Genomic DNA, 288,358 nt, shown 5'->3' on the forward strand with positions numbered 1-288,358 from the left:
CTGAGTGACACCCTCAAACACCAACCTCCCCGCCGGCCCAAACAAAACAGGGTCTGTTTCTTCCACAGTGCGTCCGACTGAGAAACACACACGCTCGCGCAAAGTCAACCTACTATTCTCTTTCCCATACACTCCCACATTCACTTACCCCACCAGGAATCCTCACCTTCATCTTGGCACAGTGTGGCCAAAAGTAACACAAGTCAGCTTAAGGTAAATAAATCAGCCAATCACTGGGTGCTTATAGGAGGCCGCGAGCCTCACATACAGTATACACACATTGGAGGATTACTAATGCTGAATATCCTCTTTATTTCCTCATTAATTCCAGTCAGTGGGGTAAGGAGTTTCCCCTTCAGCTCCTGACTCACCCAGCAAGCTGTTCCACTCATCAATCTACAGTATGACACTGAGACAGATAAAGTAGATTGAAGTCTGAGAGAGACTGAGTGTCTGTCATTGACGGGGTGACAAAAAGGGAAACTGCAGAACATTCAGTACTTTGTCAACTTCTCTCAAAACCATTTTGCCACCAAATCTTGAGAATATTCTGCACAGCAAGCTCTCCACGTTCCCTCCTTTCTTCCAGATTTCACGATTCTCACCTTTAAAGGGATAGTTCAGATCTTTTGAAGTGAAGTTCTATGAGGTATTTATGCATAGTCAGTGTATTACTTACAGTAGATGTCAGTCGGCACGCCTCTAGTTTGGAAAGGCTGACTGAAGCTAATCGATGTACTGCTGCAGAGGAGTCTGCAGTGAAACATATAGATAACTGAAGGAAGTCCCATTGAAAAAAATGTCAGTTTAAACTCCTGCAACCTTGGCTGATTAGCCTCTCTTTCAAAAACATGGTATGAAGGCAATGAGCAACTGAAATAGAAATTAGAAAAAGGAGAAGAAAACAACCTAATAATTGGAGCAAAAAAATAGGTGGGGAAAAAAGCTTAAAATTTTAAATAATTCAAAAAGATAACTAATAACATATAATTATGATAATTAGAAAACTTTTTCCCTATTTAAAAAAAAAACCAACTTTCTACATCTGTTAATTTCTTGCAATTGGTGAGACATTTCTTTCCAAGTTGCTCATTGCTTTTTTCCACATTTTTGAAATAAATCACACCAACTTGCTCAGGCTTCAAAGGTTTAAATACTTGTAAAAGGCATCTAAAAGCAGCACAAGGAAACTGATGTCAGTCCAGGTTTCAAAGTACTGAGCTTAAGCTGACATTTCGAATACTTTTACTGCTTTATCTTACTATGCAGTGATACTTACAGTGATTTCAAACGGTCAAAGACGTTAACATCGCTCCCTTCAAAGCCAGACTCCATTGAGAAAATTGTTTTATTTTATGTCGCTGAACACAGAAGCTGCTGGTCTACACCTGCTTCAACAGTTATTTTGTAACTGTTTGAGGCGGCGGTAGATCAGCAGCTCCTGTGTTCAGTGAGCGATAATTACTGTTTTGTTGGATTTGACAAAAGCAATTAACTGCTTCCCTGTCAGAAAGGGATGTCTGATGGAAAAGTAAAGCAGTGAAAATACTTCCAATGTAGCATATTCTTAACTTGAGATAGATCTGTTAGGTGGGACTTTTTTAGGGGGCTAAAAATATGTTTGGTCGCTGACCCCTCTGCACCAGTACATTGCTTAGCTTCCATACTGACCCCTAGCCTGCTTCTCCAAATTGGGAGCATGCCACCTGACATCTAGAGTAGGTAATACACTGACTTTGAAAAGGAGTGACTTAACTTCAAAAAATGAGCCATTCCTTTAAGTGCTCAAGACTGAAGCCTATCAGTCTGGTCCTCCCTCTCCTTCCCTTCTCCACCGAACAGCCGACCATTTCAGAATCCAACTTGAAAAACTTTAAAACACCCATTACTGAAATCCCACTCAGTAACTTAAACACAGCGTCACATCCTTCGGCCATCTGATTCTGGAATAAAGCACTTTCTCCCTTCCCCGGCCGGCATTGTAATGAGCGGAGACGATTACTCATCCAGACCCCAGCGGAGGTGCTACAGTGTGTTTGTGTCACTGTTACATAAGAAACCCCCCTTCTGAGGTCGACAGACTATGGAGGAGTCAGTGTGTTTGACAGGCCCTCGAGGTCTCTGTGCAGAGCTGCAGTGGAGATCACGTCATGCAGGTGTGTTCATTCATCTCCTAACAGAGGGATTCCTCACCCTCATGGTCCACATGTCTGAGGGCTGGTGGATTATGGGGGTGCAAATAATAGATTTGTTCCTGTCTGTTGGCTGGTTGTTTCTGTTCGAGTCTGTGTGAATACATCTGCTTCATCCTGTTCCTGTGTGACAAAGTGTTTGAGATATAGCTGATAGGTGTGTGTGTGTGTGTCGGTTGTAGAGCATTCTCAGAAGCAGAGTGCTCCTCGGTGAGAAAGTGAGTGTAACAGGCGTAACAGCTGTCCGACTGTGCGCGCATTAGCTTTGTGCAATTACTCTAAAACAAAATGCATCGATTGCTGCAATTTCTGAATCACATTTAGGCTGCAAAGTTTCATCAGACTGAGTTTTGCTTCAGTGTGTGTTGTGTACATTGAGTCTGCTTAGGCAATCGAGCTGCATTGTAGGGGAAAGGATTAAAGAGATAGTGTGGATTTTTTGAAGTGGGGTTTGTATGAGGTTCTTATCCAAAGTAAAAGTATAACATAAAGTAGATGGCAGTCTGTGTGCCCCCAGTTTGGAGTAGCAGGAAGGAGTGCTGATACAGAAGCTAAGCAATTACTGCTGTGGATGGTGTCCAAAATAAAACATATTTTGGCCACCCGAAAAAAAAAGATGCACCTAAGGCAATTAACATCAGTTTAAGTGTGCAATATATTTAGCTGTATCTTTGCTTTCCACCAGACAGCGAAGAACTGAAGCCGTTACATCACTTTGATTAAAGACAGACTCCACTGAGAAAACTGATGTAATATTGCTGAACACAGGAGCTGCTGCTCTATCGCTGCCTCTATCAGTTATTTTTATTGTGCTTTTGTTTGACTTTATGCTATAAAGAGTTATTTTGGATTCACACATAAAACAAATAGGGTTGTAGTGACATACTGGTTTTAAGGTATACCACGACATGAAAGTTGACAGTTATCATACCGCGCACATTTGTTTATCTACGAAACTTAAAGTAATGCGACTGGATGGAGAATCTCACCTTAATTTTAGTTATTTTCAAAATGGACACTATACTTTTGTCCAAAAAAAATGTTCCAAGTTTCAATTATAGAAATTAAATGTTTGTTCAGCCAAAACTAACCTTTCCGTTTTCACTCCTTTATGCATCACTCTGACTGATAATAACAGTCATTCTGTAATACTGTGATACTGTAATATTTTCTGAGACTGTTAATGTACCATGAAAAGCTCATACTGTTGCAACCCTCAACACTAACTGATTGAAGCAGCAGTAGACCAGACGAGTTAATGGAGCCTGGTGGCTTTGACGATAGCATAGATGGGGAACTGAAGCTGTTAAAAGTTTCCCTGTTGGAACAGATTTTCTGACAAAAAGGTAAAGGGATGAAAATAATCTCAATATAGTGTACACTTCATCTGATATTGATTCTTTTAAGTGGGACTTTTTATAGGTGGCTAAAATACATTTGCTACTGCTGACCCCCATCCACAGCTGTACATTTCTTAGCTTCCATTTCAGCACTCCTGTCCTTTCTCCAAACTGGACACATACTGAGAGACATCTACTGTGTAAAATATACTGACTATGGATAAATACCTGATACAACCCCACTTAAAAAAAAATCTGAACTGTCCCTTTAACACTCTCCAAATAAAGCAAAAAAAGGCTTTTCGTGTGCTGCAAAAAGTACACTTCAAAAATATCTGCTTATGTTTCCAACACTGCACCAAATCAAAATGATTTTTTGACAGCTGCAGTGTGCAGGCGTGTGTGCACGCATGCATGTGCCATATGTGTGTGCATGTGTGTCTAGAGGAAACCAATCTGACCCAGGGGATTAGTGGCCGACTTGGTGAGTGACTCTCATTCTGTTCCAGATGTTTATCACGAAATAAAGGCCTTGAGTCCTCTGTGAGAAATAGGTAGGAAAACAAGCTCCTTTCAACACACAAACACACACACACGCTTTCCCAGCTGTGGCCTGACTTGTAGCAGTGACAGACATGTTGATAAGAAGTCACTTTTAAGTCACTGTAGCACATATCAACACACCAGCACAAACTTCCTTTTTTGAGGCTTGACACATCTCGTCCTAAAGACTGACATCCATGCAGATGCAGCCAAACATGAGGCTCTTTTTCTTGTTATAACTTGTATAGTTAAATGACATAATGAAGCAGTGCCAAGTCATATCTACAGGGGGAAAAAAATCAAATTTTGAATTGTTCCCTTTAGGGCAAGATATTATTAAAATTACAGATGTATCTCTTTGACGTGAAAACAGCTGGCAACATCTATTTTATAACATACATACTTTTCACTGTCTCAATTATATGAGCATCAAGCCTCAGACAGAGCACACCAGCCTGCATTTAGTCTTTAGAGAACACTATCGCGCTTGTTCCACCGGTGCCAGTCGTGCGTAATGAGCGCCGAGTGTGGCTGGAGCGCACCAGCTGGCTGTACAAGAAGAGGTGTCAGTCATCATCCGCGTACAGTACGAATATCTTTACAGTTGCTGAGTTCTTGTTACCATAATAGATCACAGTCTCGCTCCGACAAGTCAGAACTGATCTGCAAATGGTGCAAAGGGGAGCGCATTCCTCAGCATTTTGGTAAATTTGTTGAAATTTAAACCATTAAGGAAAAACCTTCTGAGATAGGAGATATGATAACATCATACACAGTTGTGCACGCACTTGCTAAAATGTGTGTCAATAACTTCACATAGAGCCACTTCGGGGGTTTAAATATTATGAATGATCACCAAGATAACTCCTCAAAGGTGAATGGGGTCGAGGAGACGCAGTTGACCCCCATTAAACAGACTTTCAGCTGGGACTGAGAAGTGCAAGCCCAAATAATCAGCTTTTCATTTTAGGATGAACTTTCCTTTACACGTCTAATCAAAGCAAGGGCGTCTAGACGTGCACTGCAACTTCTATTCACAAGAATCTCTTTGAGGATGACGCGCTGCAGCCAGCACAGAGAAAATGAAAAGTTCTTACCGAGATACTGTCGGATGTCCAGCAGGATTTTTGGGGGTCCTCCGTTCAGCTGGTAAAAAAGGGAGCCGAAACAGAAGAGGAACAGCGTAGCCATGCAGAAACCATAACCTCGCAGGGAGAATCGCAGCGGTATAACAGAGAGTATGCTGTACTTTCTGTTGTTTCGCTCTCTAACGTGGTTGGGAGTCTGGTTGTTGCTGTGAAGGGGACTGCCGCTGAAATTCTTCATCATCTCCTCCTCACAAAGCGCCGTGGAAAGTCACCCATCCGCCTGTGGAAAGTGAAACTTGTCGCTTTGGGAGCATTTAGAGGACGGGCGGCCAGTTATTTTGGAGACGCGCAGGCACCCGGGCTCTGTGCTCCGCTGCCGCAGCCACGGGGTTGTTTTTTGCGCACAGCGATTTTCGCTTCGGCTCGGTCTCTCTCGTTTGCGCTCGTTGGGTAAGTGCTCCTTCCTTCCGTCCTTCCAGCCGAGTTAAGGGTCCATCCTTCTGCTCGGAGTCTTTTTGGGTGTCAGATTACTGAACGTGGAAAGAGGAAAAACTTCCACCTCATACAGGGTTTGGGTTGGATTGCAGTGCGTAAAAACAGCGTCACCCAGTGTTCAGGGGAGAGAGGGGCTTTACATGCAGGCAGTGGGCATTCACTGGAACGAGTTTGATTTGTAGCAGCCCGAACAGAGACTGACAGGAGGTCTGTGGAGAGAGTTTAAAGCCAGCTGTTAGTTCACTATTTTCATTTTAGCTTCCAGTTTGATGATAAAGGTCGACTGTAGTTTAATAACCATTTGAAACCTGAGCAGATTGTTTTGATTTCTTTTAAAAAAAAACATGGGGGAGGTAACAAACTACTTAACAAGACATGGCCCAAAAATTAGCAAAAAAAGAGAGTAAAAAGCTGCAAGAAAATACCCTGAAAATAAGACCAAAAAAGGGCCAAAAACAAACAAGCAAATACACTAGAAAAACTACTGAAAATACTAGAAATATCTGTATTTATTTTGTAGATTTTATCATATGTTTGTAACATAATTTTACATATACAATTATTATAGCATTTCTTTGTTTAGTAATATAAAAACAGATATTGTTTTATTACATACATATAACACAACGATGAAGGTGGTTATTTACGTATGACACGTTTACATTTGCTCGTTATTTAGAGAAAGCATGGGAGATGAGAAAAAACTCTTTATCAGGATAAACTGTAGATTTATAACATTTGTAAAAACATATACATATCAGTGATATATTATTTTGTAACAAATTAATTTTGTGATTGTACTTTTTCTTTTTGCTGATATGTGTCAAAGTAGAGGATGACATGTTTTGTATTGTGATGGTTTATAATATAATCCCATGTGGGATATGCAGAAATGGCATAACACAGATACACTAGTAGTTAACTGCAGGTTTAAACATATTTTTCTTTTCTTTTCCATTGCCTTTTTTTGCCCTCTGTGTTAACAAAATAAGTCAAACAAATTAAGGCTAACTCAATTTTCGATTTCGCATTTAGCTCGGAAATTCATCTGAACTCAGCATAAAAGTCACGTCGATCCAGGTTTTCAGATGGTTAACGATTTTTAGATATGGCACTGAAATTGATACACAGTGCGTTTTGTATCAGTGTTCAAATTCTCAGCAGTTAATTTAATCCACGCTTTAGTGCACTATAACATACAAACAATGCACAGCAAATTTGAATGTACATATGATGCGATGTAAACTACATTTTACTCCAGTATACCACAATACAATTCAGCCGTGTATTTCCGGAGGAAAAATCCAACTTAGTGTCCAAAATCTCAGTTACTCGCTATAAAGTTCACAAAGTGAGCGAATAAGTGAAAGATTTCAAACACAGTTAATACATGTGTAGAGAAGCGATTCTTCCGAAAGTGAACCAGGCGGCGTTATCGCCAGCTGAAGAGATGCACTGTAGTCCACTAGCTATCATAACAATGTTTACAGTATGCGTACACGAAATGTGGTAAACCGTCTTCAATCTTACCAGCGCTAAGACGTCCTTAATCATCTCCCACGTCGTTTTCTGTCGCTTGGGACTTATTTTTTAATGTTTATCTGAGGACCGCCAACCACGTCTGCCCTGTGGCTGGTGCTATGGATGTGCTGGAGTTTGCTTGTGGCCGACTTCCGCATTTTCGTTTTCCCGCCCAAACGACCAAAGAGTGTACAAATGGATCAAGAGAGAAACCCCCCCCCCTTCCCCCTCCCCACGCGCGCCCGCCCGCCCCCCGCCCCCTTTCTGAAACAGCGCAAACTTCAATCAAACGGTAAAACTAGGGAGTCTGATCAAATATGAACCAAGATTATGTTACTATATTGCGCATTTCTTGCATGAAATATCTTCAGACTCATATTTTAGTGCACTGTTTTGACTGTAATACTGGAGGTTGTGAACAGGAAGTTTCATGTTTACTGTAAGGTTCCTCTCTGTGTACATCCCGTGCATTTAATCGTTTTGAGTGTTAACTGCAGAGACTGTAAAACAAATTTCCTCCTTAAAGGACAATAAAGTATGAATCTGCATCTTTCAACAAACTTACATTCATGATTGTAAAAACATGGCAAAAAATACATAAATAAACACATAACCCTTAAATATTGGGGTTTTTCAATAGCAGTTCAAAATTACAGACAGTATTATTAAAAATAAATTTACAAATAGGGTCTATCTTGCCACAGTTTTCAGGTGTGAATATATTTACAGGACAAGTGTAGAATAGTTTCAGTGCGGGCATCACATAAAGCACACCTTGAATCGGTTTAATTTTTTTAAATTTAACAAAAAAAGGGCCATTTTTATTTCAGTGGAAATAAAACAGGCAAGCTGGCCTTCCATCACTAGCTATATGAAATAGCCTCCTTACAGAAGTAAAATGACCTCTTTACAAAAGGATGAAGATGCTTGATGTTGAAAAGAAGTTGGTGTGATGAATACCTGCACACTTTTTATGTATGGGAGAAAGAGAGAGAGAGAGAGAGAGAGAGAGAGAGAGAGAGAGAGTGTGTGTGTGTGTGTGTGTGTGGTGTGTGTGTGTGTTTTAAACTTTCTCTTTCCCCCCAGGGCCAGCTGTAAGGATCTTACACTGAGCCATTTATCTTTCCACAGCAGCGCAAGACCCCACCATTAGACTACACCTGCACTTAGGCAACAACAGTCATTCAGCACGTTAACTACCTCTCCAAGACTTTCACCGGTGACAGCTACAGTAGTCAGGGGAGCAACAATGGCTTTGAGAAATAATTTGGCTTGAAAGACAAAAGGTAATAAAGAAGAGCATAATAATTCTGCTGAGGGCCTGTTGGCTTGGCCTTTCCACAGGTAAATGAAATGAACAGTATTTTGCAAGCTCGGCACAATACGTGTGAATGCATTATAGGTTTATAGCCCAATCTCCCCTGAAGCACTGAGGTTTATTACACAGAACAATAGTATGGAGGTCACAAAGGTCACTGATGTAAATCAGGTTTAGTCTATTCAGAACTATTGGCAGTGGGATTTAAACCAAATCATTTCTGATAGTGTCATACATTTTCTTTGGACTTTGGAAGAAGAGTGAGGCACCCAAAGGAAGCACACAAACGCCAATGTTGATTACTTCAACCCCCAAATTACCATTTGTTTATCAATCACTAACACCATTTGATGTTGAATTTGTGAAGAAAACCTCTTTCTCGTAACCTTGCTGCCATGAAAGAAGAATGAAAGTTATGGGGTCAGCGTTTAACAGCAAAACTATGTCAAAACATCTGTTTACACACTTTGATTCTCAGAGATCCTCAGAGTTTGCTGTTTGTAAAATGTCATACAGATTCAGTTAGCAGCGTATACCCACCTGTGATTACCAAAGGTTTTGTGTACACTACTAGTGTCATATTAGACTAAATAATATAATGAGGAAAAAGCAGGAGATGGAGAGAAATGATCCTCATTTGGGAATGATGACCATTTGTACATTTCCACTAGGCCCAGTGCGGTTAAGACTAAGAGGCTACTTAATTGAGTTAACCATACCATAATAAGAATCAATAGGTTTCTGTGCAGGGGGTATAAACATGGGAGCTACAAAACCAGATAGTTGGATTTGCTGTCCAACACTAAAGTAAACTTTACAGGTCAGACTTCACAAACTTTTAGAAGACTACTTGAGTGACTTCTGACCTCTCAGGAGAGAAACAAGTGGCAAGAGAATTTCCCTATAAGGATTGATAAAAGTATGATACTCATTACAGTTTATGAAGGAGGAATCTTTGGTATTATAATGGCTTTCTCACTCTCCTGTGGCTCTGAGTCTGTTAATTATTCATGCTTTGTAATGATGAAGTATGCCGTGATCCGGTTATATAAAGGAAGGGACTCATTGTAGGAATCCTAAAATAAATCTTAAAATCTTTACCGTGAAATATTGTGATCCCACAGTAGAATTTGAGGGAATTTTGATTGTATAAAGACGCAAATACCATGCACAAACGCTGCAGAGGAAAGTGGTTCAGAATAATGAGAAGAAACACAAGCCTGAAAGTCTTCACTGCAATAAGGTCTCATCTTATCCTCCTGAGACATTTTAAATTGGATGAGCAATTGTATCAGTAGAAGACAGAGTCGTGAACTGGGAGCTAACTGCTTATTACTGCTGTATGAAGGACAATTATTGGACAGTGGCTCCTTTCTTAAAGGTACAAGCAACTATAGCAAAGGAGGACACACTAAACATATTTTGGACTTATTCTTTTTTGAAGGAAATGTTTGTTCAGTTGTGTCGGTTTCCTCTCAACGAATGCCAAACACCAGCTGAGATTGAAGTTATGCAAGTAAAATCTCTCTTTTGTGATGACATTTTATCAAATTTGTATCCATGGTCTGATGCATACTTAAATGTGAATGCTTGACATGAACAAAAGTGGAAACCCTGCTTGGGGTTTCATTGATAACAGCTGCACCACAACAAGAGCCAGACGCAGTTGAATTCTGCTGTTTTGGTCTGGCATGAACAGATGTGTGTAATTTTTGTTTTTAATAGTGAGGCATTACAAGACAGACACAACAAGACAATGTTGTTAAGCTCCTTGATTTTAGAGCTCCAGACACAAGCAGAATCTTTGATAGTATAGTAACGATGGGTACCAAAATTCGAAAATTTCGGACCTCCTACTCGAACAAGTTCAATCAAATGCCACTTAAAGTTGGAGCTCGTACTTGTAAACTCAGGGCAAATCCATCTACCCCAATCAAAAGTTGTCTGATGTAAAACACCAATTGCAGCACCAATGGAGGAAGCATACATCATAAATGGCAAACCAGTGATTATCCGTTGGAAATTTCCGACTTCCGACTTCCGAAGGAATCATAAGTACACAAGTTGTAATTCAGAGATACTGGAGTGCACACATGGCAAAAAAGTCACAAAATTGTCTCCTATTTTTTCCATTCGACCAAACCCTAAAAAATTAATAATAGCTTCTTTGCTTATTCTAACATCTAAGAATAAAATAATAACATGTTTGACAGACAGGTTTTAATCAACTCCAGTCCGGTAGTCTGGTGTTATTATCCCTTTTGTTGCCCATCCACACTTTTTCAATTTTAATTTAATTAAATGTTATTAGGAAAGTTATCAGCAGGCCAATGTCCACTGTCATGGTTAACCACGTTGATGAAAAGAGCCAGTAGGCCATGCCCATGTCTTTCCATTACTGAGGGTGTGTTTGTGCATGTGTGTGTGTATTGTGAGAATCAGAATGCAAGTGTATGGCAAGAAACAGTTTTTATTATATTTCAGAATGACAAATAGTTATGGACATTACTTTTGTTGTTTCAATACACAAGCAAATCTGTATGGACAATCATTAGGTAGATGAAAACCAAATAAAATAATTTGTACACATATTTTACAATACATACTGTAGTTCCTCACTGGCTAAAGCAATATGCATTATGCAGGAAGGTATTGCTATTCATATAGTACAGCTAATTACAGTTGATATGAAAAAAAGCAAAAATAAGTTATTTAAATATCAATTACATATACAGAATGTGCAACTTCTGCTAAGCATTTCATATATGTAATTAAGAATTTATTTTTTATACGACTGCAAAAAAGAAACTGGAAGTGAGTAACTGGAACCCGTGAATGGTTATCAAACTTGGCATTGGGAACTCAAAACTAAAATAAAATACCAGCATAACCCACTGAAACCCTTTACGATACCTGACAACGAATGTCCATTTATGGACCTGTGAACAAAATGTAGCCAATTCCGCCTATAAAACAGCTAGATTTACCCTCTAAAGTGCATTTACAGTGTCAGTATTTTCATTCTTTACAAAACACTTCTTGGGTCTTTTAGTTTTTTTTAAATAATGACCCCCACCCTCGCTTTCTCAGAGCACCACTTTTGATTGAAGAGGAAAAAAGGCATCAAACATCAACTTATTAAGTGCCCACTCCAAAAAAATCCTATAATTTTAGTAATAACACTTGGTCAAATTTTTAAACATGAACTCCATGGAATATTCAGTTCAGTTCTGAGAATTAAAGATAAAACTTTACTGTTACAAATAAGAGAGAAAAACACAAATGTTAGCTCCAATTCATGCAGAGTGCACAAATGAAAGAGCAATGAGTTTCCGGTTGTTTTCTGTTGTGTTTTCAGACTAAAATATTTGTAACAAGATGACCCGATGCTGTATTTCCCTGATTTACAAGATTTAGTGTCATAGTGTTTGCTGACCTTGGAGGTCAACTTTTCACCTGATATAACTTTTACCATCTTAACACCAATTTAGACTGTATATAATGATGGACATCATAACAGCTCCCTCGAAATGAAACCATAACATCTTGATCACCGCCTGGTTGGCTGTCTGCAGGTTAAATCAAAAACCCCGCCCCCTCCATGTTACTGGATGGGACATGGACTCAAAGTACACATCATACAAATTTAATGTTAGGTAGTCCTCCTCATCCTTTTGTTTGTTCAAGTGTTTGTTTTTCTTTTAAGTTTAGTTTTATTGAGTTAGCTGATGCTATAAAAAGGGGCTTTGACATCATGACTGACAGCCGTGTGCGCCAATGGGTTTGCTCGCTTTCAATGGCACTGCTCATGATTGTATGGGAATCTGGATACCGCAGAGATCATCATCAACTGTGCAGACTCAGGGTCAAAATGACATCAGCAGTGCAAGATGGCAGCCCCTTTATCTGAAATATTTTGTCAGGGTTTCCCATTCATTTATTTATCTGTGGTGGACTGCCAGGTTTAAATCATCTGCTGCCACAGATAAGTTTTCTATTTTTACAGCTGGACCATTCATTTAGAGCGCTGGTGAAATATATATACCGTTTGGTTTTGCATCACACCTCTCGGATTGCAGTACGCACTCTGGGCATTGATGGAGCAGCAGAGCATCGGACACATTGAGATGTAACTTGACTGTTCATTCTGCTGGGTCATACAAGTTTGCATTCACTCGCAGCAGCTGCTTCTCTTAGCCATGAATCTAATCTGATCAGCTCTAAATGGATTGACAGATCAACCCTGCAAGTCATAAACCGCAGCTGAGGAAAAAAAGATTTGGTGGAGAGCTCTGCCTGCACTGTATCCACTCACATGCAAAAACCTCCAAACTAAAAGAGGGGACACAGAAAGATAAACACAGTGTTGTCTTCTTTTTTGTACCCTGGGGGTAAAGTGGGGAAGCGTCGTCCATCTTTATATACAGTCTTTGATCCATCCTCAGTGTGTTTGAGAAAAGTCCAATTAAGAATTTCAGACCGGCACTGATTACAGCATACAGTATAATGTTTTTAAAAAGCCCCAAACAGCTTATTATCCAGCTGTAAATCAAATTCCTCGACACTGTAACCAAAGTGTAGACAGTCCAATAAATTCCAGATATGACAGCCCAGATGTCAGCTGTGTCTTTGGAACAATTTTCTCCTCCCTCTCTTGTCCCACAACCCTTTGCATGGAGCATGTACAGTGAATCTGTTGAACAGGGGATGTCAAACACGGGACGACGTCTGTGTTGTGCCTGTGGGTTTGTGGTTTTCATCATCTATAGAAACCGCAGTCCATCAGAGGCATGTTTTGTGGTCCAAGTCCATGCGTGCGGCTGAAATGATGTGGTTGAGTGTGTATAAAATCTCAATTATTTCTCAGACACATTCAGAACAAAGAGGCTCGCACCTTTAGCACAGTTCAGCCTGGTATAGCCTATACTATACATACGATGAAGCTATTCATTTGTAATGGTAAGGCAACTTAAAGTGTGCTTGGATGCATGGGGAATGTATTGTTACTGTGAAAGCTGATTGTGATTACTGAAGTAGAACAGCTTTCTGTAAGACTTATATTCATATCGGCGCTGGGCATGCATCCACAATATGCAGTGAAATAAGGTATAATATGAAATATAAAGGTGTGATGTCAGCTGTTTCAGCTTAGAAATGACTGAGAGCTGGCCTCAAAATAAGGCTGCAACATTCAAAAGGCAAACACAAGTTTTAACATATAAATCATTTTAAAATTAAGATTATGTTATAATACAGAATCATGATACAAAATAAGCCATCTCAAAACCACCAGTTACTCATAGTTTGGTGTGTTTAGTTGATTAAAAGTCCAGATATTAAGTGAATTCTGCCATTATGAACCTATTAGTGGGAATGAAACGCTGAATGAGGAGTGAATCACTTTGGCCGAGCTACTTCCGTAAAAGACCCTCAGATAATGTCGCCTTGCCGCAAAGGATTAAAATTAAGCTCTTATGAAATATGCAGGAAGTAAACCGTCCTTTCTGTATTTAAAAAACATCCATCCTACAAAAGAGTGTGCTATCTTCCTTCAAGGCAGATCCAAGTCTTTGTTTTAAGACTTTGAGGGGTGTCTTCAGAGTGAAAGCCATCCCACAGAGTGAGTCAACAGTCTCTTTTTTAAAAAGGCATCTGATATCTCGTCTTGGCTGTTGGGAGAAACTCCTCAAAGCCGTAAACATTTGAGAATAGAGTGATAAAGAGAGGAAATCAGAGAGCAGGGTGGCTCAAGTCTTTTGATACATGCGAGACAGGAAGTACTGTAGTGCTGTGGTCACTCGGCCGCCTACTGACCGTGTTTAAATGAGATGGTGCTGACCAGTGAGTTGATACCTGTTATTTTATACGATTCCACTGACACGGTTAGGACTGCACCTCTCTCTGCGAACCAACCAATCGTGCTTCGCTGACCAGCCGGCGGGCGTGTCTTTCATCCCGCACCCCAGCTTCCCACAAGCTGCTCTCTGTTAACAAGGCCACACGATTCAGTGTGTCGACTCCTGCCGCTGCAAGAGATGCGGCGTACATGGGCAGGCCGATGGAGGTGAGCCAGTCGGAGACCGTGCTGATGTTACCTGAGGGCAGAGGCTTCCGGCACATCTCTGTCAGACCTCCAGAGGGAATCTGAGTGACACATGGGAGTAAAAAAGGTATTAGTTACACTATCTACTCTAATGAAGACACACTTAATTTAACTTTTGTAAAAGTAACTTTTTTTTATATTCGCAGAAACTGTCACTATTTTCTGACAGTAGCACATGAGACAGATGATCTTCGAAAAAAATGTTCCTCTGCTCCTCCTAGTGCTCCTAATAGCATTTGCAATAATACACCACTGCTAAACAAAAACAGCCAGAGCCAAATATTCTCAAAAGCAGCTTTCAATCATGTCAATCACAGCTCATGACCTGCGGTCAAAGTCTTCAAACAGGGAGAGCTGATCAAAAATAAATACGATTCTGTTACTGCATTGACTTTTTCTCACCTTTAGTGTTTTTAGAAACATATTTTAGTGTACTGTTTAGCTGTAAAATGAAAAAGTTTGCTCCAATTGGTGGGCGGTGATTGGTTTTGACTCAACTGTTTCCAATATGGTGGCTAGCTAAAAATCTTTCACATTTTACGGTTAAACACTAAAAGATGTTGTTGAAACATTTGAGTTGAAAAATAGGCAATGCAGAATCACAATTTTGATTCACATTTAATCAGCACTGCATGGTATGACACTACTTTGACCGTAGTTCAAAAATCGTGATTGACATCATTGACAGCCGTTAGATAATCCTCTGCTCTGATTGGTTGTTTTATCAGGCACAGCCAATTCTTGCAAATGCCATTAGGAGCACTACAAGGAGAAGAAGGAGCAGATTAACTGTCTCGTGTACTACTCTGAAGATATAGTGACAGTTTCAGCAAATATGACAAACACTTATTTCTATAAAAGCTTCAAGCAAGCATAATAACTATAGCTCCTGGGTACAGGGAAATTACTGTCAGCTGGCATAATTTCCAGCCTGTATTGTTGCTTTCTAGGAAAGTCTAACCAAGCATTTTTATTGCTCTATAACTCCGAACAATTGCTCCAACATAGTGCCCACTGATATGAAGTTCCCCAAAAACCACTGTCAATGCCTTACAGCCATGCGGTGTTGTTTACGGAGCTCTTTCACTCTGAGCTGGTCCAAGGTGGAGGCCACGTCCTTGACAGGCTGTTCCAAGTCCTCAGAATAACGCTGAACCAGCGGCTGGGGGATGCCGCAGCGGCCATGCTGGAGAGGAGAAGGGAATATGAATGGTTACTGAAGGAGGATTACATTTTAACCACATAAATACATACACGTCTATGTTTTCACGTTATGTCAGACGTAGCTACTGTGAAACAACATGACGCATTTTGACTTATTACAGTCATTATGAAGACAGAGATCTGTTTGTTCATGACTGAATAAAATGGACTAAAGGCAGCAAATGACTTCTCTAAGAACATCTTCTGGCGAGGTAATGAGCACAAAGAGAGTCAGAGACAAACAGAAGAATAAAGACTCCATAATAACACACAGGTCAGTGTATTTTGTTCTGGCTCTTGTACAGTACGTCACAAATGTATAATCCCTATTTTCACTGACAATATAGTACAGCTACATCATGTTTGGTACGTCTGTTTCTGCTATTACATTTAATCTTGTTTCGCACTAATAAAAAGGAAGAGAAATGATTAGAAGAGAGGAGGGAGGAGCAGAATTATTTAGAGAATTTCATGTGCAGTGACTGTGTGAGCAATAAAGCCCGGCTGAAAGCTCTGCTGAATCTTTTGAAACATGTTTTCTTGTTCTCTCTCTCTTTGTGCAGACACCTGGAGTGATGGCAGGTTTCCAGCCTGGCCTGGTTTTGGTTGGCCAAACTGGACCGGAGATCTTTTGAGGATCAAAGGGGTGGGTAGATGGAGGAACTGATCTCTCCGAAGAGAGGGATGAAGAGCAGGTCACATTAACCTGCCCTTTGCACGGCCTGGATTAGCAAAGGCCGGATGCCTTAAAGCAGGCAACCATGAGCATGTTTAAAGATGTACAGTAATTTCATTTTATTCTCTTTCATAGTGCCTCGGGGCTGGATATTTTTTAAAATCTCATAATACCAATACGATGTCCAAGATTTGGTGCTTTTACCACTATTATACTTTTTGATAACTTATTTTTAGGGATATAAACATGTTTTACTAAACAGATTTTTTTCAGTTTAATAAACTATTCCAAACAGCATCATGAACAGTTCACCCCAAAGTACATATATTTCCTCCAACCTGAAATGGTATTTATCAATCCAGATTGTTTTGGTGTGAGTTGCAGAGTGTTGGAGATATCAGCCGCAGAAATGTCTGTCTTCTCATACATATAATGGATCTAAATGTCTAAATGCCGCAACCAACGTTGGGATGTTAACTTAAATGCCTCGTTAGGATTAGGCTGCAGAGGCACAGGTTGAAGCAACAGAGACATTTAATTAGGTTTAGGACAAAAACATCATGGTTTGGCTCTACATTCATGTGGAAGCGAATGCCAGGTTCCTGGATGAAAGTCCAGGGTTTGTTGGACCCATCCTGCCCCTTCCACCTGCTCCATAAAGATATTACATTGTTACTGGCAGCTTTCAACCTGAAGCCATCCAGTGGTGTATGACAACATATTAGTGGCGAAGGCAAATAATGTAGTGTATATTTGAGAGAAGGCAGACATCTCCAGTGACTGGAACTCAAACCAAAACAATCTAGCTTGATCAATAGAACTGCGGGTTAGAGGTAAACTATGTATTAAATATCTTACAAAGGAGTAGTTAAAAAGATTAAAATGAAGCATTATAATACTCAAAAGTACTGATGTTCAATACCTAGGCCATTTTTTTTTTTACCATTTTCTATACAGCAGTTGCACAGTTTAATTACCAAATGGGAGGAATCTGTTTCAAAACATTTTTAACCTGACCTTTGACACTAATGACTGCAATTATGTGCAGACCCTACATGTTGCTACTCTTGCCGCAGTGAGCCTCTCGGTTTCCTGCCAACCCACTTCTTACAAACAGGAATCCAGCAGAGCTGTGCTGTGGTCTAATGCACTACTTCTCACCTCATCTCTTGATGCCTCTGTGTGTGTTTGTTGTTTTCCTGCCAGTGTCGGGGGCTCCACCATGTTAAAGAGGCCCAGCCTGGGGTCTGGCAATGGCAGAGGGTTTTATAACCCCGTCTGCCTTCAGTAAGATTCAGCCCATAAACTTAACAGTCTGAACCGCATCATAGTGAGACTCAGTCCACAGTCTTTCCCTCTGCTCCAGGCAGCAGATTTATTATTGTGAGAAAATACACACACACACACACACACGCGCACAACCACGCAACCACACTTACAATGCTTGCATACAAAAAGGCATCTACACACACAAACTATAGACTCTATTAGTCTCTATTTTTAAACTGAATGAGTTCTAAAGTAAGCCACTGGTGTTGTTGGACCGAGTAATTTGGATCTAAGCTGAAGTCAAATTATGACTGAGTTAAGTAAGGCATGTTACAATGCTAAACTAAAGGAGGCTGACGCCAGACAAGTATAGCCCGAGGTGTCCCGGAGCCCCATTTTCACATTAAGCATGGGAATATGACTCATATAATTTTGTTATGCGCTGGCTAAGACAGGGTTTTTAATAGAATTCCTCACCTCATCTCTGTTCCTCAGTGTGCGTATGTTTATTTCAATTATCTATCAGCGCAAAAACCTAAATCATGTATACAAAAAGGTCAGAATGATGAATTACTGAGAGTTTTTGTATTTAATGTAAAAATTTAGTGTTTAACCCTTTAACATCTGGATTGGTTTTCTTGTGCTGTGTTCAGACACCTTTCACATGTATTTAAACCTCTGGAACCTGAGAAAATTGGTTTAATTTGTTTTGAAAACTTGGGGAGGAAAGGCAATGAGCAACCTGGCAAGAAATGTCCTGCAAATTGCAACTAAATAAACAAATAAATAAAACTAAGAATTTAAAATATAATAAAAATTGCAAAAGGGGAAAGGAAAATGACCTAAGAACTAGTTGTGAGGGATTCTTATATGTTATAAAATAAAGTACAGAAAAATGTCCAGAAAACCATATGATATATTAAAATACATATGAAAAAATATACATTTATGTTTTATTTGTAGAACTGTCTTTAGGTCATTTTTCCTTTCTTTGATAATTATTATTTTTTTTGCTTATTTTTAGGTAACTTTTTACTAATTTCTTGCTCATTTTTGGGCCATTTCTTTGTCACTCATTGCCTTCTTTCCATGTTTCTGAAATAAATCCAGCCAATTCGCTCAGGTTTTAAAGGGTTATGGTTTTATCTACTGAATACAAATGGTGCATCTGTTGACTTATCAATGAGCAACACATTCAAATTTCATGTTAAATATATTTGTGATCTAAATTGTGAGGTGATTTTTCATGTTTACATTAGTGATACATTGCTTACCTTGTCAGAGTAGGGCTCCTCCGTCAGATCGATGCCCTCAGCCTCCAGCCGTTGTTCCAGGAGGGTAAACAGGTCGGGACTCATCTTTGCATGAGAAACCTTCCTTGCAACAGCTACCTTTCCCCCCAGATCTGAAAACCACGGGGGCTGAACTGCTGGTGGAGTGCCTGACTCCTCGCCCAAGGATGAGGCGGATGAGGTGGCACAGGGGCTGGCAGGAGTGCTCGGGGTCTTGGCAGGCAGAGCTGGGGCGCCAAAGCTGGGGCTGCGGATTACGGGGCTACTGGGGTGAGAACGGGTGAGGGAGTGGGTAGGGGAGGGAGTGGGTGACGGTGAGGAAGGCAGGGAGAGAGGAGGGTGACGCAGGCCGTTGGCTAGTCTTTCCTTTGACTTCTTGGCAGGAACAGGAGGAGGGACTGGAGGCTTTTTGGGGTGAGTCCGGATGACCCTCTCCCCGCTGGAATCAGGGGGACTTGGAGTTGGACTGGACAGGAGCTCTGGAGGGTCAGGGGACTGCGGTGTGGGACAAGTGGGGCGAAGAGGCAGCTGAGAGGGCACAGGTGGTCTGTCGGCCCTTCCTTTTGGGCTCACTGTTGGAGTCCCATTCTGCGTTGAGCCGTCATCTCTACAGACCTTGGCGGGGCTACTGTTGCCTGATTTGGGTGCTTCCTTGGTGAGTTTAAGCTCCACACCCAGATCCTTCTGCTCCATGTTCTGCTCCCAGTGCAGATCCCCCAGAGAGTGGGAGCGCTTCCAGGGTCCCGTGGGCTGTGGAGGTCCATCCAGATCCTCACAGCTACGGCTAGCTGGGATCGGGGACCGTCTCTGGGCTTTGCGCAGCCCCAGCAGGTTGAAGCCCTTCAGCGAGGGTTTGATGAAGAAGCTTTTGGGGAACTTTGTGCGCTGGTTCTTGTTGTTCTGTTGCAGAGCCTCTGTTGAAAGAGTCATGGGCAGAGTGGGGTAATCCGGAGACTGGAGGCCCGCTGAAGAACGACTGGAGCGGGAAGCCTTCCTGCTCTTACCTGCAAAATAAACAATGTATCCTCTTTTAGTAACGACATGTAGACGCTTTCACCCAGGTGCAACGCAGTGATTTGAATGTCTGGATCTTAAGTTATAAAAGCAAACAGTTGAGTTCACATTAACAGGTGCTTGGCTAATGCCCTGTCTTAAACAAGCCTAACAGCACTGGAGAAACTGATTTGTAACGTAATGCTTTATGTGGGGTTTTTAAATGTTTAAATCGATTTATTTTGGAGAGTAAGAGAACTCTGGTGATAAATTGACTCCTGGTTAAAACTTCTTAACAACGAACACAGTTTTGACTGGGAGAAATCTCAGCTGGTTATAATCAACAATCCACACCACTACATGTCACTAATACCCCTAAATCTTACACACTGTTCCTTTAATACAAAAATCAGCTCCAAACTGCATATTACTCAGCATTACCGTATGTTGCTGCTTTGGCTGCCCTGCTACTTTCGTTTATTTATGTCGAATCATGTATGTTAGTAGCAATGGAAAATGCTAATTGTTTCTGACAAGTTTGCCAGAGCCAAGGAATTTGAGAAAAAAAGTGTTACATCCTTATTGTTTCAGGCTTATCTGTAAACCACAGTCAAAAAAAGCAGAGACATGTTTATAAAGAAGGGGTGGAGTGCCACTGGGATAAGATAAGCTTTCTGACTCATGACCAGACTGGCTGATTTGTTGTTGAGCAAACCCAAATAAAGGTATCTGGACGGGAGGGTTCAGAAACTTTGGAACAACAAGACTGAAGCAACTTACCATCTATCCTCTGGCTTACAGAGCAAAATGGATGGATGAAATGGATAGGCGCCACATAGCGTGGCTTGCCAGAGTTTAAATGGCAGGATGACAGAAAGAAGTTCAATAGATGGGAGGTCATAAAATATCTCAACGGTTCCCAGAAATGTCAAAAAAGTTCATCCTTTTGGTGTTTGCTATGGCCAATTAAGTAAAATGAGTTATAGTAAACTAAGTTACTTGACGGCTCCAAGAGACACTATATTTACTTTAATTACTGTGTTGATTTTCTGACATGAAATCAGAACAGAATGACGATGAAGATGCAATATGAGCTGACAATGTGTGACTACTTACAAACAAAAGTGAAAATTTAGTTGCGAATTATACATTAAACTTCTGTCTCTTGTGATGTGTTTTATATACTAAAAGAAAATAGGAACAATGATTAGACAGCATATCTAAATATTGATTAAATAAATCCATCGTTCATAATATAAATATGACTAATATTAAGACTGATTCAAGATACAAGACATATTGTTTTCAAATAAACCTAAACCTGTGAGTCATTATTTATATTTATATGTATATATTAACATAGCTTTAGCATTGTAAGGATAATTAAATGAATATCATTATCCTCCTTTAAGTAACTGGGCACCATATAAAGTATGCATATGAAAAGGATGAGTCAAGGTTGATAGATTCTGAAGTCATTTAAAGATGTGAGGAAGAATTACTAGTTCCAGTTAAAAGGAAACTGATGTTAAAAGAAGGTCTTTTGATTAAAAAAAAGCATAGTCAGGGCTCTACAGTGTCTTTTTCCCCCAAAAGCAGAAAGTTTGACAGGCATAGTCTGCATTATGTTTCTAAATTACCTTCTATTATTTAAATTAAAATAATCATTCTTGGCCAAATCTCTAGACTTATAAATATTCAGAAACATTCACTAAAGCTACAGTTGGTAACTTTCACAAAAATAAGTTTTTTTGTCATATTTGCCTAAACTTCCACTATATCCACAGAGTGGTAGATGAGACATACAGAAAAAAATCCTACTCTGCCTCCTCGTAGTGCTTCTAATGGCATTTGCAGGAGTCCACAGCACAACCAATCAGAGCCGAGGAGTCTCTTATGCAGCTGACACTGATGACAATCACTTCATTAACTGCAGTGAAACTTTCAAACTAGGCAGCACTGATAAAATATAAATCAAAATTATGTCACTGCATTGTCAATTTCTGGCCTTCATATTTTCAGAAACATATTTTAGTATACTGTTTAGGTGTAAAATGAGAAAGTTTGTAACCCGACTGGTGGATGGTGCTTGGCGTTTGCTTTACTGCTGTAAAATGAAAAAGTTTGTCATCAGGCTGCGATGTTGCAAACAGTCTAAACCAAGCACCACCTACTGGCTCAAGCAAACTTTCTCATTTTACGGCTGAACGGTACACTAAAATATCTCTCTGAAAATACTTGAGGTAAGAAACAGGTAATGCAGTAACAGAGTCTTCTTGACAGTTTAACTGCAGTTCACGAGATGTGACTGACAGCTGCAGTAAAGACTTCTTGGCTCTGACTGGTTGTTTTTATTCAGATGCAGTGGATTCTAGCAAATGCATTTAGAAGCAGTATGTGAAGGAGGAGAAACATTATCTTTTCACAGACTATCTGTTTCATGTACTATTGTGTGGATGATACCAAGTTACCAACTACAGCTTTAATATACATCAATATATATAAAAAATGATTTTAGATGTTTGTACAGGGAGCACCATGGAGCCCTGAAACTGCGAGAAAAAATGCAAAATGTTTACTTAATGTTATGCAGCTGGATTGTGAACAGCGTTAAGTGGCATGGAAAGAAAGAAACAGACAGAAAAAACATAAAAATTAAGCAAGCAGCACCAGAGTCCTTTTTTGAAAGAAGTGGCTTTTATTCCACAACTTAAATCTCTACTGTGGCAGATTGCACGCTGTACTGCTGAAACGTGAATGACACAGACACATAAAAGGGAAACCCAGTAGTTAAGACTGGAACCCGACAGATAGAGAAAAAGACAAGGTTTGACAGAGCAGTGATTTATGAGTTATGGTTAAAAAAGCATGTTCTGAGTGGAAGAAAGAAATCATATCTGCAGGAGGATAGAGCAGTTTCAAAAGTAAACAAAACAAGAAATGTCACAAATAAGACCTAAATAAACTTCTATAATCAGAACTCTCTTACAATCTATGCACTACTATTAAAAATATTTTCATCCACATCTTTTTTTTAGGCACATACTGTACGGTTGTTTGTGCAATATAGTCACTATAAACACAAGAAAGTGACACATTAAAATGGTATGAAGAGATTTAAATGGCAGCTGTGATCTGTTAACCTGATGAGCACATTTCTTAAAATCCTTATCAGCCTGTAGAATCGCACCGCAAAATAAAAAACAAGCAGTTATCGACATGCTACTCCGCAAGCTCTTTTTCTAAATTAAAAACACTTAACAGAAATATTCTCTGAGCCCATAATCATCCTCCTGGTATCCGTTTACCAGCCTCGCATCCGGAAGAGCGGGAAATCTGAATCCATGACTGGGCAGTGAGATTGTTCTCATCAAAACAGTTCTGTGCATCGGGGAGGATCTCTCCCTCTGTGCTCCCAGCATAATGGGGTGGTCTAGGCTTAGTGGTCTTGGACCTGGCTCCCTCTCAGTTACAACTGGACTTTGGCACTGCTGACACTGAATGCCTATAAGATGGAAAGAGTGGTGAAGAAAGAAAGTGGCGTGAAAGGATAGTTAAAGTTTATAGAGTTATGGGGTGATAAGGGGAACACCCATACTAGAGGGGAAAAGGTTTAGGGGCTGCAAAAGGAGCTGTTTGATTGGCAGGTTCTGGTCCAGAGGTGTGAGATGGACGAGGTGTTGCAGAAGCATGGCAAGAGATGGAGCAGAGGTGAAGGCCCACAGAGGAAAAAAGGTGAAGGAGTCGCTGTGGCACTACAGCGGAGCTAGGCTAGACCGAGGCTAGACCGAGGCTAGACCGAGGCTAGACCGAGGCTAGGTGGTCTGTAGGCTATGCAAAGCTGTCATTACCATTTTCCAGGTTCTCATTGCTCTCGTAGCACCCGGAGTCTCGCGGGGAGTCTCCCACCAGGCCTCGGCCCTCGGACAGCAGCTTCTCCTGGGAGCCCGACAGGCCGCTGCGCTCTGGATCACTGCTGCCTGAAAATACAAAAGAGCAGCATCATCAAAATTAGGGTTGAATACTTTTTCACCATTTTGAAATTATTCTGGGGCATCTTATGCCTTCTTTAGGCAGAGATAATGGGAGTGCAGGAAATGATGAGACGAAGACGAAGAGTCGAGTCGAGTCAACTCTCTACTCTCACTTACAACAGCAACAACACATGCTCAGGACAAGCTCACAGTCAACCAGCAGGAAGACTACATAAAGCCCTAAAACTCCATCGCCCAGAATCCCCTTTCTGGTATCACCAGCTCACAGTCACTGGGAACCCCATATAAAATGACCACTTCTTACAAATATAAAAATGACTACATTAAAGGCACAAAACATTCTTGATTTTGCCCTTATTCTGAAAGAAGACAACATTCCTACTAGGGCTGTACCTGACTCAGAATTATGGGATTTGGCTGTTATATACAAACATTCAATGCCTCGTTTTGTTTTCCATATTAAGTTTTGAAGCTTGAACAGGGCTCAGCGGGATATTTTGTGCAACAGCAACTTTTAGTTAATATGGTAAACAGTGCAAATGTGCAACAACAGAGACTATCATATTAACTTCCTGTGAGCTGTAAATTCACACCTTCTTCACGGTACAGTGGGATCTCTCTCTCCCTCCGTGCTGCTGCCTGCATGTACGCGGCTGCAAAGAGTAGTGTGAGAGCACTCACACAGCCACGATATCTTGAGACCAAAATTTCCCCAGAAGTAAACTGCACAGAAAAAAAACTGCCCGATCTCAGTCGACTGAGGGTCTCCAACTGATAATTTTAGTTTCCGACTTTCAGGGGGGAGCCCTAATTCTTACCAAGCTATTTATATGGCCAATGAAAATAAATTGACTCTAATATTCCCCTTTACAAGCAGCCGTGTGTACTCTGGTTAGCGCGCCTTAACATTTGTCATTTATCACGTCAGAAAATAGTAAACTGGAACGGCTGGAGTCACTTATTTCCACTTGTCTTTTAGTGTCTTTGAATCAAAATTGTTTTTTTTCTTTTAAGTTTCCTACCGCAGGCGGACTTGTTAAACCACGGGGACCCAGCCTGTATACATGTCCAACGAATGGTCCTAAAGCCTGACCTGCATCTCCCATGTTTTAATGGAAAAATGCTACACCAAAAAAAAGGCCTAATTCATATTCTTTAGGTGAAATATACTGTTTACATGGCATACATCAATTTGGAATATTGTCACATTTGGAATAATAGTGGAATGTTGGTGTGCATGTAAATGTACTCAATATTCCCTGACAATTGTCAACATAAATTAGGTTGTATTTGATATGAAATTTAATTGAGTTCAAAATATTTGCCACACAGCTGAACTGCATGCTGCTTTTACTATTGTTATTATTGTTAGTTATTTAAAGTAGAACCAATTAGTGTATTTCCAAACAGCAGGGATACTCAACTTCCTTTGCCCGGGGACCACTTTTACAAAATGCCAGGAGAACAGGGGTCACTTAATAAACAAACATTAATAATCAATATATAAACAGCCTCTGTGGGGGGTCAGGTGGAAGCTCCTAACAAGCTCTATTTTAATACTTTTCAAATGCACTCTGGCGCTTATTTACATAAAAAAATTCCAGTGTGAATAAATTCATTTTCAATGTGAGTTAGAAAATAGTCTGCCAGACACCTTATCCCAGGCCATAAGCTGAGTATCACTGCCACACAGTAATAATGTCATTTTAAGGTTGTACTTTAGTACTTAGGAATGACAACACCAATCATGTGCAAATTGCCAACTCCAAGTATGCTGCATGCTTGGAGTTGGCAACTTGTTTAAGTACATATGACGGCCTTCAGTAAGCTAATACACAGGCACACAGACACATTTGTGGGATCCTGCAAATGTTTTTTCCAGGGAAAGGGAGTAGATTTTTGGAGAATTCCCAGTAAACACTACAATCTGTCAGGTCTTTCACCCTCATCAAAATACAGACATGATACATCCTTTTTATATAGCCAGAGAGCTGAGTGAGTGAGAGTCATCAGTTAAGTATGTTCCCACGCATTTATACAAAACGGGTATGTGGTTTTCCTACTTACTGTCGTACTCCTGCAGCAGCTCTACAGCGGTGAGCAGCACGGCTCTGTGCTGAGGGTCTCTGATGTTCAGCTCATCCAGGTCCTCCTCTTCCAGCAACTTGAATGTGTCCAGGTCCTCATAGCCGTTGAACAGGAAAGTGGGCATGTGCTCCTGCATGACAGAAACGTCGCGTCTGAGTTTTAAGTTTCTTTTGAGTAGCTAAGAATGACTGTGTCATAAGACCAAAGAAAATATACACCGGACTCAAGAAAAATACACTTTGGGTCTGAGTCATGGGACCAAAACAAAGAAGTAGGGTGAGGAGAAAAAAAGGGCAGGGTATCTGCTCATAATGTCCCATCCAAACTGTGTATTTTTATCGATGGTGAGCCAAATCTAAACTGCGATTTGGATTTTTAGATGACATGTAACCACTTTAAGTCGTGACTATTTCAGTTATGGCTGCCTCAGCTGTCGACACACATTAATATGGCACAAACTCTGTTGACAGCCATATAATAAAAGTGAATTGTAGCAACATTAGCTGTACTAAAAAAAGTATAAGTGTAGAGTGTGAGGCCACTATACCAAGCTGTTCTAGCTGGGCCCGAGAGGGAAACCCGCCAACGTAATGCGGTAACAAGAAGAACTGAAGGTGGAGACGATTACATCAAAGTACTCCTCAACCACACAAGACAACGTTTTACACAATAACACAAACAAGCTCAAAAGCTATTCACCCAAACCACCGTGATATCTGAGAGGGTGCAGACAAAGAAAAAAACACTAAAACAAAAAAACTAGTCACGCCCTGTGTGAGTGCACTGTCAGCTGACACTATCACTCAACACGCTGCTTCCACTTTAAATATTACTGGGCTCCGTGTTTGTGTGACCCACACACTTTGTTGGACGAACTCATAGACTGTGTGTCACCAGCGAGACCATCAATTACAATGGTGGAGTCCACACTGAAAAAACTGTGTGTGACTGTTCTATTTCTGCTGGATGATGCGGGACTAAACAAAGGACCACCAACTAACACAAACACAGGCAGCCGGCTCCTCTCACTCACAGCATCCTTTGTCTTTTTTAGTTTGTCAAAAATTTAAACATGTTCCAAATCCAAAGATTTTTTTGGTAGAAAACTCATCCGGCCCAAAAGTTACAGGGGTGTGGAGATTTTTACACTTTATGGTTACACACAGTCACTGCTGATGTGTGTTTTAAATGCTGACTTGCCAGTTTAACCAAATGTTGCTAAGCATTACCAAAAAGTACATAACAATATTCTCACTCCTTTAATCTACGAGAGCTCAGTCATGACCCATAAAGTATTTATATAGTCAATGAAGCTCAATCAGTTACTGTGAACAGGAAAAAGACAAAAACATGAGAAATGGAAATTCCTACTTGGTTACAAGTAAGTGAGGTGCTCTTAAAGGTAGAACTAATCCTCTAAATGATCATTTGTATATTATTTACTGACTCTGTGTTATGTCGAAGTTGTGAAGAAAACTTTTTCTCGTATGCCTTCTCATTGAAGAATTTAAAACGTGTCCAAAAATTCTTAAAAACTTGGAAGTCAAATGGATCCATGTTTGAGAACAGAAACTATATCAAAACCTTGTTTACAAACCCTCAGAAAACTCCTGCCATAAAACCCCAGCGTCATGTATCTTGATAAAGTTTTGCTGTTGTTAAAGGCGGTCCCCTGTGACTCCAACCGTGACGGCATGCAAGAAAAAATGTTTTCTTTACAAATTCAAAGTAACACGAATTGAGGAAGTGATATGATCAAACACAAAAACAAAACAAAAAAAGGCCAAAAAGGTGGCATTAAAATCAAGCCACTGTAAAATATTATCTGACCTTAAAACCAGTAAAGAAAATTACTTGATTTTAGCATTGACAAACAAGATAAAGGCTTTAGTTTATATCTGCTTTATTTCAGCTTTAATGTATTTGCTGTCAAATCTGTGATTGGTCTTGTTTGTGAGGTCAGAAAAGCCATTTAGTTTTATCTTGAATATATGTTTGGGCAAGTGTATCACAGCCATGCAATCCATTTTTTAAACCTTTTTCTTATCAGCTCAACTACGGAAAAAGTATAGACCATTATTTCGACACAAGTTGAAAAATTGAATGCAAATGGTGCTTGAAAAGATCATTAATCTTGGATGAGAAAACAGTGGAAGTGGAATTTATTTCTACTTTTTCATCAGCAGCCCAAACGATACTTAGTATATTGGCTGTAGACTGGGAACTCTAAAATGGTGTATAAGTGTTTCGTCTAACTAACCCACTCCGAGACTCTGGTGGCGACTGAGAGGACACGAGCGCCCTGATGCATTTCTAACACTCAGACTCACAGCTTGGAAAGCCTGCGCTGAGACATTAACGATGCACTCTGGATCTTTAATCTGTGACTTGGACATTAGGCTGGCTGGAGATAAAACACTGAGCCCACAACGTCTTTCTCTCTATTTGGGGAAGTGAGGCCTGCTGGCTGCCCGAGTGGGTGGAGATGAAATCAAGCTCACAGCTCTGTGTAGGTTTTGATGAAAGATGAGAGTTGTTTGTTGGGGCGTGGTCGTGAGAATGTGGGTGTTAATGTTTATGCATCAGTGTCGGATCAAACGTCCTAAGCTGTGCAGCCTGTAATTGCAGACACTATATTTATCTCTGCTTGTCTGCGAACGTGTTTTGAAGATTTGGCTAAAACAATGTTTTCTTTTACTTCTTAAGATTTGTTTTCTCCTATTCAGGTGCCAGATGGGTGGGATTTCTCACGTTGGACAATTTCCAAAATCAGAGTAGGTGAATCTACTAAACTCAACTGCCACTGAAAACACTGGCTACATTCACACTGCAAGGCCTTGGTGCTCAATTTAGATTTATGTTCAGATCCATTTTTTTTGGCTGCAGTGTTGCTGTCATGGATGTCTGAGTTTGCGCTGGACAAGAACAAGGTGAGGTAAAGTGAGCAATGTCTCTCCTCTCGGCCTTCATGCATTAATCACACTGCAGTTCGAGGTTTAAGTGGTTGAACAAGTCATTGCTTTGATGCAAGCATCTCATGCACTCTTTGCATATGAATTGTTCTCTCTTAAATCCAAAATTCTTCCAAACAATACATGACGGTGGTTGATGAATGAATGACTTTCATTTTGCGGGTCTACAGTCGCAACATTCAGGCTCGATTAATTGTGCAGTCCTATGTTTGGCCATTTCTTTTGATATCACAACAGAAAAGTTACGATACAAACCCTCTTTTGAGGTCTAAAACTTCACTAACTCCCTTCATCACAGCTGTCTTCCATATTGTTCGCCCAGTGACTGCCGACCAGAACAAATTTGTGACCAATGACAATCTAGTGTGATGTAAAAGTTGCATTAATTCTGATTTAACTTTTCAGACTGAGACATAGAAAAAAATCAGACCTGTATCCGATTTAGGACTAAATGCAAAAGCAGCCCAAATCAGGATAAAAAAAATTGAGATTTGTGATTTGTGGCATTCACACTGTTGAAAAAGAAAAGAATCACATATGAGCAAATTCAGTTCATGGCAATGGTACCTTGAGGTTGATGCGCTCCAGCAGGTCCTCCACTGATGTGGGTTTTGGCGGTCGGCCCTTCCTCCTTCTCCTCACTGGCCTCTTCGGCTTCTCCTCTTCTTCATTTAGCACGTCCACATAGATGAACTTGAAGGTGCCCACTTTGTTGTTCAGCAGCCCCATCCACGTTCCCATGGGTGGTTTACTGATGATGTCAATCACATCACCACGCTGGAAAATCACAGTGACAAGAATTCAGGAAAAACGACCTTACTTAGACACTGGGGCTGAACAATTTGTTGGAATTTTATTGAAATCACAACATATCACAATCACAATATAGACTGGTATCCAAATCCAAGAAGGCACATTATTTGGCAAAGTCAAACTATGTGTCAAAAAAACATTCTGAATTAAGTATTGTGGTGTTGCAGAGATGCCCAGAGCTACACATCACACTTAACAGACACAAGAAAAAAGATCTTTGTTTGGTAAAGATCACACCATGACCTTCTTGATATATTTTTCAAAGAAAATGAAAAAAAAAGATGCAAAAATGATCATTCCTTCCGATGCCATGAATCATATTGCAATTGAAATTTCAGTCAAAGTAATCGCTTTTTGATATTTTCTCCAAATCGTTGAGCCCAGTTTGACACTGTAGGTTTTTAAAAATATATCAAGTCTAGTTTGGAAAAAGTAAAATAGTGTACCGGAGTGACATCCATACCCTGTGCACTATCATGTTCATGTCCCAAAGTGTGTTTTACCTTCAGTTTGAGGGAGTCAGTGTCGTAGGGGCTCGGGGTGAAGTCTGTGTGGACTCGGGCGCGGCCACAGAACGGCCCTCTGTAAGGTGGCTCTTCATCATCACCATCCTCTGACTTCACGCTTTCTCTGTTACTGGCTGACGAGTCAGTTGTGCTCACTGTCTGACCACCTGGACACAAACACACCAGGATATTTAATTGAGCCGTTGCATAGCTGACTGCTACATCACTGAACAATAACATGCATGTATCAAGTAGCTTTACAAGACTAGATTTGAAGTCGTGGGTGAACTATTTAAAGACTGCACTGGTTTAATTTGTCAACACTTTTATTTATGCTACATCTTGTGTCTGCAGTGATTGGAAAACTTTAATTTAAAGTCCAAAACACACCTATTTCACATCCTCTGAGAAGTATTTCCTGCATGTTTCTCTCTGTATCTGAGGGAAGCCTGCTGAAAACATGTTAAAGTGTAGAAATCTGAGAGGCAACACTCCCTACCTAATCATTACCGTACGTTTGCCTGCATTTTTGTGTGCATGTTCTAGGAAAAGTCAGCCAAGTCTTCAATTCACCCTGAGCTCGAGACGATGGAAGGTATTTTATCCACAAAGACAGGCTGAAATATTTACATGTTTTAATTAGATAAGATGACCTGAGAGGTCGATTGAAAACTGTATGAGATCACAACACGTGAGGCAGCTGGTGGGACTGGGTGTGATCAAGGGAGAGGAGAGCTCTTCAAGTCCGTCACTCCACAAAAATCATGACTGGTTTACATGTGATGCCAGAAGGTTAAGTAATTTGTGTGCATCTGCAATATAAACATGCAAGCAGCAAATGTTACCAGCACCATCTAGTGTTAAACATCACTCAAAACAGGCTTCAATCTAAGATAAAGACTAAATTACAACCATTTGTATTTCTTTTATCTTAAATACAATGTTTTTTACATGAGATGTATAATCATGTACTGAAATGCTAGAACTAAATGACTGTGCTATCACTTTAATTTTAACTAAAGGCAGTGGTGGAAGAAGTATTCAGATCCTTCTTCAGTAAAAGTAAAAGTAAAAAAAATTTACTTAAGTAAAAGTAAGTAAGTATTATCAGGAAAATGTACTAAAAGTGTTAAAATTAAAAGTACCCAAAACAGAAAAATCACACACACATATTCCAAAAAAGAGAGAGAAAATGACACCCCAAAACTAAAAATGATTGAAGAAAAAAATCCTCAAAATTATTCAAAAAAATAAAATAAAACTTAAATTAAAAAGAAGAAAAAATAATTTTCTGTGAATCAACAGATTCACTGTTGCAGCTGTACTGTATAAACGGTTTTGTAATATAATTTAACAAAAAAAAATCATATTTTATAAACTCTTCTCATGATTTTTATGCAAAAATATCTAAATTTGTAAAGTAACTAAAGCTGTCAGATAAATGTTGTGAAATACAATGTACAATATTTGCCTCTGAAGTGTAATGGAGTCAAAGTATAAAGTGGAATGAAAAGGTGTAAAATAATATCAAGACAGAGTGGTCAGAAATGATGGAGTAGAGGCTGAAGGGATGTTTTGTTAGAGCAAAAACATTCCTCATAACTTCTCTAATTATAGATGTCAATAAACATAAAACCAACTGTTTACTGCCTAAATCCATATAAAAATACTGTATCAGTCTTAACAAGTACTTGATTTTTGTCTTACTCATTGAGCTCTGTCCGCTGAGTGAACTACGCAGACTTTCCACTGAGCCTCCTGCCTTCAGCTTGGGCTTCTCTAGAGAGTCGGTGTCGGGCTGAGGGGACTGAGGGGAGCCAGGAGCTCCATCTGGACTGGACTAAAAGACAGAGACAGACAAAGAGAGACACAGATTAGTAGTGAAAGGACATAGGGGAGAAGATACAGAGGAAATGATACGGGGGGAACAGAGTAAACAAAGAAAAGGTGAAGATCATGGGTGGAGAGTGTGGGAAAGAAGTAACAGGGTTGACAGTACTTTTTTCACGGGAAAAAACAGGCATATAAATATAAAACTGAGTTTTTACCACAAATGTGATTGTGATTGCATGCCTTACTGCCTGCCCGCCACACATATACAGCCAGCCCCTGTATAAGATCCCCTTATTTAAATGTACATAAAGATGTGTGTGTGTGTGCTTGCACAGGCTAGGACTACTCGTCCTTCCCTCCTCAGGTCTTTAATAGTCGGGCTTGATATCCTGGACATCAGCGACTACTTTTTTGTTTCTCATTATTTCTGCTTATTTTATGTATCAGAACTTGAACTACCTTTACTAATGTTCTCTAAGTGACTATTTTATTTACCAATTTGTACTGTACATTTCGACTGCTTCATAATTCCACTGGTCACTTGCTGCCCATCAAAGAGGTGTGTGGGATGAGACAGGAGTGGACTGAAAAAGGTTTATGGGTTGATAACTCTTTGTAAATAAAAAAATTAATGAATAAAAATTGTAAAATAAAAAATGAAATATAAATGTTGTGATTTTTAAAGGTGCTGTATGTAACAAGAGAGAAAGATAGTTGACTATTGAGTCTCATTTCCAGGTTGTCTAAAACCAACGGTTTTGGTTGACAGTCAGATTAAACCACGAAACCAAAGCGTTCGTATTTGACGACCTCGGCCAAGCTCACCTGAAAATGCTCAGCTGAAACTAGCGCCATTTTCCAATTAAGCCAAAAGACCTTCCACTAATTCAGTCTAACCTCATCTAATCAAGGCGCAAGGAACATAAGAAGTCCAGACGAATGGATGGATGGATTTTTTTCAGCTGCTAACCAGAAAACTAGATTAATAACTATATACATTACATTTATTATATTTAACATGTTACATTTTTTTAAAAAGGTATATTTCTATTTTTTTTAGCTCTCTTAAGATTTTCCTTATTGTTTTTGTTTTTATGTCCCTTTTTTGTATATTTCCAGGTAACTTTTTGTAACTTTTAACTAATTTCTAGCTATTTTTTGGGCCACTTCTTATGTTGCTCAAGTTTCAAAGGATTAAGCAATAACATACATCAACAGGCTACATTAATATCACCTGTACTGTGTTATATGTAGTTCATTTATCCACTAGGTGGCATTGTGGTCCATAAAATTGCCATGCTTGAGCCATTGTCAATTTCTTCCCCAACCAATGGCTCCATGACTCATGCCAGGATATGTGGGTCACCGTGTCGAGACCACCGTGATGGACAGATGTTCAGCTGTGCCTTAATGACACATTCTGCAGGGCAACATCAAACTGCAGGGCCGGACAGGCCACTGCCAGAGCCAGAGCCACTGGATGCCCAGAAAAATTAGGCCAGTGCAGATGAGACAGCCATTATACTCCCTCACACTTCAAGTCTCCATTTCCTAAGAGCTCGCCTCGGGGAGACTTGCATCACTCCATGAGCTCAGCATGAAGCACACACTCCACCCTACACACTGCGCCCAGGGAGAGATCCAAATGTGAGTGTGTTTTAGCGCTCTGTGTTTATTCTGTAACTAACACAAATACTCCCACCCACTCACAGCCTGTGGACAGAATATGTGGCTTACACTGCAAAACATCCTCTAAATGTTTGCAGAACATTGGTAGCTTTTCTTTACAGCTGCGCTTGGCTCAATGTTTTCAGGATTAAACGCATAATGTGTGGATTTGTTAATGCTTTAGCTGCCCCATTTTAAATACAGTTAAGGTTCAGCTATGGTTACGTACCTCATGTGCCCTAAAAACATGGAACACCTACAGATTTTTTATGCCATCTGAAGTTCTTACAAATAAAGTGTTCAAAAATTGCATCCATGTGTGCGTTTGTGTGTGTTATGTCTAACCTGCTCAGACAAGGAGCTGCTGTACTTCTTTGACATGCGTTTCCTCATCGTCTCCTTGACCGATTTGACCTTCTTGCCGAGTGAGATCCGAGACGTGGTGGGGGATTTGACCACTTCTCTGTAAATAGCCTCTTGTTCTTTATTCTGCCATCAGAAGACAGAAAAGGGAGAACGGAAAAGGGTGGGCAGGGAGAAAGGAGATGACAGAGAGAAGAGCGAGAAGGGGATGAATCAGTGGACAGGAGGAAGACAAAGGGCAGGGAGATAACAAAAACAAAAGCAGAATGGGTGATTTAGCGTGACAGGAGACTTCAGCTTGTCCTCCTCGCGGCCTCCTCTAATTCACAAGCTGCCAGCACTTACGTTGGCCTCCGAGCCAGTGTTGACCACATGGAGCGAGCGATTGGACAGGTCAAAGCCTCCGAAGCTGCACGTTCTCTGCGGGGGAAGCCAAAACACAATCAAATGAGTCACATTCAGAAGGTCACGCTACAGGATCTCCCCCATCCACACCCACTGAGGGTCAACTCACGATGATTCATGCTTGACACAACACAGGCAGCACTTTGATTAATGTACATGGGTATATGGTTTGCATGTATGTGGGGGCATGATGTCATATGGGACCTGTGGACAGCCAACAGACATGATGTAACACAAACTGTTATACGAGCTCCTCTTTAAAATTGCGAGTTACTGCACGGTCCGAGGCTAATGAGCTGTTTACTGACCGTGGCGAGCACGCAGTCGGCTCCAACAACTTGCTCATATTTACTTTAAAGCTTAAATCCCTGGAGAAAATATTGGAGAAAATGAAATCTTTCTTGATGTGGCCGAGTTAAAATATGAAACTGTAGTTTTACAAGTTAACGTATAGTCATTGCATTTCAGCTTGATGCAAAACGTCTTGTGGTTAATTATGAGAAATGCAAAACGGGGCTTAGTATGCAAACATGCACAACATATAGGGTGCTTAGCGCTGACAAAATGTTATTCTCATCAGAAACATTTTTTGGGGAGTAAATTGTTTCTGCGGAGAGGACAGGGTGATATGGAGATTTTTTTTGACTTCATATAGATAAGGGGTAGACACAAAGGGGAACTGTGACATGAGAGGAAAAGAGATCCAGGATCCTATTATCACTAAGCTGGCTTTAACTTTTTGAATCCTCCCTAAGTGCTGCAGGAGGTCACACACAAACATGTAGACACAGACACGCACACAGGCATCTGCCAAAAACAGTCTTGGTTTATGGAAGCAAATAAGGGACATTGGTATTTGAATTTTAACTGCAAATTAATACTTAAAATTAAAAGTATAACACCACTAAATTTATGGTCTTAATATATATTTCACGTTGAAAACTATGTACCTGTATGTATTTGTTCTGAATTCACCTCTTTGAAATTAAAATACAAAAATCCTCGATTTGAAATTTCAAAAGCTGAATTTGGGTGTTTGTTTTTTTCAATGTTCACAAATTCAGATGCAAAAATTCAAGTTTCAGAATATCAAATGATGCCAGGTTAGCTCAGATTTAAGTAAAAATTAATTTGCGAACAAAGAATTGTCCTGGGTGAAATGTTTCTGCATTTAAGTTTTAACCTGAGTCTTAAGTTGATTTTACTGCTTGCTTTTTAATTTTGAAACCTACATTTTTGGATTTGGCTTCATAAACATTTTTGGAAATTGCAAATTAAAAAATTTCACACATCAAGTTTCAAAAGAAGAAAAAAATCATTTTAATTTTTAAAAAGAAGATTCTCATTGCTCACAATTGATCAAATTCAAATTTAAAAAAAAATCAAATGGCAACATCCAGGCTATCCTTTTTTTGAAATTCTGAATTTTGAATTTTTAAATCTGAAGTTGGGAACATTGATAAAAATATATTCAAATTCAGATTTTCTAATTGCAAATCAAGAAATTTCACACTTAAATTTCACAGAGGTGCATTCAAAAATAATTAATTCAGATACATGATTTTCAAAGTAATACTATCCAATGCAATGCACTCAGTGGTGTTTAAATTTTAATATCAAGTATTCAGTGGCTGGTAAAATTCAAATACTTGTCTCCTTTTTTTGTCTTCCATATCGTTTCAAGTGAGGCACCTGATAGTATTTATCCTTTGCTTCAGAAGTCATTACTTCTAAATTGCTCGACTAAACTCCCACAAACCCCGGACGAAGATCCTCCATGTGAGAAGGCATTGCATTTTCAGAAAAGAGTTTTTTTATATATTAGATGTCCACAGCTGCAGTCCACATCACAACTTCCCAGGAAAAAAAGCACAGTTTGGAGAACAAACATGTTTGAAGCGACGTCCAAAAAAAAGAACTCTGAATGTAATGGCGATGTTCGATGGAATGGACATGCACCCAGAAAAAATGTCTCTCAAAGATAATTATAGGAAAGAAAAACAACTAAAGAGAAAAAAAATCACATCTGCAACCATAGAGGCACGGGCCAAAAAAGAACACGAAAAGCAACAACAGAAAAAAGTGGAGTTTTTTGGAGAGTTTTTGGATGAGAACGACCTCCGGTGATTTCACTAGAACACGATAGGATTCAGGTACCCTCAAAGCTGCAGGATAGCTCCACTATATCACCACCTAGAGTATGTGTCGCTACTTCTGCTGATACGCACGGGCTGATGCATGTGCTGAACAAGTGACTTACTAGTGAGATGCAACCAGACTGTTTTCATGCTGGTTGTTAGAAAATTATACACTTGGATTTTACATTCTCTACTATATGAATTAGTAGTTAAGCCTTTTTTTTCTGTTGTTTCTGCATATTTGTTGCTATATTCAGTCTTAAAATTAATTTGGAAATTGATACGCGTAGAGACCACTCAGTCACTTTAAGGTCCAGTGTGTAGGATTAAGGAGAGTTTATTGGAAGAAATGGAATATGATATAATTAGTATGTTTTTTTTTAATGTGTAATCACCTGAAAATATGAGTTTACATGTTTTCGAAAATTAGCCATTTATATCTACAAAGGGAGCGGGTCATCGTCCAAGGAGAATGGAAAAACTAAACATTAGCTCTAGAAAGGGCCATTCTCATTTGGCGTAGGCCAACGCAGTTAGCTGCCCCTCTGTGACGAGCAGCATTGGAAAAATACTGATTTTCTAACGTGAAAGCGAGCCATCTCCGACATGCAAAATAGCTCTGGAGAAACATTGATTTGTACCAGCTGAATTACCGAATGTGAACAATAAACAGAGAAGGAATTACAATCAGGAAAAGTTTCAGCATTTTGCAATCTGCAATCCTCACCGCTAGACACCACTAAATCCCCCTAAATCTCACACACTGTTCCTTTAATTTTGACTTAATAAGGCCATTCACTGAATACGCCTGTGAGGCTACACAGTGCAGTTCTACAGATGAGCAGCTCCAGGCTTGTACAACATCTCTTTTGCCCCCGAGGATCAGAGTGACTGTGCCAGTGTTCTTCAGGGATCTGACATTTATAAAAAGGCACTTATAAAACCTCCGCTGTAACTTAACCTCCCAAGTGGGCCACTGCACATTCCATAATCATTTCATATTCAGCTGAAGTAAAAAAGGTTTAAAGCCAAAGGCATACACCAAAAGGTCAGAGAAGGAGACATTTCTCTCAGGGCAGTTAAGTCTGTGATAGATACACCAGCCCCTGGCCTTTCTCTATACATGAGCACAGCTACAATGCTTTGATGCGGATGTCTCACACGGACCATATCAAATGAATAAGTTGACGTCATTTAACCTGACGTGTGTGTGTGTGTGTGTGTGTGTGTGTGTATGTTTGCTGTACCTTCCGCTATAACCTCTGAGCTATTCTGCAACTTTGAAGCACCGAGTCCCGCTCACACGAGGCGGTCGATTTCAACCTCATGGTCTGAACTCACAGACTTCTGCTGGATGCGCAAGAGCACACGCTTGGTGCAGCGGTCCACACTGGCCGCCCACTTCCTGTCCGCCTCGCGGTCCTCCTCCAATAGACAGCGGCGCTCAGCGCGGCTGAGGGTAACCGGGCGGACCAGCTGGGCCCAGTTGAGGTGACCGTACAGGCTCCGCTCTACCACATAGGTGATGTTCAGCTCACTGACTGCCGTTCGACCACGCAGCCTGCGAGAGGGGAACACCCAGCCACCTCCCCCACTTCCAAAACCTTTTGATTTGGCTACATCACAGCGGGCAGGGGAGGAGGGGGTGACAGACAGAGGGGAGATAGGGGTCTTGGCGTTGCGCGAGCGTTGGTACAGTAGGTGCTTGGTGGAGTAAGCGTAGTTGGGGTCAGGTTTCCGGTGCGTCCAGCTGCCGTGGTGCCGGTTGGCAGGGTGGTGTTTGGGGCTGCCCTGTGGAGCGTCTTCCAGGGAGATCAGGAGGCGGGACTGGGTGTGGGGTTTGGGGCGGGGTTTGGTGAGGCCATAGTAGGCGTAGAGAGCCTCGTTGTTACTTACCCCATGGGAGATGGAGCTCAGCGCCTTCCGCATCTCGCCGTCGGTCGTGGAGCGTGACAGCTTTCCGTCGTCGTCCAATCCACAGCCATCCAGCTCTGAGAAGGAGGAGCCACTACCTCCTGCGCCGGAGCCTCCCAGGCCCCCAGAACCAACCGGGGTTCTCCTGGGGGGTCGGATGAGGCCGTGAGTACTGGAAGATTTACTGAAGGTTTTCACCAGCTTGTGTCCGGACCAGGTGTCCAGGCTGCTGGAGGAAGGGGAGTTAGTCAGGCTGTCTGTGTCGCCATCCAGAGAGAGTTGATCCTGGGTGAGGGAGGGCAGGGAGATCTCCTGGGGCAAAGGGGGCTTCTTTAAGACCCCTGTGTACAGAGCTGTGTTGTCCTCACAGGTGGGAGGTGACTCCAGATTCAGGAAATCTAAAGAAGACAGAAAACCTTATATAGTTTGTCACTCAGGAGGATTTAGAAATCAGATTCCGAGTAGTCTCATGACCCATCTGTGGTTTCCCAAACCACAGCTAGCCTGCAAAAATTTCAAAACACATTCTTAAAGTCTGAGTATTAGGCAAAACCCATGACAGATGAAAATGTAATACACTGGCATAAAAAATAAATCCTGATTTTTAACACACACACATTGTAAGTCATTAATTTCCAATATCCCTCAGTTGAAAACAACAATATTTACCAAGACTGAACTTTAATCTCATTTTAGTGAAGACAAACAGCTCAATTTAGTGCCCAAAACAGATTTTCGTGGCCTTGAACATAACATACATCACATGGACATTCTTTAGCTGATATAACAAATATTGACAGATTTAAACAGACAATTGGGGGTCACAAACCTTCAGAACCATGTTTTTTGCCCTCCTCCACCTTAATGAGTTTTTTCCTGACCCGGCGTGTGGAGTTAACCAGCTTGTGAAGCCGTTTGAACTTCACAGAGTCCTCTGATTGCTCATCGTCTGACTGCTCACGAGACTGGTGGGAAAGAGACAGAGGGAGGGATGATATGATAAAAGGGACAGACAGTCAAACACTTCTCAATTAGATAACTTTTTAAAAACTGATAAAAGTAGGAGATTTATCTCCAGCTTAAAGGAATAGTTCCACTTTTTTAAAACTGGGGTTGTGTGAGGTACGTATCTATAGTCAGTGTTTTAGCTCCAGTAGATGGCAGTCAGCTCGCCCCCCATTTGGAGAAACAGGCTGTAGTACGAACATGGCAGCTAAGCAATGTACTGTCATCAATGGGGTTAGCAACAAAACATATTTTAGCCACTCAAAAAAGTTTTAAGTGTACGCTACACTACAAATATTTTTGCCGCTTTACCTCGCCGTCAGACATCCCTTTCCTTTGGCACTAAATTTGCTCAACTGTAAAACTTTGGTATTCCTACGCATCTCTCTTTTGACCCAATAAGTACACCTCTGCAAACGTTCCTCTGTGTGCTCTGGTTCTTAAAAATATCCCCAAATCCACAGTGAACAGCATTTTATCAATGCTGCCATAATCATGGATGGATTATGAGACAACAGGCCCCTGGGCACAAATATGCAGGGCACCACCACCTCTCCTTCATAGAAGCAGGACACACAACTCTGTAGTCATTAGGCATCATTTTGTCATTTTTTCTTCTGTCATTTTTTTGATCTCCTTGTGTTTTTTTGATGTCTTTTTGTAGAAGTTCTGGTTTCTTTTAGGTATTTTTGTATATTGTTGGGTCATTTTGTGTCACTTTGTAGCCATTTCGTGTGTCCTTGTGGTTGTTTTGTTACTTTTTGTAGTTATTTACAAAATATTGTCAATATACACACTTACACTTAAAATGATTTTTTTAAGGTGGCTAAAATATGTTTCACTGCTGCCCCTCATCCACAGAAGTACATTACAGAGCTTCTGTGTCAGCACTCCTGCTTGCTTCTCCAAACTGGGGGGGCTATAGACCACCATGTACTGTAGGCGATACACTGACTATGAATATGCACCTCATACAACCTCACTCAAACAAATCTGAACTAGCCCTTTAACATTCCACTAATGCAAATATAACATAAATGCATGGTTTTGTATTGACCTGCTTTAATATAAAAGTAGTATGGCAATAAAACACAAACATATTGTGAGATTTTCAAGATGCCAACAGATGGGAGCATTGTTTAGGATGGAGTCAAAGTTAGTGAGGTGAGAAATGGAGGGTTGGAGGGATGGTGATGGCAAACCGCATTGTTTGAAGTTCATATTGACAGTAAACAAAAAAAAAAAAATACACTGAAATAATGAACCGGATGAACCAGTAATTGGTGCAAAAATATGTACAACTGAATGAAACATTGAAACAGTAAAACTATAAATGCTCTATTTAGTGCTATGTTGCCTCTCCATTGCATTTAAACTCTCAACACAGCGTAGTGGAGTGGAAAAGAGACTGAGTAATGAAGTCACAAATAGTTTCATCACCCACAGACATCCAGACCCAACTCCCAACCAGAGCACACACAAACACACTCCCCAAGCTGCATGTGTGTGAGCATAGTCTCCATGTGATGATGATGATGATGAGCCCAGCTTATGCCTAAAGATTGTCTGGCAGGAACTAGCATCATTATCATAGAGCTCAAACAACTTTAATTTGTGTCTATTTGCTGCTGGTTTCCACAGCAACACCCCTTCTCTTGTCACAAGCTGCCAGCTCTACGGTTGAGGTTGACTGCATCGCTTGCAAAGGGACACACATGCACGCTCATGTACACAAGGCCTGCAGGGCTCAGCTCTTATAAAATGCACTCTTCTCCTGCAGCTCAAAAACTAACAAGGAAGAAACCACTTTCTCACTGTTGTTGACCACAGGCCTGGCTCAGAGGCTGCTGACATACAGTGGGGAGATGTTAATAAGTGTGGTTTGGTTGGTTGGAGCGAACAGATATGACGTTGTCCACAATTCTTTGATGGCACCGAACCACCTTCGCAACATTGTGATATTTTGATTCCTGCAGGCGAGGGGGGTGTTGTTAAACCTCATGAACCATCACCAAGGTAGAAAAGGAAATAACACGTTAATCGACATAGCATTGTGCAAGTTCATTCTATCAAACTTGCCTCCACTTTGCCACTGTTAGAGGTGCACGATCATCTTTTAGGTCATCTGTCCTATCAGCTCAGCAGACCAGAACTAGGGTATTATAGCCAATCATTTGGCCTCTGAAAAAGCTGCAGAAATAGGCTTTGAAAAACCATAACTCTACTGTGTCTCAGCCTAGCTCTCCTGGACAATCCCTCAACTGAACCACACAATTCTGGCCACAGTCTGTGACTCCTTCAACTTTCCATTTGCTCTGGACGATGCTCGAGTGTATTAGCTTCAGAGAATGTCACGCAATAACAAGTGTCAGAGAGGACTGATGAAAGAGGAGGTAAGAAGGTTGTGAGATCACAAAGTTTGGGTTGGAGTCCACTCCTGCATCTTGGTCCCGCTTAATAACTATTACTGAGTATGAGGACACTTTGGCCCAATCTCAGTACACTCCTTGCCCCTACAACTTTACCCTTAATCCTTGATTTCAAGTGTTCATGTCTAGGGGTAGGGTGTTCCGACTCTTGCTGGGGAGGTTTAGGGCGAAGTGTTTAGGCTGTATGGCCCTCCAAACACAGGTTTTTCAGAGGCACACAGACCCATAGATGTAAAAAGAGTACTAGATACAGTGTTAAGGGTTCATTCCTATTAGAGTTTCTCAGTAGCGCATGAAGCATGACATAATGGATCAAATCCCAAAAGTGAAACAAATCATTTTGCGGTGGCTGTGATGCTCAAAAAAATCAGATCAGATCTGTAAAAGAGAGGAGCAGCTGCTGCGAAGGAATACAAACTTTTAGACCCCAGTGTGCACAGTTAAGTTTCTCTTTCAATGCGCCTGATGCAATGAATAACCAATTGGTATATATATTTCAACAGTGCTCCGAATGAACAGTCCAACTTTGGAAAAAAAAAAGATCTATTTGTGGCAGCACATGTTTTAATCATGGTGGGCTGCCTCAAATAAATGAATGCATGGGAAACCCTGGATTCTGCCTATGTTATATGTGCCGATAACTGTGTGCAGGACAACTGTCCTGGCAATTTCATAGTTAACCCACATGAGTTGTTCATCTTGTGCAAAAGACTCAGAAAAGGACAAGTAGATAGTAAAGAGGCGACAATGATATATAAGTCCTACCCCAGTGCTGAGGAACACTATACATGCAAATGGCCACATAAAAAAGGGGAAAAGAGACACTCACAGAAAGAGAGCCAGACATAGGCGGCCATGAATCAAGCAGGTCTGAAAAGGCGCCATCAAAAACAAGGTCAAAGCAACAATTCCACAGCCACAATTGCCATCTCACTTCACAGATTACTTTGAGGATCTTTCCCATAACTTTGGAGATGCAGTTAAACTTAGAAAACTTATAAAACATCCTCATGATGCACCAAAATCTGTACGTCATCCTGCACCACAAAAACAGGACAATCATAAAAAAACCTAAACAATCAGTTACGAGCGCCTGAAAAACTTACCACCTCATACAAAACAGCAGGTTTTCTGTGTTAACATCCAGCAGGTTAGCAAGAGTGGGTGCCACAAATCCATAGCGCGTGAACCACATTCTCATGCATGCAAGATCCAAAATAATATCTTCTCCCATGTGTGCATATGCTGGCAAATACAGATGCAGCCCGTAAGTGAATTCAGCTCCGAGGAATGAGGGACTGTTTGGAAGTGCCGTGCTGCACAGCTAGCAGAGAAAAGGCGTGTTGTGCATGGAGAACAATCCCAGCGTTTGAGCCCCTCTGACCCTGCCTTGGCCCCCACATCGCTAATGGCCAGCCCTGGAATGTGGGCTCCGATCGCCGGAGGAAGACAGACAGCATCAAAGAAAGGCACAGAGCAGCCAAAGATTGTATATTGCAAATGTGTAGGCTACAACCATGAACTGTGTATTAACGTGTCTGTATATAGGCGGACACAGACACGCAAGACTTTTATTTGAATTTGGGGATGACCTAATTCCATTCATTAGAGGGAAGGAAGGGGCAGTACGTGACACCAATAGAGGTCCCAGCAGAGCAGCAATATTTCCTGAAGTGGCCAATTTTGGAACTTGGAGTGAAGGGGGCGACACACAACTCCCCCTGTTCAGGGCCTGGGGGTAAGTGCAAAGTCTTTATCGTCTCTATTTTTCTCTCTCTTCTTTCCTCTCTGCCTTCAGCTCTTGCATATGTTCCCAGCCTCCAGAGCCAAATTGTGTGTTCCTCTAAACAATACTCCTTCAGTAACTCTTGCATCCTCTCCCCTGTCTGTGAAACCCCCCAATCGATCAATTCTCTCCCCACAGGAAGTGAGCAGCTGGCAGCGGAGGGGTTAAATGAGGGCTGACAGGCTGATAAGATGATCAGCATCCAAAATTCACACACCCACATCAAACAGCCAGACGGAGCTTGTGCTAAAGATGTGTATGGCATAATTGACCTATTTTTCATACTGAAGGAAATCATCAATCATTACGCAGAAGAAGAATTAAATAAGGACTCTTGATGATAAAACTACTTTGCATGAGTCTTTATTCATGCTTTTACGGATTCAGTTACAGTAATAGACATGTAGATCTGATTTTCTTGAGTTTATGAATGCAAAGGATCAAATCACTTAAGATGAAGAGTCGCAGGGGCAGTTATGAATGTGTAAAAGTCAAGCATCTATCACTGCAGCATATTCATCTACTTAAAAGAAATAGCGATTATGGAAATGCGACTCTATGAAGGATCTTAAGATAAATCTGTGTGAACACTGCAGGATCAACCTGTCATTTACTTTAAAGGAATAGTTCATCACCCAGATGATGATGATGTTGATAATGAATAACTTATTTTGCTTACATATATCATGAAAAACAAAGATTACTGAATACACATTTTCTCAGTTAATAACTAAAAAAGGAATAGGCTGAGGCCCAAGGCTTATTTTTGCCTATCCTATATCAACCAAACGATAACCCAAAACAACAGCAAAATCAAATAAATAAAATAAATGAATTAATTAAAAAAATAAATATACTCTAAATTATGATCCTCAATTATTATACACTATAGTCAATCCTTATTTATTTTACACTATAATCATTTTATTTCACAATCTGTAATCAACAGATTACCATTTACTCATGCCGGGTTACTCCGAATTGCTCCCACAGTGAACAAAAAAATCCCCCAAAAAAGAGGAAATTCTTGATCAGCTGAAGTGTTTGACATGTTTAACAACCATTAAACTATGTCAAAACATGCGCTAATAATCTCTCACACAACTTGTGCAGAATAATTCTTATTTTAAGTCTCATTTATTGCTCAGTGCATCCCAAAAAGACAGGCCTTTCCAAAGGGGAACTAAACTAAGAGTGAAACTTAGTTATGCTCTCCTTAAAGTCAGACTCCATTGACAAAAAGAATAACTTTACCTCGCTTACTATGGGAGCTGCTGGTCCATCACTGCCTCGATCAGTTAGTTTATTTGTGTTATTGTGTGACTTTGCAAAATCAAACCGTTTAAAGCATCAAACTCAGAAAATAACATAAAGAAATTAAGTGTTGGAGGCAGTGGTAGACTAGCAGCTCCTGTGTTCAACAACGTAAAACTACAGTTTTTGTGAATAAGTCTGGTTTGAAGAGAACATAGACAGCTTTCAGTTGGAAAGGGCTGTCTCTTTGAGACGTACTGAGCATTTGACTGCAAAAATATGACTGATTAAACCGTACAAGTTGTGTGAGAATTTGCAAACAGATGTTTAGGTAGTTTTGCTGTTGTTAGACACGGACCCCTATGACTTTAATTCATCAAGAATTTTTCTCCATTTTGGGATTCTTCGCTCATCTGAGGCATGCAAGGAAAAAAAATCACTGTAACACGGCATGAATAACTGAAGTATTCCTTTAACAATAACAACATGAAATGCACACATAAAGTGGATAAGATTGTATGCAAGAAACTATTTTTCAGAAAATGTCAGTGCTGTTTAGTTGGGAATTAGTGGCACATTTCAAAATAGAAATAAACAAATATGTGCGGGGGATTATTTTCAGAGTACTTGGAATTTTTGTGTTTGGATAAAGTCATTTCCTGTTAAGAAAAGTGGGTCAGTGTGTGAGACTGCATGCTATTCCCATATGATGCGATACAGTACAGAACTAATAGAAAGCTGCCGTGACCACGGTGAATCTGCATCAAAGCTGACCTACATTGACAAAAGGAAAAAGCACATCAACAAATGCAAACACACGCACTACATAAATAACTGAAAGATCGTCACTGTTTTCAACAGAACATGATTGTCTTAGCTCCAGCTCCACAACACAAAGCATCCTCAGAGGTCTCGACTCACTCAAAAGGTGATCAGGGAGGTTTCGGAGGCCTTGTCTCCACAGATCACAGCTGACAAAATCACTGCTAACAAGAGTTTATGCCTCAAGGGGATTCGGGTAGATTTTGTGTGACTCTCCACTTGGCTTTCCGCAAGTTATAATTTCAACTGATTGATGGAAACAGACCAGACCTACATTTCCATACAACAATTTACTTGTCACTACAGCAGCCAGTTTTAACTTTGTCAAGAACATATTTCAAATGCACATGACAGGACCAACCTGATCATTAAAACATGGAAGGACACAAAACATACTGCATACATCTCACTGAGACTGCCAGAAAAACGAGGTAAGCGACGGGCCAAGATTCACAGAGGTAACAACCATACTATCAAGATGCACATGACATGGTGGAGAGGATGCATGTGCAAAGTTGGATTTTAAGTTTGGCCAGTGAGTGAAGAGCAGTGAGAGAAGGGGAGATAAAAGGGAGAAGAAGGCACGAAAAAAGTTAAGTGAAGGTGGTAAATGCAATGGCATTAAAGCTGTTCAAAATTCGAAACATTTTAAACACATTAAAGGGAAATCTAAACGCTGATTGTTCTTAAACTGTAAACGTCAAGCGAATAAAACAAGCTGAGTTCATTAACATCTGAATCAACACACACATCCAAGCACACAAATGTCAAAACAATGGCCGTCCTCCTTCACAACTTCCTTGGCTAAAAAACTTAAAGGTGAGAGTGGTCGAGGTGAGAGTGTTACGAGAGGTAGAACAGGACGGGTTTTGGGGTAAGGTATTGGGGGAATGGGGTGTACTTACGTTGCAGTTTGAGGACTGGTTTAGATTGGCTGCAGATCCGTCAGCCCACTCTGCAGTGTCAGAACTGCTGGACTGTCTGCTGCGCTCATACTCCTTCAGCTACGTGGAGAAGAAAAGTTTAGAGAGGCAGAGGAACAGGGCCACTCTCACCCGGCATGCTACATCTCTCCATGTGCTAACAGACAATTGATAGGCATCAATCGTGTGCATTCACAGTGCATGTATACAGACAGACAGACAGACAGGACAGAAGGACTCAACCAGTGATGTAGTGGTAAATATAAAGTGTGTGCTGTGAACTGAGTTTGCAAACTACCACTAAAAGTCTATTGCGTTTTATGCTAAGCATTCTTTTATAATGTCTAAATTTTCCTGTGAATACCCTTTATGTGTGGAATGATTTTACTGTCATATAGATTTGTGTCTGCCTTTTAAAAGGGAAAGTTCACCCCAAAATCAAAACTACATATTTTTCCTGTTATCTGCCGCATTATTTATCAATCTCAATTGTTTTAGTGCGAGTTGCAGAGTGCTGGAGATATCAGCCGTAGAGATATCTGCCTTCTCTCCAATATAATGGCGCTAGATGGCACTCTGTTTGTGTTGCTCAAGGTGCCAAAAAACAAACATTTGAAAAACTTATCAGCAAAGAAATAATGACCTGGTTTCTAAAGATAATCCACAGACCTTGCTGTGTTTAATGTAGGAACTAATTTCTTTCTGCTAAACTGCACCTGCCAAACTTCTCACTGTGCAGAAGGAAGAGTGCATCTACTCATGGATGAGAGGCTCATGCTTGTGACAGCACAAGATAAAACATCAAAAGTGTCCTCCTCGGCTAAGGTGTAACTTTAGCTAGCTCAGTGGTGCTAAATGAACAAGCAGTAGATGCATGCTTCCTTCTGCCAAGTGATGCGGTTGGTGGGTGTAATTTGGTAAAAATAAAATAGTTCCCACATGAAACTGCGGATTATCTTGAGTAACCACGTCATGGTTTCTGGAAAGAGACATTGCTGTAAAGATTTTCAAGTATAGTTTTTTTGTGTTTTGAGCACCTCAAGCCAGGTGCCATTTAGATCCATTATATTCAAGAGAAGGCAGAAAACGCTACGCCCGATATCTTCAACACTACATAGAGAAATAGCACTAAACATGAGGGTAAAAACATTTATTTTTGATTTTGGGGCAAACTGTCCCCTTGAGTAAAAAAGCTACATAGTCCACTACATCCCTGAACACACAGACTACATATCACTATTTTGACGATAACCAATATGATGATATTGATCAGTGATTCACAGAAGACACTATATAAAGACACAGAAGCACAACAAGGAGTAAAATCAACTGTCCACAGAAGGCTGATCATTGATTGGTTTAACTGAGTGTCAATCACTACAGTGAGGAGCTAGGATCAAGCTATTTGCCAAAAGAAAATCACAGTTCTGGGGGAAAAAGAATATAATTAACATTTGCCTTGTGGAGAGCAATCCAGTGCTCAGATGCTGCTGGACGGTCATGCTACCCATGAGCAAGGCATTACAGAAGGTGATTGACAGGAAGGAAGGAGGAAAGATAAAGAGAGAAGAAGGAGGAAAATAAAAGAACAATCATCAGAAATTGATTCAAGAGGAAATGTAAAGACATTTTTAAGGAAAGCCGAGTAATTATCCACCATGTCCACCTAGAGAGAAAAACAATGCACCAGAGCACCCCCCCCAACAGATGGGGCTGTTGAGTTACTATGACCATCAACCTCCAATTATGATCTGAACGACACAACCACACGCACTCCAAGAGCTCACACCCTAAAATCCCCAGACTCCTGAACCTCTGCAAACACCAACAGTCTGGAGTTTGTGTGTGTGTGTCTGTGTGTGTGTGTGTGTATGTATGTATGTGTGTGTAAAGAGGACAATTCAGGGTTAAAATGCGGAGCCTCGTACAGGTTAGTAAGGGTGAGTCGTTTTAGTAAGCCAGAGCTATGGTGGGAATATGGAGCTGAATGGAGGGAAGGATGGAGACGAATCCGGGGGTCGGGGGCTTGGACCGTCAGACCTTAGGGGAAGGATCAAGTGAGGGTGGAGGGAGGTGCAATGATAGATGCGGCAGGAAGTCAGAGGAGCTTCCTACCCGAGCCAGAGCTTCTTCAACGGTGATCATCTTCTCTTTCACCATCATCATGAGCTGGATTCGCTCCTCATCACTCATGGTGATCTCACTGGCCACGTAGCCGATGTCTTCTCCTGGAGAGTGCAAAGGGAATAGAGGTCGAACATTGAGTAAAGTGTATTCAGTACAGCAAATCTATAACAAAATAAACAATACAGCCATACAAACCTTTGGAGGTCTGTCGCACGACTGGTTTGTGCTGAGACTTGCGGAAGTTCTGCCAAAAAGACTTGTTCTTCTTCTTATTGTCCCATTTACCTGAAGAAAGGTAAAGAGTTAGTCACAAAGGGCAGTGGCTCTCAAACATTTTATTTTTTTTTTATTAATATACCTCCTTTGAAATTCTTTCTTACCCTCTGACCAGCCCAAAACGTTATTCGTAGAAACACACAAAGAACAAATGTGATGAAAGTGATTGCCTGTATTGCAGCAACTGACAATTTGTGTCAGTTAACTTTTGCATTGTAAATAGCAATATTGAATGAACTTATTATAATATTATTATTCTGATAACTATGCATGTTTTCTTTCAAATAATCATACAAAGAAGGCTCTATTGACTTTATTTAATAGAGATAAATAGAAAGTTGCAGGAATAAGTCAAAGACATGAAAATGAGTTGGCATTTTGCACTCCCCAGTTCCCTCATCATGAAGTCAAGGGTTTTTTTGAATGGGTTTTTGGTTAGATGCCTGAGATAAGGTCAGTGGTTAACGCAAGCTTAAGATATTTTTACGGTTTGTTCTACATCACAAAATCCGTCAGTAAAAATACCCCACCCCGAACTTTGAAGCTATTATGTACCTTAAACAGGTCAGTTGCTAACCACTGGCTAAATAAGACTATAGAACGCATCCTCACAGCCTCGATGTGTTGGTCACATTGAGGTCATGTGACTGTAGTGTAGCTCGATTATACCTTAAAGTTTGCTATTTGCTATTAATTTAGGAAGATTATCTTTCTGAACAAAACATGCAAGTATCATACACATTTGTTTGGCGCAGAGTTTATTCACTGCAGTAATCCAGTATCCAATGGAAAAAGTCTGTCTACAAAAAATGTCATCCCAGGAGGAACTTTGTAAATATTTACATGGATATAAACCATTCTTCCATTTCTTGCAACAATAAAGCATAATCCTTACGCCCATTCTTCAATCACACCTTAGGGGTTAATGAATGTTTTGTTTAATCTAATGGGAAACATATTAAGACAACATAAGATAATAACGGAAATAAATCTCAATTTACCTCCAGATCCATCTTCAGAGCTGGATTTGTGCAGGGGCATTCTGGGAGGAAAAGAGTAAAGACATAAAGAATAACCATTAGAAAAAAAACCTTCCCACTCCAACATCTTATCATTAAGTGTCCAGTGTCTGTCAACCACAGTGATTCAAAACACTGTAACACTGTTCATAAGTGTTTGTTTTTGAGGAAAAAATGACTGCAGTTCTGTGTGTTAACCACTTGGGGTCAGTGGTGATACTTCTCAGACGGCAAAGCCAGGCTCCTGAGGCTTGAGAGGGAGAAGGTGGTGGAGAGGAGAGGAGAGGATGCAGACAATGACATCCCTTTTGAAAAAAAAAGAGGGTCAGATGAAGATGGTGGTACTACAAAGTGTTTAAGGAGCAGTGAAAAAAGGAGGAAGGTCAACAAGATGAAGAAAAAGAGAGCTTGTGAAAGGGAAGAGGGAAAGTATAGAGTCGCGGAAGAGAGGAATAGAGGGAGAAAGGGGGAGGAGGAGGAGAAACCACAGGGCAGACTCAGCCTGTTTGTGTTTCCACTTCCCTCCACAAGAGAGACAGTCACGAGGAAGACAGAGGGAAGAGTGGGAGAAGAGGGAGCAAAAGAGATGGAAAATAACTGAGTAATAAAAAAAGTCCTCATATGTCTATAAGCCTTCCGAAATAACCAACAGGGAGAATTTAACGTGTGACACTTGAACTGCAATCAGCTTCCAATCAAAAAGTCATGTGTGAGCAGCCTCACCCAATGTTCTCACAGCGTGTTAGGCCAACTCTCCCTTGTTCTAGAGGAGACGAGAAACCACATCAACTGCAGTCTATTTCTGTACTCATTATATTAAAAAAAAGGATGAGAGGGGGATGCGCTTCAGCAGCATTCATGTTCAAAGCAGCTGCAGAAAACTTCATAAAAGAAGGAGAGACTTTGTTTTCAGATTGGGCTAAGTGGGCTGAGGGAGGAAGAGGAAGTGAGGCTTCAGGGTGATTATGTGTGCAAAGAACGCCCTACAGGTGTGTTCATGTGTGTGTGTATGTGTGTGTGTGATAGCAGCTGCACGCTGTAAGCTTTTCCATTCTTTAAATTAAAAGAGAATAAATCATAAGGGGAGAAACGGGAGGAGAGAACAACATATTTGTCCAGTAGAGACCCTCAGAGACCTATCAAAGGGAAAGTTTGGAAGTGGAGTTGTATGGGGTACTTAGTCAGACTGTTACCTACAGTAAATGTCAGTCGACACACCAACAGTTTGGAGAAGCTTGGTTAGACTCCGTATTAGCATGTGTTTCCATGACCAGAACACAAATGGAGAGCTGAGACACATATATCTGTTACGTCATACCTGTGTCTATTGTGCTTCTCCAGTTAAGTACTTGGAGATATCTCTGTCAGCAAAAATCAACATGTCTCCTTCCATAGGGTAAAACGAGGGAGGGTCATGCAACACTTTGTCCAACTCGACATAAAAAGTAAGGTAAGATAGTGAACATTAGCGTGCCGTCAATAAACAGCCACCATGTCGTCCTTGATGGAGACGCATCACAACGGCGTTAGCATCTATGCTACAAAAGATGTGGTCAAACACGTCTCAGACCACCTCAGCAAGTGGCTTGAGTGAACGGATCAGAGAGGCCTCTCGGTGGCCGTTTGCATCTATATTTATGGCTATCCAGTTGTGAACAGATCACCTAAGACACATGTTGATGCCAGGTCTAAACAGTATATTTGGTGAATCCAAACAAACCATTTTAAATGCAAAAATCATGCAACAAAAACAAAATTGATCAAGGCAGTGGTAGACCAGCAGCTCCTGTGTTTAATGATGTTAAATCACTGTTTCTCAGTCTGGTTTTGAAGAGAGCAACATAATGACTTCAATTTTCAGTTGGAAATCACTGTCTGATACTAAGGTGAAGTGCTTAAAACACTCTCAATATAGCATAAACTTAAACTGATATTGCTTTGTTAGGTGGCTGAAACAGGTTTTGCTGCTGCTGACCCATCAGCAGCAGCAAAACCCATAAGTAAATCTCTCTACCAACTGTGTCTTACTTATACACATTCAGACATCGTTTTATGATTTGTTTGGAGCTCAATGCACAGGAGCATACAGCTGCCAAGCCATGCAGACAGAGAAGTGGCTGCCAGTGAAGCGATGTGAAAGTGTGTGACAGGATCAAAACAAGACCAACAGGTCACTTCCCTCTCCAGTGGCTGCATGTGTGAGTGTTTGAGTGTGCATGTGTGTTCATATGTTTGTTCAGACACGGCAGCCCTCTTTGGGTGCAAAGGGAAATCTTCACGTGGCTTAAAGCCCGGCTGCCATGGCAACATAATGAGATGCTAATTGAATGGAGGCCTGCATGGTTTGCCCCTCTGTTCTCCCCCCTCTCTCAGATAGGCTAGGGCCAAAGCTAATGCTAATAGAACTCACTCAATGGCGGCTTTTCTGTGACAGCGCTCCCCCCCCCCCCCCCCACCTCCTCCTCCTCCTCCTCCTCCTCTATGCTCTATAAATTAACCTCCCGCGCAGCGCACACATGCATGCACTCGCACACATCCGCGCTCAGAGCTTGAATGTCTTTCAAAGAAGGTGTCAGTCCAGGCATTGTGTGGCTAGGCAACTTAATTGGTTTAACCTTAAATCTTTGGCATGCCTTTCTTTTTCAATTCTGTTCGTTGCATTGAGTAAGGGGCATTTAGCTTCGGTTTTTGATCTCATTAGCATAAGAAGCCAACTTTCTATTTTTTCTGCATTATATTGAGTACAGTATAAACTTTGGCTGAACCTATGTAGGGTAGGTAAAAGTTCATTTTTTTGACACCTCTGCAGTGTGAAGTTATTGCCATTGAGTGAATAGCAAGTTCGCTCAGAATTGGGATTTAAATTATGAATCATTTGCAAGGTAATAACCTGTCAATGCTGCGTATGTTATCATATGAGGCTTCACATCTTTGTATTATAGCTTTAATTTCACACACTAAACCGATATCAAACTGTCAAAGCAAGAGGTCTTGATCATGGAGCCAGCTGCAGTCAGTTGCTTTTACATCAGTCTGTTTAAAGGCTTTCCTCACCTCCATTTCTCTTCTTGTGCACTGAGCTCAACTGCTAATCGAAGCGATCTTACTTTCACTAACCGACACTGGGTCAGATTTTGGTAAATCTGCTGAGAAATGGCTAACACTGGCCAACAAGTGCCTACGCCAGGGTTCCCACACATTTTCATGGACAAAATTTAAAAACATTTCTATGACTTTTTCAACAACCCACAGCAGGTTTTTTTCTTGCCCCACTTGCCAGGCATTTTTCAAACATATCAGATTCAAACTGTATTAAAACATAATTTCAGCTTGCTGGCATACATGAAGAGAGAAACAGAATGTGGAGATAAAGTTAAGAAAATGTACGTGATGATAAACAAAACACTGTCACATGTGGACGCGTATTGCAGCAATGCTGTGTCGACGACTACAGAAAATTGATTTGCTGTTATGTTACATTACGTGGAAGATTATCCACATCAGATTATTGATGTATCAGGGCCCTTCAACACATCCAGTACGACTGAAGAAATGTATCCAAGTTATCATGTAGAAAATATGTGGTGGTTGCACAAGCATAAATGCACAAACCCCCAAGCTTATAAGATATGAACATTTAGGAAAAATGGAAAGACTAAATGAGTGATGATGTATGGGGAGCGGTCATATGATGGAGGATGAATCACAGGTTTAGTATCCTGTGTGACAGAACTTCTGTCCAGGAAAAATGATAAGCCAGGACATTTGGACACACAGCTGTGCACGCATCATTAATGACAGCATTGTACAAATGTACATGAGTGTGTGGGGACTGCGTGTGATTCTGTGTGACTACAGGGCCGGCCACCTGGAGTGAGGTGACCTCCGGTGTTCTGCTGGAGACAATGAAAGTCAACGACCCTGTGCGACAGTGGCAGCGTCCACAGGAAGAGCAGAGGGATAACCTCTTCATGGGGTCATAGAAGAGGTCAGAGGTCACATGGAAGGGGAAAACAGAAGATCGTATGACAGGGAAATTGAAGATAAAACAGTTGAAAAACTGCTTGTATTTTCCTGCCATATACACACCGTCTACTGTGCTCTACTCTCAGACTGACATAACAATCCCATGAGGGCTGCAGCACTCAGCCACAAGCGCTGACAAGGTACTTTAGTTTTCCAACATGGTACTGTTGTTCTAAACAGATTCTTCACATGGCACGGCTTATTTCCATCTGATTATTAGTTGCATAAGCCGGGCCTCCAGTAGCACGACTGCCTCTGAATGTGCAATCTTACAAACCCTGTTAGAGCCAATTATCATGTGTCTGTGCACATGTATGCTTTCATCAGGATCCATTTAACTCTGCTGTTAACTTCTCTGATAAGCTTGCTGCACCCCCCTCTACAACAATACCCACCAATCAATCACTTTTCAAAACAGGAAGTCCCCAACATGCACCCTCTAGCCTTGTGAGAGCGCTCTGTCATCGCCATTTGCATACCAGGCATTATGGGAGCTGTGTCCACCTCTTGCCTAGCAGACACACAGAGGGGGTGGTACGGCCCAAGATGAAGTCTGGGTAATCTCCTCTGGTTGCTATTGTCCTGCAGGGAGGTGATGATGGGGGTATCCGTGTCTGTGCGCGTGAGCGTGTATGTGTGCCACTTTTGAGGCTGTGAGGAATGTGTCGTGAGGAATGGAGGGGGCTTGTCTATCACTGCGCCTGCACATGATAAATCACTCTACCTGAAACCCATTCTCCACAGTGAGAGTGGACAATAGGCGATGTAATGGAGAACTGAGGTGGGGCGAGTGAGAGGAGAGGGGCTGGCAGAAAAGTATAGTTTAAAAAAAAAAGTCCCGTCCTCGAGTATAAAAACTTTAAAAATGAGATTAATCAGATAAAGGTGATGAAAAAAGCTCTTCGTATCTTTCACACCAAAAATGGAGTATATGGCTTTGTAGGAATAGAAAAAAAAAATAGAAGAAAGAGTGGAAATGACAGGTGAATGTGGAGCAGTTTCATTAGAGATTAAGTGAAGACTCAAGGTGAATGTTTATGAGAGAGGGGACGTGAGGCACGGAGGACAGAGAGAAACCAGACTGACAGGAAGAAGTTAGGGGCTCTTTCTCTCGAACAGCAGAGAGACGTCATTTGAAATTTGGCATCTGGTTCCCATCATCCGCAGAATTTGTCTGCGCAACATATACAGCAATGGGAGAAGAGATCATGTCTGTGGTATGCGCTTCCTCTGCAGCACATGGTCGTCACGTGAACATGACAATTCCACTGGGGGTCACACAGGGGTGATGGTCAGGAACAAACACAAAAATATTTGGAGAAATGGAGATAAAGGAGATCTTTTCTGAGTCAGGTTAAGATTCATTTAACCTTTGGTCCTGGAAAACAGGCATTCGGGTTTGACTGGGGCTCCCAATTCCTGCACTAATCCATCCATCCACTCGTCTCCACTTAATCTGTTCTTCAAATGTAACTGGGATTTTTCCGGTCACCAACAATGGTCAGCTTATTCTGTGCTAAATCTCCAGCAATTGCTTTGAGGAAACATTTGAATATTCTTAAACTTTAAGTCCAATCCACACTGAAAGCGTTTTTGACAAGCGTCATCCGACGCAGATAGTCTTCCATTTCATGAAGCATATCAATCCACAATGAAATCCCCCATGACTGGAAATTATCAAAATGGTTAAACAAATGTGTGTTTTGTGACATGCTGATGTTGTAACCGCATTTTAACTGATTGTAAAGATTCTTCGGCTTTCAGGCTGATTATCTTAACATTTGATTCACGTGAGTGCAGTCTATGGAGTTACTATAAAAATTGGTGCAGTCAGATAAAGCTGAAGTCCTCCATGTTAAAAAATATGCCAGCAACTACACGCTACTGTGATTGGTTGATTCTGCCGTGAGCATCTGATGATGAGCAGCGGAGTTCCCTCCTCCTCCCTCTGAACGATCCATTCTAGTATCTATTTATCTATCTATCTATTTATCTATGTCTCGCTTAGCAGAGACAAAAAAAACATAGCATTGCCTTAAAAGGGACCTAATGTGTGTGACTGCAGTGAATTTAACTCTGTCAGCAGGTCATTTGGAGAGCAGTTTTTCCTACCTAGACTGCTTTAAATGTGTGATCTGATGGTAAATAATGGTGGAGAAATTCCATACACACAATTTACATGGTGTGCAAAAATGACCACACGCACTTTGTGTTACAGGAACCAGTGAAAAGGAACCCCACCCATGCACGGTTCCATCCTGCTCTTTCGTTCAGGCTCCTTTGCTGTAATCATTCGGCCATTGCCCCCTCTGCCCCCCCACCACCACTCTCCCCTGCTGGACACAAAGGCAGGAAGGAAGCATGGACGGCCTGAGAGCAGAGAATGACTGCTAGACGGAGCAGGTCAGCCGAAGGAAGCAGTCAGTGGTTTTCCTTTAACCACAGCAGGGATGTGACCACAGAAGCTTAGGAGACTAACTTTGGGTCATATATTTGATGTCTATTAATGTTGACGGTTGATTTCCTTTATACCCATGAATTATGATAATATTAGGTTCTTTTTTATCAGTTATTTCGTCATTACATGCATTGACATTTTTCTTAGTAAATACCAGCAGAAGGTGCATACATGGAGCAAACACACAGGAATTTGTAAGTTCAAGTTCATCTCCAACTAAGGTCAGACATAACTGTGTCAACTCCTTAGTGTTTTCCACCTGAGGAGCTGACCTCTATCAATCACAAGAGCTACATATGGAGGTGCGTGTATTTCCATTTGTCTCGCTGCAGAAAGGCTGGGTGTGATCCATGATTATGTGTGCAGGCATGTACGGTTTGATGCGATCCAGACACAGGCTGCGCTGCACATTGTTTTGACATGCAACAGACGCACATTTCAATCCGAGCGTGTTTCATGGTTCCACACCGGCTCCGGTCACATGTTACAGTGATTAAGTGGGAAAAAAATCTTACTTTCTGTCTGTTTCTGGAGTGGATACCTCACTGCTGAAGCCTAATGATTCCTGAAAATAGGAAGAAGGAGGCACGTGTCAGATTGAGTTTTTAGCCAAAGATGGTGTTGAACTGACACTGTTACAGCTTGTGTTTTGCACATATAGAGTCTCTGCTTACCTGGATCTCAGTACGGAGCTGCAGGGATGTGCTGCTTGGATCCTGTTTCTCCTGAAAAAATGTCAAGAGAAGAGAGGAGAAGAAAGAGGGTCAAATGTCAGCGTCAAAGATCAATCACTTCATGACATATGAACTGTGAGCACACATTTTAAAAGACTAGAAAGGTAAAACAAGATCTGCATATGGAGAAAAAAGGTCAGTTGACTACAAAAACAATGCCCTCATGTGGGAAAGACGTTCTCAGTCAGGTTCATGTAGACACACCTGCATGCCAGCCAAAACAAACACGAGCACGTGTGTGCACACAAACGGCCAGCCCCACGGACGACTCAACAAGTTAAGTCTTGCTTCAGGTACCCAAACCTGAAGTTCTTGTTTTGAGTGTTTTTGAATACCACTAAGAGGTGATGCAGCGTCATAAAGCTTTCCAAGCAGAACAAGATATCAGAAAAGCACCGACGTAACTGGCCGCATGGAATCCATGGTGTGATTATGACGACGTCAGAGTGCACCTCCCTCCAAACAAGGCAACACCTGCTGGGTTGCCTCAAATATTCAGAATATTCCTTATAGGCAGCAGACAAACTGGCTTATATGGAAAACAGACTTTGGCTACAGATTTAAGGGACAAATCATTTCCAAGCATTGGAAAATAGTGCAAATTTTAACTTCTCTTCACTTCTAAAATGTTGCTCATGATGTCTGTTAGGGCTGTTTTCACGGGTACACAGAGCTGGTGCTTGCATATGACTAAAACAGGTGTCCTCATCATGGCATATCCAGATACAGATGTGCCTCCAACCGAATGCTTCTACAGACAGACACCATTCACAACAAGTCTGCAACTTAGATTTCTACATGCAGAATGAGATTATTTAAAGCCAACTAACGGCCTTGAGGGATTGGTCGAGTGCATGATTTCTCGGTCGTGTGTTTCTTTTGCGTTTTTGAACTCTCATGGAGATTATCTTACTCCCTGTACTCACACTCGCCCAGTGTTACCACAGTCTTGTATTGTGGAATATTAAGCACCACAGAAACTGATGGAGTCAGCACTTAGTTTAAGGGTAATGACCATGGACTCACAGGCCTTCATCTCGAGCCTTGAGGTTACCGTCATGTCAACATTGTTAATTTCTGGTGGTCAATTTCTCACTCAGTGGCTTTACTTTCCATGTGCCTTTAATCCTTCTGGTACACACTATGAGGGTAACCAAGGATAACCAACCCCTATTGCTTAAGTTAGGCTTTGATGTCATATGGAGGCAAAATGAGAGCACATAAATTGAAAAAAATATATTTGGAAATAGTAACACGTGTGGTAGCGTTGAGAATATTATTCACACTAGAAAGGGCATGGGAAAGAGCTAACAGAGGAGGTTGCTCAACAAGATGATTTAGTGAAATTTATATTAAGATCAGCTCTTTATGATGACCTCTGTGCTTTTATATATTTTGGGCCATTTTTGAGGAAACGTCAACGTCATGGTATTGCTGAAACTCATCAGGTCTATGTGAGATGACAAAAGACAAGTTCCTGTTTCTACTTTCTGTATGACTTTCCATATTTTCTTCTATTTTTGTACATGTGCAAATCTTACTACCTTGTTCCTCTATGACTTTTGCTAAACTTGAAAATTAACAAAAACTTCCTCTGGTAAACCCCAAAGTGTTTACCAGACAACTTTTTTGTCAAGGTTGTGGATTACTGGAATTCATGAAAATACTTCCTGCAAAAATCAACTTACAGTCAAAGTTTGAGAGAATTCCCTCATCTCATACAGCCAAAGAGGCATTTTAACTGGTTATCTTAATAGGGGATCGCTATGTTTGGATTAATGACTGTATATTAGGGCTGAGACTAATGATCGTTTTCATTATTGATTACTCTGCCCATTATTTTCTTCATTAATCGGTTAATCATTTTGTCAAATAATAGAAAACTGTGAAACATGCCCTGTGTATTTTCCCAGAGCCCAAGGTGACATCTTTAAATGTTTTATCTGACCAACAGTTCAAAAATCCCAAACTATTCAGTTTATATCACGTATGACAAAGAAATGTATCAAATTCTCTCATTTAAGTAGTGCGAAACCAGCAAATGTTTGGCTTTTTTGCTCAAAAAAATGACTAAAACAAATAATTATTCAATTATTAAAATAGTTGCCATTAACTTTCTGTCAATCGACTAATCAACAAATTATCATGGCTCTACCAGATGGACGGCATGACAGCTACACAAAAGTAAAGCCGAAGCATTTTGTTAATTTGTGTGTTTGGGATCAACTACTACTACTACTTGAGATTGGGTGGGACGTGTACAAGCGGGAACTCAATACTGCTGTCAACTTTCCGATCACTACTGTAGACTCAGATGTTACCAACACAAGATGGCAGCCCTCCTGTCTGGTACGTTTTTGTTTAGTTTTTGTACAATTGTAAACATAAGTACAGTCTATGGTTTGAATAAAAGAACTGACATCAGCCCAGTAAGCTTAGTCAGAAGAAGCAGTTTGAGGGCTGCTACGTGACTATCGTCTAAAACCATTAAATGGCACTGCTACCTCAAAGAAAAGACAAATTGAATCTGGAATTTCCCAAATGGAGAGCGTGAATAGGAAATGAGTTGTATCTAAGGAAATTCGCATCATTCTCCATCGCCACACCCTGATATTAGATTGTGGGATAGCAGTCACAGGAAGCTGGATCTAGAGCACTTCCTACACTTGGTCTGTCATGATTCCTAATCAGAGTGACCTGCAGTTTAACCTTCTTTGACTGGGCTTTGGACAAGGGAGGTACAATCACTCCACAGCGTCACTCTGAGCAGTCAGTGAGTCAGTGAGTGGCTTATAGTTAAAGCACTCGGAGGTGACATAACTTCTTTCAGAGCTCCTTAAGAGCCAGTAGCCTGCAGGTCATGTGAGTCCTTAAGTACTGAGGTGGCTAAAAGCCTCAAAATTAGCCTGAACCCTACACTTATCCCAAAAGTCATCAACTGAAGGCAGACAGTCAAGATGTTAGAGAGACAGTCTGGCTGGCTTTCTCTTAACTTTAGCACAACACAGGCCTCCTACAGCTTAAAGCAAGTGACAGTTAAGACTTTGTAAGACTTCTTCAGTGCCACTTGGAATTAAATCTACAACTTATTTTCAAATTTGGCAAAATTAGGACTAGGGAAAATTTGCCGAAATGTTTTAAGTAACATAAAACATTACTTTTTTTGTCTAGTAAACAGATGATCTGCTGTAAATGTTGAAAACAATACTACTAATACATGACAGAGAAGATGATAGAATAGAAATAAATAACTGGAGTTAGTTGGTAGGTTTTCTCACTCTGCTGTTGATTCCACTGCTTTTATTACCACTGTGCCATTTTTTAAAATTTGTTTTTAAAATGCACTGCCTATTACCAGTTACAGAAAGAGCTAGCTCTAAGCATTGTGGTTGAAACAATTTTTTAGTTCCACTATCCTGATCTGTTTGACGTTAATGAGAAACATGTAACTTATTCTTTTTTCTTTTTTAAATGAATAGATGTTACCAATTATTTTCAAGATTTTAATATTCAATGTCAGAAAAAAAAGATTCATAAAATCGTTCCATGTCTTAGCACTTTTAAGACATTAGAAAGGTTGATTTAAGCCATTTATAGGTTTTATTTTTACATTAAAGAATCAAGATCCTTTTAAAGGAAAACTTATTCCATTTTTAAAATTCATACATGTTATTCCTATGTTCTAAAAGAGTCCAAAACTACATGAAACTCTCTCCCAAATCCAAAAATTACAGTGCTGAAACTAAAATCTGTGATCTCATCAAGTATAAAGTCACAGACAATGCATTGAGATAGATGTAGAGCATTCAGGAGCATGTTCTGAGTATATGAGACATTTTCTGTTTCAGAATGAAGAATGCCTCAATAGAATAAAGCCCATTTGGATATAAAAAAGATTAGCAACTCCAGATTTCATACCTTTTTTCTCCAGACTTTATACTTGATGACATCCCCACACTGACACTTATTCCTCTACTTTCTGGCTTTGATAAAGAGAAGCTGATGTTCACAAATGTTGATTGAACTTCCATGGGCCGTGGCAATAACACACTAGACTTCTTTATTTAGGTGGTGTTCCCCTTTAAGGCTTTTTAAGGAAACCCTGACTATAAGGCGTCACTGCCCATTTGCCTTGTTTATGTATTTGTCTGTTACAGTGATCAAGAGGACAGGTCCGGAAGTTTCTTTGGAAAATACATCAAGAAATGTCAAAGCAGCTCTGAAAAAAATGTGTCCATCCCGGGGAACATTGCGAGTCCCATAAGTCAGAGAACAGCTACCTGTCTAAGGCCATAAAAACCTCATCTAACAGACCTACAGAGCTACAGGGTTTGGTCTCATTGCATTGCCAGGCTGCAACTTAAGGAAAATCTAGGACATAACTGAATTCTTTTCTTTCTTACAGAGGGAGAGCTTATGTGAGACAAAGAAACAACACATGTATCCCTTAAACAAACACAGCTTTGGCAGTCAACTTTGTTTAAACAACCGCACGGTGCAGAATAATGTGGGTGCACTATAATAAAAACCCACATTAAGAGGGAACAAGGTGTGTGCTCACATTTATGTGAATTATTTCACAAAGGTAGCGGCAGATTGGTTTTGCTATCAGATTCTCTTTGATGGCTTCTCTGGACTGCAGTGACGGCAGAGATATGCCAGTCTCGCTGATGGATAACACCAGGCACCGTGCCGACTGGGTGTAGAGATTATTTTAAAACACACTGCCACACTGTCAGCTTGCTGCCTGGCGAACACACCACACATAGATACACACAGGAAAAGCACAGAGCCTGACATGGCCACATACATGCCACCACAGACATAAACCTAGACTCAAGCTGAGAAACACCTACACACTCAACTCGCCTCCACTTCCACAGACAGAGCTCCTAAGAGACAGAGACACAAAGCAGCTCTCTGTTCCTCCTCCTGCTCCTCCTCAGCTTCCCTTTAACTCCCTGTCCGTGCGTGCCATCTCTGACATGGAAGGAGGGGGCGAGGGGGCGAAAAGATGAGGAGAAGATCTGCGAAAAACAAACACAACCTACATCCTGTTGGCTTTTAACTGCAGATCTGCGGGATGAATTTGTCACAGCGCAGGACGCGGAGAGAACATTTGTGTAAAAGCTTCTCAAGGTTCCTCTTAGACATGTGCATCTCTAACGAAGATGTAAAAGTAAGGAAGTTGCCAGCGGAACTGACACACAGTTTCTAAAAGAGAATATCAGATTGATGCGGTTTTGAGGGGGGATCTGAATGAAAGACTTAGATCTCACATCACACTCCCAGAGGGGGATGCTATCCTTTACTTGAACTTACCAGCATCAGCATTAGATACTGCCCTACTTACCCTAAATTGACACGTACGAGTGTGAGTGTGCATGTGCTTTCCCTCCAGATGTCCACTGGGTTGTTTGTGCACAACTGTGTGTGTGTGTGTGTGTGTGTGTGTGTGTGTGTGTGTGTGCGTGTGTACGTGCCAGTGTGATGCAAGCACGAGACCCTGATTGCTAAAGCATGACTGAATTTAGTTAATATAAGAGAAAAAGCAGTATGAGGAGGAGCTCCGGATAATGAGGATCACTATGTCTGCAGATAGGGAATCTAGCATCTGAAACGACTCAACCCAAACACACACGCACGCACGCACGCACGCACGCACGCACGCACACACACACACACACACACACACACACACACAAACAAGCATCAAAAGCTTCTGTAAAGTGACTGTTTTCAAGCACCACATTGCTTTCCATCATTAACCCAGAAACTCCAGCTAAACTCTGCTTTGCTGCAGCAGCCCCAGACTCTGCTAATGAGAGGGAAGGGGTACACATACAGATGAGCGTTAAATAGCAGCAGTTAAGTCCAAACCTGACTGCAAAGCCCACTAAAGGCACAGCAGAGTTACTGCCAACCTCAGAGGCAAAAGTAGCGGATATGCGGCAAAACTAGAGAGACCAGGTGGCTTAGTGGAGCAACGCCAACTGGCACAGTTGGGTAAATCTGGGTGGGCGAGTAGGAGGGTTGCTAGGTAAGGACGTGCATGTGGAGGGACAGGCACCAACTGGAATGCCTGGTGCAAGACCAAAAAATAGACGTTAGCAGTGGGACCAGTATGGCACGACGCAAGCCTGTGGAACCGGCTTATTTGGAAGATCTCACAGGAAGAGATAAACACTTATGACTGAACTCAAGCATGTTTTGGCATTTATATCTTACACAAAAAAAGCAGGAAATAGAATTTCCCAGTGGAGAGTGTAAACCGAAGTCTGCCATGCCACCTCTAAACTCCTGAAAGAACTAATATATGAGAAACAGTCATCTATCAAGCAGGGCTGACAAAAGTGCTTTGATCGCTCTTATGGTAATCAATGTCCAAATCAGTATTTGAATGGTCCATTTTTCTTATCCCAGAAGTTTTTAATAACCCATAACTTAAGAAATAGTAATCAAACAAAATTCATCATGCATCAACAAAAATTATTCATTATTCTCAGACAAGGACATTTAAACTAAGTGGTTGGCCTTGTGTTGTGATAGCAACGGTTTGACCACCTGTGACAGGCTCACAGGTATGTTAGCACAGGAGCAGACAACCTGCGGCTCTTTAGCCCCTCTCCAGCAGCTTTGACAAAAAATTACATGCAAATGATTCAAATGGAAATGAGAATGAGTTGGGTTGAGTGCCAAATATTTGAAAGGAGCTATATCACAAACCCATAACAAGTTTAAAACTGTGACAGCTCAGCCACCTTGCAAAGTATTCTTTTTTTTATTCTTTTTTTTTTTAGCTATCATCACTAATTTGACTGTGACCTACATGCTAAAAATGTTATTTTAGTTACTAACTGAAAATGTATTTTTTAGTAAATGTCCTCTCATCTCTTATTTCCATCCCCACTCCCCTCAAAGCTTCGATTAATTGCAGATATTTCTCACTGAAGTTTCGATGCCAACAAACTTGTATTCGGGACAGCCCTACCATCAGCGCACTCAGTTGCACTTCTCTCTACTTCCTTTCCAGAAGCGAATGAATGTGTGTGTCTGTGTACGTGCATACTTGCAGCACAGGCCTGCCTGCTTCTACAGTGTACGGCATTCCTAAGCCATGAGGATCATCATTGTTATGGTATTTCAAGGCGAATACCAGAGTTATTACAAATTCCAGTGACAGAGTCACGATGCTGAAATCACAGAATAAATTACAAATATACCACTCACTTTCCACAAGGGTTATGGCAATAAAGGAGCTATGCCAACTTCATTTCAAAGTAATCTTACAGCAATAAATGCTGCTGTTTGAGCATGTTGAGATGCTTCGTTTCTGGGCAAAAGCATGAAGGCAGAGAGGACAAATAAGCAGCAGAATTCACAACAGAGTTTGTCTTTCTTTCACACTGTAGTTTTAACCCGGCTGAACTGACCCACTTTGACGAACAAACTTCACGCCAGCATTAGCACATTACCCACACTGCTCCTCACCTCATGGCGAAACAGAACACAAGTCTGTGCTTGAGTCTTGACCCCCAACTGTCAACCTACTCAGCTAGAAAACCATTACAGAGCATTCCTGAGGCGAGCAGATCAATCTGACACCAGCCGAGGCGTTTGTGTGTCAAAAGTGTTTCAATTATGAAGTCAACAGTGAGACCAACAACTGAAGGATTCTGGCCAAAGCATCAAAGGATTTAATCTTCAAAGCCCACTTTATTATCCATGACGTTAAAATTACTCTCAAGAATATAACCACAGATAATGTCGCAATGTCTCATTATGGTTTACAGCATGTAGAAATGTGTTAAAAAGTTTGCCCCGCAACCACAAATTCCAGAGTGATCCATCTTGATTTATATTTGATGTGAATCATTCTGTTCCATCACTGCGGTTTGAGAGACATGCTAATATCTAGTTTGATGTTTTTTCTCTGTCGGCTATGCACGATTATCCACCCGACAGACCAGTCTCTGCTCGCCTGTGAGATCTCTCTGGTAGCTTCTATGTCCATGTTTTGGCACGTTTCATCTTCAGTTGTAAATACAGCGCTGAAGGAAATACAGCCAAAGAAAGCGGCAGACAGTAAGTAAATACAGATCTGATAAAAACCTTTGATCCTCAGAGATGTATCTATTTATCAAATCTGAAAACTGTTTAATTCACTTTCTGAACTTTGCGATAGTGAAGTACATCACCCACATACCCTGATTTATATACAGCCTTCTGATTTCTGCAATGCGGAAAACACGGATTGAATTGCTGAATTTGATAAGAAAGTAGAATCAACTGTAGAGCATGGAATATCATTGAATTTGACCAGGTGGACTAGACTATTATAGACTATTATAAGCATTTTTTTGACAGGAGTCTAATCGATTGCGCAGTCACCCAAAAAAACTGAGAGTTGACACTGAAAGCTAAATTTAGAGCAGTGCAATATCCAAAAGACTAATGTAAAGCTCAGATGTTCGTTATTATTCAGGATCCCCACTAGTTGTTACCACAGTAACGTCTACTCTGTCTGGGTCCACCAGTGTGATTTATTTTACAGAAGGTTGACGTGTTTTTTTTAATAACTGTAATGAAACACTTTCTTTGATAGTAAAAAAGGGACATCGCAAATAGAGCTGCAACTAACGATTAATTTCATTGTTGATTATTTTCCTTATTTTCAAAGTTGTTAGGTCTGTAAAATATCAGAAAATGGTGACTTTTAGTGTTTCCCAAAGTCCAAAATGACATCTTCAAATTCTGAAATTGTTTTGCCCACAACCCCCAAAAAATTATGACTACTGTTACAGGAGAAAAGAAACCAGATAATATTCACATTTAAGAAGATGGAATCAAATAATTCTGACTTCAAATACTTACAAAAATTCTCAAACTCCCAATTATCAAATTATGTCATCAATTTAATAGTTGACAACTCAACAATTAATCAATTGATTGCTGCAGCTCTAATAGCAATGTTGTATCCCATCAAATTCATTAATATCCACTCATTTAAAATATTTTCTGTTTTAATTTTGTTCATCCAATACATGATGGGACACTCTTATTGTTGACAAAATGTGCAGAATTCAGAAAAATATTAAAACGGAAAACACAAACTAGGGAGGAAAGCAAACAGAATCTGTAAAAAATTTAAATCGGTTTCATGGGGCCCTATGATTGACACATGAACAGCAGGTAAGGCACGAGGAAATTGTGCATCAGAGTGAAAAGAAAAAGGCAACAATATTCATGCACTCCTGCAGAATAAAGCACTGAAACTCAAAAAAAATGAAGTCTGGAAATGTAATCATATGAAAGTAAACAAGTAAACTAATCTGCATGAAAGCTAGAACAGCATGTTTTTATAATTTGCTTAGTAGATGGAAGAGACAAAAAAATATAGATTTGTTTATACAAATGATATCTACAGCAATTAAACAAGCAATTACTCAAAACATGGGCCTCCTTTAAGGACTGATCTGAAACGTAGAGCTGGCTGCGGTGTATGCTGATAAGGTAAATTGCATAAATGATCAGCTATTTGTGGTTTTGGTCAACTATTGTAGATATAACAGATTCTAAACATTATAAAAATAGCAGTTAGTTATTTGAAAGTCATTCAAATCGTTACATTGGCCTGACCTTTCACTAGCATGTCTCTTGAAACAACATGTTTTGTTTAACTCTTTGCTTCCTTTCAATACTTCCCATCACTTCCAACAGTAAGCCGTATACATCACCAAGTCAACATGCCAGTGAGAGCCATCCAAACTCTCATTGTCTACAGGAGCGCTGGGAAACTGTGCATGGTAGCACTAATCTATAGGTCACATTCCCAAAGGGGGATGTTTATTCAACCCCTTGTGTCCCTGCTACTCATAAAACTAACATGAAGATGTCGAGACAGGGCAGGAAGTGGGTATATCGATAGTCATCTCAGAGAGAGCCTCTATCATCAGCTCCTAATAGCATTTTACCACAACAGACAGGCATCACTTTGTTAATTGAGAGGCCCCTAAAGAGCTGGCAGACATGTCATGCAAGTGAAAACAAACAAATGATGCATTTTGAAGAAAAAAAAAGTGTTGCAAGAACGTTTCTTTACAATTGGGTCAAAAAACCCAAAACAGAAACCAAAAGGTTCTTTTGGAGAACAGAAACAGTCAATAAGAGAGCTTCCTCTTTCTCTCCGGTGGCACAGCGCTGTCCACTGATTAGCTGTAGACACTGGGACTTTCTTGTGGTAATTTTATGAAAGCAAACTGAAGAATGTGTTAACTTATGTAGTTTTGAGTCATCACATGTCATCAGCCTTAGGCTCCTCTCTTTTGGCACCGTGCTTGCCCTCATCCAGCACCCTTTTTATCTTGATTCCTGCCTCCTCTTGTAGTCCGAGACTGGAGACCAGGAGAGGTCGAAGCTAAGGTGACCTTTGCCTCATGATTCTGAGAAGCTGAGTAATCTTCTTCTCCCAACAGTTATTTTAGAAAAGATGTGCAATGCTTAGAGGTACCCACCAAAAATAGAAAAGAACTGATCTATAAATGTGAAGTAGCGATAAGAACAAAGACAATGACTGGAGAGGGAGTGGGTCTTGTGGAGGCGTGATTGCGTCACCCACCATTCTGTACCCTTTGCAAGTGACAGGTCTTTCCCTAAAGGGCAAGTCCCTCAGGAGTGCAACTTGCTAAATGTCTCCCCATTAACGTAGCTCTTGGACACTGTGACCTTCTCTAACCATCTGCTATTGGTCCTGAGGGAGGCGGCTGCATGACGTTGGCTTGCAGCCACCGATTTCTGGACACACTTTACAAGACACAAGAATCGTTTCGCCACTCTCTCTCCTACTGGCTGTCCATTATTCTCCCTTCTTCTTGGTGTCTCATACTTTGCCAGTCTTTCTCCATGTCTCCTTGTATCTTACTTTCCAAACATATTTCATTTTTAGTTCTAGTTTTACAGATACAGCACCACGGTCTTTCTGTAAGGTATCAAGCCCAGTGGAAAACTACTGCCTAAGAGGAGGAATTTTGTCTCAACCTACCCTTACCCTCGCTGTAGAAAAGGCTGCTCTAGACCTGAATATTCCCCAAACCTAATTTTAGAAAAGGACTGCACTGAAATGAAAGGCAAAGTTCAATCCATATAGCGTGGGTTGATAGTGCGCTTTTGAGAGCTCTCAATAAGGTGTTGTCTGACCTATATTCCTTCCTTCATGTTTTTTTCTCTCCCCTTCTCCTATGTTTTGGTGCCAAACCTTGCAGAGTGGCGGGACAGCTGCAGGCTCTCACATTCTCCACTCCTTGTCTTCATTCCCCTCATCCTCCTCCCTTCGTCTTCCTCTGTTCACATCCTTATCCTCCTCCTGTCCTGGGCTTCAGGCTCAGGGCCCAGTCAGCTCTTTTCCTCACTTCTTACACCCGGGCTGCAAAATCTGCCCTGATTGCTTCCTCTTCCCCTGTTTTATCTCCTCAGGATAAAACCAAACTATAAAATGCCCAGAGGTAATTCACATCACTGCGAAACTCACAGGACAGCCACACAGAGAGAGCACTTAACCTTCGATCGCAGGCAATGTATCTACGTATCCACAGCTATGATTTTTTTTAATGCTTTCCAATCCCTCTCATGAAAGCTGTGAGAACAGGATGTCTGCCCACAGTCATTAAAAGGAAGCGCACAATAAATCAGCAATCCATCTTAGCCGTACCTGTCAACCCAACCAAAACCACATGGCTGCCTTCGAGGAGAAGAGGCCTCCTATTGAACTGGAAAACCAGTAATGACAGACAAAAATATATGAGCACAGAAAATTTGGACAGGGGCTAAAATAAGAAAGGCTGAGGTAAGATGATATCTGGGTGAGCAAAATCTGTGGAGGGAAACTGAGTCATTATTTTGTCAGGCAATACTATTATATTCGTGACACCCAACTGCTTCTTTTATTTAAATTTGACATTTTTCTTTCAAGCAGATCTGTGCTCTTGAGTAGAAGCCTAATTCAGAAGGAGCAGCTACTTTTCCTTAATATTTGTGTAAGAAACTGAGCACAAAAAGCTTTTTTCTGAGGGTTTAAACCAATGAAATTCACCATGAATAAGTCATAGAGCAATTATGAAGTTAGCATAACACTCAACTCTTGTATTTGAGGACGTACTGGGTTAGTGTGGCGCACAGAGCAAGGCCCTCTGCAGCAGCACCAGCAGCATTCCTTCATACATTTGCATGCAGCTTGGCAACCAAAGGGGTGCCCCACTACCCTACATCCTTGTGAAAAGGACCCCTCAAACCACCCCATGGACCTCCAGAACACCACAGCATTCACATCCACAGAAGGCATACTGCCTCTGCGGAAAGTCTTAAACCTTAGCACACATTCGTGTTTGTTCCGCCGCCGTTGTTCCTTGCCAGGCTGCTGGCTAAGACTGTGGAAATTACACTGTGTAAAGCTATGAGACTATTCAAAAAAGGGGATTTTTGGTCATTATTAAAGGATTTACAAAAACAATATCATTTGTCCATAGCAATTTGTCAGCATGCAAACTGAGGAGAGAGCAAGAAATGATGTTGTTTACCGCTTTTTTTTCTCAAACTGTGTTTCTATGCAAGTTTTGTGTGTGTGTGTGTGTGTGTGTGTGTGTGTGTGTGTGTGTGTCTGTGAATGTTGCATTTACCATGTCAAGCTCTTGGGACACTCGTCTTTTTCGTAGCTCCTCCATGCGGTCGCTGACGTCACTGAAGCAGGTGTTGTAGTACTCAGAGTACTCCTGGGCAAGGTCATCTATGTTGCCAAGAGAACCATCCTGAAGAGAGGAAGAAGGGGGGGGGGTTAGCCAGGAGCTACAACATCCCGATAAAGGAAAGCTGATAATCTAATTTTCTAGGAAAACTAAAATTCAGTTATAAATTATTGCCCAAAAAATGTTTTCTAAGGTCACAGTGACCTTTGCCTTTGATCACATTTATGCCAAATTTTAGGAAATTGTCTCAAGGCCTTCTTGAGATATTGCATTCACGGTACTGAGACAGACACAATGTCATAGTGACCTCTGACCGCCAAAATAAAATCAGTTCATTGTTGAGTCCAAGTGGACGTTTGTGCCTAATGTGAAGAAATTCCCTCATGGCCTTTTTGAGATACTGTGTCCAAGTCAATGGGACAGACGAACCTGACAACTTAAAACCTCTGGCCACAGCTATCGCTGGGATAAAGGCATAAAAATAACGTCTCTGCAAATTATTCACATCTTTCTTCACAACATCCCACCAGAGCTCCAGGAAAGGAAAAAGCCCGATCGAGTTAGTACACTGTGTGACAAGCACACACCCCTCCATGCTCTCCATTTACAGCACAGCACAGCTTTATAAAACCACTGTCACATACACTTACAATTAGTGGCGTATGAAAAGTACCTACAGGCACTCATTTGGGTAAACCTGGCATGGCTTGAGGGTGGCATGGGGATACAAACATAATCATTCATCAGCACACATGCACAGCTGCACGTGTTGTTCCAATCTCACATGCTCCATACAAACAGAAAACCCTAAAAATACTCCTCAATAAAAGGTCTGTATGTTTTCGCTGTTCAATCTTATCAAGTCCCATTCAGCATCTTTGGCCAGCCATGGTTTTATCCTGGGGTTTTGCCTCTATCAAGGCTCATTATCACGGATGCCCTTTACCTCCTCACTCAGACATTCACTGAACTCCAAACCAAAACACACTCTTCCTGCTAGCCGTGGTTTAGGTCAGCACAGTTCCTGTCTTTGTGTGGAAGTCATGTGTTTAGGGTTGAGGGAGGAAGCTGTGCTCCAAACAGTAAAGATGTTACCTAACAGAATGCTCTTTGGATGTAATGTTGAAGTCTGGCCTCCAAGTTACTTTTGGAAACAGGAATAGTCAGCAAATACAAACTGTCAACATCATGAAGTTAGCTGGGGTCAGTTGCTATTATATGAGTCGGCATTTAAGGTTTAGGGCTGTAATCAACTCAGAATTATGTAAATCGAACTGGATTTGACTTCTCAATACAAATGTGGGACTATTTAATCCCTTTTTCCAAATAGAGGTTCAGAGATGGAATAGTCAAATATTCCTGTTGAAAAGCAAAATTGGTGGGACATTCAGGGTGTCAGGTCAAGCTGTTTAGACGAAGGAAGCCCTCCGAGCTAATGCAGGTGACTACGCTAATGACGGACATATGCAACATTTTTTGCTTAAAACATCTGCTCGACTGGAAGAATCTCAGTTGACTGAGGGGTTTGCGACTGATGATTGAATATTCAAATTTCAGGGTGCGGCCCCAAACACACTGATGTATAAACAAATGGTTTTGCATGTAGCCAGTGGAGTTATCAGCTCACAGGTCTTTCTCCATCAGACTATATTGCAAAATATATGCATTCCTTGCATCAAACCCTTAAGAAGAGCCGCCTCTTCTGCACAATGTGGGAGAGAAGACTTCTCATCTCTCGCTTTGGTAAAAATGTAGGCCGTTCTGGCAGTGATGGCAAACCGCTGAATATTCATCAGTGTTGATCTAATCTGTGCCAGGCAGACAGCTAGCATTGAGTCACTGTGCAGGGTCCGAACAGTCTCTCTCAGTCTCTGTCTTTCTCAACCGGACTCCCTATCTGTGTGCCAGGCCACAAATGAATGGATCACTGTGAGTGTGAGTGAGTGAGTGTCCCACACACACAAACACACAGACACGCACATGGGCATAAGGCCCCTGTGAACACACATTAGCATGCACACACATACACGCAGGAGATTTCAACAACATCGGACCAAAACAAACTGAGGCAGACCAATCATAAACAACACAGCTCAGTGGACAGAGTTATGAAAGGGCACTGGACACAACACCACTAACAAACACACATGTTCCGTCTCAAAAGTCCAGTTTGTCTGTCTGTGATCCGTCCTCCCACTCTCATTACTTGAGAAATTCTGTTTCTGGCTGGACATATGGTCTGAGATGACTGAGATTCCCGGTGGGAGCACTCCCTGAGCAGACACATGCTTTCGCCTTCATTCCTCACATTGACTGAAAGCACGCTCTCATTACAGAACCCCGAGATGTTTTAATCACCATAAACATGCCAGGATTGTGCTGAAGATAAGAATGAACCCTGTCCTGAGGTTACACCAACTGTTGATTGACAAAGGACCTCTCCAGTTGATGTTAAAAGACTGGTTTGGTCATAGAAGCAGAATTAATGAAAGTATCAGTGTGTAAGATTCAGGAGGATTTAGTGGCATCTGGCAGTAAGGACTGCAGATTGCAACCAGCTGAAACTTAGAATTCTTTCTTTCTTTATTCAGGAGGCAGGGTTTCCCATTTGTGGTAGCCCTCCACAATCACAACATGTGCGGCCATGTATTGATTTTATATTTTTGTAGGTGGACCATTTATTAGGAGCTCTGTTGGAATATATATACAGTTAGGTTACTCTTTGCTTCAATTTCTAGGAGTGCAGAGCATACTCTGGGTGCAGGAGGAGCAGCAGAACACCAGGCACAGTGAAAGTGAAACTTATCCATTCCTCTGCAGCAGCTGCTGTTCTCATACATCAATCTGTTAAGCTCTGAGCAGATTTGACCAGATTTGCAGATCAATTATCCACCTCATGACTGAAACTACTAAAACTGCTGCTGAGGAAAAAAAATAACTCATGATGACTTTCACCTGCTAATATGCGCTCACTTTTTTTCCACTGATAACTCAACATCAAGACATTGAAGATGTTTTTAACCCGGAGCCTGTAAAGATTATTTTCTCTTTAAAACAAATTAGGTTTGTGGATTTAAACCCTTAAAGACATTGAATAAAGCAAATTCAGGGTAAAATCAGTATTTTCCTGACACTTTTGTCACAGAGGGGCTTCTAACTAGGGTGACTGATGTGAAAATGCACACTGTCCCATCTTCAGCCAGTGTTTTGTTTGTCTATCCTTGGCTACTGTAGAAACATGGCGGAGCAACATGGCAATCTCTGTTGACAAGAATCCGCTCCCTATGTAGATAGAAACCCATTCTAAGGTAACAAAAACACAAGATTTTCAGGTGATTATACACTAAAGAAAACATACGTATTACATTTTATTCAATTTCTGTGAATATATTCCCCTAAATCCTACACGCTGCACCTTTAACTTTGCCATTTCTCTGGCTCAACTCCCACGGGAACATTGCATGTAAACCTCGGCTGTGCACAGGTAGAGCTGCACGTGCTTTACTGCCCGCAGATTGATGTGCGTCCACGTGCGTGCAAAAGTTCATGTGTGTGCGCGGATAACTGGGATTCCTCCAATTCTCCAGTGGCATGAGCTCATGGGGGTTCAACACAGCTGACCCTCACACCCCACCTCCACCACCACCTTGTAAAATGAAACTGCACATGCTCAGTAATGTATATCCACTAAGAGACAGCACGTGAAAACAAGTGTAGAAAGTGCCTTTAGGGGGACTGGAGCAACTAAAGGAATGAGTTGAGAAAGAAAAAACAACTATTTTCTCAGGGTGTTAAATTGAATGTGTGTGTCAGCAGTTGAGAAAGAGTTTAATCCACATTTTAGAGAGAATCTGTCAACGTGAGAGTGTAGATGGAAGATTATGGAACGATCCGACACACATTCAATTTTGAAATGCGGGCACGGGGGTGACGCTGGACAAGGGATGATTTGTAGGATACTGACTGAGGCAGCTGTGGGGTAACAGGAGGATAAAACATCTGGAGTCTGGGAAGAAAAAAATCTACATCTATAAAAGAGATCCTAAGGATGAGTATTAAATCCCTCAGAGCTTATCTGACCTAAAAAGCATACGGGTCTCTCTTTGTTAGCATATTAAGCTAACTAAGAACCCTTAGAACAGTCCTTACTCTAAAAATAACCTGTAAAACCATTTTAGGAATGAATAAACCACAATAATAACCACATCTAGCTTCATGGAGGTATGTTTGAAATGGAGGCTAATACCAGTTCGGCTGATGTAACCACTTCTCCACCCTGGATATGAGGGAGGCCAACTCCCAGTTTTGACTCAAACAATAGCTACAATAGTCATGTACAAAAAAACAACACCCAAGCAAAAATGTGAGGGTGAGTGTGTGCGTGTGCGTGTGTGAGTGGATTTACAGTAAAATGTGTGCATGTCATTTACTGTTAAAGCCCAAGACACTGTCTGCTCAAACGAGATGGCTACTCCCAATGTGCAGCTGAAATCTGTCTGACAAAACTGTCAACAAAACTGTGTTGCATGTCACTTCTGTTCCAAGACTTTGCGCAACTCAAAACAGAGAAATGTTACGGGATTCTGCTGCAGGAGACACTTGTGAGAAGAAAAAGTCTGTGAGTTAGCGGCTGCCATGCTGTTCGACCATCAAACACTACTGGTATTGCACCACAGTGGATAAATATTTCAGCAATGTGTGATATGATTGCTACTGAGCCATAACCGAGTGATTTACACAATATTCATTCGCAATTGCGTAGGAGGAATGGAGATGATTAAAAACCATGCCAGAATTCCAAGATATAAATATAGTTTATCCCCTGTCTCTCATGGAAAACAAATCAAATATTATCAGATTTAGTACTGGAATATAAATATATATGCTCATAAAAGGCAGCACGGTTGCTCACATGAGCATGCAAACAGCATGATGACCCAGTAGCCTCTGCTAGCTTAACTAATTAGTCACGGCATTCCTGGCATTCACTAGCACAGAAGTTTGTCTCAGTAAATCAGTATAAAGCAGCATCGCCTTAATAAAAGAGGCACTGCTGTGTGGTGTGTTAAAGGTCCAGTGTGTAGGGTTAGGGGGATATATAAAATGTCAGAAACAGAATATAACATAATCAGTTTGTTTTCTGTGATGTATAATCACTGAAATTAAGAATTCTTGTGTTTTCATTACACATTATTCAAAAATATATTTAACAGGGACCGTGGGCAGTCTTAAACATATGTTACCATTTGATGCGCTGTACCAGATTATTTCTTAGAGCTAATTCGCATCTGTGGTCTCACACAGGGAGTGGGTCCTCGTCCACAGAGATTGTCATGACAAGAGCGTCAGAAAAACACTGATTTTTTTTTTTTTACGTGAAACTACTTTTGGAGAGGAGGAGACCTCTGTGGATAATTCGCCTCCCTGTGAAAACTTCTTGAATGTTGAACACTAAAAGTATTCTGACCAGGAGAAGTTTCGGCTGGTTGCAATCTATTAATCTCACTGCTGGATGCCACAAAATCCCCTTAGTTCCTGCACACTGCTCCTTTAAAACCTCTGCTTCTTATGTTTCCACGCTATATGTAGAATAACAGTTCCCAAATATACTACCACAATGTGAACTACTGGGCCTGTGTTACATCATTTTCACAAATCAATATCATTTTCACCAGTTTATGATGAAATTTAATGACACACCACCGCAGTGTTCATTTTTAAAGTTTCAGAAAATAAATACTTTTACAACAAACTGTTCTTTCTAGAATTCAAGATAAACACACTGCAAAGGATGAGCAGTCCACAGCTGAAGTGACAATTTCTTCATCAAGGAGCATCTGAATGAATGGCACACCACTAAAGCAATCTCTTGCAAAGTTATTAAAAATTCCACAGCCAGTATGCAAGGCACTGATAACAAAGGTCTCCTTGCGTACTTAGGAATCACTGCCAAGGCACACTGCTAATCTCACAATCAAGTTACACTCAATTTATGCTTTCCACATCATGTTAGCTGTCCCAAGGACCCTCAAATAAAGTGCTGGTTTATTATATCCATCGAGAAATACATGCTGAAAAGCTAAAAACCGTTAGCCCTGGGTCAAACATCTTTGTTCTGGTCCATCCTTTGGGCTCACATTCCTGGCAGGGCTGAATGGTGGTGTACATGGTAATAAGTATTGTTACAGAGCTGGCCTGGTGACGACCTGTTCTCTGGGGGACAAGAACAATGACAACAGTTTACAATGGGGCCACGCATCTGATGTAATGTTTCAGCGTCAGTGGTGTGATCACTTTCACTTGCTACGCAACCTCAGGACAGGTGCGGCAGGTTTAAATTGCCACTGACTGTCTTGTGTTGCATTGTACTTATGTTTTGTCAAGAAGTGAACTGATTGAATTGTCAACATTCAGCCTGAGTCATGGATACACCAGCTTAAACCCAACCCGCACGAGAGCTCGTCTCTTCAACAGTCCTTGTCCAAGTCATCATAAAAGCAACACTGAGTAATCCATCCTTTACTCCACCCAGCCTCATATCCATCCAGCTCCTCTAACACCACAAATAAACTATCCATTTTTTTCCCTGGACTGATAAAGTAGTGTGGGAGATAAATAAATGTATTCAGTTATGAGAAATTTGTAAAAAATATAAGTCTGGATGCAAATCGGCAACCAGTTCAAAATTGTCCAATCCATTGGAATAGTTTGCCTCCAAACTTATGGTTTCCTTTTATTCATGCTGCCATGTATTTTTCTGACACAGTTACAAAACAGTGTCATCTAACGTGTGTATTTTTCCATGCTGGACACTCATAACAAAGAGGAGTCATGGCCCAAAAAAAGAAAAGGTCCAAAACTTTGCGTCATTTCGCAATAAAAGGCGACAACAGTGGTGCTTCTAATGACTGTAAAAATGATAATTGTAGTTAAGGGTGGAAACATCAGCAATGTGTTGAAACATCTTTCTATGCAACATGGGCTTAAATTCCAGGAATGCCACTGCTTACCAACAGAGCAGCACATCAATTATTGAGGTTAAATATCCAGTGATCAAAAATCCAATGGAAAAATCCCATAAGCTGTTTGATGAGGGAACCAGGGTGACTTCAACTTCCGGGTTGGCCTCGAGAAAAGCATCATCTTTGGGGCACTCTACTGAGCATAAATGAGCCCTTTTCATAACACATGCATGCCTTTTTTCTGTTCTGTTTCTACACTGCCTTGAAACAGCAAAAAAAGTTGCGCTGATGCTTAAAAACCTATGGGGGCCTACTTGTTTGCACACAAAAAAATTAACGGGAATCAGTAAGAGAATTGATAAGGAAGGAGACCAATAAGCAGAATTGATACGCATTGGTATCACTAAAATTGGATCAATTTCTATCCCTAAAGAGAAGTGAAGACCATTGGATGTAAATAAAAGTGTGCTGCTCATGTGCAATATTGCATCACCCAACACTGAATGTGGGAGAGGAGAATTCCACAAAACACAGAACCAGGAGAAGTCTGACTAAGATGTTAGCCGCTGGAGCCAAAGGGGGATGACTGTCGAGGAAGGTGAGGCCAGGGGGCACAGCCCAACCCCTTTAGAGGGCTTCCTGAGGATATCCGTGGCTTGAGCAGAACAGTGCTCTGCCATCCCAACAGAGGAAACCTGCCAGATCTCTGTGTGACCTCAATAATGAGACCAGTCAGGGAGGGGTGAGTGAGCCGAGTTGGACTGGGCAACAATAGACAAAATTAAGGCTATGATAGACTGTGTTAGAACATTATTGGCAAAGATAAAAAAGTGGCCTAGCAAACCACAGTTTGGCAGACGAGGGGCTGGAGCATATGCTGCCACTCTGTATGAAGTGCTATGTGGGAGGAGGCACATAGAGATCACCTCATCTAACCATATGTTTCCCAGACACAATCAATATTCATTTCTCAAGAGCAGTATCCAGTCCTTAGGTCTAGAGATGAAGCTCTGTCTAGTACATAATCAGTGTTTTCCCACCCACGCTGCATGAAACACCACAAAACTCTCTGCAAACAGAGAAGGATTCCCTGCAGGCAAGTAAAATATTTCCACAAGGCCTTGGCTCAAGATGACCTTTGAAGGAAAAACGGGATGAGAGGTTTCTTTCAGAGGAGTAAATCCAAGTTTGTGATCAAATAATCGAGACTAGGAAGGATCACACTTCGAAGATTTCCTAGAGTGAAGGCATGTATGAAAACCTGCAGTGTGTCTCATATTGTGTTGAGAAATACAGCAGTAATTCCAGATAAAACGGAACCCCAGAGAACATTTGCCAAAGGAGGTGAAACGTAGAGGAACGGGAATGGATTATTGCAGAGATCTCAAAGTCTGTACAAATGCACGCCTCAGAGCATAATATGCTGATACAGAATTCTCAGTTTCCAGTCAGGCAGTTTTAACGTGGCTCATTTAACTTTCAATAAGGGAAGTTCAGGTCTGAGGAAAAAACCCTCATGTCGTCAGAAGTGTGGTGGGACGAGAAGCAAATCCCCATTCAGACATCTGTAAGTACGACCACTTAGACCAGCTACAGCTCCTGGGCCACTCTGTCATAAACTGCCTTTGACTCTTAATTAGCTTAAGTGCTATTTACTCGGCTTCAACCACAAATAAGTGACTGGGTTACTTCGGTATTCTTATTAAACACATTCTGCAGCAGGCGTCTGTGTATGGTTAACCTTAATGTCAAGGCCTGTTTAGAAAAAAATACTGTTATTTCATTATGTTATATTTCATATATCATTATGTTTTGATTTACTGCCAAAACATAATGAAAACTTATTTAAAAGTGCAAATGCAGATGATACTACGTGGATTAACTCTTTGCCACTGGCTGTTTTAATGCTTATCTACGCTGTCGCGTGAGATTTAAGAGTAGTTGTTGAGTTTGGCATGCGTGCTGAAACATACAGTAATCAGTGAAGGACAGGAGTACAGTAAGCATGTTGACCTGATCTTTATCAGGAGGGATGTCTGTCTGTACAAGTATGTAGGCCTGTTCTCACGTGTGGAGAGCCATGACAAAATGCATTTGTAACACTGAGTTAAATTTGGGTCAACAGGCTTGGGGCAAACCCAAATTTTAAAGGGCATTCCTGTATGGGCTGCAGAGCAAAACAAAAGCCATTGAAAGTCATAAGGCAAAAGTTAAATATAGCAGATCCATTTGACTTTGTGGGCGTTCATTGTGCTCACAGGGTGTTTAAAGATAGGAGTCTGAGCATATTGTGAGGAATGAAAGCCGTTATATAAAGGGAAATTTAAAGGTCCAGTGTGTAGATTTAGGGTATATAATGACAGAAATGGAATATAGCACAATAAGTATGCTTTCTTTATTGTAGAAATAAGAATGTTGTTTTCGTTACCTTCAAATGAGCTGTTTATATCTACGTAAAGAGCAGCTCCTTGTTCACAGAGTATGCCACGTTGTGCCGCCATATTTCTACAGTAGCCCAGAAGATACACACCAAACACTGATTCTAGATAGGGCAATTCGTGTTTCTGCGATAGCCACTGTAGCAGCATCAGAAAACTATTATTATCTTTCACATGAAACTTATTTCTTTAATGTTTTTATTGACTTAAATCAAAAAGATCCCCTTTTTGAATCAGTGAAAATATAATATTGTGTGCTAATAATAACAAGCAGGCATACTGCGAGGAAATGTGATATTTTACTTTACTGGAAAACATTAACATAAATTACAGCTGCAAGCTGACGTCAAGTCCAGCAACTAATCATTAAAAGTCTGTTCACCTTTGGAGAAAAGCAACAGAAAATCATGCATTATCATGCTTGTCAACCAGTTGTTCCAGTATGACAAACTGACCTGCTGAACTTTTGAAAGACGCCATCAGCAGCCAAGAACTCTGATCGAGTTCCCTACTTTCACACTTCTAATCTTTCCATTATAGTTTTGTAGGAAAATAAGACGGTCACAGTATTCCAAGCCTTCCCAAAACCCAAGACCTAATCATGTAAAGGGATACGGTAAGTGGAAAAAGATTCCAACAAAAGCTGAGGTCAGTGATTCTGAAATAATGAGAGTGCTGTGTCTGCTGGTGGGATGGCTGATGATTTTGAAATCACTATAGATCAGTGTTGCAGGATGTTTATTGGAGGAATAGTGAGCGCCTTCAGATTAACGTGACCATTAGTTTATGCTTCCAACCGTGTGGATTTTAGCAAAGGAAATGATGCTTTTATCTGTACTATCAACTGCTGAAAACTTAAAAGTGTGAAGGATGACTGGATAAAGCAGTGGCAATGTCTGTATGTGACACATATCTCAAAAACAAAAAAGTTTGTTGCTGTTGTGCATGCAGTGGTGTAGTGGTATTTGATGAGGTTGATGTGTAGGTCATTATAGAGGAAGTGGGTATACTCTCCTATGTATTCCAGAGGCTTTTTGTCTGATAGGTGAAAGAGGAAACAGAAAAATAGGTGGGTATACCCTTTATATCTGCAAATATCCTCCACTGTGTCTGTGCATGCGTGTGTCAGCTAAAGGGGAAAAACTTCAAAGATGAGCACAGCCTTGCAGACATTTGCCTTGAGAGCAATAAATCTGGATAAATTGCCTGGCTGGGAGCCAGATCTCCCACCCGGTGTCAGAGGGCAGGACGGCCTCCCCCCTTCATGCACACACACTCACACTCCTGCATTTGCACACCATTCACATCTTCAGTGCCAGACCAAACCAAATTAACACCCTTGTCTTGAAACAGACTGGAAGTGACTGCAACACATTTGGTCAGCAGATCAATCAGACACAGTGGCCTGTAAAATTAAAACGGCTTTGAGAGTCAAACAAAAGAGTTTTGTTGCAAGACACACAACTTCCAAAGTCTCAAGTATTTAAAGCACAAACATGTACAATAAAACTCTCTGGTCTGACGTAACAGCAGTTAACAAGAGTATTCAGGATTTCTATGATCATGAAAGGTTTAAATACTGTGGGAAAAGCAAACTATACTTACAAAATTGATGCAAATTTGTAAGGGACTGTACTTTATTTATCACAGTGGGAGGGTAGCAGGGGTGTAGTTTTTTTGTGACTGGCTACAAATATTTTTCCTTTGAACCCCCCTGAGTGACTGAGGGAAAATGCATGGCCCTCCCTCCATCAAAAATACCAATTTTTACAGTTATGACTATGAAAAATTGTGCAATTTGAGATATTTCTATAGAAGACGTGCCTTTCAGACACACTTGTGGATTTAGGGGGTTCTGAGGGCATAAAAAATGAATACAAAATATGACCATTTAAACCCAATCCAAATCAAAAATCATAACTCCCTATCCAGTGCTTAAAAAATATTTGAAGTGCCTCCCCCGTTTTGTACCACCCCCTCCCTCTCACACATAATGGACAGTCCCTAAAATGTTCCAATGTTTCCCCTAATAGTCACAGCATGTGCCTGGGATCTAGTAATCTTACAGACTTTAAACTTCAGGAAGTCCAAAGCATCTTTAAATAGGCTAACCAACATTTATTGTTTTGTGTCTGGCACTGTTATCATCCAGGCTACAATAAAGACACAACACATATCCTCAGCTGGAGGCCTCTGCAACATAATCATGCTTACAGGCAAACTGCACATATTTCAATATTCACTCCTATGGTCTAAGAAAGCCCAAAATATTAGTAAATTTGAACAACTCTCTCCAAAATATAAAACTAGCACGCTAAAACTCAAATTTGTGATGTCAAGTATGAGTATGGAGCTGTTTCACAATGAATGGGCACAAATGTTCTTGATGACAGTGAGAGCAGACAGGGGTATATTTTCTATAATAGAATAAAACTAATTTGGGTATAAAAAGCAAACAAACATTCTGTGGGTCCACGAAATCAGGCTCTGATTCATTATCCAAGGAGCAGCTACAGACTTTATACCCTGTGACAAACATGTTTAATGTCCAACTCGGGGGCCAACTGTGACAGATTTTCAAATTGACTATACAGTCTTTCAAAATATACCTTATGTGGCCCACCACACAATATGGGTTAAACAAGCAAGATCATTTTGCATTTTTTCCTTTATTTTCCCCACTCATGGTAGGTCTATTATACAGCTGTAGTCATGCACTACAAGGAACTATGCAGGCAGAACTAGTGTGTCTTCATAAAAGGACAACAGTTGCATTACTTGTATCTGTAATCCATAACATGTGAGAAGCAACCAACCCCAAAGTTGTTGTTTTTTTCACATTATCTAATCCATTCAAAAAAGTTTGCACACCCCTGCTCTATGACATCACAAGTGTGAGACTGACTTCTCAGGTTCCTGGCTTGGAGAGAGTAGGTCATGTTCACAGATACTGATTAAACTTCCCTAAACCACACAAAATAAAGATATTGGAGCTCTAGATCTAGGTGGTGTTCCCCTTTAACTGAGCTCCTCTAATGGAAACAATGAAGCATGAAATGCTCAACAGCCACAGAGAAAACGGCAGCAAACAAAACACACATAGCACAAAGGGTTAAGCTTTCAATGTGTAACATACCATAGCCTCACTCGAGTCCTGTTTGCATTGAGATCCGACCGACTAAACAGTATCAATTCGCTACAAGCTGCCTCCAAACTAAACCACCTGAATCCCGGATTCAATGTGGAGTGCGGATGCGTTTAAAACTTTGCGCCTTTAAGGGCGCAGAGTTGTTTTGATGCGTAATTTGCATGCAACGACTACATCAATCACTCATCCGGCAAATCAGTGTCAACTCTGAAGGTGAGGGTGAAAACTCTCAGTTAGTCGTGAGTCTATGATGTCAGTCTATCACCGTGTCACCCCTCCCCCCCCAAAAAAACTTACCAGCATCCCCATAACGTCTGTCCACAGTTGGGAAAAACTGTCGGACGCAGCAGCGTTGTCTGCCCGGGGCTCACCGGGAGGCGCACCGGTCCCCTGATCACCTTCCATAATGTTACAATATGTTGTGTTCAGTCAGACCAATATGGTGCAAGAGCTTGAATCCAAGCCCACAGGCAGCTTGGGCCTGATCAGCAGCAATAAACGAGTTGTGGGTGCCAAGGCTGCTCCTAAAGAAAGTTGCCCTTGACGCACCGGTGAAATGCTCCAGCATTGCTTGGCAGGAACCGAAGTTTAGTGTGTAAATTGCGTCCTGACATGTTTACGAAAACTCCCACGACAGTTCGTGCGTCGAAGTTAAGTAATAAAAAAAAAAAAAAACAAAGCAAAAGAAAGTTGGACCCACAACAGGTCACTCGTCTAAAACTTTCCTTGCGGGTGTTCCCTGCTCCACAGTCCGCACCACACGGCTCCGTGCCCGGGCATAAACCAAACACCTCACCGGGGGGAGATGTCGTCCAAGTGGGTGAGAAGTTTCCGAAAAGTTAGTGGAATCCCTCGTCGAGTGACAGCAAAATGTCTAAACTAGTGGAGCGAGCACGCATAAGCTTATTTCCATTAAAAATATCGAGTGAGAGAACGCCCGGAGCACAGAGCAAATCCTCCAAACACTGCGCCTCCCCCTCTCTGCACCCGCCGTTTCTCTCTCTCTCCCTCACACACTCCTCCCAACAAAACACACAGCAGAAAAAAACACTTGCCCCGTGTCAGAGGCACAATGGCCAGGAATCATTCATATTCAGATCAGTCAAAAGAGAAATTATTCATATGGTGACTCATATTTGTTTGAGCAACTTTATATAATTTAAACATGCGGCACTTATTGTTTTATGCATCATACTTATGTACAGGCGCATTTCAACACTTTAAAGACGCTAATCATGGCCCTCTGTAGGGGGGGGCAGGTTTTTTTTTTGGGGGGGGGCAAACAAACTTTATTTTGATTATTAATAATACTTATACTTATACTACTACTACTACTACTACTACTAATAATAATAATAATAATAATAATAATATTGACCAGAGCTGAAAAAAGCTAAATGTATCAATATATGGTAACAGTTGTGGAATGTAATTAAATACATTTATTTAAATACAAGCAGTGGTATTTATTTATACATTTTTGTCTGTTCTACTGTTTTATACTAGATGGTATATAATTTTATTTTATTATTTCTATTCTATTCTAAGTATCTGATAGTTACTGTACTTAAGTATGAAAAGTAATTTTATGATAATATACAGTATGTGCTTCAGTATTGAAAGTAAAAGTACAAGTAGCACAAGTGTTGGTTATTAAAAAGCAAGTTTATTTCTTTGTAACATGTACACCACCTTTATAAACTGAGTGTACATTATGCATGAAGCAAAACAAGGTCACAACTTAATGGATTTAAAGAAAATAAAATTCAGTTTTCCTTCTCTCCCATTTTTTTCATCCATGCATCTGTCCCCTCCTCCCTTCTTTCCCTATTTTGTTGTAAGTAACTAAAATGCTAAGTGCTTAATGTAGTGGAGTAAAAGTATGCATTTTATTTTGGAAATGTAGTGGAGTAAAAGTGGAAATTGACAGAAATCTGAAAAACACTAGTACTAGTACAGATACTGCCAAAAATACTTAAATGCTGCAACAAAGTATTATAACTTTGTTACATTACACCACTGAGTACAAGTATGAGCAGAATTACAGGTTATTCGATCAGTTTTTTGTTTGTTTTGTTTTTATTCTCTTTTTATTCTAATCATTATAAGGCCTATTCTTACTTTTGAAACATATAGCCTACATTATTAGATCCTGGACTACTAAAACATTCAGAGCTGAATCCTCGCACACCAAGGTCTAACAGTGCCAGTGCTTATGGGAATTTCCAAATGTCTGCTGTAGTCATTGGTGACTTTACAGTGACCAAATCCGACTTAATGTTTTTTTTTTTTATGTCCAGATTACCTTCTATGAACGTTTTAAATATGAGTTATAGTTTTGCTGAGACCATTCTATGCTACAGTTCATTTAAGGTTTTTTTTTTTTTCAACTGCTTAGAAAACTTTATCTCATGCTGACAGGGCTTTCCACCAATACGTCTCTCCAGCCAGCGTTGAATAGGGACTGTGAACAAAGCACATTCTCCACACAATTGTATGAAAAACAAAAAAGCGCATGGGAAAAATGTTTTTAAGGGGGTGATGCATGCTGTGTCCTACGCCTGGCAAAAAACCTCTGGACAATAACATAAAAAAAAAAAAACATGAAACTTTGACTGTAACTACTTAATTTGGTAAAGTTGGTACACAATGCAACAGCAGTGTCCTCTGGGCAACAGATCTCATCTGAATATGTGAGATAAAAAGAAACACGTTATGTACAAGCATGAAATTGCACAGCTATCCTGTCTGATCAGCCATTTGTAACGCTCCGCCAGCAGGCTACTCTTTTGTAATGAAGAAGTCCTGAGACTGCCTCTGATTCTGCCTGTTGTTGTCAGAAGCACATTTTCTTCGAGCTGCAACAGCTGCCAGGTCTTGTGACAGATGCCAGAAGGATGAGAGACAGAGTAAGACGAAGAAGAAGACTGAACATTTTAAATCACAGCTCCACGCTCAGCTCCTTTCCCTGCGGTTTTGAGCCAATCGAAAATGCTGCTTCACCTGCTGTTTACCAGATCAGCCTACAACACCACATGCCATGAGAACATGCTTTTAAAGGCGACGAAGCCAAAGGAAAAAAGAAGAAGAAAAAGACCAGACCAGAAAAACATTAACCACACATTCCCCTCTGTAACCATGAAAAGGTGATCAGTTACACAATAATCCCCAAAGATACAGTTTCACCTGTAATGCAAGGAGATATGTGATATTAGGCGCCTATTGCAGATCATGCAGTGTGCAAAAGGCTCCAACACATTTCACTGATGTCGTCTCATTTTTGCAGCACAGTCTAAACATGATCAATACAATGTACAGTTTTTGCTTAAATCAAGACTTACAGAGAGAGTCTACTAGCGGCCCTGTGAGACTCAAGGCCCAGACACACCAAAGAACTAGTGACGGCTATTTGCAGCTGTGGTGCCGCCTCAAGTTGCATGTGTCTCAGCCAAAACGTTACACTTTTTCTTTTTCTTACAAAGACTACAGTGGAGTGCCAACTACCACATATGTTCTGCACCTGCATGAGGGGGTCAGACTGATATCTTTCACTGACAGACTCCGCCCCCCCAATTCAACGTGCTGGATTGGCCAATAAACAACCGACAATGGCAGACTTCAAACACTAGGGCGACAGATGCTCACTGACAGACCAACACTGACAGACGGCTTGAGCTAACTGCTCACAACAGCATGGTAATATGTATACAGTGATAATGCTAAAATGTTGATGCTGAGCAGATACAATGTGTTGCAGAGACACAACTGTTTCAAGGTATACTGTGGTATGAAAGCTGATGGTTATCATACTGTGTATATTTATTTATCTATGGTTTTGAAAAAAAATTGCAATCAGACAGAGAATCTCCCCTGCGTATGCGCATCTCCTTTCCCCCTCGACTGTCTTTAATTACCAAAATGGTTTTAAGTTTCAGTTATAATAAGCTATAATAAACAAAACCTCATACTGTTGCAACCCTCGGTAGGAATCATGTGAACCATCTTAGCCTTGCTGATGGCAGGTGAATTTGCTTATAAACATTAGACACAAAATACAGTTGATGCAAGGGGGAATGGTTACTTTTCCAGGGCATCAACCTTACTTTGTGTGGATGACATACTTTGTGTGGATATTGTAACAGATAAAAGGTCAGGGGATCAAGGTTTTCACAATTCATCATCTGGTGACCATGAATGTCTGTGAGAAATTGCATGCCCATCCATTTAATGCTTTGTTGAGATATTTCAAAAAATGTCAACATTGATTCCGAAGAAAACGTTGAGGGATCACCAAAGTCAGTAGGATTCATCCTCTGGGGATCATGACTGTCTCTACAAACTTTCATGGTAATCCATCTAATAGTCCAGGCTGATACTGCAGCCTGGACTTAAGCAGTTTACTCATGCAACAGAAATCCAAACTTATCATCCAAATTCCTCCTCTTTGTTGGCACTGATTGTTCCTTTTTATGCAATATCATGGTTCAAAGTGTGTGTAGGTGAAGAATGACTTTTACAGCCCCTGGATGAGAAGCAGCTGCTTCACAGTATCCTGCTTACAATCTAAACACACGGAACACACGCTCACACAAGAGCAGCTTTGTAGGCCTGCGAGTCGACAACCCGGGGGTCTGCACTGCCGACCTCGCATCTGTAACCTCTGGGTGACAGCAGCGGCAAGTGGTTGAGCTGCTAGTGTGCGTGTGTCCAAACTGCCATTACATCATTGTGCTGTCCATCAGTCTTTCCCTGTTTTTAGCAAGACTGATGACCATGCTGTGTTTTTTGAGGCACCGCCCTGATCCTCCTCCTCTTTCCAGCTTAAAAGGGTGTTGGAACCCCCCCGCCAAAAACACACACACACTCCACCACAAACACTTTTCCTGCCAAACCCCCTTACCCAAATACAAGACAGTGTGACCCCACCTGGAGCGTCTCAAACAGAGGGGTCAAACGGTACCGTTAATGAGGAGAGCAGGAAGCCTGTTGACTCAGTGCGCACTCATCAAACACTGCTGACGTGTGTGAACTGACTGCTAATCAAGATGTCACGTTGCCAGACTTGAGGAAACAAAAGTCACATGCTAATTATTTCATCATAAGCTAATTGACAATTTATTACATGCCAAGAGTCGCCTCCTTTGATCAGCTCTGTGGAAAAGATTCGGTCAGAAAAGAGGGCAAAATTCGGAGCATACGAAGAAGAAGACGATACGCCTGCAACCAATTCACAGCGTCTATAAATTTGTCCCAAAAGTAGGACACAAGAGCTAAACTTATTTCATGGTTCTCACGATATATAGGGGGTTCTTTCATGAAAAGGATGATGTCATGAATATAAATTGCAAGCATAGGTTACTTTGAACATGGGCTTGAAAGCCTGAAGACTTGGACTACATCCTGATGGGTGCCGAGTATAAAAGTTATTTTGACACTTCGAATGCCTTTCATCTACTTCCTTTCATCTCTTCTCTTTATCTATTATTAATAGTTTCATTGTCTTATCATGCATTCGCCTTCTCCTGTGCTGATCCTGATGGGTTCATGTGGGATGGGAGCAAAATTACACTGTGTCATCATGTTTGGGATAGAGCAGGGAAACCTCCACGAGACAGGAAGCATTTATATCAGACAGTCGTTTTATATTCCAAAGTCATTTTAGCACAGGGTCATGGTATTGTCTTTCCATAATATTACCACCCAGCTGTTTTATTTTATTTTTTCCATATATATTTAATTGTTATAATATTATAACTTTATATGCTATTATTATTATTATTATTATTATTATTATTATTATCAGTAATATTGTTATTTTATTTATTTATTTGCTCATTGTTAAATTGCATCATGTTAAATTTAAATTTTGCCTGTTAGTAGTTGAACCTGTAAATCCACTTCTGTTTTACACTTTGTTTTGTTTTTTTGCACCAATGCAAAAAAATGGATTTAGGCGACAACATTGTCGATGACTAACTTTACAGGACTAGGTGGGACAGTAAGAAATAATTTAGAACAGGTCAGGGCACGATAAGATCTCAGGGTGTACATGTTTCTTTCAGGCAGGGACCTTAAATCTACAAAAAATCAACTCATCACCCACTGAGTCCCTTCATTAACTCCTCAAAACTCCCCAAAGCTAAATAATGATAAAGATAAAAATTCAAGACACAAGATTTCCTTGTAATTGCTGTTGCTTGGATTGCAGTGAATCAAAGTGTTTCATTTTCTACAGAAGGTGACTCAGCAGGATTATCACAAAGGCGAGCAGCATGTCTAAACACAGTTGTAAGGGTGATAATGCAAGGTAAGAGAGCAGAAAGGAGAGAATAGAGAGGAGGAGCAGACAGAAGATAAAGGCATGGGAGGAGTTAGAGAGTAGGACAAGACTGCAGTAGAGTCTTTCAATCTGGTCTCATAATAGTATAGTTAAACTGATAAAAGTTGAATTATGATGTAGAGTTTGTAAGTCAAACATGTTTTTAGTTCTAATCATGAGTTGTTAGGATTGAAAGGTGGCATGAAGAGGAGGAAAGTCACAATAATGAGGGACCCTGCGATTGAGATAGAAAAAGAATGCAGATTGCATTTAGCCAAAGCAGCGCCTGCCCCCCCGATAGTGAGAGTGACCCTTGCTGGAGGTCACTGACCCTAAGGCTTTAAAAATAGCCCCTGGGGGAGTCTTGAACCGTGCTGCCTGGGGTGATTAACACAGTGGACAGGCATCAAGGGCACCACCAACACACTTAAGGAATGCTGCGCATGACCACACAGCACTAACGCATAAATGAATACTAGTAAAATGAGGTTTGTAGCGAGTATTCTCTAGATTTTGAAGATATTGAATCATAGACATATCATTTAGGAATCTTCATATGGTGATTCATGCAGGATGAACGGGATGATACGCAACCTGTTCTGTTTTAGTTGATTTGATAAAGTTTAGAATGAGGGTTGTCAGCCTCTTGTGAACTCTGTTTGTTAAAAAATTAGGACAACCTTCCGAAACAAATAAGAAAAAACAAAATAACAAAGACAGGGGGAAATATAAACTGAGCAATAAATATGTGTTATGCCACTTGCAGCTGGCATGGGATGAGAATCGCTGTTGTAGCATATATTTTTTTTCAGTTTTTTAATGAGAATACTTAGCAAAATATAGGTTACTATAGACCATAAGACCATCTATTTCTCACCTTTGTCTTAACCCATGTTTTTATGTCTTCCTCCTTTTTTCCAATCAACATGTATAAGTTTGCATCCCAAGCTTAATTGGATCAAATGTCCTGAACCTTTATCTCTTAGTTCTCCATGTGCCTCCTTTTAGTGATTAATTGGGATCAAGATTTTCACATCATTAATTCCTCTTAGTCGATGGGTCAAAGGCCGGACAGTCCCCTGGCATTTTCTTTGAACCAATCTGAATGTGAGCATTTGTTGTTCCTATTTATATGCGTGTGCATAAATGAGTGTTTATGTGTATTCCAGTGTGCAACAAAATGTGTGTGTGTGTGTGAGATGAGTAGGCGGCCAGGCCAGCCCCACTGAGCTTCACACGCCACTGAGTCTTGTGTGGGAGTTATCACACAAACTCAATTAGCATGACAACTAATTACTGTTGCCTGGGTCCCCTCCCCCAGCTGAGCAACTCATTAAATTAAATCAACACACTGGTCTTTCCACTGAAAACAATGCTTTCGGGGAGTAATAATGAAACGCCTGGCACTCGCTGTTTGTGTGCTCTTGGTATTACTTTTCATAGGGTGGTCAAGCATAACAGTGGAGTCTTTTGAAAGGAGGGGAAACTTCAAATATCAACACAGGAATTACTTCTGGGCAGGAGGGAGAGGGGGAAGAGAAAGGAAGACGATTGGGAAAGTGTGAGATAAACACAAATTGATATGCATGGGCAACGCGGAGAACACTCAGAACAGCAACACACGGGTACAGAAAAAAAAGACGAAGACCTGCCTGGGGTTTGAGGCGCCTGTGATAACCGACTGTTTGTAGTACAGCGCATGCTGTCTGTCAAGACTTCTCAAACAGCTCGCACAGTGAACGTCAGCAAAAACAATCTGGATTTGGGGCAAGGGTAAGCAAAGCGTGCCAAGTCTGTGTAACTTCACCCACAGAACGTAAGAGAATATCCTGTGAGGGTGTCAATGTGATGCAGGAACTCAGGGCTAAGAAGACAATAACAATATTTATCAGTGTCACTGAGGTGCTGTGAGGATAAAGGAAGGTTCTCAAGGTTTGTAGCAACATGCTGCCGAAAGCACTGCAACTCAGACAAAACAGTTTTTCTGGAATTGTTCACACTTCACACGCTTTCACATACCCACACTCATTCACTGGGACTGACAGAACTTTCTGGCTAAAAAGTGGCTGAACATTTTCATAGAAGAAGCATTTGTGTTTGGTCTTTTATGAAAGATCTTTACAATTATTGCAAAATTGTAATTCTCACCCAAATGGTTCTAAATACTGTATATTCCGACCCAAGGCCAATTGTGAATGCCTCAGTGAAACAAATCAATCTTTCCCATGTTCTATGATAGTACAGCATTGATCTACTGAGCCTCTCTGAAAGTGCAAACCAGATTTTACAGCACATGTGTTGTGCCCAAATGATATGATGCAATATCATATCACGCATGTCATGCTGTGACTTCTCTTCTTTCTAACCTCCTTGGTCCTCATCCACGGAGCCCGGCATGTTGTTTCTACTGTAGCCCAGGATGGACAAACTAAACATTGACTCTATTGCGTGTTGGCCACTATAGTAAGCACCCTACTGTGTCAAGCAGAACAGTGATTGTTTTTTAAACCATTTTTAACATGAAACTGCTTTATACAATGTTTTACTGGTTTAAATCACCTGGACTGTTTGGCAAACTTACTTTTTTTTGTGTTTTTTTTATCAGTCTGTGTTACCTTTCTAAATTGGGAGTTAGGGTTACAGTTAGGGTTAGGGTGCTACTGGAAAATGTTCTGCTGCTCAGTCTGTGCCCAGAGTGTGCTCTGTGCTCTAAGGGTTTGGTGCTCTGAATAATGATAACGGTAACAACGGTATGTAGTACTCTAAATCAACAGTCAGACTCCAAAAATATAAAATCAATACATGGTGGCTGATGTTTTAATTGTGGCGGTGGCCACAAATAAATGAATGTGTGGGGAAGCCTGGAATTTGACATTTAATCCTAAAAGTTCTGTATGTGTTGGCTGGCTTCTACTCCACTGCACACTTTCCAACTCAATGACATGAGGAGTCTCTATACAGTTTACACTAAATTACATTGTGCCTCCCACAGACACGAGTATTTCCGAGTAGGATTTACAAGCTGTAATCCATGCTTTTATTGATGCAGAGGTAATTGCAGGTCCCATTCATGTGCTTTGTGTAGAAAACCACCGATACATACACAAAGCATATTTCTGCTAAGCCCTGGATCCCCAGATTCTCCGAGCAGTGCACGCCTCCGTGGCCATGTGGTAGGTGATTATGTTACGCTATTGTGTGTGTGTGTGTGTGTGTGTGTGTGAACTCAGATTCCAGGGTGTTTTAATCAGGCGCGACTGAAAGGACAGATGTTGTTTTGGATGTAAGCGAGCTTCCAAAGGTATGAGCAGCACTGTGTGAAAGGCCAGAGTCCTTTAACTGAGTGTTGTTGAGCCTGGTGCACATTTGCAGGCAGGGATGCGAGTTTGAAAGAGAAATAGCAGAGAAGAATATAATGAACCTTTGTTAAAATGCTGTTCAGACGTGCTTGAAAATAACAAGAACAGGGTAGAAAGTGCATGTTTGTTTGTTTGTTTGTGTGATCCACAGGTGCAGACAGTGGAAACGTGATGGTCTCACTGTGGATGGAGGTCATGAGACGCGGCTGGCAGCTGTGTTTGTGTCAGAGTGGCAGTGCCAGGCAGACAGCTAATGTCCAGTGCGTAATACAGTTGACTGCTCATCTCACTGTGTGTACTCTGTGAGCTCTGCACGAGATGTACTGAGGCAGTTTCACAATAATGAAAGAACATGTGAGTGGTCAGAAAAAGTCATACCCAAGAAGACCTGCCGTTACTTTACTAAAATGCTACTTATAGACATGTGATAGTACATTAGTAGGTGAATATGACACACAGTGTATCTGTGATTCTGAGTCTGATTTGGTTCTCAGTAATAAGGTAGCTTAGCTAACGGTGCATACAATGCGAACAGTGGTAACAATGGCAACAGTGCTGATGATGTTAATAAGCGGGGAGCTGGAGGGTGGGTGCTATGGTTTTGCAACAACGCTGTGGGTCAGGATGGCATTATCAGTTGTAACTGTTGCATGAGCGTAGTGCAGAGCAGCGGCAATTAACTAGACAGTGGGATACACACAAAGGGACTCACATGCAGTCACATGCACTTGCCACCTACCACCACAACAACAAACAGAGAATATCCCATAACAACACACACAAAGGTGGCGTAACTTCATTCTCTGCATTTTAATCTTATACAGTTTCAGTTTAAGATTTCACTTTGCCATGTAAAATATATATTTTTTAAATAATTGTTAAATTTGCAGTTTAGCTGAGGTTAGCATGGGTCACCATGGTTTCATGTCTCCATTTAACAAGGAGGTTCCCAGGAGATGATGTGATATTTACAGCTCAGTGCATCCAAAAGGATACATACAGTACTGCTGTTAATTCATTAATTTGACCATAATATTTGCTAAAAGATTATGATATGCCTAGATCTCCAAACAACCCAGGAACATTGTATCTGTTTTGTCTGATGAGACAAGCTGTTTGTGATTAGATTTTCCCCTCAAACACACTTTTTCTAGGTTTCTTGCTTATCAGTAGCCTTCCCACAAGTACAGTGTGTTTTACCATCTTTTCTTCCAAGTTTAAAATCCCTTTCAAATTGTTGCTTCCTCTCTGTGTTGTCCTCCAATTCCCTCCTCTGTCTGAGAGTGGGGCACAGTGGTGCCCCCTGCTGTTGTCAAATATACTTACAGACCACAGAGCAGTCTCTCCTTGCCCACGCACGACACTGGACAGTCTATTAAATCCTCTTGCACATCCTGTTATGTCAAGTCAGCCACTCTGCCATATGTTAGCCTCTGAGCAAGATACAGTAAAAATAGGCTCAGCCTCAGTGTTATTAATGACCATGTGTGCTGTGAACACATAATTATCCCCTGCAGTTTCATCCTGATCTCAGTTTTATAGCGCTCGCTTCAAGTTTATAGGAGACAAATACACACAGGCATGCGCATTCAAGCTTGCACACTCATAACGCAGACATGGAGCAGCTTTACTGTACAGTTCCAGTGCTAACAAGACAGTAGCCAGTGGGGCTCGATAAAGATTTTAATGGTCTTTCTCTGCTTTGTTTCTCCACCTAAACATTCTCACCTGTTTCCTAAGTTAATGCCTAAAATGGAGAAACAGAAAGTAGGTGGAATAACAATTTTGGTTGTACGGGAACAGGTTTTTGGCTCTGTTAATGTGTGTTTTACAACGGTTGGTTCTTTGGAATTGGGATAATTGTATCAAAAGCTTTGCGTCTATTTGTTGGGTGGTCACCGTGAGCAGTGGAAAGGAGCAAATAGACAACATTCAGCTCCTACAGAGGCACAGAAAGACAGAGGGTCTCTTGTGGAGAGTGGTGTGAGAGGAATTCCAGTTCTGGAGATGCCACATTATCCCTGGCATACATACATAAACAGACACAGATATACAGCATACATTCAGCCATGCACTCACTCACACATGCAAACTGCAAACAAGTCTAAAAATACCTCTAGCCCACTTATAATCTTTTCATAGAAAAAATCTCACACCAGGAGCCATGTATTATGAGCATTTACAGCTTCACCTCCCCTGTAGATTTATATCACATTGCTCACAGCAAAGGCTGCAGACATGGCTGACATTTGGTTATGTATTAGATGTTATAATAACTTGTTCCGCAGCCAGCCCCGAGCTGCTCTGTGGTATGGCCTTCTGTAATTACTGTCAGTATGCACACAGCCATCATATATCTCACACACAACTCTGCGACACATGATCTGTCACACATACTTGGCCATTTGCACATTAGAGGCAAATAAACAGTCATGTTAGAAAACATGCTGACACGCAGAAAAATCTTCTGATTCACAACAGTGGATGAATATCAAAACCTCAATGCAGAGGGGATTTGCAATATATTATCCAACCATCCCAATGCTCTGTGCTAAAGGACACACACCAGTGTGTTATTGGAGATATTGGTGAGTTTTTGGCCAGGAGAGTTAAATAGTTTCCTCATACTATAATGCAATTCCAAGAGCCAAAGAGAAAATCGACCTGAAATTCTGCCTGTTTGAAAAACACAACCTCTCTCACAACCTCTTTAAAGACAGAGGACAAACATCCACTAATAACCTAAGTTGCTTACAACCAAAGAAAGTGAATCAAACTAAATTATTCCATCTGTAAACATTTAGGATACAATCTCTGTCTCCATTTATTTCCCTGTCAGAGCTACACATTCCTTGGCGCAGGGCCTATCTGTCTGCTGGACTGCATTGAAATCCATTTTCAGATATCCTGCTGACAAAGACACAGACGGGGAATCTAAACAACTGTGGGGGAAAAATCCTTCGTTTTAACAATGGGTTATCACTTTTCATTTACATTTTGTCCAGGGACTACAAATTGAAAAAAAAAGTTCAAGAGTTCATTGAGTTAGCTTGAGTGTCAGCAGATACTTAAGAAGTATTTCACTGCTGAAAGATGGTGTTGGGCCATCTATGAAGAGAGGCACAAATACTTTTGAAATCAGTTCTACATGACCATAGAAAACAGAGAAAAAAGGTTGCGGCATTCACTTTGGCTCAAGAGATAGAAAACCTACAACAACCTGAATACAAGCACAGCAACCGACCAATAAACTCATCCACAGGTGAATGATGTAATCTGGTAGCAAACAATCTCATGTTCATGCCGTGACACAACAAGCCGACATTCGAGAACTAGCGGCGATGAAAGCCCACTGCTGCATTGCCTCCCGTCGCCGTGTTTCAGCCAAAAAGTTGCACAGGAACACATTAAATCAACAGCAAACGGAGACACCCCTCCATACCGGTCGCCTATATTCATTATTCAAGATGGGAACCTGGCAGACTGCTAGTTAGCCAGTTAGCACATAAACACAACCCAATATTGGAAGAACAAAGCATTTTTACTGTTCGCCAGTGAACAACAACACGACATATCAAGAAATGTCTCTGTTAAGACCTCAATGGCAGAAGAAAAACAATGTTACCTTATGTAACAAGTTTTTTTCGACCTCACTCCCTCTTGACTTTGGTCCTTTGTTTACATTTAACACCTCTGTTTCTCTTCTTGTGCGCTAAGCTGAACAGCCAATCAGAATGATTTTATTCAGCGATGGATTGCACGGGTGCCACCGTCAATTCAATATGCTGAAAAAAGCAGACGAGAGTTGACGAGGGCCAACGGTGCAGGACACACAATGGGACGAGGGATGTGGGATGTGGGATGAGGGCTGCAGGCCATGGGCACTTATCAGCCACACGACAGCCAACGACCGACTACCGGCTTGGTGTCTCATGGACATTTCATGTGACAAATAGGCAACACAGTAACAAAATATTGTATATTTGATCAGAACTGCCTGGTGTTACAGTTAGTCTCAGTATATTTAGCCTATGTTTTTATAATACAGGAAACAGTATGGCGCCTGCTTCCTGTTGACAAATTCTCATATTACAACCAAACTGTAGACTAAAATATGTTTCTGAAGATATTTCACACAGTTTTTGATTGGTCTGAGTTTGAGAGAGGGAGGGAGGGAGGGAGGGGCATACATACATGTGGAAGTACAATCTGTAGTTCGAGCAAGAAGCAGTGAAAATGTGTTGAGAGATGAGCAGGGAGATCAGGGCGTTGGCAATATGGAGGGAAGTTTACCACCGTTTATTTACACATACTACCCACACTTATGATACAAAGCTGGTTGAAATCTGGCAAAGGGTCCCTTTAAATTAAATTTTGAATTGGGTGGTGTTAATGTGTGGCTGTTCTTCAGGTACCTCAGACTAAACTGTTGACTTGTGCTGTGTTACTGGCTCTGTACTCCGGATTTAACTGTGGTCTGACAGCATGTACTGTATGTGGTTTGGGCAGAGCACATTATATAAGACCTCCCTTCTGACATATTAGTCAGTATGGTCCAGAGTCTAACCTTGACCACAGCACATTCAGCCCCCACATTCACATTTCCTTACCAAATAGTCATTACTTTTACGTGTGCTTCATCTGTACTTTTTTCATTTGAATGGCTTTCTGACATCACATTGGAACAAGTAGGTTTTAACTTGTACATATTTCTCATTTTCAGTGATTAGAGTTCCATCTAATGAAAATAGTTGACATTGGGGTTTGAGTGTACTAATTCAAATTTTAACTTAAGTTTCATATTTGTGTAAAAATTCTGCAGAATTAGTCTGATGATTGATCAAAATACCTTCCATAATTACCACTTTAATGCACAATTTCCAACGCAATTAAGGAAAGTAAACAGCACAGATGACAGGCAGGCAGATCACCCAATCAGCCTCCATCTCATTCCACCAAACTCACTCTCTGGCGGCAGTGTGTGTATGGGTGCGAGTATGTAGCACAGTCTCAATCTGTCTCTGTCCGTCTGTCTGGCTGTCTACACGAAACTCAACCACACAACACACAAACATAGTGCAAGCTCAGCTCAACCACTGTAGCCCTCCACTTTCACAGGAATTTCCCCCCATTTTAGCCCAGAGGATCCTGCTTACACTGGCAGAATATGAACCCAGTGGCAGCGTCGAGCCACAAAAACACAAAACAAAACAAAACTTGTATATTTTCCTAATTACTTAAACAGGTTCACATGGCGACGCATGAAGCCCTGGTCAAACTTGTGGGGATCTTGTGGATTGGGCTCTCAAACAAATAAAATTGATGCTCATATGAAGAGAAGGGAGAAGAGATATTTATGCAAGTGAAATCAGCCTCTCTTTTTATCTGCAAAGGTCAGTTGAGGCATTCAAGTCTTTAGCTTGAAGACAATAAAACACTTAAAAAGCTGATTATACAATGTGCATTTGACTTACTGTCATTCTCCTTATGTTTTCACCCAAAATCAACAAATTAAGATCAAACTAAAGTTTGAATTAGGGCAGGGTATCATTTAAAATATTTCTATGCTAGATGGGATTGCTAAGTTTTGATCCTGATTCTGAACAACCCTGATCCTGATAACAATGTAAAAAAAAAACAAAAACCAAAAAAAACCCCCTGACAATTAAATTAGGCACTATTTGGATGAAACATTAAATTACCATCACAACAAAAACATACTAGGCATCCATTCCTGTTTGAAACTCAGTCCTACAACCACCTTTCAGGTACTAAATAATTAGTGTATGAATGTTGAGTTATGTCAAAAAAAAAGAAAAAAAGTGTTTTGTGCTGTCACACATCAGAATCGAATAACTTCATCCTTGAGTCCAAGCAGACATTTGTGCCAGATTTGACGAAATTCCTTCAAGGCCCTCTTGAGATGTTGCATTCATGAGAATGAGACAGACCCACAGTCTCACTAAACTTGACCTTTGACCACAAAATCAAATCAGTTCATCCAAACATCCAAGTGGATGTTTGTGCCAAATTCGAGGAAATTTGCACAAGGCATTCTTAAGATGCCACGGTCATGTGAACAAGATGGACAGACACACTGAAAGACAGATGAACTGACAACCCGAAAACATAAAAAAGTACAGTGGTTTAAAATCAAATCCCACTTATAACACTGATTATTAAAATCATTACAATTAATACTTCAATCAATAACTTTTCCCATCAATCTGAAATATTAAAGCCACATCATGGATGTGCCACTATGCTGTAATTGTCTGACTCATAACCTTTGAGGTAGTTAAAGGGCTCTGAGGTTACCATGGCGATGCCCCTATGCTTGGCATGAGCCGTGGCGACGGTTGCTCCAGCCTGACGAGACCTCATTACAGGCTGGTGGGGAGTCCTGTCTGAAATCTCTGGTCCAGATGGTCACTCAGAACCAATTAACACACCTTTCTGACTCACTCTCTCTGACTCAATCTCTCTGTCGCTGCGTTATCCGTGTCCCCGCAGATCTTATCAGTGTGTGACCCCGCGCCATCACACACAACAACAAACAGACATCCAGACTGATAGAAAAAACAAATCGAGCAGTCGGCGGTCATTAGCTCTGTGTGTTTAATGATTGTCCTTCCAGTCTAGGTTAGAGGCCAGCCAATGCACCAGTAATGAGTCTGCTCCGCTGCCCCCTCACCCGTCTGGAAGAGCGGAGCTTCTCTGGAGCCAAGACGACTCAGCGGGACCAGAAGCAGTATAAAGGTTAATGGGCCCACTGAGATTAAATGCAGGTTGAGTAAAATTGAGTTTGGGATACAGATGGCTCTGCCTGAGGTAAGGACACTTTCCTAAATAGAAGCTGTCACGTTTAAAAACAGACGACACGTGTCTTTGGTGCTCTTGAATGCATTGTAACAGAACTTGTCAGGTATTTTGTTGATTATTGTAACTGCCTTGATCAGTTAGCTTGTTTGTGTTATTGTGTGACTTTGGAGAATTTGAACTAACCCTTTAAAACATCGCTGTCACACAATAAACACAAACTAACTGACTGAGGCAGTGGTAGACCAGCAGCTACTTTACCTCGTAAGGTAAAATGACTGATTTATTGATGTATTCTGGCTATAAAGAGAGCATAGTTGGGCTTCACCTTTAGTTCACGTTTAAATACTAAGGTTTTTAGGAAAATGCATGGCTTTGAGCTTACTGAGTAAAGTACAAATGAGAATGATTTGAGAGTTTGTAAACATGTTGATCAAGTTTTGCTGTTGTTAAATGCACCCTTATGACTTCATCAAGTGTCTCTATCTTGGTTTCTAGTTTACAGTGAAGGCAGGTGAGAAAAAAGTTTTCTTCACAAATTCAACATTACATGGGGTGAGAAACTGATATACAAATAGTCATTTGGGGATAGAATCACTCCTTTAATTTATTAATCTTCTCTACAATGTCAGAAAATGCTGAAAATTGCCCTTTAGACTTCTCAGAGCTCATTCAAATTGTGAATGCTGCATTGGCTTATAAAAAAACTTGGATTATCTATGAAACTATATACATTTCCAGTAAGTGTAATATGACTGCTAAACTGAGCGTTTGGGGACAACTTGAGACATCGTTGTATTTAGACAGGCTTCGAAACATGGAAAAAAAGATAAAATGATGATGAAAGAAAATGATTGGGTAGGAAAGGGATCGTCAGAGGGATAAAGACAAGCTAGAGGTCCCTGGAGGACACACTCACACACATATACACACACTCAGGAGGCTCCTGTTGGTACAGGAGTGAACTGCTGCAGGGCTTGGTGCTGAGCCCATGCTGGCTGAAAAGATATCCATATCCTGTGGCGCAGAGCTGGCATTTAGCCCAGACCAATGTAGTATTTACCTTCCTTCTCTCCGATTATCGTTCTTCTTCCCCTGCACTATCTCGACGTGCAACATCAGCATGAATGCAAGTATGGATCTACTGCAATTGCCATTGTCACACCACAACTCTTCATAATGCATGAAAAGTACAATATTCATGACCTGCCACATGCTAGTACATTTTGTTATGAAAACTATATTTGACAGTAGAGACAGACAGCCTGGAAAGAGGCGGATAGAACAAGAATTGCATGCAACAAAAGTCCCCAGACAGGGTTGAAACAGGGTTTTTGCAAGAGTGTCTTAGAGGACCGAAAGAGTTTCAATTACTTTCTCTCCTCTTTTCTCTATCCACACATTTTTCCATCTTTCCCTGTCAAAGTCTGGAATATATTGAGGGACAGCTGCGAGATCATCTGGTCATGATGATCTCAGAGCAGAAAAAAATATGAGCACATATGGCTTGTAAAGCACAGACCTGAGATTTGAGCATAACAATGTAAAGCTCTCTATATCATGTCTAAAGGGGAATTAAAAACTGAATTCTGAGCTGGGTAGGGGTATTTCCAAGGGTGTGTGTGTGTTTGTGTGGAGTCTTACCTCTCTGGCTCTGGTCCCAGAGTCTGGTGGGTGGAGGGGAGCTAGGGATGTGGAGCTGAGTGAATGTAGGATGAAGAGTGGTGTTACCATAACAACCGAAACACCAACGGCTTGCATATAAGTTCATTTGATACATTTGAGATCATGTAATCAATATTCTTGTAAAATATGCAAGTTTTAGGCAGTAAGGTGTTGTTTCAATCAAAGACATAATCAAAAGCCATCAATCAAGCTATTTTATTGCTATAAAAACAAATCTATTCTTAACAAAATGAACCTGGTGATAAAAAAAGACAGACAAGCTCTGATTTAAGCACACAGAAAAATCGAGGCTGCTGCTTCAAACCTCGGATCCTCAGACAACCACCCTGCACGTACACACACAAACTCTTGTTACATGTTTCCTTTTGACACTCTCCCTGACACGAATATCAAGGTGGGGTGAAATGTGCAGCAGGCTTTACTCACCAAATACTGAAGCTCAACAAGATCTACAGAGATAAAAGCCAGAGAGAGAGCAGGCACCGCGATGCATCTTCACTTTGCACTGAAATTTGACTGTAGGTCGAATACAGTCAGCCCAGCTCAGACACTGTCTAGCTCCACGGCTTTAGCTCAGTCATAACCTCAACCAGACCTCTGATTCAGTCTGTTTATGCACACAAATGACTGGCATCAGAAAGCAGGACATGTGGTGGAAACATGTTTACAGCTGTGGTCTGGGGTTTGACATAATGGCAAAATGAAAGGTCAGTAAGCTATGGCCATTGTCGGTCTCTAAAGAAAAGGAAAAAGTATAATAATTGTAAATTGTATTGACTAAACTATTACTTAATGCTATTAAAAGATAGAGACAAGAAGGAGAACACTGACTGAGAGACGGGTTGAGCGAACAAAGGGAGGTTACAGAAGGAGGTTTCATTGAGCCAGGGGGCAGGACAGGGCAGGACGGGGCAGGGGATTTACTGTCCCACAGCTGGAGCAACAGCTCCCCCTGGGGCAAAGCAGTGATAATACATAAGCCCTCACCAGATCTCTCTCACATTTGCCACCGAGTACCAACCTGTTATCAGTTTTTGGGTATGGGTGCCCAAAGAGTAAAATAAACCCCTGCCATGAAGTAAGTAATGTCCATGTCATGCCCACTGAGCTGCACAGAAATATTAATAATCTCATGGGTTTGACAAACTGTTTGGAATGATTGAGACATTTTCATGATACATTTGAGTTTAAGACCTATATCAAAATGAAGTCGATTTAGCTCAGTAGACCTTCCACGCTGGTAAGCCACCAGAAACCTGCACATTAATCTCTCCCACACTCCGAAAACACTCTGTTTCCACTTTTATGTGTTTACCAAGCTTTACTTTTACAGCGGCCATTAAACACCCACCTCTGAGACCCTAATGCAGGCCAAATCCAGAAAAAAAGCACCCTGTGAGTCATTATTGGCTGTTGATCCCTTACACCTCATAACAGTTCACAACTTAAAAAAGCAAAAGCAGGTTCACACATGCACAAAAGCACACATGCACTCCCCTAACACGCATGCAGTACACACATTCCTAATCTGTATCCACGGATGTGGTCAGTGCTTCTATGATTATTTTTCCACCCATGGCTGGTAGCACAGCTGTCCTCGGCTCAGGCAACCACTCATTTATGGATCGACTGCTGCTTGAATCAGAGACGAAGGCTCGACAGCCCCTTTGCCAGCCTGGACACAGGCCACCATTCTGAGGGAAAAGAGGATGAGCTGGATCTAATTGGCTTGAATATCAGCAAAAATACACTGATGCCAACAGCAGACCATAACACGAACATAGCTGCCGATGCTGCCCACTGAAAAAAGCCGCAGGGCACATGTGCCAGAAGCCAAAAGCCTCAAACCAAAGCTGATGAGCATAACCACTGGTCTTACTTACAGGATATACTATGACTGCACCCTGTTTAAATTACAGCATACAAAACTGACCATTTCAAGTTGTTTCATAACAGGAGGGTAGCTCACTGAATGAACACTGTTTACACTTGAATGTTTGTCATCAAAACACAGTGAATGCATCACAAAAAACATGTCATGACAAACATGCTCTTCATAAAATAGTTGCAAAACCAAGTTTTCTGAAATCTGCATTGCTAACATTGGCAAGTGGTTTTCTTTGTCTTCTCCCACTCTTCTATCGGTACCATTTGCAGCATATTCCTGCTGCCAATGTTCAATATATGGACATGCATGAAACCAATGGGCATGTGCTGTCACCCATATCATTTTACAGACCAGCATGTTTGCTAAATGTCTTAAAAAAATTAAATGTAGGAGATAAATTGGCCATATTAGCATATATGTGCATTTTTACATCAAAACATGTTTTTAAAAAATGCAAGGGTAACAGGCTTAAGTTCCATGCTTAAATCTTAGCTATTATTCAGTAAATTCATTAAAACATTGCTCTAATCAGTACCCCTAGTGACCAAAAGCTCCACAGTTCACCTTTAATTTAATCCAGAATCATCCTTGGTACTCAACCTACGTTGCATAGGGGGCCCCTTTCGCATATTGACATGAGTTAAAAACCTTTCAGTTTTTTTGTCTTCTGCCAAGAGATGAATGTAGTCAGCTCTGCACACCTAACCTGACCTGCAGGGCTGCAGGGGCATTTCTAGGATTTGAAGATGTTCGGGACTAAGCCTGGACCAAGGGATCTATCCCTGGCACTTTTAAAAAAACAACAACAACCAAAAAAACGTTCTATTCTGATGCTTTTTTGTGCACTCTCTTATGTACATTCCAAGTCCAAACTAGAATATGTGTCAGCGGGCCACCCGGCAGCCTATTGCAGGCCAGATTTGAACGATGAGCTGTAAATGATCACTGCTCTAAATATTCCCAGTCTTTTGTTTTGTCATAATAGACAATATATGGTGTGTGGGATTGTGCATGTGTGTGTGTCAGGGGTCGTCGTCATGCTGCGTGCTGGTGATTTGTGAAGCCTGTGAAGGATCAGAAGCCGGGGTTTGTGGGGGTCGCGGCAGCTTTGGTCGTTTGTATAGATACTGAGTGTGAGAAAGTCTTAATGCCGAGTGCTGGCTGCAGCTGATATGAGTCCTTTGGGACTTCCCCTTTGGTGAGGTCATCCCCTCGTGCTCCCAACACTCGTACATCACTGCTGACATCACCACGGATCCTCGCCAAGCCGTTGCCTTGGGCAACACAAACAGGAAAAAGCATGTGTGTGTGGACAGCCTGTGTTAAGCGAGATCATCAAATTTTATTGTTGTTTTATTGAGTGTAGAGTGACGTGGTGAACACCAAAATTCAAAAAGGTAATCAGCCATAAATGTGCATGTTTTATGTTTAAATATGAGCTCTGTACCATAGAACTGTATTCAATATAGAAGAGCTCCACAGAAGATTTATTAAATTATGAGAAGAAAAGTTGAAAAAATGGAAATGTGGGCTGACAGTAAAGCCTGAGATTAACCTACAAAGTGCTAATCACCGTGTTTGATGTGTGTCTGCATCTTGCTACTGTACATACGATTGTGTGTGCCATCAGCCTCTCCTGTCCCCCTGCTGTGCCACTCAATACTCGGTATCCTGGGAAGTGGGGCGGCAGTGCCAGCAGTAATCAGAGCTCTTTGTATCCACACACACAGTCGGGCTATAATCAGGGAACATTCTTTCTTTACCAATAATAGCTGTAATCCTCTCATCTCAATATGATGTGTAACCTGTGACACGCTCAAAACTGGGATTTTGGTGCAGATTTTATACAATATCTGCCCTCTGACTTGTTTCAAAATAGATTTAATGAGCTTTTTAAAGCCAGCTTTTATAGTAATAGAGGAACCACTGACAATTACATTGTAGTGTGAGCTAGTAACAGCAGGAGGAAAAAAAAGGTTAGCGATCATCTTCAGGAACAAAATGGGTATATGTGCAGTCTTTTGAGCAATGTTACAAAGAATCAGGCATGCAAGACACATATTAATGTCCCTTTGCACCTACCACACAAAATACACACACCTGCATGTGCATTGCATGCGACACCACTAATTATATGCCAAAAACAAATTATTTAATTGCTAATTTTGTTCAGTTTTAAGTTATTTTTTATTTCATTTTGCTGGAAATAATAAATGTATGCTCAAAACACACATCTTGTTAGAGATAAATAGAATGAAAATGGCTAACAAAGGGAGATGAGTTAATGCTGACAGCCCTGAAAAAGCCCTGTCTGCTTTGACTGTTCAGTGTTAGTGGGTTTTCAATGTCTTTTCACCTTCACTGCATCCACGACATGACTAAAACGACAATGCAGCAGCAGTTTTGATTTTTATATAGATTACTTGTGACATCACAACTTGCTCTGTAGATTGAGCATTTTGATACTTTCACAGCATATATATAGCACTTATACCCGCTTTACTTAAAAAAAGACATGGAAATCTGACCTTTGCAATATGGGAGCTTTAATTTTGAAAAAAACAAACAAAAAAACAAAAACCTTGCAAATTCTCCACTTCACTGAATAGGTTTTGAGCAAACTGCAGCTCATTTGCAGTGACAGAAATAGGCTACTTTTGGGTACCCACACAATCCACACATAGCTTTGCAGAAATTAACACCATTCTCTGGGGAAAAAAAACAAATTCAGGATGTGACTTTTTACAAATAATATCCTTTCCTTCACCAGAAATAAAAACCTACCCCCATGGTTCCTTCTGTATATACTTGCTCTACTTGACTTGGTTCTAAGACTGATGATATGATCATATTTGCATGCAGTCTACTTATGGAGCAGATCATTTGAACAGTTGCCTCCAACCCACGCTGTGAGCGCTGCTATATGTTTGTGTCCATCAGTCTGTCATGACATATGAAATGTCTTGGATCCTACATGCCAAGCTGGGCAACGTACACAAATATGTCTCCACTATGTCTAACGAGGGAATGCCACTCTGTAATAGGATCCAACTGCAGTAATGAAGAGCCATGAGGCAGAAATGTTATGAAGCTGTTCGTGGTGATACTGCATGAACAAGAAACCTGACAACAAAGACTACACAAGTCTTTTAAAAGTCCAGAAGCAGATTTGATGTGTTTTGTTTCTACACATATGATAAAGCACCTATCCATATGTCCCTGTGTGAAGCCCTACAGTTTATGTCACATCAGCACTGACCAGACCTCCACTCTCAGCTGCTGCAGTCCCTCTTGCAGGTTGTGAGTTGACTTTGACAAATCTCTGATCCAAGGCAAAGGAGGCGTGTGTGAGGCAGTGCGCATGTGTGCTGAGATAAGAGCACAGACACAAAAAGCGCAGGTTGAGGATCAAAACCGAGAGACAGATAAGCTTAAGGTGCTGCTCTGAAGACTCATTTGTCCTGAAATAAAAGAGGCTGGATGAATGAGAGAGGTAAAAAGCAATGAGAGAGAGAAAAGGATCAGGAAAATCCCATCTGAAGTTCTGGCATACATATTCAGTGCAGCTTACAGAGCTGAGTGAATTTCTGTTCTCCCAACACATATAACAACCTTATAGAATAAATAGCAGATGGTTGAGGTGCATAATTTGATTCATCAGAATGGCTTAACGTCAGTGAAATCCAGTGATGCTCTGAACCTGTTTGTCTATTGAGCCTTCTGATTTTAACTTTACTTCAGGTTGGTATGGATGTCAATAGTTAATCGAGATTATTTTTGACCGGTCATGCACGTCAGTCTATGGGTTAGTTTTGGTACTCTCAGTTTACAGTGCTGCGCACCACCCAGGTCTGATGGGAGCTAGTTACATGTATATATCACTGACGTATATATACACACACACACACAACACACACACACACATATACATATATATATACATACATATATACATATATACTTATATACTACAAACTTGAATAAACTATTTATTGAAGGCTAAGGGTCTAAGAGACCTTTAGATTTGTTCATTGCTTCCCAAATTTATTTCAATTCATTCAAACATTCATTTTTTTCCCACTGTAGTTTCTTTGTCATGGTCTTGTTCACTTCTGTCTGATTCTCTATTTAACATAGTTGTGTACACTGTGTCGACATCACTGCTGAGTGAATGTTATTATCACTCTGACCAAAACAAACTGGAGCTTTGTTGCCCAGCTGAACACATTTCACTCTTCTCTCTGATTTGTTGGCTAGCACACATACTGTACAGTACTTCTTGTGCCAAATGACGCCACCTCATTGGTCATGGTGCTCAGTCTGCCTAGTGACATACTGATGTAAGACATACTAATTCAGCTGATGTCAGACTAGTAGGACCACTACTACCATGTAAGGATGGGATAGGGATCTCTTTCAAAGTGAATTTTAAAAGAAAGCCACTGTCTCAACACGCCCAGTTGTGTTACAATATGAAATATTTTATATTGAAAGCTTAAACTAATTATGTAAAAGACTTTAACAGGAGAAGTTTTACACTGATGTCATGTCACAAAGAGACGCTGTTCAGCCTGTAAACTTCAACAGTGACCTCAGTCACACTGATGCCACCTGCACTGTAACATCATCGCTGCTCGCTAATAAATTACACAAAGATGCAGGCTTAGCTTGTAACAGCCAGAAATAAACTGAAAAGCAGCGGTACAGACAGACACGGACCAGCTGCACTGACAGAGGGGAGATGGCTGAATTACACATACACATATGGCAGAAACTGCATAGTCAAACAATTCCTGGGAGGCTGAGGAGGAAATGAGGGCTGGTGTTTTATCACTGTCCCAATCATTGCCACCCCTAAACTCTCCCTCCGCAGATCATGTGCGCTGCACGACAACCGCAGAAGCAGATGTGAGCCCGACACTCGCTCCTTTAAATAAGTGTGCGTCCAAGCTGCCTCATCCAAGCTGCCTCGCCTATTGCTTAACGCTAATGATGTCAGCACACACCTGTTGCAGTGGCACTTAGCCCTGCCCTGGCATGAATAAACAGGCACAGGAGGGGTCGCCCAGCTCTGGCACAGCATTGCAACAGCAGCTGGCATGTACAGTTTCATCTGGCAGAGAAAATGCAAAAAGCATAGAGAAGTGAAATGCCAAGTGATTCTCTTTAAAGTAGAGCTTTTCATTACAGTTTCAACTTCAGGGAGTCTCATTAGAGTCCAGCAGCGGACAGGCGTTCACTGATGAGCCGAAAGGTTGGAGAGTAAAGAGACTGACAGATAACAGGAGTTGCTTTGACAGTTCAAGCCCTGTGCAAAAATTCCCAATGAAAACTTGACACGCTACGACCAAAGCCCTCCATGAAGCACCAGCACTCTGCCCTCTGAGATCAATACTACAGAATATGAATCAGTTCAGTGGGATTAATGCTGCTTCACTGTCACTAACATCTGTATGAGTGTGTCTGTTTGTGAGCAATTACATGTTGATGGGTCCATTTGTGTCATATGTGCACGTATGTGAGCTTAAAGGTACAGTACACTCCAATATCAAAAATACATATTTTTCCGCTTACCTGTTGTGCTATTTATCAGTCTAGATTGTCTTGGGTTGAGTTATTAAGTGTTGGAGATATCAGCTGTTGAGATGTCTGCCTTCTCTTAAATATAATGGAACACGATGGTACTCGGCTGGTGTTGCTCAAACTCCAAAAAAAATACATTTGAAAAACTCAACAGCAATGTCTCTTTTCAGAAATTATGACTTGGTTACTCAAGATGATTGAAAGACCTTGTTGTGAGCAGTTTCATGGAGGAACTATTTTCTTTCTAACAAACTACACCTGCCAACCGTACCACAGCGCAGAAGGAAGTGTGAATCTACCGATTGCTCACCTAGCACCACTGAGCTAACTAATATTACAGCATTATTACATTATTACATTAAAGTAGGCCCAAAATGAAACTGCTATCAGCAAGGTTTGTGGATTATCTTGAGTAACCAGGTCATGATTTCTGGAAAAAACGCATTGCTGCCAAGTTGTTCATATGTATTTTTTGGGCACTTTGAGCCTAAAGCTATCTAGTTCCATTATATTTGAGAGAGGTCAGACATCTGTACCGCTGCTATTTCCAACACTTAGCAACTCACACCAAAACAATCTACATTAAAAAATAGCACTACAGGTAAAAAGGAAAAACATGTATTTTTGGATTTTAGGGTGGACTGTCCCTTTAAATGTGTCCTTGCTTGTGTTAAGGGAGTGCTTCCCATCTGTGTATACAGTATCGGTGCTTCCTCTCACACATTGGGCATTCACAATGACATAGTGAGATTTGCTCTTCCTGCAATGGAGGAAGTCTACCAAGGGAACTCTGGCCTGAGCAAACTCCCCTTCCTCCAATTTTTATCCCTCTCTCTTGCCCCCCCCCCCCCATCCACGCCTCCTCCCTCCTTCCCTCCATCCGCTCCCTTGTTTCTTGTCAGCTGGTGGGGAGATCCAGATGTGAAGGGGGACTTGGACAGGAAAAGGAGAGGGAGAAAGAGAGAGAGAGACAGAGAAATCCACATCCCCCTGGTGACAGACTTCATTGTCCAAGACCTTTTGGACAAGCCTTGAGACACATACACACAAACAATTATGCACACCAAACAATAGAGTCCCTCTAGACAACAAGGCCCAATTGTGGTGAGTGTCTCTATGTGTGTGTGTGCATCTGGCGACAAAGGAAATCAATGAACGACATCTTGCAGGAGATTTTGTGTTGATATTTAGTTGGCTTATTTACTCAGGATCTTGGCCAGGAGTGAGGCCTTTGTTCTCGTTCGGCGGGTAGAGGAAGGGGGGATCAATAAGAACCTGAGAGAGTGATGACAAACAGTGATGCAGCAGTATGCCAATGTCTCTCTCTCAGCTTCTTTGTGTTTTTCTCTCCCTCCGTTTTGGCTAAATACCCCACATTTATAATACCCAGTAGGAACACAGGAGCAAATGATTATGCTTGACTGATATACGTATGGAAGATGGAAGCAGACAAACAGGTAATCGCAGAGAATTACTTCAGACATTGTGTGCAATGGCAAACACATGTACTCTGCACCCACCCACACAGCATGTGTATTAAGTTAATAGAGTGAGTCAGCAAAAATAGAGCAAGTCAGTCAGAAACGAGGAGAGCTGGAAAGACTCTCACTACCGGAGCATTTCTCTCGCCAACTTACTCTGAACAATAGCTTCTTTTCATTCTTTTCACATAATTACAACTAGTTTAAAGGTCTCATAATGCACACGTCACCTTATCAAACCCTGAAACATCAGGCAAGATCTCTGACAGAGCAAAAAAAATGAATGAGGCAATTCTTCTCTCCTGACAAAAAGCCCAAAATTAAAATGTCACTACTCACCGCGACACAGCTCAAGTATTTTTCCCAGTCGATCCTTTTCTGCCGAGCTAACACAGACTAACTCTCTGAGAATGGGAGCAACAAGTAGTGTACAGTGGAGAACAATGCATGTCTGCCGGAGCACAGCGAAAGCGTAAGCAGCGGAGACACAGAGAGGTCCAGTCATCGGGCTGCTGCTCACATGGGACGAGGAGAGGAGGGGAGGAGAGGAGGGGAGGAGAGGAGAGGGAGGCAGGGAGCTATAGGATAGTCTACAGTAACTGCAGGGGGAGGGATCTCATCCTTTTTGCTCTTTTCCCCCTTTTTTCTTCCAAAAATGTTTCAGCGAGTCTCACATTTCTTGCTTGTTCAAAATGGACTTGGTCTGGCACTGCCTCTCCTGGTTGCCTCCCCTTTTACTTTACTATCTCGCTTCTCTTTTGTTCTCACAGTCTCACACACACACACTAACACACCCATGTAGTGTTTCTTTGTCATCTGTTATTAAGCTCAGAATAGGTGACTCCTTTAAAATGGTGTCTCCATGTACAAGTCAAGAATGCTGCGCTACACGTTGACACACCTCTGTAGAGTAGACGTGCTAAAATATGAGACATGTTTACTCACAAATAGAGATTGAACCAGCTGGCGGGATAATCTTCTATTGGCTCATTTCTCTGTAATGGTCATACATACAATCATAGAAACAGAGCAGAAAATTACAGGGCTACTCAGGTTTTGGATCTTTTTCTCCCTCTCTGATGTCACTCTTTTTTTCTGTCCTTTTTCACTCAAAAGGCCCTAATTCACAAGTGGCCCAGATACCACACTGTACCGAGGGGAGAGGAAGAAAAGCAAGAAGACAGTCAGAGAAAAGAGTAACCTGATACAGCTAAAAGCAACAATTATTTGAATGAGTCACTCAGCAGTGAGGTTTGAGTTTTTTTCTATGTTAATTCGGGAGAGGGAGAAAGCGACCAAAGAAGAAGAGAGAGGGGGAAAAATCATCCCATTTTGGAACGCTGCACCTCCTGAGGACTCCCTGAGGTCGTGGGAGAGGAGGAAGGAGAAATGGAAAAAAAAGAAAGTAAAGAAAGCAATAGAGGGGAATGGAGGGGCAGAAGAGGACAGACACCGGCTTGGAGAGGTACCAGAGGAACTTCTTCTCTTCATCTCAAATCCAGCCTCCAGGACACGGCTCACCGAGTCAGCCTTTGCTGACAGAACCAAATAACATAGGGTACACCGCTCTTCCAGACCCGAGGGTGACGTTGAGCAGACACTGACACACTGGCAAACAGGAAACAGATCATGGACATTCAAAGCACATAACCTAATAAGTCAAAAACACTGAGGGGCCATAAACTAGAGCTGATTCACAACTCCTAAAAAAATTCAAATGAGGGACAAAGAGATGTAGAGACCACAAAAACTCCATTTGATCCGATTATGCTGCTTGTGTTTTCAACTAGTTTCAATTGCTGGTGGGACACCAGACAAGACAGCACAAAGCAGCCAACTACAATTGTTGCTCACAAAGTGTAGGAAATGAGAAAAATCTGATTATTTCAGCCTTTTATCCAATAGACAAATTAGTATTTTGCAAGCCAGCCAGGAAAGTCATTTCCTGTGATGCAGTTATTTCTCACATCAAAAGAATGCAAACATGATAATGGTGGGTATAAACTCAAATAAGGAATACATAACATTAATTGCAGTGGTGAAAACCTACACGGGACTACAAATGCTGTGGGAATCTGCAGCAGGGAAACTTGTTTTGTGTCAAATTGCATTTCCCCATTAGTTTGTGTTTCCCCTCACCTTTACCTGAACCTCACGTTAGACCCAACATGTAAAGGAATACTTCTCGCCAAAAAGATTATTTGTATATCAGTTTATATCAGTCACTTACCCCATGTTATGTTGAATTTGTAAAGAAGAAAAAAGTTATTTTTCTAACATGCCTCCAGTGAATAAATAACACAAAGATGGAGAAAACTATTGATGAATATACAGTAAGTCATAAGGGTCCATGTTTAGCAACAGCAAAACTAGATCAAGTGCATGCTCAGTACGTTCCAAACAAACAGCCCTTTCTGACAAATAACTGCACTAAAAGTGAAACTTATCTGTGCTTTTATGAGAGCCAGACTTCGTAGACAGAAACAGTAATTTTACCTCACTTAACATGGAAGCTGCTGGTCTCCCACTGTCTCCATCAGTTAGCTTGTTATTGTGTGACTTTGGTCAATCTGAGCTAACCCTTTAAAAAACCAAAGCCACACAATAACACAAACTAACTGATGAAGGCAGTGGTCGACCGGTGTTCAGTGAGGTAAAATTAATGTTTTTGTCAATGGAGTCTAGTATTAAAGACTGCATCAATAATATTTACTGTCAGTTCAGTTCCCCATCAGAAAGGGCTGTCTGTGTGGGAAGTACTGAGAATACGACTAAATAAATGAGACTTGGATTATACTACATAGGTTGTGAGAGTTTGTTAACAGATGTAATACTTTGATATAGTTTGCTGTTATTAAACATGGACTCCTATGACTTCAATTCTTCAAGAAGTTTCTTTGTTTTTGGATTCTTTGTTTACCAGAGGCATGCAAGAAAAACAACTTTTTAACTGTAAGATGGGCTGAGTAAATGATGAAGTACCCCTTTAGTCCTCACCAAATTATAGGCACTGCAAATGACAGAGTAATGGGAAACACTGTTGGATTGCAAACAAAATAGCACAATACCTGAACTTGATGGAAATGCATACATTGTACTCAAGCCTACTAACAGTGCTGACTTGTTTAATAAAGGTGAACATTCAGTGGCTCAACTGTAAGATAGTGTTAGGCCTCTGTGCAGCATTCATTGCAGCTCTATCCTCAGTGTAGCGAGATGCGTCTAATTGAAGCTTTCACTAAACAGCACGAGTACAGTGGGATCAGTCAAGCAACACTCTAGTTGACCTGTATATCTTTTCTATAAACTAATATTAAAGCTGACCTGCATCCTGTTTAGACCTGCTGTCACAACATTTAGAAAAGGGAACATGAAGTGAGGGTTCGTGTAAACACTTAGCAGAAGAATTACAAAAAAATCGCCAAAGGAGACTCTCAAGGATGTGCAGCATGCCCAAAATATATAAACAGGCAGCGTACAGGCGTGTATACACATACTGATGAGGGAACACTAAGAAAATGCGGTCAGCATTCCTTGTTCAAGTGGCTGGACGGCGCATTTCCTGTGTATGAAGTCAAATATTTTTTATGTTCCCAAACCACTGAATGAGGCACTTTTGGATGCTTTATATTAAGCAATCTGGTTGGATTAGTCACTTGTACTCATATTTGACTCTTCAAGTCACACCCGCCTTTATCATAGCTGTTGAAACCCTCAAGCATTTCCATGTCAACTCTTGTATGAATGGGATTTTTCTTTGAATACAGACAAATTACATGGATGAATAAACACATCGCAGACATGCACATTAACACACTATCAAACGTGAGCTATACGTGTACATGCAAACACACACACAAAAGCAGATACATAAAATGTTTATGACAGCCATCTATGCAGTCAGGAGGCTGCTGTCGGGCAGCTCCAGAAACATCAGAGAGGCCATGTTTTCTGCTATTGCTGGAGGCTGGTGAACTATTCAGTTGCTGCATTGTCAGCATGAATGTGCAGGTCACCTCTGCTTAAAGGTCAAGCGTGTAGGATTTAGGGAGATATATTTACAGAAACGGAATATAATATCATAAGTATTCTTTCTTCAGTGTCTAATCACTTGAAAATAAGACTTTTTGTACTTTTGTTTCCTCAGAATGAGCCGTTTATGCCTAAGTAGAGAACAGGTCCTGGTCTACTGAGTCCGCCATGTTGCATTGCCATATTTTCACAGTAGCCCAGAATGTGCAAACCAGTTACTGGATCTAGATGGGACCTATTACGTTTTTTCTGCACTATCCAACAGCTTTCAGAAAAAAAAGAGATTTTTTTCACATTAAACTGCATTTTTTCGATGTTTTTACTGGTTTAAATCACAGGGACCATTTGTTTTTGAGGGGCTGACACCATTGCAAATAATTCAGCTCCCAGAAAAAAACTCCTGAAAGTCTGGCTCTTAAGTTATCAGTGAAAAAAGGTGAGAACAGGTGCTGAGCTAGCGGCTTGTCCCTGACATGATGGATACTGTCAGAGAAAAACTGATTCATAACAGAAAAAACTGCTTTGTTTAGTGTTTTTGCCGGTTTAATTCACCAGGTCAGTTTGTTTTGGAGAAGAAGAGATCTTTATGGATAATTAGGGCCCCACAACACTGAAGTATCCCAAATGGGAGAAGTTTCAGACAGTTGCAACCTGCAATCCTCACCGCTAGATGCCACCAAACACAGCTTCTCTAAAAAAAAAAAAAAAAAACATGCAACCTACTGTAGTATGTCTCAGTATTATGACTGTATGGTTTATGATTTAACCTTTAGAAGTGATTAAAAAAAAGACAAGTACTATGTCAACACACAAAGTAATCCAAAACACTAATACTTTACCCACAATGAATACTTCAGTTTTAGAACTTTCAGAATAGTGTCATCACATTAATGCGGTGTTGCTTTGCATAATTGAGCCTTTAAACTGCAAATTACATTGTTTGCAAACAATGATTTATCGGTCTGCATCAGGCTCTAGGTCTCTATTTATCTCTATCTCTATCTCTCCCTCTCTGTCTCACACACACACACACACACACATGCACACACACACGTACACACAGAACACACAGAAAAAACTCATCAAAACCCTCTGAATCAATTAGCAGAATGTAAATAGGCCATTCAATTACTTTAAGCACCAAGCACCGTCCTTGTTCCTCCTGAGGCAAACAATCAACCAGAAGACACAAATTAACACAGAACAAGAGTACTTGTCTAAAGTCTGATCACCCACTAGCAACAGAGGGCAGCACCAGAGAGAGACAAAGCATGTGTAAGTGTTTGAGAATGAGAGTGTGGGTCTGCACTGACTTTGTGTTGCATCCAAAAGAAAATTGCTATCTGGATTTGTAAGAGGGACAATTTGCATATTTGGAAGTAAGGTTGCATGAGGTACTTACCTATAGTAACTGTGTTACTCACAGTAGCTGGCACACTTATATTTAGGAGAAGCAGGCAGGAGTGCTGAAACCAAAGATAAGAGATGTGCTGTTGTGGACGGGGGCAGCAGCAAAATGTATTTTAGCCACTTTAGCCAACCCAAAAAATCTGTTATTAGTTGACGTGGATTAAGTTGCCTTCAAACAGCCCTTTCTTTGAGCACGACTTCCATTTTCTTTAGCATCTCTCTCTTTCGGCTCATTCAGTCTTCATCTGAAAAGTTGTTCTGTATACTCAGATTCATAAAAGTATGCTTTTGTTTCTAAATTGTCACATCATTTTTCATCACTGTCATAATGACTTATTTTTAAATAACCTTCTGGTGTTCATTTGCCCATGCATAAACCGCTGAAAGTCAGACCAAAAAGCTGATCCGTGGTGTAATATAGTAGTAGAAGTAGCATAGCACAGCACAGGAATAAGTTCTGTGGTTGAGAAAATGTAGTGCCAAAGGACAAGACTGTCTAAAGGCAAGGTAAGACAGTGAAAATATTTTCAATATAGCGTCTACTAGCCTGATATTGAATGTTTTAGGTGGTTAGTTTTGCCTGTGCCCCGTCCACAGCATTACTCTGCTGAACTTCTGCATTGGCACTTCTGCCTGCTTCTCTAAACTGGGAGCGTGTCAACATGCCATGCACTAAAGGTAGTGAAGGCACCACACTGACCATGGAAAAGTATCCTGTACAACCCAGCTTCCAAAAAAAATCAGCTATTCCTTAAATGTTAATGAAATGTCAGAACAAAGAGGTTAACTGGGATATCTGGGCTACAGGCTGTGAGAGAAAAGGACTAAAGTGCATTATACTTCTGCATATTTCTATAGATTGACTGAATTTGAAAAAAAAACAAAAACCTTTTATTCCCTGCCCTCTCAGAGCAAAGCGACAGGAAAGCCAGCGTAGCTAGTGACCTCAGACTGTTCCAGAATACTGATCACTGTGACTGGCTATAACTAGACATACTGTATATACACACAGCCATGCTCACACACACAAACGCACAGGGACGAGCCTCCCTTCACCATCTGCTAGCCGAGACCGGGTAATGAGTCTGAACACAGAAAGAAGGAGAGAGATAGAGGACATGGGAAGCTTCAGAGCTTTTCACAGACAAAATGGGAAAGAGTTTCACAAAAATTTTCGTGTAAATGCCTTTGCACAGGCACATGCGCACCTGTCGGGGTTTTAAATGCATCAAAGGACTTTCTGACGGCTCAACCGAGCCTGAAAAAAATTCAAAAGCAATCATGAATTTTAAACAAGTAGCGGGTTAAGGAATTTAGCGGCAACATCACATTTAAAGCAATTTATATGCAAATGTGTAACAAGTGGCAGCACACAGAAGGAGTGGAGAAGAATTAGCCCTCGCTCATTTACTTAACTGACCTGCTACACTAATATGGACTCCCATTAATGAGCTACCAACATCCACAAACACACACACACCTACTGTGCTCACAAAACACTCCATGTCACTGTTTTTCATATATTTCATTTTTTTATACATGGTCTCAGAGGTAATCTCCTTGACCCCACTGAAAGATTTGTAGTATCTAGCCACTAGATGGCAGTAAACATCTGGTCTAACCTACACACACTCTCTCTCACACAAACACACACACACACACACACACACACACACACACACACACACACACACACACTCACACACACACACACACACAGACACTATACTGGTAGGAATGCCAGAACGGGGAGTGAACGTGATGAAAGACCACAGTAGAAAGCAGACAACCAGACTCAACCGCAGAGCACGTAGGACTGAGGGTTAGAGACAAACAGTCCAAGGCTTTTCCCTCACACAGTATCACTACACACACCGCAATGTAAAAGTTTACAGCTCCAAAGGCAGAGCCGACATGCATAGAGCCATAAAAGCAGAGGTTATTTTTTGCCTATCAAGGCCAGCAGTAGATCAGAGTGGCGGTTGCGGGGAAGTGCTCTTGTTCTTTTTGAGTGGCACCAGCAAGCTTGGCTGTAAAATGAAATGAACAATCCATCCTGTATTCCATATTAGTATCAGTGCTGCAGGCGATGTGCAGGCTGGTTGTGTGTTGATGGAGAGAGACAGGCGAGCTGGAGGAAGCAGAACTCCATTAGATTTAGCCTGGAGGGTCGCGAAGCCACAACGCCAGGGCCCGCCACATCAAGCTGCATGAACTCTCTGCTGTCACACACAGTGAAGGCTATCAGCATCCTTACTGTGGCAGGGGGTCAAGTCACTTGTGGGATGAGTGTAAAGTCAACTACTGTTGACTGATGTTATTGTTTATTTCATTTTCTGCTTCATGATATTTGGGACAGACTTTCATGTTGCCATCAGTATGAACGGTAGTACCTTTGGTGATCCTTTTATTTTTTAAGCACCATCATCAGGGCACAATTTAGACTCATACAATGCCTTTTTTTTTTAAATCACCTAATACCTGAAAAACTAATGACATTCCCTTGAGTTAGCAAATATTAGCATGCTAAAACACTGAACTAAAATGTCGAACTTGTTTAACATTCCACTTGCTCAAAATCAACATGCTGCATTCACATAAGGGACTGTTTGTCATTTATGGGGGGGGGGGGTGGTGGCTTAACAGGGGAGTCATGTCAAATCCAAAAAAAAAAAAAAAATGAAGTCACACCCCAACTTTTGATAAATAAAGTACTGTCCCTTCAGGTTGGTTTACATCCAAATGTAGCACAAATGTTAAGTGTTTTTTTTTTAAATTGGCAATAGAAACTGTGCTGTTATGCACTTTGCAGTCATTATCCAACTGCAGGAGGAGAGATGCAACAAGATGACATAATTTAAAGAATGCCAGACAAAAACTCAGATGAAGGAAAAAATGGATGTATAGTAACAGAGGACACACTGGACAATGGCAATAAAGAGTTTTGAGGAACTAATATTAAAGCTATCTGCTGCTGGAAGAGTTGTAGTAACAGCTTTGTGTTGTGCTGCACTGTTTCCATAGCCAGATGAAAATGCACCAATTGTTAGCATGCTAATTCTCCAGCACTACTGTTCTCATATACTGTAGCTCTAAATGTGTTTATTTGTAAAAAGTAAAATTATCTGATTTTTGAACATGCAAATTATAACATGAAGGTCAGTTGCAGCATCCCCCTCTCTTTTTTGGAAACATTTGAGCCAAGCTTGGCTGATCAAACTGCCTGCAGTTGGCAGTAAATGGGTAACTAGGAAACAAAATCTTAAAATGCCCCTAAAATTTAACCATCCATTTAACTGTGGACACCAAAACCATGTATTCCACACTATTAACTGCTGAGGCTTTGTATGGACGTGCTGTTCACAACTTTGGATCCAATGAGTTTGGATCCATTTCCCAACCTCCAAGTTCGTTTTTCCTCCAACATCCAAGTCAAGCTTTTGGATGACCATGAACCCTTTTTCAGTAGAACAAGAGATGCAAACTGAATTCACTCATGGCAATATCACCAGCTCTCACCCAACAGCAGCAGGTGATTCTGGAGCACTAAATCACTAAAATCTTTCATATGTGTGTGCTTCAAGTTATAAATCTTCATTGTCCTTATCATCCTCCTCTTTTTTTCTTTTGTTTCACTCCACCTCACAGCTCAAATCACAGGTTTGGGGCCAAGCGGTCCAGTCCGGGGTAGCAGAAATCCACAGAGAGAGCCGATGATTGCCTGTGATTACAGTCTGTATCCTCCTCTCCCTCCAACCATCTCCTCTGGGCTCATCTGGCCAGGCCTGGCTGAGGCAACGCTCTCCACGCTCGGATCATTAACTGGAGAGAGCCGGAGCGAGGAAAAGCTCACCGGGGGAGGCGCTGACACGTTCCCTTCACCTTGACATTGCCTGGAGGTTACAGCATTCATTTTACAGTGAAGTGCGGTTCTGGGAGGTGAGAGTCATGTGAATCAAGGGTTTCTGATACATAAAAGGTCTCAGTGTGAGAGAGTCTTATTCCCTCGGCTCTTGCTGTTCAACGTGCTCCGAACTGCTGGAATGTGTGTCGATGAAAGACGTGTGAGAGAGTAACAGTGTGTGTGAGACGGAGGGAGAGGCTGTGACTTTATGTGGATTTACGCGTGTTTGTCGATATGTGCGGATGACTGAGCGTGGTCAGTCTGCAGGAAAGGTTTAGTGTGCTGTGAGTATTGACAGCTAACACAAAAATACACACCAGGCTGAGCTCTATCCCATGTCCTGACACAACTGACTGACTGATCAATCGGTCATGGTAGATATGACTGTGCACCGTGTCCGTCTTCTCACATTACCCCAACTACACTGACTGCTTGTCTGTCAGATGATCACCAAGATCAAACACTGACAGGTTAAAGTCTTTAAATTTGATTTTCCACTGAAAGCCACAGTTGTACATTATGTCAAACTTGCTCCTTCAACCTAAAAAAAAAGAATCTCCATGTTTTCTTTCTGTGTAGCTGTAAAACAGGGATGCCAACGGTTTAACATTAAGATTTTTTTTTGACCAGGTTGGTCGATAGGTTAATTTTGTTTTGCTTCAGTTCACTGCACTGTGCATCAACCACGTCTGGTGGGAGCTAGCTTAAGGCACTAATCTATTGGTGATCACCGCTGGCAAAAATCATCCAACCACACATCGAGACAAAATAAATTGAAAATAAGGGAAAACTTTGCAGATTTTTAACCGGCTGTGTCATCACACTGGTGAAGATGAATAGAGTTTGGCTTCCTCACTGTGTCGCCAGCACCATCACTGTTAGAGAGGCAGAGAGCTCCGGGCAAAGCCAAAGGCCGTTTATCTGCACACACTGATGACATGCAAAGTTTCCCTTTTTCCCTTAACAGGTTCCTGTAAAGCAGGGTAGGTCTTTTGTGTTACAATCATTAAAAAGCAATGAGCTATATCTAGCTAACCCTACACATTTCAGGGTTTGATTTTGGTTTTGAGACAGGGAAGAAACATTTCCTTCCAACCTCTCCAGGTATCGAGGGTCATTTTTACCCCGGCCCAATTAGTTTAGCTAATTAGTTTAGCTTGAAAACCACAAAAATTGAATTGAAATTGAAAAATTGAAACAATTGCATGAGAGCTAGTTGATACTATGCTATGACTGGCCAGTCTGCGTTTAAGGAGCACGACTAAACAAAGGATAGTAAACCTCCCTTAATATTGTTAACCATGTTATCACTATTAGCTCTGTTAGAACAGTTTGCCATGTCAGCATGCCTAGTGGTGCTATCACTGGTAGCAATACTAAAGGTGTTTTGCAGCTCAAAATGAAGCTTCTTACTGGCTAGGGAGACTGGATGGGTGGCTGCCATGTTTCTGATATTATTAGCTATAATTGCTGAATGAGCAGCACAGCTAACTAGCTCCAACCCGACACAAGTGGTGCGCAGTGCAGAGCGGCCGAGGCTAAACATTGCAGACTGGATAGTAAGCTGTGGGAATCTTTTTCGACTGTTACTGTGGCAATCCAGCTGTCTGTCACCAACAGATAATAAAATAAAAGGGAAAACATTTACATCACAAATCATTAAAAGGTGACTAAAATACCACCTCTAAATGGATAGCCCCCCGGTGCTAAAGCTCAGTGAAGCAATGGAGCACCAAACAGAACGGAAAAGATATTGTGTTTATCGACATCTTGCTTTTTTTTTCTTAAAAATGAAGTGGTTAGCTACTGGTTAATAGCTGTCGGGCTATCGAAAGCAAAATTAACCAAAACTGACATCTCTGTTGTAAAGCATACAAGCATTTATATATGAGGTAATGTGATATAGAATACACTATATTGGATACATGAGCCTGCCGGGTATGATCTGTTAACCCATGCCCTTGCTCAACAGATGTTTTCACTACTTGTCAGTCAAACTACGGAAGAATGATCGACAGCTGCCTGTGGCTCTTGTAAACATGTCTGCTGCATTAACCCTGTACTGAGAGGAGCCTGTGATCCTACCGCCTCTCACTCTCCCAGTCCCTCTCTCCCTCCTTCCCTCCCTCCCTCGAGGCTGTTTAGGTAGGGTAATACTGAGCTGCCATCGAGAGTGGCTGGTCCTGACGTGTGCTCTACCTCGGCTCTCTGGGGATTGGAGCCCGGCCAGCCGTGTGTAATTAAAAGAGCATAAAGACAGATCAAGCTCTCTGCCGCTCTTTCTACTCAAGAATGCCTCGAGGCCGAACCCACACTATGTCCTGCTCTGTCAAGCTCCGGAGAACTCATTTTATTAAAATGTTCAAACCCTTTATCCTTGATTTTGATGAGAATGGAGATGAATAAAACCTTATCTACAGGATTCACACAATGAGGGATTTTAGAGATTGATATACGACAGAAAATAGATAACAAATACAGACCACGGAAATTATCATTTGAAAAGAGTAAATCTTAATTTATATGTTTTACAAGCCAAAATGACAGAAATGTAGGGATTTTATCAAGCAACCTTTGAGAGGCAGGTTTCTTTACCTTTTTTTATTCTAGCAAAACCTTTTATATTGCAAAAAAGAGTGGGAATCCCTGGCACAAGTGCAAGAACAGTCGTAGGTCGAAGTGAGTCAGGTCCCTGGTCTTTCACTCTTTTTTTGCCAGTTTCTTTTCCACTGCCTTCCATCATATTGAACTATTGTTTCTGTGTAGGCTGCACAAAATCCAGAGTCCACGCATCATCAGTCAATTTCTCACCTTGCTTTGCTATTTTTCCTCAGCTCTGCCTGTTTCCTGCCTCTTGAACAAGGAAAAGGCTCAATATTTTAAGCTTGTAGTTTATTAAATTGGTATGAGAACCTTTTTCTGAACTTACTGGTGTCAAAAGAGTCAATGGGATACATCTTAATTATTGTTCTACTTGACATAGGGACAATTAAATTTCCCCAATTTGAGGCGGGTGTGTAAAACTGCTTTGTAGAAATTAATTTGCTGCATATATCTTTTTTTATTCCCTAAGGGTTGCCAACTTAAAAATTGCTCTCACTGTTAAATGCTGTGCAGCATTCTGATGAATAGATGATGCTGTCAGCGCGCATACAGTACGAGCGCCAAATCTAGCAAAGATGGGGCACATGAATCTTGGCAAGCCGCACGAGTCCCTTTGCCAGTCAGTGAATCTGTTTTAATCTTCGCTTGCCTCTGTCTCAAATTAGTAATTCTCTCCGCAAGAAAAGCAGAGGCATGCTGGTTTATCCGCTGAAGAGTATTCATATCAGACCAATGAAATGCAGGTTCAAAAATTCAATTCTCACCTCCCCTGACTGGCTGCTTTCTTGTCACAAATCTGATTATTTACACCCACGGCGAGCAAGGCGCACCGACGTCAAAGTGATCAACACTTTTCAGCTGCTGCTGGAGGAAATAAGGGAGAAGCTCAAACTGCTGAGGAGCGAATCCACAGAAGAAAGAGGTAAGAGGTAAGATGCAGTTCAGCTTGGAACGAGTGCTGACTTTCGTTGTAAAATTCTTCTACAACGTTGGCAGTGGAACATACATGAACTATCTATACCCTCAAGGCTTTCCTGGTGAGGGGAGTTCACAGACTGGGGGAAAAAATATAGTGTATTAAATAACTAGGGGTAGACCACAGTTAATGATGTGTTGTATATTTTGCAGACGCTGTGATTGTACATTGGTAAAGTCTCGGGTCTGGAAGGTATGGTGGTTTAGGCGGCAGTGGAACGTGGAGATGATGGTTGTTGGGATCTATTCTGGGGTGACTGACATTTTGTTTTCTGTCAATGGACTGTAACACAACTGATGAATGAAACTACCAGGAAATGACTCCAAAGGTTCCTGGAAAGCTAAAGGTTCCTCGTTTTGTCGGGTTTGGGGTTATATAATAAATTACAGTTGTATTAAATCCAGCAATTTATATGAAAGTAAGTAAAAGTATTTTCCGGATCCACACATTAAAGGGATAGTTCAGGTATTTCGAAGAGGGATTGTGTGGGGTACTTATCCAAAGTCAGAAGTTGGCATGCCCCCAGTTTGGAGAAGCAGGCTAGTTTTCCCTAGTTTTTTTAAAAATAATTTTCTAATTATACTAATTTCTTGCAATTTGTGGAGCATTTCTTAGCAAGTTGCTCATTGCCTTTTTCCAAGTTTTTGAAAAAACTCGCAGCAGCTTGCTCAGGGTTCAAGGGGTTAAGTGTATGCTATAAAAGGAGTATTTTTCACTGTTTTACCTTTCAATCAGATCCCTTTTTTCGACAGGGAAGCCATTAACAGGTTAATATCCCCATCTATTCTCTCATCAAAGCCACCAGACTTATAGCTCATTTTAGCTTCCTGAACACGGGAGCGGCTGCTTTTTTTGCTGCTTCAATCAGTTAGTTTGTGTTATTGTGCGACTTTGGTAAATACAAACTAACCATTTAAATGCCAAAGTCTCACAATAACACAAACAAACTAATTGATCGCAGCAGTAGACCAGCAGCTCCTGTGTTCAGCAATGTCAAATCAATATTTTTCTCAATGGAGTCTGGCTTGAAGATAGCGATATAACAGCTTTATTTTCCTGTTGAAAATTGCTGTCTGACATGAAGGTAAAGCAGTGAAAATGTTCTAAATTTAGTGTACACTTTAACTAATGATGTTTGTTTTGGTTGTTTTTTTTATTTTAGGTGGCCAAAATATGTTTTGTTGCTGTTGTTTAAAAAAATCTGAACTGTCACTGGTGCTATAAATCAGAATTATGATAAATGCAGCAATTTATATGAATGTGAGTAAAAGTCTTTTTCTGATCCTCCTATTATGTTGCTCAGTTGATAGCCACTTCTAAAACTACGTTTTCTCAAAGGAGCCTTCAGGAGATAAATAAGAATTTATAAATGGCTGTTTGTTTCATGAGCTTCTAATGGTTTTGCATTTTTAAAAAACTAAATCGAAGGATATCAACCCAAGGATGTGTAATCAATGTATATTTATGAGTGTAATGCGATAGCCATTTAAAATAATCAATATTTACCGCCTTACTGATAACCAAGGCTGCTTGTTTATGGCAGCTAAGCCATGCCCTTGAGGCTCCATTGGGAGGTTTGTGTCCTCATACATCACTGCACACGCACAGACTTGCGCATATGCACCCTTACACACCTACGCACACACACACACACACACACACACTGCGTGTGATAGCCCCACTGGGTCAGGGACCCCATTACTGCGACAGGTTCCAATCTTGTCCAATTCTGGCCAGCTTGGGCCCACAGACAAAGCCCTGGCATGGGGTTATACTCACAAAACACTAGAGTATAAATATTACAGGACTGCAGAGAAAAGATGGAAAAAAATGAGGGGAGATTTGAGATTTATGAGTGTGAAGAGGGTGTGCTCACAGTGTGGGATATTACAGACCTAGCGTGTGCTGGCAGGATGGAATTATTGAGTATCATCTTTATTTACTCACACCTACGCATGCACACCTACACCTACACACACACAGAAAGACTGAGGTGCAGGTCCCTGCACTCAGTGGATGGAGAGTACTCTCACATGTGACAAAATGGGACTGATCTCCAGAGAAAAAGGCCAGCACGGGTTGTTTGGTCAGACAGACCAACACTATGTTCACATCCAACATCAAAGCATGAAGCAGTCAGTGTTGTTTTCTTTTATAAAACGGATAGTTACGGTCCTTGATTATGATTAGGTAGGCCCCGTTCAAAGCTGGTGCAAAAAACTCTATCAACGAACAGCTGTGAACGCATCGTGACGTCAGTATCACTGCGCTAATTAGTCACCTCTTATAATATGGCTGCAGAGAAGACAGCATTTATCAACTAAAGGCCAAGGATGTGAAATCAATGTATGTACAAAAACCGTCAGAAACAGGGGCGGATTATCAGACAACGGGCCCCTAGGGCACAGATATCCAAAAATAATTTTGTGTCACTTTCTGGTAGTTTTGCCCCTGTTAATGGTTATTTTGTGTCTCTTTGAGATAATTTTATGTAATTTATTGTCATTTTGGGTCTCTTTGCAGTTCCTTTGCATGTCTTTATGGCCATTACAAATCTCTCTCCTGGTCAGTGCGTGCTAATTTGAGTGAAATTTTGCAGGTAAGGGCAAGGAGGCCTGTTCCTAGTAGGCCCGTTCAGTCATCCCTCAATGGTGACAAGTAACATATGCAACACTGTCATTCAATGAATTCACAAAAAAATCACATATATGCAGGCACAAGAAGCAAAGAAAGCCTGCGGGAACTTTTGTTTGAGCAGCCAGGGAACCCACTATGTCCCATCACTTCACTGGAGAAATACCTGTCACTGCTGCAGCCAAATCCTCAATTCAAGCATACAAACTACACCAAAGATCTATGGAAAGTTAATGATGTAACTTAAGCTAGCTTGCATGTTTTTATTTTAATATTTTATTACTTTTCTCACTTTTCTCTAACCATATGGTCAATTATTTATCATTATCATCATTATTATTGCTATCATTGCTATTGTTTTTAAGTTTCGGTACAGTATATCTTTGTAACTCAGCAAGTAGCTGTACTACAGTGTAACAAAAATGATATCCCTGGCACCACAGCTCGGGGAAAGTAAATATAACAGTTGGTAAATGCAGAACCATGGCCTTTCTTGGCATATTGCTTTATTAACCAATAACAGCAATCCTTTCCTCAACTATGGTTGCCTTAACCAATGGGTATCAGCTCATAAATTGTTCATGAGCTTTCTTTTGAGAAGCACTGACAAATGACCAACCTTGTCATTAAGGACTTGTTGGTAGAAAAACTGCATTGTAATAGTCTAATTACACAGACCCTTCAGGCCATGGAGAGGCTTGGATCTTTGCTGTCAGCTAGCCTCCGTGTGAAATATGGACACCTATCCTGAGCTCTTCTCCTCTCTCACTCCATCTCAGTTCCCCTTGGCTGCCTTTAATTACAGATAGAGGGATAATAGAACAGCAGAAGGCCGACCTACCAGGAAAAAGGGGAAATAGGAGCGACCAGTTGTGGCCACAGGAGCGGGCAGAGTGCTGGGATTAGAAGTGACATTTTCCTGGTGAACTTGTATGGGCAAAGTGGGCAAATACCCCTTCCACCCCCCACAGACAACTCGGCAAAAAATGATTGATTGCCATGTCCTTACATGAGATGGAACCAGGCTGGAGGCCCGGGGGCTGGATATGGTTTACTGACAGGGTGAATAAGGGGATTCTGTCAGTGGCGACACCCTTGCTCGACATTATTCAAAGAGAATGAGACATAACAGGTGAGCAGTTAAAATAATTATTACGCGGCGTACCCCTCTCCCCGCTCATGTTAAGCCCTGTATTATTTCAGTGTGGTCTTTTCCTGCGGTTTCTCAAGGTTAATTGATGAGAAATAATGGATCGTGAAGCTGGGGTTTTGCGATGCTTGTTGGCGGGATGTTTCGTAACCAGCCCTGAAGCAACCCAGTGGCCCAGAAATTCCATTTAATAAAGATTAGCTCTCTTTCTCCGAGACCTCATTCTCCTTCTTAATTAAAAGATGAAGATAAAAAATTGGTGGGCTGCATGTATCAGAAAATATCCCCGGGACTTCTTACACAAAACACAGCTCATCGCCCACATGAAAGGCTGCGACTAATGCATATTTAATGCCAATGGGAAACAGCTTAGATCAGTTCCTTTACTGGGCGCACTGGAAAAACTATAAAAAAATACAGTTACTATAACCCCCTACTCCTTGGGCTGTGTGAATGTGTGCAGCACGGCGTGTGTTAGTAGGTATACCGTGCATGTGTGTGTATATACCTGCGTGTGTGCATATGTGAGTGTGTGTTTGCGTGTCTGCAGGGGTTCACTGAGCATGAGTGCACAGCAGGACTTAGTTCCTGTGTAAAAGAGAGTATCACAGTGGGTAAACACACACATATCCCCATATATTACAACACTCGGGGACCATTGTCCCAGTTTCATGAATAGATTTCTTCCTCTGCATCCTTGAGTGCAGCCATCTTTATTGTCAACGCTTATTGAAAGATTACACTCTGGTTAGTTAAACTATATATCTAATAAAACCCAGAGGTGATATTCCAATTTTCCTGTTAAACTGAAGCATAAATTTACACATGGAAATGTAAAAATGGTACTTTATTCAATTAAGACTGCAGTTTTGGACCAGTAGTGTGTGCCTGCAAAAGTAGACCAGCCTCTCTTACTACCTTTAAAGTTAGAGATTCGAATCATAAATCAGAGACCCTCAGTGGACTAAGATTGCTTCAAGTCGAGCAGTTGTTTTTGCTTTTAGTCAATGCGTTGTGCACTGTACTTCTAGTCTCTAGTCTTTGGTCTCCAGATTTTGATGCTGAGTGCGTGCTCTTGACTCTCAAAATACTCTTTGATTCAAGCAGCTATGGCACGGAGGAGACACTGACTGTGTTGAAATGAGACTATGCATTTAATGAGCTGAAACTGTATTCCTGTGAATACAGAAGCTTATTTCAAAAAGACACGATGCATTTAACAAGTGGACACTGACGTGCCATCACAAAGCATCCAAAAATGATGCTAGAGGGGCACCTTGAATGTCTTAGTTTGACGTGTAGAGGTAGTATCTAACAAGTTAGGAGCGAGAATGCAGCTGAACCACAACACTCTTCACTCTTTCCTAAAAAATCTGACATTAAAACCACAATCATCAGGTATCAATCACCAGTACAGGTCTCCAGCTCACTGGAATATATTTGGCCGAAAACATTCCTTATATATGTTAACAGCAATGTCTCTAGTTGGTACAAAACTGGCAAAGCTACCTGGGTAAACAGGATAAAGCTTCGACATTCATTTCTCAATCAGATAGTTTTTGTAGTCTCCCCCAGCATTCTCTATTGGAAGGGCAAGCGAAGAATGTACTTTCAAAACCAATGCCCACTGCAACATTTCGCAAACTATCTGTCAAAGCTACATAAATATAGAAACACTACCTCAGGCATCTGGCCTATACAGAAGCAACACACTCACAGCATACACATACTTCTAAAGGCCATAGCTGTTTGCTACTCTCTAGGCTTTAACAGATCAATTGTACACACGATGTAAAGTCCTGCAATTATAATTATTTGTATATAACATCTGTTGTTTTTCAATGGGCTTCATATTCTGCCAGTAAATTTACATTATCATTATCTTTTTTCGCTCTCTCCCTTCTCATTCCTGTCAATGTTTGAAATAAGCACCTCCATGTCTCTTTCTGCTCCTACTTCTCCGAATTTTATTCTCTCTTTTCTATATTAGTCTATCCTCTTTTCTCTGACTCCTAACATATAGGTTGCTATGACAATCTTCACTAAAATATGAGGCGTGGGTATGTGAGATGACTGGAGCTTAAATATATAATGTGTCACACATGCATTTGGCATCAAACTAATTCCCTGAGAATGTGTCAGCCCACTGCATTGATTACGTATTGCTAATTCACATTCAGATAACATGGGATAACATATACAAATGTTTGCATTGAATGTTTCTGCAAACCACAGATACCTTACATTTGTGCATTATTTTGTAGTGGATAAGTTGAAACATTTCTTAACAAAGCTGTGGTGAAGGCGTGATTATGTTGAGGCACACAACATAATCACGAGGCCACAAACACTGGTGAAAACGCTGTGAAGGGTCACCAAAAGACAACGGGTATTGCTGTTTGTTGTTTTCAAACGGTGGTCTGCAGCTTGGCAGGTGTCTAGGTGACACACCATCTACCATCTTTCACCTCCCACTGACAAAGTCATTTTATGTATTCTGTCACTTTAAAGACATTGAAACTTATGAAACCTGCAAATGTAACACAGTCACGGTTTGTAAAACCATGCAATTATTTTTCCTCTGGTGACTCGGCTGCACACTGAACCTCACCACCACACCGTCACTTAGGCTCACACTCACTGTTATCGACCACTTATGGTACTATGTTGGGCCCTGCTGTGTCAGTGCAGTAGCATATACTGCAGGAACCCGGCTAACAGAGTGCTTTTTGTCTTCTTATGATGACAACTGGCACCATCCATAGAGACAAAGGTTAGACAAAGGTGACCTTGTTTTACAAGCGGAGTATATAAATCACTGGAGGGCAGAAGGAGCTATACATGAGCATGATCAAAGACCCAAGACAATACTAACGCTCAGGGGTGCCTAAAAAAAAACTTGACACAGCATCTCTGCTCCATAAGCCTGAGTAGAGGCAAACTAGTTCTCTTACTCCTCTATTATTTTTTTGTTTGTTTTGCTTGCCGATTTATGCTGTACACAGATGAAATTCCATAAACATGGCATGTATCCAAACCACAAAGATAATCCTACAAATCAAAGTTTTTCAGTCCATCAATCATTAAGACTGAAAATTCTGGTGTCTAAATTGAATTTAAAACTGTCTTGCAGTGTCACAAAACCTTCTCCTCTCTGTGGATTTAGATTGCTCTCTATTTGTATAAGATGGCAGTACTAATTGCTGAGCCACAGTGCCACCTAGCACATGTTCTGTAGGTTTAATGTAGCACATCAGGATGGTGAGTACGGGAAACAGATGGATGCTCACTATAGATATTCAAGGTCATGGTGGCCCAGCAGCCGAGCTCCTCCAGCAGGTGGCTCTCCTCTCTCCTGGGGCAGCGTGCAATAAAACACGGAAGAACATCTGGTTTTCCAGCGTTAGTGTGTATGTAAGGAAGTGACACGAAACACACAGATACACACAGCTGTATTCTCGGGATCAGATTTCCACTCTCCCATAGTGACTCTCAAGCCCCGTCCAGCTCCCCGGAGAGAGCAACTAACTTCATTTTAGATGCATCAAGCAGAGCAAATAAAGACGACGAAACTGCTGCACAAACAGCCGGCCCTTCATTTGATTAAGAGCGAGAAAACAAGCAGAACTCAGTTTCAGTGTTTGGTGGCAGCAGGCTTTGGCTTGTTGAACTTTGTTGAATGCAAATGAGAGCGGCTGGAGGACTCTCTGTGCTGTTCCCCAGAGCTCAAGAGCTGTTGGGAAAACTCCAAAAAGGGCAGACGTGCATGACATGAGTGCACTCCTTCATGTATATAAACATGTAATAACCTGCACATCATTCATGGTGCAAACATACCCAAAAACCTTCAGCAGATCTTTTTTTGTCTTTGTTTCCATCTCTTCAAGATGAAAAGCACCTTTATCTCACAGTCAAACGTCACGCTAATCCATCTTCCACACCACCAGACCAGAATAGACATTAACTGCTCTCACATACAATACATGTATGCTCACTAGAGGCATGGAGGATTATATTAAGACCCAATTCCCTCCTCAAATCCCACTAACTCCATTTAATTATTCAAAAATAGAAACTCGTTAACACAGTAAATATTATGACCTAATTTCGTTGAGATTGGGATTTGGAATGATTGGAAGAGTGTGTGAACATGTGTGCACACATGCATGTGAGGATGAGAGGTCTTAAATGTAAAGTAGAGGAGACAAAAAAAAAAAAAACAGTTACAGGGTTTACTCTACCAAACCCTACCACTAATAACGATCTGTTCAGCCTGGATGCCGATAAATTATCGGCTGAAAATTGGAAATTTATATTATATTGTATTATTGTAATCATAAGATTATAACCAATTATAACCTTTTTTAATAAACTTAATAAATTCTTTCTAAAATACAAAAATGTAAAATTATTGGTTACTGGATCAATGTCAGCCATGAGAAGCTGGTAATTGTCAGTTATCGATATTGACTGTAAAAACTCCATCGTTCAGCCTATTGTAGCTTGATGCCACCAAACTTCTGTCTCTCAACAGAAAAGGTCAACTCTTTGGATTCAGTCAAATGCTCTAAAACCACGGTTAACTAAGCCCAATAACATTTCAAATAGGCAAAATCAGAGCAAATGTTTGTTCTGATGTGTAATGTGTGGGCAACATGCACTGAAGACTGACAGAGATTGACAGAGCAGCACAATGTGGTGTGTGTGTGTGTGTGTGTGTGTGTGTGTGTGTGTGTGTGTGTGTGTGTGCGTGCGCGCGTGTGCAGGCAGGTCTGCAAGTGTGAGGGGTGCATGTGTGTGTATGTGCTGGCAGCACTGTGTGTGTGCAGGCTTGTGTGTGTGCAGTAATGAGAGCGTAGGCAGTAATGAGAGGCTGTGTGGAGCTGGTTCCAAAGCAGAGCCATGCTGGGTACACTGTATTGATCAGCTCCACCACTGGGAGGACTGGAGCTAGATAATGATGACTATCTGTGATCTTTCATTCTCGCCCTCTGTGTGTCTCCATCTCTCCTATCTGTCTGTCTGCCTGTCTATATCTCTCTTAAAAAAACAAAAAAAACAGTACCACATTTAATAGCCAAGTTGTCACGCTCCCAGTATCTCCTATGTTCACAATCTTTTCCAGTCCCTTTACACCAGATGGTATGCATGTCTTTGTGTGTCTGGGAGTCATTCAATAATGGGGATTTTGATAAATACTTGTGTAAAATATCTCAGTGGAGAGGACTGTATTTTTCCATGTGATTTTTTCTAAATATTGTCTTGTATTTGGTCCCCAGCAGCAGCACAGTGGTTGTAGCCCTTACAAAGTGCTGATGCACAGTCTCAGTTCTCAAAAGGCTCATGTCTTCAAAGCACCAGACGGCTTTTATGTCAGCATCAGCCAGACTACTGCAAGCCCTTTTTTTATGTCCCATAAGCAGCCAGCAATTTCTGAGATGGCACAACACTTTTAAAAAAAAATGTTTCTCCTCCTTTCAGACATATTTATACACAAACAGAAGTATTACACTCAAAAACACTTTTAACTCAAATCAGGAACATGTTTAGGAAAGCCAAAAAGTGGCAAAAATATGAATGCCTTGATTTCAAATTAGAAACAAATGGAATGTCTCAAAATGAGAAATCTTGACAAAATATATCTCCCTCTCTTGCAAAAAATCCCAACCAGATTATTATCTACAATATAATCAGCTGCACTTTTATCACCTGACTGGTGCTCCTTTATGCATAGGCGAATTATTCTTTCTGAGCACAGATTTGCAAAAGGCCCCGTCACCTCTCTTACATGGGAGCAAGATACACTGATCCTGTGGTGGTTTCGTGTCTCCCTGTAGTCAATTTTGTGTCTCTTTCGGGTAATTTTGTGTCTTTTGTGGTCATTCTGAGTCTCTTCCAGGTCAATAAATGTTATGTTTTTAATATTTTTATTAGAGCACAATGTTGTGTTGTTACATATTTACAGCATACAGCGTCCAGGTGTAAAATCCAGGTCAATAAATGTTAATTTGAGTGAAATTTTTCAGGTGAAATCTGTTTTACACAGGAAATGGGCAGTTTCCACTCATTAAAGGCAAAAAGTGTTTTTTTTTTTTTTTTAAATTAACTTAGAACATAAAACATAAAATGTAAAAAACTTTATTTTAAGGTTAATGCCTTCAGGTTAAGGCAACAAAAGTACCTGGTTAGCTTTAAATAAAACATCTTGGTTTGGCTTAAAATAAGTATGTTTGTTACTATCACAATGTTATGTCACATGACATACATCAAGCATGCTACATATTCCAGCACATTACCTTGTTATTAAATAACGGGACACAAACAGCAGTCTCCCTGCTGAAATTCAAGAGTTAGTTTGACCCTTCCTCCTTCCCTCCTCCCAGCCGTATACACACTGTCTCACTTTTAATCACTCAGAGCTCAGAAAAATCGCTGCCGCTTGATGCATCTCCGACTGCTGCTAAAGGATGCGCCTGTGCACCAAGGACCAATGACCAAGGGACGATATTCGACAAGTGGTGAAAGAGACCGGGTTGTTTATGTAACTTATTACTACAGTATAGATGCTATCAGTTAACTCTAGCAATTCATTACAAAGGTACCAAAAAATAAATAAAAAAGTCAGAGCGACCTGGGAAATGCCTATAAATCCTTGACCCTTGAACAAGGATAAAACAATCAAAGCTCAAGGCAACTGAAAGTGACAAATCCATTCACAGATTAATTGATCAACTACTAATCAATAAGCCAACTGAGGAAATCTTCAGCAATACTGGATCCAAAGGTGCTTTAAATCCACAAATAAAGCGCCTCTAATTCCACATAAAAGGTGCCTTTAATCCTGTCGCTCTCTTTTGAAACTACATTATTCAATCAGACACAGCTCCATGAATAACAGACATCAGCTTGATGAGAAACCAGTGCTGGTCATTTGTCATCCACATCCAAGGCCTGTTGACAACATGCTCAAACATCCTCCTCCCGTTTCGCCACATCGCCACCCCCGACTGCTGTCTTAATGCCCCCATCATGTCCGCTTCATGGTTGGCTGGAGCCGTCATTAATCGCCGGCCTCCAATGACGATTGGGTGAATAATGTGAATAATTGTTTGCTGGTAGCCAATTATTGGGTGCTCCATGTGTCAGTCAAGTTGATCAGAGCTGAATGGGTGTACGTGCATGGAGAATGTGCGGCTGCTGAAGTGCTGAATGGAGGAGTTTTGGGTTATGAGTGTCTGTTTTATTAATCGGTGGTGCAGAAGTGGATGTTAAAGAAAAGGATAGTAATGATTAATATTTAAGAGGAGCGGAAGACAAACCCCAAAACCCTCTCCTTCCATCCTGAAATAACATCTCTTTCCTTCATTTCCTCCTTTAAAGTTCCTTCCACAGTCCAATTGCATAAACACATCATCTAAAAACACAGGCAGTGGTCAGAGGCTGAGAAAGCTTTTAGTCCTTACTGTGTGGCAATGTTTAAACTCAGTGGACAAAAACTCCTTTTTCCAAAAATGTCTTCCATTCACACTGTAAACATGAGAGCAAGTGATGATGAGTAATCCAGATGTCCAGCAGCAAGTCAGCACTGCACGTCTCCAGTCCAAAACATACAACCACACTCCCATATGCTGCTGATATATTGAAGACTTAAATTTCCCCATCCAGTGTAAGATATATCTAAAATGGTGAACTCTAATTTCATATTATTTCCCACACAGAAATTCTTGTCCATTTGACAGTAACATGACGTATGCATTGTGGTTGCCAATTTTAAAGTGGTTGGTTCACCCAAATAAAGGCCTTTACATACCGCGGGCCTGATATATAAATGACACAAATATAAAACATAATTGCTTGTGAATATTTCATATTAAAACTAAATACCAGCAGCCATGTCAATGTGTGACTGCTGTAACGTTTGTTCAGCAAATGGTTTTGATGCAAATGGATTCACCGGCACTGATGCAAATTAGCAACAACTACCAAAACAGCATCTGGCAGTCTGCCTCAGTTAAGTTGTTGTAGCTTAAGCTACTGTAAGCTATTTTATTGAGTTTCCTTTTAGTGAAATGTTCTGAGTCTCTCTAGTAAAAAGTTAAACTGTGTATATGCAACACATTCTCATCCCAAGTCAATGCTGCTTTGCAGTGGACTATCTTATCAACATATTACGCTCCTTCTGTGTCTGATGTTCTGGGATGCTGATACCATGTCAACACAAGCACATTGTGGAATTACGCTGCACATGGTTATGTTTAGGCAACAAAAGCACATGGAAAGGTGTAGAAAAACCCCCAACACATTCAGATGGGAAGCAAACACAAGACTCCCACATGAAAATCCTGGGTGGCTTTTGGCATCGGGACCTTACACCGAAAGCACTGCAAAAGTGGCAGAGTTTGACGACTTCAGAATGAGAACAGGATGTTATATGTCTAGGGCTATTATTGTGAAAGGTAAGAACAGAAGGTATGGTTCTAGCCAGCGCTGCATTTGCCAAGGTTGAAAGAAGTAATAATTTACTGTTAGTTGTTGTTGTTTTATAATCCTTAAAGATGCACAACGTGATTGGTTGATGTCTTTATTCCTATTGCGAAAGTTCCGAAAAATGGACCTTATTCCAACAAAAGTACACTGCTTTTGCATTGTGCAATATTTGTAATATTTCTGCCTCTACACCAATACAATGGAAGCAAATTATTCTTTATTTGTGGCGCTCAAAGAGCAGAAAACACTGTCAACAGTTTCTCTGGAAGAAAGTAGTTCCAATGAAAACTGTCGACAATGAGGTCTGCGAATTATGCATTGTCAAACTATTTAATGTAATTTTAATACAGTGAGCACTACCAACTGAAATGATGAATTTTGGTGCTGGTCAGATACAACTAGACATATCCAACAAAACTGATGTTTTACTCATATTATGGAGAACTGACCCTTTAAAGGAACAGATCAATATTATGAAAGTTACAAATTTTACTTATTCTAAACCTCTGCTAGAGGCATTTTCAAAGAATTTCTCTGAAAATGGACTAACAGTACAGTAAAAAAAATAGTGTTAAAAAAATATGATCAGCTATGATGAAACAGGACTTAACACATTCACCAAAGCCAAGACTTTACCCAGTTTACCTAGGGCCATTATTCTCATCACCATCACCACAATTAAAAGCTTATTCTTCGATTTACCCATGCAGAGAGTATAGTATCTGAGAGCACTTGGGCAGAAAATGGCAAATTAAAAGTGAACATTCTTATGCTAATACGTAAATAATCTACCTGGGATTTGTGTATGTGGGAATGTGTGCGAGACCACATGCAGGCACATACAGGAGATGAAGTGCGTACTAGTGTGTGCGCCTGAAGCGGAGTGTGTAGCGTCTGTAGTAGTATGTCCTTGGGGAGCAGAGCCGTGTTATTACAGGAAGTAATCTCATGAGGAAATGGAATATTCATGAGCTCCACGTTGCCCTTAAAACAAAGCTCGACGCCTCTCAAAAAGTCTCAAACGGCCATCCGTACGGATATAAAAGCGGATTGGCATTTAATGAAATGAAACATTCCACATGCATAAACATTAAGCACCGTATGAATGTCACTGAAGAGTTCCATCTCAAAACGCAAAAAAATATGCTATCCACCCCAGGCATGAAAAGTAAAAACCCACTAGTGAATATCATTTCTTTATTTGCTGTCCTGAGCTAAATGAAACATAGCCCCAAAATAACTGCATACAATTTTAAAATTAAACTCCTCAGACAGACTTCTGTTGAAAAAAGAAAAAAAAAACAACTATGGCCTCAATGTGTGCCTGAGTTTAAAAAAAAAACCCATCTTTTAAAATAGGCATTGAGAATGTAGACGCAGCCGTAACTAAATATGAAGCCATTATTGCAAGCAGCAGATAGGAAGTAGATTTATTTATTAATTCTTGCTCATGCCAAAAGCATCTCAGCCTTGAAGCCTTGAAGCATCATGGAGAGGCGCAGAATAACAGAAATGAATATGACGGCTATTCTACCGAGATGAATGACAAATTCTCAAGACTATTCACAATTTTTTTCCACATTCAATGTCCTCTCTCTCTCTCTTTCTGTCTCTCTCTCTCTCACACACAAACACAAACCAAAGGACCTCAGCAATTACCCCTGAAATAACCTCCTTGATTGATATCTCAATTACGCGACGCCATTCTTGTGTGTTATCTTGTCTCGCACACACTCCTCCCGTCCCCATTCTCAACTGCTCAATGGATGCTCAGAGGAGGAATGAGGTGACCTTGTTGGGTTTTCTTTTTCTTTTTTTTTTTGGTCTTGTGGAGCTTCTTTCCATAGGCCTTTGTCTATCCCATTACTCTGTGCCTCTGTGACACTAAATTGATTCCCCCTTTCATTTTTATTTTCCTAATTGTGAGCTGAATTACAGAACCGCACGATGCGAAATTTAAAATAAATTAGAATTACCGCCTCATGGTTGTATGCTTCCGCAAACCAATCAAGTTGCAGTTACAGTTTACATATGAGTCTGTCCATTCTCATATGTAGCCATGACAGTTGACAATGCTTCAAATATGGATGTTGCAGCAAAGAAGCAACAAATTCTAAAACACGGATGCTTCACAAGCATATTTAAGCCAGCAGCACAGAAGATCATCACAGTTTCAAGGTGGACACCCAAGGTTAGTGTCACCAATTCAATCGGACCAAATCTCTCCCCTTCTGTTCCTGAATTACAACACTGAAAAATGGCCATAAATGTGTCTTTGCAGAACATCATGATGTCGCAGTGAAGCTGACGCTTTGAAATAAAATGATTTCATCATTTTTTCCTATTAGACATTTGTGTAAAATGTTATCACAATAAGTTAACTATTTTGTGAGGTCACAGTTAACCTGACTCTTGACCACTAAAATCTAATAAATTTCATTTTGTGCCAAATTTGAAGAAATTATCTCAAGATGTTCCTGACATATATCGCCATCACGAGAATAAGACAGATGAGGTCACGGTGACCTTGACCTTTGACCACCAAAATCTTATCAGTTTATCTCTGAGTCCAAGTGGACATCTGTGCCAAATTTGAGAAAACTCCTTCAAGGGCTTCTTGAGATTATGCATTCATAAGAATGAAACAGAAGCAAGGTCAAAATGACCTTGACCTTTGACCACCAAAATCTAATCAGTTCATTGTTGAGACCAAGTGGAGGTTTGCGCCAAATCTGAGGAAATTCCCTCAAGGTGCCCATAAAATATCACAGTCACAAGAATGACACAGACAGGGAACCCAAAAGCACAATGCCTACAGTCGCAGCTAGCGCAAGCACAGAGGCTTACTTCAAGGGGATGTTTGTGTCGAATCTGAGGAAATTTCAACAAAGCTTTCTTGAGATGTGTTCACAATAATAAGACAGACAAGATCACAGTGACCTTGAACCATCAAAATCTAATCAGCTCATTGTTGAGTCCAAGTGGATGTTTGTGCCAAATCTGAAGAAATTCCCTCCAGGCGTTCCTGGCTGCCTCCAGCCATGGCTGTTGCCTGCACAGAGGCACTAAAAAAGTTTCAGGAAGTCATTTTGTTTCATGGTTCATAGATTCACTGGAGGAAATTTAGCAGAAACATCCTTGTGCTTCTCCCAACGTGCTCCCGAAGGCAGCGAGGCAAAGCAAAGTGCAACGAAATTAGGTTCACTGAATCAGGTTAGTCGCATTGTGACAGAATCAACAGACAAGGACACAGCCACTCAGTGTTAGAGCACATGTAAGGTAATAACAAAGGAGTAATGAAAACAACGATGCCCATGTCTTTGTTGCACATCTGTCTGAATGCACGACAAAAGCAAACAAGGGCGTGATGAGGAGGAAATTATAATTTTTTCTTACCTGAAAACAAAGGAGAAGAGGAGTCATCATAGGTGGGGTGCAAGCATGGAAGAAAGAGAAAAAAACAGTCACATTTCAGTGCAGATTCCCCAAATCACCATCCTTAAAGTCACCTGATCAACATCCTACTTTATCATTAAAACAATTAACCAATCATTAATAAAGCATTAACAATTAACACTGCGTTTTGAATTAGTAATGGTGTTGGCTGCAAAGTAAATGCAGCTAATGATGCTTGGGATTGCTAATTGATTTAAGTTAACTGCAGCAATTACTCTGAAGTCAGGTGTGTCAATAGTCCAAAGCAAGAACTGCATTTTGAACAGGAGTTCAGCATCAGTTCAGTGTGTGATGTAACTGTTTTAAAGAAAGCTTTTTTTTGTACCCACTGGGTCCCGTCTTGAGTCCCGGGACAGCTGACAAGCAAAATACTCACATTTTATTTAAGCGGTTGGAACAGATTTGGATGAAGAGACCAGACACGGTGTGAGCAAATATCAAATATTTAATGAGGTATCGCTGTTTTTAGTTTTACAGACACCCAGATGTCACCGAATCCACTCAGACAGCCAAGTGACACAACACGAGCTACTGTGATCCTTTTACCAAAGTGAATGAAAATAAATTACCTTCTCATGCACTCCGCAGAGGTATATTGCTTGAGGCGTTCGCTAAGTTACAGCTAACAATTTCATGCTGTCAGTGTGGGTAGGCCCATATTCAAGAAAAACCTTTCATTTAATTGCCTCTCTTTTTGTGCCACTCTTTATAGGAGCTGTCCTCAGCACGACTGATCACCAGGAGAAATATGACCTCCTATTTGCAATAACATACTAAGTTATTACTCCCTGTCCACTGAAATGTTCTCTCCATGCTGGCTGGAGCGCAGAGGTCTATACTGAATTACAGTTGGGCTTGGCTCAGGAGCTTACAGTCGTGGTTTTCAAGATTTCTTGGAGGAAACATGTTTTCACAACATGTTTTTTTTTAAACAAAATGTATTTTTTATTTATCTAGGGTTATTCCATGAACTGAAACAGAATCTATCTTGAGTTTTAGCCAAGACCAAAAGCTGACAAACGATTATAGTCTTAATCTTAGTGGTTGCATCTATCATGTACGACACTTTGGGAGCTCTGTCAGGGGAGAACATGAGAACAAGCTGCTTTCAAGTCTGGGATTCATTCTGCCTTACTAGATTTTAATTTTCTATTTCTAAAAAAAATTACTAACCTTTTTCTTGAGCTGGCTGTACTATTTAAAAAAATCCCTCATGCCTGATTTTGTAAAACAGAGTGCATGAATTGCAAAATATGGTAATTAGTATTTTCAATACATATTTTAAACTACGGAGCAGAAAACACACTCTTTCCTTTGTGCTTCATTACTTTGTAGACATCTGCAAGTTCAACCTTGAAGTCAAACTGAAATTTGAATTTTCCTTAATTTATGTGTAAGCACATACTGTATGAACTATTCATGATACTGCAAAAAGATAAAGTTAAACCTGTTGTCTTTGATCATTTAAATTCAAACACCAAGCATACATACACTGATTTCTTCACAATAAATAAATTCTTCTTCAAATCAGCACAATTCACACCAAAATTATAAATACATATTTCCCCCTATAAAGTTTCCTATTGATGGAAATATCAGCCATAAAAATATCTGCCCTTTCTTAAATATAATGAATCTAGATGGCCCTCAGCTTGCTCGAAGCGTCAACAAAATACAATTAAAAACCTCAAAAGCAATGTCTCTTTCCGGAAATTATGATATGGTTTCTCAAGATAAATCGCAGACGCTGTGAGCAGTTTCATGTAGGAAATATTTACTCTGTACCAACTGAATCAACGGCGCTGAAGGAAGCGTTCATCTACTGCCTGGCACCACTGGGCTAGCTAACGTTACAGCTCAGTAGAGGAGGACACCAGTAAGGGACTGTTTGTTATTTAAACGGGGGAGGGTGTGGTGCAAAAAGGGGGAGACATGTCAAATAATGTTTTCAAGCACTGGGGAGGAACTTTTGTTTTTTATTTTAGGTAAGAAAGGGATATACAACATTAATAGGTTGTATTTTGTACTTATTTTTTAAAAAAACAAACCCATCTGAATCCAAAAACCTTCTTTTGGGACTGAAAGGGATTTTTTCTTTACAAATCACCAAAATCACACAGTTAAACATAGCCAGAAACTGGTCTTTGAAATTTCCTACAGCCCTTTAACACATCATGCACATTAAAAACTTTTGCCTGGAAACATAATCAAATCTAATCTTAAAATAGTGGTATTTCATCAAAAACACTTTACTCGCCTCATTTAAAATTTCACTAACAATGAACCGTTTGCACTAACAGAAAGTAGTTCCTACATGATTTTCCACAAAGAGGCATTGCTGTTGAGTTTGTCAGATGTATTTTTTGCGGCTTTGAGCACCACAAGCCGAGAGCCACATAGTTCGGTTATATATGAGAGGAGGCAGACATCTCTATGGCCGATATCTCCAACACTCTGTAACTAACAGCAAAACAATCTAAACTTATAAGCAGCCCTAAAAGCAAAAGGAAAACTCCATACTTCTGATTTGGGGTGAGCTGTCACTTTAAATCTCTGTAAAACTGCAGCTGAACTAAACACGCAGTGAGTGCTAAACAGTAATTTGTGGTATATTTAGTGAATCAACGCCTTCCATTTTTCTCTACTGGTTTACTGCTGCTGCTCTCTGGTTAACAGATGACGTGATTGACTGGCAGCAGCACTCAAATAGTCCACACTCACTCCTCTCTTTTGTTTCATCAGACACACCTACAGCACACCTCCCACACACATTTCTCTGGAACCGTCTTTGAAAGACAGTCCGTCCCACTCAGTCACTAACGATCTGCTGAATTTTTGCTGACGGGAACAGAATAGAGAAGAATAAATGTATCACCACTCATTCTGTCGTCCGACTTCAACACACATAAATTTCCGTCAGCACTGGTGGCCCCTGAGGCCCAAACTGGCTGCTAATAAATTCTCTGGCATTAACATAAAGATCAAGCCACGAGGTCAACTGTTCAGGCTTGTTTCTCCACCAGGACTCTCAAACCTGTCAGAGTTGTTGCCATGTTTTATGGCCGAAACCCTTCCCCTCTCCAAAACCAATGTGACACACATACACACTCCATGTGATGGTCTGTCATTATAATAATATTCCTATTTAAATGCATGGACTGTTATTTGGCTAAAGGCCCTTGTGTGAAGTGGGGCTTCAGCGTGGACAGATGTGTTGATTTTTTTTTTCTCTATAGATTCCTCACAGGTCACAGTGGTGATGGTTGAGGAGGCTTTTCAGAGGCAACACATTCTGAATTTATAATGTGGCTTTCCATGTCACTATAGTAACAGCTGCCTGGGAAATGATAATGTCAACCATTACGCTTTTTTTTTTTTTACAGACAGTATAACTTGTCATTAAAAAACATATACACATGTGGAGGGAGACAGTAATAATTCAGTTGCAGTGGCACACTTCCATGTAGGATTATGTTCCTTTTTAAACACAGCTCACGCTCAGAGTTATGTTTTGCTGAAATGCTACATAACAGCTGTGAGAGAGCAGTAGCTGAGAGAGCTGCTGGTTTCTGTCCAATGCTGAGATTCAGCTTCAGGCTCGACCAGGCCAACTGTGTTTCAAGTTCAAACAGTCCATCTAAGGGGGAAAATCATGTCTTCACTTGGGAAATTCTTCTTACCCAGCTGCAATTGCTAAACTCCTTTAAATACGAAGGAAGCAAATGAAATACAATATGTAAGACAATGTAAACATTATAGATAATGCTCTGGACTAATGTTGTCACAAAACTGGATTTCTAACTTCAATATGATATCTTGGAAAATGATGACATTCGATTGTATTTTCTGTACCAAGGGGAAAAATTGACCTTGAAGGCATGTAAGTTAAATGCTTCAAATATTTGGAATTAATATGTATCGATAAATCAGCACAATCACTATTAGCTCACTAGTCTTAGGATGTGTGTTAAGAAGAAAACCTACTGTTTCTTCACTGTGACAAAGCCTAGCATATGGGATTCTTGATGCATGCTATAAATGTTGACAACATGAAGCCAGGTGCTCAAAGGAATGTTAAAAACAGCTGAAATGCTCATACACCACAGGGAAGCTGCACAGAGGTCACAGGTCATGGACATCCATCAACAAGTGTATTCATCCCCACAATGTTTGAAATAATGGGCCCATAAACTACTATTTGTGCTTGTGAGTGTTAAATTGTCAGAGCTGTGTTCAACAATAGTGAGTGTCTTTTTTTCCCAGGTTTCCACTGAGTTTTTCTGTTTTCTCTCCACAGGCCACCACGCCACTGTCCTATTTTCTCCCAAAGACAGGATGCAGGAAGCTGAAGCACCAAGGAGGGTCAATTCAACAGGAAACATTAGCTTCATATCTGTGGCCGCACTCTGTCACTCCTAACTGTGTGAGGTTGCTTAATCACCGGATTAAAGTGTGGGTAAGGCGAGGAGAACAACAAAAAGCAGTCACTGACAGGCATTTGGCCAAATCTGCTGGAAAAATACTTAGTTCATGTGAAATGGACAAAAAATGTCTAAATAATATGTTTTATTTATAAGGCTTAAAGGGCATAATAAAAGTAACATGCTGCGAATCTTCATTTCCACAATTAAATGCCTACACACCTACCCTGCAGTCAAAATAAAACACAGCACCAGGAAATGTGTCACAGTGTGTGCGATTCCCTGATGGGGTGAGGCGCTCTGCCAGGACGTTACCGCTGGGCATCTCTCACCTTTGCCCTCCATGTATGACAGTCGATGGCAAAACATATGGCGGCACCAGCAGACATGGTGCCTGTGTAAGGTGTGAAAAGAGCACCAGCAAGCGGCGTGCGTCCACGGCCTCGCACTGGGTGCAGGCTGAAACCTGCAGAGCGATGCTGTGAGCTACACTGGCACGGGAAAGGTACGGCCGTTCCATGCTCAGAGGGAGGGGTACACTGTCAGACTGACCTTCACACCTTGACACCCCGAGACAACTTCTACACCTCATGAGACGAATGGTGTGGAAAAAAATGAGAACACTGGCTCAACTGAACAAAGCTTGGAGTTTTCTTGTTTACAGCTTTTTAATTCTTAATCTTCAAGGACTGACTTTAAAACAAAGCTGGGACATTTTTCATATGAGAGAAGTATGAAGCTCTGCCCCAATGCCCCTTTCCTTGAAGGCTGATATCGATCAAAAATGTTAAAATGTATTCTGATGTTAACAGATTCTCTACTGCAGGAAATGCTAGAAATGACGTGCCCTCATGTGTGTCGGTTAGCAGGAGTTATCTGCTTATCCGGGGCTGGCTGAGGAGGCAGCAGGCTGAGAAAAGTGCTCAAAAATCCCTGCAGCGTGTCCTGAGTCTACCCCAAGGCCTACTACCAGTTCGATGTGCCCAGAACACGTCTAACGGGAAACACCCATGAGGCATCTTGATCAGATGCACAAACTAACTCAACTAACCTCTATTAATGCAAAGGAGCGGCGGCTCTTCTCCAAGCTCCCTCCAGATGTCTGAGCTCCTCACCGTATCTACGGCTGAGCACAGCCAATCTTTCGAGGAAACAAATTTCTTCCACTTGTATCCGCAGTCTCATTCTTTCGGTCACTATCCAAAGCCTCATGATCATAGGTGAGGGCTGGGACGCAGATGGACTGGTAAATTAAAAGTTTTGCCTTCTGGCTCATTTCCCTCTTCAACCTGGCGGTCCGGCACAAACGGACCGGCCTGTCTATCTCACGCTCCATTTTACCCTCGCCCGTGGCAGCAGCTGAAAAAGTTTTAAAGATTCAGTCTTTGTTGTTTCCCCTCAGAACCACGGATGGATTATTGAACGTGCCTACCGGGCACAGACCCAGGGGCCCAAAATGTCATGGGGCCAAACAGGCCTTCACCTGCAAAATGTCACTCAGTTTAACTTACTCACCAGCAAGAGACTCAAAATGACTGCCAAGCCATTGCAAAGAGAAACAAAATAACTACAAAAATGGGCAAAACAAATCTAAAGAGACACAAAATGACTACAAAGAGACACTAAATGACCCGAAAGACACATTAAACAACCAAAAGACACAAAATAACAAAAGAGACACAAAATGATGACAAAAACAAGCAAAACAATCCTATATAGACACAAAATGACTACAAAAAGACACAAAAGGACAAAAAAGACAAAAATGAACACAAAGACAAACAAAACAACACAAAAAGACACACAATCACTTCAAAGAGACACCAAATAACTACAAAATCAAGCAAAACAATCTGAAAGGACTCAAAATGACCAAAAAAACTCACAAAATGACCTCAAAGAGACACGAAAACCACAAAAATAATGACTAAAGACTTCAAAGAGGTTCAAAACAAAAAAAGGAGGCATATCACCACATTATTTGTGTGTCTTGCATCTGTGTAAGAGAGCTGTTGGGGGCTTTTGCATATCTCTGCCCTGGGGCCTACTGTCTCATAATACGCCCATGCTCAGAACAAGGTTTGCTTTGAGCACTCATGAGGAGAGTTCTGCCTTTCCCTCATAAATCTCCATTTATGTAAAAAGATGTGCCTGACATTAAAACTACATTTTAACAAAGTAAATTCATATCATTTATGCTGTAGTAGATGAGAAAGTCTTCTCCGTTCTTGTGTCAGTCGGGCGTCACTTTATGTCACTTCCTCCCTCACGCAGCCTGGCTGTCACATACAACCTCAGGTTTACACATCTGACTTTTACACAACTTTTTCATGCAGGCTGACTCTGACAATTAACCTCAGTGTCAGAGACAACACCTGAAGCAAAACCAGCAAAGCTCTCCAGCAAAACACAATACACACACACACACACACACACACACACTTCCTCCCTCTGCTCTGCAGAAACATCTAACCATCCATCATCATCTCACACTCACTCTGTTCTGACAAGTGATGGATGTGCGTGAAACTTTGCAGGGGTGAAGAGGTGTAACAGCGAAGAAGCGCACGTGGATGTTTTTTAAGTGCTGGATGTGAATGAAACATGAATGTTTGTGTTTGCTTGTTTGTATGCATGTGTGTGCGTGCATGTGAGTGTGTTGGCTGTCTATGAAAGAGAATGCTGTCTGGGTGCTGGTTTATCCTATTACAGCTTTAACACAGCTTTTCGTCCTTCAAGGACTTAACTGTCTCCCAGCGCTAGTTTTAAAATGCCAGCCACGGCAACAAACAATTACATTTATCCCAAGGTTACATCTCGGCTGTCATAACAACTACAACACACTCTCAGGAGAAGTACCTCTTTCTAAAAGAACAGCAAAAACAGTCAGTAATCTCTTTTACTACTGCGTTGCATCTACATCCTGTCAAAAACAATACCACAGACAGACTACTCTTCTCATTACCTCTTTGTTTCAACAGCAGCTGAATAATTAGTTGTTTTTTTTTCCCAGACAACCCCGGAGTGAGGCTTTGTGATAAAGAAGAGGTGGAGAAAGACAAGGCCCATCATGTTCAGCTTGCAATGGTGACGCATCAAAGAAGAGGCGCCAGAATAAAAAAAAAAAACCTTTCCAAGTGGCATCTGTGCTGATCTGCGACCCTAGCCAGTCTGAAGCACTTTCCAGCTGACGCACATGCCAGCTTCCTACACATAAAAGAGTGTTTTCAACATGTATGCACACACATTTTAATGGCAGAGTGCTTATTTGATAGCAGGATCAACTACTGTCAACACGTCTTGGATCTGCAAGTTTTCATGTGACTCACTGTGGAGATAAAAATAGCTCCAACATGATTCTCTCAGTTTGATTGAAGTGAAACAAAAAGAAGTCATCAAATGAAAAAGACTTCAGGGCGATAAAGATCAACCAAAGCCATCATTTTTGCAGAAACAAACAAATAAAGTGGGTGTTTGTCTACTTATTTCACCACATCTTCGCTGTTGCATGAGCCCACATGCACCAGTGGAACTAAAATGCGCTTTTTTTTTTCTTTTTCTTTTTTTTAATGCTCCAGTAACATTAACATACTGGTGAAAAAGAAGCTAATGATAACATGTTTGACAAGTCAGGGACCAGCTGTCTGTCTGTCACTTTTCTACCGGCCAAGAATGTTGGACGAGTGACAGACAGGCTGGCAGCTCGAGGCGCCTGCAGCTTTTTCTTGAATCGCAACCGAGTGAAATCAGTTCAGTCGTAAAGTGAAGGCCGTGATCAATCAGTGATCCGTCTCGTGGGAATGCTCCTTACCCACCGCAGTCACGCGAGGAATAACATGTCATCACATCGCCTCATCAAAGGGGTGAATAATCACATGGAATTGCAAACTGAGGTAATAACATCGTCAAACAAGGAGGTGATATGAAGAATACAAACTGTAATTAAACTGCGTGACACATTCATCAAGCTGTCACAGTGTAACAGATGAACTCTGTGCACGGCAGCGGTCAAAGGCGTGAGTTTTCTGAAAAGTGCCTGTTGGAACAAGCTCAGAGACTTGTATTAGAGTCATGTATTTAGAGAGCCGACTCAGCATCTGCAACAGCCCTGAGACCAATTCAGGTCAACTTAACTGCAGATAACAGATATGTGAAATATCAACATGAGAGGATGACTGAATGAGGAGAGGTTGAGATTAACACATAAGTGTAGATTTGGAGGGGGATGCAGGGGACATGTCCCCCTGAATATTTAGTATATTTAGTATAGTTATTAGTGCGTTTGCCATGCCCCCAATAAAAAATACAATAGATTTTTTTACAATCTGACATTTACATCATTAAGTGATGCAGAAAGAAACTGGTGCATAAAAATTCACCAGAATGCAGAAAATCAAGTGTTTGATGCTTGAAATTTTCTGGCAGAGGAGCCCCAACCCCCCTAAATTCAACTGAAACTTACTTCTTTGGGTTATCAGAGTATTCAACACAAGTTGTCAAAGCCAAAACCCTTGTTGGCCTCTACACATCATTCTCAATCTCAGAAAAGCTGGAAGGAAAAAAAAAACTTTGTTCCAATCAAATTCTCCTGAAGCTTAAGGTTAAGAGTAACTGACATCCAAAAAATTGAAAATTAAAGAAAGGATTAAACGGCCTTTAAAAAGCCTGAGATCACAATGCAGTGGGGAATAACAGCGTCCAGAGACAGCAGCTTTTCATAAAAAGAACTTTCCTACACAAAAAAGTCTAACTAAAATAATATTAATAAAATAAAATTTGAAAAATCACCAGAATGCAGGACTTAAGAGTATGATGCTTTATATTTTCTGGAGCCAAATGTTGAAATGAATCCTACACCCGTGGGATAACAGAGTAGTTAACATGAATTCTCAGAGACAAAGCCCTTGTTGAGGTTATCTAACAGATTGTTCCCAATATCAGAAAAAGATTTTGTGGGAGAAAACAAAAAATACGTTCTTCCAATCAAATTCCCTGTCAGGTTCAAGGTCAAGAGAAACTCATCCAAAAAATTGTTTAATAAGGTCTACAGAAAACCTCAGACTGCAATTAAATGAGAACTACATTCAGAGACAGCACCTTTGCAGCAAACCACCTCTTTTGGGTTCTAAAATGCAGATACTTTCTGTGACTTATTCTTGCAATCACGTTAAAATATTCTCCCTGGATTTGCAGATAAAACCACTTTGACAAGATTTTTTGGCGCTGTGATTTTTCCTTTTTTGAAATTACTTTTGTGCTGGTATTTCTCCAGACGGCAATAAGCTTCACAAGTCTGGATCAGACTATGCAACAGAAAATGTTGACAGACATGTGACCTGTAAGACAAAAACAAACCCTCCAAAAACTCTGTGTGTGTGTGTATGTGTGTATCCCAGTAGACTCAATATTCTTTTGTTGTAGGCATACATGGCTCTGCAGGTTGAAATTCAGAGGCTCACAATAGACTGCAGATGAAGGGAGTCATTAAAACTCTATTTAGCCGAGTCTGAAATGCGACGTCCACTTAGTTTCATAAATCGATACGATCCCATTCCATTAGGAGGGCAGTTACACACAGATGTTTGATTTATGTGACACTGCTTATGTTTGTGTGTGAGGACATGAGCTACATGTGGATGAACATGCTGCAACCGTACTTAGGAAAAAAATAAATCAATATTTTGGAGCAGTTTAGACAGAGTAAGCTGAGTAATTAATTAGTGTGTTTAGACTGCCTGCTGGTGCAAGTGTGTTTGTCTTTCATGCTGAGCAAAGGGATAGTTGTGGTTTGTGATTCACCTGGCTGCTGGGGGTCTACATGCCAATGTGTGCATGTCTATGTCTGACATTTGAAGTCACACAGACAGTACACTCAGAGCATAACAGTGTCTTAAGGGAAAGTTCACCCCAAAATCAAAATCTTTCTTTTACCTGTGGTGCTATTTATCAATCTAGACTGTTTGTGTGTGACCTGCCAAGTGTTAGAGATGGCGGCCTTAGAGACGTCTGCCTTCTTTCTAATATGATGGAAATCAAAGCTTTAAGAGAAATACATTTGAAAAAATTAGCAGGAATGTCTCTTTACAGAAAACATGACCCGATTACTCAAATAATTCACAAAAATTGTTGAGAGTATTTTCAACTATTTTCTTTTTTGCTAAACTACATCCACCAACCGCATCACTGCACAGAAGGAAGCGTGCATCTACTGCTAGCTCACCTAGCACCACTGAGCTACCTAAAGCTACTTTAACACCATCGCCTGGTGACCACCCTGATTACCCCCCTATCTAAAAAAGGTACGTTTTTAAGTAGGGCTGCTGCTGCTACACTCCACAGCTGCGTGACACACTGGTACTTTAGTGGACACACACACCATTTAGTGGAAGTACAAGCCAGCTTGAAGTTGCAGTACAAGACAATGGAAATCACTAAAATAACCAAAGATTTCTACTTATTTGGACAATATGCCAGTCGTGAAGTTTGGTAAAAATTTTATCTCAGGCAAAGCTTTTCTTCTGGTTGTCCTTGTAAGTTGCTAGCACCTTAGCTGCTATTACTATTCAGACGCCAACTTTATCAGCTCCTAGATCTTCTCTTTTTTCTGCTTTCACGATGCCCTCTATGTGACCGGCCAAAGCCAGGTGGCTTACATCAGAGGTTCAACACTCAACTCACAAGGGTGGTAACCACCTCATATCCCTAGCAGCTTCCCCTCTGCTGCCTTTTGCTCATTGAATTGACTGTCACTGATGCAAGCCTCTCGTCCATGATGAGATACACGCTTCCTTCTGCACGTGATACAGTTGGAGGGTGTAGTTCACTAGACAGAAAATAGTTCCTACAATAAACTGCTCACAAGAAGCAATGTTGTGATATCTGGAAAGAGACATTGCTGATGAGTTTTTAAATTTATTTTTTGTGCTTTGAACACCACAAGCCAAATGCCATCTAGCTCCATTGTACTGAAGAGAAGGCAGACATCTCTACGGGCAATATCTCCAACACTCGACAACTCACATCAAAACAATCTATACCAACAAATAGCACTACAGGAAATCACAAAAATACGAATTTGGGATTTTTGGGTTGAACTGTCCCTTTAAAACACCTCAGAGAAGCTCAAAGGCAAGGTCAGGATAACAAGAAATAGACACTACGTCTGTGATATGACCAGTGTAAGGATCAAGTGACTAGAGCTGCTTTTGATGTGTCCTTTTGACCCTGCAGATGCAGCTTTGTTTCATGAACAATAGTTCTACATAATAAATGCAAAATGCATCACAAATGATTCAAACATTCCCTGGTTTCTACCTCATTTATCTGAAAGACTGCAGGAGGAACTGTAACATAAACAAAGTTTAAACAACAGCTGTGTCCATTGTTAGGGTCAGCGGTTAACTCTGAAGTCACTGTATGTGTATTTTTGTTTAATGCTGCTTCATTTACGCATGCTAACCTGGTATGACAACTCCCAAAAACAATGGCATGTCATGGAAACCAAAATGAACAATAGAAAAACGCAGCTCTTTTTTTTTTCATGGTCCAAATGCGGAGGACACTATGGCTCTAACAGCACCCAAAAGACAGCAAACAAAGCTGGTCATGGTGTGATGGTGTGAACACGAGTTTAGAGAGCTTGTGACGGTATTTCTGAGTGTATGTTTGTGAGAGAGTAAGCAAACAGAGACACCAATAAACCCTGGATATCATTATTACAGAGGGCAACAGATGCCTCAAGCCTACAGACCTTTTCCCTTTTCTGAAAGCTGCAGATTGTTGACATACAACGCCCTGGTTATTAGATTGGACTGCTGTAAAAACTCTGCATGGCAGGAGGAGGAGTGCATTCTGGGACAAGGTGAGCCAGCTGAATATGAAGGAGGAAGAAATCAGAACCATACAGATCTTTGAAAAGATTATTAATGCGCTCTCTGTTTCTTTCTTTTTTTTTTTTTTTTTACATTTTCTCCATGGTATAAAAGCATTTACTGCCATGACCAGATCACAGTGTAAATATAGATTGTCAAAGCCCTGCACAAGCATTTTCTTATTTTCTAGCTGACCCACTTAACGTGTCAAGGCTTGTGAGATAAAGAAACTCATAAGATTTACACTGCAAAGTTTTTGGACATAATCCCCAAACTTCCGATCTGAAGTCATGGCGCTCTTGATGAATAATTCATCGCAATGCCTTTTACAGAGCATTTTGCTCTTGGTTCAAGGCTCTGATCTTTGGGGCAGATGTTGATGACTAAAGAGTTCCCTGAGAAGAGGGAGTGCTACATGCTAAAGATGCAAAAACATTAAACAAAGGGAATATCTGATTATAAAGAATGAGAAATAGCATCCCTTAAAACAAAGATGTTTTTTTGCAGAAATGTGATTTTCTATGAAATAAATACTGTTGTGTTTTATACTATAGTGAGCAAAACCTCCATAGGATCCTAAACTTGGTAAAGAACTGCAAAAAAGCACACAAACATAATGTCAGAACAGTCAGCAACACTGTTATGTTACAGCTATAACCCCCTTGCAGTTGTATGCCTCTACGAACAGGTCAAGTTGCAGTTAATTTACATTCATGTCTTTCCAGACTCATATACTCTTGACAGTTGACAATAATTTTAATATAAATATTGCTGCAAAGAAACTACAAATTCCAAACAAATACTTCTCACATCTTCAACCTGACAAGCACAGAAGATCTATACAATCAGCACAGTTTCATGGTCGGCACCAAAGATTAGTAGATTAGTAGATTCTACAATTTAGAATTTGATCAAATGTCTCGCCCTGTGCTCCTGAAATATGACGCTGAGTAATGGCCAGAGAAGTGTTTCTGCAGAACATTATGATGTCAAAGTGAAGATGACCTTTCGGAAGTAAAAGGTCATCAATTCCTAATTTCATCCTGTAAGACATCTGTGTGAAATTTTGTCATAATAATGTATAAATTCTTGATTAACAACCAAAATGTTTTTTGTTGTCAGAGTGACTTTTGACCATCAAAATCCTAACAGTCTATTGTTGATTCAAAGTGGATGTTTGTGCCAACTTTGAGGAAATTCCCTAAAGGCCCCCTTGAGATGTCGTGTTCACAAGAATGAGACAAGTGCAAGGTTTGAATGACCTTGACCTTGACCACCAGCATATATTCAGTGGACTGTTGAGTCCAAGTGGATGTTTGTGCCAAATTTGAAGAAATTTACTCAAAATGTTTCTTGAGATATCACTGGCGTAGAGGCATAAAGAAATTATATTAAGCATTCAACCATTAAATGTCCAGTATGCAGGATTTAAAATGATATATTGGCAGAAATGGATATATAGATATAGATATAATAGATTGCACTTATTTTAATAAAGTTTTCTTTATAGTTTAATTATCTGACAACAGGAGCCGCTGTGCTGTCATTACTTTAAAATGAGCGGTTAATATCGAAATCGGAAGCGGGTCTTTGTTTACGGAGATTGCCGTGTTACTACAGAAGCCCAGAACAGACAAACCAAGCACTGGCTCCAAATGGGGCTGCTAGATGCCACTAAATCCTTCACACTGCACCTTTCAGGACTTGCTTGCCTTCTGTGACCACAATTTGAAAATTCCACCAAAACAATATAATTACATGAATATTACCAATGTCAGAGCTATACACGTATTACCCAAGCAGCAAAACATTATGATTTATGAGAATCAGTAAGACATGCGGTATCACATCCATTAAATAATTAATCAAATCAAAGGCGCTAATACTGCTGGGACAAGTACACTGTTTTTTTTCTTTAGTTCTTTGATCCGAAACTGGATCGAGACCAAGGAGGTGCATTCCAGAGGCATTTTTAAGGATTAATCATGCATTCCTTGCTGCATCCAGTCTTCCACTCCCAGGAGTGCCGCTCACTTCATTATAATCCTGTAGGGGTTTTTCCATCGAAAATTATTTTGGCTGCGCAGTAATTACAATGAGGCATAATAACCGTAGAGATACAAACGGTTTATTTAACAGTGAAATGATAGTTGTCTGTAAAAATGGATTGCCGTGCTTTGGCATTGCCTCAAGATAATAAAAACTCAATGAAGCTAAGCAGACAAACAAGCTACTGTACCGCTGTGTCTTGTTCTACGCAGTGTACAGTCTTCAGATCCACTTAACATCCAACATGATGCAGCAACCTAGATTTCAAGTGATCCGTGCACCGAGAGCAGAATGCTTGATTCCACTCGCTTGGTGGTAATGTCTAAGAGATATAAACACAGCTCAAAACCTTTTAGTTAAAACAAACACAACTCATGTAAAATTCAGCCGTACAGTGGTGGAGTCCAGAAAATCTCGCTGCTGATAAAATGATATCTTTCAACCAGCTGAACCGAAATGAACTTTATAACGTAATTTCTGTCAAAAGTCTGCAGTTTAATGAACAGAGGCTGACAGACTCCACAGTGTGTTAACTGCTCTTTGTGGAGTGGTGGGTGGCGGAGAAAGTGGGCTGGATGCTGTCTCTTCACCAGCGTGGTGCCGACTGCTGGGAGGCCTCGGAGGCTTACAGCGGTGCGAGAGAGCCATCTTGACTGGGAGCCCTGCTAACCCCGAGTCCCACTGTGCTCCACAGGCTGACGGTGCTCAGCCATCCACGGCTAGCCAGAGAGATAATGGATGGCAATGGATGACAGCTCTCTGAGGAGCCCCTCCGCCCCCCTTTACTAGGGAGAGATAATAAAAGGGAGTCTGGAAGGAGAGCAGGATGTATGATCTGCAGTTTCTTTGTCTGACCAGAAATGTGTTAGAGGAGCGTTTGGACTCAGCCCAGTCGTGAGGAGAAAATTTTGGCATTGCACATTTATGCAAACTACAGATGTGGACAGTACATTCGTCCATTTCTTATGTATCATAACAATATTTCTGAAGTGACTTTGTCATCAGAAAGTAGAGGAGGTGTGCATCAATGCAGACCAAACCCTGTTAATTAAGCAAGTCATTGCTCTGTTTTCAGCAGCTTTTTAACCACAAAACATGAGTATTTTTTGTCACCCATTACTGTGTTTCCACTATGGATAGTGCCATTAATTATTATTTTTTTTAACCAAGACATTGCTGCATTTCCTGTCAGGACAGTGTATCACAAAGCAACTGTTTGAGTGAGACATTGGTGCATTTCTACCTGGGATGATGTCATGAAAACAGTTTGTTTTCTACCAAGACTTTACTGCATTTCCACTTTGTATAGTGCCACAAAAAGCAGTTGTTTTATACAGACATTTCTGCTTCTCTTGTCGGGATAATGCCATAAAAAGAGGTTGTTTTTTTTACCAAGACATCACTGTGTTTCCTATCGGGATAGTGCCATAAAAAGTGGTTGTATTTTAGAGAGAAATCACCTAGTTTCCACCTTGTAGAGCCACAAAAAATGGTTGTTTTTTTACTGAGACATTGCTGTGCATCCTGTCGTGATAGTGCCAAAAAAAGCGGTTGTTTGTTACGAAGACATCACTGCGTTTTCACTGGGGACAGTGCTATAAAAAGCGGTTGTTTTTTTACCGAGATATCACCTAGTTTCCACCTCATAGAGCCAGAAAACGTTGTGTTTTGTTTTTTTACCAAGACATCGCTGCATTTCCTATTGGGATAGTACCACAAAAAGCAGTTTTTACCAAGACACTACTCTGTGTTCTATCAGGAAAGTGCCAAGAAAAGCCAGCATTTTTAGCAAAACATGACCTTTTCTCATCATAACCAAGAGTATTTTTGTGCCTTTACCTAACCATACATTAACCACAGAATGAAGTTTCAAGTATCTGCTACATAATGACGTGCATATGTAACGTTCCATGGTTTGCCATAAGGTACAATGTCAGCATTTTTCTGGCAATTGGATTGATGGACTTTCTGTCTTTGACAGATGGATATTTTGATATTTACCTCAGTAAGCACATATGCACACTCTATCACAGATGTTCCAATAAACACCTTATGTTGGCAGCAATTACTTGAGCTGTCAAAACACAGAATTGCAGGCAACAAATCAGAAATACTTATACCAATTCCTTTAAGAAAAACTTAAATATCCTCATCTGTCACTTTCAATTAGGATGCCAGTATACTGCTGCAGGATAACCCACACTTTGCTCCACAGGGGAAATAACAGCTAAAGCAAATTTTAGGGACTTTTTATGGAGCTAATATCCTCCCAAAAGCTGCCAAAATGGGTTTCACCCTAGCAGAGCAAATGTCAGAGGGAAAAGACCTCTCATATTAAATTAATGAGAGAATCTATTACCCTATAATTTGTCAAGTCCCCTCACCATTCCATCCCTCTGCCACCGTTTTTGAATCCCGAAATCAAGCTCAAACAAGTGCGAGTAATGAGATGTTTAGGTTCTATGCCTGCTCTGACGTCTCTAATGATGTCTGGGCAAGTTTTCAGGTTGAGAGAAGGATGTTGTTTTGCCAGGACTGAAGTTACAGTCTACTGTACACTTTCTCGCACAGTTGCGGTTGCTTGCTGGTTTATTTGTACACCGCAGATTACAGAAAAAAATCTTTGGGTTTGATGGTGATGCTCCCACAATAAATGGAAAAGATAAGCACTAACTCATGTGCTGTGGTGACACAACGGTGGAATTAGTGAAACATGGATCTGGAAGTTTCCATACTGCAGTCTGAATGCAAACTTGTGTGTGCAGCATCACTTTGTGGGGATTATCCCTCAGCGCTCAGATTAAAGTGATTTTTAAGTATTTTTATTTCTGCATACAGACACTTTTGATCAACGGCTCTGCTAGCTTTGGCTCTGTAATCTCCTTAGCAACTAGAAAGAGCGCATTGGAGCAGCTTTTGCCATTTTTACTCGCATTTCCAATATGTATCACAGAATTCAGAGCCCAAACTTGTTTTGTGAGACGAAACCCAGCACAGGTGGCCGTCTATCATTACACATGCACTCCAGGTGACAGTACCATCTGCTGCTCCTTCCTCCTTGCCAGAGCCTTCCTTACATATGTAGATGAAGTGGACTGGACATTTGACAAAGAAAAGATATGAAAAAAGTACATCTTATTTTCTTATGCACCTTCTGTGATGCATTCTGTTTCGCTACGACACTTTAAACCTGCATCTCTTCACGCGGCGTGCCGAGCTGTACGTGTTACATCATTTCTACTCCAAATGCATCACAAAAAATGACAACGACGCTGAGTTTCTTTACTGTAGAGAAAATCACATGGCAGCCTGCACTCTGCACTCAAGCATCCTTGCTCACAAATCTTTCGTCCCTTCCCTGGGGCCACCGCTGCCATGTACCACTCTCAGACGACATGGCAGTGACAGAGAAAAATAAATAAAGAAGCAAATAAATAAATAACTCTACGATGCTCTCTCACTTTGCCCTCCAGCCGTTTCAACAGACATCTGTGCTCCTGTAACAATGTGCCGGTGGCAGTTAAGCAGCTGAGATACAAGGACAAGGTCGACCCAGGTGAAAGCACAGTAAAGTGATATCTGAAAGAGGCCTGTTTAATGGTGGTTTTAAAGATCCATTTCTTTACAAGACTCCTTTCGTCTGAAGCTCAGAAAACTTTCACTTTAGCTGCTGAAAGGTGCGTTTCTACATCTCCACTTCTTTAATTTCACTTCTTAAAACCCCATAGACTTGTTTTTATGTTTTTTATTTTTTTATACCAATTTTATTTATGTTTCATTTATTGTATTTCCTTTTGTTTGTGGTTCATTGCTTTTAATGCTTTTGTTGCTTTTGGTCTGTTTGTTAGTTTATATTGACATTTTGCATCCTGCATCTTGAATTATTTGTTCTCTTTTTGTAATTTTATCAAAGCTGTTTTAATTGTATTTTAACTCTACCCTGGTTTGGTCTCGTGTGCGTTCAGTAAGACTGTTTGCCTCTCTGCTGTTGTGATGCCTCCCCATTTCTGCTTTTGCTTTGTTTGTCAAATCACTTTTTAAACTCTGTTTTTAAAGGTGCTATATGAATAAAGTTATTGTTATTATTATAATACTTTTGAATTCATGTGTTTCATACAGTCGGATGATAGTGGTATCAAATTTGTGCGGAAACAAAGCGCAATCACAATTACCAAGAAGTCATGAATAATAAGCAGGTTCAAACCACAGAGGCTCTGTATATGCCACGGATGACTGCTAAACTCATTAAAATCATAATGCATGCATTCACACTCTCGTGGGACTTACTGTAAAATACTGAGAAATGAAATCTGGATTTGAAGTCAGAGCGGGGTTCTGGTGGAGTTCCTGTTCACGTGTCCTCTAAAAAATTTAAACAGCTGACTGAATTTAATGAGAAAATATCCTCATAAGCTCAAACAGAGTTTGAGGATTACAAAATGTCATTTGAAATAATTCAGGAGGATTCTTTTTGAAGATAAAGTTAAGGCTTAAAGTTCTGTCCTAGATTTTCGTGGCCCCCCCTTTGGCATTAAGGCTTCTATCTCCTGCTGTGCTTCCATAACATTTCATCATCAGTTAGAACAATGTATGTTTGAGAACGCAGGGCAGGTCGAGACACAGAGACAGAGAGAGAGAGAGCGATCTGGAGAGACAGACAGAGAGATACAAAAGAGCAGACCAAAAGAGAGGTCCATCTGTAAAGACAACTTTTATATCTGGGAGGCAGATTGCATCCCACTTGTCTTCAGTTATGAGAGGAGAAGAGGAGGAGGAGGAGTGAAGACGAAGGGAATGGGAGGACGTTACTGGGCGGTGACATCGGTACTCTGGTTTTACTGGCGCTCCACAGCTCTGCACACAGACGCAGGGTCATGCAGAGTGGCAGTAATTGGTGCTCAGAGTCATGTGAGGCCAATCAAGGAGACGTTCAAGTACATGTTTGCACACTTGTAAGAAAGTGTCTGTGTACCTGCATCCTTGTGAAGAATTATACTCTGAGGGAGCTTTTGCCTTAAGGGCCATCATTACGGCTGTGTGTTTTAATCAATATATCTGTTTTAGATTGGACAACATGGCAAACAGTTGAGATAATTTAAAAATGATTTATGTTGTTTATTAAGAAAAATGCTTAACATTCACAGGTTATCCAAATGTAAAGATGTGTTACTTTTCTCGGTTTAAAATGCTATCATTTGATTTGGCAGAAAGTCCAGACTGAACGAGGGAGAGAAGCATAATGTTGTGCTCACATGTTCAAGATGGTTTTACCAGGCTGGTTAACTGGCAGGTTCTCAGGAGACGAGCGCGTGCAAATAGTTTCAGTTCTACCTTTTACAAAACTTTGGGCCGAACTGGGCTCAACAACAGATACTTCATCAACTTGGCTGTAGTTTGAATGAGCTTAAAAAATTCAGCTTTAAGACTCTTGGACAGAAAACATTTCTAAAAGCACCTTAGCATTTTTGTTGACTAATAAATAATATACATTTATATTGAAATACAGCTATTTGATAATTCAGTCTGTTTGAAAATCACATGAAAATCTCCTGGTAGACACGAAGCACATCCCCATTAGAGCATGTCGATGTTGAGCTGAAGCCATGTGACTGGCCTTTTCCGTCTCTCTAATACCACACACAACAACACACAAACCTCGATCCCCAATTAACTCCTTCCTCAAATAAACAGTCAGGCAAATATGAGCAATCGCATGACACAGACAAACCCTTGCATTGATCTCTAAGACAACTTTATATTTTAGTTAACACCACAACAATCAATTGTTGCCACCTCCTCTCTGTGAGCATTAATTCCACGGAGGGGTGAAAATTACCAGATGTGAGAACATGGGGTTCACACTGGAAGGCTGCAGTGTGACTTATTGACCAGTTCATCCGTTTCCAAGTGCTGCCATTTTAGATTTCGGTGTAATTACAGCCTTGCTGGGCAATCTGTGCCATCGACCGCCTCCTTCAAATAAACAACTCCCTCCAGGCTGGGATTGCTGGTGTTGGCTGCTACGAGGAGAATGGCAGGGGCATGAAACAGGCTGTGAAAGGTTGTAGACAAAGATGCCTGTGTCTGCGCAGATAAGCGGATGCACACAAGCACCTCCATTCCAAGCAAGAGGGGAAATAAAGTCTAGCAAACTCAGGTGTATACTGAGTCTGTTAGCTGATCGGCTGCATGTAAAAAATTTATAAGTTGATGTGTGGTGGTTCATACATTCACTCTGCTTTGTTTTATGAAGCACAGATCCTCAACTCTTAGATTGTGTGTGCAAGTCCTTCCTGTCAAAAGCAAAAGTGGCATTCCGCACCGTACTGAAAGTTTAATGCTGCAGAGTTTTCACTGGCCTGTGTTGTAAGAGTGTGTCAACCAAACAAATACAATGATTTATACTGCACACAAAGATAAGCAGCATCCACAGTAGAATTGCACACAATATGCAAAACTGCATTGAAATTACTTTAAGGTTGAAATTTGGAAGCACATAATAACAATCTGAGTCATGCATGGCTGCATGATTTAAAGTGGCTAAATTTTCCCACTTACTCAATTTGTATATCCATTCTAACATAACCGACTTGTCCCACTGCTGGGAGATTTATTGTCATTATCTCTAAATTTCATGTTTTACAGCAATGTCAGCATACTGTTTAAACTGAACATATACTGCAAAGAGGCTTTGCTGTCAAGTGAACATCCCAAGCTGGTCTCATTTCCAATGCATCAAATACTGATGCTTGGTCGGTGGCCATCGGCATCAGACACCAACAGACAGAGGCAACCTTAGCGGTGGAATGACACACGTCAGGCAATGGCTTTTTTTTTGACGATCCAATCAACTACCGTAGTATAAACAGCATAAAGGTTTGCATAAGATGGGAGAAGCATGGATCAAACTGTTCTGTATAAAACAGTCAATCAACTTTTTGGAATAATGATGTAGTATGATAGTTTGTGTGGCATGCTATGCTACTCAAATGGTATTACATTACATTAGAAGCAAACCTACTTACTTTAAGCCAAACCCCAATGTTTTCTTCTAAATCTAACCACATGCTTTTGTTGCCTAAACCTAAAAAAGTAAATCCAAAAATGTCAAAATTATTATTTCAAAATTGTTTTGAAAAAGAATATGATTTTAATGAGCAGAAAGTGTACATTTCCTTAAAAAAACAGGAGTTCATTTTGAAAAGGCGCAATACCCATAACAAGCGTAAATTGACATTTGGCCAATGACCAAATGTCAGTATTTGCTGATTTGGGAGTAAAATTGAACCATGATCTAAATAAACATTTATATAGTTGTATGCATACATGAATAAAAATAACACAAACTCTCATTTACATATTTGAGCACTCACTTGAATGACATACTGCAGCTCACATTCAATATCTAAAAATGTTAGAAAATATGAATAATAACAGAAATACATCTGTCATTACTTAACTGTTTTCTTTTATTGCCTTAATTAAAGTATATAACACTTAGCTGAAGTATGACATGGTACCTGATACAATATATCATAGCCAGATATACTACATGTGTATGTGAGAATTTTGTATGGAGAACAAATCAACAACCAACCCTTGCAGAAACTGCACCTTTACCCATTTTACCGTCCTTACTTTGTCTCTCCTAATACACCATACACATGAATTTAAACTCACATGGCTTCTACTTTTTAAGATTCCATTCATCGTGAATCGAAAAAACACACACAAAAAAATCATTTTCCGTGACCTCAACGTCAGTCCGTCACTGTGGCCTCCACCGATCTTTAGGTCAATCAATAAAGCATGTGTGGCTGTGCAGAGCAGACAGGAGCAGAATACATCTACATGCAAAATGTCAGTAAGGTCATCTCACAACGATGTGCTTTAATAGGCGCCGAGGGGGTCTGCGATGGCCAATGCTCCTGCTGGTCATTTATTCCTGCTGCAACCAGGCCTTATTCACATTCACATGCTTTTGTAAGAGGTGAGCGGGTGTGGTGCAGATCATTACTTCGCCTTTATTGCTCCCACAAAAATACTGCCCTCAGACCTCCATGTTCAGCCTGACAGGGCAGCTGTCCTACTGAGCTGAGCTCTGGGTTATTTGGCTCCTTTCGCTGTCAATAGGAGAGAAAACACATGACAGCACAGAGATGCCCTCTAAATGTTTGATACAGACACGACAGTCAGCATGTTATGGAGCATATGGCCCTGTTTGAGTCTTTGGTAAAATGCCCACAGAAGCATTGTTACAACACGGAGGTAACTTACAGGCTTTTGTTTGTATTAGACACAATAATTGGCTTTTATTAGCAAACTATTGCACTCAATGGACTCATCCTAAGTCCTTGCCCCCTTAGTTACTGTTGCTAGGTCGGACAAGCTCGCGATGCTGGCTGCATTTAATGCCACAGTGTTTATTAAATAGTTTCTGGGAGTCAGGCAGTATAACTTTAAGAAGCCAACAGCAAGATGATGAGACAATCAGTCAACACCGCTCCTGCACTTATGTATCCTATTTTCCCTGTAAAGTATGTAATGTATTAATAGCTGAATACAGACAATTTTGCTGGCCTGACCTTAGTCCCTCTTTACTGCAGAAAGTTACATCAGGTACTTTCGGGCGGCAGGTAGCCTTATAGAGATAATATAAAGATAGTAATGTGAGCACGGATCTTGTCTTCATAGTGATAATTCATGACGTCTTAAAAATATGTCAGCAACCAACATGTCCTTCTCCTAATCTCTTTAATATTACCACAGAAATAACGAGGAAGCAAACCTGGTCGATGTTATTGATCTGACATTACGCTGACTCCTCCTGATGTGGCTTTAAAAAGCAGCAACCTCCGAGGCTAAGAAATGAAGCCAATGCTGGAGTTCCAAAAACAATACCATCAATAAACAAAATAAACATACAAACACAGTTTTGGTCTCTATAGCTCATTTCAACATTCATGACAACTGTAAGGGGGTGAATTTCTTTTTTTACAACTCACCCGTTTACATCGTATGAAGGCCCAAAGTTACGCATATTTCAGAGTGTGGTCTCTTTGAGTAACAGGCTGTTTGTGAGGCCTCTCTACAATCTGTGAGTCAGATCAACCACTCGCTCATTCACAGCTCCACCCTATTGTCCAAATATGGTCACCTCTGGCTCCAAGAAAAACAAGATGGCGATGGCCAAAATGCCAAACTCGAAGCTTCAAAACAAGAGCCTACAAGCCAATGAGTGACATCATAGTGACTACATCCAATATTTTTACAATCGATGGGCTATGCTAGTTAGCTAGCATTTTACCAACAGTAGCCAACTTAAGAGGTGAATATATACAACGTAATGTGTCCATAAAGACTGTGATAGTCCTCCAGCTACATCTTTTAACCATTTTTAAACTTTGGGCTTTCTTTTTACCAGGCAACTGTGGCACATAGTATATCTAATGTTGCATGAATGGAGCAGAGAGCGAAAAGGGGAGGGATGTAGAAAGGGCTAACTGCTTTTACAAGGTGAGTCATAAAATATTAAATAATTAAAAAGTAATTTAAAGATCTCTGCAATTTAACCTCCATCTTCCCCGAGAAATGTCTTAAGAATTTATCACTGCACTTGGCGGGTTTTCAGTGCACAGAATCCAAATCCATTTTTTCATGTCGCTGGAACTGCAGCAGACTGGAAGTGACCAAACAGACAAAACATATTCCTAAATAGATTTCTGCATTTAATCAAATCAAAAAGAAACCTCGACTTTAAATAGATCCACTCAACAAAATCTATTCTGCTTTTATGTTGGTGATGTTTACACCACGCGAGAATGCACTAAACACTCAAATAATAATAATGTGAAATGCCAACATAACCTTGACTGTCATTTACTATATTTTGGTGTAGAAAACTGGGCCAAAATCAAAGAAATGATGAATTCCACTTTTTAACCAGGAAAGGAAAAATCTCATTGTGTCCTCTCCATTATAGCCCATTGTCGTAAAATAAATGGATTTGACAAGACTTCCCAAAGCCTTTCATTGTGCTCAGCAGTGGAAACGCTCACATTATTGGGAGCTGTGATAACTGCTTCTGTCAGCACATTGTGGCAGAGGGAGGAATTGGGTTTTCCAGAAAAGAAAAAGAAAAACTTGTTTCTGAGAAAATTGAAGGCAGAGGTTTTAGGAAAACAACATAAAAAACAGCTTGGGTTTGCTTTGTTGCATTTCTCTAAGTCAAACGATCACTATCTGTGTGCCGGGGCTGGAAAAGTTGGATTTCCACACCTCGGGTATATTGAATCTCTCCTCTGTTACAAATGGTTTTAAGAGAGACAGAGGAGTCCTGCAGAGAACCACATAATAATACGGTGGCCTGTTCGTCGGAGGGATGCCCATGTCTGTCTGGACCGCTGTGATGATGTCACTGGTGAAACCTTCCCGAGAGCCCTGTGCTGCACATCTGGGACACGTTACTGTGGTGAAAAACGACGGATATTAGGAATTCATACCTCATCATTGAGCCTCATCTTTCCCCCAAATCCTTTCAATAATCATGTACACAACACTGGACATCCACTCAGTGAACATTATCGTGGTATTAATGACTTCATCACTTCCTTTTTGAAAGAGATATGACTGTGCATCTCCCCTTACTGCGGTCGCATTGATGCAAACGTAAAATGAATTATAAATGGATTACTTAGTTCGTAAAATTGGCCGCTAACTCCCCATACGCAGCCACGTATTCTGCAAACAGGGCTGCTGTTTTATGACAGCCGTTAACCAGACGAGGCAGCTGAGGGACGGAGGGGTTTGTGTGACAGCGGGGATCTGAGAGATGAGGATCTCTGGCTGGGAGAGACATGACTTCAAAGCAGTCGGGATCAATGATGCTGTTTGCCTATTGATCCCCTCCACCTCTCAAGAGAGAATCGTTCATCAATAGGGCTCGGCTATGGGCTGGAGAGGGATTAGGCACTCAGCTTCAATCTAAGTCCCTTTACTAAATTTGGGCTTTGTAATGAGATGTATAGTATTCATTTAGGTGTTACGAGAAATTCCTGCATAGCCTTTTGTGTAAATTGTAGAGCTGTTTGTCCAGAGAAAATAAAACAAAGGATTACAGCATTGTGCTAGATCGAATAAATCTGTGTTTAGGTACTTGAATCCAAAGCAGAATAAAAAGCTGAATTCAATCTATATTACGGGAGAAAAAAAAGTGGAGAGAAGATGGACTGTGATCCCTTGGGGGAGGGACAGCGCGCCTATAAATCATCTCTGTTTATCCACTTTTCAGAGTTCAGGACTCAACGACAGCCAAACAAAGACCTAAATGGCAATATACAAAATTCAAGCCAAGATTGATCAAAAAAGGCAGCTGAAGAAAAATAAAATCTGTCTACATTCAATAAATGTAGACACTTCACTACTCCCCAGGCTTGTTTAAGAAGCACACTCTTTGTGTTGCTTCAATTCCATTTCTAAAGGTGTACAAAGAGGGCACTGCATCTCTCAGGCGATGGCTCGGACACCCAAACCATTAAAAGGTCACAGCCTCACATGTGCAGATGCCCTTATTTTATTCACTGCTCCAAGCATAAAAACTCGACTTTCTACATCTGCTCTCGGGATATAAAGATGGACGATAGCTAATTGCTGCCCACTTAGATCATTCTTCTAGCTGAACCACGCGTGGTTGAAAGAAAACGCCTAGCAAGAAAGTTCTGACACTCATGCTACTTTTGTTGTATGTGGTACGTTTTTATTGTGCTATTGATTCTTTTTTCTTAGTAGGAAGCACTTCCAGTTGGCACTCCATCTGTTTGCCAGCGGGTTTCAGTAAAGCAAAGCTTCCTCTGGAAATAACTGAACTGTACTGGCCTCAGAGATGGGGCATATGTTATAGATTACAATAGAAATGGCAGCTGCCGCTACACTGTGGGCAGCAGCAGCAGCAGCAGCAGCAGCAGCAAGCTGGATGTTTTGTTCCTAATTTGAGAATTCGAGTTTGCTGGCACAAAAAAACTAACTGCTGTGAAAAATGTAAAATTCATGGGAAAACTTCAGTGATTGATTACAAACAACCATCCAAACCTTGAACCCCTCTTGAGAGATAAACAAACTCCAATTTGGGGCGCACAATCACAGCTCTATTAGTCATCCGTCAGTGGTGTATGGGAGGAGGAGACCACAGAGGGATTGTATGTGGCTCTGGTGTTAGTGGCTAAGGGGACCCTTAATAGCAGCTATCAGGGCTGGGCTGGATGGCAGCCTGCTGCCTCTGTCTCTCCTATTGATCAGACTTGGGGTCTGTGATTGCCAGGAATTATTAGAAACGCTGGCCTCCCACTGAATCAGAATGGAAACACCCCCTGTCCCCGGTATAGGGGACAAAAGAGGCAGAATTACTCAGATGAGGGAAAAATGAAAAAGTAAAACTGTAAATGCAACACATATAACGTATAGTGATGGTGCTCTTCAGTTTGCATTGTGGGTAAATAGCGAGGCTGCTTGACTGGAACAAAGTGTTTTTGCAATCAGAAAACTGATTGCGGTGTGAATTTATGAGAAGCTACAAAACATTTTTCTTTGCAGGCACAAGCCTTGACCAGTAATTTGGAGAGATTCAGCCAACAAAGAAGCATATATACAGACAAACATCCTTACAAACACTGTCAAATGTATTGCTGCTCTGATATTTGGTTGTCTTTGGAGTCCACATATTAATGCGTGACATAACGATAGCCAGGGAGGTTGTAAGTAGGTTTGACTTGAACTCATAACTGTAAATAAAAAACTTTTTTCACCCACATAATATATGTTTACTCTCCATAAACATACTCTGCATAGCTATGCAAAATCTGTAGGAGACGGGACAAGATTCTGAGTCGGAAGTGTTCTTTTTTGGTCCGAAAAGTATTGCCTAATCACATCTGAATGGCAGATAAACAGTCCATTTGGAGAGGCAGAACGTATTGGCAAAAATTGAATCTTGGAACCCATCAGCTATCTGATAACGGTTTAGCTTTACATTAGCTCTTTATAGAACGTATCTCTATTCATGTGCAGAGATTTGTTTACACAAAGTAGCTGAATGACAGGCATACAGAAGAGGAAGTCTTGGCCTGGATATCCGCTGGCTACACCGGATCAACCCAAAATATTGGCCCTCGCTCCCAGAGGCTTTATCTTCAACAGACCGAAAGCGGATGGGTCCGGAGATACGGTTCCAGACCTGATGTGTAACTGTAAACCTTTCTGTGACTGTAAACCTTTGTGCAAATCTTCTTTATGCACTCACACATGGGAGATTATTTGTGCAAATCTTTTTCATTTGTTCTCAAACTGTCACAGCCACAGACTGGGATTCAGATATGGTCATATACAGCTACAATAGTTTCACTCTATTTTATTTCTGTACAAATGCACATTCATAAACTGGCTTAAGTGGAAATGGTCTCCCCAAGTCACTGGGGTAGAGAGCGCAACAAGCTCTGAAGGCTTTGTGTGTAGCAGCTGTGCAAAGGTGATAGTTAATGCATTTAGCAGACAGAGATAATTAAGTAAATACAAACAGCAGTAGAGTGGCACAGTGCTTACTTGCGTCTGACAAATGAATACACACAGAGATAAACCCACCAAATCCCCCCAGAGATTTACCAGTTGACATTCACTCAAAAAGGCACTAAATATAGCAGGACCTCATTACTTTGTCCAGTCTTTCAATATAAAACATATTATATGCAGCATTAAACCCAGAGAAATCCAGGATCAAGCCAAAAATAACATTCAAAAACTGATGATCCCACTCCGAATGAGGTACTAATAATGACTCCCATTTCTCCTCAGGAAATTTAGTGGTGCTCTTGAGGCCATTTTGCAGACAACCGCATCTCTCTCGTCTTCCACTCTGGCTGGCAAAATGAGTCCCACATAAAATCTGTTTCAGGGCCCAGTGCCTCTTGAAGGCTTCCATTTCTTTATGGGTTTTCCAGCTGCCAGCCATTGATAACAAAAGCCATTGGCTCCTGAAGAGCACTCTTCACCGCCACAGCCAATGGCTGTCATCCACCGCGTCATCTGATTACCATAAGAAAGGATGTTTATCTGCAAGATTTTCATCACAGCACAAATAGCTCTTTCTCTGTCATCCCCGTCATCTAAAGAAGGCCTTGAGGTCCTCGCTAATTTAATATTTACATTCCAGCACCGCTGTACCTCATTTGATCTTGACAATTTTGTCAGTTTGGACAGGTGTTTGATATGCAAATGTTAATGTTGTTGTTATGGTGGTTTCATTTAAGTCACATCAATGTTCTTCTTCTTCTCTTCTTAAGACACCCCCCCCCCACTGTGGATGATCAAAAGTTATTTTTAGTGCTGCATGACAAGTATCCAAACCGTATTACATGGTTGCTTATGCATGAATGGTGGGCCTCAGTCTGTGTTACTAACAACTGCAGAGCAGTGTGAGGTACTGCGGGGCACAGGGTTTATTTGACAAGTTTACCAACCAGACGGTCGGTATTTAACACACTAGGCAAAATGAATCGATTAACCGCAAGTCTGTGGGGAAACGATAATGCCAACCCAGCCTCTCCACTGCTGCAAACTTTGACAAAAGATGCCAAACCATGATGGGGAAAATACAGAATGATCATCCAGTCAACAGCTACCGTGGTTTTCTGCTGTTTGTTGGTCTCCCTGTGTGAGGTTTAACTGAATTCCCCAATTTAAGGCAAAGCTGCCGAGACAGTCCTGTGCGCCAGGGCAAATCCAAGCCATCTGTGACTAAAGTGAATGGTTTTGGTCTTGACATGGGCCAGTGGATGCGAGCACGTGCACCACATGCAGACAGATACACACCTGTGCCTTTCCAATTATGCGAAACCTAGAGAGAATGCAGAGCAGACTGACGATTTATCTGGAAAACTGCACCTCGAATCACTGATGAGCTTCTTTGTGTGTGCGCCACAATGAGAAATGACTGCTGATGAAATAATGGCACAATTACAAAAAACAACCTTCCATCTAAACTGTTATCAAAGGATAACTCAGCATCACTGTAAAAGTATATCTATCTGTGCAGTAAAACATGAAACAGAAATATGCTGCATTGTTTCAACAGGAGCCTCCCAGCAGTATTAAAGCAGCCATTGTTTTGGTGGTTGTACATTGTGATCAGAACATGAAATATTATGTTTGCACATTTGTAACACTGTTTGTGCAACACTTGCAGTGTTAAAAATGTTAGCATGCTAAAATAGCAGCCAAATTTTATAATGAATTCTGGTTATTGTAGGACATGCCGGAACAAACAGGAGCAGAAAAAATAAGATTTTTGTTTACTGGGTATATCGTAAATATATCAAAAATATATAATTTCCTTTAAATCTTGGCCTACCGTCTATATGGAAACATTAAACAAGGATTTTTGAACACGTCTTCAAAAGTGCAGATTTTTTAACTCAGGTTATTTGTGTCTGTGTGGACCTGTAAGTTGCAGCATCTGAGAAAAGATGATTTCATCTCCTTTAATTTGCATAGGTTAGTCACTACAGTTAAAGTTAGTACTGCTGCACCACTTAACAGATGAACAGAGCTGTCTGCTGTGCCCACTTTTATTTGGTCCACCAGGAACAACAGTTTTGGATTGGGCACGGTCAAACCAGCAGATAGTGGGACAATTTTGAGAGTGACATTATTGAGCGGTGGAAGGAAAACTTAAGCATGTGCAGAGCATCACTCATATAGTTGAGTGTTCTCCCTCAGTCCTTAGATTAAAGGGGAATCAATGGTGATGAGATCGCCAATCATAGTTTTGCTTGTGTTGTACGTCGCTTTGGATAAAATTGTAGAATTGTAGAATTGTAGAAAAAGGTTTAGCCTGTGTACTATCTTTGCAACAAGAGTAGACAACAGAGGTTAAACACCAGCAAGCATCTGGAGGTGTTTTTGCATTTTAGAATGTATGGAGATATTTTGTAAAATTATGGTCATGTGGACATAAAAATATCTTTTTTTAAAATATCAGTATATGTGTTGATGGGGCCTAATATAGTCGATGTCCAAGACCAGCCTCACATCCACAATAAAACCTGGGGTATAAATCTCTATTTCTTTATATGCAACATTATTATATAAGCTGAGACAACCCATAAAGGTTTCCTCTAAGGGCTGTACAGTTTTGGGCTCTGACAGTAGACACACTGCATCTACTACCCCTTGATGCCTCCCTATCTCTCACCAACGCTCCCTTAAGTCACATCTCACAAGCCTCTGAGTCTCTGTCATCTCTCAGATATGAGAGAATACTCATATAACCCTTCATCCTCCCCACACGTCCCTTTTTTGTTTTTTTATTTTGCACGAAAGTTTGTTTTTTCCAACTCCATGCGTCTTATCTCCCATCTTTCCACCGATATCAAGGTACACTTTGATATCTCTCTCGCAAAGATAAACAAAGACATTTACCACCTTATATTTCCTTCCCTGGAACCTATAGGATCTCAAGGACATACTACAGTTTGAGCGTTGTCTTGGCATCATTTTCCTCAAATCCACCCTCAGGCTTCCTTTCAAACATCTGAAGCTGAACTGATGTTGTGAAAAAAAAACATTCCAAATACATCATTATTGCTATCAGCTGCAAACAGCGTCACTGTGTTTGGACATCCAGTGTAGAGACACAGACGGTGGTGGTGCAGTGCGGCTTCCTGCCAGAGACAATGTCAACACAACACAGTTGTGGTGGAGGGGGCGGCTTAGGAGGCTTAGTGAACTGTCGTGTCAGCTACAGGCCATCTGAACATGATACAAGCGCTTCGACACACATTCCTCACCGCCACACTTTGAGATTCCAGGATTTATTGTCAAACACACAGCTTTGTCTGCTCTTTGAATCCTGATTAAGTTTACCTTCATGAACAACACACTAACTTTAACTGCGAATGTTTCAAGCAACTGTAACACAAAAAGGTTTAAACTTTCCAATTTGGAAAAATTTGTGGCAAACATGAAATCTAGAACCCAATCATCTCTAATAGGGTTAAAATAAGCTCTGCAGAGATCATGGACAGACATTTGATATGATGCATACATGCAGCAGTGACTGAGAGAGAGTTTCTTTCAGTCAGAATGTCAATGACTCTGCAAGCTCTAATTTGGGACACAAGGCCTCTCGGTAGTGTGTTTGTGTTTCTGCACACTGAACTCCCCATCCACCCAACATGCACGTATAGTGTGTGTGTTTACCCCAAACAAGATTACCGAAAGGGGGGTGGGGGTGGATCACTGACAAGTGATTAAAAATCTGGATTGGCTTCGGGGCAAAATGTTGTGTGAAGGAAACACAGAGACGCTGTTGTGTGTTATTTCTGGCTGAGGCTTTGGAGAGCTGAAACTGATTGTTAACTGTCCCAGATCTGAGTTTAACTTTGGGTGATCCGTGCCACTTCTCTGGAATAACTCAGAGTTTTGTTTGATTAATTTATGAGATGTTTTGGCAGCAAAAACAAATAAATCAAACACTGGGATACGCTCACCAGAAAGATAAATAAGCAAACTAATAACATTTTTATTTCTGTTTCAATCAGAAATGAGAATCGAAAGGAAGGCACACATTTTCAGATCTTGAATAATAAGGTGCTTTTTAATTGATGATTAAAATATGCAAATCATTTTGCATGAAGGTTAATCGTTTCCCTGAACATCTTGATATTTACGACACCTGCTCAACCCGGACGAGAAATCAACTGAAAAAGGTCAATCACGAAAATGAATCGTCACTCCCACGATCCTCAAAACGCAAATACTAATGTTGTATTACTGAATTAGCAGCATTCTCAATTTGGAAAAGCTCATTACATCCCTGTAGTTGTTATCCTGACCTTCATTAGAAAATATTTAATATGCTGAAGTTCAAAAACAATATCAAGCTGATTGCTTTGTTTTTCTACAAGACATCAAAACTAACTGGATAATTGATGCTCCTGCCAGAAAAAATGTAGCACAAATATTTCACAAAAACAATATTCTGAACGTTATGGCAGCAGTTTGACTGCTGGACTCTCAAAAAACCTCAAGTCTTTATCAGGATGGGGTCTTTCCCTCTAGTCTGGCCTATCACCTCCTTGCATGCATGTGACTTGGATGAAAACCAGGAATCAATGCATTCGCACGGAATAACACTAATCCCATGTGGAGAAGACATCCTAGACGCACGGTAAGCCACAAGAATTGAGTATATTGAACTAAGTAAAGAGGCTCAAATAAAGTCCCGGAAATCTCCTTTCTTAGCATCATGCACCACATAATCAATCCCATAGCTCTCTAGCTGTCTGTGATCTAATATGTAATGAAGCGTTTAAACATTTGAGTTTTTGTCTTCTTGTGTGCTGGGCATGAGTGGTGAGGAGGTGAGCTAACAGATGCAGGGCCACGCACATGTGGAGATGTGTTCACAGTGTGACCTTTTCAAATTTGCAGGACGTGTGTTTTTCATCACGCTCCTTCTCCTCGTCTGCTTCTACCTGCAGCGTAGTTTGCCTTTTGTCTATCTCGCGCTGTGAAGTCTCCAGAGAGGACAGCAGAGGATTTCTACTGAATAAACACCTCGCTTTGTATGATGTCGGCTTTGTTCCTATGTGCGTTCGCCCAAAGACTGATACTGCAATCAAAGGATATCTGCTCAGTCTCGCCTCATTTATGATCATAGACGTCCAATGTATTGAACTGTAATCTCCTCATTACCGCACGGTCTTTGATCCACACTGAGGCTGCAGACATCCTACAGAGGTCACCTGCTAATGATGCTTACACATAAAAGATTGCAGCTCATACGATCTCTTCTTTCACAGTGGTAATACAGGTTTAAGAAACTATTACAATTGAGTATTGTGATACTATGTATTTTGATACTCTACAAATTTTCAAAAGCACTACATATTTTTAGTTAATAATTGGTATGCAAAGATTCCTGGCAGTGATTCACTATCTCTGCCAGTGGACCTCTTGTGGTTGTGGTAATTCAAAATTGTCAAAACCCTGTTTTATTGACTGTTTTATACATTAACTTTTGACTCCTCACTCCTCTTAACCAGCTTGCAGGGGCCGCAAATTTTCCTAGGAATCGTCTCAGCTAAAAAGAATAAGCCTAACGCTGATGTCCATAGAAAAGTTTTGTCTCATTTTAAACTGGACCATCTGCAGATAAATCCCAAAATCAATATGTTGGGAACGACTAAAGTTAGGCACAAGAAAAGATGAGGGGGTCATTTAATACTGTTAAAAGTCCAGTTATGAATAACATGGATAAAAGATTTATGGTTGTTTTGGCTATTAAAAAGACACTTATTCTCATTATTATATTGTATATGTATTTCACATATAGTGCCTGTTGTTGCATAAAAACTCGAGTCGCGCCACAGCACTGTCATAAATAGACAAAGCGCATACTTTTCCTAGCACCTGGGATACATCTGAAATACGCTACGCCTCGCTGCTGGAATTACAATAGTGGCCGCGATCAGCCAAGGCCAGGGGCGTCAAACATACGGTCCGTGGGCCAGAACTGGAGAGATAACTAAAGCTGTTTCCTCAAAAACATTCACTTTACTCTGGTATTGTGATGCCAGCATTACTACACAGAAGGGGAAACATATGCTCATGTGAGTAGTAGACTTACTGAATGTAGTAAAACAGACATTTTCACACATCTTCATCATCTGTTTAGTAAAAAGATGAATGTTTTCAGAAGGCACTTATGCCCAATTGAGACCAAAGTGGGCTGTATGTTGCCAAGGCATGTAATTTTAGTTAGACACCTCTAACCGAGGCATTCACTTGGCTGCCTGTGTTGTAATCTGTCTTCAGCCATTTGACTCTTCCAGTGTAACAAAAAGAACACAGGCCCATAAAACAGGCAGAGTCTTAGAGGGCGCACCTCTAGCTCCTAAAATTTGAATAAAAAAAAAAATCACAATATATCGCCTTGCTTACAGTATCACGATATATCGTAATATATCGGAATATATTTATATGTAACCCCTATATCGTGATATTTATTGCCAAATTCTTCCCAATAAGTAGCCCTGTGGTACAAAACACAATATTCAGGGACTGGGTTCATAACGTTCATATTAAGAAAATGGGTTGAGTACAATCAATCTGTTATTGTGTATAAAGTAAATGGTGCCGTTCAGTCACAGCTGTCAGCTACATGTCAATGTCAATGTCAATGTCAGCTTTATTTATATAGCACATTTAAAAACAGCCAGTGGCCAACCAAAGTGCTTTACAGTAAAATAGTATACATACTGTATAAAACACACTAACATTAACTTTGCTGGCACAGATACCCATATGCCCATTGCTGAATGGACAAATCCAATCTGACAATAGCGTATGTCTCCGGCCAATCACTGAGACTGATCTACAGTAATGACTACCCACAATGCACCGTGAGATGGATGGAGAGAGAACTGCTTTGCATAATCAAAGGGAAGAGGTCTTATTTGGCCCACTTTCTCCCTTTGTCTTGCTTGTCAGGTTGTCTGTTAAACAATTATTTCACTTTCACTTTGTGGTGCGCTTTATCTCTGTGTCACTCACAGAAGGAGAGACGTCGGCTGCACAGTCATTAGCTTTGTTCAGCTTTCCGGTTTGGGGCTTTAAGAGTGTTTCTTAGTGGGCAGAGGTTAATCCCGAGAGAGAGAGCGTGAGAGCTAGAGGGGGAGTAATTGCAGTCTTTTAAGTATTGTGAAGGGAAACAGTGATGCTACTTTATCGAATATAAAACATCAATTTTTAATGCATATATGTAATATTATCGTTCTATAAAGAAGATGCTTCCTAAATGTGCCAAAGGGAGTCTTTATGGTGATGCAGGTGCCCCAATATTGACTGTGTTCAGAAAAAGAGTCAGTCTTGTTCTCCTTCTGGCAACACAAGCCACAACACAACCTCTGACAGTAACTCCATACGCTGCTCCTTCATTAGGGGTGAATGATTTTAAAATGACTAGAATTCATAGATGCTATTGACAAGCACAAAAATCCATTAGCTGCTTATATTCTATTGATTTCAGATACAGTGACAGTCCCGCAATCCATTTTACATATGCCACCTTTTCACCTTAAAAGATAGATATTTGTTTGTGTTCTGTTCCAAGAGGACCCTAAAGTTATCCAGTGGAGAGAAGAAACGAAAAACAATCTATGGCGTCTCGCCGAGCAGCAGTCCGTTCAGCTTGTCTGGGTATAAAGAGGAGTGGGACTGTGTCCTCTGTTGAAAAATGACTCGGCGTTCAAAATGATTCCACACTTACCCCCCCGCAGCCCCTCGGACCCCTCGCGGCAAAACACATCCACTTACCTGCAAGAGAGGAGAGACAAGAAAATCAATGACTGCACACTCAATTATATCACAGCTTACCAAGCAAGTGTTCCCTTTGTTTCCTCTGGAGAAGATAGAACACCACTTTGCATCTGCACAATGTATGTAGCAGCTTATTGAGATGCTACTTTAATAAACCAGACCCAAAAATGCAGAGTAGAAAAAGGCATATTCAAGCCGAGGATGAGACTCATCCCTTTTTATCCACTAGACAAACAGCATTTATCTAGCGCAAATGAAAAGGCTTCAACAAAGGACAAGTATCCCTTTAAAAGGTGCACATAACCTTGAGTCTGCTCTTGAGTTCAATCAAGAGGCTGTAAAACCAGATACGAATGTCTATTTGTCAAATGTAGAGTGATGACAGTCCAGTGTATGCACAGGGAACAAAAGGCAGGGAACAAAAGCCAGAGTAAATGACCTCGGGAAATAGTTGGATTCATCATGTTCCATATCTTGTTACCTGTCTGTCCCACTAAGAGGGGAGAGTTAATGGGCCGAGAGACCCTGACCCGGTCACACCCATACTGTATGACTGTGTGCACAACACCACAGGCAGGTCTGAGACAGGTAGTGAGGAATATTTCCGCAGAAATATGGAAACACTCGGACTCCAGAAAATCTAAAGCAGGTGCCACAATCAATAGTGGACATTTGTTTTCAGATGGGATGGGATGGGATCTGATCCACTGAATCATATCTGTCTGACATTATTAAGCAGATCGGGCTTCAGTCAGACATGATGTCAGACACATTGAATACAGTTTCTCTGTCAATGCCATTATAAAAGTCAGCGGTTCCGCTGTCGTTTTCATTCATTCACTCACAGTGCAGTTTTCTCTATAAAGAGATATCGGAACATGCAGTATACATAGGCAGTGGTACAAAATTTGGGTATTGGAAGCTTTCTGATTTCTGTTTCTTGAACTGTAGTGCGAGTAATATGGACCAATCACATTTGAATGATACGCAAACAGCCCATGTAGAAAGCAATAAAGGCGGAACAATTTGGCAGAAATCATAGACTGTAGAAAGAATGGACGTAGCTACGGTGATGTCGCCCATTGGTTTGTGCATTCTAGTTTTGAAGCCTCAATTTCAGCATTTCGGCTGTCAGAATCTTGTTTTTTTGGAGCCAGAAGTAACCACATTTGGGCAAGAGGGTGCTGCTATAGAGAAGCGAGGGGTGTTTCTGACTTAAGGCAGGGGACACTATCAGCAGACAGTCTGTCACTCAATACGGCCGAGCATTAATAAGGGCAGTGAGTTCAAAAAAATGCATCATATGAACAGTTTGTGTGAATGCACTTTTTTTTGTACCAGGCTTTAAACATGTTAATTTCTGCATTGATGTTAGGGATTTCAACATGGGGGTCTATGGGGATTGACTTGCGTCTGGAGCAAGGCTCAAGTGTCCATTAGAGGAACTGCAGTTTTTGGGACGTCCGTGCTGACTTCATTTTTCAGTCCTGGAGGTTGCCTGTTGGCCGTGATGCAATCTCAGAACCCATCTGCTATTGTTTGTTAGTGGTTTAGCATTTCATTTTTTTTTTAAATTTGCATTCATATGCTGATATTTGTTTATAGAGATTAGCTCAAATAACTGGCATATGCAAGAGGAAGTCTTGGATATGCACTCGCTACACAAGATCCCCCCCCCCCCAAATATTGGTTCTTGCCACAAGGAGCTTATCATGGTCAGACAGATAGCCAATGTGTTCCTAGATTGAGGTTTAAGCACTACAGCAATGTATGGCTTCGTGTTAACTGAGATAAAACTGGTACTTGGCATCTGCAGATATTCTGTATCTAAATCTTGAGTGATAAAGTTTTATTAACCTTTAATCACATCAACAGTGGACAGATAAGATGAAATGACATGCTGCAAAAGTCGCATGCTTTCAGCTTTGTTCCCCCAGATATTTTGATGATACACAGTCTCATAATCCTGGGATGTAAAATGTGTTGGCCCATGGGAGAATTCAACACTGACAATTGCAGGACATGGGTGATAATTCACTAAACACAAACAAGAGACCCCACATGTGTCATATATACTGTTCTCTGCTGATTTATGGTTATTGGGCACATAGTGTCAACAATGGGGTGAGACATTAAAATGATATCAAAGAGAGCGGGGAAATTCCCTTTTTCCTTTGTCAGCAAAAAAAGAAACTGGCCTTTTTATTAAGAGAAGAATCGTTCCATTATAGTTCTTTTAACACAATTTTGACATCAGCAGCCATTAGCGTGCTAATAAACCACACGGTCTCCGGAGTTTAGAATTCTATTAAGTTAAACAGTAGTCAGGGATGCTCAGAGAGCGTGTTAAATATACATTAACAGTGGGACTGACACAAGCCGGAGTGAGAGTAAACAATGATTAGCAGTTTTTATCTGTGTATGTGGTGTGTGCGCGCATGTCACTGCCCAGCAGGGAGAAGTGTTGAGCCTCAAAGCCCAGCATGAGGCCTTTGGTGAGTGACTTATCTCTGCATAGCTGATCAATAATTAACCATGGGACATGCTCTAATGAGGACGATAATACACTGTTAGTAAGATAACACCTCCGTAAGAGGTGCTGGACCACTTCTCTTCATTTAGATCCACTCATCACCCTATTAGTATTCAGTCACTTGCTTGATTAACATACTTGTTCAGTGCCTGCCTGAGTTTACTGACTGTTTACTGTCTCTCACATTGTTCTTTTTCTGTTTGGCATACGTGAGTTTCTGAAACTAAAAATTTTTTACTTTGACACCCAGTCTTTCCTATTCCTACTTTCCCCTCCCTCACTTCTTGATGCAACCTGCTGTAACAGTGCTGGCTCCCCTGTAGCCCATCAATACATCTCCAGATGCTGTATGACACATGCGGTAAGGACCATTTCTAAGACCATCCATCAGGGAAGACGAGCCTTTGCCCATCCCCACTAACTTGTCTCCTCCACCCTCCTCCCACAATCCACGTCCAGCAGACAGGGTTTAATAGGGCCCATTAATCAGCGGGCTCGTCTAGAAAAGGCCAGGATGTAATTCAGCAAGGAGCGACCCATCCTTATGGACGTCTACATCTTTGACAGTAAGAAAGCGCTACCTCAGCGCAGCGCACATGCGTCATAACATTGCGCACGGACATGGCTGGACAACTCAGGACATTTTAATTTACAGGATAATAAAGTTTAATGTAAAAACTACACTAACACTTCAGGGTTGTATGCCTCTGAAAACTAATCAAGTTGCAGTCACATTTTACAATTACGTCTGTGAAAAAATGGACGCTTGCACTTTTTCCCCAGTAGCACAGAAGATCTATACAATCAGCACAATTTTAAAATTAGTGTCACCAATTTAGTGTCTGACCAAATATCTCCCCTTCTGCTTCTGAGTTATGACAATGCATAATATACAGAAAAGTGTTTTTGCAGAAGATCGTAATGTAACAATAAAGTTGATTAGTTTATCCTATTAGATATTTGTGTTCAATTTTATTGTAATTGGCATCTTGAGTTAGAGCTGAAAACATGTTTTGTGAGGTCGCAGTGACCTTGACCTTTCACCTTAAACCAACAAATTCTACTCAGTTCATTCTCAAGTCCAAGCACCAAATTTGAAGAAATTCCCTTATGGTTTTGGACATTGATATTTTGTCCCATGACCACCAAAATCTAATCAGTTCATCAAGTCCAAATTGACGCATGTGCCAAATTTTAAGAAATTACCTCAAGGAAATACCTGAGATATTGCTTCCATGAGAATGACACAGACGCAAGGTGGACGTTTTTGCTAAATTTGAGGAAATTCCCTTAAGGCTTTTTTTAAATATCATATCAATGAGAATGACACAAACACAAAGTCACCACCACCAAAATCTAATCCGTTCATCACTGAGTCCAAGTGCAAAATTTGAAGAAATTAAAATTCCCTGAGAATAGGACGGACGAACAACCCAAAAACATAATGCCTCAGGCCAGGATTATCGCCTGTGCAGAGGCATAAAAATCATGTCTTTTGTGTCTTTGATGAGGCTGCTTCAGACATTGATCATAGACGTACAGCAATGGCAGTTGATAAATGTCATGTGGTGACGTTAATGATGGCTAGCAGAAGGCAGGTACTGATACTGAGACCGGTGTCTTTTCCTGCCTTTTTAAAAGCAACTCTCTGAGGGCCCATTAGAAGAACACAGAAAGCGACATCACTTACTAGGAGCGACTCCATCTATAAATACAGGGACTTGAGAATGTGAGAATGCATCACACACAAAGCATACAGACCCTTCGCACGGAAACACAAGACAAGTGCACACACAGACAACGGAGTTCATCTTGAGTGAAAATAATCTTTCCTCTGACTTGCAACGAAGCCAGGACCTCTGTTTTCTGAAGATACCTCAGGCTTTTCCAGTGCCATCTGCTACACCAATACCTTCTCACAATGGAGCTGACTGAGGGCCAGTTGGCAGCGAATCTGAGTACAGCGAGACTCGAGAGATGACTGGCAAGAAAAAAACGCAGAAACTCAAGCCGGCCAAGTTTCAGCTAACATAAAATCTGTTCCCTTGAAAGATAAAGAGTTTCTGTTTAAGAAAAAAATCTAACATAGATTTTCTTCTCTATCTATGCAGGTGCACTGGTTCATTTTCCAAAGATTTATCCTGCTAGACAGTGTGCTATTTCCAGTTTGGAACATCTGCCAATGGTCATATTTTGCCCGTAAAACAGTGTTACCATAAAGACTTCCCCTTCCACACAAGCCCCAGGCAGGAAACACAAAGGCGGCAATAGTAGAAAACCTGATTCTGTTTTATATTTCATCTCCGTGCATCTCTCTCCATAATCCCTTGCATAGAATGCAGAATTAAATGAAGTCATGACCATGAATCAAGAAGAAAGAATAAAATCAAACAAATATTATTGGTAGCAATGCACAGATTTATTGGCCGAACATCAGTGATGGCTGATATTCGCCCTGTTGACTGTCATCTGTTTATCGGCAAATATGATGACATTCACTGATGGCAGTGGCCCATGTTTTTCCATTGTGTAACATCAATTTTGTGCATGCTAAACAGCGAGGCTTGAAACTAATGGTGTTCAAAGCAATATAGAATAGGTATTAGAAAGGGAATTATAATGTACTTTACATAGTAAAATGGCCTTTAAAGCAGTTTTTTTTTTTTTTTTTAGATATTTTACATACGCAAGAGGTTTTTTTTAAAGGTTGATTCATAACTGTGTATGACTTGAGTTTGTGTTTATTCAAAGGTATTGTAATGAAGAAATAACTTGACTTTTAAAATACCTCAGTTAATGTTTTTATAATGAATATTTCTTTGTTTCCTGGCACAAAGGTGGTATAAATAAATAAATAAATAAATTTTTAAAAAACTAAAAAAAAAAACATTGGCATCAGCTATTGGGCAAATTGTTATTCTAAACAAAGGTATCGGCCCAGATTTTCACCGTGCATCCCTAATTACTAGTAGACTGCCTCGGAAGAATCCACATGTGCTTCCACATCATACATAAACAACAACAATGGAATACATCTGTCAGGGAGTTCAGTCCCCAGAGGAGACGCTTATAAAGACAGCCAGTTAGGACATCAATAATTAAAACAGATGTAATTCCCATTAGCCATGGGAGTAGACCCATAAATAGTTAATGTCCTCCTTGTGTCCCTTCCCCCCTTTCCTCACATCTCCTCTCATCCCCATCTCTATCCCTCCTCTTCTCCTTACAGTTTCTCCTCTGCAAGCCTCCCCCTCCCCACTTCAGAGAGCAGTGTGGAGGCAGTGAACTCCGACACAGACACACACCATCATACTGATTATAATGGTCCCACTGGGAAGGTTGGATAGGATGAGGAAAGAGAGAGGGGGCAATGAGATGGACCCGGAGGGAACGGGGGCCACAATTTACGACCCCACGTCACGGGACTGGTTAGCTGGAGTGGAATGCACTTGTGTCCACTAACACTTCATCCTGACAACGATGAAATACCAGCATGCTTACAGCTTAATGGAAAACACCAAAACAAAGCTTGGTTTACATATAAAGAGAGTTGTTTAAGTCAGAATTTAACTGCTGAAAGAGGTCACATGGGAAGAGAGACTCATCTGTTGGCTACTGAGAGGACACAGAAGAACATGCAATAAATGCGATGAGTGGTTTTGGAGCTGAAGTGTTTCTGTACTTCTGCCTGATGAATAACTTAGACAGGATGTAGAGTGGGAGGCTGAAATTGAAACAGCCGTCTACTGATGTCGCCCCATCACTCACCAGACGCCCCTCATTAATCCAGACTCTCCCCCTTCATCCAACGCCATCCATCCTCCTTGCTGCTGGCGTGTCTCCCCTGTTGAAAGAGCCGACTGTGAAACTGCAGCGCTATCGGGGAGCCAACCCAACAGCCACTGTCCATCCATCTCCTTGATGACACGGGTGGTTCTACACTAGCCGCACAGACAGGGCCTCGGGCATCGACGACTAAAGAGAAGGCCAAAGAGATTCGTGGAGAGCACAACAAACTCTCACACACACAAAAAATGAGATTATAGCCACGGGCAAATTGCTCTGACGGCTATTACAAATCTCATCAATGACACGTTATCTTCCAGCAAGATCAGAAGTGACTCTAAACAGTCAGGCCGAACAGCATTTAGCGTGTATGGAACACGTCATATTCACTTCTTGGCATGCACTTTACCACTGACATGCTACATGCTGTCACAGCTGTGTACAGGCACTGCTATGTGTAAGTGAAAAACTCCAGATTTAATTTGTCTGACCTACATAGCCACCAGCAGGAGCACGCCAATCCACGCTGTTAATCAACCAAACATCACAGGGCTCCACGGCATCTGTCTGAGGCAAGGTCCCCTGAATCGTAATCTGCTCTCCAGTCACTTTCGTGTAATGTTTGCATATTAAAAGTGCTGCATGGATAATCAAAAAACCACCCATGGAGGTTTGGGTATAAGGTCATCAAAATGTATAAGGAGGCAGTGGAGAGATTTATGTTGCACAGAAAGCCAAACACAATGCAGCAAGGCGGTGTTATTGGAGCTGTGGTTGAGTTTGACCACTGACAAATAGAGGCAAGGCAAGCTGTCAGGTGCTGATGGATAAATCTTCCTGTCAGACCAGTTGAGATAATGCCTACCATACACCAGAAGACTTCTAAAAGACCCTTTAAACACTTAAGTCTGACAACTTTTACATTTTTCACTCAAACAATACAAGACCTTGCAAAGACTGGTGTCTTAAAAATATGTTCCACCCTGCTCCCAAAGCAAAATATTATGCCTGACTCCCTTCAAGATATATGACATAAAGTATTACCAATTCCTTACATATCTGCAAAACTCCAGAAACGAAGGAAAAAAGGCGTCATATGTCAACAGTATCAACTGTCAAAAAAGCATCAATGTAGTCCATACAAGTAAACAATAACTTTTCAATTTTATCACCTCAGTTTACCACCAGCTTCTACCAGTTAGCTGAGCTTTTTTAGTGCGAGGAGACCACGGGAATGAGAGGCGAACCAAGTTATGTTTTCTCACTTAAATAAGTGCTGGTGTTGAATCAGAAAAAATCTAAAATAACCATGGACTCCTTTTCACTCCAAAACTCCACAAATTTCTCCATCTTTTTTAACAGTCCAAGAGAAAAAGACTCATTCACATTCCTGCCTACCCATCCCCTCCATATTACCTGTCAACATGGTTTGCTGCTTCTCATTTGGTGCTAGAGAGGGCACCTATTCTTCACTATTTGCATGAGCGAAGATAATAAAAACTTATGATATGATATGATATGATTTACGGAGTGATGAAAAAGGATACCCAAAATCGAATATAAAAACAACCTTTATCTAATGTTCAGATTTTTGTTCCAGAAATGTATGCAAATCTGCACATTTTTACATACTGACTTATTTGCCTATTTAAACATAAAATTTCAGAAAACTTACGTAATGTAATACAAAAAAAAAACTAAACTAAATTGTCTTAATGTACGTAATAAACTGAGGAAGTTTCATCGTGATAACCATTTGTTAAAAATTTTTCCCTGCTCACCTCGGGTATTTCCCTTTAAGGCCAGCATTTGTTAAGAGAGACACGGAAATATGATATAATTAAACAGAGGGAAAAGAACAGATTATACAGGGAAAAATGGCAACAAAAACAACTGTTTGCCACCTAAAGAAGAGAGCATCTTTGCCTCAGGCCCTGTGACTGCAGACGATCTTCACCTACACATGCTGAACTCCTCAGTCTGTATGTGGGTGTGTCTATCATCAATCCCATATGTGTAAGCGAGTGTGTTGTGCGATGAAGACAAAACACTCCCTCGTGGTTTCAGAGGTTGCATTTCAGCCAACAAGCCTAACTCAGAAGGACAAACAAGATAGGACTCATTCGGCACTTATGAGAATCAAGACACAATGAACACGTGAAACACAAGAGAAGTTTCCATTCCTCGTCTTGAATTCTATGAGAGATTTTCCACTGTTATGTTAAGGGTGTCATAACATCACCATACTGGAAGTGCAACCTGAAACGTCTCCAAGGCTGGCTTGTACCGTGCCGCCGCGCTTCTGCAATTGCCACCAGAAGTTGTATTCCACTCTCTAGGGCCAAAGTTTCTCCCGCTGTGGGGGGGGGGGGGGGGGGTCTCTAAACAACACAGAAAGTCATTCATCATTTCTCAAAGGAGTGAACGCTGCATCAATCTGTCTGTCAGCAGCCCTCCAGACCAATACGCCTCTGCCTGCCTCTGTACATTCCACACCAGATCTCAGCACTCCGTGGATTTAACTCTCGGCGTATGGCTGTACTCATTACATCGCCAAGGAGCTCTGAAATATAAGCACGGCAATAACTAGCATTCCCTTGGTTCTAGTGAGCAGTAAAAAATAAGTACATGTCGGTTACACATTCAGACGCTAGTTGGCCTCTTGATGGAGTTCTTGTATTCAGCGTGGGAGCTTGTAATCATGCCTTTCTTAATTTGAAAAATTACAGCACAGAATGTGATGTGCTGCAATTTCTTATTCAATTAAATACCAACAGGGATGGGGATTTGGTTTACAATGCTCTGATGTTCCATTTGGATTGAATTAGAAATTATACCAAGATAGATAGACGGTCAAAATGACTTCAAAGCAAAAGGCTGCTGATCTCTGTGTTTTTCTGATTTTCTACTTTCATTTTTCCACCCTCAGGGCAGTTAGAATAGGGGCTGCAGATTAGAAGTTCAATGAACCAGTAGAACCAGTGGAGAGGTTTCATGGTTGGCTGTCCCAGGGGTATTGGATCTGTCTACTGTAAGAGAGACTGGAGGGGTTTGGGGGAGGAAGGAGCATCAACAGCACCTCTGCTTACCGAGTATCAACTATTTGCTAACTCAGCATCCTACTGTGATTAGAGTCCAATAGGGTCTGTATCCCATCTCACACCCCCACATACATGCACACACACACTCATATAAACTCTGGTTAGTGTGAGGAGGTACGGAGGGCCGGTTAGGAGGCAGCAGAGAGCAGAAGACACATTTGCTGTCAGAAAGGCTTTAAGCTCAAAGCAGTGCTGCTGTCTATTTGACAGACGCTGACAGTGAAAGACAGCTATTCTGAACGGGACGTCATGATGGATAACCTTTATGCAGTCTGAAGAATAGAAAGCTGTACCCGTTGTTAAAAAAGGACAACATCAGGCCCAGAGCAGAAAAGTCAAATCCTCCTACACAATATGACTCCATTATATGATGTGGATTTTAACGAGCCTCGACTGAGTTTAAAGGCTCCCAAACAAGATTAGTAAGCAATTGATTTGCGTTTTGTCTCTGCTCCTCTCCACCCGGTTTGAATGTTCCCCTATATTATCATTGGTCATTAGCATCATAGATATGGATTAGACAGGCCCTGCTACACTGACTAGTATGCTCAGAATGCCATAATCAGCACATTTCATGTTAATTGTTTCACTGTGACGGAGGAGTTCAGCTGATATTAGGTTAGAAGAAGAAGCGAAAAGTTTTTTTTATATGTAACATATGTCACAGGAAGTATATCATGTACCTATTTTAAGCCAAACCATGATGTTTTATCCAAACCTAACCCCACAATCTTTAGTCACACAAAAGTGAAAGTTAAGCCTAACAAAACGGCTCCAGAAACCAGCGAGCATTAAAAGGTCAAGCGTGTAGAAATAAGCTCTATCTAGCTGCGGACTGCATGTAGGAGAACTACAGTACTGGAAGTAAAAACGTGCTAAGCTCTATCCAGTGTTTGGTTTGCCTGTTCTTGGCAACTGTAGAAAAACATGGCAGACTCTATAAAAGAGGACCCACTTGTTATGTAGCTATAAAAGCTCATTCTCAGGTAACAAAAACTTAACAATTCTTATTTCCAGGTGATTATAATATAATCAAAGCATAGTTATGAATATTACATACATAGCTGCATAGTAGCCTAACAGGACCCTTCTAACCCATATCTGTGATGCTGATAATCACTAATAACAGCAATTTAATTGAGCGATAACATTCTAAATGGGTGTGTTTTCACTCATTTCAAGTGGATTGTGATGTCACATATCTCCACAACCCGATCACAACTGAATAATGTTAACATGCTGATGACAGATGTTGGGTTATTTGTTCACATTGCCAAGTAAAACCCACAATTATTCAAACCACACTCACACAATACGAAGAATAATTTTGAGCATTGGCAAAAAAAAACGTATTTTGTTAAAAATGAATAACAATCCATTTTTATCACTGATTATTTTCACATATATTTGAATAGTAATGTAATATCAGGCTGTAAAGCAATGTTTCAAGTTGTTGCACCCATAACCACAGAAGCAGGGTGAGGGTTTGTGACACAACTTCACCCACTACGAGGATGCACAGAGAAGGGAAATAAATCAGACATGTCGTCCGTGTCATGGTGATGAGCCTGATGATGGCCACAAGCCAAGATGTGTTGGTCTTATAATAAATCTGCTCTAAGTGCTGCTGGAGCTCTGACTTCTTCTGATTTAGCATCCATGACCACACCCAACAGTTATGTCCGTACCAACACATCCAGGAATACACGTGTACATAACCACAGCAAGGTGAGTTCAAGTCAAACCATTAACTGACAGCAAACACAAGATTTTTAAACTAGAACTTGGTTGCTCTCTAACATTATCATTAAACACAATTTAGAACCAGGTTTTCAAGTGCTCTAACTATTAAATGACTCTGACAGCCTTTCAGACAGATGTTTCTTAGTCATGTTATACAATTACCTTTTGTTCAGCTTACATATTTTTAGAGGTTTCTGCATATCTGACAAATAACTATGATTTGCCCAACATACTATTTGTATTAATAAATAATGAGAAGCTTTATAATGTGGGTGTGTAAGGATCAAACCAGTAGAGTGCACTGAGATGCCACTGGAAACATTGCTGTGATATGAAACACTGAAGTCATTTGTACGTTTCAAAAAGGGTTTTGAATTTTTAACACTAAGCATTCAGGACCAGCCGACACAGGCAATAAAACAATGCAAAACAGCATGGTAAAACGCAGTAACTGAGTCAGAAGGGAAGTGTGTGGTGCATGCCGCTCCATTCATGACTCCCTGTCAGGCTGAGAAGGCGGTGAATCTCACTTTGGCGTTGTAGCTGCGCGCCGACAATCAGATCAATGACGCTTTGCATTCAAATGGCGGAATTAAGGAACGGGCAGCCGCAGACCTCCACTCGCCTCCCCATCTTTCACTTTCTCATTCCCTCGCTTCAACCATCTGACAGAGTGCCTCTGACAGCCGAAGCCCTCCAGCGACAGATTATTTGTGAAGCGACTTGATTCAAGCCCCTGCTCCCCTCAGCTCCTTTTTTAAAAGCCCTTGTCAGAGCGATGAGAGCTTTATGTTTTCGAGGCGACGATAAGGCACAGGTTTATCACATGAGGGCACTCTGAGTAGGGAGGAGGCATGAATAGGACTTTTATAGGTATTAGCTGTAATGACTCCCTCCCCTACACCCTGATTAACACACAAATGGTGCCAGACACGTGTACAAGAGCAGGTGGGTACGTACACACAGTGCAGCACTTGAAAAACTGTGAGTCTATTCTTGATGCTGAATTTCTTAGACCACCAATATCCTTACTCAGCACCCTCCTGCTACCAAGCGTTCTTGTCAAAAGTCCCTTTAATTTTCCATGATTAGCCAAGTTAATAGGCCATTAAAATGCTGCACCATCAAAGTGAGAGTTTTATTCCCTACCCAGTCTGGCCTTTCATTCTGCAGCTAAAGAATGTATCAGGGAGGATATAACAGGGGGCTAATCCAATGGGATACTCCCAACAATAAAAATACCTTACTGGCAGTGCCTGGCGGACTGACCCATTTTAATTGTGCGTACACTAATCTATCCCACAGCGAAAAGTGCTGCGGTTATATCCAACACTCTTCCTCTGTGGCTCAGTGGTGCATTGTGTGGGTGTGTGAGGTCTGGAGGATCAGCAATATTGTTTTTTTGTGGGACTCGGAAGGGCTTACAGAGACGTTTGTGCCCTTAGGGCTGCACTAAATTTAATCCTGTATCAGGAACTCTGCAATAGGCGATCATGGATGGATTTGATCATTTAAATCTGGGATGATTATGTCAGGCTTTGAAAACACACACTCGGATTTGCAACACAAACCCTGTTAGGAAGAATAAAAGAAGTTGAACTTGAAAACATTCTCAGTTGTAAGCTGATGGGTCATGTTATTCTTGGCTGATAGCTGAGGCCGGCTGGCCAGGTTGACTTGAGAAGGAAAGCACATTTTATTTTTGCAGGCTGATTCAGCAGCACAGCTCGAAGGATGGAGGCCTGGGTTAAAGCAGGACAGCTATTAGCTTAGAGCTTCCCAGAAACATATTGAAAGGCAATAAAGCAATAGCTTTTCTAGACAGCACATTAATAACTGGCTAATAACACACCCTTCTATCCAGGTTGGAAATACATGCGTCTATAAAATGTTGTCCGTTATTTTCAGAGAAACAGACTGCTCATTATCCTGGTGGCATCCAATGGAAACAATGACTGACAACTTGTGGAACCTTTGCACGTAATGCAAAACACCTAATGACAACATTTTTGGCTTGGGCAGCCTCACATCTGGGACACAACGATGAGCATAAACTTAACTAAATATCGGGACTGCAGCTGAAGTATTGTCAAAAAACAACTTAAATGGCTGCAGCTTATGTGGAAATTCCTGTTTATTCACATTGTGATGACAAAAATGGCAATAGTATTTCACAAATGTTTTCATACTGTACCATCACATGTCATCACTCTTAGCTCTGTTAGCACAACTACCAGTGTCAGTGAGAATAGTGGTGCCAACGCAGATATGTTGCAAGGCCAAAAGGTGTTTTGTGGCTCAAGATGAAGCCACTGACTCAATGGGGCTACCTTGGGGGAGAGCCAAGGGTGGCCACCATGATTTTGCAGCTACGCTGTCCTAGTGCCAGCGGATATCATGAGTCAGTGGTGCCACTCGCTCGCTTCCACCCAACTCAGGTGGTGCATAGTGTAGAGTGGCCAAGGCTAACATTAGCACTTTGTTTCTGCATGTGAACACAGCCAACATCTATGCCACCAAAGCCAACAGAAAACAAAGTGAAAGGGTATGCATTTACATCACAGAACATTAAAATTTCACACCTCTAAATGCATAGCACATTGAAGTGCGGCACAAGAGCTTACTGAGTCAATGGAGTACCGGACTAAAAGAAGGACCTCTTTGTTTTTCCATATATTTTTGGGTTGGTTATTGACCAGTAAATGGGTGTCGGGCTACCAAGACCCAAATTAACCGAAACAGAGTTTAAACGCATAACAAATTATGCCTGCATTTTCCAAAAGCCCCTTTCTTTCACTGTTAGAGATATTTTCCAAACTCATGGTGGGAAATATCTTCACTACACGTATGCTGAATCTTGAAGCCTTTACTGCAACTCTCATAAACCAGAGCCATGACATTAGACATAACCTCAATCTGAGTCACTGTCGCTATGCAGAGTGGACTGTGTGCATGACAACTATATGTATTCCCTTGGGTGAAATACAGTAGCGAATCAGCATTTGCCTTGTTAAATAGGTTAAATAAAACCTTTGCCCTTTTAAATGGAGCTCACAGCCCATACACAACATTGCCGCAGGTTGGTACTGACATTTGGCACCTCCCATTTATCTTGTGAAAGGTCATGAATTGTAGCAGGTTCTGTAATGAGTCATGTGCAGAATGGATCAAAGTTCACACCAATACCAGAAAGGTCAACTGACAGGGCACGTTAGCCCCCAAGGCTCTCTGTTGCCACTCAATCATCAATACATTAAATGGCGACACTATTGAGACTAATTTAAGCACACGCACTTGATGGCTAAACATCCAAACAGCATCACACAGTGCCTGTATCAGCACCTTTTGTTGTTTTCATTCCTCAGTGATAGATGATCCTTGTTCTATTAGTAAGAATAATGTCACAGAGATGGTGATATGGTGCAGGTTTTCACACGCCAAAGGCAAGAGAAGGCAAGATGGCGTTCAAAGATGTAGCCGAGTTCAGTGAGACACGTGCAAGGGCTTCTCTCTCCCCCGCTGGCATCCTGGCTTTCTTTGAATTAGTTTAAATCCTTGGCATGGCCTCCACTCACTGACACGGGTTAATCATGCCTGTCATAACAAACACATTTGGCAGTCAAAGTTTGCAAAGCCCATGGGGAGTTGACAGGGATACCCAGTGAAGCTGCTGTCCTGTGTGTTGGAGTACGTCTAAAAATGGAACTTATTAAACTAAGCATGTGATAATTCAAAGAGTAAGTATAGGAATAAATAGGATAACATCACTACTTATGATTTCTAAGCATATACACAGAGTTGCCAATTTATTTGGTACAGCTAGCTGTAATTAATGCAGTCTAATACTATGTTGACATTACAAGAAAATTCTCCCCAAATCCATTTTTTTTTCATGTGACATCTGATCCGATTTTTTTTCAGACTAGTTTGGACACAGAAATTCCTAAATCTGATAAATATCCTATCACTCCAAACCGCTGTGGAATTCATGTGTGTTCTCTCCGTACATCCATGTTCTTGTCATATCATACTTGACTGTCCACATGTCATGACAGTGTTGTTGTGAGGCACTGACAAAGACACTGAAACGAGCTCTGGACACAAAGTTTGGAGCAACTGTTCCTTCTTGAAAACTCCACACTGTGGTCCCACCAATCCTGACTCCCCTAATTGCCTCACCCAAACCTCTCTCTCTCCATAGAACTACAAGCAATAGCTGCTAATACAGCTGGGGGACTGAAAGCCCATTTTTATGACGCTTATTGCTCCAAAGGGCCATTTCTCTGAAAAAAATGCTACAAACTCTTGCAAACAAAAGCACATGGCTAATTATTACGCAGAATGTCATCAGACCTTCCTACTGTGGGGATCATTTGGGAGGTCATTCAGTTTACTCCCAAATGGCCGTTTTTACAAATGTGGCATTTTTTGCTGTTGTTCCAACATGCATGTATGTGATGACATAGGTTGTATGTGAGGTGTTTCAGGGCAGAGGTTCATTCACACTGATGTCAAATATTGGTCACTTCAAACATGAATGTGAACAGTCTTGGTTTAAAGATCAGATTAGGGGAAATAATCAGACTCAAGCATTAAGCCCTGTAATTGGAACAACACATCAGTCCTGCAACAAATCAAACCATGAAAGCTTTTGTTGAAATTGTTAAAGAAATGTGCTGCTTTGACTCTATTATCATTACAGAAGCTGTGGTTTGTGGTGCTGTTGAACTGTTTTGCATCATACAGGTAGATGTTTCTGTTTGCCTATGCTCATTCATAATAATAATGCTAGTTACTTTCAACTAAGACCCTGATTTTTTAGTTTCTCTCCTTCATGCTGTGTGATTCTGCTTAACATTTCTCCTATTTTATTGTAGAGCTTAATATATCCCGAGGTCACTGGGAGCAGCTCTCTATTATGTTTTCTCAACAAAAAGTAATAACAGAAAAACTTGTTTTTTTCCCTCTCCTTGCTCCTTTTCATTCTTGGAATGCGTATTCGAGTTGCTTCGATTGTGAAAGTGATTGTTGTGCATGAACATGAACAGAACAGCAGTAAACAGCAGTAAACTGTATGTGCAATCTTTTTTACTATATTAAAAACATTCTGATATACTTTAAGGTTGTTGCAGGTACTATGTCAGATGTATGTTTTGATCATTTTTTTGATTTAACTGTTAGGGATGTCATTGGCCAGCTGAGTATGCGTTGGAGAACAGCCCTCTCTGCCAAACTAAGGATGGTAAGCCTCAGCAGTGTTTTGGGCACACATATTATAAACACCTGTGCAATCCAATCCGGCTACTCTGCGGCAAATACCGACTTTGTAAAGCTCATATTATGAGATTTTTTGTTGAGGATGTGTCTGGCAGGTGCTGGTTCTTTTTAGGGCGTAGTTTGTAGTGTTGACAAATTGACTGCTTTGTATTGTAAGCTGAGAATCTTATTAAAAGATGAGCCCTGTAACACGAACACCTTGTTATTTCTGACACTGACGACCAGCTGACGTGATGCCATAAAACTGCCAAGTTCAAATCCTAGACTAAAAAAATTACACACGTCAGTTCACACACTGAACAAAAACCTCTTTCAAACAAACAAAAACACACACACAAACATACACACCATCAGCTAGTGGAACGCAGTTTATAATCTCACTGATATCTTTTTGGCAGTAAGCTAGCTAACAAGCAGCGCTCCTGATATCCTGCTCAGCTTCTGTTGGGCCAGTGTGTGTGTGTGTTGTTCTACATCCTGAGTTAGAGATAAGAGATAAAGAGCAGTCCTGGCCGGTGCCACCGGTACGGGCTGATAAGCACCGCTAGAAGCCTGGTGGTCTGCTGGCAGATCACTGTCCACACCAGACTTCAGCGACAGATAAGAGCTCACATCCTCACAGGACCTTTATGTGAAACAGATGGGAGTAATGATGGAACAGAGTGGAGGAAAAAGTCCAGTTGCGGATTGAGTTTTTAAAGAGTGAATCACCCTGATAAATCTCTGAAAGAATCCTTATTGCTGGGATTCATCAGCTCAATGTGTTCTTGACATAAGCTGAGCTCAAGGTGACTGAGAAACTGCTCTTTTGACCAAACACAAAACAGTGACAGAAGAAGATAGAATGACAAGATTGCATGTCTTACATCTGTATGGCTGTGCTCTACTGAATGGATGTCACAGAGTTGTGTGTATCAAGTGGGGCTCAGATACCTGCAGCGTTGTGTGTATTTATAGTGTGGCCCCTCAGGGAGCTGCTTCCTGAAACACTCTTACAACAGGCAAACATCTGAGGAACCTCTGACACCAAAGTCTAATACTTTCTGTTTAAACCTGTGAGCCCTCCTCCAGAGATCCTGCATGTACCCAAAACTGCAGACAATACAGGACTACAGACACAGAAAGAAGAGAGTGTTTGTAGGCCTGCCATAACTACGATAAATTACGATAAATGATATTAATGCTATTTGAAACCATTTTATGCCGCTGATACAATGACAATATACCAGCATAATAAATGAGCAGTTTACTGTTTTTAAAAAGCAATAAAGGTTTAATTCTTCAGAATATTCAGATTCAAAAAACAAAAACCATACTATCAAAAAATAATATTAATGCCACCAACTCAGCACCTGACCAGATGTTTCCCCTTCTGTTCCCGAATTATGCTGTGAATAATGGCCAGAAAAAATGTTTTTTGCAGAACTTTGAATGTAATTATCTAGACAGGCCTATCCAAAGTGTCCCTAAACTAAATAAAATACATGACTACAGAGACAAAAAGAAAAGAGAGTTTGCTTGAGAAACAAACCATTAAGACATTGTTCACATAGTAAAAAAAAGTAGCCTAATTTGGTGCAGGGGGAAAATGTCTGCCTCTTTCATTTACAGCCAACTACACGCTATCTGCATTTGTTATATAGCCTGTTTATGGTCCTCTAATCAAACTCCTGATTGAAACAAATCTTGCAGGAGCTGGAGCCAATCTTTACCAAACCACAATCTATTTCCCAGTAGCAGCAGTAGCAGCTGTCCAGCGGTAAACCAATACACACAACAATAATTGGCTGAATCTCATTGGAAGAGGAAAATTGGCTCATTCAGATTTAATAGCAGGCCATCAGTCGAGGTGTCCTACAGCATCACAGATAGACACCAGTCCGAGTGATTGAACGTAAAAGAGGCCGCGTTCCCAAGTGCTGTAAGAGTAGATATTTGGACCATAGTGTGTGAATGATGCAAGGCTATATAACAGATGGTAAGTGGAGCCATTCAGAGCCAATCTGAGGTAACATAGCATCAAATAATTGGAATTCTATTCAAATGTTGCGTATGTAATGGTGAGCCCTCTTGACAAACAACAATTCTCTGCCTATTATGGACAATTTAGAGAAATCTGGTTGGCGATGCATGAGGAGGTGCCACCCAATGCTCTCTAATTATCTGCTGCGATTTTCTGCATTCTTACCTGCTCTGCAGTTAGCCCTTTGTATGTGCTGTGATTCTTGGGGAGGATTGGTGTGTTTTCATTTAGTCAATTATGTATTTTAATGCTTTGGAGACTAGGACAATGCTTGTCTGTTTCTCTGCTGTTTGACGATTGAGTTAAGATATCAGCAACAAAGCAAAGGAGTTAACTAATATTTAAAAACCACTTCCAGCAACCTGGCAGGAGACATCAACTCCCACCACCACCGTCGCCCTCCATCTTTCCCTCTGTGCCTCTGCATCTGTTGCAGTCTCAGAGGCAGATGTTCCTATGAGGAGAAGCAGCAGGCAGATAGACTCCCCTCTTCCTTCCTCCCCCCCACCATTACCTCTCTATCTATACAACTGCAACAATACCTCCCACCCCGTCCAAGCAGCGCCACTTTTCCCTGCAGCAGCCCTTTGTATGAGCCTCATTGACCCTCATCTCTCAGTGATTAGGACGGATAACAAGAGGTGGAGGGCCCACTGCTTGCTCCTAATACTAATAGCAAACACAATGGCCATTTGACTGTCAAACTGAGGCGACGGAGCATATAAATTTGTGGACTGGGGGTCACATGTTTACGTTTGTGACCATTAGAAAACGACCCTAATGAATATCCATTTGTATCGTAATGCTGCACTGTTCGCCATTTATATAAAGGCTGAACAAGCTCTAAAGTACTTCAGGACTCTTGCCAGGTTGCTGCTAAGCAGTAAACATCACATATTTTACCTCAGTGGATTCTGGTGGCAGAGGCCTGGCTCAGGGCCATATCTGACTGCTGTTAGGGAGAATAATGATGAATATCCGAGGTGCCATTAATCTTAGTCAGGTACATGTGAGGCAGGCTGTGTGTGTCTTCCTTCACGCCACATTCTCCCCGGAGCCAGGTGGTGACCAGACAGCACAAGGTCAGGAGGGAAGGTCAGAGAGCATGATGGGCGCCTCATCGGAGACAGAGCAACAATGGGACGGGCAAGCATACAGTCACGTAAAACTATTAGTGGTTTCAATCTAAAAGATCATCTATCATCATTTTAGCATAATGTGTTGTTATTGGGTACTTGACAAATGTACATATCTCCATAATATAGTCTTAGTAGTTATGGTTTGAAAATTGTTTGTTGTTGTTATCTTTTTGTGAACAAACACATAAAATGCACAAATTTTATCTTAATAAAGATGCATAAACAGTTATTTTATCAGTTTGTAAATTGTGAATACTGTAGATTAAAAGTTTCCCCTTATAAATAAGCAACTTATAATATATAAACCGCATCATGTTTTTAGCATAGTATGTCACCACTGAGTTGTTGAAAAATATAAATGACTCCATAATCTACAAACTAAGTAGTCATGATATTAAAATTGGCTTTTATTTGTAAATCTCTTTTTTATTGGTTTATGAAGACATAATGAAAATACATAAATAAATAAAAATTCAATTCAATTAAAGAAATTCCCCAACCACATGACCATGATGACCTTGTGTAAAAAACCAAAAACTGTAAAAAAATAAGCAATGACAGTGACTGGAAAATGACTAATGGAGTTAAATAGTGTCTGCGCATTGAAAGTTACTTTTTGTGCTCACACACATTAAGAGGACAGCCTGCAGCGTTCCTGATCTACCACTAATAATTGAGATCTTGGCTTTGGCTCTATTTGACTAGTGCTGGAAGACAACAGGAAACAGACATGGCTAAATTTGCTGTAGCGTTTGCCAGCAATGTGAGGTAGCTGGCTGAGACAGATCCTGTAAGAACTCCAAAGTAAGATGTGACAACAGGACTTGGAAAGGGTATTTCTATTGATCACAATGATGAGACTGAGGTGAGAAAAAAAAAGAACACACCTAAGTGCTAAAGCTGAACATGTGCTGCCGCATTAATGCCGAATTCACAGTTGGACGTGTCGTGTATTGGGTGTCATTGTGAAAAGCTTTTATTTCTCTCTCTGTCTGGTGCAAACCTGCAGGCATATGTCAGAATGCACACCCACGCAGAAACAGATACAAAAGAATATATTCGCAAATACATGTGAATGCACACACACTCCGATGCTTAAAGATCAACTGCAGCAGCTTTGCTTCCACTCAGGTTTGGTGAAATGATTCGCGGGGTAATTCGTTTATAAGTTTCCGAGCCAGCCACCCTTCTGTCAGGATTTCAAAAGATGCATAATTCTCTTTGTTAACACCCGAGCTCTGCCACAGGCCCCGGAGCTAAGCTGTAATCCCAAAATGAACTCTATATCACCTCCAACACAGCCGAAGGGAACAAAGTAACGCAAAAGGGAAGGCAAGGAAAGTATGCCAACTGCCCACTCAGCCAATCACGCGTGGGCTTTCTGTGGAGTAGTGCGTCTAGTGGGATTGGAAGAAGAGCCCATGGGGGACTGATAACCCTGTTCAAGAGACGCTATCGGCTACCAATATGTGCCGGAGCATTGATAATGCATTGGATACTGTGGCAGGAGATTACTGCAGCAATTGGATTAAATACATCTTTTTTTATTTAAAAAGACACACTTTTAAATTGTATTTTCACTTTGAGGACTATGAATTCTTTCACAGGGATGACAGCAGTTTCACAGCTGCCAAAGTCAAGAAACTTTACAGTGCCACAATGAATCATGACAACAGCGCTGCTATAAACTGTATTGAATAATGTTATTAATCTCACCGCCAGCAAACAATCATGTGGTTGGAAGTGCAGACAGCAGATGTGTCAGCGCTCTTGTAAAGCAGAGGATGGCTCATGATTCACGCCACTCCTGATGGTATATAAGACAGCTTAAACTCCAATTTCAGTATGAGAAGAGAGAAACTGCACATTTAAGTCGTATACAATGAAATGTGGCTTCGTGCTTTTCTGAAACCTCCCTCCTGTTGTTGATTCTTTTCCTAAACCTGACTCCCAGCGAGAGAAATTACAGCTCTGTGCCCCAGAACCACCTGGTTCAATGTGCTCTGCATGTTAACTAACCAGACACACACCTAGAATACACAATCTATGCAAACAGCAAGAAGAGGGACATTAGTTTTACCTCAAGCACAGGAGAGAAAGTCGGGAGGATGAATGGTGATGGAGACATGAGGACTGAGCTGCAGCTTGATCATTATTTTGGAATTTGACTGCCACGTAATCCCTCTTTACTCTTTTCTCATTCCCCGTTTACATCCTTTATGTCTTCTCCCTGTCCATCTGGAATGAAATTTGGTCCCATCCCTTCCTGTGGAATTAGCTTCATCAATGTATCCTCAAACATATTTCCCATTTTATAAGAGGTTATCCACACGGTTTATATCTTACAAAGTAGTGCCCCTACCGGCTAAGTTTGGGTGAAAAAAATCATGGTTTGGCTTGTATTGTTACAACATGATGTGATGATGTTAAGTTATGTGCATACTTAAATAATTCAATGTTGATTTTGGTTCCACAAGGGACTAGGGATGTCAGCAGTTAAACATGAATCAGTTAACAGCGGTCAACCATTAATAGGTTAACTTAATGTTGGTCTGTAGGTTCATCTAGCTACTGGGTCTAGTGGGAGCCAGCTAGCGGTGCTGTTAATTTGGTGCTTACTGCTAGTAACACCATCCCAACCAAACAGCACTACTGTGGAAATACTGTGCCCACCCTCCAGTTCACCATGGTGAATAAGTGGCTCAATTTAGAGCCCCAAACCCACTTTAGCATTGTAAAGCTAGGTTAGCACTGGTAGCTCTGTTTACACAGTTGGTTGCTAATTGTTAGCAGTGTCAGCATAGCTCATGTTGCAAACATAGTTAACAATGCTAAAGGGTTTTTTGGCTCAAAATGAAGCTGTTTACTTAACAGGACTATAGGGGGAGGCCCAAGGGTGGCTACCATGTTTCCGCAGATTACCAGCAGATTAATCGCCGAATGAGCAGCACCATTGCCTAGCTCCCACCCAACCCAGGTGGTGCCCAGTACAAAGCAGCCAAGGCTAACCAGTGGTGAATGGATGGTGGGAAGTGGGCACTATGTTTCCATGTTAACTTTGTTAGCTGTATGTCTGTCAGCAAAGCCAACAGAAAATAAAAGGCACGACAATTACATCACTAACTGTTAAATATTTCCCACCTCTAAATAGATAGCATCTTGAAATTCAGCGCTAAAGCTCACAAAAAGGAAAGACCTCTTCGGGATCATCATTTAACCGGATAGTTCCTGATTAACCGCTATCGGGATATCTAAAGCAAAATAAACCAAAATAAACCAAAACTTACGTCCCTACATGGGACACAAGCCCTGATGTTTGAGACCTGACCTCCTCCTTTGCTCCTGTCATATGACAGATGACAGCCTACAGAGCAAGGTCACATGATCAAGGCCTCCTGCCTTACATTTACTTAGGATAAATACCAATTATAGTGCATTGTTTTTTTTGTTAAGTACGAAGAGTGAATAAGAACAGGCTGGCTTCATTAACAAATAGCCACATTAGCTTGAGCACAGACCTTTGGCATCTGTTCAATTGTAAACAAAGCTAGAATAGTTTGGCCGACGCTGCCGGCTCCACTGTATGAAAGAAGGTTAGTCTCCAAATCATGTCTTCTATGATCTTCAATCAATCTTATCTTGATTTCCTTCTATTTTGAGTATGTGAACACAGCCACACAATATTAACTGTCCTGCCATTTCGATGCTTTGTCTTGAAAAAGACTGCACCCATTGTGTTGCAGGTCTTAGCTTGATTTCACTAAGGTGTTCCTGACCAGAGCTAGGAACTCAATTTTACCTTCATACACTCAATTAAACACAAATTCACACTTAAGTATAATTTAAACCCTTATTACAAGAGCTATTTAAAGGAGCCACAGTCATGTTATTTTCCTTCTCCTGATCTTATTTGATTTGATAAAGGCACACTCAGATCCTAGCACGCAGGCAGTTGCTATCTAGATATAAACCTAAGGCTCAATTGAGTTTCTACGCTTGGCTCGGTAGCAGCTGTTCTTACATTGCTGCAATCAAACCAGCATCTGGAGAAAAGCAGAAAGATGCAAATTGGGCTCTCATGCTCTTCAGAACATTTGCTCAGTGGTATCATGACAGTCGTTCTCATGTTGTAAATGAGAGTGTACGCTTTCATTCTTTTAGAGAGAGGGGTTTGTGAGTTTCTTTCTCCACATAGGCCAAAATGTGATAAAACAACCTGCTGCAGACTCATTTTGTGACTCGGAAGGACATCACTTTGAAATTGTGACAGCAAATTTCATTCATGACACCCCCCCCCCCCCGGCCGGTCGTTGGATATGACATCTTCATCCTGATGGTTTCAGAGGTGATTTTGTTTTCAGGCCACTTTGTCACCTTCCACTGTGAGCGTCCCTGCTGTCAGCTGTCTGTTTTCTGAGAGTTGCACCCTTGTGTCTGTGTGCAGGGGGGTTGGTAGAGTTAGGCACTACACTGGGCGAGGCAGCGCGGACATAATGTAGTTTGTCAGGAGGTGTGAGGTTGAAGTGATGGGTGTGAGGAATTTGTCTCACACTAAAAGAAGGAGCGGGGGGGGGGATGAGAATTAGTAGAGGGAGAAGAAAAAGGGAAAGGAGGCCAATTAGGAATGTAGAACCATGTATTTATATATATATATATATATATATATATATATATATATATATATATATACTGTATGTTCCAACTGCCAGATAGGGCTGGCTACTAAACTTAAATAAAAAGAAGAGCCAGAATGGTCTGCTTGGACGAGATTGATTCTCTGTGTGGAACCAGTCTGTTAAATTACCCCCTTGGGTAAAAGAGAACATGAAAAGTAAAAAATAAAACCTCTCTTTCAGTGTGGGTTGCTAAATCTGACTTCCTCATAGGGATCCTCCTGCACTTAAATCTTTGTGCAAGTAGATTTACATGTTGAATATCAACTACTGTAAAAAATATGTCTGAAATTATACATTGGTAATGATTTTTTGGACTCATGTTAAAAACAAATTGGACTATTCATAGAAAAAAAAACAACATGTGATTTACAGTACACAACATTGATGATGACATAATTGTTACCTATTAATCCTCCTGTAATCATGGGATTTAGTTAACTCCTGCTAAATCACTGCACCTTCCAAATGTAGGTTTAACATTAAAAGATGTATAATTATATGAATCTATTTCACAATATTGTAGGCCTGTTCATTATACAACTCAACTTTACACAATATATACAATAGGGGTCCCTGCTCTCTCTCTCTCTCTCTTTTTTTTTTTAGATAAGGGGTCCTTGGCCTGAAAAAAAAAGCCATCTTTACCTTACATAGGCATCGCCCCTCTCTTTTAGCATTAAACCTGACCTCATATGTCATTTTTATATGACTCCAATGATAGAGGCCTGTCCATACTGTCGATAGTGTCACAGACTGTGACGGTAACGAGTGCAAGGTTATACCCAGAGCAATGGTGCTGACAAAAAAGTTAAATGTTTTTCATACATTAGGGATCAGGAAAAAACACCACATTTACAGCACTCAGTGCGATATAGACATTTAGCGCCTCATCACAATACTGGCATTTGTGGCATAGTGTATGCAGTGCTCTGTTTGCAAAGAATTCATACATTTGTTGACCTCAGGAAAAAAAAAGAAAGGCCTTGGTAGATACGCAATGCTACCAAGGAGAGTTCACTCTGTGCACTGTAGCCGATTTAGTTAATCTAGAGAAAAAGCATGCAGATTTCTTTTCCCATCAACCAATCCATTGGTTGAAGAGTAGGTAGATTTTCCTCGGTTGACTACAGGCCTATATAATAATGTACTTACTCTCTAATCCATGTACAAAACATAAAAACAAAGTTCCCAGCAAGAGCAACAATGTTCTCTTTATCTGCTGTTTTTGACTAGCACAGATTGAACAACATGAGGAATTGGAAATAACAACTGCTAGGCTGCGCACGCATACTTAGAGAAGAAAGAGGAAAGACATTAAAGAAAGAAATGGTTGTGTTTAAAAATTTGACTAGGTTGATAAAGTGCAGCTTGTGTGCACAGTCAGTGGAGGTGGGTTCAAAGGCAGAAGTTAAGTGGCTCATTAATGGATACCTATGGCCATCTGTCAAGTCAAGCTTCTGTTTGAGCAATATATATGTGAGTGTGTGTGTGTGGTTACAAATGATGCATGTGCACCTATTCCAACCTCTCTAATAGTATTAATTTACCAATAATTTTAACAAGACTATTTTGCAAAAGCAGCATTTTAATTAAATGTAGGCATGATTCAAATTAGAGCTATAACATTACAGTGGGACACACATACAGCCTGATCTGCAGCGAACCCCACACATATACTGTAGAAGAACCCGATCGATTGGGATCACCGTGTTAGCATTGCAGATGGCCATCATGTGAAAGGTATCATGTGGGAATCAATCACGGCAGCGGCATTCGGGCTTTGGAGATTCCACGGGGATAAGTCCGTTCAAATCTGACGGGCTGGGATTTGGCACTCCAGAGCTTTGCTTGTCACAATATTGATTTAGAAATAATTACCCAGACTGCTTAGTGATTCCTTGCATGCTCTCCTGTATCCTGGCTCTTTCGTCTTTCCTGCATGCCGCTGCAGCAAACCAGCCCTTTATTTCGCCTCTGATTAGATGTACCAAACATAATCTGTGAGAGAGCTGTCTGTTTTGAAATACAGCTGGAGTCGTCGGCCCCTCCTGCAGTGAAGGCTAACAGAGACGCTGGTGAGTAATTACCATCAAAGCTGGCAGGTTAGCATACAAAGTATGACTGACAGCTATAAGCCCCCTAACTGCTGATTGAATCCCCATCTTTACAGAGATACGAATTATTGAAATGTTCTTTCAAGCCAGCTGATAAGTGATTGCCTCTAATATGTTTCCTCCTCTCAAAGTCACCTGAGATGACTTTAAATGACTGAGCAATTCAGCTTTCTGATTTACTGCCTGTTGCTAGGATCAAACCTGAGAACTTCCCATTACAACTTAAACTGCTGGGCAACGCCGCAACTCTGTAGGTCACAAATAAGCTCCGTTGGCTTTACCATGCAGTACACAGAAAAATGTAGAGGCCCATGCTGTAAATCCTTTTTCAGTTTACTGTGTCACCTTGCAGTTTTATGATACTGAGCGAGGACTTGCAGAGGTAGCACCATCTGTACGAGCTGCTCTATGTCATTAAAGCCAGAACAGCAACATAAATATCAGTTTCATGACTGGAAACACCAGCATGTGCGAAAAAGACAAGAAAAACACGTACAATGTATTTCTACCACCGTGGGTTGTGTGGTTTTTGGCACATCTGCTCTGCTGAGAGAATATGATAAAGAGTCCATGCGGCCCATCCGGCATAACTACTCAGCGGGGCTAAATGAGCAGGAGACATGCTGACTTTAAGTGCTCTAATAGCACTAGATCATATAACCCATCGCTACTGCCCCGCTGTAATAGACTAATTATGGCTCGATGCAATACAGAAGACAGCAGCTGAGCACATTCTCTCGGTTGCAGCCTCCAAATCCATTTCTCACGCTTTCTGCTGTGTTAGTGCCTAAATTAGAGTTGGAGCACGCTGTAATCCCCTTCAAACATACAAACTGGACACGAGGACATAGAGCGATGAATTTCAGATCCGCCTGCCCAGCAAGTTCTTCACTGGTTTAAACAGAATGTGCCACTCAGACAACATCTACTACACCTGATGGGATAAAATGTAATGAACAGGGTAATGGGTGTTCATTTTTTTTACCTACTGACTAAATCTGAAATATTATCATACAAATGGGCTGGTAATTCCACTTAAATCTGCCACGGGCCTTTTAAACAAATCTTATTGTATTGCTGTCTTTATTTGAAAGCTTTTTACATTTCATGCAAAATCAAATGTTGTATTAAATTTTCCACCACTTATGACAGTTATAAGCCTGATGATATAAAGAATACTATGACACCAAAAAATAGAGACACTGGCCACATAACCAATCAGTGATTTTTTTTGAACGAATACATAACATGCTTGTGTAGCAATAAACATACACCAGTTTACTAGAGGTCATAGCTATTATTTTTGCTTTGTGGGGTTTTTAATCATTTTTTTTACCGCAATGCTATATGTGTCACATATCCTTGCTGTAGTTATATATGCATATCATGAAAATAACTAATAAAAAGTTGATCATCAAGAAAACATAATTAAGAATATTATATACAATTTCTGCCAATAAATGCCCCTAATCCCTATCCAGTAGACCTTTAAACATCAGTATACAAAAGCAGGGATATGTTATCCAATATAACATGCATTCTTATAGACCCTCTGACTCAATGGCTTTCTGCTCACTTAAACACAGAAATGACTTAAAATTAGAGAGCGCTCTTCAACCAGATGCTCTGCATGTTGTATTTACAGCAAACGCTTCTAATAATCAGTGTGGAAGCGCCAAAGAATGTGTCTGGACGAGCAGAAAAGTTTCTGATCAGCAGGACATTCTTCTTTTGCCCTCAGTACAATAAACTGGAAAGTTTGAGATGTGATAAGCAAAAGAATTCATAGTATAAATTTTCCACATGAAATTTGCAAGTCTCTTTGAACTCCACACCATGACAAAAGATAAAACAGTGACTCATAGCTGAGCGAGGATGGAGAGAATCAATTTCATGACCTATGCAAATTCCTGAGTGGCGATTCGATGGTTAAGTCACAAAATATTCTCACACTTAAACTTTAGTTTTTTTGGTAAATTGTTTCGTTTTGCCCAATTATTGAGGTCTGCTTGCAAAACTCTTAGCGCTTGGTCTTAGTTCACATAATAACAATGTTGCTGTCTTTTTTTTCTGTGTGCTGAAGGGTTTTAGCTTCCAGCTCTCCACACAAGACCCTTCATCTACACTGCAACTGTCGTTATTCATAATTACACCATATTTACCATAACTGCCCTATTAAAACCTCTGTGTGAGACTCAGCCAGGTTTGGTGAGAACAAAAGTTGTGGTTATTTAACCTCTGCCAACTCGTCTGCCAAAGTGGTGTAACATCAGCTCTGATCTGGATCCTCAGCAGTCCAGTAAAAGTGAATCATCATGTTTTCTGGAATAGGCTTCCCATTACTCTTCCACATCTGGGCAAACACACAGTCGGTGAATGACAGACCCCAAGAAAGCTATGGGCTAATTTGCTTGACTGGGCTCATCTCTATTAACCGGACTCCCTTCCCTCTGTGGTAATAAGGCATGGCAAAGCTGGCAGATGGCTGCTTAACCCACGGTGATCTGGGGTATACAGGAAATCCCAGCCTTCTACTGATCACTGAGTAAATCACACAGGCCTTCAAAGTATAGACTCAATTGGTCCAATCAACTGGGACTCACACTATAAGGCATCTATTACCAAGGCAGGAGACTGATGCTGTAGTTTGTGATTGAATGGGTTCAACAGGCCACTCAAGGTCTAAATAGTGAGACGACCCAGAAACCAACAGTCTGTCCTTGAGATGACTGATCACAGTCAATGCTCAATTATTGGATATGGAGAAGCATTTTAACATGTCAAGGCCTTTGTGTGACCCAGGTGGGAATATATTAACCTTTTTAAACCACAGGCTCCTGAACCCCCAACACGGGATTGACCTGTGCAAGACTCACATGAACAGGATAAAAGAAATGTTATTGTCAAATGTGAATATTAATAATGTAATATTTAATTATAACTGCATTTCTGGATTTAGTCTGTATAAAAAAAGGTTTAAAAAAGACAAACTATAAATGGGCTAAAATAGTGGGAGAGGGAGTAATTAGCATGAATGGGATTTTAAAAGTTAAATAATACCCATATTGTATGAAAGATTTGGAATATTTTAAGGTTTGATGAAAAGCTGACACTAAACTGCACTGCTGACTTACATTTGTATAAAGAAGCAGTTGAGGGACTATAAATGAATTGGAAAAGTACGAAAGGGACTAGCTAGTAGGTCTATGAATGGAATTTAAAAACTGAATAACACTAATAATGTATGAAAGATGTGGAATATTTTAAAGTTTTTCAAAAGCTGATGCTAAACTGCACTGCTGGCTTTAATCTGTATAAAGAAGCAGTTGACGGACAGTGAGTAAATTGGAAAAGTGAGGGACTAATTAGTATGAATGGGATTTAAAAGTTGGACATACCTATAACTTATAATAGACATGGAATATTTTAGGGTGTGTTTAAAATTTGATTCATAAATGTCCTGCTGGCTTAAGTCTGTATAAGAAGAAGTTGAGAAATGGTAAATGTATGGAATATTTGCTTGACAACTGACTGAAACAATTAGTTGGTTACCAAAATTGCAGATGAACAAAGTCTTATTAATCAACTAAATGATTCAGCAACGTCATGAGTTGAACCCAAGCATATGAACATTTGTGCTAAATGTCCAGATATGTCGTTTATCACGAGGCACTTAGATAAAACAATAGCATGGAAGTATCTACCATTAAACATCACATCTCCAACTCCAACTATAGCCACTTAACTTGCCAAACTACACCACTGGCATTTACCATTTTATAAGCTGTTACACAGGCAAGGACTGCCCAAAAACATCAGTTTGCTTTTGTTAAGGCTTGAACTGAGAATAATGCAACAGTGTGTCACAGATGCATTACAATAATCATACAGCATAAGCAGCTGTCTTCAGAAACTAAAACTTATGTATCAATATCCCCTTAATGTAGACATATCATGCAAGGCCTTTTTTACGTTAACGACATGGTGAGAAATGGGGAGAAAGTATTCACAAGGACAAATCAACAGCTTCTTTCTTAATCTACAGACAGTCATTCATTATTTTAGAGGCCTCCTCTAAAATTCTGAGCTCTATAATAATGGCAATAATAATAATGGCATTTGAGTGCAGTGGATATCATAAGCTCTAAACGGGTGCAGATCAATGTGAGGGTCTTGTTCAAGAAAAACAAATGAACGGCTGTGATTCATGTCTTTCACTGACAATTATGAGCAATACTAAAAAAAAGAATAATCACGATCCTGTTGTAGCATGCCACTGAGACTTCTGTGAATATTATGTTTTTATCAAAACTGAAGTTTTAGCAAAATTAAAATTATATGCTTTACATGAAAGAAAAAATCCTAAGTGCCCATTATTCTTGCATACTATGCAAATTAAGGTATTCACCTTCACCGAAGGCAATAGACTGAATTTAAATAAAATTCAATATACATTCATTATTCTGCCAACCCACAAACGTTTAAATATCTGCTTTGATGCACAGTTAGTTTAGTCCCTGTTGATGCAGCTTGATCTGCATCATGTCATTCAGTAGTCATATAAATGTAGAGATGCTCTCTTATGAATTTAGGATTAGGAACGGCTGGGTTTTGCATTCAAGAAGGGAGAAGGGGAGCCGACAGGGAGCAGACACAGAGTCGGAGTTCTGCAGGGCATTTGCACTGCTCTGTTGTCACATTGTGACTCATTTAATCCCAGCAGGGTTTTCAATTACCAATGATTAAAACCCCCTTTGGTATTTCTTTTTCAGATAAGCAGGAGCTGCTTTAATAACAAGAAGAAACTTCAACAGCATGAGTAAAATGTCCGATAATAATGTTGTTTGTAAAGTAGATAGAGTACTTAAAAAGAGCAGTATATCATTTAACTTACGTACTTCTTACCTATTCTTGGCAATCAGAAGCTAGCTGATACTCTCACAGCTGCTCAATAATTACTAATAATTAAACATTTTGTAAAGACTGTAATCTCAGCAAAGTTAGAAATGTAGTTAGCTTGGCGTTATACATTGTTCAGAGTGAAGAATTATTATGGCATTTAAAGCAAGACCATTAAAGGGGCATTCATGCAAAACAGGTGACCCTGGGTTAGTGCTGCTCTCAGCAACCTTGATGAATAGAGACAGGGGTACGGTGGGGAAAAATGTAGCGACAACTGTAAATGAGTCCATGCAGCAGCGTTACATGAATTACCATTGAGAAGAAAATGCATGTGATTAGAAACAGGCCGGAGCAAATCAACAAGTATAGGCCATAATAAAATCATCTTTAGTTTAGTAAACCTTAATGGCATAAATGAAATCCAGAGAATTCATTCCTATTTTCGACCATTTATTTACATTTTCAGAAGAAGCGAGATCTGGTTCCATTTATTGACTAAATGACTAACAAGTAATGACGAATGACGGCATGAGTAATGGAATTTCTTTCAGCCATTTGCTGTAGGAAAGTTCACATAATCAGAAAATTATAATTATTGCTGTAGAAATACTGGATCCAATCACTGGTGCTCTCTATATTGTGATGTTTTTGTCAAAGCTGACACTTTATATAGAAAGTACATAGTAAGTAGCTCATATTGAAGACAACTGTCATCTCCTCTGTAGGTGTAAGACAGACACAGACAGGTAGAATCAGACAAGCATGCAATCCTCTCTGGCCTCTCTCGATCTGCGGGAGTGTTTGACATCTCTGTTGTCACTTTATCCAGCATGGACACTGTGCACAGGTGCTCCATGCATGCATTTGCATTAATACACCTGAATGCAGGATATAGTAAATCAATACTGAGATCTGCAATGCTACGCAGTGAGAATTGTAGCCGTAATTCTACAAGCAGCACCATACCCCGCTATTTTGCAAGCAGGAAATGTTGCCTACACATGCACTAATACCATTTCCAATTCCTCATGGTGTGAGCAAGCAGGATTAGACACTAGAGAGGGGCTGCTCCTGTACGAAATGTTACTGTGACTGATATGAAACAGAGAAAACCTGTCACAGTGTGATAGGGACATGCCGTGCAGGGTCGTCTTGTTTACAGTGACCTGCAGCTGTGAGGGAGAGATTCCTCCAAGTTCAATCAGATTACAGTTGTCATTATGTATCAGAAGGTGAAAAAGCCAGAGGGAGATAGTGCTTAACCAAGGCGAAGCAAACTGCTGCTGTCACCCCATAACACTAATCTGACAAACCACAGATATAAACCCCTTATTGTTTTTCTGTAAGTCTGCTCATTTCAGCCTGGTTCGCTTTGATTCCAAAGGATGAGGCACATGGATGTTAAATTTGGGAAACAGAAGGCAATCAGGGGAAAACAAATAGAAAACATGTGAGCTTGCTTCTGCTGTTTTGCTTTCTCTATATATATATTTTGTTGTGCCTCCCGACTATGAGCAGGCCAGTTGATCTTGAGCTTTATTTGCTCTGACAAAAGTGCAGACAGTTTCTGTCTGTCAAGGACCTCACTTATCCAGAGAGGAGGAAACACAAAATAATGTACAATTAACACTTGTACATCAACACAACATACAAACAGTGTAGACAATGAAAGCATGCTGAAGGCCAATATTTGGCAACAGACAAAGACTTCTGATGAAGTGTCATGTGAAAGACACATCTGCAACCTCTTCAGTGACAATTGTTGCCATGGTAAAGCTGAGGCACTCGAATCGCGGATTTCGGTTTCCTCTTTCGCTCCTGATGGGACATGGCTCGGCCTTAAGAGTATTACATTTCTGCCAACTCTGGAAATGACTGATTTCCTGTGATTGCTTTGTGGGGTAAAGACTGTTTTAGGGACAATTTAGGGATGAGTCTAGAGTAGGGTGGGTAGTTTCTTATGTCTACAACAATATACTGTGGGGCATATTAGAGCAAATAAAATAAAAATGTAGCTTTTTCTGGTTATTGCAAACTATCCTGGCATGTTTGCTACAGCTAAGGAGCTTGGTCTTTTCTCATGCAGCAATATAATCTGGTTATGACTGCATTGCTACATGAATGTTAAGACAGGCAGAACAAACTGATAACACTGTTTCTATAAATTGTTGCCAGCTAACATCATTATAGAAATCCAGTAACATGTTTAAGTACTTTTGTTTACTACCTAGGCAGGGCTTCCCACACATTCAATTATTTGTGGCAGTCAACAATGATATCAACATCTGGTGCCATGTAAAGCTTTCATATTTTTGGAGCTGGACCATCCATTTTAAACACTATTAGAATATATAAATAGCATTGCACCACACTCTCTGAACACAGGCTACTCTGGGCAAAGAGGAAGCAGCAAAACGCCAGACTCATTGAAAGTGAAACGTAACCTTTGATTGCGCCGGGTATAAAAGTTTGCTTTCACTGGCCTCTGCTGTCGCTACTCCTATAATCCATTAATCTGATTAGATCAGCTGTCATTGAATCGACTGATCAGTTATCCCCCCAGTTACTCAAACTTTACAAACTGCTACTGAGGAAAAAAAGAACGAATGAAGAGTTCCACCTGCCCTGCATTCACAGACGGGGAATAACGTTAGAATTTAGAGAGGGACAGAGAAGTATTTTGATTAAATTCAGTGAGTTGTTGTAATTTTGTATAGGATAATGTGCAATGTTCATAACGCACAGTGCAACGTGCCACACATTTTAGCGGCATTTAAATACCAGTTGGTTATTAAAATAATCTGATAAACAGTTCTGAATGCAGAGTTTCCCACACATGCATTTATTTATGGCGCCGCCCCAAGGTTAAAACATCTGCCACCACATTATATTTTATATTTTTGGAGCTGGACCGCTCATTAGAAGCACTATTGAAATATACTGTATATACCATTTGGTTATTCATCCACCACAGAGAGTACTCTGGGGACAGACAGAGCAGTAGAATGTCAGGTGCAGCGAAAGCGAACATTAACTTTTCATTTTGCTGGGTCTAAAAGTTTACTTGCGATCACTGTTGCAGCAGTTGCCACTCCCATCCATTGTTCTGACTTCTAGGAAAAATTGAAATGGCTCCTATAACTGTTTTGGACAGTGTGTAACCTTATAGATTAAATTATGATTAATTTTGCCAGTTTTCCAAGCACTTTATTACTTTAGACTAGTTGAGTACTCAACTAGACATCAGCGAAATTAGTCAGGAAGATCCCTACCTTGTTGGATTTGCAAACAAAGAGAGATGGAAAAAACTAGATATTTGTAAAAAGCACAAAGCTTTTTTCCATTGAATAAGCCTCTTTCTCATCACAGTGGCATTAGTCATTTCCGCATTCTTCTCCTCATTTAAGGGAAATAACATTACCAGACAAACTCCTGTTGTGGGTCTCAGCAGTCTGAAGAACCCGACACAAACTGAGCATTCATACAAAAAATGTGCTGGGGTTGGCCAAAGCTCCTTAAAACAAACATCACAGTAGGGTGAAACTCTGTAACTCAACCACTTGAGGTCAGCAGGAAAAAAATGGCCACTTGACACGCAGGTCTGCCCATTACACTGCAGGGCCAGACTCCCACAGCAAAAAGCACAAGAAAAGCATGCTCCATCTTTTGTTTACAAAACAGTGTCAGACGTGAGTGTCAGGATAGTGAATGGGTTCATGAATGAGGTCACAAGTGGATTTAAGCAGCACTATGTAAATGACCTTTCCTATAGGATTTCAATGAGCACTAATCTGCCTGTGTGACCTAGTCTCATCTCTTATTAACAAAGAGCCTCTGTCAGCAAGTTTCCCTCTGCTGAGAGACAGAGGGGAGAGAGAACAGACAGAGACAGAGCAGACACACACACACACACACACACACACACACACACACACACACACACACACACACAGATGAAGCTGCTTTGCCAGAAAATTGAGATAAACAAATAAGCCTAGTTTTCTCTGTTCCTTCTCAGCTGTACTGAAATTATAATGAAGAGGCAACTCTTTCAAAGTAAATAAACAGATGAAGTAAAGAGAAAAACACACACTTGTAATTGATGCAAATGGTGCCTCAACTGCACAGTAACATCTCTGGAGATGAGACTGGGCTGCATAAATTGACATTTACAGAGGTATCCAGGGTGGTAAACACTGCCGTGTAATCTTACAAAGCCAGTTGATCAGGTTTATAACACTCATTGAATTAAATTCTGCCACAGTATGTGTAGTGTATGGTTTCTTTGATTGTGACCCAGACTTGGCAGCTCAAGCCAAACTCATCATATGTCTGTGAAAGTGGTTCTTATTTACAAAGGAGATAAAAAAAAATAGGAGGAGGGGTCACAACAGACTGAAAGCTGACACCCAACCATGGTATTGAGGCCATCTGAGTCTGATGCAAACAGCCAGAATGAGAGATGTTCCAATACCATTTTTCCTTCCTGATACCAATCCGATAACATTGTACTAAAAAAAAGAGAGAAATTATTAGCTATACACTAACCCTGAATGGATGTGAACTGATTGATGTTGTTTTGCCGCATGGCTTGGGTTACACTACATCAAAAAAGACATACAGTGCATAAATGCCTTAGAAATTACAAAATTTCTGTCTTTTTGCCAACGTTACATTATTTACCAGGAATCATTTCTTCTAAACTGCTCTTTAGCAGTAGTTGCCAGGGGAAGCACAGTGTAACTTGCTGTGTAGGCAACTGTTTTAGAGTGATGAAAAATGACTGACTTCGAGGATAACTGCTGTTTCTTCGGAAATGACACTTTAAAGTTTAGATTTATAAATCCTGGTATCAGATTGGTACATAGACTCACGTACTTGCCCAACGGATGATACCCAGTCTGACAATTTAGGCAGTATTGGAGACATTTCCAATATTGGTATCAGTTTTGGAACAACTCTAGCCAGATTGGGGGAGATGAAGAAGTGTGCTCATCTTATAGGTTTATGAAAACATAAAAATATTGTGTCTTACCTTTAGGTGAAAGAATGTTTTCCATCATAGGAGGTACCCAAAAGAAAAAACAAAGACAACGTTAGGTTACGTTACGTTTCTCTCTAGTGATCTAGCAAATGATTTGCTTTCTTTCATTATATTCTTTCAACTGCATAGACGGCCTAGTTTTATGTGACGACTCTCTTAATGTAGGTGAAATACTTCTTTAAAACCAGGAAAAGACAACACTTATGATATTACGATATCCAAGCCTTATGCAAATGACAAAAACATGAAAAAGCACAAAGGCTTCATGAGGACTACAGTTGGATCTTGATGCAATTTTGATATCAACAAGTCACATGACGTCAAGAGTTCAAAATCGTAAAGTTTTTTGCAGTGTGTACTTTATGCTTCCGGTTACATGAGTACCCAACTCTCCAACGGATACAAATGACGCGTCACAAAGATCCCCTAACTGCCCTGCCGAGGAAGAGCAAGAGAAGCAAAAACCTTCCCCCTCTCTGAACACGCAGCATATGAATGATAACTTCCTGCATGCGTGGTGGAAATTGGGCTTGGCGTGCTCAAGATCCCCAAGTGGCTCTCATCGCCCAAGCGCAAGCCACACTTCCCCTTTCTGCCGCGGCCTTTTCCGCCTCTGTGGAGACCAGATGAACGATTCCACTCGACCTCTGACCTTCAGTAGGCAGATACGTGACACGCAGTTAGGAGCACATTAGCAGCTGAGAGCCTGCGGGTATGCCAGAATTGGCTGAGTCAGGATATTCCTGCAGGACATGCCTGGAGTCCAAACCCCCTCAGGATTGGATGACTGTGGGTCCTCATCTATAGTGGTGCATTCCTCCAAGGGCTTGGTATTTAGCAGCAAAACGTTTGAGGCTTATAGAGCATACTTCCACACACTCAATCACTCCTCCAATACGTAGTGACCTACTTCTGCTTTGGCTTACACCCCCACTTTCAAATCCTGAGGTGTGACATGCAAGATGGAAAGCAAATGAAGGAGTTGGAGGAAATCATGGGTTCAAAGGGATGGTTCAGATTTTTTCAAGAAGGGCTGTATGAGGTACCCGTCCACAATCAGTGTATTACATACAGTAGATGTCAATCAGTGTTAATGTGCTGCTTCGGATAGGGGTCAGAAAAACAAAATGCATTCTTGCCACCTATAAAAAGTCACACCTAAGAAATTCAATATTAGTTAAAGTGTGCACTATAATGAGAGTATCTTCAGCACTTTATTTTTCGGTCAGAAAGCTCATTCCAACAAACTGCTCCAGTTCCCCATCTATGCTCTCGCCACCAGACTCCACTGACAAAACCAGTAATTTAACCTTGCTGAACACAGGAGTTGCTAGCCTACCGCTGCTTTGATCAGTTTGTTTGTGTTATTGCGTGACTTTGGTGAATTTGGTCAATCCTTTTTCAATGGCAAAGTCACACAATAACACAAACTGACTAATAATGGCAGTGGTAGACCAGCAGCCCCTGTGTTCAGCAAGCTAAAATTACTGTTTTTCTTAATATAATCTGATTTTAAAAAAGCAATATATCAGCATACTTTTCTGTTGGAAATCACTGTCTGACATTAAGGTCAAGCTTCGAAAATACTCTTAATAAAGCATACACTTAAACTGGTTTTGATTTTTTAAGTGACATGTTTTTTATGTGGTTAAAATATGTTTTGTTGCTCAGCTCTCCATAACTGTGCTTTGCTTAGTGTCCATGTCGGACTCCTGTCTGCTTCTCTGAATTGGGCCATGCTGACTGACATCTACTGCTTGTAATATACTGTCCATGGATAAGTATTTTGTACAACCCCACTTCAAAAAACTTGAGCTATCCCTTTAAGTCACCCACTGCTTGTCAATAAATGACACCCAGAAAGCCCTAACCTGATCTCCGTCATTATGATTACTGCAGCCAGCATGTCAGTGATGCCTGTCACAGGGCATATTGTCCACAGGATCACAGGAAAGTTCACCACAAAAAACTCTCAGCGGTGCTCCTACATGTTGCCTTGGTAACCTATTACTGTAAGAAAAAAAAAACACTTCCATGGCTTGGAAAAGAGGAAGGATGCCAGACTTGACATCCCATAATGAGCTGGTTGTGAATGGGGTTCAGTGGGGGGCTTCACTCAGGGCTTTGGGTACTGTCAACATAAATACCCAGGCTTCATGCTCCCTTTCAACAAGAGGAGAATACCCAATAGAGAAGTTGTCACTGAGAACGTCCAACTACGAAAAGGCTTAACAGCATCAAAATATCGCACTTGTTTACACTCTGGGATAAGTGTAGGTGTGGTGTTAATGTGTTAAAGTACCAGACATGCAGTGTGGATGTCTGATAAGTGCTGGAGGAGAGACGATTCGGGGAAGATATCAAACTGAGCCTTCTGGGCATGCACACACACAATGAAAAAAGCTACGACACACTTCTGCTCGTGTTTTACATCCCGGGGTTGTTTCCATCTCCTGGGGGGGTCCAAGTGCTGACTCGATAGGAAGCATCCTTGACACACAAGGCCTTTAATAAGCCACTGGACTACAGAGGCAAGGAGAGTTTGAGATGCTGATCAGTAATTTCACACTGAATGAGATGACAGAGAAAAGTGAACTCCAGCAGAAGTATGGCCCATTTACGAAACATGCTACATTTTAGTCAGGAAAACTTCACCAAATACCTTTTTTTTCATCTGCTGAAAAGACTTTTTTCACCACTTAAGGGACTGGCAGTGACAAGTATGTCATCTCATTTTGTAATCATCACCCAATTCAGACTGCAATAAACCAGCAAACTCCCGGAGAGGAAATGCACGTCTCATCAGACTCTTCCTGACAACCCCTGAGCCTCATAGATACTGAGTAGCTTACATAAGATGAATTTAGAGACCCCTGTGGCCTATTGAGATACTAACTGGGGTTGAGATGCATGTCTGCTTTCTCACGCTGCAGTCGCAGTGATGTGCATCTAGTATAAAGGCCTGTTTCACAGCGGGCATGGCACCGCAGTGATGAGACAGCTATTACAAAGCAGCCGGTACAAAAACGTGCCGCTTCCTGTGAGGGGAGGAGCACACAAGCAGTAAAGTATTCATGAGGAAAGGCATCAGGGTAGAAAACTTGGTAAAAAAAACAAAAACATCCTTTTTCTAACAATGATTTGACTATTCATTTAACAAAATATTTAATATAATAAATACTATAATAAGAATAAGGCTCGTTTCACACAGCACGCATCAGCAGTGCGTGAACCTGTTTTGGTTTTTTTCCGCACCCTTGTTAACAAGTTAGAGGATCTACACTGCCCGCCTGAGCAGCGCTTGTCAGGCGCGCCTCAGCTGCGTGCCAGCTGCGGCACATTCTAGAAAAATATTGACACACCAATTTTTTACACGTGCCGCCCGTGTTCATCAGCAGAAATAGATAGCGAAAATGTTGTTTTGATAGTTATATTGACTCTATACCACTTTTTTTTAACTGCAGTTTAAAAGTCTGCCTTTGCTACAGAGGAAATACAAAGATGTCTGTTTTACTCCAACTTCCCTGATAGATGATAAAAGCCCTCTGACAAAGTCTCTGTGGATGGAATCAAGGCATTTTATTTTGAAATATTTGCAGGACCTTGTTGCCGGCAATGAGGGAGCTTCATACATGACTTCATACGTGAGTGGAATTTGTGTTTATGAATGTGGAAATACAGTTCTCATAGCAGTGATGTTGCAACAACGCAGCATGTGTGAACACCACAAGCATGAAACACGCTCCAGCTTGGCGAGGCTGCCATCCCACACTGCTGACTCTCGCTGTGTGAGACGGGCCTAAGTTCTTGCTCTAAACCATAGGGGCAGGTGGGTTTGGTCTAAAAATGTCTTATGGCTAACAGGAATTCATGCATTTTACATTTTTAAAAACTAAAACAGTAGAATATTTGGAAAAAGTCAGTATACTGCAAAAAATCATTTTATAAAGCTATTTTGTCTATTTATGAGTCTTAAAAAAATTTAAGAAAATGATATAATTTAAAATGTAATGTAAAGCCTTTAAAAAAAGACTTTAAAATGGACTTTAGAAGCTAAATCAGGGTGATGTGGTAAAAGCCTTACTGTGAGGTATTTAGAAATGGACATTTTAGTGTTGGAAGCTTCGCAGTGAACCACCAAACTAGACAACTGATCTTCTGTGATATTTTTTTGAAACTGATTTAAAGTGACCATTTGGAGCTGAAAATGTGCACTGTGTGATCATTGGTGTTGTTTCTGTGGGAGTTGTTGTGACATCTCAGTGCCTCAGGTTGCCTTGTTTTGGGCCAGTGGTAATAATAAGCCAAGCTGGCAGTTTGTACAGCTACTTCAGCTCTGCTGCTGTGGTGCCATTTCCCCCTCCATCTATGTTTTTATGGCACATTGGACGGTTGACTGTGGCTGTTCCAATAGTGCCATTTACCTAAAAGGAAAACTGCATTATTTTTAAAACCTAATGTGTTGTGTTGTGTTTAATAGTGCTTTTTTCCTGCAAGGTGTCTGTGTAGTAGCTAATAAAATATCTTGATATTAATAGCAACTTATTTCTCATCTAACTTCCTTTTTCACGAGAAAAGTCCAAGTCCTTAGAACATTGGTAAAAACGTCATTTTTGCATTTACTTTCTTTGGTTGAAGCAACATGAAGCAAGGTGTTAGGTTTAGGCAACAAAAGTGCATTAACTTTAGAAGAAAAACATCATGGCATGGCTTGAAATAAGTACACTGGTTGCTAAAGGAAATGGTAAATGAACCTGCACTTGTATAGCACCTTTCTTGTCATTCAGACACATTCACACACTGATGGCCGAGGCTGCCATACGAGGTGCCTCCTGCTACTGAGTTTTCTCGACATTCACACTGATGGATTGGCCATCAGGAGCAATTGGGGGTTCAGTATCTTGCTCAAGGATACTTTGACATGCAGATTGGAGGACACAGGGATCGAACAACTGATCTACTGATTTGTGGATGACATGCTCTACTTCCCGAGCCACTGCTGCCAACAAAAAAGCTTTTACGTCACTAGCATAGTAGGCTACACATACTAACACAATACGCTATTATAAAAATAACTCGACTGATCTTTGATTTAACGCACGACATGAACAGCAGTCTCCTGTTTGAAAGTCCTGAGTCTGTTTGACCCATGCACCTCATTGCAGACTCTTTCATTCTTTATACTATGGTGGTTGCTAAGTGTTAAAAAAATGACGCTCTAGACCCCTCTTTTACAGCTGCACATATAGTACTTAATTAATATCAATAATACAAATGTTATTACTATATTAAATCATTCATATAATCTACTTTGAAAACAATTATACTTGTCGTTACTACTACTCTTTAACTTCCCCAAACACAACTATCTGTTGGCACACTAGTTAGCATGAGCAGCAGTAGCTACCATGGCTAAACAGAGGAGACAAAAAGAGAGCAGCCTCTAGGAAAAAAAGTCCTGATGGAACTTTAATTGAGTTTAAGCACTAAGGCACACATCTTGCAAGACACCACTTAAAACAACCATAGCTAGTACTACAACAGGGAGTGAGGCAGTATGGGGAATTCTCTAAATCTGTTGCCTCAGATTGTATAAACAGCATCGCTTGTGTGACTGGAATACACAGTCGCATCTGAGTCTCGGCCTCTGAGGACATAATGCCTTTTCATAACAAAAGCCTCCTCAGCCTCTCCCCATCCCTAAGTGAAGAGAGTTCATCATCAATATCCTGATTAGGATTACAGGAGAAGCCTTGTGCTAATCAACAATAAGAACACTTGAGCTTTGCGCACTCTGTTGTGATTTTGCCGGGTAATGATCACAGAATCTGCAAGGGGGCTTTGATTTCCAGACAAACATATTAAAGAAACAAGATGGTGCGCCTGCCCTACATTTATCTGCTGAAAAGGAACGACCAGACTCCTTTGTTCTGCAGAAATATACAGCTGATGGTGGAAAAAGAGAGGAATAGATGGTTTGTGTATGTGTTCAGGCATTTGGTACTCAAAGGGAAAAAAAGACGAGGGCATCACAATAACAACATATTTACAGATATGTCTTCCTGTCCTCGTCTCTATATCATTTCCACACAAAGCCAAAACCAGGTCCTCCATTCCAAGCAGATTGTAAAATATGAATGGCCACTTTACATAACAATTGATATAAGCCCAGCTGCAGGATTCCTGCATGACAATGAAGACCGTCTCCACACATAATCGCTGTCCTCAACTTCCACTCCTGCATTGTGGTCTACTTCCCAAAGAGGCCTAAGCATGGCTGTCACCGGAGTCATTTAAGACCTTTTGTCATCTGCAGGAAAGTATTAGCAAGGTTATCTGGCTCTCTGATGCACTCTTATTCAACTTGAGGATCCTGAGCATGAAGGTTGCCAGGTTGTGCATAATACAGAGCATCTACTCCAGTTTTAGGAATGTGGTTTTGACCACATTTGGGTTAAATTGGTGTACATAGCTCTGAGGGTGGGTGGGGTGAAGTTACAGAGGGGTAGGTGGCATTACTGGCACTCAACTGTTCCATAAATGGAGTGGACAGGGACCAGAGCTGCAGGGGCTGCTGGGAGTTGAAGCCCAGTTCTGCAGCCCATTGTTCTGGACTGACAGTGTATTCTCATCTGAGGGGGAGGGAGGGGCAGTTTGGTCTCTAGGCCAGGGACATGGCTAAGTGACCATAACAAAGACTCATATTACAATACAGTTTGCCTGAGAGACGCTCAGTGCCAAGCGTTCCCATGCTGCTGTCCATGGCATAGGTTTCCATGGTCACACCTGCTGCTACAGATTTGAAAACGAGCAGGATAAAATTCATAAACAAACAGAAAATCATCTTAAATTGTGCTACATTTACATCTGGGATGTCAGTGGTTAACCATAATTCAGTTAAGGGTCAATAATAATTTTTAAGTGGTTATGTATGTCAGTTTATAGGTTGATTTTGCTCCTTTTCATTTTTCTGCACTGCTCACTAAGGTTGCAACGGTGTAAGATTTTCAAGGTACGATAGCGGTCTTCTATTTTTATTTTTTTTTTGACGTAAGTCTGTTTAAAAAGTCTCCCTTTGAAAATAACTAAAACAAAGGTGAGATTCTCCATCCAGTTGCATTTTTTGTTCAACACCACAGATAAGCAAATGTACACAGTACGATGACCTGCCACATTCATATCATGGTGTAACTCAAAACCAGTATAGTGCTGCAACCCCACCGTCCACCATCAGGTCTGGTGGGCTAGCTAGCGGCACCAGTCATTCCAGTAACTGCTGCTGTCCTGACACAAAACCAGTGCTGTAGAAACATTGAGCACAATCTCTAGTTTTCGCTCAGGTCACTACATTGAGTCAAATTTGAGCCACAACTCAAAATGAAGCAGCTTTTCACCAGGGACACCGGAGGATGACCACCATGTTTCCATAGCAATGCCCAGTGGTGATCACCGAATCTGCAGTGCCATTACCTAGCTCCCAACCAACCAGGGTGTGGGCAGTGGGCACTATGTGCCCGCAAGTTAATGCAGCTGGCCTGCTTTCTGTCAGCAAAGCTAACACAAAATAAAATAAAAGACAATACATCTACATTACAAAACATTAAATATTCACCACTTCCAAATGGAATACTCTTTGAATTGCAGTGCTACAGCTCAGATTCAATGGCCTCTTGTATTTAACTTAGTTTCATATGTTCTCCTTAAAGATTAACCGGTTAATCACCAGTTAACAGATAGTGGGCTATTGAAGGCAACATGAACCGAAACTGATATCCCTACTTTAAATACGAAAATGTTTTTAATCAGACAAATTCATGCAAAGTACTGCATTTCCATGTTACAGTTTGCTCTCCCCCCAGACGAGCACTTCACTCAGTCACTTTATCTTCAAACCTCAGCAATCATCCTTACACGGTTTATGAACTGACTCATGATCTAATGGTTCCTACATTAATTATTCAGCTTTTAACTGCTTTGGAGCGTATACGTGATGAGAGTAATCGCCTCACACCCAAGGCTGCAAACACAACCTTGTAAGTGCAGATGAAAACAGGGTATAATAAATATGTGATGGGTATGAGAGAGTGTGATAGTGGTAGTGCTTCTTTAAGTATCAAATGAGAAATTAATAATTCTGAATATTTTACTTCTTTCTCAATCCAGCTCCATCTCTGCTGGCCTTTCTTTGTCTCTGCTGTTTTGTTTCCGTGCGTCTAAAACTATCTTTATCTCTCTCCCTCAATCGGCTTGACAGGTCTGCCAGTCTGTCTATTTGTATTTCAGTTTGTCTCCCCTGTTTGTGAGTAAGTGAGAATGAGGTGAAACTGGGTGAGGATGTTTGGCGGAGCAAAGAAAATTCCCGATGCATGACCCCCCTACCCCCTTCGCTCAGGCTTGGACGGGTGAGCTGTCAGTCTGCCAGTCCATTGTTTGCCTTTTGTGTGTGACATCAGCTCTGTGCTGTGTGGATTCATAGAGAAAAGGTGATTTAGCGGATTTAGGGCACTTCCTCTGCCACCAAAGGTCGCGACCACTGCACATTAGGGGCAGATTACCAGTCTGCTGCTGCTATGCAGGGGGGACTTAGGCCTTAGGGGCAACAAGAAATAATCAAAAGGACCAGTGTTGAGCCAGAGCATGTAAAGCTGTTCTGAGGAACATCCTGTGTTTTAGCGCTCCTTTCCATTAGTCTTTTGATTCCATGATATTAACTAGAAATTCAAATGCTCGTAATAAGCTTCTATCGTTGTAATATCCCCCATGTCGAAATAAATATGGACTTAGCCTAATCCTATTTAAACAAAGCTGAGTATTAGATATCTGTCACTTGACTGGTTACATAAACTATTGCCTTTCAGTAAAAGTCACACCAGCCCATTGGCAAGTTTATTTGCACCATATAAATGGAACAAGTTACGAGAGGTACTGAAAATAGATAGGAATGTGTCTGTTGTCCATTTTAAGTGTATGCTGGATAATGTAGTTGCTGCACAATGCTCCTGCTTTGGTTATTTGCAGACATGGTCATTTATTTATTGTTTTTATTGTCATAATTTTTACAGTTTTTTTCTTCTGTTGTGTTGTTATGCATTTTTTTTTCACTTGTTCTGCATTGTTTGCTATTTAATCTTTTTCTTCCTTTTTAATGATTTTATTGCAGTTTGTGACTTTTAATAGCCATTGTTGCTAGTTGTTTGTTTTTTTGTTGAATTTGTTGCTATCATACAGTATATTATATATCCTTTTGGCCCACTGAATTTGAATCCAGGGCATTGCTGCAACCAGAGAGCCGGTGCATCGTGACTCGCCATTTTCAACTTGCTCTTCTGTTAACTTCTGTTTGGACTTTTGGTGGGGGTGGGCTGAGCACATCAGCTAGGAAAGGATGTGCTCTGCCCGAAAGACAAAATGGGAGCAGCACTGGTAGACTTGTCATGAAGCACAAAATTGTTTTATCTCGATTATCTTGTTTTGAAAATCGAGGGATGCCAAAACCGCGAAAAAAATAAAATCCAATTAATTTTTCAGCCCTACTTTGTTCACACATTTAACTCAAGCCAGGACTTTAGTTGGCTGTGTAACAATAACCCAAAGACTAAACTGAGGTTAGCATGATTTCAGATCCTTGGACAGTGGCGCCAGGCCCTGGAGGCCATCATCAAAAAAATGCTGTGGGACCAGAGAAGACATGATGCACTTCCAGATTTGTCTCAGAGACTTTCCTTTAGTAAGATGTCTCAAGGGCTATTAAAGTAAACAGGGGCTGGTTTGGCAGAGCATTGGGTGGGAGATCTGCTGACATGAAAATCGAGGTTTTGCGGTTCACACACAGCAGATGAAGCAGAACCAAGAGTGCACATCTCAGACGTTAACAAAGGGATGACCTTGAAACGCTACATGAGCATCCCAAAATAAAAAAGTAGCCATAAATATGCATTGAGGGACTAAACTGCAGGAGTGGAAACACACTCACAGTGCAGTGTTTGCATTTGCTGCCATTTGGTTATTTTATGACTCGAAACCTGCTCGCGCTGAGGTGGACACAGCAGAATAAAAGCAGTTTCCCACAAAGTCTCAGTTTGTACAGTATAATCCACTGTCTCTAGAGTTCACTCACTGTGTATTTTCAGTAAGCTTAGAAAGGGCAAACTGAATAATGTGTTGCAAGGTTAACCCAGACAAAAACACATTTGACCAGACTTTTCTCCGCAGAAGCCGCAGGACTGAAGCGTTAATGATGTGGGATTCAGATTCAGACCAAAAATGGTCTTGGGACAGCCTCAGCAGTCACAGCGGCGTCCCCTGCATGAAGCAGAGTGGTGAGCGATTAATCCTTAATGAATAGAACAATTAACTCCAACATGTACAGAGGTCAAAAAGCAGCAATTATCATGATGAACTCCAGGCCTTCCATACTGAGCCTGTCTGGATTGATCCACTAATGACGAGTTTGACTAGCTGGCTGAAGCACATTCAGGCAGAGCTGCTGGGGTCAGCTTAACCAACTGTCCTCTTGCCATATATTTGCTCAGGCATATTAATGAAAGTAAAAATCGGTGAATAAAAGGGCTACAAATAAAGTGATGCTGTCGAACATACATGAGCCATTATCTCACATCAACCCTACATCTACTGTTAGTTGACTTTTTCAGGTTAATGAAATATTTCACCTCCAAAATGATGATTTGTAAATTAATTACTCATCCTGTTACAGTGATTTCAGGATTTCCCACACTTTCATGTATTTCTGATGCAGTGCCACAATATCAGCAGTGGCTATCATATTTAGATGTTTTGGGAACTGCGTTTCTCTCTCTCTTGTGGCAGAGCATACTCTGGGCAACGACAGTGCAGCAGGGCACCAAATGCAGTAAAAGTGAAACTTAACCGTTAACTGTTAATTCATATAATTTTGGTATCGTTTTCCAAACCCAGTGTAGATCAAAGAGACTGCGTTTCCATAGACACTGCTCTCCCTGTGGTCCAGTGCTGGGTTTAACCAGCAAAAAAAGTTTGCTTTCACCTGCCTCTGCAGCAGCTTCTACTCTAATTGATCTGATCAGCTCTGATCAATCCTACCACAAACTGATCCAAAGAAAGTCTTAAGCGTAATGACCACAATCAAAGTTAGCAATAAATTTGACTAACAGCATTTTTTCACATTTTCTCTAGATTTTGCGCCATTAAAGAGCTGGGAAGCAGGCTTTCAAAGGACTGAATGGGCAGATTTCAAACATGTGCTTCACTGGTGTGCTATTTGTCCATGCGTGAGACTATTTATGCGAAAGTGTTTTAAAAACTACATTTTTGCAGACTGCATGTAGTAAGAAATACTGAGCATGCGACTGGATATAAGAGACCTGGATTATACTGCACAAGGTGTGTGAGAGTTTGTAAATCAATGTTTTAATATTAAACTGCTGTTAAAAGTAAATGTGGCCTTCATTTGCTTCATTTATTAAGAATGTTCTCAGTTTTTGGACTCTTACGTCACTGTGAAGTCGTGTGAGAAAAACAAAGTAACCTGAACCTTAACCTGAACCTGAACATTTTCTTTAAAAATTAAAGGTAACATGGGGTGAGCAATGAATAATATACAAATGATAATATGGGGGGGTGAAGTATTCCTTTAAATAAGCACCTGTCATCGGCACACACTTCCTTCACTCAGTGTTAGTTCAGGAGACCTAGGTCCCATAGTGTTCACTTGCTGAGAGATACATGCACACATAGCTTTTCACACAGATTATAATATTTGTGTTGAAATGTGTTGGAACCCATAATGTTTTGTAAATGCTTATCATATTAAAGGCCGCAAACCACACAAGACAAAAGTACAGCTCTGAAACGCTGCTGCTTTTGTTAAATAACACAAGCAATACACAGCACATGTGCGAGTGTGTTTGCGTAGGCGTGTTTGAGGAATGTAGTAAATGCCAGGTAATTAGGGTTCAGATTCAGGTATGTAGAGCCGCAGGGAGGCCAGAGCTAGAGACAGACACACAGACACTCATTGGGTTTAGTATGGCTTAATCCCCTGCCGAGCACAACCACTACAAAAGCACTCAGGTAGGGACATATCGACACTGGTGTGGTCTCCATGATCAAAGCTTTCAGCGCAGCCCTGCCCTCATGCCTTGGAAATGGACCAATTAGGGATAAGGGGGGGGTTGAGAGTTGGTTGTGCTACGTTCCATACACCAAGCTGGCAGCAGCTTCAGACAAGGTAATTATACACACTCTCCCTGTCTGCCTCTCTAACACTCATACTCACTGCTATCATGCCTCACTCATCTCTCTACACCCCTACATTATATCCCTAAAACACAGTCCAAGATAATATGAACTGACATGAGCCAAACTGTAGCTACATGTAGGACAATTAAGCTCTGTTGTAGGTTGCAGCGCTTTAACCCTCCCGAAACTGCTGAGTGCTTTAAGAAATTCTTCACCCCGGTGCAGGAAACATCAAGGAGTCTAGCAAACCAGCATGCGCCTCCGCCCTCATCTCTCTGAATCATGGAGGTTGTCTGAGCCTCATGCAATGCAGGGAACGCTGTTAGAGTTCATTTTTAACAGCATCTTCATAGGAAAGAGGATTAATTTATCTAGTTGGGGCAAAATCTGGAAGCAGGGCTTGAGAAAAATGACAAGAATGTGCTCTGTCACGTTTTATAGAAGAGCTGAGTTTTACTCATGAAAAGGAGCTTAAAACTGCCTACTTCTTTTTAAATTTCATCTCTTATGCACACACGAGCAGACGACTAGTGCTGAAATGGTTGCAAATATTCCGTTATTTGATTACTTTATTTATACAAAGTTATTGCCAACAATCAAATGAAAGCACCACTGTTGATCAGACAAAATGACTGTGTAAGCACAAAAGAGACATAAAGATCTGAATTTTAACACGCACCTAATACTTAATAATGAAATTTAACACTAATGATCCACAATATTGAAATATTTTACTTTGAAAACTATGTATCAGAACTTATGCTGAATTCAAAATGGATTTTTTTTAAATTCAGATTTTTAAAAAACAATCAAGTTTCAGGATTAGAAAAAAATTAAGTTGCTTAGATTTGACTGGTCAAATTCAGATCTAAAAATGTAAGTTTTAGAGTAAAAAAATAAATAAAATAAATTTATATATATCCAGTTAATCCAATTTCATTGCTTAAATTCAGATCTGAAAGGTCATGGTGAAAAAATATAATATATTATAGAATTCTAAAAGTTACATTTTTGGATCGGACTTTGTGAACATTTTAAAAATATACATGTTCATATTTCATTTTTTTCAAATTGAAATTCAAGAAATGTCAATGTCTTTGAAATATATTTTCAAAGAGGTGAATCCAGGATTAATAAATACAGACACCCTGTTTTCGATGTAATGTATTTCAATGCAATGAATTCAGTGGTGTTTGAGTTTCAATATAAAGTATTCAGTCCATTTCAAATATGTGTGTCTCGTTTTTGCTTCCATACCAACAAATAAAGACTAAGCTTTGACTCTAATCAAATTAATAACAAAGGGATGAATCGATCATGACAATAATGATTAGTTGCGGCCCCAAATGATGCAATATTACATTAAACCTTCCATAAGTGGTTTAAAAAATATGGCTTGACCTTCATAGATTATTCTTGCTGATCTGACCCTTTCAGCACAATGAATTAGAGTCTCTATAAGAGAGCTGCTTAACCAAATAGCTTGTGCAATATTTAAACTCTATAGAGCACAGGTTGCCAATGGAATTATATAGCACTACACAATAATCTCAACTTCAGTGTCTGCCAGCGGCAAATTGTTAATGTGAGATTACAGAAAAAACACCTGGTTTTATATTTAAATAGCTTTCCATTTGTCTCCATGGCAACTTGAAACAAAGACCCTTTCGTGTGTGACCTCCCAGCTTGTGGATGCGTGGGAGTCAGAAGTGATTAGCCTTCTTGGACTGTGGGTCATACATGACTACCTGAGGCAATACAGCAAAACCAACCCCCGGGATGACTGACAGCACGCATACAGAGTCTGAACTGTACGCAACGATGTATGGTTGTGTATTTCTAACAAGTTCCGTTAGTTTTTATGAGAAAATGTAATGATCCCCTCCAGAGTAATCACTGCGTGTGTAGTAATGAGTGTGTTCTAGACGGAGACGCAAAGAGAGGGAAAACATGTGCGGATGTGTTGATTTGCAAGTGCGTTTGCAATCTGGATCCTGACACAGACAGATGCTCAGGCCTGCTCTCTTGTCACTCTCCATCCTGTTGGGGCACTTGATATCTTCATTTTACTCCATCTCTGCTGTTCAAAGAGGGCTAGAGGGTCATTACTGTGTACATGTACTGCAGCTACAGCAGAGACTGCTGTTATCATGATAGGATTGTACACGGTTTTTCAAAAGCTGGTGTTTTTTGTGTTTTGCATTTGCCAGCAGTGAGTGAGAGCTGGTGTAGAAATGTGTAAAAAACAAACATGTTTACAGCAGCCACTGAACAGCTAGTTCCTCTGTTTGCTGTTGCTGACTGGAATGTGCTTTCTGTGCACTGAACCACAAAATATAGCCTCAAGTTCATGTGATACAAACATGACTCAGACATGAGTTCAAATGGGCCTTTTTAAAAAAAAAAAAAAAAATCATTTGTATAACAAAAACAACCACAATGATGTTTTTTTTATGATGCCACTTAAGGCAAATTAAGGTGACAATCCCGTGACTTTTTCACCATACAGCTGATAAAGCAAACTTAATACACTGAATCAACGATAATACACCAACTACATGCCGTGCACTGACTAGCGTATAGGGCTGGTCAGTATGGAGAAAGTGAAATATTACAATATTTTATACCAGGAAGAGACATGACATGGCATTAAAAACTCTGCGAAAGTTGTACATTTATCGATGTAGCACCAACAGGGTGATGGATGAATCAAACACAGGACTTTTACACAGGAGTAAGTGTCCCAAAGACAAAGCTGACTTCTTTTAATAACAACATGGCCCATTATGCTAGTATGTCTACTATGCTAGTATACTAGTGTACCATGCTAGTGACATGTTGTATGTGATGAATATCATGTTATATATATATATCATGTTACATTAATGACAAACGCCATTTTAATGGCAAATATGTTTTTTCTTAACATAACCAAATAGTTTTGTCGCCTAAATTGTAGTCTGTAGTTGAACTGTGATTTTTTCATGCATCAAGGATGTGTTTAAAACTGCGAACATTGGAATGGTAATATGTGTCATTTTGGGACCCTTTGAGGACATGTTAAAAACTGTGACAATTAGGACAATAATATATGTTATATTGGGGCCTGTTAAGGACGTGTTTAAAACTGCAACTGTTAGGATGGTCACATAAATCATTTTGGAAGTCAGTGGAAATCGACTCATTCTGTTGTTATGTATGAGAGAACATTGGCTATTTCGACTGATACCTTAAAGGTATTGATTAACAATATCTCGCCCAAGTGACAAGCCTGTGACTTTTTACCTTTTAGCTGAAAGGGCAAACTAAATATATGCCACTAAAATGATAAAGGTAGTGCTAACTACATGCCTGTCAAATGAATAACATTAGAAAACAAGTTAAAAGAAAGAAAAAAAGCAGGTATACTTTGATAATGCAGCCTGCAGTCATTCCTGAGGCAGACACTATGTGGACATGTAGACAGGCTGTCTGGAAGCTGCTGAAACCTTGGACCAGAATAGCTCTGATAATGTATCTGTCATGAATGTGTGTCATCAGGACCTGTTCCCCAGCACCACTATGGAAAACTAAATGGCCGCACCGACTGCCTGGCCTGCTTTATTTAAAGCCGTTACCATGACTGCATAACTTAAAGAGATACACATATACTGCAGAGCATATGTGTCAATACAATATAACACCAAAGGCCAGAGGTAGTGATATTTATACTGTCACAAGCATAAATTCAATATTTCAACTCCAACTAAATGTCTAAATGTTGAGATTACTATTTGACAACTCCTGGATAGAGAGAAAGCTCAGACAAGTTTTGTTGAATTTGAGCTCTGTGAAATGTCATCTCCTTAACAGAGTTCACATGTCCGGGGGAATAAAAGCAGCTTAAAAGCCAGTTGATCATGTGAGAAACAGCACAGTAGGAATGAGCCCCTCTCAGTCCTTCCTGCTGAAATGAGAAGGCCAGCTGCAAATACAGTTTTCCCACATTTTGCACAGGATCCCAGGAGATGGGTGGTCAAGAAAGAAACTCCCTCACTACATCACAAAATGAGGAAAACCATCCAATGAATGGATATGTCTCTGCAGTGATTGCACCTGAAGGAAAGACGTGATGTGGCTCTTTTTGCAGTTATTGTTTTTGGACTAGCAGGAGCAAAGATGTGCAACTCACCCATGAATTATTGTAATTTTCCACAGATGGGAAAGTGATCGAATGCACTTGAGGCGATAGACTATAAAATGTAAGGTACATTTGATATTGCTTAGCTAGAATCCACTAGGAACCAGAAGTATGTGCAGTTTGTTTCATCATCTCTGCTGAGATCACATCAATGCTTTGTGTGTTAGTCCGATGGGTCATAAGCAGCGAGGTCAAAGGTCACTGTGATATCCATCAGCCCTCACCAGACCCAGCTGCTCACCAAAAAGCTAAATACTGGTAGTTGTAATTCATGTTAAACACTGTAAAATCTGACATGTTAATATTACTTAAAATAATCTTGGAAACCCGCTGCCTTGAAAAAGGCAAGTAAATTTAATAATTTTAATTTATGTTTACTTTACGTCTTAGTATCAAGTTTACTTGAAATGTATCTGTTTTTTCTTCTTTTTTCTTTTTGCAAAGTTGTTGCAACTAAAAAATGACAAGTGAAATTAGTCAGTGTGTTAGCAACACGAGCAAACCAAGTTCGTCTGACTTAACTTGATCATAACAAAGAGGATTTTGCCAACGAAAAAGTTAGGAAATCTGCAAGTTCTGTTTTCTTAACATGTTTAACATGACACAAATATGTTGCAATATGACTAGTTTGCAACTGGCAGAATACAGATATATAGCACAGTATGCTTAGTTTACTGGAGTTGCTTTAACTTAGAAATACTGATTTAATTAACTTTGCAATTTTGCAATCTAACAAAGATGGTTTAAAAAGGCCCTAAACATGGGTTGATACAAAAAAGCCTCTAATTGAGTGTATATGTGACTTTTTTTCATCTGATGGGAATGTGATCTATCCGTTTTAACTGCCCCGCATAACCCCGCTTTCCCGTAAAGTAAACAGCAGCTCACTTTGCTAATTGACTTTCTCTGTCCTCTCAGGACAATAGAGGCTGGTCCTTGACTTCTTTATGACTTCCCCTTTATGAGTCCTTGGTTGATTATGCCTTTAAGAAGCCCTTAATAAAGACTAAGCAAACACAGCTTTCGGCAGAGCACATGGAAAACTCTGAAAGGCTTTCTCCCTCCTGATGGCATAACGCCAGCCCTATAGCACAGGACGAAGATGAAGAGGATATTCGCCAAAAAACATAGGCTAAATGAGAAGCTCATGAAAAGCTTTCACTGGAGCGTTCCACTGAGGCACCGGAAAAGCTCTTAGTTTAGCCATATAAGTATTTTTCATTGTAGAATAACATCACATGCATATGCAGTGGAAAACAGAGTGGAATAAATACTGCAGCCTGAATGGAAATCTGTGCGTTATTTTTATCAAATTCCATCTCCGCTTTAACCTGAGTGTCACTGTGCTGCGAATGTGTAAATTTTGGTGGCACTGAGAGGAAGGAGATTTGAAAACTTTGATTCCAACACATTAGCACATTATTATTTTAAAGGTGGTCCAATTATTTTTCACACCAAGCCTTGGCAGCTGTCCAGTCAGCCTGAGGGCCCCTCAACAACCACAGTGGGCCAACAGAGGGTCATCTTAAACAAAAACCTAATTTCCTGCCTGGCGAGAGTGCTGGGGTAGTAATCAAGATAAAAGGACTGAAACAGGAAGTGAGGTGAGTGTTTGGCATGTAAGGTGGTGAACTTCCCCTTTTCTTGCCATAAAAAGCTAATAAAACAATGAGTTGTAAAGCTACCTTTCCTTCTGCTTACCCCCCCTGACAGACACAACACCTCTGGGTGACCACTGCATTTCTTACATTCTTCAGCCCAGTTAAGCTGGAGGCCTCATGATTCTCACCCACCACATCTGATCAGCTGTTCTGTGGGAGTCAGAGAAAGAAAGGCCTTAAACATTTAACTGTCCTCCACCAACTGTGGGGGAGGATGGTGGTGAAGACAGTAGCTGCGATCCAAATTACATCCTTTTTTTTTCTCTTTACTTCAGTTGGTACAGCAACTGCCTTTAGAAAGTACGTACTGTTGAATGAACTATGCATGCAATTGGGTCATACCATCTCATGATAGCATTGTGCCTTGAACTTTGACCCTCTCGGTCATATATCAGTCGCAGTCTGCAGCATGACGTGATAAAAAAAGAACTGCAATTACCGCCTTGTGGTTGTTTGCCTCCATGAACGAGTCAAGTAACAATTACAGTTTACATACAGTACATGTCTGTCCAGACTCATGTAGCCATGACAGATGACAGAGCTTTAAATTATGCAGCAAAGAAGCTACAAATTGTAAAAACATGGCTGCTTCATACACATCTTTAACCCGGCAGCACAGAAGATCTATACAATCAGCAGTTTATAGGTAGACACCCAAGATTTAGTGTCACCAATTTAGTAGCTGACCACATGTCTCCCCCTCTGTTCCCGAGTTATGACATTAAATAATGACCAGAGAAGTGTTTTTACAGAACATTACGATGTCACAGTGAAGTTGACCTTTGAGTTTTTGGATATAAAATTTAATCACTTAATAATTGTATACTATTAGATGTTGGTGTAAAATCTTGTCAGAATTAGATTAGTGTATGAATTCTGGAGTTATAGCAAAAATGCTTCTGTGAGGTCACCGTGACCTCCTTGCCTCCAAGAGGTGTGCCAAAGCTGCCAACGTTAAGTAAAACGGTTCTTGCTATCACCATCTACAAACGCAAATTCACAACGGGGATTGTGGGTCAGAATAGAGAGAAAAGAATGTCGGCTTTGATACTGCAAAAAGCAACCAGATGCAGTTGCGCATCCTGGTATTTTTGGCATACAGCATTTGACATACTACATACTGAGGAATACTAAATTGTATTCTGGCATACTAAACAGTATGGTAGAATGAGACTTGGATCGCACTGAACGGCTCCCCTACAAGCACCCACCAAACCTTATTTAGCCAGCAAAAACAATGTGCCCATCTATTTACAAGCATTTCTCTCTCTGCATGACACCCAGGTTTTTATCACCCACCCATCAGCACAATGCTGGACACTTGCCTCCGCAGCCCGATTGAATGGACGGAAATTGGGAATGCAAAACAGCCCAGTAGTGAAAGGACATGCGGCTCCATCAGCTTCCATACAAACAATGGAGAATCTCCCCGTGTTTAGCTTCTGCTTCCTCCCGAAACAGCACTAACAATGAGGCACTATTATGTCTGACTGTGTCTGCCGTTTCCAGCAGCACTCTCTGGATGAGACCAGGATGAAAACACATCTTCAAATAGTTTGGCACTGAGCAGGATTATTTAAAGTAAAAGGGGGTATTTCTCTGATTAGATAAAAAGTTTAAAATCCTTAGAAATCACTGTGCAGAAGAGATAATAAGAAACAGAGGGGGAAATGGAATTGGATGTTTAAGTAAAATGGCAATTGCTGCACTTGTGTGACAACTACAAAACCCTTCAACTTTATTGTACCTGAGGGAAAATTGGTCTTGCGGCCAGATGAAAGACGTAATGCAGATTTGAACATAAAAGATCGGATAAAATGTATAAAACACGTCTAAGAAAAAAACAACTTGCATGACCGCCTAGCAGTTGTGATCCTCCAGGAACAAGTGGAAGGATGGACAGATGGTGGACAACCCGAAAAACACAAAACCTAGGCACATAGAAAGAGAATGAGATCTTTTTTTTTGTTTTGGAATTGTGAGACCACTGAGCAGACAATACACCCTGCTTCCTAGCACCATTTTCAGTACAGTAGCTCTCAGAGACAAAGAAGACACACTAACTGTGCACTTGACAAATATTTCAAAAGAAAGACATTCAGAGTTGATAGTTTAACATTTTTCTCTCAGTATCAGAAATTCATGAGAAAGTTTCAACCAAACAAATAAAGGTAACTCTATGACTGCAGTGCATTTGAGAACAGGCAAAGCGGCGGCACCATCTTCTCTGCTTATATTGTTCCCTGATGAGAGATCTTGAAATGTTCAGCCCATAGCACAAGTGTTTGTTTACATCCTAAGAAATAATACTCTCTCTCAGACAAGGGGTCTCTACGGCCTTGATAAGGATCATGGGTATTTATTACACCCTGCAGAGCCCTTTCAGTGAATTGTTTGATAATCATCTAGCACACGCTAGAGAGGATTTCTGAATCTTAGTGCTAATATCTCTTATGCTTTTTGCATAATGACAAACAAAGGAGACAAAGCTAATGACACAGTGACAGACAGAGGGCTGACAGACCAGGGTCTGTGAAAATCCCTGCTTATTGAGAGCACAGAGGACAGTTTAAATGTGGATGGAGATCTTGGTTATACTATACAATGGACATCCCTTGAGACATTGTGTGTCTTGTAATTGCCCCGAGTCTGCCTCTCTGGTCTCAGTCTCCGCTGGGGGTGACATCTCGTCTCAAAGGCTGAGAGAGGGGAGATATCTACAGACCAATCACAACCCAGTTAGTCAAAACCTCCATGAGCTGGTCACAGCTCCATCTCTCACACTCCTCTCACTCCTCCTGGGGAGAAAAGCACTGGGCTGGAGCCAATTCTAAACTACAGGGTCAGGATCTCTCTCTCTCTCTCTCTCTCTCACACACACACACACACTCACACTCAGACACACTCACACACACACTCACAGCGACAGAGAAAAAAGACCTTGACCTGCTCATTCTCCTCCAAAACCTCAATGCCAAAGCTCTGGCTCTAAATAAATACAGCCTTCAAAGGGCGAGATAGTTTAACCCTCTGGAACCAACACTTTGTTTTAGCTCTGGTTTGACTGATAATCCCTCGCAAATCCTAAATCTCTGTGGGATTCACAGTCAGCCAATGTGGCAGAAATATAAGGCGAGACAAAAAGAGCGTGCAAAACATGCAAAAATTGGAATCAAAGCTAGTATCACTTGGAAAAGCAAATTTGGTGGCAGGCAAGCACTGGAGAGGGTAAATGATAAAAAAAAAAATGTGTGGGTCATACAGAATAAATGATTATGTAGATACATAATGTAGATACAGTCATGAATTAACTTTAGGATCTTTCTCAGCTGAAATGGCGCGTCAGACTGAAAAGCCGTTACATACACACCCACACGGGAATATTTGCATATTCACACAGACAATCAAACTGACACACAAGGACATAGCCAGGATGTAAGAAACAGTGAAGCCTACTCGTTTGACCCACCATCCCAACCTATTAAGCTGGAACATTTTAGAGACTTTAACATAAATCCATGCATTTTTAGACCACCTAATTACTGAGAACAGTTGTTTCTGCCGTCAATCCTCAGGCTCAAATAGGATAATCAACAGGCTCTAGATCAGCACTGAGTGTGCAAGTTCTTGAGTACCACAAAGAACATTTCCTTGGGTGGGCCCTAAGGAGGACTTTATTATTTAAGTCCATAATTCTCTAGGAAATCATGTCAATCAGAAATATATGTATTGCTGACTTAAAGCCCATACACTGATTTTTTTGTTGCCTTACGTTGCCTGTGTCTCAGATGTTAGCTAGTTAGCACATTTACAACACAACCTGATGTTGAAAGAACAAATGATGTTGACCATGCGCTACTGAACAATAACGCAATTAACTAACGCACTAGCTCAGTGGCTAAAGAAAACAATCTTACCAATTGTAGCAAATTTGTTCGATCTCTCGCCCTTTTAACTTTGGTTGGTTATTTGCTCAACTCACTTACATTTCACTTCTTGTTCAATAAGCTGCACTGCCAATCAGCGTGATTTCATTCACAGATGGGCTCCAATGCTGATTCAACCTGCTGTATCAGCCAAAAGCCAGCCAACAGGGGACGATTACAGTGCCAACAGTGCAAACACTGCAAAAACTAGGGTGACAGACTCCCTCAGACAGCCTGGCATTAATGAACATAGGACAATAAAAGTCTCAATATTCAAAACAAGCTTCCAAACCACATGCAAGAGGTATGTCAAAGTCTGTTTACCCATCGATATCCATTTTTCCCTACCTAAACCTTACCTAAACCCTAAGCCCTAACCCTACGCATTAACAGGAGGGAAACACTATTCAACAGGGGAACATATTTTGTTAAAACGCTGGTATAGATAAGGGCTTGTTTTGTTTGTTCCGTAATTAGCTGACAAGCCTTTTACTCTAAATCAGGGATACTCAACTCACCTCCTGAAATCCTAAAAACGTCCTAAAATCCTAGAAGCATGTATGGGGTTGCTGTGACTGGCCCCTGGTCTCCTGTCTTTTTGCAGAAGTGTCCCTCAGGCAAAGAAAGTTGAGTATCCCTGCTCTAGATATTCCTATTGAATGATTAGCGGTAAACAAAACTGCATGTTGTTGTATGTCCCCAGCAAAAATAAAGAGGACTGGACCTCTGCCTCCTCAGCAACCTGCAGACACGCCAATCAAAAGCCTCCCTGTATGTAAACAGCAGTCTTTCAGTGGAGCCCTCTCAGCTGGTAGGGCATATGATTCACACACTTCTAAAGAAAGGTCGCTATCAGTCCTGTGAAAACAAGAGGCCCTCTCAGTCTGGCTCCAGGACTGTGACAGCCTCCCCAGCTGGGCGCTCTTCATTTACTGCCCCTGCCATCGACAGCCCATCGGCCTATTCATCACAGCAAAGAACTGGTGCTTGTATCCTCGTGGGCCTATTTGATCCACCCACACTGAATGTTGCTGAGGCAAGTCTCTGGAAAGGTGAGGTCAGGGTAGATTAATAATCACAGTGTAAATCTTTCTCCCCCACCTTACAGGAAATCACAGACAGGGTGAAAGCTCCTCAGGATCTCCTCTCTGCTTATTGATCTGCAGCGACTTCATTCCCATCACTCGCTGTGACAGCAACCACTCACACTTGCGCAAAGTGCAGTGAGGCTGAAAATGTGAATGCATCACACTGGTATTTACCTATGACTCAGTTTCTTAACTTATTTTGATGTCTAACACGTGAGTGAAATATGGCTCTTTCACGAGATGCGATTTATCTGACTGACAGCAGCTTTCAGCTAAATGATGGAGGATGCTGAAGAGGTGACAGCCCCTTTTGTGCCAGATAAACACTTCTGGCACACTGCAAACACAACCACCTCTGCCACTTATTCAACCTGTGTTTAGCCTAGAAAACTGTATTTTCTCCAAAGTGAAAGATTTTTTGGCTTTTATTTTGACAGTCAAACCCTTTCAATCATTTTGTAGTGCCAAATGTTTAAAAATAACAAAATAAAAGTTAAGAGGCTGTATGCATGTTTTCGAGTGGTTATACGACTGGATCTGGTTATGAGAAGCTAGCGTGTGGCATTGTTTGTTTTTTTGACAGGTGGTGGTCACTTCTGTGCCAAGTTCTCATCACGATGCACCTTCCTCTTACCTTATTAGAGTAGGGCGGCTTGGCCAGGTTGATGCCATCTCTGATGAGCTTATCCCTGATCATGATCTTCAGCTTCAGCTTTGGGTAAATCACCAGCTCCCTCCTGTTGCCCAATGTCAGGTTCCTCTGCGCGCCCATGTACCCACCGTTGCGCCCAATCCGGTCACTGTTGGGCTCGGTCCACGACTTGGATCCCCGCAGTTTGGACTCATACTGATCCACCATGTGACTGGTGTAAATCTCGGCCGCGGGTGGCATGGGCTCCAGGGTGAAGTAGAGTCCACTAGCCGTCTCGTTAGCTTCATCTTTCAGCCTCCTTACCGCGTCGTGGATCCTCTGCCTGTGGTGAGGGATGTAGACGCCGATGGCATCCAGGTCGGGGTCTCCGATTTGTTTGCAGACTTCCAGGTCGTCGTATCCGTTATCCACGAAAGCCTCGACGTACTGGGCGAGCTGGAGGGTCTTCAGCCACTCGTAAACGATGACAGGTCCGTTGCTTGTCATTTTGGCTGTTCGCAACTCGGAGGGAATAAGACGCTGAAGTGATGGTTACTTTTCCATTCGGCGTTTTAAACGCATTATAAGGACGTCAATAACAATGTGCGCGTTGTCCGAGTGTCAGAAAAGTAAAGATGCCTGCGTTAAACAATTTCTGAATTATCCATACCAAAGGTTTAGTTACCATCCCCACCTCAACAGATCCGTGAGTGGAAGAAAGGCTCAGCCTGACAGTCAGTACTGTAACACCTGTCAATATTTACAAATGAAGATCGCTTCACTTGAAACAGCTTACAATGTCATTTAAGCATCAGATTTTCTTACCATGCGCAGTCACTCCGCAATAATTTCCCTTCCTTAAAAACATTTTAAAAAAAGCCTCAAACTATTGTCATTTAAATCAACCAGATTTTGTCCGTTACGCGCGGCAGCTGCTGCGTCTTACAAGCGTTTTCACGGCTTATCCTCCCTCCTTGTAGTCTTCTGTATCGCCAAACGGCAGCGCGCAGAAAGAATAAATCCAAATGCTGCCAAACGCGCACCAAAAATGACAGAAAGTCTGCCACGGCAGCCGCACGGGTCCGCGTCCAACCGCTCAGTAGTCCAGTTCCTCCAGCCGGCACATCACTACACTGGAGCCAAGAGCCAACATGCTCGCTGCTGCTCCTCTACCGTCCACGCCCCCCAAATCTCACTGTACCCATTTAAAAATAGTGATGCGAGTCCTTTTTTTTTCTCTTCCCCCACTCTCCCAACTTGTCACGCCGCCTCGGGGGAGACACACAGTGGGTCACCAGGTTCCCACCGACTTGGTCAAAGTTGTTGCGGAGCGAAAGCGCGCGTTAAACCTGTCGCACAGTGGAAATGAATATCCGAGCTGCTGGTTTGTGTGACATTATTCTTCCCCTACGATGTGATTTTGTTCACCGCACCTCTCTCTCTTTCTCTCTCTCTCGCTCTCTGGCTCGCTCTCTCATACACACTCTCTCTCTCACTCATTCAGTATTTCCACGGTTTGGTTTCTCAACACGCATGAGCTCCCTCTATGTGGTGAGTGGGGAACTGAAGCAGCGGTGGAGCTGATGTAATAGGAGAAACTGAGGCTCTAACTCATCCGGGCGTCAATCTATCCATTATTTGAATGAACACCCATTTCATGCAAGTTTCTTTTTGGCTTCACAGCATTTGAGTCCAACTGTCAGTATCAAATTGGATGGAAAAAAAAAAAAATCTAACTTAGGGAATGTTTGTTATTTATGAGAAGGCAGAGGGTGGTGCAAAAAGGGGGAGGCATGTCATAATTTTTTATGCACTGGGGGGAGGGATGTTTTTATTTTGGCTCAAGGGGAGGGGCATACAACTTTAAATAGTTGTATTCTGTACTCATTTTACTGCCTGTCTTAAAAGAAAATATGATTTCCAAACCAAAAGATTTTGGGCCTTTTTGAAACATTTTTGGGCAGTTTTTTCTATGTTTGATTTCTTTAAAAAAATTACATTATTTATCGCAGCTAGAAACTATACAACAGAAATCATCATTGGATTTTCACATTTCTGATTGTCCTTGAACACACCATCTGTTATGAGGTTTTTGAAACAAAATGAATTGACTTTTCCAAAACGTTTGGGGTAAAATTAGTTTTCTAAAACCTTTCCAGGCCTGGAAATTGCTATCTGCAAATTCCATTACTTTTCCAGGTTTTGCATTACCGTACAAACCCTACTATTAGTACGAGACAAGTCAAACTGTCTGGGAAAACTGTAAAGAGAGAACTAATTCTGCTTGAATAAGACCTGTCCTCTCTGTCCAAACGGATGCCAAGTCGGCCCAGTGCTGATGCATGCTTTATCAAATGTGAGCTGACAGCTTGTTAGGGGTCAGTTTGATACAATCACCATCTCAGCTCAGGGCTGGAAGTGATTTGCCTCGGCCCATTATGACATGCGGCGGGGCTGGTGAACAAATACGCCAGTCGAGGAGAAGGAAGTGGGGAAGCATATCAAACAGCCTTGTCTTTCTGTAGAAGCGGGGCCATCAGAAACATGCCAAAAATGCATGTCAAAATGTCAGAGGAAGAGGTGCGCGCCAGTGTTAGATCCTTCATTGTGTTCCCAGTCCAATCAGAGTTGTGTTTGTTGACATTTGCTGTGATTTACCTGTCTGCTGCTGTCATATTAATGACTCAGAGATGCTCTATTGTCCCTCTTTTGTAAACACTCGAATAAAGTGGTTTGACTGACAGGGGTGAGAGCGGTTAAACATGTGCAGAGTGTGATATGACACATCAGAGCATGGACTTCTATTGACATATAATGAATATCCCGCTACTTTAGGAACAAATTCAGCAAAAGCATCTGTGTTTATACTGTAGATGGCCTCATGATTGTTGGTATAGCTGACATACAGTATGACCTTGACAACAATGCACACAATGCAATCATATGGAATACCTGCAGAGTAACCATAAATAATATAAAGCAAAGAGACAACCTTTAACATTCAGTCTGACGCAATCCCATACGTTTTTTTCCTGCTATCATTTATAGGATTAAAACGTACACATCTCTGCCCTCCCCACTGTTTAGACATGTCATTAGATCAGTTACAGGAGCAGGGTATTATGGGAGAAGAGTGACAGATGGAACAGGGAGGCTGGTGCTCTCCACGGTGGGTGGATTCAGTGAGTGTACTGGCAGTGCCAGGATTGCCGTGTTTCCACTCTGCTGCCCCAAGCCGTGGAGAGTGACCAGCGGGTGCCTGGAGAGGCAAGGGTGGCAACCTAACACAAGTGTCTCGCTAGCTGTATGGAAATACACAAGAACTGTTTGTTTAAGTCAGTCTTATGAATCATTCCTTTCCTGAAATGTATTAATTCACTGTAGCACTGAGTTTAAAAAACTGACAGTATGTGGGTTTGTCAAATAAAACAAATTATACACATTATATTTGTAGTTTAATTCAGTGATAATCAACATTTTAGCTTGTGAGCCTTTAAACAAAGCAATGATTATTTTAATCATCCAGGCACTGATTACGGCTGTCTATCAGCTGTGACCATTTCAACCAACATGACTTATTCTGACTATGTTTGAATAGTCCTTAAGAAATAAAATTACAAAGTATTTTTTACAATTTCAAAAAAGGAAAGATTAGAGGAAAGCCCAATAATATGCACATGACTCTTTCCAGAAGAAATATGTTTTTGGGTGTTAATTTTCTTTTAATCATCTCACCACCCCTCAGATTAACCTTGTGGTTTAGTATTTTAGGTGCAAGTAAAGCAAAAATAAGCATGTGTTCTGTGTTATAAAACATTAAGCCTTCTTCGAAGAAAAAAAAAAAGAAAAGAAAAGTTGCAAAATAAAGTGGGTTTTAAAACTGTTATCTGTTCTGAAAAGTTAGGGGCATCTCTGCTTATAAGGTTAGTCTTGCTCACAACAATTTGACAGCGATGTTGACTTATTCCTGCAATAAGCCCAAGAAATCAATGTGGCATCTGTGTGTGGCAAAGTGACAAAGCAGCATTCCAAGTAAGCTATTCAAAATGTACAGAAACATTGGGTGCAATAGCTCACTTTCTACCTTCTCTTCCTCTACTGCAACAACATCACAATGGGGCTAACTGCTATATGCACACAACACAAAGTGGCAGCGATGAGCTAGCCAGTGGGATGTACGTACCAAAGGACAATTTTACAAACACAAACCGCAGAGAAGCTTTGGATTACAACAAACATGAGGTATCATGACTCCATTCACTGCTCAGGATGCCATTACCCCTCAGTATATTTACATGGCAAATAGTGGTTTGCTGCTATATTAATGCTCAAAATACTGCGTTCAGAACCTTTAGTAAATGACTAAAATGATTGATCAATTATCAAAACTGCCCTGTAGATCAGCTGATTCCTTATTTGACTGTTTCAGTACTAAAATACTGTGTTTGGTTGTGTATATAAATGATGTTTTTTTTATATTCAACAGAACAACTTGATATAAGTGCACCATTAAGTGTTGTTACTGTGTAAAAGTTAGTACTGTATCATTGCCTTGTAGTGACATAAACAGGCAGTCTTTGCTCATTTCAAGTGCAGACCCATTGCTCTTTCCACTGAGTGTTAGTGTGTAGCAGTACTGCCCTGGAGCCAGAGGACTGCTGCCACATCAATAACACCTCAATAACCATCCCTTTATAAAATCTGAAATAGGCAGCTCAGAGCATTAGCGCAGGTAAATATGAATATGTGGCAGTGAGAGCACACAGTATTGGATCTGGTAAATATGTATAGGGTGCTTTGGCTGTGCTGATTGAAAGAGTGTGACTGTGGCAGAAAAGCTCCAGTAGACACAGCTAAAAGGTGAGGGGAGATCTACACAGCCAGACAGACAATAGCAGCTCTGCTGACAGCCAGGCTCTCTCTATGCTAATAGTTGACGCCGGGTGTTTCTGTTTCTCTCTGAAGGGGAAGACTCGGGCATTAGAAGGTGGGGATTTTTGTTGGGTCGAAATTTTAAGGTCTCCTTGGCTTCAGACGTCTAGGTTGCACCTTTCAAGACCTCAATTTTAAAACCCTTTGAAGCAGAGAATGGCTTCTGTCCACCGAGATGCAGAGGCACCATGAAGGTCATGGATGCTGGTTTCTAGGTGGAGGCATTCGCGTCTGGCTATCTGTCAGCCCCTGATAGATATGTAGACTCTTCTGCCAGCAACACAGCCAAGGTGATATAGAAAACACAAATCACACTTCATGCTTTGAATTGAATGTGGTGCTGCGGTAGATTCAGTTAAGAATGTCAGCAATTCCTGCAAGGACTTACTGTTAAATTTTTCATCTTGCCAAAGCACTATTAAATACAGATGTATTATTTAATAATGAAAATGTGTATAAAACATTAAATAGCAACAATATTGTTGCACAAGAATGTTTTTAATGCATAGTGGGCAGAGAGATTATTGTTTTTTTTCCTGTCACAATCTTCATGTTGTTTTTTTTTCTTCCTCTCTTTCCGTTACAGATTTAAGGGTTGGCTGGAGATGATTCTTCAGATACAGCCAAGACTACAGGAAACAATCCCGCAGTGGGCTGATGATTGCCTGTGATTGCTGCATATATCGCGTTTGGCTTCATCAAGGATAGTAGGTAGTATTCCAATGTTCTTTTAGAACACAAGCTTGTCAGAATGGGAAAAAAATAAAATAACCCTAACCCTGAAAAATTCTCTGAATTGTGCACAGGAACAAATCAGGAAGGAGAAAAACTTTGGTGTCAGCTATTAGGGAGAGTAGTTTTGTAGTGAACATGAATAATAACAGTGCTAAATGCACATAGTTTATTGTCTTGGGATGCAATTAAGGGCATAAAACCAAATGAACTTATTTTTCAGGATTAAAAATTGAGGTGCTCTTGTTGGCGGTTGGTGGTCTTGGGCATCCAGTGGTTTCTTTTTTAGCCTTCTGGCATCTTCAGCGGAGAGAGAAGGAAAGAGCTTGATCTGTCTTTATGCGCTTTTAATTACAAGCGGCTGGCTGGGCTGCAATCTCCAGAGACCAGAGGTGAGGAAGCACGTCAGGCCCAGCTGCCACTCAGCTGGCAGCTCAATATCAACCTAAACATCCCCAAATCCCACAGGGAGACGAGGGGTGGGCAACTCGGGGTTAATGCAAGGATTGCATATCTAAGCATATCATCCACAATCACCTGCCAATCACCTGCCAATCACCAGACAGAATCTGTCTGTAAGGCAACAGGTCAGATTTCTGTGTTGGCGTTCTCCTCATTGCAATGAAAGGGATGCCATCAATCAAACTACATCTTTGAGTTGCAGTTGGGGCTAACTTCTCAACTTCTCCTGGGGTCTGGTTCAATAAGAACCGCGGGAGGTGATGGACAGATCTCCGATCAGACAGTAGTAGTGATTACATTCAGTCGAGTGCATACTTCTCCTCAAACCACGCTGCATTTTCAGCTCCAGAACAGGACTGGAGGGAGCCTCGCAGCCATGGATATTTGAAAAAGAAAAAAAGAATTCTGCAGAGCAGTAATACAGATCTTTTTTTTTCCTTTTTGCACAGAACAGAAAGTCTTTGGCATCCTGTTTTATCCCCTCACAACCTGATTATAAACTAGCAGTATACATTAATAGCTTAAAAGCCTTTCCCAAGGAACAAAACAGGAGGCACATAAAAGAGATGAAGTTTGTGCAGTGCAAGTGCCGAGACACACTACAATAAAGACCCTGCTAATTAAAATCACTTGTGGTACAAACCAGCAGTTAAAATTTATTGTATTTATTGTGCCGAGAATTAAAAACTCACATGGCAGGCTAATGAGCTGAAAGCATTTAAGCAAACGGGGAGAAACTGCTTTCATACCAGGTAATAAATTAATTTTCTTCAAATGGGCCAGACTGTCTTCAAACATCATGCGTTTGCACCGAACATCTTTGTGTTAAAAAACACAAGCAGTAGCTAAACAGGAAGGTGCCAGAATCCCACAATTCCCACAAACCGAGTAAGCTAAGAAACTAAGCTGCTGCTATGCAGTCTTAAGCTGTTATCATGGAAACCCAGGCTTCACCAAAGAGAGAATTATCAGCCAATATGACTCCTGTTATTGCCTTTGGCGGCACTTTAATAAGACCCGGCTAACCTGTGACCTGACTTTGCAGCAGCAGAGGTAGTTGTAGGAGAGATTTGGTGGCTCAAAGGGCATCGACTTGCCCACAGGAGCCACCACTTAATACCCAGTCAGCTGCACTGATATGCCATCATGGTGAACCAGAGTCCATGTAATTAGTATGGCCGGCCATGCGCCCACCGAGCACAGCAGCATAAGTGGATTATGTATATATGCAAATTTTTGACACATGGCCACTGGCAGTTTGAGACATGTGAGTAGTGATATAATTCATAAATGTGTGGCATATTTTTCTTTCGCAATGGGTACATGAGCTGAAACCCTTGCAAGCATTATAGCACAGACAGACAGTCAAACACAATTTTTCATAGGGGTGAGAGAAAAAAATCGATAGAGCATAGTCTCATGATATTTCACGTAGTGTTACTCTATAAATACATAGATGCCAAGTTACAATTTTTAATTTTTTAAATTATCAATATAGAAAATAGGACTTTTGGTAGAATAATACAATAAACTACCTTTTACCAACTAGATACATTCTGTTGCAATAAAAAGTAAAACAAATGTTGACAAAGTTCTCCTTTTGGGACATTATGGACTTATGACAACTTTCAGGATATCACAAAATGTTTAAAATCACTATACTATAGTATCATGATTTAAAGATCCAGCGTGTCAGGTTTAAGGGGGTTTAGTGGCAGTTTTAATGAGTGCAAACATTTTTCCGACACTGCTTGTTGCACAGGGGCTTTTAACGACAGATGCAAAAATGCAAAAACACAAATGGCCCTATCTGTTTAGTTTGTCCTTTCTGGGCTACTGTAGAAACATATAACGGTGCAACATCACAAGCTCCTGAAACAATGGTAATGAATATACAACAATTCTTATTTTCAGGTGATTATATACTAAAGAAAACATACTTTTCATATAACATGCCATTTATGACAATAAATCCCTCTAAATTCTGTATTCTGGACCTTTAAATACCCTTGTTTGTGGTTGCAATTAATTAGAAAATACAGTATATGCACAAAAATATTAGCCTTGATACTCTGACATTTATAAAATTCACTCCCCCTTCCCCTCTCCTGCTTCTCTCGCTCTCACACATATAACTCACACAAAAAAACCTCCAGAGAACCCTTACGCACCTGTTGATGTTAAGGCTGGAGATAAAAGAGCTGTAAATATGTTAGTGTGTCTGACAGTCAGCCTGCTGACGAAATATGAATCTCTCCTCCACTCCTCTCCTCTGCTCTCTTTAATTACAGATATAAGGATAATATAGAGGGGTAAGAGACAGGCTTGAGGATCTCTGACAGTAGATATTGACTAAAGGCAATCCCAGACAGCCACATCACCTCATGATCTATGACCAACCTCGGAGCAAAATGGCACCCAGAGGCACAAGGTTTAACCTGCAAACCAGACGGCGAGCTGAGAGATGACGGCTGAACTGAACATTCAAGAAATCTCATTGTTTCACTGCTCAGGACAGATGAATTGCATCAGACATGTAATCAAATCTTCAGAGACACTGAAAGGCAAGGCGATAGGTACAGGAAAACACATCCCAGTTTAAAAAAACAAAACAAATCAACAACTTGTGAACTGATTTTAGCATGACAGTCTCTTGTGTGTGTGGGAGTATGTGTGTGTGCATTTGTGTGGAGTGCTAAAGGGAAGGTTTCCAGCTGATGATAAATGAACCGTCATGTGACTTCAGAGAATGTTTTATAACAATCCCCTCAGCAAAGCAGCGGTGCAGAAAGCCCAATTAATAAAGATTAGCTCGTTTTTTTTTCACAGACCTCGTTTCCTTCTTAATTAAAACAAGGTGATTGAAAATGAATGAATCATTATGCAGATATGTGAAGCTGTGGCTTTTTTTTTCTTAAAATGAGAATAACGGACAGAAACTTCCTATTAATGACTGATGGCACAAAATGAAAAGGATTTAATTCTATTTCCTGGCTGACAGGCATACGGTAGAGCGGACTCACCCCCAATAGACTCACTATATTAAAGGTATAATTTTTTTTTCTTTTACTCAAGAAAAAAAAAGATGAAATAAAAGAAAATACCCTGCACCAAAAGTGGACATTGGGACTTTTTTTTAAAAATTTAAATACAATAGAGAAATGTAAAGTTAATAGAGTGTTAAAACTGCTAACAGCAGACACTTTGCATAAAGAGAAGAGGATTTGTAACTAAGCTGCGGGTCCACCTCGTTCCACTGTCTGTCCCTCAGGAGGACTGAAGACAAAAGAGCAATTAGACTCAGCGGCCACAGAGTCTCACTGCAATAAATCTAGTCTCAAATGGATGCAAAGATGATGGCTACGAGCCCAGGTTTGTTAACATATTAATGATTAGTACTCTGAGCATTTGACCTATCCTCAGGTCCTCAAGGTTTCTGTAATGGTATGATGTATTTGAAAGAAAATACAACACTATGCAGTGCATGGGGACGTGGACAAAATGTAATTGTTGTGACAACAACTGAAAATGTGCATTATTAGAATAATTAATGACAACCATGACCATCTTAGAATATACGAGCTGTACTTTACTGCCGCAGGTCCACGACATATAAAGCAAAGTGAAAGACGAGGTAAAGAAAATGGGTTATCGAACACAAGGTTCGATGGCTGTATTAATCTCTGCAGTGCCTCGGAGAAGACAGATGGAAAGAATAAAGGTCCATTTTTCATTAGGGGTCATTACTGGTGACAGTGATGGCTGTGGATGAGGATTCCATCATAACTCAAACGATTTCCCAACAAGGCCGCGAACACATCAATCAGCTTCGATGTCTGACTATGAGCTCGGCCTGAGGATCAGCTCATCTGTTACGGTACACTGCTAACATTTTACTTCATATTAAAAGAATAAAAGGAGGCTCAAGAAAGAAATATGAGGTCATTTCAAAGGAAAACAGTCACTTGAATGAGATTACCAGACTGCACTTGACATTGGAAGAAGGACTCTTCATGCTCAAGACCTAAGTACATTTTCCTTTATAATCAATGTCAACAGAACAGACTTAGAATTTGATTTTAAAATATACATAAATGGGGTGGGGTATACAAACTAGGGCTGTCAATGGTTAACCGCAGAGAATATTTTTGATCCGTTGCTCATGTCTGCCTACAGGTTAATTTTGCTACTCTTCAGTTTACTGCACTGCTCACCACCTGGGTCTAGCGGGAGCTAGCTAGTGGTACCAATCATTCAGCAATTACCACTTCTAACCCCGTCCCAACCCAAAAGCATTGCTGTGGCAACATTGGGGCAACCTTTGAGTCTCGCCCCAGCCTGTCCCGGTGATTAAGTGGCTAAATTAGCCATTATGCATTGTAACGTGGCTTGCCCACTGTCTGTCAGCAAATCAAACAAAAACTAAAATAAAAGGCAAGACATTTATAGAACAAAACTTTTGAATTTCACCACCTCTCAGTCAATAGCACTTTGAAATGTGGCTCTAAAACACAAAGAATCAATGGAGTGCCAGACTAAAGGAGATGCTTCCTGTATTTCACATAATTCTTCTATTTTTTCCCTAAAAAATAACTAGTTAGTTAGCTAGTTAGTTATCAATGGATGAAAGGCAATCGAAATCAAAATTTACCAAAACCGACATCCATGTACATAAACATGTCTTCATGTTAAGTATGACATATACACATATGACAATACTGAACATGGATGCAACATAACCAACATCTGTCAACATAATGATCTTTGTCAAGTTTATAATCTTCGGTTTTTCTTAAAATGAAGTCAGAAAAGTGATAATCTGAGGCCATAGTGTGTGGTGTTGTTGCATGGGACTGTATTACACCACAATTTTATCCACTCTGACCTGATACAAGGTATTGATTACCCATACTGACCTCATTTCTGTAGAGGGGAATTCAGCCATTTCCTGGGTCCACCCAACCAGTCAAATTCTGTAACGATCAACACAAGAGACATCATCAGCAAATGACTTCTAAGTACTTTTGACATAAAGTCCATGACCAATATCTCTCCAATACTTTTGTAAAAACTGCAAATAAAAGACTTGATGACTGATAAGATCCTGTACTATAACTACTATCAGTGGACCTGATACTATATTTTCTCAAATAATTCAGTGCAGGACTTCATTGAAATTGTAGATACGCTCTTTTGGAATACATTACTGAGGAAAAAAAGTACTGGCACTGTTGAGGGAAGTTTGCTTTAAGCTCCAGAGGAAGAGGAAAATATTAAATTTACTGGAAACTGAATCCCAGAAAAGGACGGCTGGATTTGAGATAAAGCTAAATACGGCATGTATAAAGCTCACAGCGTAGAGGCAATATGAGATGTTATGATTACGCATGAGGGACTCGGGTTAGATGTAAGGAAACTCTTGTGAATATTCTAGTGAGCAAATTCATTACAGACACAGCAGGGGGCAAGTGGTGCAGTATTTGTCAGAGTGCACACCAGAATGATTTAGTATAAGAAAGTAATAAAACTGCTTTTGTCTGTTAAAGATGCCATTACAACATCCTTCAAAGAACCTTTGCGATAATCTCCTTCTCAATTCTGCAGAAGCCACCCTGTTGCCAGCCCCCCTCCTCTCTGTCAAAGATAACGCATGAATCTGATGATTTAAGTGTTTTATATTCAATTTTCTGCTCAAGTAAGCTCCTTCAAACATGCTACACAATTAAGCAAAGAAATGGCTCGACCACATTTGATGTACTGCAGAGAACCCCCGGGACCTGAAAGTCTCACCTTACAGCATGCACTTCAGAAAGGCTCATGCACTACCATGCACTTAAGTACACACATACAGACACACGCACGCACGCACACACACACAGACACAGACACACACACACACAATCTTAACTTCCAACTGCACTTTTTCACACTGGTCCATCGAGGTCTGACGGGCGCTGTTTGATCTCAGTACGACTGTTCTCTGTAGGATTTCAGAAGCTTGTTTTTGCAGATCAGAAGCTGCATCTGAGGTACTTTTTTCTGAACAAACTTTGAGTTCATAGGAAATTGGTCTGTTGGGCAACTTAACTGTTAAATTTATAAAGCATTCTTTAGACACTAAATTAATTTGGTCCACACTATTGTAGCTATATGGCTGTACAGTTGCGTTTGGCAGTAACAGCCTCTGGTCCTCTTATGAATCCACACAGAATACTGAACACTCGGTGGGGGACCAGGAGCACCAGAGCAAAACTAAACAGACACCGAAAGATCACTGGAATATCACTGACATAATACATACTGAATTTCAAGAGACAATTTTACAGCGAGATACCATACCCAGTAAACATATTAGTAAAGAACCAGACCAGAGAGGGCTTGTGGATAAAAGAGAAGAATAAACAGGAAACATCAGGGTATGAGCGAGGGATGAGAGGTAGCACAATAAATAGTCTGAAATCTGTGTCTGTTCAGATAGGCTGACAGTGGGCTGTGGTAGCATTTAAACCTTGTTTGTCCTGCCTAAACTGATTGTTGCTAGAGAGGAGAAATTTGTTCCCAATTTTAGGGTCAGCTGCTACAATGCACCAACAATAACTCTGACCACAACTCATATTAAGACAAGTGCATTTGTCACTTACAGAGCGCGGGTGTGAAAACTGTCAACAGCATCAGTTTGAAACTAGAAATGAAGGCTTTCCTGAGTCATGTGTTAGATCGTGCCATAATTGTGTGGCTTTACTTTTACACTGCTTGGAGTTATATGTCAACGTCAACATGCAATGACAGTGACAATGCTTACAAGCTGATATCTGGCAGTCATAGTGCTCATCGTCATAAGGATCCATTCTCCTTTGAACGTCAATGTCTGCACAGCAACGATAGGATGTCAATCTATCCAATAACTAGGGATGTAAAAAATCATTTTTATCATGATACAATATTGAATCAATTATTTGGACGGTGATACACATTTTCTGATATCACATGCGCATCTTAAAGATTATGTTATTTATTGATGTATTGTTTTTGCATTAATAATATTGGATTCTTGATCATTGAGTCAATGTATCAATTCAGATCAATGTATCATTGGACCCATACCAGTAGCTGCTGGGATATTTTACTCTGGACCCAAGTGGAGTGCCAAAAACCATTGCCATCCATTGTTTTTCCAGCAGGCTATGAGGGCCCTCTACCATAGAAGAGGCCTACCCTAAAAAACCAAGGCATGAGGGTCCCTTTGCTGACAAGGTCATGAATCTGATTCCCCATTCAGCACCCTGACAAAAAGCACAGAGGTCTTCCAAAGCTCAGCACCCCTTCTTTAGTTTCACAGCCATCTAATTTAAAGGTTTGCTTTAATACTGACATTTTGAAACATAGCGTTATGTGAAATTTCCACTTTTTGACATCTGTAATGGTTTATCTGCAAAAGTGCCTGCATGAATAGAAGACTGATGGTGGAATCATCCGGAAATACGACAGAGCGTGAGCAGTGAGGGGTCAAATGTTTGAGCTCATTTTCTCTACGGGGCCCTCGAAACCCTCAAACCAATTACAGAATAATGTTCAGTGGCATGCGGAAGAGTTAACAGACTGGCAGACTCGCAGAATCTATAAGTAGAACGTATCCATCATTATAATAATACTCCTATTTAAATGCATGAACAAATGCTTTCCTGCAGGGGTGTCACATGCATTTATATAAGAGTCCGCAGATTGTGTTCTGATTGCCGTGCAGATATTCTTTGTGGTTAAAGTTAAATATTTACTATTGTGTGGGACTTTGTGGAGTGGCACAGTTGTTCATATTTCAAAGATCTTCAAGATAAAAATGTCAACCGTAAGCATATTTCAATCCAAAGTAAGGAGCTTCAAATTAATTTGCTTTCGGTCCATACAGCACACTGACGACCCTAAGCATAAACAAGGTCACCACCTGAGGGCAAAACATTCCATGTGCTAGATAAGAAAACTCATTTTCCTGTTAGGAGTATTAAAAAAAATGTTTTCAGTCAGACAATTTCATACTTGTCTGCCTCTCTGCATTGTTGTGTTTCTCCTTTTGCATTAAAAACAAGTATTGGTCGCTTTCCAGATGCTGTAACATTGCCTGGAGCACTGAACATCCCCAAGGCCTGTTTCATCTCTAAGCTGTCTACCTGCTGGGATTGCTTCTATTGCTTCTGCAGCTGTGTTTGTGTGAAATGGCTGGCTGTGTTTTGTAAAGGGCTGTTTAAACATCAGGGCAAGTGAGTGCAGCATGTTGAGCACAAGCGTTGGTGGCTTGTTATGCACTGATGGTAAGCTGTGATCTTTGGTACAATTACAGCTGAGAGCGTGAAATATTTTAATGGTCAATCTAGTGAGGATGTAGGCAGAGCAGAATAAAATGTGAGTCACCAAAAGTCACTTCACAAGAACTTTTAGAACAAAAATATGATGAATTTACTAGAATGTACTTTATTGTACTTAATTAAAAACCCACCACTGTACATTTTACCATACATAATCATATAGTTCATTTGTTTAATAAAGGTAGCATTTCCTTCCAAAAGAAAAGATCGTGTTATTGTTAAAAAAATCCAGTTTTAGTTGCCACAAGCATGGTTGGAAATGTCCTGAGGCGGCGTTAAAAATACTTGATTTTGTTGTTTGTCAGTCACAAGTGGTGATCTACAGCTTAGCAGCCATCTCGCCTACAGAGGGACACACACCATCCATTATTCCCTCCACCTCCAGATGACAAAGTCATCTTCATGTAAATCAGTACTGCATCACGTTAGAATAACATGTCCATGCTTTTCAAAAATGTACAAAGTCAACATTTTAATCTGGCAGCTGGGCTGGATTTAGCTGATGTCTTTTGTTGTTGTTTTTTGTTAAAGATTATTTTTGGGCTTTTAAGCTGTATTGGACAAGATAGTCTCTAGAGTGAAAGGGGGGAGGAAGGGAGAATGACATGCGACAAAGGGCCGAAGTTGGAATCAAACCTCTGGCTGCTGCAGCAAGGACCTAGGCCTTTGTACATGGGGCGCCAGCTCTACCAGATGAGCTACTGGGCACCCTGTTGATGGGTTTCTGAATATCTTTTAATCCAACATTTTGAAAAGCGAAGCAAGGACAAGAAAGCATTTTGTAGGAAGACGGATGGATTGAAGAGCAGACTACTTGTAGACTGTAAAGTACAGCAAAAGTCACACGCCATAAACCATTCCCTGTGGAGAGCCGGCTATTTACAGCAAATGCCTGGCTTTATGTGGAGGTGGCTAAGATATGCAGAGTCACACAGGACAAAATCCTCGTCTCTTGAGGGCAGATTAAAGAAAGAAAATGGATGTGTTCTACAGATTTAGAGGAATGTACTTAATGCTGAAAGCAAATACATGTATTGGTATTCCAGGGATACTAAAATTATACATGCAAAGTAAACCTGTTAACATTTCAGTTATATATGAATATTTTGGCACCTGCTTAAGCACAAATAACTCATTTGTATTTGTCCATTCAGATATTATTATTCTATGTCTCATGAAATCATCAGACAAACACAATAATGTAGCAATAAAAACAGCAACTGTGAAACTCTAACATGAGAGGTAGATTAAACTAATAACCAACAATGTAAACATAAAAAACACACAACATCAAAGGAAAAATTAAAATGGCTCAGCTCAAAATAACAACGATTAAGTGCAGCATCCACACACCCACCCAGACTCTGCTGACATTTCACACTTTGGAGGAACAGGCTAGCATCTTTTTCAAAATACAAAGTGTTCCTGTAAAAACAGTCAGACAGAAACACAGCATTTACTAAGACGACAGAGCTACTGAATCCTCACTAAGAATTGCCTGTCCTTTCCTTATCACTCGGGACTTATAGAGCAACATCACATTGTTTTGTTACATATTAGCTGTCTCATGCAGTTTGTTTTTATTGCCTACAATGAAAAGTATCAGGCAAAAACAGAGGGTTAGAGTACTCTCTATAAAAGAGCAATAATGGAAACAAGTTCACATTCACTTCCTTATTTATCATTGTAATACTTTCTCCTATGAACTTCTGCTTTTTTCTTATGTGGTAAATTTCTTACATAAAAAACTGCATTGCCTCTGAGGGCTAGTAAATGTCCAATCTCCTTGTAGACAGCCATTTGTCAAAACACACCTTTTTTCAGTGATTTGGACTCAAGTCACTGTGACTCAGACTTGAGCCAACTTGAGTCGCTGTTTTGTTGACTTGCAACTTGACAGTAAATAAATGACATGAGACTCGACTTGGGCATTTAAGGACATGATGATCATGTCTGTGTTCACTCTGTCAGTTAAAATATTGCATATGGAACAACTCAATAAAAACTACTTTAAAAAAATGTTTGCATGACAAGTTACCAGGTGTGTGAGTGCGCACTGGGAACAGCACTGTCATGACTGGATGATTAAATCAACTAAATCAGATTAGAGCATGATGCCTGTGTCAGATGTCATCACTTTAGAGTTCAACATGTGAAGAAAAAAGGTTATCTGTTGGATGCAAGACCTGCAAAAATTTCTGACAGCCAAACTTTGTTCATCATTTAAAGACCCACTTGGACCTGTGTTGGATCTGGTTTTGTTGTATGAAGCACTTTCTGTTACAGTTTTGCTTGTATGAAAAGTGCTATATAAATAAAGTCTGGTTAACTGATTGATTGACTGATTGATTTAGCTAGTGTTTACCACTTTTAGACAAATTAACCAGCGATGCTGAAATACTAACGGACTAGCGGGTTTTGGGACTCATTACTGGGTCTGTTTTCTGTTAGCCTGCTAATGATTGATATAACTAATCAACCCAAATCAAAACAAGGATATGTTGACTTTGGACTTGACTTTGGACTTGACTTGCCGAAGAAAAAATGACTTTGGGCTGAATGACTTGATTCACATGTCTACTTTGTTGGATGCACTCTACTGTATGTGCAGCCAAGATGAGGCTGCAAGCAGTATTATCTGTATTCTATAATTATCTGGACTGGGTCACTCAGTTTCACATTAGAGCCTGTGCCATATACACAGATATGAGGTGCACATTTCCTCACCTCTGTAGATATACAGAGTGACTAGTAAGAAAAAAGCATAGACAAAGTTCCAAAACAAAAACGTTTTTTCATCGATGATTTGGCCTTCAAACTCATAATCTCGACTGTGTGACCCCAGCTAATGATGTCCTGTTGAAGCACATTACTGTGCTACTTCACTAATACGAACCAGGGTAAAAAACAGCATATCAGTTGGTCCCACAGAGGCACGGGCTTATAGGCAACAAACCAAACACAAAATTCAGGGTTGGGGTTAGGTTAAAAACTGACATTGGATAAATAAAAAAGGCAATTTACATGCAAATGATACTGCTGGCATTTGCTGTAATTGCCATTTGTACTGCTCATCAGAAACGATACAATGGCAGCACCTCTAAACTGCAGGGTGGAACAGGGAGAAGAAAACACTGACAATGGGCTAAAATTTGATGATCTTGAGTATTCAATACATTTCTTTGTCACATCTTGTTACTCAGCCTGACAGTTAAGCAGTGCCTAAATTACTACATTAAACTTGTTTATCTTTACGATCTGCTCAACAATCAGTGCGACACATGGAATGAATAGTGTCCCCTTATTTGAGCTATTTTGAGTGCACACTTCAGCTCGCAGCTGCACTGATTGAAAAGATTCAAAAAGACTTGTGTTAGCATAACCAAACTCATTTGAATCCAAATCATTCTGATCACAGGCTAGCCCTGAAAACACGTTAAAAATAACATACTTTTACTCAATGGATGCATCATCATTCCACCAAGATGAAAGGTTTTGATGTAGTTTTGGGAAGCAGCGAGGGAGTATGTTTTCTTTCATCTTTGAGATGTAAAAGCAGGGATACAATAAACACACACACACACGCACACACACACACACACACACACACAGTACAAGCGGACACAGAGATTAAAAAAAAGAAAGAAAGGCTAATGGACTCATGCTCCCATACGGGCAATAATTTATGAAAATAAATGTAGTTAGCAGCAACTAGCTTTACTGCAAATATATAAAAATGAATATTTCGTATTCAGCTACAGGAGAAGAAGAAAGCTAAGCCAGGGTTTATATGTGATATGTTGGAATTTATGCATTTATTCTGGGGATTATAGCGCTCCATACTGGCTGTTTTCAATCATTCCTTCCTACAAAGCACATACCTACAGATCAGTAAAAATGTAGTCACAAATGCAATTTAACTATGCTTTGCATAACAATGGCACATTTTTCAAAGCAAAACTAAACTGTATCGATTACTCCAAAGAGACTCACCAACCTAGTCTCATGGAAATGCGAGAAATGACCACAACTTGTTTGAAAAAGATGTGCTGGCACCACAGAAACAGTGTGTATGAAAAGTTAATTAGAATCCTTCACTGTGGTGGACGCACAGATTTCCTCATTCAACGATGTCGCACAATGGGCGGTGGTAACAAAAGTACTTCGCCATTATAAAAAGGGTCCTCACAGGGTCTGTGTGAGACAGTAGTGTCTGCCTGCTAATAAACTATCTCATATTACAGTTATACACTAAGATATTAGCTGTCTGATCTCCATTTTGACGGCCTCCATTTTCACTGTGCAGGAAACAGTGTGGCGCCCCCCAACTATTACAGCTAAACAGGGCATTAAAATATGCTTCTGAAAACATTTTAGGAGAGAAATAGGCAGTGAAGTAACGTAATCTTGATTTATATTCAATCAGCACTGTTTTACCGTTTCACCGTCCCAGTTTTTTAGGTAGTTATGTCACATTACGTGATGTACTTAGGTCACTTTGTGACATACTTTTTACAACCAAAAACACAATCCTTTCTAAACTTAACCAAGCAGTTTTGGTGCCAAAACCCAACCATGCCACAACCGGATAATACAGTGTTAAGAGGAGATGCTCATTTCATATATTTCTGTGTGATCATGCTGAGACGTGCACACTCTCCATCCTGCTTATAAAAGTTGTAAAACATACAGATTGTAAATACGCTTTGAAATTGTGGATTTGACTATATCAAGTGTAACTGAACTGAGTGATCTAAGATCTCACACACACACACACACACACACACACACGTGATCACTTAGTACTAATGATCAAATACCAACAGAAGTAGAACATTTTCTTACAAATCTTAAAGTAAATATGTGTCAGTGAATGATCCAGGTATATTCTCTCTATGATACGCTCACCTGTGCTGTCACACGGGCCACATAAATCCCTGTGTTATATCGATTCCTCGATTGATTTGGCCAAAACATTGTTCAGCTCTCTCATTATTTCATATGCCTGCTGCTTTCGCTGGGACTGGTACTGCCGAGAGTGGCCCTCACTGTCCCCAGAGGGATGGTTAGCTGAGGGGAGCTCATGTTGCTCGAACATCATAGCTGCCGAGGGTTAGGAGTGCTGGAACACCAGTGAGGAAGAAAGGCCGTTTCTAATGAGCAGCTCGGGAATTCTCTTGTAGTAAAGACGAACTACAACAAAAGAAAAAGAGGAACAAAAATCCTCACCATGGATGCAGGAATTTGAAATCTTGGCTGTTTTTATTCCAATCCTCTTTCCTTTAAATGTATTATTAATCTGCAACACATTTCATTTAGAGAAAACACGCAAAGACAACACAGTGTGAGAAAACTAAAAGAATTCAGCTCTGAAGGTGTGCAGCAGCATACTCTTTTCTATATTACCATAACAAAGTTTAGACTCAAAAGGCATAGCTGAACAACTGACAGCTGGAGGGAGCTGCTGCATGTTTCTTTACATCTTTGGATTCCCACTCAGGTCCCTCTGCAGCTTCTTTTGGATAGAAGCAGCTCGACAGAAGCAGAATGCCTTATGAGCTTTATTAATAATGCATCTGTTTAGACCACTTTGTTTGCTGAGTTTGGCTTTTTTGCTCTGTAAGAACCTGTCAATGACAAGCACATTTTCCTCTTAACTGCAGTGGTATTTATCAGTTTTGATTGTTTTGGTGTGAGTTACCAACTGCTGGGAGATATCTCCTGAAAGGTTCCTGCCTTCTCTTCAGTATAATAGAGCCAGATGACTTGTGGTGCACAAGCGCCAAAAAATACATTTGAAAAACTCAGCAACAAAAAACAACGACGTCTCTGTCCAGAAATCCTGACCTGGTTACTCAAGATAATCAACAGACCTTATTGTGAACACTTTCACGTGGGAACTATTTTCTTTCCTCCAAACTACACCCAACAGTCATATCACTGTGCAGTGGGAAATGCTCACCTACTCATGGACGAGAGGCTCATGCTCATGAAAGCACAGGATGTAAACATTGATGGCGTTCTCCTCGGCTGAGCTATAACGTTTGCTAGGTCAGTGATGCTGGGTGAGCTCGCAGTAGATGCACGCCTCCGTCTGCATGATGATCCAGTCTGCAGGTGTTGTTCGCTAGACAGAAAATAGCTCCTACATGACACTGCTAACAAGAACATCTCTGGATTATCTTGAGTAACTGGATTTCAGGAAAAAAACACAGTTTTTGTATTTTTTGAATGCATACCTTTTGCACTTTGATCACAAGCCGATTGCCATCTATTTAAATTAAAATCAAGAAAAAGCAGACATCTATTCGACTGATATCTCCAGCACTCAGTAACTCACACAAAAACAATCAAGACTGATAAATAGTAGTACGATAAGGAAAAAATATGTATTTTTTATTTTCAGAGTGAACTGTCCCTTAACATCAGTCTTTCTGAAGATAAAAACTAATGGACTTAAGTTCCTGATTTAGTCAAGAAAGCTAATATTCTTTGTATTGTTATTCTTGTGATAACAGCTAATATCCAAATGTGAATCAGTCAAGTAAGGAGATAAAGTGAAGAGAGAGCAAAAATACGTTCAGTACAATCTTGAGAAGTGATGTAACCTAGATTTAGTCGTGGATATGGGACAAGACAGGGGAGAAGCAGAGAGTGACACAAAGAGAAGAAAAAGGAAGCTCCAGAGGGAAATACATCACAGTTATGGAGAGATAAGCTGATTTGTTTCATCAACTGTTGTTCCACATCCTCTGTACACACCAGTTTGCCTCAGCACTTCAAAGACCGATGGCTCAGAGACATCTATTTGTTATCGATAGATGATGACAGCTAGGTACAATCTTTTCATCGAGCTGTCAGACGCAGCTCGAGCTGGAATACTACTGCGTGTTGAGAACGTCTCGGGAAAGTGAAACTCACACTGACTTGGCAACAGAACGGAAATCTATTAGTTATGACTGGTTTAAACTTCAGAGCTTCAGGAGGAAACGGTGCAGCTATATCAAGAGTCTATTTATGCTCATGTGATTTCCTTAAGGAGACCTGCAGTATCAGATCTTCAGCGATGCATGCGACCTGAACTTTACTTTTACACAAGCACATGACCGTACACGCATGTTCTCCTAGTTGAATAATAAGTTGATGTGTGTATGTGACCTCATTGCAGAAGGACAAACGCACTACAGTTTAAGCAATGCCACAACTATGGATGTATTTAGCTAACGTCCCTTTCAGTCTGGACAAAAAAAAACAAACAAAAAAAAAATTCTGGCTTCCACCTTTAGGTTACAATCAGCATTCATTCCCAGCACCAATGACTCTGCAGTCGTCACAGGTATTTATCTGATTCCACTCTGATCAGCAGTGATGGAAAAGTGACAGCTGGATGGACAGTCATTTCTGCCCCCTATCAGACACAACTGTCTTTAAACTCTGGTCTCCATGCTGCTTTCTGCTCTTTACTAACCAGATTTTCTGTCGCCTTCTTGATGTCAAACACTACAAAACAAACAAACAAAAAACAAAACAAAATAAGGCATACTTGTCTATTTGCTTTTGGAAAGGATTTTGTTTCCTATTTTTAGTGTTTTCTCACCATTAAAAAAATACTGCATATGTGCAAACATTTAATGGAAAAGGGTTCAACAAAGCTAACCTGAGTTATTGAGACTGGTTTGTATTGTGAAGTAAATGCATACATTCACACTGTGTTGACAGCACAGAGAGGCACACATGGCTCTTGTGTACAAAATCTGCAGTTCTGGTGTTTTTCATGCTTTGGCTTCACTTGAGGAATTACACGATCCCCCACAGGTTGGGAAAATGTCTCAAGCTTATGAGAACATTTCAAAGAACCGATCAAATCCATGGTTCATAGCAACTAAGCTCATTTAAGTTCCCAAAAAGTGAACATGTTGAACATCTATGATTTTTCCACAGACAAAAAAGAGAAGTCAAAGTGATAAAAATGCTCAAGGATGCCAGTTGGGGTTTGCTGTATGTGCACATGGCACCATTAGAGGAGGTAAATGAAGGGATAGTGCAAAGTGTTATCTTACTAAAGGGGCAGTACTATCCTCATCACAGCATGTCTTATAGTTAATTATTGATTAACTTTGCAGAGAGAAGTCAGTCAAGGTGGGAAGATTCATGTTTGGCTGTCTGGCCTAACACCATTTCAATGAGCCTCTCCCAGTTGATGTCCATGTAATCTGACCATTAAAGCAAATCAACCATGTCTCATGTAGAAAGAGCTCTGTCTGTTTAAATGTCATCTGCTGCACCACTAAAGCATATAGTTTTCAGCCATTTACGCTTATTAGAAATTTGACAGTCATGAGTCCAAAATTACATCTGACAGAGATGCTGGACTGCATGTGGAAGATTGTACCTGCATCAGTGATGCACAATATAATGAATTAACCTTAAACTAAAAGGTTGTGACGGCTCATGTCTCAAACAAAAATAAGCGATTAGTCACTGGCATATGATCAGGTAGGGTGATGCAACAACACAGTACAGCTCCGCAGTGATCTTATGCCTGGGTTTGACGAATGTAAATTAGGGATGCACAGACTTATGGGCTGCACATAGGTATTTTTATTTCATTTCTTTTTTTTTGTTCCACTCGTGTAAATGCACAACAACAGTTCACAATAGCTGTTGGCCTCAACTTACAGCTAACAAAGAATTCAATGTGTTGAATTGTGACGTGTTCACGCTCTATTCATTAAAAATGAGTATTGGGTGAAGGAAAAATATAACGTCATCATGATGTCTTCAAATATACTCTTGTAAAATCTAGTTTTTGGTGAGAAACTTCAATAAATACAACTGTCTGAAGGAGAAATTTGCATGTTTTCACAGGAATATAAAACAGATATTAGGGGAATTATGATATATAAAGAAAAAGGCTTTTAAAGCTCTTACTTAAAAAAAAGATTTTTATGTGACATAACATTTTATTTGTATTAAAGTTTGTTTCATCAATTTGTGGTCGAATTTGTGCCCATACAAAGATAGTGTAATGAAGGACTGAATGACTTTAAAATAGCTTTGTTATTTGCATGTATATATATTGTTTTCCTGGCGAAAAATGAGGAACAAATAACAAAAACAAAATAACATCAACAAAAACATTGGAATTGGCTATCAGCCAAAGAGTTACTGTAAACACTTTATCAGCCTAGAGTTTCACAACTGGTGCATCCCGATTGTAAATATTTTTTTTCAAGAGCTCTGATGCTAAACTCCCATGAAATGTGTGAGCTGGTGTGTCAAAACAAACATTATTTGGGGTGCGGTGAGACAAAGGAAACAGACCTGTTTTTGTAACTAGGACAAGAACTAAGATTAAACTGAGATGGGATTAGAATGAAAGGCTGCGTTACTTAAAAAAAAAACAAACACGGAGGTATTTCTGAAGCCAAAATACAAGAACCACACAAGAAGTAACTAAATCAAATAAAAGGGAATCTAATCCACATGCAATACAGTGCTTGTGTTCAGCACAATACCGAGCTGTACTGCAAACCACCGAAGCACAGTGAGCTTTCACTCAATAGACCTCCCATAGGGAAGTATGCAGCACAGTACATGGTTGTCTCAGCTGTTAACCTCCTCTTCTTCCTCTCTCTCCTTCTTTCCCATGCTCCATTGTGTCTGGGCTGACTGCAGCTCAGACAGGCCTCTGGGTGGGCAGTTCAACAGTCAAGCGTCTGAGCGCACATCCTCTGACACCTAAGTCAAATGTCTTGTGTTTGGAATCGGCCGCAGGCTCTCCGGAGAGCCCGCCTGCCTTCTCCACATCCCACGCAATAGAGAAACACAGCCGGCTGAACAAGGGAGAGGATGACAGATGGGGAAACGAAGGAGAGTCGGGGAGAGGTATGACGGAGCAAAACCGAGGACATGAGCAAACCTTTCAACCTGGATCTCACACCAATCAATACGACACAGACAAGGACAGATACTGAAATAGAAGCGACGACTGAAACATCACACTGCCCACGCTGGCTGATAACCTCATATGAGATAAATCACTTAGAAATGTCAGTCTTTTTTTATGTGACTATTTGAGCCTGGAATAGGCTTAGTCTCTCAAGCCCTTTATATCTCTGGATTACCCCAATCGCTCTAATTTAGACGTAGCCTCAAGCAGAGAACAGGCTAATTTCCTCGTGTGTCGAAATTAATGAAGAAGATAATTTGCTACAATGGAAGAAAACACACATGCAATTGCACAAGCACGCACACTTGCATGACACACACAATTGTATGCGCACAGAAACACTCACACTATCCTTTAAATGAACCCCAAATGGGGCCAGGAAGTGAAGAGAACTTACTGCAGTTGAAACTGAAACTAGGTTAGTACATCAGCAGGGAAACACTGGATTTGACACTCGCGTACAAAAGGTCTCGGATCTAAGAGTGCAGGAAGAGACGATAATCAGTTCATGAGAATTTCAGCAAACTGCAGATTAGCATTTAATTTAAACTCAAAACCTCCTGTTACCGATAAATCTGTCAAATTGTTGTAGTAAGATGAGGCAACATTAAGTAACACTCCATTAAAGCTATATATTTATGTATATCACACACATGCTGAGGGAAATGGGATAGAAAACACAAAATTATAAAGACTGTGTGTATCATTTTTATAAAGATTTCCCTGTAGTTCAGCACATTGGTCCAGTTTCGGTGTACTGGAACATTATTTATCTGCACAACATGAGGGTGTGATGCCAAAGGATCTGTCAAAGTCATATGAGACCAGATTGATGTTTCATTTCCATGTCCACTATGACTGTGCTGCTACAGTCAACATTGCAGCAAATATAACAGAAACAACTGACTCAATATTTTTTCATTACGCCTAATGTCAGTGGATAATATGTGGATTAACATATGTGTGAGTGTTAAATCCATCTGCAGAAGCTCTGGTTCAAAATGATACAAAACCTTAAATGGATGCTAGTTCAGCCACAACAAAGGCCAAAATGTGGCCTGTAACAGACAGGGTAAGGCTCGCTGCTTTTAGCCTATCCTCCCCAGAAAACCTGCAGCCCCTATCAGCCCGTTAGGAGGAGTGAGGAGTCAGCAATCGGTAAAACTATTTTTTCAACAATTTTGAATCTCCACAACCACGAGAGAATCTTGAGCATACAGTCTTAAATGTGAACACAAAGATATTAGGCTGATTGGTCCAGTAGTTTGCAACATTAGCTGCGGACAGACAGATACATTCACACACATGCACATACACACGCCCAAGTGCATGATCAGAGATTGAGACAATCTGACATTTAGTCCCTAATTTGAGTCATGCTAAGCTTCCCATAATGCAACAGTCTTCTTCAGCCTCTCTCATTAGACCTCAGGTAAATTACCACATCTTTCAAACTCCAATTTGTAATGTAATGTTTGCTGTTAAACATTTTAAGCCTCGTACCCAGGCAGAGATAACCAAACGATGTCACGAGTCATGCTGTCAAACTTTACAAACCTCCTACAGGCAGTGAAGTGCAGCAGATTATGAGAAAATTGATTTTGACGTGTAAAATAGTTGATTTTCTATTTAAAGTAAATACTTGGTCAAAAAAACTGCGTGAAGTTCCTTAAAATGGGAAGAAAATGTAACAAAATTTTTTAATGCAATCCATTCCTGAATAATAAAATATTATTCATGTTGATTAATGTAACATTCACTATGATACAAACTGATTAACACTACTTAGAGTTCCCCATTTTGGATATAATAATTACAACCACTTAATAACTGAGATCAATATAAAGGATGTGATAAAAGGCTGTTCAGTCTTACTCAACTTTTGTATTACCTGTAATGTATCAAGCTGTTTCATTTTCATGCAATTTAAAAGGATAGATAATTACATTTACCAGGTTATGACATTAGAAGGCATTATTACATCATTTGTCACAATGCAATTTTTAAGAGGAGTATTCTCTATGAGCCAAACAATTGACTACATTCAGTTTAATCCAGATTCACTATCTTATTAAAACAAACCAGACAGTCAGACGATGTTTTACCAGCCAGCTTCAATCTATTCTCCATTAGAAGCCTTGGGGAGGTTAACAAATGGAAACAAAATAATTGAAGACATCTCTTACCAGTAGACGGGGAAGGGACTGATCAAATTTAAACCGTTCATTACAGGAGCCTCCAGTTTAGACAGCACAGGACGTTATGGTGGACTGCAGAGAAAATATTCTACAACATGGACCACTAAAGAAATATCAGAAGTTACAGCTGGTAGGGAAGCACTTAAAATGTTTTCATGATGGTATAAAGAGAGTATAAATTAGTATCTCCCGAGTCTTTTCTCAACAGGAAGTTAAAGCTAAGTGGCACAGATATACTTTATTCAGCGAGTAAAGAGGAGCAGAGGAAAGACCAAAGGAGTTGTCAGACCATCTTTTCCCCCTCTGTGAATCTACATCTGTTGCAGACTGAGAGACAGCTGTTCCTATGGGGAGAGGCAGCAGGCAGATTTTGCCCCTCCGCTCTCCCTCCACGCCTCTCTACACACTTTCTTCATCCATCCATCAACCATCACACTCACTTTATCCTTCCTTCAGCTTCATCCTGTTCCCTGGTACTGACACCCACCCATCTGACACCCCGGTTCAACCAACCACAGCCTTTGTTTCTCACCTCATTAATTCCCATTTACAATGTGAATATATTCCAACAGGGATGTGTTTTTCTTTTATTAAACTGCAGAAAGGTTGGTTATGTCTACAAGCACTAGATGTGCTCCAACTTTCTTTCAGTGGGAGGCATGGAAACTGAGGAGGGGATACTTATGCGTGAGCCAGCATAATTTTAAGACGGACCAGGGGGGCCATGCACTTTAGAAGAAATATACAGATCTGATAAACCCTCATGGAGCATTTTATTTTACCTTCTAAACCTCTTTAGAAAAGGGGGAGGTTTAGATGTAAAGGCTGAAAGAAAAAACAGAGATTACTAAAGCCTTAGAGACAATTGAAAAACTTGTGAAAAGTGAAATGCAACTCCATATTATATCAACAAATTCATCCTTATGTTGTACACTTTAAGCACCAATTTAGTAATGGACAAATGTGCAGCGGGCCTGCTGGTTTTTGTGCAATAAAAGATTTTACAAGAAGAACAACATGGCAAACAGGCATTGCATGTTTCTGCAAACTGCAGATACATTATATGTGCACATTTTTTTGTAACAGATATGTTACAACACTGCAGTTAACATGTGGTTAAGCACAAAACTACTTGGTTATGGGTAGAAAGGCGTCTCCTAAGTGACACACCATCGACCGTCCCCTCCCCCCGATGACATAGTCAGCTTATACACAGTATAAGGTCACCTTAGAACGATATGATACATATTAAAAAATGCAAATGAAATGTGTTTGTGTTTTTCAGAAATGTACAATGCCAACATTGTCTTCAGGCAGCGGGGCTGTAGTAAATGTAAATAAATGGTGACAAAGCACACACTGCTGTTTAGTAAAGCCTTGAATATGGGCAGTGACACAGACAGGGCAGTGGGATGCAAGGTCAGATGATCTCACTGGTGGTCAATGTGGCTTTCATGCATCATTGAGCAAAGTAAAGTCAAACCGTGTTTCGGCGATCAGCCATCTGGAGATGACCGGAGCATAAACCTCTCCTACATGATGATGTGAAGTTTCTTATCCTACAGCAACACTGCATCACACTCCACACAATGTCGATCGGGATTATTTCTGTCATGCTGAAAGCTGCGTGCAACCTGTTAATGCTGACAAATTGCTGACGGCCACCACAAATGCACTCTCGCCCCCACCACTCCCTTTTTTCTTATCTCAGGCTCCCGCATGGAGCATGAGATACGGACATAAAGCGGAGGATTCTCCACAGTCCTCAACTGATTATGAGGTTAAACTGGTCAGGGTGATATTCAGCCTCTTCCTGTCTGGGCGAGGAAATCCTGCATATAATTTTGTCTTTGTTAACAACCTAGGTCTGCCTCCAGATCTGCATTCATCCCAGGCAGACATATAACCCCACAATGAACTCCTCATCACCTCCACCACTGCTTGAAGAAAGCGAGAGGAGCAAGACTGACAAGACTAGGTATCTGATGCATACCTAGTCTCTTTGGGACAGCCCTGAAGAGTCCAGACAGAGGGAGAGTGGTACAGTACACTCAGTCTGATACAATAGTCAGAATCCGAGACAGAGAGAGATACTAAACCACATCATGAGTACAAAAGGCAGTGATGAACACGGGGAAAGGAGAAAAAAAGAACAGAGGTGATGCAGAGGATGCCAGCTGCGAATAGAGCACACTGCTCATATTTGTTTTAGCTGAGGCTGTGAGCTGAAAGCTGCTGTTGCATACCGTCTGCTCTCAAAGACAAACAGACGAGCGAGGACATCCAGCGCAGGTGAATTGCAGATGTGATTTGCATACCTCGTCTGTAGTGTTAGTGTGGATGCCATATATGCTGCATAAATACCATAAACTTTAGAGACAGATAGTTAGGCGAGATGAACGTGAGGCCTTATACGCGTGCTGCAGAAGAGGCAGGTAATAAGCCGTGTATTTATGAGGTGCAGTGGTGTCAGTGACATCTGCATAACCTATTCATGAGAGCCATGATGGAATCTCAGTTATCCTCCACTCCAATCTTACAGGTGACAAAAGAGGAGGGCTGAGGTGAGGGTGGGGAGAATGATAATGAAGATGAATAAGGAGAAAGGAAGCAGCAGAGAAAGGTAACGGAGACAGAGTGGATAAAGAAAGATGAGGAAATAGGAGCAGTGGAGGGAGTAATAAGGGATGTGCTAAATAGTTTGAGACAGAGCAGGAGGAGGACAGGGAACAAGCAAAAAGATGAGAGAAATTGAGAGACGTACTGTCGGGAGACGGGGAGAGAGAAGGAAGCAGAGGAGCGGAGGCAAGAGCTAGAGCAATTACCGAGAGAATGAGGAGAGTATTTCAATAAACCTGTACATGTCGATTCCGCCCGGCACATCCGCTACTTGTGCCCTGCACTCTGCATACCAATGATTCAGACGCACCATAACTGGAATTCACAATCTATACAGACAGCAAGGGCAACAGCATTAGATATTCCTCCGGAGCACAGAGGAGAGGGGGGAAGGAGGAAAAACGGAGACCAGCTACATGTGGCCTTGCGTAGAAATTAGGGAGAGGAGAGAAACAGTGTCTCACGCCTAAAAAGTCTTTTTTCTGTTATTTTCTTTTTATTCGCAGACTGAGAAGATAATGTATGGCTCTATTAAAGGGGAAATTAGACAAAATTTAAACTTTAAGGGGACCAGTTCTGCACATTTTCAGTTGAATACTTTATTTTGGGTAATGTGTTTATATGCTTTAATGTTCAAACTAGGAAAATCGTCACATGCTTGTATGCCTCCGTGCACAAGTCAAGTTGCACTTACAGTTTACATCCATGTCTATGAAAACACGGATGCTGCACATACATCTTAACCCTGTCGGCACAGAACATCTATGCTATCATACTTTCAAGGTGAAAATCCAAGGTTCTTGAGTTATGGTCCAAAATATGTTTGATGAGGTCATGTGACCTTGACCTTTGACAACCAAAATCTAATCAGCTCATCCTTGGGTCTACTCAAACATTTGTGCTAAATTTGACTTTTAACTGTAAAGACAGATAGACAGACAGACAAACATACAGATACATAAAAAAATCTGAAAAGTACTATAGACTGCCCGAAAAAGAGACTGTCTGCACTATCCCCCATACTGTTTAAATCTATTAACCACTTAAGTTTGTAATTCATTAATTCCCAATCCACAACTACATTAAGTAGTTAAATTAATCATCATTGGTCATTTTCAACCAGTTGCTCTATAAATACCTGTTGATACGTGACCTGAGCACTGTTGCTTTACCTGTGCTGCCTCAAAGAGGAGGCGAGGGACATGTTCTGGACCCCAGGGGGTTTTCCTGTCTCCACTATGACAACAGATGGTATTCTCCTCTGCCTGGGCATGACGTCAGGAAGACACGAGGAGGGCCACAAAAAACGCCAAGAACACAGGCACCTCCCCATTGAGGTTTACCACAGGGTATGGCCAAAGGCAGCGGACATCCTGAGCTTTATGCCCCTACTGTGATTCTCAAGGGCACAGAACGGCAGCTCATCGCACAATAATGAACGTCCTTGGTTTCAGAGACACAGTTTGGCAGACACCCAAACACCAAAAACTATAATCCTCCGTGGTAACAAAATCCAGAGGACCTAAGTTCAAAGACTTCAAATGTGATCAAGGGTCAGAAAAAAGAAACAGTATTAGTAAGTACAGGGAAGTGCAAAGTACAAAGAGGTGCATGCTTTTATGAAGGTACTGTTTTTTGTCTTAAGGGAATAGTCCACAATAAAAAAGATCAGTTTGAGGGGGTTTGATAACAGACACACTTTCAAAAGGTGGTCAAAATCAAAGTAGCACAGGCTAAGATGCATCCAACGTGTCTTCTTAAATTTGGTCTTGCTGAAATTTTTTTTTTTTTAAAAGTGTAAAATACTTTTTACTGCAAAATTGGGACAGGTTCAAGTTTTGATTCCATCTCTTTCTCTCTCTTTTACAAGGTTCAATTTAAAAAGTTAGCAGTACCGACAAATAAGCTGGTTATACTAACAAAAGTTGATTGAGTGAGAAAAAAAGGCACTCTTCTAGGGAAATCAATTCTCGGTGCTGCTCTACGTGTGTGAGAGCCTGACAAGGAAGATTTCTGACGTGTCAGAAAATTCATCTGGATGTCCAGTAGCTGTTTAGGAGCAGCAGATCTGTCCATGATCCATCCTTGCTCAAACTCAACAAACAATGCCCAACAATAATAAAATTTGGCCTAAAAATTGTATAGTGTAGGACCAGCTTTAAAGCCTCAGAATATGCTCTGTTTTCACTGAGTGAGTAGCTCTCCCTGTAACAATCAAACTGACTCATGAACTTATTTGTTGGCCTTTTAACTATCAAATACACAATTAGCTTCGTGTAAGACTGACTTGTGTTAAGAGACATCAAAACAGCCATAGAAACCTCTGAAACCACTCCTGCAGCGAAATATTGCTAGTTTAAATCGGTTTTCTCAACCTCTAAAACCTCTTCAAGCCTACTGGTGGTCAGCATTTAATATTCAAAAGGCAGATTTTCAGTGAATTATTCCTTTAATGTTCAGGGGATATGCAGGTGCACTGTCATCAGTATATCTGACTTGGAGACATTATATATTAGTATATCTTGCACTGCTCAGCATCATTTGTCCTCCATGCTTTCTTGCTCCTTTGTGCACTCTTGCTCTTCTGTTACCTGGCCTAGCCCCGAGGCCCATAATAACTACATTAACGCTAATAATGGATTATTGATCATTATGAATCAACTACTTTTACGCTAACGCCAGCATCTGTCCTGCTGAGCAAGAAGGTTGTGTGGAAAAAGTCCTCCATAATTCCTCCGTGCAGGGAAGGCCCAGAGCATTAGTTTGCGTCTGAATGATGAATGGCTGGTAAAGCAAAAGGACTGGGGACCTCTGTGGTTGGCTTAGGAACAGTGACTGCGAGCAAAGGCCACCATGCTGCCTAGGCTGTGATTAAAGTGAGCCATGTAAGGTTAAGCAGATAGGTGTGCTCCGGTGAGGAAGCCCTGCTAAGAAGAAGGGGATTACCAGGTGAGACATATTTTCTGTCTGCACACTCTCGAAGAAAAGTTCAGAGGTTGCTGCAAGAGACAACGTCTAAACATCACATATCCACGATGCAGCATGCCAAAAGAGCCATGTGATCTTGTTTTGTACTGAATTACATAAAAAAGTCGGCCAGTAGGACAGACAGACATAATGTACATCGTAACTTCGCTAAACATTGCTGTTCAGTGGGCTTCTTTGAAGTAGGTAGGTTTCTTGTTTGTATGTTTTAAGATAACTTTGACTATAGACTGATCAGCCACAACATTAAAGAAGTATTTCACTGCTGGAAAGATGGTCTTTTCATAAAACAAGGCTGCCTTTGCAGTAGTAAGATGCAAATTGGTGCTACATGACCAAAACAAATACAGGAAAAGGGTTGTGGCATTTGCTCTGGCTCAAGAGGTACAAAACCCTACTACTACCAGAATGCACTGCGCTGTAACAGAACAATAAACACTCCCACTGGTAGGTGATGTCATGCATATTTGCCCGTCTGACACAATGGCGGCCAGCTGGTAACAAAAGGTCTTGTATTAGTTATTTGGTGAGCTAAAATATGTTTCTGAAAACATTTTAAGCAGCAAATATGAAAAGCAGTTTCAAAATGTTGGTTTATATTTGATCAGCGCTTCTTAGTTTTACCGTTTGATCTGGTCTCCGTTTTTATTTTGCAGGAAGCAGTATGATGCCCACTTCCAGTTCACAAACTCTCACTATTACAGCAAACAGGCCATTGAAATATTTTTCTGGTAACAGGGAGATCTAGGCACTAGTTAGATGGATGGATGCTTACCACATTTCATTGATAATTACTACCCACATTATTATAATACAAAGCTTGCTACATCAGCAGCTCATTGCTTTGTAAGGAGATGATCAGTGTTATTCACGTCATGCATCAGTGGTTTAATGTTGTGGCTGAACAGCGTATTATCACCTACAGTTTGTACTGTATGCAGGAACAATATAATAAACTCATCAGTTTCCTAACCATTTGTGCACAGCATAAATGTTGGTATTTGGCAGTGATAAAGACCACTGGTTCGCAACCAGCAGGTCAGGAGGGGTTTGCAAGATGAAATGGCACGCTAGATTATCAAATGAGTAAAGAAAAAAAACAAATTTCCACATATATTATATATTTCTGACTTTTCTCTTAGCTTTTAGTTAATATTCTACAGTTTTATGTCTTCAGGCAACTAAAACAGTTCAAAGGGAATACACTGAGAAGGACAAAATTATCTGAATTGCTCACAAGTCACAGCTATTATGTTATTAAGTTTCTCTAGTAGACACTTGTTTGAGATTTAAAGGGTCACAAATGTGCTACAGCAAGGCAGCAATACAATAAATATGAATTTATGGATTCATCCCACATCGTGAAACTTTCCAAGGTTGAGAAGTCTCAATCCTAGAGACCATTTTGAAAAAAAATGTGGGTGGTGAGAGTGGAGAGGTAATGGTCTCTACCCTCTCAACAACTATCATCAAAGTACACTTACAATGCCCTTCGATGCTCTATCCAAACTGTTTTTACACAGGCCAGCTCAAAGGTGTCCAATGTGTGCAGCCGAGCGCAGCGCAAAGAATGGATGTGTGCTGAAAACATCTATGAAACATAAACCTGAAAAAGCCTCCTGCGGTCTGATGAGGAAGAGAGCAGAAAAATTAAACTGTCCGGCCCATTTTCACCCCAGTTCAAAAACACAATGGCTGGACAGGAAATTGACAATGTAATAGCATATTTGGGAGCAGATTTTGGGCAATTTGTCATTTTCTGACAGCTTGTGCTGCCCCTATGAATTGCACCACTTTCAATACAAACACATTGAACTTGCACTGACAAGAATAAATTTTGCTTGACCAAGCTGGAAAATAAGAGGCAGGAAAGCAGCATGAAATGTTTTCATCTGGGAGTGTAACACAACTGCAACTATTTCCCCTTTCTTTCAGACCGGAAAGGTACGATTAGGTGAATTATACACAAACCTGAATTCTTCTGTAACACACATGCATTTCCACCCATGTGTGCAGTATGGAAAGGTGTAGCAGGGTTAACAATTGTGTGATGTTGAGGGGACGGGTGAACAGATGACCTCAGAACAATGTCATGTCAGGAACACTCCCTAAACACAGACTCAGAGGCCAATATGTCTCAGGTCGAGCTTTGAGTCCTAAATAAGTCATTGTGCACTCTCTCCAATGTAAAGCCATTTTAACAACGAGGAAATTTATTTGCATTTATTTGTAAAAAACACACTTGTTACAACAAGTGCAAATGATCTTAAGCATAAAAATAGTGCTGTCACTGCACTTTTAAAGCATATGGCACTATTAACCACTGCCCCAACAGAATTTATGTTGTATGTTTCTGTCCTGCCCTTGTTGTATTTAAATAATTTCATATTAGAAAAATTCTATAACTTTCTCTTCCTAAATTTGTGAGACATTTTCTATGCCTGTACTTTTTTTTAGGGGATTAAGTGATGTTGCATGTTTTATGTCTTATGAAATAAAACGATTAACATTATTCGGAAATGAAGGAATCAATTTATTTGTAGCATACTTTTAAAATAACATACAGGCGTTTGGGAAAGGTATCAAGTGTCAAGTTAGTCAAACGGCTCAAGTCCAAGTGAAATCACAAGTCACTCACGTTAAAGTCCAAGTCAAGTTGCAATATATACATAGATATACATATATATATATATATATATGTATAGTTAGGCCTGAGCCCTATATATATATATATATATATATATATATATGTATAGTTAGGCCTGTGACAAGGGTGTGACATTTTTAACATTGTGACCCAAACACAGGAGATTAAATAAGCAGCTAGCAGCAGTCAGTGGCTAAAGCCCAGTTCACACTTTGCGATTTTGAGCTATCCCAGACAAAAAATGACCATCGTGACAGAAACGTGGTGAAATTTCTGGTCGGGGCTCTAAAATAGTGGTCCCATGTCACAGAGTTAGAAAGGCTCAAGGATGGCTGTTGTCACGGTCGTGTAATAAAAGACAGTGTCAGAAACTTATAAGATGGCAAAAATCTCACAGTCCACACGAGGCTTAATTCATGAGAGAACAGCGGCCGTAAATGAAGAAAACTAGTGAAAATCAACGAGGTCCGGTAGCTCCTTACCCTCCGAGTAGAGGATGAGCTCAACCACCACAAAACAGAAAAAAAAGGTTGTTATTGCATGTTATGCCATTTATATTGTTTAAAAAGCGGTGCTGACATGTATCTTATATGTCACAGGCCAACACTGCTGGATTAAACATCATGCCTGTCACACCTCTTTTGATTCCAGCATGATCCTATAGCGTGATCTCTGTGTAAGAAGGACCACAGAGAGTTGATTTTGCGTCCTACAAATACGCCCTTTTTAATTAAATTGTAGTGTTTGTTAATAGACATAACACAATCTTAAATGCAGACTATAGTATTTGAGCTCAGTGCTGATATTGCAGCCTCATGGAGAATATCTGATCTTTTTCCTGCTGTTCTCTACTGCTATCAGAAAACAAGGACTCATTTTGTATTGTGGTTTGGCCATTGACAGAATCCTGGCTGCAGCTGAGCCGAATCCTCGCACCATGTCTGCTTTAGTCAGCATTGCCTCCAGAGCACGTCTCCCAGTCACGCACCGACAACCCCTGACTGAAACGACTGGTAAATAAATAGGCACAGCTCACTGTCTTGTCTCCCCCCTGCTAAACATGGAAATACACAAACCCCTGATTGCACAAGAGGGAGAAAATAGTAGGAGGGCAAATTAAAAGACTTGGCAGTCAGTTTCTGCCAAACCGGCGGTAGAATGTTTTTGCTTGCCTGGACACATTCCTCAGGCGTCCCACCCTATTATTATTAGAAGCCTGTGTGTGTGTGTATGTGTGAGGGTCCGTGTGTGTGTGTGTGTGTGTGTGTGTGTGTGTGTGTGTGTGTGTGGTGTACAAAGCATGCCGAGTATGTTGAGGAACTGTTTCTTCGCCATGATAACCCACTGTACTTAAACTGTGTCCTTCAGCTGTCATGCTTGACTTGGCATATTAGAGAATACATCATTTGACATGTGGTGATGATTTTGAGACGAGCAGTAATTCCACAAGATTGTAAAATGATTAGAAGTTGGCTGACCAAACTCTTGCCTCGAGAACAATTTTCCAGAGCACCACAGATGAATGGCTACCAGAACTAAACTTTTCAGATGATGGACATAAATTATTGATGGTTACTTGCATGATTTCACAGCCATCAGTGCTGATAATAATGCATAATAGAATTTAGAAAGGGATTTGGAGAATAAAAGGGGACCAATCTTGATGACAGATTAAAAATATCAAACCAGAATAAATTACTAAAAACCAAGTAGAACAAAATCTTTATATTGATTTATATTTCAGCTTTTCTCACCCGTTTTATTTTGTCATTTCATTTTATTGTAGCTTTTCTGATCTTTTTGTTTTTATTTGTTATATTAGAAAACATTGAATCTAATGTTACATCCAGTTAACAAACTGGAAGCAGGGGAAGCTATCTTGGCTTTGTTGAAAGGTAAAAAAAAAACTAACCTAATAACCAACTATATCTTGTTTAATCTGTACTAGTATGATGACAGGACTTTCCATACAGTCATTTATTTGTGGTGGCCAATCACAATATCAGCATTTTTGGAGCTGGACCGTAGAGCGCTTAATATATTTACTGTTTGGTTATTCATAGCACCACACTCTGGGAGCGTTGAGTGTACAACGAACACAGACAGAGCAGCAGATTGCCAGACGCAGTGACAGTGAAATTTCTCAGTTCATTAATTATTATAGATATAAAACACTATTTCTTAGAATAACAATTATTTAATTTAAGTAATGTCCACCATTTTCCTACCTACTTTATATGACACTGGCTGCAATCTGATGGAAACTAGTGCGTAACCTTCGGCCCAGTGCTGGGTCTAAAAGTTTGAATTCACTTGCCTCAAACTCAACAAACTGCTGCTAAAAAAACAACTAATGAAAAAAACTGCCTGCCCAATGTCACAGGACCCAAAAAACTAAAAGTCAGAGTGCTGGCACAGATTGAGCACAAAAACATACACAAGAAAACAAAACAACTTGCTGTTCCAAACCCCCAACTTGGGGTTCATCATTTTATCCATTTTAGACATTAGATAAAAGCTGTCTTAATGAGTGAATACATTTTTAAAAAGTTATTGCCAAAAAAGTGTTTTGTGAGGTCACAGTGACCTCTGACCAAACTCTAATCAGTTCATCACTGAGTCCAGCTGGATATTTGTGCCAAAATGTAAAGAAATTCTCTCGAGCTGCTCTTTTGATATCACATTCCCCAGAATATGATGGAGGTGGAGTCACAGTGACCTTGACATTTAACTATCAATATGTTACCGCTTCATTGTGGAGTCAAACTGGACATTTGTGCCAAATTTTAAGAAATTCCCTCGATGTGTTTCTGAGATACTGTGTTCACAAGAGTGGGACCGACGGAAGGACAACCCAAAAAAGCCCACAATGCCCCACATCTGACACCAGCACCAAGACATAAAAATACTAAAATATGAGTTCTGGGGATTTCCTGCAACAGCAGCAGTAAAAAATTCTGTCTTCTTCAAGAAAGACAACAAAAGACAGCATGTGCTTGGCGGAGGCAGGACTCATGTTCACAACATTAAACCATGTCTATGCAGAATACGCTACAGTCAGAAATCAATTTCACCCCCCTGGAATCTGCATTCCTCTAATTCTAGCTAATACTGACTGGGCTCCAGGTATTTGAATCTATTCTAATAGAAGCAGTGTGACCTTGGATTCAAATCAAGCGCATTATTCAGTAGAGAAAATTAGAAAGTGAGAACGTGTGTGCAAGGAATGAACACACAGGCTGACAAACATACACACACACACAAAAACACCTCCCACCTCCTGCACTGCATCCCCAGCAGAGACAGAGACCACACAGCTCGCCGTGCCATCACTCCTCTGCCTCCGCTGTGTATTCACCACTCAGAGACAAATGGTCTCCTGGCACTGTAGCACTTTAATGAGCCTAGGGGGTCTGCAGGAAGCACATTTATCAGCACAGTTTTATTTCAATTCACTGCCACCTCACAATGTACACACAAGCACACAGAAAGAGACAGAGGGGCAGAGAAAAACACTTTGACTTCCAACTGGAATATTCCATTATGAGGCCAGCAAACTGTGCAGTTTTTAAAAGGTACACAGGGAGCTAAAATCATCACAGTTGGGTACAAATAAAGCTACATGGAGAATGACAGCAAGGAAGGGATTATGATATATGCAGAAATGTCTGAGATGAGTATATTTATGTAAAGGGTAAGAATTTAATGGCTACAACTGCATGCAATGCTTGTGAGATGAGACAGAGAGTGACGGAGAAAATAGAGGGAACAAACAGAGTGGATAATTATTTCCTGATCGATATTGTAATGAAAGAAGGTCTGGAATGCCAAATCCCAGCATGAGAAGAGAAATCTCAGAGGAATTTCGAACCTCTGATGGAGCTCCTTTCATTGATTCCTACACATTTCACATAAGTGTTGGTCTACAGTACTTGAAGAGCTAAAGTCTTCTCCATTCCTCTTAATTTGTCAGGTTAGCACAACAGGTTTGATTTTTATGTAATTGAGCTTATGCTAAGGCTAGCCCTTTTCTGTTTGGGAGGGATTTTCATTTGCAGTTAAAATTTCTCAAGGTGATCAAAAAAATTGCAGATTTGAGAGTTGTTTCTGGTGACTTACAACAACCTCAGCAGCACTGACTTATGACTGTCACAAATTCGTCAACTTTGCACGTTTTATACGTATAATATCGATATTTCTAAAGCCCTGTAGTACTGATGCATGCGTTAACTCTGCCATCAGGAGGTGGAGAGGATGGTGGCTGCTGTACACCTAGGTGAGACTAGCTATCAAATAGTAAAGTGCTGTTCGAGACCAATAAACAAAACTGATTATTTCTTAGTGAGATGTGAGCATTTCCAGCTACAACCATGCCAGCAAAATTGCTAGTTTTTTAGCAAGATAATGACGTCCTTTTCAGCCATAATCGTGCCACCATAATGTGATTGTTGCACTCCAACCAGATATTTTAAGTCAAAACATGATCTTTTCCAAACCACAATTAAGGGAATATTTGCACCTTAACATAACCAGCTCAGCAGTCTTAATAGTGAAGTTTCAACTAATAAACAACATAATACCGTGGAAATGTCTGTGGTTTGCAGAAACACGCAATGCCGACATTTATTCTGGCAAGTGGGGTGATTTTTGCCATTTTTGTGGCCTTTTTTTGGTTTCATCCTTCTACTTTGGGGTTTCTCTTCACTCTGAAAGATGGTGTGACTTATTACTTCAAATCTGATGATTGTGATTTTTTTTCACAGAATCAAGAGCAAAATTTCGAAACAAACCAACCTTAAAGTCAAAAACTAGAGATGAAAACTAATTGGTTAATTGCTGAGTTTAAAAAATGCCATAAAATTGTATGATCCAAGAGCCAGAGATATTCCATTTCTAATTGTACAAACCAGTGAGAAGCAGTAAATCTTCAAATTTGATAAGCTTGAACCAGCAAATACATTGCATAAATAATGAATCAATTATCAGAATTGTTGCCAATAGGCTGATCAATAAATCATCTGATTGTGTCAGCACTTAAACAGGATAATGTTTAACGTCCAGCATAATATTATCCTGCGTGCGTGTGTGTGTGTGTGTGTGTGTGTGTGTGTGTGTGTGTGTGTGTGTGTGGTGATGTGTATAAACTGCCTGATGCCTTGGTTAAAGGTTCTGTCCAGAGTTGACAGACGAGGCCACAGCTGCCCATTAAGGAGCCACTTACTCTAACTTCCCCTCTGACTAATCCATCCCATCAGCCATCATATCTACATTTAGGCCAGTGGCCGACATCCAAACGTGCATGAAAAACACACACATACGCACACAGCCAAGCAACACAACTCTTTAGATGAATCAATTAGTCCTTGACCGCTCATTTATCCTCCACTTATTCAGCCATCAATTCCTGCCTTGTAGTATAAGCACATCTGTAATTCCTGTGATGTGCGTGTATGACCTCAGTCTGGGGTACGGCCATTTCATTAGCTTGATCAATTAGCCTTAACATTTGTTCCAGTTTGCCACTGGGGGGAAATACCTAACACAAATGGAGAGGAAAGAGGACTCTAGGTGGCTAAAATGCCCCCAGTCTGAGCTGACAGCTCTAACCTCAACATATGGCATCTTGTTCTCTGCGAGCATAATGCTGTTATTTTGAACTCAGAGACTGTGAATGGTAACATAATGAAATTACATATGAAGTAATTAAGATCCCAGAGACACTGGTTTATCTTCATTCACATTACCTGTCCTGTGTAATTTCTCACAGTGGGTGGTTTGGCTCAAAGATGGCCATCGCTTCATCTCTATTATATAATCAAGCTAATCAATTCAGTATCAGGGATCTCTGCGTTTCTTTGTCTAAACCAATATTGACTTTATCCATTTCAGATCTAATGTAACTGCCAGTGCCATACAATATCAAAGTTCCCAATCATAGCTTGAAGTTTAACTGTTTCTGTTGCACTCATTGCTTTATTGGTTTTGGTTCATCCCATTACACTTTTAAGTATTTTTGTTACTCTAAAATGTATTACTACTTATTAATTTCAAAATGTCAAATTATTTTATTTTCTCTCAATATTGTGGCCGATTTTTCCAGTTTGTTTTACAACAAACTGAAACTTATAAATTGATGATTTTATGAGGATACCCTACCAATGACAAAGTTTACAAGGACACTAATATTCCACTATTATTCTGAATACAACAATATTCTGAATTTAGCAGAATTTAGCATTTCCAGGTTAAGTCATGTTGGATATGCCAGTATTATTCAGGTCATAAATACAGCACAGGAGGAATATGCATAAGTAAGTTGGGGTTTTCTCTGCAGTTCGTGACATGCTACCTCTTGTCTGTTTACAGTCAGCTCTGTGCGTTGCACACAAACCAACAAAACAAAAGTTTCCAAGCTGGAGTAGAGATGCATGCCCAAAGAAAAGCCTACATTCCAGGTTGAAAGAAGAAACACATCTACTTTCAACATTATGGAAGACTTGGATATCAACAGGTTTTTGTATATGCCAAAATATCCCAATGCTAACGTTTTCAAAAAGGTGGTTGGATGAAGTGGGAAGCTGCATTTGCACCATCCAAAAAGTCCATCACTGGTAGAAAACTTTGGAAAACATCATATTTTTCAATCCAAAAACCAAATCCAAAATCCAAAGGCATCTCCAGAAGCTCCAGTTTTCCATATTTTGATGTCATAAGTAGCGCATTAGGGCATGTTAATTGGCTGTATGTCAACATGAATATTACTGGAATATTCATTTACATTAGTCAGGTAAACAGCTTAGTAATAAAACTGTCTCTTTTGGAAAAAGTGCAAAAATCACAATATTTTGTGCATGTAAAAGTAGTCAATAATTTACCATTAATACTTTGAAAGCTTATATATTTCACAGGTTATGGAAGGTTATTTAGGTAATTAATACCCATTTTTGAGAACTACTTCCTTTGATTGTCTTTAAAAAACAAAAACATGCCAAACCCTCCACTCTGCCGAGTGAGAGCTGTTAGCAGAGGCTGTCAGGTTGTTATATAACTGCTTACTTCATTGTTGCCATTTTCATGCATTCTGTAAAGGCGTACGTGTAAGAATATTATTTTGCTTCTTGCTGGTTCAATTATATCTGTGAAAGCAACACAGGTTAAATCTCCTCTGTGTTTTCTGTGGTCACCCACTGAGAAGCCAACGCACACACCTCCCAAATCTCTTAACAATCAAGCAGACCTGTATATAAAGCAAGCTGACTGGTTGATCCAAGGTGGGATGGGTAGACAAAAAATGCCAATATTATGCAAGCTGCACAAGAGAAGAAGCCACACAAATGTCTCTGAGCGTCCACCGTGTGTCTTAACCACAAGAGACCGCTTGACTGAACAATGTGGCCAGTGGCCAGTGATTAACCTGACACGCCAGATGGTTTGTTATACAGAGCCATCTGAGCAGCCATCATTGGAAATTGTTTAAAAAAGGACAGGCACTTTCAAAAAAATATTTGGCAGGTGACTGGATGAACCATCTGTCCATCATTGTCTTAGGCTGCTACCTGACAGTCGTAGACTTGAATTGTCAGTTGGGGACCCTCAGTTGACAGGGATTCCATCAAATCAAGCAGTCTTTTTGTCAGTCAGTGTACAGTGAATGCCTGGGGACATTTCTGCCCCCAGATTTAGCTGCAGAGTGAATGCTCCTCACTTTTTACACTGCTTTTTGACCAACACAGCTGCGGACATGTAGGCACACAGCAAACTAATATGATACAGTCGCTGGCTTGTGTTTGATATCTAGTGTTGGCTAAAAAGGATGTTGCACATTTCTATTGTTAATGTAGTAAGCCTGTCTACTATATTAGGTGAATGTCATTGTCACACTCAATGTCCCAACAAGCCCTGTTCAAACTCTCAAACTCTATAAAGAAACAAATAGTCGTATATTTGTCCTGAACAGCAAAACTGACTCAATGATCAAATTTGAGTAAGGTACAGCCCTATCATAGGCTAACCTCAACCAATCAGATCGGGTAAAAAAAGGGCAATGGCATCTTTTCCATTTAGAAAGGCCTTCATTGCAGTTGTTTGCTCTTCTTTTAATGAAGTATACTCTCCAGTTCTGGTGCAACATTCATGCCAACTTCTTCAGGAGCCACCATAGTTGTTTTCAACAAAGATTCTCTCACACACCTACACTGTGCCTGCAGCTGCCAGTAGCTCCTCACAGGACACTGATTGGTCAGCACCACTGGTGGTACCAACACAAACGCATTACTTGAAGCTTGACGAGATGGATTCTCGCATGATCTTGTGATATCTCATGAATCCAGCTGCCATGTGAGTTAAGCCAGTTACATCTTTCCTATTGTATTGTTTGTTCTTAAGGGTTTGCTGTTTAACTGTTTAGCTATTATGGCTATTACTGCTCATACTACAATTTATTCTTAATTACATTTTGTGTCCCAGAGATTTATTCCTGGTATAACCAAGTGTTTAGAGGAGCAGATGCTCAATTTTTCATGAATGGGGATCACCATCACCATCTATTTGTGACAGATAACAGCATATCTGACACTGTATATTAAAATATGGCAGATATTATTGTTGTGAGCAATCATCACCGAGTTGTGATATTAGATCCAACTGATCTGAGAAAGAGATTAGACTGCAAAAGATCAGTCATTAGACAGGCTCCGAGCCTCAACCTCTCACCCAGCCTGATGAGTGCTACATTATAAGTTCACTGTTTACAACAGTCCTCCCACACAAATGTGTCAACCAAGTATCTGTATTCTCACCACTTGTTGTTAATGAACTGACACTCGGCTTGGCAGCAGTTTCCTGGCGCAGCAGGCTGAGCTCCCGCCAAACAGCCTTTGGAGAGCGTTACTGCTGACCGCCAGCTGGATTAGAGGGTTAACCAATTAGCAATAAGAGGATGGGTCAGAGTATTGAGTCAATCCCAATCTGTAGCCGAGCTGGCTTAGAAGCTGCTAATCCAGTACTTGGTCACAACCTCCACTACTACAGGGGCCACTGAGGTCACAGAGAGGAAGGGAAGTCAGAGGGATGGAAATCCAAATTTTTGACTGTAAAATTGTTTTAGAGTGTTACTGTAATTAAAGTTCACAACAACAAAATATCACATTTACATTAACATTAGAATTACCGCTGGAAGGTTGCATGGCTCCTCAAACCACTCAAGTTGCAGTTAGTTTACATTCGGGTCTGTCCAGACTCATATGCAGCCATGACAGTCAACAATGCTTCAAATATGGAGGTTGCCGCAAAGAAGCTACAAACTCTAAAACATGAATGCTTCACAAAGATAGTCTCCCCTGCAGCACAAAAGATCTGTACAAGATCTATACAATCAGCACAGTTTCACCAAAGATTAGTGTCACCAATTCACCTTGTATACCCTTCTGTTCCTGAGTTATGACGAAGAATAATGGCCAGAAAAGTGTGTCTACATAACATTATAATGTCACAGTGAAGTTGATCTTTTAACTTTTGGATATAAAATGTCATCATCATTTCATTTCATCATTTAATGCTATTAAACATTTGTGGTTAGTTTTGTAAAAATTAGTGTGAAAGTAATGGCCAAAAACATGTTTTGAGAGTGACCTTTGAACACAAAATTCAAACGGACATTTGTGCCAGATTTTAAGGACATACATTAGGGTGCTCTCCAGATATTGCTTTCATGAGAATGAGACAAACACATGGTCACAACAACCGTGACCTCTGAGCACCAAAATCTAATCATTTTATCCTTTAGTCCAAGTCGGCATTAGTGCAGAATTTAAAGGAATCCTGTTGGGGTATTCTTGAGAAATTACATTCATGAGAATGAGACTGACTTTTGTACAGCCGGACAGGCAGGTGTACAACCTGAAAAAGTAATGCTTCCAGCCATGGCTATCACTGGCTTAGCTGTAGCTAGTTGCTGCTATAAGCCCAGAATTAAAAGCATCTCTAAAGGACATTAAGGTGTGCTGACGGTCAGTTTTTTTTGTACATTGTTTTATGTGTCATGCACCTGAAAATGTTTTTCACTTGCAGTTTAAAGTGTTCTCACTTTTTCCTTGTGTTATCACTAGCATAGAGGCATAAAAAAATAATGCTACCAACATGAAGACTGAACAAATGAATGATAAAGATGCTTTTTTTAGCCATATTTTAGTAAATGGAACTTCCCCACCAAAAAAGCTGACTTCACTACTTACATAAATTATGTATAAAAAACTGATAAAGCACTGAATTTTTATTTCATTTTTCATTTTAAAGTACTGTATCTCCTTTTGTGCACAAAACAAATGAAAGAGACAGATGACTGCTTAAAAACAACAAAGCTATCAACATTTGTTTTCTTCTACGTGCACCAGCACCTGAATCATAATCGCTCACTTCAAAAGCAGAACATTTATGAACATAGTGTTCATGCACATGCATCATCACAGGCTACAGTGAAGAAGTGCACAGATGAAAACACACCCCCACGCACAACAAATGCCATCATGCACAGCGACAAATGCGCTGGCGTTGTTAATCACAACAGGGATTAGTGAAAGCCATGTCACAGCTACCTTACATCTCCTATTCCGGTTCTTTTTCTGTAAGATGAATGGTGCACAGTTACACACACTGTCTGTTATTTGCAGTGCACTGTAGCTCATTATGGTTTACTGCCACAGTATGGCTTTGATGAGGAAACGCACAGCTTGTTTTACGTGTATAAGCTGAACAACTGCAGTGTGTCTGGTGCCACTTTAGGTTTCATTTTGCGGAAATCTCATCCAGTCAGATAAGATGTTAACAGCAGGATGCAAACTAATGTGATGACAGCCTGAGCTCGTTCTATACTGTATACACGCTTCCTCTATCCATTTGGCTTATCTGTAAAAATGATCATTTTGGTTATGGTTGCCTGCAAGTATGAACAGACTGTTGTTTTTTTTTTTCTCTCCCTCTCTCCCATATTGGGAAAAGGATGAATCTCCATGGAGACCATGACAATGTCACCTCCAGGTTCAGGAAATCTACCTTTATCTGATCAGTTCACTGGTTGATTCCCCCCAACTGGAGATACTGAACACCTGAGATACAGTATCTAAGAAATGCACATTCATTTCTACTTAAGCACGCGCATAATGTGATGGAAAACATGCTGAAGATTAGTGTGCTTACGTTGATTTATTTTCACTGCAGCAGATCTAAAAATGAAAAGCATGTCAGTCAAGCTTTGGCGTTACAAACATTTGAGTCCTTTAAAATGCCCTTTATATTGAATACAAGTAAAGAGAACTGATATCATATTCATTCATCTTCTACATCTTGCCCTCTGTTTTTAGTCCTTAATTCCCAGTAGCTGCTGTTAACTTTATACTTCCTGGTGCCGTTTTTAGCTGTTCCAAGTGGAAGTGTTGTTAGGAAACACTGAAGATGACCATTTTTGGTTGTAAGGCTTTTAGCCCAACACAGGCAGTCATGTGGAAGGTGCAAAGACACTCCAACACCTCCTACTGTTAGACAGTACACACAAATTGTCTTGCATGCATTCATGCACATGCACACACCTGGACCTAGATGACTACAACTGTGCGTATGTATAAAGACAGAAATATGTACTCCCAATCACTGTGAAACCAACCTTTGTCAGTATTTTACAAAAACGTGTGCAGCCCTCCAAAAACAGTAATACGATCAACCTAAAAACAATGCTTTATTTTAAGGTTACACCCCTTATCTTATATTACAGATTCACCCTCATATTATCCAAAGTTTTTTCAGCTAAAACCAAATGCACATCTGGTCTAAAGTCTGCATGAAGTGTGTTCTTTCTCACCACACATTCTTCCTCCATAGATGTCTGTTTAAAGTGTGGAGAAAAAAAAAACATGCATGTTTTTTGTGCATTGTTTATACATCTGGCTCAAATACATCTGGCTCAAATGTTTTCACGTAGTTCCACCTCAGTTGTGCAAGAAAGCTAAGTTAATGGCTTAAGGTGTTTACATGAATTAATTATGAATTAATGTGAATATTCAGAATTGGTCAGTTATCATTAATCACATATCAGGCAGGGCTTTCCATATTCCCTGAGGTATTTTCATTATTCAAAGCTTTTATGAAAGCATTGGCTTTGTATTTGTAGGAAACAATATTTTTGAATCTGTCCATACACTCATGTTTCCAGACATGACAAGCTTATCTTTATTATGACCTTTTCAAAATGTAATGAAAATGAAATAAACATTGGTTAAAAAAAAACTCTGCCTCTTATCTTTTAATTCATGCTTGCTCTCTATCTTTAGATTTTCTCAGTGCTGTTCCTTCACCAGCTGGCTGAGGCACAGAACTCACCTGAGAAGAGAAATATAAATTCTGAGCTTATCAGTCAAATGGGATGTAAGTCAGAAGGGTTTCACCTCAGACAGTACATACAAAAAATACCGATAAGGCACAAACTCAGAATTGAAAATGTATTATCTATATAAAAGTAAAAAAAATCTCCAGTGAGAGTGGAAGAGTGGAGCAACTGGGGGATCTAAATTAAATAAGATATCGTCAACAATGAATTAAATCATGTTTAATCAAGTAGTCCCAAGGAGAGTCTGTTTTACAATCTGAACAACTAAATGTTTCAGTCATGTGCTTGAGGACAGAGCTGCATAAAAACAACTCCACAGCATTAACCCACTAGCTTATTCAAAATAGGTTTAGCATGAGCTAAAGATCCCACAGGGGATATACACAACTTAGATGTAGCACGACTCTCTCCGACTCAGCAGCTAAGCTACTGACAGTTCTATAAATCCTGCTTCTATCTGCATCGCGCTAAATGTGCCATCCAAATGCCTAAGCCCCCGGTGCTAATGGTACGCACTCGGCTGTCAGATTAAGGCTCATTTACTCTCAGCAGGGTCTTCAATTACCAATGATTAAAACCCCCTTTGGTACTCTGTTTTAAGAGAAACGGGATCTGTCTAGATTAAGAAGAGCCCAAAGAAACATAGCGGAACACAGGGAGGGCCCAGGTGGATGTTTGTGTTTACTTACTTTCAAGGAAGAGATGTTATAAAGGGATTGTGTACAAACACATTGATCTCCAGACATGTGCTACATCTTATTCACAAGTCATTTTTTAAATGTGCTTTTGAACGCAAGAATGTCAAAAAAAATTGCTGCACTTGCTTTAGATAATTTGCTTGAAAATTTCACAAAACATTACAACCCTAGCATACATTTAAATGCATGGTGTAAATGGAGATTTCAGCCTCCTAGGGCAAAAACTGTAGCGACCAGGGTTGGGAATTTTTTGTGGACAGACTGACAGAGTGACCTATAGACCTGCTGGTTGCAGCTAAAAATAGGATGTTATAACCTTTGTCAGAGTTTCAGGGCTGTTGTATTACAGTGCAGCTGAGCATGTTGATGGAGGGAAGTTTGGAAGGAAATCAGCTTAGATTATTTTAAAAACAACTTCGGCATTTTAAATCTCTGGAGAGTGCCTCGGTGTCTGGGAGGTTCAGTGTTTAAACTGCTTTATGAGATTGTCGTTGTGACCAAAATAAACTGGTGCACATCACTAAAATGCAATGTTATTGCTGTGGTTTTAATAGCTTTTGGATGACAATGAAGCTCTATGCCTGTATGAGGCTTTCGTCATACAGACAATGCTCATATAATATCATACAACAAGTAAACATACTGCCGGCCCCTTCCCTCAATATGAGACTTTTAATATCAAGCAGTATGATCTGAACCAGCTCACAACAGTAATATTAAGTAGCCCTAATCTCTGCAGACAGCCAAACAGAGGCAGATAGTACAGTACAGTGATAAATAGATAAAACAGGACAGAGCTACTCTATTAGAGTAGAGGACACAGTTCTGATTTAATTTGTCATCCAGAGAAAACACAGAGCCACCCATCATCCCAGGAGCCTGCTTCTGTTCCACTCTGTTTGTGAGTGTGTCAGTCTCTCTTTCTGTCCCACTCTGCAGCCATCTCCTTTACTTACACATAAACACACAGCAAGTCTAATACTAAAAAGTTGCTCTTCTTAAAGTATTCATTATGGAGTAGGGTTGAAACTACTGATTATTTTCATTATTTAATTATTTGCTGATTATTTTTATGATTATCTGATTAACCGTTTAGTCTATAAAATGGAAAATCACAATTTTTCAGAGCCCAAACTGACATCTTTAAATTGCTTCTTTTGTCCAACCAATAGAGCACATCCCTAAGACTTTTTTGTTTACTGTCATAAATTACAAAAAAGCAAGAAATTCTCACATGTCAGAAGAAAGGGGGCTCGAGAATGGGGATGACACGCAGCAAAGGGCTGCAGGCTGGAAGGATCACGGGCTGCTGAAAAGGCCTCAGCCTATATGGGGTGCACGCTCTACCTATTGAGCTACAGTTCATCTGATTGATATTTTTGCATGAAAATGATTGAAATGATTACTTGGTTGTCAAAATATTTAGAAAATATTCAATGGACTAATCCTCTTGCAGTTGTAGCACTATCATGGAGCCCAGCATTAGGTGAATTAAAACCTCATAAGGTAACAGTGTTAGAATTGGTTATTTTTCAAAACGCATTGTTCAGTGCCTTTTTAGATTTCATATCAGTGGATTTATGTTTGTCTGGTTTTCTGAAAAACATATTTGGCTGTATTTGTGGAGGGGAAGCTGGCAAGGGTTGCTGTTGCACTAGCAGTTTCTTCTAGTTGGTCCTGGCACCTGCACAGTGGTGTTGCAAAATGTCACAGAGGGAGTACATGTCTGTCTACAGCCCTCCTGAGGCAAACAGGCTTAGCGGGAGCTACAAGGACTACAGTGTCACGCCAAACTGCAAGGAAACAGGGGCAGAGCATTGCTTATTTAAACCACAGTTAGTCAGCTCTTGTTTGTTTACGAGCAAACACTGACAAATGAACAAACTGAACAGGAACTAAGCTCGGATGGAGCTGCACCTCCCAATTGTATTTTTTCAATCCAAAATAGAATAATGGGTTTTGAAATGAAGCCATTTATAATTCAGCTGTCTTGTTCTCTACCTCTCTCATCTTTCTTGGTCTGCTGTGTGTCGTGCAGCAGCAGGCAGACAGTGTAGCCACTGTGGACAGCATATGACCCCTCCCACCTCCTCCCCCTCTTCCTCTATCAGCTCATGTTCGACTGTGAGATGAACAAAAAAAACAAAAAGGAGCGACAGTTGGACAGAGACCTAGCTTCCCCCCGACTACAGATAATCAGCTGTCTTTGGCTGTCTTTGGCTTCTCTTGATCTCTCTGTTTTCACTTTGTCCAGCAGAGACACTGCTGGGCACAGACGCTCAACCCTGCATGCATTTGTATTAACACACTCAAACATACACACACACACTGTACCTTTCATGTGAGCCAGGTAGTGAATGTGTGTTTGCTTTGGTCTTCCATAGGTGATGGAGGTTTGCCTCAGTCAAGCTCTGAAAATTGGAGAGATGACAGGTAGTCAGGTGCCACATATGGTATTTTACACACACACCTGTGTACACACAAGCATGCAGACGAGATGTAGCACCAGCTTGCTGTCTATCTGTGTGTGACTCTGCAGGGGAGGATTTAAGTGGGCTCGAATGATCATGTCCATGGAAGCACTGAAGAGAAAAATAGGAACACTCTCACACCTCTCATCCGTCCCCATCCTCTCTGAAATAGGTCCACCAAGCTTGGCTGCCTAAGTTAAGCTCCTTTAAGTCTGTGCTCTAACTCCAACCCACCCGCGAGTGACCCAGTTGCCCCAGAGCGGCCCCTACAGATGTGATGTAAAGGCTGGTGCTCTATCTTAACAGGCTGTGGAAGTGTTCCTGTCTCTAAATATTGCCAGACAAATAATCTGTAATTTGACTTGTAAATAAGATGTCTATCCCCTTTAAATGAAGATAAATGATGTGAGGTATTAAGGCAAAATCTGTACCATAAATCAGCGTTAAAGAGTGTTTGCTGTCTCTCCCTCTTCGTGCTTGTGCATCCACTTGTACTTCTGTGGCAGTATCACTGTGTGCCAGGGGTAACACACTCACCCCGCCCTCGCCTGTCATGGCATTTGATGTTTTTCTAATTACTCTGAAAAATGACGGAACGCGTCTCCATCCGAGTGTGTCGCTGACTTCGCCACCACCGGCTGCCGAGACATACATCACTCTAATTGGCTCAAATAGCTCTAATATATGCCACCATGTTGCCTTCATGGATCAGCAGCATCGCCTTTTGAAAATCAATACAGGAACAGCATGCTGGGACAGAAGAGTGTTACGTTCAATAAGCAGCCCAATGACTTTGGTATTTCGGCGTTAATCTTTTCGCTCAGACCAGTGGTGAGAGCTGTAATTGGCGGTAATTGGAGGAACATTAAGGCCTGAGATAGAGACAGGAAGGGGTAAAATATAACAGGATGCACAGTGTTTTTGTGTGTGTGGGTGTCAGTAGGTGGTACGCTTGTATGTGTCCAGTGAAATATCTTTGTAATTATAGGTATCCTGATGCATAACAAGGGCCTGGAAATATGACAGAACAGAAGGTGGGAGGTTGATGCTGCAGGGCGCTGATGCTTAATCATTAACATTTGGCACAATTTTCCAATGTGTGGGTGATAGGGTGACACCTGTAATCTCTGGTGGTTGTGTTCATATTTTGAAGCACTAATTACATTGCAAAGGAGCATCTATTGTGCAAAACACTTATTTCAAAGCCAAATTGATCAAATGAAAAAAAAAAAAGAACAAAAAAAAAACAGCAACATTGAGCTGATCTACTATTCAAGATATATCTGCGCTGTGAAAAATGCTAATCAAAAATTACCCTGGATAGTTAAATATATGACTCAAAGTAAAGGAGAGATTGGAATTCATTTTAACATGCAGATGAATAAAAAGATACAAAATAAGCGAATGAATGTTCGCAGAATGCCAGTTGTGATAAAGTGTTGCAAAGAGCACTATGAGTATCACTACAAAGTAATACACCCCATTTTTATGTTTTATATTAAACTGACACTTTTGATCATCCCACAGACGCGCAGGTGTTTCATCAGCATCTGAATGATATCTTCAAAGGGGCATCAAAGTCATAATCTAATAATAGCTAGAAACAGCCCGAAAGGTTGCAGAGATAAACATAAAAATCCCAGTGATCCTCAGTGATTCAAAACATTTTATATCTGGTCAGATTGTTTTATTGTGCAGGAGAGTAAAAAAACAGACTGAGCTCTGCGCCTCTTTGAGTAAATTTCCCATTCAGTTCAGTTAACATTTAGAGTAAACACACCACTGTTCAATACAAGGCAACAGAGCACGTTTTAAAGCACATCTCTATTCCTCATCGAGCCAGCACACAAGCCATGCTCTCCAATCTAAACCATGCTCGTAACGCTGAGAACTAGAGCTGAGTCAATTTACAGTTTTGACCATCTGGCCCAGTGAACAACCGGTTTGAAATTATGCATACCGATCAAACAAGCATTTCTCATTTTTAACACATTCAAGTAAATTAAAAAGTAGCCTGCATCAGCAACGTGTGCTAACACTGTCACAGCCCTAAATCAAACTGGTTTTGCATTAGCATATATAAGCCATATGACAAAATGATTAACATAATGTTATGTTTACAGACTAACGGAGCCAGTGGTACCTGACAGACCATGTGCAATTTTTCTGCCATGAAGAAGATCAAATTTCAGTAGAGGTCAGAGCGGCCGAGTGGCACACGTTGTTTGTTTACTAAAAAGTGTGTGTCTTTTGGGGGGGGGTGAAGAGAAGAGACATGGTTAGTCTGTCAAGAAAACAAAAAACAGTTTCCAACACCAGTATGGAAACATTTTGGATTTGAAAACAACAAAAGAGCTCTCCTAACAGGTTGCAACTGACATTTAGGCTTAAACTTTTGCTGTTTCTATATATGTCTGTCACTCACTTTGAAGGCACCACAGTGGACAAGCAACGATTGATTCTTGATGCTGAACTGAGATATTATCTATACAATACATTCTTGATTACTGCAAAAAAATAATAAGCTGACAGCTGGTTGCAGAAAGATCTTCAAAGAGCTGAAAGTTTCTGGTAAGGTAAATGGCTATGACAAGGCCACTTGCTGTTGGCAATACTGAATGTAATTTTCAGTAAATATCAATACATAAAATGTCTTTTCTGTTTTTAAAAAGTAATGTTACACATTAAGGAAGATAGAAAGTAGTCCACTCACCCATCTTTAAGCGTTTACGTCTCTAGTCTGATTGAGCACACGGCTGATATTTATGTGGTTTATTAACATGACGTAACAAAAGTGAAAAGCTGATTATGAAAGGGAAGCTCCGATGTTACATGATATGACATGATGGATGCTTATTGGCTGTTCGGACACAGGGTCATTATGTTGCGCTTAGTAACGGCTGCTGAGTCAAGTGTGACACCTAGTAAAACACAGTATATTGGTCTGGTCTGCTGTTTGGCTTAATAATCAGACCAGTTTGAACATTTGTAAACCCGTCCAACCCTACCTAACATGCTTGGTTGCTTTGACTTTTAGTGGCCTGCGGTTTAAACCTGGAGCTGATGGATAGGTGGGGATAAGGTGAGCTGCAACCCTGCATAAAATTGGTGCAGCATGTTATCAGCTATGTCATACAGTACACACTATACACATTATTAAACTGTCCTGGAAACGTCTGGTCTACATTTTCTCTTTTGAATCCAGTATGACAGACTGACTCGGTGGGAGATGATCTACCTTTTTCCCAGCAGAATGTCCTTGATAAAGCACTACTGGGGGGGTCTCCTCTTCATTCCTTCAACTGATGTGTTCCCTATCTATATAGTATATCTGAGATTAAAGGACAGGGAGAGAAACAAACTCTATATGGCCCACCAGGAGACATACATCACTGTCGCCATGGTGGAAATGGAAGGTGGCCTTGCTGTGGAGACATTTTACCAGAAAATACTCTCCCTTCCTCTTTCTCTCCATTTCTCTTGTTGTCTTCCTGT

General features: G+C 40.7%; 2 protein-coding genes across 6 annotated transcripts in view; both read right to left on the reverse strand.

Moving 5' to 3' along the window:
• Positions 1 to 7,219, reverse strand: part of usta (uronyl 2-sulfotransferase a) — a 79,078-nt gene extending 71,859 nt beyond the window's left edge. Inside the window, exons 1-2 of the mRNA XM_042504039.1 lie at positions 7,189 to 7,219; positions 5,173 to 5,867 (exon numbers count right to left, since the gene is read on the reverse strand). Coding sequence (XP_042359973.1) covers positions 5,173 to 5,404 — 232 coding nt within the window. The 5' untranslated portion in view covers positions 5,405 to 5,867; positions 7,189 to 7,219. The remainder of the gene's footprint in view (positions 1 to 5,172; positions 5,868 to 7,188) is intronic.
• A 3,738-nt stretch (positions 7,220 to 10,957) lies between these two features.
• On the reverse strand, positions 10,958 to 235,259 carry sash1a (SAM and SH3 domain containing 1a). Of its 5 annotated transcripts, none has more exons than XM_042504112.1 (20): positions 234,435 to 235,259; positions 70,259 to 70,387; positions 57,528 to 57,578; positions 57,369 to 57,418; positions 50,352 to 50,392; positions 49,270 to 49,359; positions 49,063 to 49,175; positions 46,930 to 47,028; positions 39,558 to 39,693; positions 38,711 to 39,126; positions 34,617 to 34,691; positions 34,254 to 34,397; positions 32,115 to 32,247; positions 30,405 to 30,574; positions 29,656 to 29,865; positions 26,096 to 26,246; positions 23,885 to 24,013; positions 19,023 to 20,044; positions 15,655 to 15,786; positions 10,958 to 14,641 (listed from the first exon to the last, which is right to left on the reverse strand). In XM_042504112.1, exons 1-20 carry the CDS (start codon positions 234,936 to 234,938, stop codon positions 14,381 to 14,383), a joined length of 4,056 nt encoding a protein of 1,351 aa, XP_042360046.1. In that variant the 5' UTR covers positions 234,939 to 235,259; the 3' UTR covers positions 10,958 to 14,380. The 5 variants fall into 5 exon arrangements, with proteins under 5 accessions (XP_042360046.1, XP_042360051.1, XP_042360049.1 ...); XM_042504117.1 differs by lacking the exon at positions 234,435 to 235,259 and adding an exon at positions 110,347 to 110,425; XM_042504115.1 differs by lacking the exon at positions 234,435 to 235,259 and adding an exon at positions 83,170 to 83,826.
• Between the last annotated feature and the right edge of the window lie 53,099 nt (positions 235,260 to 288,358).

This window comes from Plectropomus leopardus, chromosome 16 (genome assembly GCF_008729295.1).
Source record: "Plectropomus leopardus isolate mb chromosome 16, YSFRI_Pleo_2.0, whole genome shotgun sequence".
Classification (NCBI taxonomy): domain Eukaryota; kingdom Metazoa; phylum Chordata; class Actinopteri; order Perciformes; family Serranidae; genus Plectropomus; species Plectropomus leopardus.

Coding starts and splice junctions, on each gene's coding strand:
- sash1a (XM_042504112.1), bottom strand. CDS start 234,938: ATGACAAGCAACGGACCTGTCATCGTTTACGAGTGGCTGAAGACCCTC. Junction 34,692..38,710: donor TGAGCTCCATCTCCCATGGG/GTAAGTAACAAC, acceptor CTTCCCCCGCAG/AGAACGTGCAGCTTCGGAGG. Junction 24,014..26,095: donor GCTGCTGCAGGAGTACGACA/GTAAGTAGGAAA, acceptor TTGTATTTTCAG/GCAGCAGTGATCCAGAGCGC.